Genomic DNA, 214,045 nt, shown 5'->3' with positions numbered 1-214,045 from the left:
TTGTTTTTAATGACCCTTATCTCAGAGCAAGTATACTTATCAATGTGGGTGTGTCAAGTGCCAGAGTCTCTTCCCAGCTAGGGCAGCCCTAGGAATTAATGACCTCCCAAACTTCCTACAGTCAGCAGCCTTGCTCAGGTTTTGCAAACCGAGGGCCCTGGTTTCCTTGGCTGAGTTCATCCATCTCTTGTTGGGTCTTCCTTTTTCTCAGCTGCCTTCAACTTTTCCTAGCATGATTGTCTTTTCCAGGGGTCGTTTTTGTAGAAAAATAGGTGGTGGAGCTCATTAGCATAACATTAGCATATGCTGTCCCCCCACCAGCCAAAAGCAACTCGATGCAAGAAAGGAGAGCCCCGGGTGAGTGAGGCCTGCTTGGGCTAGCAGCTAGAGATCCAGCCAGCCCAAGCAGGCCTAGCTCACCTGGGGCTTTCCTTCACCACCACCCCTCATAGTCAGAAGGCCAGCAAGCCACCCACCACTTTAAATCACATAAGAAGTGGAGAAAGAGTGGCACAGGCTTCTCCAGGGGTTAATGAGGGCTGCTGGGTGTGGCAAAGCTCCTGGTGGCTGGCTGGCTGCCAGCTCTCCTAATCCAGGGATTGTTATGCAGTTGCATCTACTGTTCAGTGGACAAGGTAGGTGGGGAGGAGGAGGGGGAACCCTCAGAAAGGTTCAGGAGCTGCACTCCTGTGAGCTCCTGCTGAATTCAAGGCCTGGTCGTTTCCAGTGACTCTTGTCTTCTCACAATGTGACCAAAGCACCATAGCCTCAGTTTAGTCATTTTAGCTTCTAGGGCAATAGAGAGCTGGAAGGAGGGAGGGAAGGAAGGAATATGGGGAGGGAGAGGTGAAAATAAAGCAACTTTAACTTTAAATGCAAGAATGCGAGAATCGAACCACCAGCTGGCTTTGCTTGGAGAAGTGATTTAAAGAGACAAATGCCTTCTCCAAGCCAGCCAATGGGGCGGTGGGGGCTTTGAGAGCAACACACTACGTGTGAAAGAGCCACACGTGGTTTCCGAGCCACAGCTTGGCCACCCCTGTTCTAGGGAAAATCCAGACTTGATTTAGTGTCTTTTGGGCAGTCTGTGCTGCCTGCATTCTTATCAGTAGGAGACCTCAAACTGGGCACAGCTGAGGTTTGTTTGCTCGTGTTGTGGTGCAAATCTACCACAGTTTGTTTATTAATTTCCTTTATGCATCGTCTGCCTTTCTCACTGGCACCCAAGGTGGATTACACATAGTGAGTCAGTTCAAGCAACAAAATGGGATGTTGGCTGCACAATCCTAAGAACGCTTTCCTGGGAGCAAGTCCCACTGAACCGAGTATTGTAGAGCAGGGGTTCCCAATCCCCAGGTCGTGGGCTGGTCCCGGTCCATGGCCTGTTAGCAACCGGGCTGTGAGTTGTATAATTATTTCATTATATATTACAATGCAATAATAATAATAATAATACATTGGATTTATATCCTGCCCTCCACTCCAAATCTCAGAGTGGTTCACAATCTCCTTTATCTTCCTCCCCCACAACAGGCACCCTGTAAGGTGAGTGAGGTTGTGAGAGCTCTCACAGAAGCTGCCCTTTCAAGGACAGCTCTGCCAGAGCTGTGGCTGACCCAAGGCCATTCCAGCAGCTGGAAGTGGGGAATCCAACCCGGTTCTCCCAGATAAGAGTCTGCACACTTAACCACCACACCAAAATAAAGTGCACAATTGTATCATCCCAAAACCATCGCACCACCCACCACCACTGGTCCGTGGAAAAATCGTCTTCCACAAAACTGGTCCCTAGTGCCAAAAAGGTTGGGGACCACTGTTGTAGAGCTCTGAGCTGACCTGTTTTGGATTGCTCTCTCAGTAACCAATGTGTTAGGATTTTAGAAGTTTGGAACCACCAGAAAGAACTCACGCACAGCAGAAGTATTAACGTGGCAAATGTTATGACAGCAATGCTGATTCTGGGAACTTAGGCAGATCATGAGAGGGAGGGCAGGAAGGGTTGTGTCCCTGCTTAGTTCTCATGGCTGTTTCTTACACACCCAGGGGATGCTGCTCACCACTTTGGAGCCAGGCAATGCTTTTTCTCCAAGCCAGTTTGGCCAGGGATCTTGGAGGTGTGTGTGTGTGTTTTGTTTGCCATCTTCTGGGAATGGAAAAGGGGTCACTGGGGGTATGCTGGGGGAGTTTGTGAGTTTCCTGCATTGTGCAGGGGGTTGGACTAGATGACCCTGGAGGTCCCTTCCAACTCTATGATTCTAGATTGCAGTTGCAGTACAGAAATTACAGAATAGGATTCTGCTTACAGTAGGCGATACACAGCAGTGCAGAGCAGACTACAGTCCTGCACCAAGTAAGTAAAGTAAAGTAAAATTTTATTTGTATCCCGCCCTCCCCCGCCTAGGCAGGCTCAGGGCGGCTAACAACAACAGAAAATAACAATAGTGAGTCTGTTAACCGTTCTGTAAAGTGCGATCCTGTTCCGTGTGCAGAAAGCCTTCTTGAATAGATCAGGTGGGTAGCAGTGTTGGTTTGAGGAAAGAGAACAAAGTTTGAGTTCAATAGCACCTTTAAAACCAACAAAGTTTGATTCTGGGTGTAAGTTTTCGCGTGCATGCAGCTGAAGAAGTGTGCACGCAAACAAAAGCCCAGAGTTAAACTTTGTTGGTCTTAAAGCTACCACTGAACTCAAACTTTGTTCTGTTGAATAGATCAGTTCTACATAGTTTGTGGAAGGCCAGGAGAGCGGGAGCTTTTCTGACCTTCTCGGGCAAACCATTCCACATGGCCGGAGCCACAACAGAAAACGCTTCTGTATGGGCAGTTGTTGATTTGCTCGGTTGCAATCGCTGCTCTTCCCGGCTCAGTTTGCAAAGATAATACCTCCTTGTGAAGAGATACAGCAAACATATGGGGGTGGGGAGGAAAAGTATTGCAGGATTTTGGAAGCTAATAGATTCAGGGTAGCACAAGCTTAAAGTAAAAGGTAATGGTAGTCCCCTGTGCAAGCACCATTCGTTTCTGACTCTGGGGTGACGTTGCATCACATTTTCACAGCAGACTTTTTTACAGAGTGGTTTTGCCATTGCCTTCCCCAGTCATCTACACTTCCCAACCCCACCCCCCAGCAAGCTTTTTACCAACCTTGGAAGGATGGAAGGCTGAGTCAACCTTGAGCTGGCTACCTGAGCCCAGCTTCCGCCAGGATCGAACTCAGGTCATGAGCAGAGAGCTTGGACTGCAGTACTGCAGCTTTACCATAAATTGGCACACCAAACTGGTGTGATGGTCTGGAAAATAAAATTTTTTGAGAAAGTTTACAGCTTTGTATTTATTACATTTTTATCCCACCCGTTCTCCAAAAGGAACTCAGGGTGGCACCACATCCTTCTCCCCTCTTCCCTTGACAACAGCCCTATGAGGTAGGCTAGGCTGAGAAAGATCACCCAGTGAGCTTCATGGCAGAAAGGGAAGGTGAACCAGTCTCCCACACCACTCTGACTGTCACTATATGTGTTTGTATTATACACACACACACAGACAGATATAGCCCATGATGCAGTGATTCATAGGATCACAGAGTGGGGAGGGGCCATACAGGTCATCTGGTCCAACCCCCTGCTCAATGCAGGATCACCCTAGAGCAGGTGTGTCAAACATGCCAGGCTTGTGAGCAAATCAAAAGTGGGTTTGCAATTTACAGATACACACCTGAACAGCATACTCAAGATTGCTACAGCACAGACATTGTCTCCGGTTTATGATGCAGTAATTCTGAACTAGAGGTGTTCGTTATCAGAGACTGTTAAATAAACAAAATATTTCAAGAGTGCTAACGTTTTGAGCATGTTTTATTTTAAGCTTTAAAAAAAATATTGATTTGTCTTTGTCTGTGTTTGCTACCTGGCATTACATTTCATGACGCATGGCCCGGCCTGACAAGGTCTCATTGATGTCAAATCTGGCCCTCATAACAAATGAGTTTGACACCCCTGGCCTAGAGCATCCTTGACAAGTTTATGTCCAGCCGCTGCTTCAAAACTGCCAGTGAAGAGGAGCTCACCACCTTCCTAGGGAGCTGATTCCACAATTCTTACTGATTAGTGTTGGACTAGGCTGGAGAGACCCAGATTCAAATTCCAATTTGCTGTGAAACAAGAGGGCCCCTGGGCGAGTGATTCTGTCAGCGAATCCTCCCCCACTGGGTGGTTGGGAGGGTGAAATAAAAGAGGGCCGAAGTGGGTGACCTTGGGCCAGTGGTTCTCTGGTCACAAAATCTACCCTGCAGGGTTGGTGTGAAGACAAAATAAAGGAGGAGAGGACTGGGAGACTTTGGGCCAGCGATTCAGCTAGCCTACCCTCCAGGGCTGTTGAGAAAATAAACTGGAAGACGGAAGAACTGTGTACTCCATCCTGAATGTCTTGGAGCAGGGGTGTCAAACATGCAGCCCGGGGGTCAAATCAAGCCCCCAGAAGGCTCCTATCAGGCCCGCCGAGCAACTGGCTGTCATCTGCTTCCTTCTCCCTCTCTCTTACTTCCTTCTGCATCACAGATTGCTTTGCCAGGCTTGCTCAATCGCAAAGGAGCTACAGGGCAAAACCTCTTTTTTTTCTCTCCATTGGCTGAGGCTCCTCCCTTGGGGAGGAAAGGGGGGGCAGATTTTGCCTTGCCAGGCAAGATTGCACAGCAGAACCACTTAGCCAAGCCTCTCTTCCTTCTATTGACTGAGGCTCCCCTTCTTCCTGGTCCCCTGGGGAAGGAAGGAAAGCCAGAGCTTCCTTTGTCCAGTTCCCTGAATCCCACGAGAGAGATACAAAGAAAGCACCTTTAAGACCAACAAGTGCTAATGTTTTAAGCATGTTTTATTTAAAGTATTTTTTAAAAATATTTTTTCGTCTGTGTCCTTTATAGAATTTATATCTCTGCTACCTAATCTTCAATAGGTACATACATGGCCTGGCCCAGCAAGGTCTCTTCTATGTCAGATCCGGCCCTCATAACAAATGAGTTCAACACCCCTGCCTTGGAGGGTGGGCTGGATTTAAAAATGTACTAGGAAGCTCTGAGTTGGGTGGGCCAGGCTAGCCTAATCTCATCAGATCTCGGAAGCTAAGCAGGGTCTACCCTGGTTAGTACTTGGATGGGAGACCACCAAAGAGGTCCAGAAGTTCACAATGCAGAGGCAGGCAAATGGGAAACCGCCTCGGGATTCCTTGAAAACCCAATGGGGATTGCCATAGGTCGGCTGCAAACTGACGGCACTTTTCACCATGACTAAATAAGAACTATAAGCCATGCGCAAAAATAATGTAATCGGCACAGCTGAAAGGCTTTGAAACTGCAAGAGGTGCCGTCTGTGCTGTGTTGGAAAGATGAGCTCTTTAGATCTTGGCACCAACGCCAGAGAACTGGTGCCATACCAGCCAAACAGGTCTCGTTGAGAGATAAGATCCGCTAGTATTAAGTAGAGCCGTGATCAGGCACTCCATCTGGGTTTGCACACATGCCTGCTTGGAACAAATAAATAAGACAGGGTATCCCTTCTTTGCAAGTTGGCTTTTAGCCTCTTCCTATGTGTGTCCATCCGTGCTATTAGTCCCAAGGTACAGATGGAACTCTCTGCCTGGGGCAGTGATGCTCTGTATTCTTGGTGCTTGGGGGGGGGCAACAGTGGGAGGGCTTCTGGAATTCTGATTCCACTAGTGGACCTCCTGATGGCACCTGGGTTTTGGCCACTGTGTGACACAGAGTGTTGAACTGAATGGGCCACTGGCAGGGCTTCTCTTATGGTGAACCGCATGACGGCCCCTGGGTTTTGGCCATTGTGTGACATGGAATGTTGGACTGGATGGACCACTGGCCTGACCTGTCATGGCTTCTCCCTTTGTGATCCCATCCTTCCTTGTTTGCTAGGACCCCATTTTCCAGCACATTTTCCAGCTTGGATATTTTGGCCAGTGCTGCTTCTCCGTCCTTTTGCACAATAACAACAACAACATTTTATTTATATCCTGCCCTCCTCGCCGAAGCAGGCTCAGGGCAGCTTACAACATAATCAGTCTGTACAATGAATTATACAACAATTTGAAATCAACATTCAACTTAAAACATTCCAATTTAACATTAACATTTCTGGCGCTATTCTATTAGATGCAAGTATGTATGATGGCGGAATCACTTAAGACGAGTCCATCAGTCATTCAGTCAGGTAAAGGCCATCCTAAAGAGGAAGGTCTTGCAGGCCCTGCGGAACTGTTCAAGGCTCCGCAGGGCCCGCACTTCTTCTGGAGCTGGTTCCATAGGTGTGGAGCTGCAATGGAGAAGGCCCATGTACGAGTATTCTTTAATTTTGCCTCCTTCAGCCCGGGGATAGTCAGTTAGTTCTTCCCCCCTGACCTCAGTGCTCTCTGGGGTTCTTATGGGGAGAGACGGTCCTTCAGGTAGGCAGGTCCTCGACCATATAGGGCTTTAAAGGTAATAACCAGCACTTTGTAGCGAACCCGGTATACAACTGGCAGCCAGTGCAGTCCGCGTAGCCCTGGCTGTATGTACTCCCATTTCGGGAGCCCTAATAACAGCCTAGCCGCCGTGTTCTGCACCAGCTGCAGCTTCCGGGTTCAGCACAGAGGCAGCCCCATGTAGAGGGCATTACAGTAATCCAACCTTGAGGTGACCGTTGCATGGATCACTGTTGCTAGGTCCCGACGCTCTAGGAAGGGGGCCAACTGCCTTGCCCGCTTCAGATGAAAAAACGCCAACTTGGCAGTGGCTGCTATCTGGGCCTCCATTGATAATGAAGGCTCCAGTAGAACTCCCAAGCTCCTGACTCGGCGCACCGTCAAAGACCGGGAGAGGAATTTCTCCTCCCAGAGCGCCGTGACCCATGCAAAGGACCTCTGTCTTTGTCGGGTTCAGCTTCAACCCACTCAGCCTAAGCCAACCTGCCACAGCCTGCAATGCCAGGTCGAGATTCTCTGGGTGTCATCTGCATATTGATGGCACCCAAGCCCATACCTCCGGGCAATCTGGGCAAGGGAGCGCATGTAGATGTTAAATAACATTGGGGAGAGAACTGCTCCCTGCGGCACCCCACAATCTAGTGTGCGCCGCTGGGACAGCTCACCCCCGATTGCCACCCTTTGTCCCCGTCCCTTGAGGAAGGAGGAAAGCCACTGTAGGGCCGACCCCCTAACCCCTCTGTCGGCTAGGCGGCGGGTCAGTAACTGATGGTCAACCGTATCAAACGCAGCCGACAGATCTAACAACATCAGCACTGCCACGCCGCCTCGATCCAGATGCCGCAAAGAAGCAACAATCAAATAAGAGTCCTGTGGCACTTCAGAGACTTGCCTAATTTATTCCGAGTCACAGCTCCCTTCCTCAGATGCAGAGGAGTGTGTCGGGCAATGGCTGGAAAACAGGAGGCGGGAAATTAAACAGGTGAACGGGGCAGCAGACAAAGTCAGAGGCATGAATTGAGGATTCTAGGTTTGCTACAGCTGTTCCGAGGGATGATGTGAGATCTGCCCTTGTAAGGTTTTGAAGGCAAGAGACGTTCAGAGGTGGTTTGCCATCGCCTGCCTCTGCATAGTAACCCTGGACTTCCTTGGTGGTCTCCCATCCAAGTATGAACCAGGGTCGACCCGGCAGAGCTTCTGAGATCTGATGAGATTGGCTGGCTTGGGCTATTCAGGTCAGGACCCTGAAAGTTTACCTGGGATAAAATGTTGTTCATCTCTCAAGTGCCACTGGAATCATCTTCCTGAGAAGCAGCCATAGAACAAAGTTTGAGTCCAGTGGCACCTTTAAGTCCAACAAATTTTACTTAAGGTTTCGGACAATTAAAGGTAAAGGGGAAAGCACCAGTTGTTTCCTGTGCAAGCACCAGTCATTTCCGACTCTGGGGTGACATTGCATCATGATGTTTTACTCTAATTACTCTAAGCACTCCACATTTAAGAAGGATGGATTTATACTTCTATCACCAATTTTGACATATTTATTTGCTCCACTGTTTCCCCCCCGGAATTAAATCTAAACAATGTTGACCTTATAGACTTAACTTGTTATTCCTGTTTGCATCTGTTAAAACATCTTCATTATGTTGTATGCCAATCTGCTGTTCAGCTTCTCCATAGTCAGCAGACTAAATGATTCATAGAGTTACCTGGAAAAAAATCAGGGCTTTTTTTTGGTAGGGGAAGCCAAACAGGAATCCCTATTTGCATATTAGGCCGCATCCCTGACATCACCATGGTTTCACACAGGGCTTTTTTTGTAGAAAAAGCCCAGCGGGAACTTATTTGCATATTAGGCTACATCCCAGATGCCAAGCCAGCCCAAACTGTGTCCCTATGTGTTTCTGCTCAAAAAAAGCCCTGGAAAAAATTATTAGGGATTGTCATCTATCCTACTTTGTATAACCTGTTAAAGCTGTGATTCTGATATGGAATTTTGCATCACATTAATGTGTCATGTCAAGACTTAGACTTTGCTTCAGTTCTGTTTTTAGACTTCTACCAACAGAATCCTACTGCATGGTTTACTGAAAGCCCCATTCGTCAATTGTATTGACTCACTCTGTGTCATCCACCTTGAGTCCCAGAGAGAAAAGAAGGCTATAAACGATGTACATCAAAGGGTCAAGTCAGTCTCAAGTGATCTCCAAGGTTTGCCAACCTCCTGGTGGCACCTGGAGATCTCCCTTTATTACAACTGATTTCCAGGCCACCAAGATCAGTTCCCCTGGAGAAAATGACTGCTTTAGAGGGTGGATTCCATAGTGTTATATCCGCTGAAGCCCCTCCCCTCTCCAAACCCCGCCCTCCCCAGGCTCCACCCCCAAACCTTCCAACTCTGCTCTGGCAATTCTATTAATCCCTTTCTCCAGTTCTATAACACTCAATGACCTAGTTTCCCATGTGCCCTGGCTCGCGAAAGCCGACGCAGGAATAAAACCCTGCACCTCCTCTTTTATTGCCCTGCTACACTTTGGCCCTCCCTGCATCCGCTGCGCCACCCGCCCTTTCCCCTCTCTTCCCCACAAATCCTCTCAAAATCCGCGCTCCGGGTTTTCCCTTCTGTTCCCCTCTCCCGGGTTTCCCCCTCCCGCTCGATCCTCGCTCCGCGTTTTCTTCCTCGCCTCCGATCCGGGGCTTTGCGCCTGCTCTGCGTCCCCTTCTCCGGGGTGGCCGCGCGCAGGGAGGGAGCGGGAGGCTCGGGCGGGCAGGGCCGAACAGAGTCGAGCTTTGCCGAAGGCAGGCGGCGCGAGGAGGGACCTCCCTTCCCCCACACGCCCCCCCCCCTCCTCTCACCTCACCTCAGGCGACGGCAGCTGAGGAGAATGGCGGCGGCGGCGGCTGCGGCGGGGTTGTTGGCGGCCGTCGGGCCAGGCCCTTAGCCAGCGGCGGCGGCGGCTCCATGGAGGGAAACGGCGTCGATGGCTGAGAGGCGCGCCCGGCACCGGCCGGAACCGGAGGGTAAGTCCGGCCGAGGCGGGCTCCGCGTGTGTGTGGGGGAGGGGGTAGTCGTGGTGGTGCTGCCCGGGCTGGGCTCCTCATGGCGGGCGGCTGGAGCCTGTCAGGCCGAGGGGACCGCGGAGAGTCCCTGTGAGGGAGGGAGCCGCTTCCCCCCCCCAGGACCTGCGGGAGGGGGAGGAGGAGGGGCTGCTTCCCCCGCCCCTTCCCAAAAGATCGTGGTCTTTGGCTTCCCCTCCCCCAACCCCCCCCCCCCCCGCGCCCCTTCTGCGGTTGAGGCAGGTAAGTGGGTTCCCACGCGCGCACAAAAGCCCCGGGCCGTTGCCAGGATTTCATGTTTGGTGGGGCCCGCAGCAGCAGCAGCATTTTTTGTTTTTTTTTTTGGGATGGGCCACCCAGTTTGGCCCTGAACACTTTCTCTGCTTTTCAAGTAAAGCAACAGCTCCACATTTGTCTAACTCAGTAAACCTTCCAGGGGGATCCAGCTGCAAGTAGGTTTCCTCTCCACACCCCCCCCCCCGCCAATCTAAAGCCCCTACACTTGTTCAGAGTGGCGGCAAGTGGCAGTGAGCAAAGGGGGCAGATTGGGGGTTTCTTCCCCCCCACTCCATGTGCCCCTACAGCAGCAATGCTGCACTTGTTCAGAGTGGTGGCAAGTGGCAGTGAGCAAAGGGGGCAGATTGGGGGTTTCTTCCCCCCCACTCCATGTGCCCCTACAGCAGCAATGCTGCACTTGTTCAGAGTGGTGGCAAGTGGCAGTGAGCAAAGGGGGCAGATTGGGGGTTTCTTCCCCCTTCTCCATGTGCCAATCTAAAGCTCCTACAGCAGCAATGCTGCACTTGTTGAGAGTGGCGGCAAGTGGCAGTGAGCAAAGGGGGCAGATTGGGGGTTCCTTCCCCCCCCCCTCCATGTGCCAATCTAAAGCCCCTACAGCAGCAGTGCTGCACTTGTTCAGAGTGGCAGTGAGCAAAGGGGGGCAGATTGGGGGTTTCTTCCCCCCCCTCCATGTGCCAATCTAAAGCCCCTACAGCAGCAATGCTGCACTTGTTCAGAGTGGCGGCAAGTGGCAGTGAGCAAAGGGGGCAGATTGGAGGCCCTCCAATGGAGGGGCCGTACAGATGGAAGAGGAGGTTGAATGGAGTGGCCTGGGCCCCACTGTAGCTATGGGCCTGCGTGCCATGCTTGCCCGGATTCTCCTTACAGCCGCTGCTGCCAGGCATGCGAGGGCCCCTCTGGAGGGGGAGAGAGAAGGGCTGCATGCCAGCGATTGTTTCTCTCTGCATGGCTGCCTCTCTCCTAACAGGACATGGGAACGTGCGTACACTGTACACACAATGCAGGATGACACTGGGTTGCCTGGGGTTGCCCTTGGGCCCGTGGAATGCAGGGTCGTCTGGAGGCGGGGGTGGCTGGTTGGGGGAAAGGTAGCCCATACACCTGCGAGCCTGGCTGCCTGGTAGAGCACCTGTTTTGGCACCCAGAAGGGTTAGTCTCCAGCCCAAAGGGTCGGGGAGTCATAGAATTATGGAGATGTTGAAAGGGGCCATGCAGGCCATCTAATCCACCCCCTGCTCAATGCAGAATCAGACTATAGCATCCCTGACAAGTGTTTGTCCAGCCATTGCTTGAAGACTGCCAGTGACGGGGGAGCTTGATGGGAGGTTAGCCAGAGCAGATGAGACTGACCTAGAAGGACCAAAGGGCTGATTTAGTAGAAGACAGCTTCAGGGGGGTTGTTGCCACAGTGTAGCTCTGCAGTAGAGCCCCTTTGGATTCAATCCCCGGCATCTCCAGTTGAAAGAGTAAATGATGGGCAAAGACTGCTGCCTGAAATCCTTGTTCATTGGTAGAGCATCTAGTTGGGCTGCAGGCTGCAGGTGGTAGGGCACAGCTTTACCTGAGAGACCCTGGAGAGATGTTACCCATTGGAGTAGGCAGTGCTGACCTTGATTGACCCAGGGTCTGGCTAGGTAGAAGGCAGCTTCCTGTTTGTGCAAGACTTTCGCAAAGGGGCAGCTTAAGTTCATGTTGTGGATTTACACAGAGGTGCTAATGCTGTGGTTCACACTTTTTAATGTCCATTTTATTTGAGTGCTTTTAAAAATCCCCCTTTTCATTCAAAAAGCTAAGGGAGGATATGTGGTTCTTTGTTAATCTTCGCTTCAACCTTGAGAAGCAAGTAAGATTGGGAGAGAATGACTGGCCCAAGGTCACTCAGTAAAGTCTTAAGGCAAGCAGGGATTTGCACCCCAAATCCTAGTCCAGCCACTGGAATTCTGAGAGGTCCCAGGCAGAGGAGTCTTTCTGGGTTCCCCCCTCTTGCATCACATCACTCAGATCCAAACCCAAACGTCACCTGAAAATTAATAATATGAGTTATATATTCATATAATAATATATGTTAATAGGAAATGATACTTTAGACTTTGTGGAAGTTATGTAAAACCTATGACTATAATGCAAATAATACACTGGGTGTTAGCCACTTCTTGCTATGTTTGATTGACCTGCTGAAATTCTTACTAGATTGTACCACCCTGTATTGTGAGTTTAAAAAGAGTTTAAAAAACACATGAGTTGTCTAGCTCAAGAGGGCTGTAAGGGTGATTTGGCCCCCCAGAATTTTGTCCCTCCCACAGCATCTATGGCTTGGTTTTTTTAATGCTTGAGGAATAATTTCTTGTGTGTATCATTGCCTGGTTGGATTCTGGTTTGTGTGTATCATTGCTTGTTTTGGGCTCTGGTTCCTTTCCTTGGGCACTGTACATAGTGACTGTTGTGACTTTGACACATGTTGGAACTGTTGCCTTGGGGTTAATGTGATGTGTAAATTTGAGCATAGGAATCAACTTCATTGCAAAGTATTGTATTTCCAATGATGTGCTTGAGATAAAAGTCTGTGATGATGCTTTCACATGTGCATACCACCATTTGATTATACTGTCATCTGCTGATGTGCGTGTGTACCTGAACCTGTCTAAAGTCTGTTCATCTAGCCAGATGTTGTAGGTAGGGAGGATATCTGTCAAGTTGTGGTAGGTACTGTTTCCATGTGGATACTAGTTGTTCAGGTTGCTTCTGTTCAGTGACTGATATCATAAGCATGCCTTACTCAGCATGGGAGATGAAAGTAGGTATGTGTATACATAACCTGTATGCTACTGGAAGTCTGATTAGTAATCTTGGACATTGGACAAGTTGGCCATACTCCTGTGGAATGAAATGCTTCTGATTTCGATATCTATATGAACTGTATAAAATCACAAGCACTGTCCTCAATGAGTTAACCTTATTACATAAATCATGCATAAATGAAACCGAAAACACGGCCTTCAAACCCATGTGTGTTTTCGGGTTTTCTGCTGCTTCATATCATATCAGCCTTGCTTCTTCTTCATCTGAAGACTGCCTACTTCCAGAATAGAAGAGGACAGATCTGTGCATGTTCTAGTGCAAATATGAATCTGCATTCTACAGCAGTGCCCTGTATGGTGAGATGAGAAAGCTGCTTATCAGTATCTATAAGAAGAAATGTACAGGCAGGTTGAAATGTTCTGGGGTATTTTCCCTGGATGCTCTTGAGTTTTGTCCTTATGGTGCATTAACATTTGCCAATGTCTGTATTTGAGATTTATACTTTTTGGAATGATTACTATGCACAAATGCATTCATTCCAAATTCTCTTCCTTAGAGTAGTAGCTATATTATGTTAGAAACATTTCTTAAACCTGATTTATATTTTGTGTGCTGTGCTAAGGATTTTCCGAACCTGTGCACATTGTGCTCACAGCCTTTAGCTGCCACAATATATAGTGAAAGAGTAACCATGATGATCTTCAACAAGGCCTGTGCTCTCAAGTTGTACATATGAAATTGCTGGCCAGATCTTTATATTGCTCATTTGAGTTGTATGTGGTTTTGACTGTGTATATAAGAACCTGTTCCCTCCCTACTGGTAATCTAGGCAGCCATATCACATCATGTAAAATCAGCTGCTTAATACCTTTTATTAGAACCTATCGCATTGCTTTGTGACAAACTTTCAGGTTCCCTTGAAAGAGTGTACTTCTTTGACCATGCCCTTGAAAAAGCTTTCTCAGATGCTTGTTTCTTTTCTTTTCTTTGTGTATCAGCTCCTTCATCATTATTAGTGTATACCAAAAATATTTGTTAAAGTTTTTGAGGTTGTAGTATTGAATGGTGTCTGTTCCTCAACATCTTACACCTGGTTTTAACCAGCATGCCCAGAGCTCATATCAGACACACTAGCCTTTTAATTTCCAGGATTGCTTTTGGAATTTTATTGAAAAAAGAAAATAAAAATTTCATTAGCTGTTGTCTAAGCCTCTAATTTAGAGAAAGATGTTACGGGTTACATGTTGGTGTCAAAACTTCATAAATTTTATGTTTGAGCTCTGAGATTTTGAGTAAATATAACCCATGTTAATTTGGGACATGGTTTGGTTGGTGTCACAGGCTGATATTTTGAAGGTGTAAAGCTTGAAAATGCATCCATGTTTCTCTGTGGTCATTTATCTGGTGTTTGGAATCTATTGCCATGTGCTTCTGTGTCAGCAGTCACCAGGCGGCCATGTTGAGAATGTTTCTTGTCACTTTTCATGTTGTGCTTATGTAGCCTTAAACCTGTGTATAATTGGGATAAAGCTGGGTCTCTTAATACTGTGTCATGGGCATGTTTGATAGATTCTTTCTTGACCTTGGGAGTAACAGCAGCAAAAGCAAGCTGCCTGGCTGGATACTGAAAGGTCTCTTGTAAACATTGACCAGTTTCGCACTAGACCTTTAATCCTTGTTTAACTCTGTCCCCAAACTGACATTCTACACTAGAATCAGAGAAACCAGCTCTATGATTTTAGTGTAGAATATCACCTTGCGGACAGGGCTAAACCAGGATTAAAAGCCTAGTGCAAAATTGGTCATTGTCTTTTTTAGGGTTTTAGATGAGTTGCTGTTGGAAGTGATGAACAGTGTATTTCTTTTAAGGTCCCCATCTGATGTCATAAGCAGTTTGGGGCTTATCACATGAATACCCAGTAAAGACGAAGGCTGGCTTTCCCGGGACCCATGCAGAAGCAGGTGATAGTTTGAGTTGGATCTGTTTCCTGTACTCATTGAAGAACAATAGTAGTATGCTCAAATGCAGGCTTCTAATTTGAGTTCTCATTTGGCAGGGGTGGTGGTACAGGGGTCTGGGGTTGAAGTCAGGTGACTGCTTGGATGTAGTGGAGGATGCTTTGTTGGAAACCTTTTGGAACACAGGGAGCCATGTAACTTTTCTTCTTCTCCTTTCTCCATTATTGTCCGCACATTGTGGAAAGGTACTTTTCGTGTCTTGGCAGTTCACTGAAGGACCGGGCCAGATGTTTTCTGAGCTCTTCTTGAATTCCTCTTAGGATCAGAAGTGACCACAGAAGTGCCCCAAGGCTTGACACATGCACTTTAATCTCTTGTAGTTTACCAAAGAATGGTTTTTAAAATTATAATAATGAACAGAACTGACTGCTGTTGGACAAGATTTGCTAATGTGTTTTCACATGCTTAGGACAGTCTGTTCTCAAGTATTACCTTGATAGAAGTTGCACAGAGAAAGTTGTTTAATTTGCAAATAATATTTTTCAAGTGGAACTTTTGTTGGGTGTCTGTTAGGGTCTATTATGGAGCTTCTGAAATAAGCACGATATATGTATATATATGCGTGTGTGTATAATATTATACACTATATATATATATATATATATATGTGTGTGTGTGTGTGTATATATATATGTATAAAATAATGTATGTATGTGTATATATATATGGCACATGTTGGTGGGGCCAATATAAGTTGGTGGCCTTGTGTCAGCAGATTAAAAAAAAACAAACAAAATTTTCAGGCCACGAAGGAGGTTCTAGGTGTTGGTGTTAAGACTAAAAGAAAAGGCACCTGGGTGTGGGAATTGTGGGGCTGAAAGATCACTTGAAAATCACCTGCCTTTCCCCTGGCCGCCTTCTTTAGGAGCAACACTTTGGCTTTTCTCTGTGTGTTTTGTAGTTGGGTTGTCAGCATTTCTCTCATGAAGAGAAGAGGAAGGTTCATCGGGAAACAATCCATCCTTGCAGTCAGTGTTGATTCGTACTAGGAAGTGTGACTGGATTTTAGGGCAATGTTTGTTCTGGAGGGCATTGCCTGCCAACTGCTTTTTCCTCTGACGGTTGTGAAGGGATGGGCTGAGAGTTGTTGAAGGAAGGAAGGGAGATCCCAGAAGGTTTAGCAGACAGGTTTTTTTTGTGTATCTAAAAAAACTGTGCAGTTAAAAGACCCAGTCAGCTTTGTGGGTTATGTTTTGGCTGGTCTTGTACTTGAGGTTTAGGATTGGTGAGCTGAACAGCTATTGCCTTTTCCAGTAACTTCAGTTAAAATTCTTGAATGCATGAAGATTTTCCTTTGACATGGAGAAAGTGCATAGTGATATAAATAAATAAAGTGAAATCTACGAAAATAAATAAAAAGGCGGCGTTCCTCAAGAAAAATCAGAAACTGAAAAGTGCAAATGGAAGTATAAATATACATTTTAATTTTAACCTAAATACCTCTAAACATTTTTAACTTAGTCAGCTTCAATAGTAGCCATTTAAAAGTGTGAAGCTTGTTTGACCCCTTTTAGAAATCTACCTTTGGAACTGGTGGGAGTATCACTTGGACATAACCTAATGTGGCGCACTGCCGCAAGGTGGGCAGATATGAGTCACAGTTTATTTTTTCTTGGATTAAAATTTCTGCTATTCTGAAGGTCTGTTTCAGTGTCTCTTTCTTTACATTTGGCAACCAGTACCAGTTTTAGGACAGTGTTTTAGGGTGACAAGTTTTGGACAGTGTTGCGTGAATAAAATTTGTATTCCTCCTTTCGGGATTAGCTTGTACAATGATGCGTATGTATTTAATTTAGGTGATATTATTTGAGTGCAGTATTTGGACTTCAGCAGCATTTGGAGATTTTGACTGGGATGGGAAAAATAAGGGTTTGGGGGTGGGGGAGATGTTAGCTAGACACAGGTCTTCTGGAGACCTTCTAGTCAGCTTAAGGTTCCCACTTTCTTTCTGATACATGGTGGACTTGTGGACTACAAATAGGGAAGGATGAAAGAATGCATTCACAAAAATAATGAAGGATGCAATCTAAGATATGGATTAGGTATCTAGTGCAACATTTGCTAACGCAGAGATCCCTTCTTTTCCGTGTTTCTTATTAACCTTCATGAACTTTATCTGTCTTCAAAATGTATGCGGGTTTGGAAGCCTGTTAACATTTCACTTGCAGACCTTACGTGAATGTGCTGTGAATAATACGTTTCATCCTAAATCCCCTGGAAGAGGCTGGTCATGAATATGCTTTGACTTGCAGTGATGACTTCAGCTGTCTTTGCTTGCTGTTTAAACCTGGAGTAATTCTAGTGCAGCCTATGATTGTTCTTGAAAACCTGTGTGTTCACAGGAATAGTAGCAACAACAAAAAATCTCTGTCTAATTCCCAACATGGCCTTTCTGTGTGGATATCTAAATCTGCTGATCATGGAGAAAAGATTTTTCTGCACACTTGGAGCACTCCCAAGCTGTGCAGAAAAATCTGAAAACTGAAAGGAATACATTGGAGGCTTTAAATCGCCCCCCAAGTAAAAAGTGTTGTCTGCACATGCGCAGACAGTGCAACTTACTTGACTGTCTTCAGACTTCCCCAAGCTGGCGAGGCTGGGAACAACAAGGCCATGTCTACCTATGCCAGCGAGAATGCAAGGGCGGCTACTGGAGCTGTGTTTTAAGTTGCCGCAGCAGGAGCCTTCCCAGGAACCAGCCTTCCTTCCCTTGGTGCGACCCAGTGGGGGGCTGGGCCTTCACCTGGCAAGGGAAGAAGGTGCCTCAGTCAAGCTGGGCCATCCTCCAAGCTGCAATGGCACTCCCCCATCCCCTCACCTGGCAGCCTGAGGCAAAGTGGCGCTCCTCTGGCTCTCCCTGCCACCTCCTTCCTTGCTATGGGCTGAGATGCAAGCCTTGCCACCACTGCTGCTGGGCCTGCTTTTCCAGGTGCTCAGTGAGCCGCTGCTGGGGGGGAGGTGGGCCTGGTTGAATTGGCAGGAGGGGAGAGAAGGGGAATGCCTCTAGGAGTGGAAGTTTCCTGCAGGTCTCCCCTTGTAACTCTCTGGTCATCTTCAAATTCAAGCTAATGTTTAATTTTAATACAAAGTTTGCTTGTAGATGACCTTCTAATAGGATTTGGTTTTATTTTATTCTGCAGTGTCTCTCATGCAAGGAAGCATTTTGAGCTGGCCCTTTATGGTAGGGAAAGGAGATGCATGTTTGGTTTTGAGTGTCACCGTGAATCTCTAATGGCCCCGAATCAGAATTCTATACTGTCTTATTTTGCTCTGTTGTGACGAGGCAGCTCTGCCACTTTTGAATTTTTCATTTTAGATAAACAGAATCCCTATTAATATTCCCAGGCCCCTATTAGCTATGCTGGTTTTCTGACAACAGTGCAGATAAAAACCTAACCGACAGCAACAGATTTAACCTGTACAACAGCAAAAGCCCCTTTTGAATAATTCATCCTTCCTTTCTCTTTTCCCCCCTCAGATCACCAGGGACACACTTCCCATGGATCATTTAGATGAGTGAGAATCCTTCTGTTGTTGCAAGTGGTCAAATAGTACAGGTGGAATTCCCTGCTGATAGAGGTGTTTTGGCAGTATAAACTTCCTCCTGGTGATAACTGCGAAAGCAAGAGGCAGGTTAGTCACACTGGGGCGGGGGCAGGGTATTACTGGTATACATAACTGCACATTTGATGATGTAGAATTATTCTGTGAGAGAGCGCGTGCAGCAGGGTGCTATGGGCACCTGTTGAAGATGGCATGCATACCCAAAAGGGGATGCTGAAGATGCTTTCCTGCTGCCTGTTTTCCAGAAAAACTGAGCATACTCGGTCAACAAGAACAAGAGCCTTTCCCATTTCTCCCAGCACAGCTAGCAGTTTTTAGCCCTTTGTGCAACACAAGAGGATGTCCCTGATCTCTACATGGGTATATTTATGCGAGTAAGCACCTGGTTCTGTTTGCAGTATTTATAACGATGATGCTGTTCCACAGATGTTACGGTTGCTGTCAGCAACAGCATATGAGTACAGCTGTTGAGCTCCTTTCTTTTCCATTTTTACAAAAGCAAACATACGTGGATATTAAAAGCTTCTTTTGTCCTTTAATTGCAGAACCACCAATTTAGGTTTTTTTGTCCCCTACTCTTTAAATGTTAATAGTTCTGTGTTGCCTTCTTTTAAAATGTACATGTTGCATTTTACAATTTGAGGTTTTTTTTTGGGGGGGGGAAGTATTTCAAAGTTCGTTATGGTCCTGTGACCCTACTTAGACATCTTGATTTAGAAGCACTTCTAGGGGAGAGAGCAACTCTTGATGGGTTGGAAGAAGGGCAGAGGAGCACATGAATCTGGAGCCTGTATCTTAAGTAAGGGGAGGTAATTGTGCCACTCTGCTCATCAAGGATATGTTTTCCCCCCTCAGCCATACAAATAAGCTACCATGTTTGATAAACGAGGAAGGTGTGAAGCAGCCATGTAGTCTTTTAAGCCAGTTGAGAGAGAACTGCATGATCCCTGCCTCTAGACATTGTTGAGTCCAGATTAGAGAGTTGTTCAGTGCTGCATGGTAGGGCAGATCTGCTGCTCCGGGGCGAAAGTGGTAACGTAAGCCATTCCATCCCAGCATCCAGGCATGCACATGGCAGCAGAAGAAAAATGGCAAAGGGCAGGTAAGCGTTTTGCTGTGGCATACAAAACCCCATCTAGTTTCAGCATGCCTCACTTAATTAGTTATTGAACGAGCAGAGCTCAGGCCATTATCCAATAAAGCAACAAACCCTTCGGATTCAGAGTTTGGTCATTTTGTGGGTGTGTGTCTGCTGAAGGCGGTGAGCCTTCCAGAGCTGTCCCATTTGTGATCTCCCCCAGGAGACCTTCGGTCAGGCCTCTCCACTGTCCAACGGCAGTGACACCCAGGAAGAAGTGAACAAGCCAAGCCTGTAAAGCAGACAGCCTGCAGTGACCTGTTTGAAAAGCCAGGCTGTGAGGTCAGTACAGAGGTCACTCCCCAGGCAGTCTGGGGCTCTCCTTCTACAGCTGCCTGCACTGAACTTACTCTCTGCTGTCTGCTGGCTTTGGTTATTGGCGTTGCCCACATGGCTGATTTGGATTGATTCATTCATTTAGCTTGCCTTTGCCAAGGGTGCTTTGAAGTTGGACTTGTTAAAAAAAAAAAAAGCTGTTCCCCGTAATAATTGCTTTTCCCTGGGTGCTCATTGGTGTGGAACAGGCATATAGCTTCAAATCCTACAACTGCACAAGTTGCCACCCAGAATACTAAAATTACAGTTAGCTGAGATAATTTCCAGCAGCTTCTTTCTCTCCCCCCACTCCCGCTCCCCTTTTTACTTCAGCCATGGGAGATGACATAAATCATGAAGCAAGTCCTACGTCTTAAAGCCCGGATGGTCACAATACATTTTGTAGAGCAGCTTTCCCAAGAAGCTAGATAGCAGAGGCTTGCTAAATCGCATCCAGTCTAGGATTTACAGGAGCAGGATTTATTGAAGATTATGAGTACTTTTGGGGATGGGCTTCATAATTCTGTGCTCATGGAATGCTTTGAGCCACAATAATAATTAGAATGCAGATAGGTCCAGGATGAACTTTTCATATGTTTCCAGATAGTAACCTGTGAGTACTGCTATCTTGTACAGCACAGCTAATGTTACCCTGGGGTTTGCATTTTGTGATGGATATAGCATGACTGCCAACAACTTGGCTACAGCTTTGAGTCCTCATCTTGGAGGCTGCTTCTCTGGCCTTCCACAGATAAGGGCTGTGCTACCCCTGTTCACTTATGCTTTGCACACTGGGTAGTCTGAGTGTGTTTTAGTGTATGGCCTGAATGGCCAAGCTCTAAGCCCTTCCTTGCTTGCACGCAGAGCAGTTGTGGTTATGGATCATATTGCTTAATGTTCTAAGAAAAGGTGCAGTGAAAGCTATTTATGCTATCAAGATTCCTGACAGAGATGTCTGCTGTGCAGCCCTTCATTGTAATGCTGAGTTGGCATTGCGCTCTTGGCACTGGTATTTGCCACTTAGAAAAAGGGGCAGACATGCAAGTCACATCAGACCCAGTCACGGATTGGTTCCTTTTTGCCTGGCGTATGAACTAAAAACTGGATTATTTTTGGAAGAGCAGGATAACTTCCTAGATTTCACATTCTGTGCAATTTAGCGAGGGGGGGGGGGCGGATTGGATCAATTCCGTTCCATCTGCGCACGGCCCAGCTGTCGTCAAGCACTTATTGAAGTGGCAGGGGATTGGGAAGATGAAGCTCTTAACCGTGCAATGCAAAGTGCTGACTGGCATCTTTTGTTCGAAAGAGCTCAGGCAGTGGGATTACAGAGTTAAACCAATTTGAAAGAGGCATATTCCTCAGCAGACTTGACTTGGCAAATGAAGCCACCCAGAAGATCAATAGACATCTCATGGACAATATATATGGGGTATCAACAACGTCAGCTATTTTCAGTTTCTTCCCATCTGCCTCAGCTGTTCGTCTTTGTACAGGGTTAGTAGAATTTTATTTTTAAAAAGGTTTCCTACCAAGACTCTTGAGGTACCGTAAGTCATGGAAGAGTGAGGGTCATCCTGAGCAAGTTTCAGAACTTATTGAAAAATATGGCAGTACTGTTGGTGAACGTCACTGCGTTGCTGTATCACACAGCTCTGTATTTTTTGGTATTCATGACAATCCTTGATACATCATGGCATTCACTTTGGAGGTTACTACAATATTTAATGCAAATATTCTATCTATCGTTCTTGTTTCCCCTTCATAGGATTTTTTTTTTGCCATGGTGTTTATTTTGTATTAGCTACAGTGATGTGTAATCATAATTGTATTGTCCCGTAGGAGCTTGCTGAATGACATTGGGCCAGTCACACTCTCTCAGCCTAACCTGTCTCACAGGGTTGTTGTGAGGATAAAATGGAGCAGAGAAGAATGCTGTAAGCTGCTTTGGGCCCCCATATTAGGGTTGCCAGCCTCCAGGTGGGGCCTGGAGATTTCCTGCTTTTACAACTGATACACAGCTTGCAGAGATCAACTCCCCTGGAGAAAATGGCTGCCTTGAAGGCATTGTATCTTGCCGAGGCCTCTTCCCTCCCTCCCCTCCCCTCCCAGATCCACCCCCAAAATCTCCAGGTATTTTCCAACACAGACCTGGCAACCCCATTGAGGGATACAAATTAATTAAAATTTGCTTTAAATTCTGGTGAATGTAGACTTGAGTAATCTCAGATTGTTAAGCATCATTTAACTTAGTTTTGTCACAAACTAAGTTGTGCAAGCACCAAATGCAATATAAGAAAGATTAAATATATATGTCACATATATATTTAGAGACCTAGTTGTAGAGAAATCCAGAGTGGAACTGTTCTATAATCTCTGATGGGCAACATTTTTTTAAAAAAAGGAAATAAATTGCATATAAAGCTTGAAGTTGATGGCAGAGTTAAGAGAGAATGAGCTGTGGAATAAAGGAGTGGGAAGAGGAACGTGTTTCTGCCTTTCAGCTTGTAATGCCAAGATTGGACTCCCTCAAGGACAGCTGATTGGATGGAGCGTTACCATGCTCATGGAGTTCATTTAGATAATGAGAAGAAGAGGGAGAATGATTACAGCTAGAAGTGTCATACAGTTTAATAGAGATCCGTTTGTATGGAGTATTCCGTTTTGATTGTGTATGTTCATAAGGGCTAAATTCAGATTTCAGCAACTACAGAACAGAGCCTGGTTACTGATGTTTAAAAACATACGTGCCATTTCTCCAGAGACTTGCCGAAGGCAGCATGCAAAGTAAAACAATGCAACAAACCATAAGAACTACAGCAAGCAAATGATCAATAACAAAACATAACAAACCAAGCATGTCCATAAAACCAGCACCAAATGCCAGCCTAAAAACCTATAAGTCATAAAACAGCCCTCAGGCTACAAGCAGACCATAAAAACACCCGTGAAACCCCTTGAGTTAAAAGCTTGGGACCAAAAGGAGTGGAAGGTAGGCACCAGGGAAGCTTCAAGGGCTAGAGCAGTCCAAGGACAATATGCTGTCACGGGGTGGGGGGGTGGAAATCTCTGGTTGCCATCTACCTTTCTTCTGCAGGTCAGAGCAAAGAGAGGAAGGCTTGCAGGGAGGGTTTTAACTGATGAGCAGGAAAGTATGGAAGGAAGGGAGTTAGGCACCTCACTCCCAAGCAATTCTAGGGTGTTAAAAGGTAAGCACCAGCATTAGCATGGAGGAACACAGAAACCTCCCGTAGGAGTCTTGATGGGAGACCTGTTCAGCTGAACAGAAAGGTTAGAAGAAAGTGAGGTAGTTCTCTACAGTGATGAAACAAGGATGTTTAAAAGAGTAGAGAAGGGAAGAGTCACTTAAGTTTAAGAAAAATATAGGCACAAGCAAGGCTGGAAACATTCCATGTTTCCGTTTGCAAACAGTGTGATTCCAATGAGTAGAAATTTTATGTTATTTTATTTTGTTAGGACTGTTGCATAACAGTGTTGCTGACACTGAAAAATGTAATGCTGCTTGTTGGCTGGCTAGGTTTTGAAATATTTTTTCCAGGCACAAGCGCCAGAACACTTAGGCATATATTGGCGATTAATAAATTTGAATGAGGGGGCGGGGGGAGATGGTGGTGGTATAAAGTGGTGTTAGGTCACAGTTGATTTATGAAAATTCTGTAGAGTTTTCAAAGCAAGAGATGTTTGGGAGGGTTTGCTGTTGCCTACCTCTGCATTGTGACGCTGGTATTCAGTGGAGGTCTGCCATCCATATACTGGGTAGGCCAACCGTGCTTAGCTTCCAAGTTCTGATGAGATCTGGCTAGCCTGGGTTATCCAGATCAGAGCACTTCTAGTTTTTCAGATGATTTTAAAATACCTTTTCTGAATTTAACTGGTGCTTTCAACTATTTGCAGTGGTATGTGGATACAAACAAATGTTTTTCATTAGCAGTAGTTATGAAGTTACAACTTTTACCTATTATTAAAAATGTTTGCTAGGTGGGTTTTTTTTAATAGATCGCTAAAATATGAAAAGAAGCATAGAAATTAGCTAAGAAACAAACTCCTCTAAGTTTTTTTAAAAAGCAATGGGTACTGTAAAATATTTTCTGCTCATTTTATGTTTGCCTTTTTGAGATGTTAATTGTCCTGTGGGTGAAAAGCAGTGTCCTCATGTAATGACCTTCATCTGTAGATTATCAGTGGTCTGGATGCAGCCCGTGAGACTTCTCAGTTCTAGGGTACAGCCTTCTGAACCTGAAGATTTCCACTAAGAATTTTCTCTCCTGTGATTACACAGCATGCTGGGACCTGTAGTCTTTGTTTGGTGTGCTTCCATATTGAAGGCGATAGCTGGCTCTGTTTTGTTCCAGCTGTGTAGCCATTGTTTCCTGCATAAGTTCCGGTCCTCTCTTAGCTGGGCAGACTTTACCCAAGGTCTGTTTCATTTATTAGACCAGAAGAAAAATAACAGATAAGTCCTGGTAACCTCTTGCCCAGTTCTGCTTTTAGATATTCAGCCATTTGTTTGTAAGCCTGGCTGCATATTGCAGCATTTCAGGCTCTATGCCTTGAGAAGATCTTCCCTATTTGGATGGTGAGAAAAACGGGAGGATCTGCTAGGGTAAGGAGAAGCAGAGATTTCCCACCCCCATGGACAATCCCTTGAAATGAAAGCAGGGAGTTAGGAAGCTCCTTTGTGCTGACTTCTCCTCCCGTCTCCTCTTCTGGCTGCCAGCTGGCTTTCATTCAACATTGTTTTCATCACTGGAGAGAGGGAGAGAGCTACAAAAAGACATGGGAGTAGCTTTTTTTTTTTTTTTAATCCAAGCTAAACAAAGCAGCTGGAGAGAGCCCTGCTCTGTAGTGCGAAGAGCTAAGAGCGCTGCAGTTTTCTCTGCAAAGCAAGATGCATCCCCCTGAGTTTCTTTAGTCGTAAAAGGAAACAAAAAAGGATCCTGTATAGAGGAAAGCTGTGGGCTGGCTGCCAGGAAAAGAAGGCGGGAGGAGCAGCTGCTCGTGTTTCCATGCCGGCCTCTGGAAAAAAAAAGGGCTCTAAAGGGACTGAATGGGGTTAAACAGAGCTCACAAACAGCAGTCCTGCGCTTCTTCTAGGCAGGGGTCTGCTCTGTGCCGTGGACATTGCTGCTCCGAGCTTGTTCTGTTCTGCTCCAGTTGTTGTGATTGTTCCTGACTTATCTTCCCAAGGGCTGCTCGGAGCCAGAGGGCACGCTTGCGGTCTCGGACTGATCCCAGTAAAGCCAAGCGGTTATCAGAAATCCTTTCAGCTTTGCCATGCTGCAGAGCAGCCGTTGCCTAGCTAGAGCAGACCGCCTAGTTCGGGAGATTTTTCCACTGCTCCTCAGCACAGGCATTCCTGAAAGTTAATCAGGGTGAAAATTGCAGTCAGTCATGTCTGGAAGCAACCAGAGACTAATCCCAGAGCTCTGCCGATCTGAACGCACGGGTAGGAGACATTCTGTTTATATGCTGCCTAAACTGCCAGTGGAATCGATTCACCTTTGAGTGTCAAATCATTCTTGATTAGGTTTTCTCTGCGTTGCGTTTCACTGCAAAAGGTCAAAAGTAATGCAGGCTGTTGTGGTTAGGCTTGGAGCAGCAGGCGTGTGTCAAGGCACAAAGAGCCCTGGCTTCTTGGCTGCAAGCTGATCTGCTTGCCAGGGCTTTTTAAAGCACTGCCTGATGAGATTTGTTAGTGGTATTTTGATAGGGGCTGCTAGTTCAAAGTGAACTTTCAGATGCGGTCTCTAATGAGGGGCTCCTTCTCAGAACATAGACATGGTTTATAGAGGTTGTAGCCCTTAATGGAGCTGGATGATTTATGTCTGGCACTGCATGTGTGTAGCGTTCCCAAGTGAGAAGCTGTCTTCTTCCTTCAGTATTTCTGTTCCAGGATTTCTCTTAGAAATTCCTCATTGGCTGCTCTCCAGCTAGACAAGTGAATGCATGTGCTTTTGGTTGTATAATGGGTGGATTCTGTGTGGCAGGGTAGAAGTGGAGAAAGATCTTTGCCCTTGGATTGGGTTTTCCTGACATGTGATTTTAATACTGTCCTGGTTTCCAGGTGCCTTTACTTCTCCACTCTAGTGTATGGTTCAGAAGGGCAGCATGCCAAGAACTTGAGGACTGAATAGGTTGTTTCAACTGTTTATCGAAGTTTCCCATGTGGGGACCTGGTTTGAATTTACTGCGTGTCCCAGCATGCTGTGCTCAGTTTGTTATAATTTTTAACAGAACTGCGCGCTGGGACTTGTAGTATACAAAAGTTGAACTCTTGAATTTACTAGGAAGGTGACTGCATGTACGGTTTGTGTCACTCTTAGGTCACCATACTGACTCATACAGCTGGGCCCTGGTGTAAAGCAAATATTGTAAAGAAATGTAAATCACAATTGGGTAGGATTTATTTGTGAATTATTTGTTTTGTACATTGAATGTTGTTTTCTTGCCTGTGGAGTCTGATGTCCCTCTTTAGTTGTAGAACATAACAAGAGATTTTTGGAATCAGATCAGTGGTCCATCTAGTCTGGTATCCTGTTTCACAGCAGCCAGCCAGTTGCTTGGAGTGCCAAAGAAACAGAGCAGAGGCTGAGGCCCTCCCCTGTGCTGTATCCCAGCGCTATTATGCAGAAGTTTTCTGCCTTTGTATATGGAGGCACCATTTAGTCACCATGGCTTGTAGCCATGGGAACTTTATTTGAGTAGAAAGATAGTCTAGAAATGTTTTGCATTTTACAGTAGTCAAACAGTCCTCCATCTTGCTTGCAACATACCTTTAGGTTAAGAGAAGAGAAGAGAGAAGAGATTGGATTTATACCCCACCCTTCACTCGGAGTCTCAGAGCAGTTTACAGTCTCCTTCCCTTCCTCTTCCCACAACAAATACCCTGTGAGGTAGGTGAGGCTGAGAGAGCTCTTTCAAGATCTGCTTTTGAGAGAAAAGTTCTGAGAGAACTGTGACTGCCCCAAGGTCACCAGCTGGCTACATGTGGAGGAGGAGTGTGGAATCAAACCTGGCTCTCTAGATTAGAGTCCACCACTCTTAACTATAACATCAAACTGGCTACACCAAAGAGAGATTGATATCGTGGATTTATGTCTTGATGTTTATGTGAATTGCTTTGTTGCCATATTTAACAGTGTGGGAGAACAGAGAGATAAATGGTAGCAAAGGACGAAAGTGAGTAAATTTCATTATATGTTACAGGCATGGAGAATTGGGGAGTTAAATAGGGATGAAACTTGAGTTGAGAAATGCATGCATTTCAAAACGAGCAGCATTGCAAGCAGCTTATGACTAGCTCTTGGTGATATTTATGGCTGAGAGCATCTTATTTATATACACCCATACAAGCAGTTGCTGGAGAATTATAGCAGAAATTTAAAAGCAACACTGGTGGGGCAGTTCTGCTGGCTCTATAGGTTAGAGTTGGCCACTTGACCAACTCTTGTCAAAGATGGTTCAAGTATATTTAGAAAGCATTTGCAGTCCTAAACAGAGTTACACCCTAAGCCAATTGACTGTGTCCTTAGAAGGGGGTGTGGCTCTGGTGAGGGTTGCACTGTAACTTCATTAGAATAACAGAAGCAAATGACACTTTAGGCATGAGCAGGTTTTTATATAAACATGAATAACAAATACAAGCTTATTTACTGTGTTACTGGGAAATTACAAAGGGTAATTATTGTAACAGTGCTTGGAGGCCCAGGTTTGAATCACCATTCTGCTATGAAGCTTGCTGGGTGACCTTGGGCTAGTTGTGATTCTCAGCTGAACCTATCACAGGATTGTTATGATAAAATGGAGAAGGGGTAAAACATTGTGAGCCCATTTGGGTCCCCACTGGAAAGAGAAATAAGATATAAATCTTCTTTCCCCTTGGATTTTACGCTGATATACTGTAATAAGGCTATAACTTCAACAACATGTAATGCAGCAATAGCAACTATTGTGGGAGGAGTGTCATGTTTTTATTTAAGACAGTCATGCTAAGATGGGAGTCTGCCTGTTTTTCCTGTTTGAAAATGTCTGCAATTAAGGTAGATGGCCAGTTGCTATGGTGCTAGGTTTGCTCCAGATGATTGCACTGCTAAGGACTAGCAGCTCTCTCTCTTGCTCTTGCTAACAGGTGGCACCGTAATGAAATAACAAAAACAGGTACGGCTGCCACCTACACAGCAGCCTTCTTGGCATCATGGGACAATAAAATAGATGAACAATTGGCAATACTTGATCGCTGTGGCAGACCAGCATGCAGAGTTGCCTGTAGAAGATAGTGTAGTTGTGTCTTCTCCTGCTAGATTGTATCTGCATAGTTTTCCACCGGGTTGCTGAACACATGGCATCACAAGTGGTTCATGCACTCAAAAGGCAGCCTTGTGTGTCTCCTTCAGAAGCATCCAGTAACTCATGGGACCTGTGAAGCTGCCTTATCCTAAGTAAATATCATTGTTTGATCAGTTAATATTACCTACTCTGATTGGTGGTGGCTCTCTAGGGTTTCAGGCTGAGGTTTTCACATCAACTACTATTGCCTGACTGGGGGTTGAACATGGAACCCTTCTGCATGTGAGGCCAATGTTCTGCCACAGACAACACATGGAAAAATGCTCTGTTTGAAGGTGTGCATGGAGACCTAGCGTAGAAGAAACCTTCAAAGCCATGGCCCAGAGTGGAGCCAGCTGAGCAGGAGAGGGAAGGACTATACTGGTTTCTGTGGGGCAGCTTTATGTGCTTCTCTATGCATCTGGAACCCTTGGGATTCTGCCTTTTACTTTATTACAGTTTAACCTTTGGTACTTGGTACTGTTAGTAGGTTGGGCTGGTTTGTACCTGTTGAAGTGAGCGTGGGAGGGCACCACTTAAATGCAGCCTGCCTCCTTAATTTGTATGAAGAAAAGCTGAGAGACTTTCAGTTTAAGTATTCAGATTAAGATGTTACCATATTAGATAATTTAAGTACACGTTTCTGTTATCAAACTGGTTGGTGACCTAGACTATAATTTTCAGGTGGTTTAGGTTAAGGAATTCAAACCCTGGTTTAAAGAGTATAATTGTATATTGCACCTTTGTTTATAAATAAGACACAGTCGTGAAAGTAGTTATTAAACCTCTGATAAATACCAACTTGGACTTTGATTGCAAAATGTTGGTTCCCCCCCCCCCCGTTGAATTTGTATGCATTTGTTTGGCAGGAAAGTTTTTCTGCCCCCCCTCCCCCAAAATTAGTTTTGTAAATTCATGAATGCTGGTATCTGTGTGCTCAAGCATGGCTGAAAGCCTGTATTTCAGCATCTGTGAAACACCACACCTCCAGACAACTACAGAACCAACTCTTTAATCCTGCTTTATAGCAAAGACCAAAGTCCAGGCTTTGGAAAGCCAAAGGGAATTAACAGCCGTTATTCAGAATGACTTGCAGTTATGCTACAATAGTTCCTCACAGGGCTCATTTCCTTTTGTCAATATGGAACATTGCCTTCTGGAACTAGAATATTTCATAGGTTTCTCAAACGTATCAAAGGAGGGAGCTAGTGACTACCCTAAACCCTTGTTAAAGTGTTCACAGAATATTTAACAGTAGTTATTAGTATGCTGATGAGGACGAGCTTGGCCTATATCTGAGCATTGACCAGCAAAAACTAGAGTCTCTTTGTATATGGCAAAATTGTACTGTTGTCCTCTACAGTCCCTGTCTTGTTCCCTTCAGGAAAAATGAATTTTGTGAGGTTGCTGAAGCTCTCATAACCTGTGTGCTCAGGTTTACTTTGTTTGCCTCTGATATCCTTCCTGGTTGTAATCGTGACAAAGAGAAATAAGTTATCAGTCATTATATGGCTCTGATCTTCCTCCATACTAGTCCGTGTAAGGAGGGGAGGTTGCTCATGACAGTATCTCTTAACAAGTCAGGCAGCCAAATCTTTCCAGGGCAAGTAGGTAGCACTAAGCTGCTATGGTTAATGCTGGGAGGGGAAGAGACTGCAGCTTTTGAAATCTGTTACCAACTCTGCAGCTGCATGTCACCTCCTGATTTTTGCACTTTCTCTGCCAGTAAGATGAGAAGTCGTGTATTTTATTTCCTGCTCACCTGCCAAGCCCTTGGCTCACAGATTCAGAATCTTCATAATGACCTGTGAGGATGGGTGGAGGGAGGGATTGTTAGCAACACATAGCGGGCGGAGGTGTCTGTAGGGAATGGATGGGAAAAAAGAGTCTGGCCACTGCAGTCCACCGCGTGAATGAATCCCCAGCATTTTACAGCGTTCCTATCTCTGGATACACACACTGCTGTTTGTCTTTTGGGTTTGCAAAAGGAAAGATTTCCTTAAGGGAAAAGACGGGCAAAAGGAAAGATTTCTGTAAGGGAAAAGACAGAGGGCTGCTAGCTTTTAGCGCTTCCCATCAATAAGACGATGACACAGATCATCTGCCTCCAGTGCTCCACAGGGAGAAGCAGAGGACAGTAACACTTATAGAGGAGCCACAGCTGGAGGGGCGGCAGTGGGTTTGTCAGTAGAAGCTGGCTGCAGCCACCCTTGGCTGGGGCTTGGCTGGCTAAGGGGAATGCTGTTTCATGTGCTAATTACCTCTTGTAAATGTAATTGCCACATACTTATCTTGTGAGGTGACTTTGACTTGCTACTTCATAGCCTCCAGGGAAATCTCCAGCATATAAGAGGGTTCATGAAGATCATGTTTTTGGTCTCTTAATAATCGGCGGAGGATAGTGCAGTGGGAGCAGCTCTCCTCCATTACTGCTGATGTGTTTTGGTCTTTAGATGCAGCCCATGTGTGCATCTCTGCTTCGTTCTTTTTACTTTGCTTGCCGACAGACTGTACATGCCAGTTTGGGTTTCTCTTGACTAGTCAGCCTGGAGGTGGAAATAATTGTACTTCTGTGTGTGTAGTTTGAATTTGAACTTTGGCATTGTGGTTTAATCATGGAAAGAATTTTGGTGTTCAGAATGGTGCTGAGCTCAGATACATCTGCAGAGTTACCACTGCTCCCTGCTTGTGGCCACGTTTAACCACAAGGCATTGGAACGTAGGCCCTGCGATGTTGGTAAATGCCGTATGGGTGCAAGCCTGTGAAGCAAACAAGTATGTGTTCAGCTGATCTGTATGCATCCTTCTGAGTCCTGAAGGCACAAGATAAAACAATCATGTTGAAGTTAGGTAGGTCCAGGTGTAGTCAGTGCCTGGGTTGGAGACTGCTTGGAACTCCTCAAGGGTGTGTACCACCTCGAGTTCTACAGGAGAATGGTGGGGTATAAATAAATAATGTTTGTGCATTCCATTCTTGTCATGGATTTCCGCATAACCATGGTGTAATCTATGTTCTTGCTTTTCCTTTCAGCAACGATGCTGTCGCCTGGCCGCACCATGATCATTGGAGGTTTGAGAACATAGCTGAAGCTGCTACTTCATACCCCAAAAGGCTGAGGGAGCAGAAAAGAGCCTTGAACCTTGAGGTGGGTCGTTAACTCTAAGATGTCCTTGAGCAGTGGAGCTTCCGGAGGGAAAGGAGTAGATGCGAACCCAGTCGAGACATATGACAGTGGGGATGAATGGGACATTGGAGTAGGTAATCTGATCATTGACCTGGACGCGGATTTGGAGAAGGACCAGCAGAAATTGGAAATGTCGGGCTCCAAGGAAGTGGGGCTTCCAGCGCCAAATGCTGTGGCCACTCTGCCAGAGAACATCAAGTTTGTGACCCCGGTGCCGGGTCCACAGAGCAAGGAAGGCAAATCCAAATCCAAGCGGAGCAAAAGTGGCAAGGACAGTGGCAAAGCCGCCCCGGGATCCTCTCTGTTCACTGCAAGTGAAGGGACCAGCGGCAAGAAAGAGGTTCAGGGGCGCCCTGGGGATGGTGTGAACTCTGGTGGCCTGGCGGCCGCTGTTGGCCCAAAGGGCTCAGAGAAATCGGCCAAGGCTTCTCGCAGCGTGGCCAGTTCAAAGAAAGACAAGGAGGGTGGTTCGTCCAAGAGTAAGAAGGAAAGGACTGAGGGTGCAGGTGCTCCAGCAGAAAAGGAGCCTGGTGTACTTCAGCCTCTTGCCTTGGCTGTCAGGGTTGGACAGTATGACGGGGGCCAAGGATCAGAGCCCGCTGCCGAGCAGCTTGGGAGTATAGCTATTGACACGGGATCTGCACTCAACCCTTTGGGAGTTAAATCAGAGCTGGAAGATGGCGACAGCGAGTGCCGGCAGCTCAAGAAGGTGAAATCGGAGAAGGTAAGACTGGGCTGGCACTTGGGCCTGGTTCGGGTGGTGCTGGGAGATTACCCCCCCCCCCCCCCCTTGCCCATTGTGCCTTGTTGCACCTTGGCAGATGCATTGCTGCATAACCTATGATTGGTTTGGTTGCTGACTGGGAGTAGAAGTTGCAGTTTCACTGGGACTAGGTTGGTGGGTGCACCAGTGTTAGAAGGACTGGCGGAAAAGAACATTTTCAGACAGAGTCTGATGCTTGAATCTCCTATGGAAGATGGCTGGAAGGTGGTGTTGATTTTTATCTTTTTGAGAACCATGCCCTGTTTGGGACTTTGGCCTCTCAGCAGCAGGTTGACCTGGAATACATCATATATAAGACACAACATCTGGCATTACAGTTTTCTGTTGTGTGTAGGGCTGACAACCTTCAGGTGGTGCCTGAAGATCTCTTGAGGTTACAACTGATCCCCAGGCAACAGATCAGTTCACAAGGAGAAATTTGGAAGGTGGACTGAATCGCATTCTAGCCTCCTGAAGTCTCTCCCATCCCCAAACTGCTCTCCTCTGGCTCCACCCCCAAAATCTCCAGGTATTTCCCAATCTGGAGCTGGCAGTCCTAATTCTATACCATAATGCCTGGGTCCTTGTTCATCAGTCTGATGAGCAACATTTTTTTTTACTGTTTTGTTTTGGTGTCGATACCATATCCCTTACATTTTTCTGTCTCTCTCTCAGTGTGTCTCCTTTGAAGGCATGCTTAGTAGCTGCCAAATAGTACCTCATAGTTTGGACTTCAGGTAAGGATAATTTTTTAACGTTAAAACCTGTATTTAACCCACACAGGATGACTCTCATAACACATGCACGTAGAGAACCTGTGGTTGGCCAGGTTCCCACAGTATGCATATATCCAAAAACAGACATGAGTGTTTGAAACATGTCTCTGTGTGCATATGTACTTTGTTACATGGAGGTTTATATATGTATAGGAAACTTGGCTTGTGTGAAGCAGCCCTTAGAAGCATTTCCTCTTCATTAAAAAAACAACAACACGGCATTCTTTTTGATGCTGTGCAAATAAGATTTGGTACACTAAAGCCCTTTTGATTAACCGGTCTAGACGTCTTACATGATATTCCTTTTATTTTTATGGCTAATGTCTAATTTGACTCTTGGGGCTTTTGTTTTAGTTGGGTTTACCAGGTGTTTTTTGGTTTTTTTAAAGCAGAAGGGGAAGACATTTTCCTTATTCCATATCCAGTAAGTTTGGTCATGCTGCTACTGCCCTGGGAAAATGCAGTGGAACAGTGGTCCAGCTTGCACTTGTTCTGGTTTAGCTGTACTGTGCCAACAGAGTGCTGGGCAACAGCTGGAGGAACTGGCCTGCAGCTGAGCATAACAGGAAACAAATAAGAGATCTCATTGCTGGAATCTCTCCAAGATCTGGGGGAGCACCTAGGGACAGCTGGAGTTGATCTGATGAAGTCCAAAACTCCCTGGAACTTTTGTCTGCTTAAAGAAGAGCCTGGTAACTGATGGGAACGCAGCCCCAAATCTCCTTCTGCTTTTATGCTACTTCTGAGAACTAAAAAATTCTGCTCTTGCTTCTGTCATTTGCAACCTGCTACTTGCTCTCCATATTGATGTGTGACTTCCCTGTCACATTTGTTGTAGGGTTTCTATGCATTGTAGGACCGTAGGGATATTTGTCTGCTTTGTGACAGCAGCTTGTCATCCTATTTGGTGGTTTGGAGGATATTGAATCCCTTTGGCTGAGAAAAAAAACCCAGAAGGCGTGAGCAGATAAAGCAGCTTGGTTGACATCACAGTGTCAAACCAGGCTCCACTGCATCTTTCCAGCACACCTGTGATACAGCACCTGTTCATACTCAAGTGCTTGTAATGAGGTATATAATGAAAGAGATTGACGTATTATGCGTCTCAGAACTTTAGCAGTGTTTTGTTAAAATATTTTTGTCCTTGTAACATATTACAGTTGCTTGTTGTTGCTCATCTTTCTTGTCCATGAATCTTCTATTAATACTGTTGAAGGAACTGTTCTCTGAAATAAGGAACAGGTGCCATGCTAGACATATCCTTCTCGACAGGTGAGCACTGATGGGACTAGGAGAATGTCAACACCCTCCCCCCCTGTTATGGTCTCACAGTGGTTTCTCTATTTTGGAGTTTTTCAGGTTGTAACTGCAGGTGTGACCACTGATGATGGATGTTCGAACTAAACACTGTCATTGGGTCAGATCTCTAGTGCTGATGATGCTCTTACCAGGTTTATTGCTGTTACTTCCAGGATCAAAGTATAAATGGATGTGCCCTGGAGACAGATGAGTAAATGCCTCTTCTGACCTTTGCAAAGGATTCATTGGCTCATATGAAACAAGGAAGCCTCATTCTGGAGATACAAACTAAAACTAAAAAGTACTGTAACCCTTGGTTGCCAGTGTGGCAAGAAAGTGACATGCATCTGCATACTTCACACAGAATGGAAAATACACAACTTGATCGTTATGGTATGTGGAGTGGAATCTGGCAGGGTTTTTGAATGTTTGCTTTCGCTTTACGAAGGGGACTTGAAGCCTTGCTTATGCTTTTAGAATGCAGTTCAGTTTTTCTCTGAAGCACTGTCAAGGTTCATCAGATGGATTCTGAAGGCAAGAGAAGCTTGCAAAATAGAGATGCATTCCTGTTCAAGTGTGCAGAGTTTAATAATGGTAATCTCTGCATTTCCAGGGTACTTGTCTGTTAGAATGCATAAGGGAATCTATTTGTCCTCTTTGGTTTTCATTCTGTGGACAGTGACATTTTGGGCTGTGTTAAATTTAAGTGGGTAATCTACCTAGCATTGTATATAGAAGGGGGCTGTGACAGTGTTAAGGGTGTCTGAAAGAAGAGGTTCTTCCTCGAACCAGTCTTAAAATTGTTTCCTGTCAGATGTCTTTGCATTTCTTTGCATTTGCTTTCAAGTAGATCATCCATTACTTGCAGAAACAGGAGCTGGGGTGTTCTCTCTCTCCTTTCTCTGACCAGCCAGCCAGCATGTACAGATAAAAATAGCCCTCACAAATGAGCAATATGTGGCATCTAGATTCTGGACCCTGATCCAGTTTCTGGAGCTTAATAGTGATTAGCTGGGCCTAATTAAACATGGCACCCAGTTATCTTTTATAGTGAGGCAACTGTACAGTAATGGAACTTTGAAGAACGGAAGCAGCAATATGTGGAAAATATGATATCTGCAAGAACTGGAAAATGGCTGCTTCCTTAGCAAAAGATCCTAGACCTTTTCAAGTGTTCTTGGCAAAATCCTGGCTCAGATGAAAACCTGCTGTCATCTAACCTATAACATCTAGTGATCAGCACCAGCTATCACGGTGCCATGAAAAGAATGAGGAAAAGGGCAGCAAAAGCAAACCTGTCATACGAAAACACTGGCTGGAGAAATATTGTATTAAAAAGCTGCTCAGGTCACAAGGTGACCTCATTTGTCCTGGACGCCATTTGCCCTCATTTGTCCTGGACGCCATTCACCTGAAGGGTTGGGGAACATGGTTCCTGAAAGAATGGTGCAAACAGAAGACACTGCTGAGAGGGAAGCGTAGTTCACATATGGGTTTGCATCAAGAGAGTCAGACTTGGTATCAGCCTTGCTCTGTATTTCCTTTGATTGTTGTCTCAGGCATGATTTTTCTGAGGGGATCTGGCAGATTTAGAGAACAGAAAGAGGTTTGAAATGAGAAATCTAATGGATTATGGTCCTTTCAGAAAAGCAAATGGAACAAAGTACCTGAGCTGGGTGGGGACAGACAGATGGTTGACTTCTTTCATGTTGCTGTATAAAGCACATTGATTCCAGTGGACTTGGAAGGGTGTAACTTTGCTTAGGAAAAAGTAGTGGGGGGTTGAGGTGTCAGCCCATTCACTTTTTTTGCTTTGATTTTGGGTTCGTGTGCTTCGGTGTAAGAAGGTCCTTAGGAAATGGGCTGCAATATTGACATGGAGAAAGCAGGGAAGAGTCTACCCATTGTTACTCTCTGGAGACTAAGAATAGCAAGAGCATGATGGCATTTCAAAATCTATATGTATAGCACTGGCTACAGACATTTAAACTGTGGAGCAAACTAATTGGCTAGATGAAAAAGGAAACCATGTAGGTACTATTAATGATCTACTTTGTACAGGATTCTCTAGCCAGAATAGGACCTTGTATTGGCCCCTGTTGGTACATATATTTCCCCAGCAAGGTACAACTGGATTGTCATCTTCAACAACAGATGGATTTATGTCCAACTGTAGTGTTGGGTATTTTAGAAGAAGAAAAGATATTAAGATTTATACCCCGCCCTTCACTGAGTCTCAGAGCAGCTTATAATCACCTTCCCTTCCTCTCCCCACATCAGACACCCGGTGAGGTAGGTGGGGCTGAGAGAGCTCTGAGAGAACTGCTGTTGAAAGACAGCTCTGTGAGAAATGTCGCTGACCCAGGGTCACCCAGCAGCTGCATATGGAGGAGTGGGGAATCAAACCCTGGTTCTCCCAGATTAGAGTTCCTGCTCTTAACCACTACACCAGACGGACTTTTAGTATTTGTGTGTGTGTACTTCTGTGCTTGGAAGGCATGGTGACTTCTGGCAACCCCTAGTGGGGCCTAGAATGTTTCAGAGAGATAGCTTAATATTTCCCTGCCTCTGCGTCCCGGCCCTGGTATTCCTTGGAGGTCTCACTGCTTCGCTTCTGAGATCTGACAAGAATGGGCTTGCCTGAGCTATCGAGGTTAGGACTTCCCCACAATAAATTTTTGAGGCAAGAATAGAACCATTTGTGGAAGAGGAGTCCTGGGGTGTGATTTACAGGGGAGAATCAGAAAATTCAGCAAGTGTTACGTGCCGCACCCCTTCTGTCCACAGATTTGTCCTCTACAGACTCCCTGCCTGGAGCCCAGGATGTTTTGTGCACTTCGCCTGGGAACTGCCCTTTTGGGGGTCATCGGGAGCTTGGAGAGGAAAAACTGCCTTGTAGGAAGGGACCTGGCTGGCTTCTGTTGCATAGTCCTGCATCTTTTTTTCTTCTATCTACTTGGAGACTAGTTGAGCAGCTGGTGCTCAGACTGTGGAGCTGCTTTCTCTGATAATGGCGCATAAATGGCAGGTTCTTGCTGTGTGGCAGTAGCTACTGTAGTGCCTGCAGGAGTGGGAGGTGCAGACAACCAGCTCCATCCGTCCATCGTCAGCATTCTGTGCTTGTTTGCCTGTCTTGGTGCCAGATAAGTGCACAACAATAAAACTGCTTCCCTCTGTTCAATTCTTGGTCCAGTTTTATGTTGGTTGGGGTGGGGGGCACACCCATCGGGATGAGAAACTGAGACAGTGCTACTCCAGGAGGGACTTGAGAAACCTTTTCATGGACTGCTATTGATTCTGCAACCTGTTATAGGCCTGGTCAGATAATAATTGCGACAGAGAGAGATCCTAAGTCAAAGGCACATTGTTGTCCAGCTCAAATACTCGGCTGTTTGCACTGCCAGAATTTTCAGTGATTGTGTGGTTAACATGTTCCTGCTTCCAGGATATATATAATAGAGCAGAATAGGTATGCCTCAGCTTGCAGAACAACTGGAAGCATTTATGTTGAGGAAATAGCATATCTTCTGGCTCCTGAAGGGAATGATGTCATGACCATTGGATCACAAGCATCTTCCTTGTGTAGGAGTGACCACGTGTTAGTGAAAAAGTGGTCCAGACAGTCTTGAGCCTGCCGAAGAATCACTTGCATGCCTTGTGAAACAGAGGCTCTCTCCTGTTGCCCCAGAAGGTCGGACCAGAACCAGCAAGTTGAAATTAATCAAAAGTTTTTGACTAAACATTAGGAAGAACTTCTTGACAGAGTGGTTCCTTGGTAAAACAGGCTTCCTTGGGAGGTGCTGTACTCTCCTTTGGAGGTTTTTAAATAGAGACTAGATGGCCATCTGATAGCAATGCTGATTCTGTGAACTTAGGCAGATCATGAGAAGGAGGGCAGAAAGGGTTGCATCCATGCATAGTTCTTATGACCCCTTACATGCCCAGGAAAATGCTGGTCGCTCCCACATCCGACAGCAATTTTTCTCCAGGCCAGTTTGCCAGGGATCCTGGAGGGTTTTTTTTTTTTGGCGGGGGGGGTGTGTGTGCCAACTTCTGGGTGTGAAGCTGGTGTCACTGAGGGTGTTGGGGGAGATATTTGTGAGTTTCCTGCATTGTCCAGGAGGTTGGACTAGATGACCCTGGATGTCCCTTTCAACTTTATGATTCTATTACTCTGCCTCCTGAAGCCTTAGAAAGGCCAGTGGAAGCAGGTGGGTGCTCTACAGGCTGCCGCCTTCTGCATTTGTTCTGTAGTGTTTATGAGTCTGAGAAATTTGTACTATCTCCTGTTTTGCTTCTTGTCCTTGTCCACTAGTCCTTGGAGCACTGGAATCCTTAAGAGTTCTTTAGACCATTGAAAGTACTTTCAAATGTCAAATTGGCTGTGAGAAGGCCAGTTAATTCAGCCTTGTGGGTGGTTTGAGGGAAAGCAGTTCGCCCTTTTTCTTCACTCACTCCCCAATGCTTTTCTCTCCTCCCCCTGTTCTGCAGAACAGGTTATGAAGGTGGTCATAGGAAGGATGGGAGCCTTAAGGCAAGAGTTCTTCTTTGTGGGAGAGCTGAGATGGGGGGCAACAAGAATGGCACTTCATCCCTAGAGCAATTTCTGCAGTCATCGATCCCTCCCTCCTTGATCAGCCAGCCACCTGCTTCTGTGGCTAGGGCAGAAAGCCAGACTGAGCAGGAGCATTGCCAACGCCAGTCCTGTGTGATCACTGTGCCTGCTTTCCACTGATGAATGCCAGGGAGCTGCCATAGTAGTGAAGATGGCTGTGGCAGTAGTGCAGACTTTTACTGGAAACTGATTTCGTAGCCAAGCAAATGATAAATGAGGACCAGACCAAAATTCTTGGCAACTCCTTGTGACAGCATCTATGCCATTCTTGTTCTCCTCCCCCTCCGCCTCCTGCCTTGGCCTTAATGGTGAGGCCAAGCACTCACAGCTCCATTGTATTGCTGTCACAGTGAGTAGTAACAATTTGTTGTTGTTTTTTTTTAAAATAAGGTTTAAAAAATATTGCACATTTCTCTTTAGGAGTAGCTGGGTTAAAATTAAATATGAATACATGCCTGTTTAAAGCTACCACAAACTGAAGACTAACGGTGGCCCTCTATCAAATATACTTGAGTTAAATACTGCTTTTATGTGTAAATATAGAATCATGATAGGGAAAATATCCTTTTTCAAGTCAGATATTTATATATATATATAAGAGCCTAACAGCTGAGAGTAGATGACTTTTTGTGCTACTCCAGTACCAAACCCGTAACAATGCAAAGGGCCGGGAATTAACAAGTCATTACAGATACTAGTATCCAACTCTGGGAGGTGCTGTACTCTGGATCACTAACAGGGTCATGTCCTCTGCCCGCCTAGGTGATCAGGTATGCTCCTGGTTTTTACACTCTAACACCCTAACTGCTGTTTATGTTGTTTGGAATATTTGCAAGCTGTATTTTCTAGTTATTTTATGAAAATAAATTGCTCAGTATTTTCTGGCCCTTGATTGAGAAGAGTTCTGGAATCGTAGCTGTCTGTAGCATGGAGATGGCGTAAAGACACAGAGAGCCTCAGGGTACAGTTGGAAGGCAGGTGATACAGCGGCTATGCTGAAGATCAGCAATACCGTCCTGGTCAGCAGCTTGATGGAAAGTCTCCTGGGGACAGCCTGTACGGAAGAAAGATGGGATAGAAGCACAGTAGGTAATAAATAAAAGCTACAATAAGCACATTTTTGTATGGTTAGCTATTATTGTTTTGCTAATTTTTAAAAGTTTTAAGGGCTCCCTAGAGGGTTTGGGGCATTGTTATAGATGTGAAACATTAACATTTAAGGTTATTTAATTTAATAAAACATGTGGCATTCCATATGAAATATTATACACCAGCAGCAAAGTTGTTCATTTAGATCAGTACGTAATTAAAAAAAAATTAGTAAGTATCTGTAAAATTGTGGAATGTATATATTCCAGGATAATGTAAGTGATCTAATTAGTTGCAAAGTAGTGTGTTTTAGGGTTAAATTAAACAATTAGTATGGATAATTGTTTGGTATATGAAGTACCAATAGGTAGTTTAATTTAAAGCAGCACTTTAGGTTGGCCCCCCTCCCCCCTTGGTTATTTAAATTGGTCTTCTGGCTTGCTGTATTTATTCCCTAATCCAAGGAAACAAAGGACACAGAGATATGGCAACTACACTCAAGCCTGTCTCCTTTATCCTTAAGAAAGACTAAAGGCTGAGAGCCACAGGTGCAGTTGCTGTAGTGCTGCCTGGTGCAGAGAATGGCTGGAGGGCAGGCAGGTGCATTTTGTTGCCTGGCAGCTCACCAGGGAGTAATTGCTGCTCCTCTGAGGTGAAGAAGCGTCTATAGCAGTCCATGGGTGTTACATCAAAGAGGGGTCCAAATATTGAAGGGAGGGGTTTGTCAGGTCGACAGAGTGTTTCAGTGCACAGGAGCGTGAGCATCTTCCTCACTTGTTCTTGTATGCAAGCACGTGACCATTTGCACTCCCCCAAAACTCAGGCTTCAGAGCATCCCCTCACTTCCAGGATGAGAGGTGCATGCTGAAGTGTATTGTAGAAGGGATGGTGTTTATGTGCAAGACTACAGTTCTAGTTGTGCCCTTACGTGCGTGTATGTTGCACATTAAAAACTGCCAAAGAAAACAATTTTTGTTGCTTTTATAATTGTTTATGGAAGGACAAACCATGCTTGTACTAAATACATGTGCCTCATGAAATCAGTTTAGGAAGTGGGACTGAATTCATGGAGCCCAGACACTGGTTACTTTATCAAGGTTATTGCTTGTTCTGATTTCTTGCTTTGCCTTGAAAGGAGGTACAATTCCTTAAGACAATGCTGGAAGCGCTGGGGAAATATGCCTCCTTATGAGAGCTTTCCAGCTGCTGCTATGTCTCAGCTTCTTCCGCTGTGGTCTGCCTCTCTGAACCAAGTTCAAAGAAGCTGCCCCTGGAGCTACCAGTGGGGCTGCCTTTAGGGGGACTTGCAAACCAGAGCGATCATTTCCTTACCGTCCTCTGACCCTCTGCACTGAGCTATCAGTTGCAAGAGCAAGGCAAAAGCATGGCACACTGCCAGAGTGTCAAGAGTTACAAAGGAGGAAGTTGGGCTTCCTTGCTGTAAACCATTGACATTTGGCTCCCAGAGAGAGAAGTGTGTGCGTATGCATGCACACGTATGCTGCTTATTAATTGCAAGATTTGACTGCAGTTGCCTCTGGAGGTTGGTTAAAATTGAGGACCATGAAGAAATTCCTTCCTTCCCGCCCGCCCCCTCTCCCAGCATCAGACTCATTGAGTAGGGGGGGGTGCGCAGCAGTGTGCGTCAGTGTGTGAAACCTATTTAATATTTCTGTTTTGCATGCAGTTCAACTGTTGCCAGCCACTTCCTCCAGTGGGTAGTGCTACTTCTTTTCATCTTCAAATGGAACCGTACAGCCCTGTTCAGTGATGCCTGTTTCTTCTCCTACGACTCAAGATGCAATTTCCTTTGGAGGTGATTTGAGATCCCTCTCAGCAAGATAGCATCACTTGTCTTTTTTTATGCTTTCCAGGCTGGTTAATCTGATTCTGTGCCCATCTGCATCTTGCCTTCTGAAGTCGTTGCACTGATGATATAAGGCATCTAAATACTCCTAGCCAGATGGCTTTTGTTCTTTTCCTTGCTTCCCCCTCCCAAAGTCTGTTTGCCAATAGGAGGTAGAAGGAGGTTGAAGAAGAGCTTGATATGTCAGTAGATGGAGGGGAAAATTTGTGCCCTTTTCCTTATCTGGGAATTGGGCCAGTACTGGGATCACAGTTGGATTGGCAGCAAAAGCAGAGAATTTGTAAAAGCTAGCTGGTGCAGATGAAAGGCTCTGGCAAGCTGTTGGGTTTCTGAGCAGGGAGGCAATGTGAAGAACATGACATAAGCAGCTCTGCCCTAAGAGAGAGTGCTACTCTGCTGTTCTGATAGGGAGCCTTTGTTTTCTGATCTGTGTTCTTTTCCATGATAGCAGGAGAAGGCTCCATCAAGTGCAGTGCCAGTGAGGATATGTTATCTACATTTTGACATGGAAAGGAAGGTATTTTGCTCCACTGGAGCAACATCTGAACCTAGAGCCTAGCTTGAAAGGGAGTCCGAAATGTGTCTGGCTATTCTGGTTGTGTGAGAACGAAGGGTGGGATTTTTGAGGATGGTCACCCACCAATGTTCCCTCTAAGCTGCAGAGTCTTGTGAGCAAGAATTCTACTTTGTGAGCTACTGGCACGAAAGTTGTGAGCTGCTGCATAAATTATGATGTTCTGGGATCATCCTTCCTGAGCTAAGACAAAAATCTTTGAGCTGGAGGCTTAAAAATCTGTAAGCTAGCTCACGCTAACTTAGCTTAGAGGGAACACTGTCACCCACCTCTCCTGCATTTGCCTCACACGTTGCTCCTCCACCCTTGTAGCACTGGCTAAATCTTCTCTTGCATGCCTAGAAGTCCAGGACTGCAAAGGAAGAAAGGCTGCCATGCATTCAGAGCAGAAGTCCTCTGCCTCTCCCTTTTCAATTCCAGGTCTTGGCAGCAAGAAGGGAGGCAACCCACACTGGGCTCATTCGTTGTGCATAGAAAGAGTGTGTCTTTTAGCCTGGAAGCAGGCTTTTAATGTGGTAGAGAGAAAGAGAGAGCTCCATGCACATCCCTGTTTTAAATCTTTCAAGGCGAGCCCTTAGCTCTCTGAATGGCTTTTAATCTTTAAGAGGCAGTTGCTTTTGAAAAGGAAAAGGGGAAATGAGAGCATCTAGGCAGCTTTATCCTCAAAGCTTAGGTCCTTACCTGAGGACAATCATTACTCATCACAAGTGGCCAGGTAAAGAATGACTGGCAGGCCCACACACCCCTGCTCTTGGAGGAGATGTTCTGCCATCTCACAGGGATTTGACATTTACAATTCATCATTTGTATGAAAGGATAAGGTGAGATTTAAAATGTTTAGTTGCATATTTGGAGGACATACTTATGACTGTGAAGTGATAGGCTCTGCTCCCGCTTCAAAGAAGGAGAACCTTATTCTTTAGGCAAGGTTGGTAAGGAGCTGTGCTGCTCTGCCTTCCATTTTATTTCTTTGGAGTCATTGTGGGTGGCGGCTTGGGATCTCATCTGTGGCTATGCCTCTGTTGGCTGACTCGAAAGAGAAAATGGCTATACCTGTCAGTTAATGTGGGAGCAGAGTCATGAAGGCAAGGCAACAGAGAGGATTAAAGAGGGGAAGTGAGGCCAGGTTTCCTTTGCCAATGTGTGGTAACCTGTTTATATGCATAGCTTTGTATTCCTGGGGAACAGGAATGATCAACTGGGGTGTATATGCTGAGTGAGGTCAAGAGTGGCATAACTCTGCCACCTCAGGTGGTGAGACCTGTGAATTAGCTTACTCTCTGTGGCACAAGGATCCATATCAGGAACATTTAGGGGAGGGACGGTGGCTCAGTGGTAGAGCATCTGCTTGGTAAGCAGAAGGTCCCAGGTTCAATCCCTGGCATCTCCAACTAAAGGGTCCAGGCAAATAGGTATGAAAAACCTCAGCTTGGGACCCCGGAGAGCCGCTGCCAGTCTGAGTAGACAATACTGACTTTGATGCACCGAGGGTCTGATTCAGTACAACGCAACTTCGTATGTTCATAACATTATGACTTTCTATTGTTGTTCCTCTTGAGGTGTACCAGGCACAGTGATGGGGAAATGCTTGAGATAAAGCTTGATTTTTTTTTCCAGCTGAAAGATTGAAGGGGCAGCATCTGGAACGGATAAGTAAAAACAGGCATGAATTGGAGTCAAACTCAAACCAAGTCTCAAAAAAGGCAATAGAAATATTTCTGATGTGACGATTAAGCAGATTTTGGTAGGGTTCCAGGAGAAAAAAGTAGCAAGTAAGCAAGCTGTTTGAGGGTAGTACTTTGTAGGTTTGGAATTCAGGCTTAGCTAAGACATGCAGCTTTTGACATGTGTAGTCAAGCCTTTACATAGGGATGGGTCTGGACATTATATCAAGACAGAAAAATATGGAAATGGGTGCACTTTTAAGATAAGATCTGTGCACCTTGATCCAAATTTGGGCCTTTCAAACCTGACCCTGAGCGTATCTGCAGGAAAGTAAATCTGATTGAAAGAATTGCAGCCGTATGAATAGACACGTTTACAAACCTTCCAAAGCATTTAATGTAGATTTTATTGAAATCTGTTGTAAGTTGCTGTAAGGGGCCTGATTGCCATATATCTGGCTGTAAATTTGAGAACTAAAGTATTCAGTCACGTGTTTAACTTTGTATAATTTACGCCAGATCATAAGAGTTAAAGATGCCATGGATTCGGGCCTGCAGCTACAGTGGGGCCCGGGGGAAGTCCCATCCTTTCAACCCCTCTTCCAACTGTATTGTCTCTCCATTGGAGGGCCCCCAGTCTGTCCCGTTTGCTCACTGCTACTCTGAACAAGTAGTATAATTGCTGCTGGTCTTTTCGGTTTCTCCTCTCCCTTTCCTTAGCACTGCATGCAGAGCAAAGGGGGTGGGGTTAGCTTGTGGAACTAAAGGCAGCTTACAGTGCCGAGAGCTCAGGGCCACCAAACTGGGTGCCCCCCCCCCTCCAAACAACAAATTCTGCTGTGAGCCCCACCAAACATGAAATCCTGGCTACGGCTCTGCATGGATTCAACCTAGGCCTTTTGCACATGCAAAGTCACTGTCAATCTTTTGTCATTTACCCTAAGAACCGCTTTCCAGCATCCCTATCCTCCTGCTTTGTTCTGTCCTCCAGGCTGAAGCAAAATGCCAGTTCCAGGAACTACCCATCCTTTAAAACTTCCAAAAACCCCTTTAGTCTCTCTTCCATGTACTGTTAAAAGTATCCCATTCTTAGCTGTCTATTTCATGTATCCACATCCTTCTCTATGGCTATTTCCCAGTCTTTCCAGGGCATTCTCCCACCTAAGAACCATCCAGACCCAGAACTGCTTAGCTTTGTCAGGATTGCTATGTGGTATACACCTGGGACCACTGGAGAGAAGACTTGCATTTTACTTTTTGCCGACTGCCCCTTTAATGACAAAATCAGAATGAGAGCAGCAGCTTGCCTGAACCACATAGCACGTGGTTGGGTTCTGCTGTTCTTTGTTCCAGGGGATCATCTCCTCACATCTGTTCAGCAGATGGAAGTTGTTTGCTTCAGAATGAGCTGGCTGTCTTGTTTATAAGAGGCCTCCTTTCACAGGTAAGACAGCTCAGGTGGGAAAGTTGCTGGCAAGGTGTGTAAATTGCTCCAGCGTGTCTCCAGTGTTGGGTGGGACAGAAAGGGTCTCTCTTTGAAATTTACAGCAAGGGGAATTATTTTTTATTGGGAACGTATGTTCTGCCCTTGGGTAAGAGCTCATGGAAAAAGCTCCGCTAAAATGCTTTCCAAATTTGTGCTGTGTTAGATTCCTCTGTTTTCCCGTGCTGGAAATGCTGTAGGCTTTACTTGCTTTTGTGGCCAGAGTGCAGGGTACTTTCTATGCAGTTAAGTTGTGCATTTGCAGCCCTGCCCTCCCCCCCCCCCCCCCCCCACAGCCTGCCAAGTAAATCTGCATGAGGGAGAAAGGGCAAGGCAGCTTAGTGAGTGTCAGAGTTACACAGCAAGGGCCAGGCAATTACCTTGAGAAAAATGAGAGGCTGGGCTAGAAGCATTCTTGTTGGAAGGCCTGGAAAGCTCCATTTTGAAGTCTGAAAAGATCTTGAGAGGGAGAGGATGGGCAGGGAGCCAATTGACTCTTTGAGGTGGTAGCAAACTCGTAAATAAGAGCTGGCATGTGGGTCGGCAAAGTCTCTCCTCCTCTCTGGGGAGACAGGCTGATCTGGAGAACAAGTTTGGAGGGCTTAGAGTACTGTTTGCTGTTCTCATGTTTTCTAGCAGGAAGACCTTTCTTAGTATTAGCACATGAAGGCACAGGAAGCATTTATGTATTCAGTATTTATGGCCCCTTCAGAAGTGGCTATTAATCTTCTACGCTGTGCAGGTTTCTTGGGGAGGGGGGTGGGAGAGCTTCAGAAATCTGTACCTTTCCATCTTGATGAGACCAGGAGGAATTCTAATACTTAATTAAAAACCTGGCCTCTTTTTCAGTAATCCTCCTGCAGATGCAGATGACACTGTCTCTCCAGAATGCACAGATTGGATGCTGAGGCATGGGAAAACGACTATGTAGATGCTTATCACAGATTTTTATGGGCTGTGACGGGAGGGCTGTTTTTACCAGAGCTTTGACCAGTATGCTTAGGCAAGCGTTCAAGGCCCAGCTTGAATGCTGATTGTGTTTGGGGCCAGTTTGCTTGCCTCAGGACGTGAGGTTTTGTCCTTTCACCTAGAATGATAACCATCAGTGTTCACTATCTGGTAATTGCAAGAGGATTTGGTAATGAAGGCAGTGCTGCCCTGATGACAATCGTGTTCACCAGCGCTCCTAGATAACGCCCATTTTGCTTCATGTTTTGGCTATGAAGAATGAAAGCAGCAGTTGATAGTCTTGTGGTTGCAGCAGTTGGTGTGGCATCTGGGGCTGCTCAGCCCTTCAGCTGCCTCTTGGCCTGCAGAAAATGGCCCTTGTGGTAGAGTTATAGGAGGATTTCAGTAAGCACCTCCTTAGTGGTCAATTTTGCACATGTCTCATCATGGGCTAGGCTTCCTAGCAGTAGGAATGAGTATGAAAATATTTTCTCTCAGTTTGGCCCATTACGGAAGATGGCCTTCAGGTTCCCTTCCATCCTAAAAACTCTTTGCCTTTTGTTACCTTTTTCAGTTGGACGACAGACTGCTGGCAAACTTCAGTCGGCTAGATCCAGGTGGGCAGCCATGTTGGTCTGAAGTAGTAGAACAGATTTTGAGTCCAGTGGCAGCTTTAAGATACGTCTGAGGAAGTGTGCCTGCACGCGAAAGCTCACAGCTTGAATAAAACTTTCTTGATCTTGAAGGTGGCACTGGACTCAGATTTTGTTCTTCAGCTGGCTAGATTACTGTTCTTGCTTTTGAGTGCTAGAAGGTGAAGAGAGCTCCAGAATATGAGGGAGATGGGTTTGTTGTTTGGTTTTTAAAATTGAGATCTTCAGACACTGGCAGTTGGTCATCACTGTATGGTTGGCCGTTGAAGCATTATCGCTCTGCAGGAGATGTTTTTGGACCCGCAAAATGGTTTATGAAAACTTTGCTGTATATCCCACTATTAACAAATATGTATGGGGACCTCTCTTGTATTTATCATTTTGAAGACAGGCAGTCTTCTCTGTTCTTGTTTCAGCAGTCCTTTGTTGACACATCAAATGTACTGCTTTGGAAGTTTTGGTTAAAACTCTGGCAAGCACAATTTTAGAGAATAGCATGGACAGGCTTTTCTCATGTTTAGGTAACTCTTGGACTTTCTTGTCCTTGAAAGGAACCTATGCGCAAGATGTTATGACAAACCTGTGCTTGTTCATGGTGGGCATGAATGTGGTTTCCTGACCATTTTCATGTACTCCTTTTCTCCCCCCCCCCCCCCCCCAAATGTGAGGAGCATAGTTGAAAACTTCATGGCTTGGGAAGCCTCCAGTCAAATGGCAGTTTTCCAGGCATGGAGACAAATTGGAGTTCATTTCTGCCTCACAAACTGGAATTCTTGGTGGTGGGAGGGTGGGGGTGGAAGAAACTGCAGTGCCTGCACTGAAACATCATGATGGACTGGAATTTGGTTGATGGCTTCACAAATCAAGAAGCGTTCAATCGCTTTCCTCAGGAGAGGAGGGAGGGAGCATGCCAGCGCAGCAAACAAGCCATGCTTGTGTCCATCACAAACAGAGGTTTGTTGCAGCATCTGAACGCAGCCTAATTCTGTGGCAGGATGTATTCCGATGCCAACAACGTCTCCTGTGTTTCTAGCTTTGTCCATGAGCAGTGATGGCTTTGGCAGGGGCACGTTTTTCTAGAGGTTCATGTATGAGTCAGAAAACGCAATCAAGTTGAACTGCATTAACCGGAGAAATATTCAAATGGCTACCTGTATACAGTCAGCTGCTGCAAGATTCTTAAAATCCATCACTGTTTGCAACTGGTGAGTAGCTTTTGAGAGCATGCTAGTAGGAATTTGAGGCTGAGACTCTCCCTGTCCTCCTCCTGCAGTGGCTAAAGGAAGTGGGACAGTTGAGCAGCTTTTTTTTCTTTTGGAAGGATGGAATGAAAAGGTGCAAGATGGATTAAGCTGACCAGCTGTGAAATGATGTATCCTACCTTGGCAGTGCCATGTTCCTTTGTTTCCATTACCTGTAGTACATTGGATGGCACAGGTGGTGGGAGAGAGAATCACAATGCTGCCATTGCAGGTGCATCCATTGCTTGTCAATTGACCTCTGCAATGCTGGCATGTGTGATTACATACAAAAATGTGCACATAAGCTAATCCCCATGAATGTATAGCCTTGACACCACTGGTATTTCTGTAGAACTGATGCTTGAAATGAGGTGATGCCAGAATATAAAACCTGAACAATTAGAGTGCATTTTCTCAGAGCACAACATCTGAAAAATTAGTGTGGGAGAAATTCTTCAGTGTCTCTGTGGATTACTGTAAGAGCAGAGGCTGTTGTGGGGGGAGGGAGCTCCTGTCAGATCTGTTCAAGGGAACTGTGAACATGTGTGGACTGAAATAAGTGTGCTCTTTGTGTGAGATTTGTTGGAAAATCCGGCTGGAATAGAGCAGGAAAGGTTAGTGTAGCTGCTGTTGGATGTTCTTGTTCTGAGGCCAAGAATTTCTAGAAGCAAATTGATCTGTACTGGAATTGGACTATAATGGTGTTTTAATGATAGATTTATGATTATTGGCAGAAGGCTTCTTAAGTGCCCAGTGAAGCTTTCAACAGCTGGTTCGTTGCTAATGGGGGAAATTATTTGTTTTTCCTAGAATGAAACACAGATCTCAGGTTAGAGTGATTCCTGAAAATTCCGCCCTCCCCTTTTCTCAGTGGGAATCTTGCCACCTTCCTGTTTTTAGAGATACTGTGAGAGTGATTTAGGGGGAGGGGGGTTGAGAGAGGCTGCATCATCCTTCTGTTTTAGCCTGTGAGATTTCAGCATTCACCGTCAGCCTCCTGACATGTATTTTCTGTTTCTGTGTAGAACATACATAATATTTTTCTGGATTTCAGAATTCCCCAACGTTTGGATGGTGTTTTTAAAGAAGAAAAAGCTTTATCAGGTAAAACAAAATTGACAGATAGACACATAAGGTAATCAGCATTATCATATAGGTTGATCTTCCTTAATGTGAAAGACTGAAGGGTGTGTTTTTTAGTCCATTTCATCGTAGAAATCAAAGCAGGCTTCTTCCTAGCAGCATGGGTCTCTGGTTTTCCTGGAGGTGTCGCACAATAAGAGAACCCAGGTACCTGTTTTCAGGGAGTTGTCAAGCATACTAAGACAGTTTATTATTCTGCATCAAGATGCATGTGAATAAAAAAAATATGAAAGCTGCTGAAAGCTTGAACCCCAAATACATGTAAGTGGGCAGCACAGGAAATTTATAGCCGAGATGGAGGCCTTTGGTTCCTGAAATACAAATGGGGGGGCAAAGCAAACAGCTTTATTTATCATCTGCAGAATTCCTTTAAGTTGCAACATTTTCTGAATTCCCCCCCCCCCCACTTCACAGTGATGAGAACAGTATTTGCTTGTATCCATTTACTATTCCAAGATAAGGCTTGTTTTCTGTTAGTAATGAGTCCCTTGCAAGGAGGATCTGCATCTGGATGACACCACTTCCAGGGAGGGGTTTCCTGTAGGGGTTTCATTTTACCTTCGTAACACCCCCCCCCCCCCCCCGGGAATTCAGAAGGTCTGACCAAAGCCCTATTCCTTAGTTCTTCCATAATGCAGCTAATATTGATTAGGAGTTAAAACAGAAGAAGATGCATTGACTTTGGTCAATCATAGGTACTGTTTGTATTAATCCTCGCAGGACCAAAACAGGCCATGGTGTGGATTTCTCCCATGAGTTCAGCGCTGGTGTGAAAGCTGATGAAGTTCATGACAGGCGCTGAGCCATTTAAAAAAAAAACACCCTCCCCCATACCAAATAGGCCAAGTGGCTGTTGGCAAGCCCATTCTTCTGTGGTTTCCTCAGCCGTACTCATGCTCGGCTCTCACCCACTAATCTGCAGGATGTAGCAACCAATCTCCATGTCACTGTGTTATCAGTTGGCAGGGCCTGAACCACCCATTATCATCTCCCTGCAGCAAGAATGTGTGTGGCGGTGCTGAGAAAGGCAGCCTTTTGTTCCTTCTGGTACCCTGTCTCCGGCACTACTTGCATTTCTTTGCACTAGGCCGGGCAGTATTAACCAGTCCGATTACTTGATAAATCATTCATCCCCCATTGTAAAAGTCTTAATACTAAAGGGCAAAGTAGCCTGCGTATAGTGATTCATGGATTGCATCATGCATGCTCTCCTGTGGATGAGAAATACTTTTAGTATAATACATCCAGGGGTCTTAAGCAATCAAGGATTCTTATGGGACTGTTAGGAGAAGGTCATTCTTATATGCATAGACGCCCTGTCATTTGAGTTCTCTTTCTCCCACCCCAGTCAAGAGGGGGCATGTAGGTTTCAGTCAACCCAATATCCAGCAGCTTTCAGTATAAAGCAATTAAGAAGCTGTTGCCATGGTACTAAAATCAGAAGGTGTGTATATATCAGTGGTTTATAGATCAGCTGCTTGGTCAGGAATTTCTGCTTCCTAGGGAAGGATGAACACCACTAGATTAGACTGTTGGTCAGTTTGGTTTTCTTCTTTCTTTTGGTCCCCTGAATTTGTTGGGCTGCATAGTCCACTGTGGTCAGTGATGCTAATTAATGCTTCCGCTGCTTGAATGTGACCTCGCTACGTAGAAGCTTTTGCATTAGTTCCCCCAGGAAAGTTGTTATAGGAACATAATAGATCCTAGATTTTTACATCAAACAGAAGTCTGTACACGCCATGCCACCATGGACTCTGGGAACCCTGGTGTTCAGCCATCTTGGAAAGGAGATTTGGGATGCATAAAAAGGGTCAAGGGAACACTGCCCCCTTCCAGTCCAGGTTTATCCTGTAATTTAAAACATTTTAATGCTTCCTTTCCATCCAGTCCAGGGTCTTCAAGGCAGCCAACAGCCAAAACGTTAAATTTTAAAATGTGCGCACACACACAATTAAGCAAAACTTAAATCTTTATATACATAAACCCAAAGGAGGTTCACAGGCAATGTTCCCTCTAAGCCTCAGAGTCTTGTGAGCAAAAATTCTACTTTGTGAGCTACTGGTATTAAAGTTGTGAGCTATTGGCATTAAAGATGTGAGCTACTGCATAAATTATTGTACTCTGGGGTCATCCTTCCTGAGCTAAGAAAAAAATGTGTGAGCTGGAGGCTAAAAATCTGTGAGCTAGCTCATGCTAACTCAGCTTAGAGGGAACACTGTTCACAGGTGAAACGCTGAACAACACAAAGACTTCAGCTGCTGGCAGAAGACAGTGATAGAAGGGAGTAACAAGTCTCCCTAATTTCAGTGCCACAGCTGAGAAAGTCCATTCTCAGGTTGCCACCCCAAACAAAACCTCTGATGATGACAGCAGAGATCGGACAGGTTCATGTGAATGACGGTCCTTAAGGGATGCTGGTCCTGAATCATTATGAAGTTTAAAGGAGATAAGCAAATACCCACAATCAAGCAATGGCCAGCTTGACTCTGCGACTACTTTATCATGAGCAAAATCTCAGCTAGAGTTAATTATACTAAAGTAAATAATTCCACCATGAAATTAGTTGAACTATGGTAGTTCAATACATAACTGGAAAAGATATACTTCCAAAAATGCACTGTATCTATATACATTGCTTTTTAAACAGACCTCTGGTTTATTTGCAGATGACCATCAGATATAAAAATGTCATTTTGGTGACTGTCCAGATGTTGTATGTTATTTTGTATATATATATTTTAATAAAGAAAAAAATGAAGCTTAAAGATAAGTATTGGCACCTTGTACTCATTTGCTCTTCTGCCATTGTGTCCTTGCTTGTTTTGTTTAATGGTGTTTTTTTGTTCTGTACCCTGCCTCTTAGCAGTCTCCCCAGGCAGCTTTGGGTTCCTTGTGTTGAATAACTATTGCACACATCCCTAAGTGCCATTTTCCTTGTACGTTTACTGTGTGATCTCTAGGTGCCAGTATCTTGGGACTGGGAACATGCCTTTTACTCTTTGTATAATGCGTTGCTGCTACTAATGCTCTATGATAACCTGGGAACGGTTCCTGCCGTTGGCCTAATAGGCTTCCTTGACCATCACGGTTGGTATTTTTCAAAATTCCTGCATAACTTATATAAGCCATGATGCCTTCCTTTTGCCAGATTCTGCACTTGTGCTTGGTTCTCTCCTGGTGACATCTCCCCACCTCCCTTTTTCTGCTGTTTATAGTTACCCGTTACGTATGGACACTTCATGCATCTGATGAAGTGAGCTCTGGCTCAAGCTGATGCCAGAATAAATTTTGTGTGGCTTTTAAGGTGCCACTGGGCTCCTGTTTAATTTTGCACTTTCGTCTTTGCTGCCTCCTTCCTAATGTATGGGCCCTTATCAGGCTTTGCTCACACTACTTCCAGCATCAAAGCTAAGTCTAATCATTCTCTTAAATCCCTTTAAGCCATCAGCTAACAGACCCCTCTTTAAACTTTTTATCACACGCAAGTCGCAGCTAGAAGGGAACCTGGCTCAAAGGCCCAGGGATTTATTGGCTACTCAGTTGTTGGGCCTTTTCCTTGGCAACATTAAGCTCTTTTTCTCTTCTGTGTCAACATCCCTGACTCAGTGAATGATTCAGTACAGCTGTCTTGCATTCAACAATAATGTGCCCCCTTTCACCTCTGAACGAACAGGCCTTGGACCTGCCTTGGGTCCCATCTTGTGACAAAAAATGGAAGCAGGAAATACTACGAGATAAATAAGATCTGCAGGTATACAGTGGCCCCCTCGTATCTCATGAGGAAGTATTATGTAGTTCTGTCCAGGCACTGCGGTCTTTGCCTCAGTCTTCTTTGTGTCCCTCTTCCCGACCTTTTGAAATGAGGCAGGTAGCTGTGAAAAGCAGGGCCTTTTCAGTACCCTCCAGAACTTTGGAAGGCTTTCCTGCTCTCTCTGCATCTAGCACCTTCATCATTATCTGTATTTCAGCATCAGACTAAGAGATTTTTAAAAAAAAAACCCAACTCTCTTTTAATGAATTGGGATGTGGTTTTTGCTTCTGCCAGTTCTGTTTTCTATTTTGCTTGTGTATGTATGTGTTTATAGTATGTCTATTCTGATTTATCTTCTTAGACTCAAGGCAGCTAACAAAGTAAACTATAATGAGATTAGATCGATTCATGGAGGGTAGGTCTATCCATGGCTACTAGCCATGGTGACTAAAAGGAACCTCTACATTCAGAAGCACTAATTCTCTAAATCCCAGAGCCAGGAGACAAAATCAAGGGAAGGTCTCGGCTTCTATGCCTTGTTGTTGGCCTTCTAGAGGAACTGGTTGGCTGTGTGAGACAGGAAGCTGGACTAGGTGGACCACTAGTTTGATTCAGCAGGGTTTATAGTCTTCAGATACTAGCATACAAATCAAAATGTAACGATCAACCCAAAAAGAGCACTCAGGATTAGCATTTTTAGTTGCTCTGTGACCCATTGTTGTTGTTTTGTTGCATCGACTCATTTTTGAAAATGTACACAAATTTGTTGCATCTTAGTAGTTCTGGTGGTCAGTATTTTTTTTTAAGAACATTGACTTATAGGGTTGTGTTGCTGAATATTCTTCTTGTGAGCCTCTTTGGGCTCCCCGGGAAGAATGGCAAAATGTGAAACATTTCAAATAAATTTTAAGGTTGCTAAACCGTCATTCATTGGGGTTTAATTTTAAAAGAAAGCTTTGTGATATGCCGTGTTTCTGCACGGTTAGACATTAGCTAACAAATTAAGGTGGCGTGGCCCTTTATCATTAATGCTTTCTGGCAACATCACTGACTTCTCTCTGGTGTCAGGGTCGGACTTTTGAAAGGTCGAGCTGAGTGTGGTTTTCCTGAAAGTGCACTGCACTTTTGGTAAATGAGATGGCTTTAGGGCCTGCTCTGGACGTAAGTAAGCCCATTAACTGTGCAAGCTCGTGATCTGCTAATCTTTATGGCTTTGTTCCCAGTAGCTAATAGCCAGGATAGGTGGTGAGTCAGTTGTGCCTGTCTGGTATAACCAATTAAACCAATATTTTAAAAGGAATGCTTGACAGAAGTCCTGAATTCTTGGTCTCCCTGCTCATTGCTTTGTTGGTGTGGAGGAAGTGGCTGTCACCCATTAAAATCCAGTGACCAGGATTTTGTTTGCTAGGCATATTGCCAGTGCATGTAGCATCTGCTTTGATGAGGCCACCATTGAAGCATGTTCTACTGCATAAAGTAAATGTTCTACTGCATAAAGTAAATGACGGCATATGAGCTGTTCTCTCGTGAATGTTCTGGTGGTGTTTGCAGTGCTGTATGCAGGGCCGGATTAACAATTGAACCAAGTAGGCATTGGCCTATGGACCCCCCACACCTTTAGGGGTCCCGGGCTGGCTCCCTCCTGTTTTTCACCCTGTTTGCAGCCCTCCCAGCCTGCGTGTACAGCCAGCAATTGAGCCAGTCTTTGCCTGACTTGCCTGGTGTGGCTGTTGCTGGCGGCATTGTCAAGTTTACCTCTCTCTGCCTCTCCCCTGCAACTTTGTTAAAGGGGCTTTTGAGAAGGTGCCTGCAGGCTGCAGCAGGGGCCGCAGGCAGAGGAGGCGGGTGTTCCGACTCTGAGATAATCTGAGGCGCCCCCCGCCCTGAGATTTTGACTGCCTAGGGGCCTCTGCAGTACACCTGGCACTAGCTGCGTGTAAGAGATCACTCCAGCCTAGTCCAGAAAGTACTGTTTTTCGCTTCTTGGAAACTGTCGCAGTTGGTCTTCACTTGCATTTGATGTGTTTGGTTTCTAGCACCTGCTAGAAAAAGCAAAGGCAGTGTCATAGAGGAGAATTCTGTAATGATTTCCTTTATTTTGCCCTGCTGTGTTTTGGATATGTTTCAGAGTCCCAGTATAGATAGCTTTATCAGTGCAAAAGCAACAGTAACTGAGTTTATTCCAGAAAGAACTTGAAAGAGAACAGAAAAAAGTTGATGATGATTTCCTACTGGAAATCAGTGATCTGCCATTTTGTTTATGTTGGCCAGGGCTTCCCTCACCCATTTCCTGCCACTGTCTTGGGGTACAGGAGGCATGAGTTACCTGGCCAGATAGCAAACTCTTCTCATCTCCCTTTCGAAATATACAAAAAAGCTCAGCTTCTGAAAGTGATGTTGGTGCCAAGGAATCTGAATACATGCAGAGGTTGCATGCAGGGACTGGCATCTACATATTTAATGGTGGTTTGCAGGTATTTGGTATTGACACCAAAGAATCTGAAGTATTTTTCCAGCTCTGTTCTCCCACCCATCTGCGAGAAATTGCCTGGCACCTTGCTGGCATGCACACACCCCCTCACACCCCACCGTATGCCAGGTTCCTTTCTGAATGGCTGCTGCGGGTAGCTGGAGAATTTGTTTAAGAGAAACTAGAGCTGTCCTCCCCCCACCCCTTCCTTACAAATGAATAAATCCAATTTACAGTTAATGAGCAGAATTCTCCATATGCTTCTGCGTATTTTAACAGAGATACTTCTTGCTTTTCTGGATCTGATGTGGTTCTTAGAGTGCTTCTTTGTAGAACAAGGACCAAGTGGCATTTAGTGAGTAATCCTGTTTCGGTTACTGAGGCTTTTCAGTTGGTTCTGGGAGGAACATATTGTTTTCAGCACCTTGGAATCAGTGTTAGTACCATGACCAGAAAGTTCTGGCTTAGCTCTAAACAACACAGATCAGCTCAAATAAATCTCAGTATTTTCCCCCCTGGTGTGTACCAACCAGGTGAAGTAGGTCTGGTGTCATCCACAGTATATGCAGCAGGGGCAGCGGACTTTCAGCCCTAATTTTGGACAGTCATGAGAATGAGTCAAAACAACACAATTTCTCTTGGTGGTGTTGGGCTTGTGTGTGAAGTGGGGCTTTGACAGGCTTTAATTCCAGTCCATTTAGAGCAGTGTGGTATGCAGTCTAAGCATGCATAACCAGAGCATGGCAAAACGGCAACAGGTGCTGCAGTAGAGAGGGAAGCAGCAGAGAAGTGAGAAGCTATTAAATCATGAAGGAAGGAGTTAGCTGCAAACACAAGGAGTCAGCTGGTGGAGGATTATTACAAATGCTTCCCTGTCTGATATCCTCTGCTCCTTCTGACCCAGCTTGTCTCAGTGGGATCTGACGCACGCACACACACACACACACAGTGTCATGCGCACACACAGTCTTTGATTTCCCTTTTCAAAGAGTGGCAGTGGGCTCTCTAAAAGCTTTTCCTATTGCTGGGAGGCAGAAAGCCATGTGACAGCACATCCCTTTGTCAGACACCACAGCCAGCCAGGAGAGGCATGTCAGCTGTCTGCTCAGAGAGCCATGGCTGTACAGGCACCAGAGGAAGTTGAGACCATTTGAGTTCCTTGCTGGGGGATTTTGCACAGCAGTAGTTTCCGAAGCTTTTGCCCAGGATTTTGCTTCATGAGACAGGTTGGAACAAGCCTATCTGGCCAGGAACAGCCAGGCCTTTCCCCAGTTTTCCTCCTTTGGGTGCACAGCGATTAGTGGTGAATGCCATTCTGGCCTACTGAGAGTTGGAAGATGGTTTGGAAATGTGGCAGCTCTGGACTAGAGAAGAACATACCACCAGGAGGATTGGCTTCATCTGCACTTCCTTCCCCTTCTCTGATTGTCCTCAGCGTCTCTCCATCTCTTTCCCATTCCTGGCCTAATGTGGCTCTTTAGGAACAGCAAGCAGTTAGACTATAATTTCTCTTCACGTTCTTTCTGAATATGCATATGCTAAAATCTGCAGTTCTTGTCTTGTATTTTTTCATTTGCATCATTGTGTAGCAAACCTTGGAAGGAAAAAAATGAAGCAAATAAAATGGTGTCTCAGAGATAAGAGACTATTTTATATATTAAATTTTGGTATTGGTGTTGATTTAGTACACTCATCTTGCCTTCACACTCAGCAGGTAAGCTTCTAGGATGGGGTGTGTGTGTCTTAACCTTTTCAAGCCTGTGGGCACATTTTGAATTCTGACACATGATGGGCACAACCACAAAATGGCCACCTGGGGATAAGAGGGGTAAATTTTAAAAACCCTCTGGGAAAGGAAAGGTGGAGACAGAATAAAACCACATTGTAATGGCAGCTGTTGACAGCCAATCTGAAGCCCCAGGCCCCACCCACTTTTTGAAAACACTTGGTGGGTTCCAGTGAGTGCCATCGTACCCCTGGAGGCCATGTCGGAGGATCTCTGTCCTAGGGTCAGCTTGTTTCAGTTCCAGGTGCACCTGTAGTTGCTTATTGTTTCACTTCCTTTGAATGAGCTTTCTGTTTCCTCTTCATATAGTGTCCTAGTTAAGGCTTGATTAATATGGCTAACTATATCTTGCTTATTAATTAATTTTCCTGAGCTATTTGCTTCTCACTGCTGCATTTGGTAGTGGCAAGAATGAAAACATGTACCAAAGTTTTTCATTTGAGGAGAGGAGGACATCGTGACATTTGGGTACTCCTTCTCCCACAATCCCCAGAAGCAGAATAATAAGTTATTTTCTTCCCATTGTTGAGGAGAGGAATACCTCCTTTTAGGTCATTTTTTTCTTTCTGTGAGTGCTTTAGTTCGTGTTTCTTTCTCTCTCAATAGACTTTGTTGGAGGAGAGATAAGCTGGTGGTAGATGCCCCAGAGACCAGGCATGGCCTTGTCTAAAGAAGGGGAGAGCTCCTTAAAAGTTTCTACAGATTAAAAAAGTGAGGTAGCCTTATGCAGAGTTTATGGAACAATGATCTATGCCAGTTTCCCAAACTTTTCTTTCCCGTGGCCCAGTTATTTTTACACTTCTCCTTTGTGACCCACTAAAATTTGGAGGTGGAGCCAGCAGACTTTGGGGGTGGAGCGAAGACAGGAATTATGTCATTTCTTGTGGTGTCAAGGGCCAAGTGATGTCACTTCTGGGGTACACTGAACCAAAAACTCCACCTTTTCCTGTGATGTCACTTCCAGGCACTAGAAGCCCTCCCACTGTTGCTTCCCTCCCCTCCCAGCACCAAGAATACAGACAGAGCATCACTTGCAGGGAAAGAAAGAAAGAAGGGGGGGGGGCAAAGAAAAAAAAGCCTTCCTCACCATCAGATGATCTCAGCCAGCAACAATTCTGCCCAGGGGTCATTTGGTAAAAATGAGAAGGAGAGGCAGCCCAGCTCCTTTCTGCACAACACAGAGACAGGGGAAGGAAGGAAGCCAAACAGAGCTCAGACTTTGCAGCCTGTGTCAGTCTTCAAGGCTAGCTTTTCTCTGCACAACAGAGACGGGAGAAGGAAGCCAAACGGAGTGCAGGCTTTGCAACCTGTGTCAGTCTTCACGGCTAGCTTTTATCTGCACAACAGAGATGGGGGAAGGAAGGAAGCCAAATGGAGAGCAGGCTTTGCAGCCTTTGTCAATCTTTAAGGCTAGCTTTTTTCTGCACGATAGAGAGACGGGGGAAGGAAGAAAGCAGAACAGAGGTCATGCTTTGCTGGGGGCGGGGCTAGCTTTGCTGGGGGCGGGACTAGCTTTGGCTTTTCTAGTGACCTGGTAGTGAGGCTTCCGTGGCCAGGTACTGGGTCATGACCCTGCAAATGGGAAAGACTGACCTATGCCATTAGAGCTTGTCATCCCCTCTCTCATGGCTAGAGTCTCTATCACGTGGCTTTGCAGACTCCTGAGGGGAATTCCAGATTTCTCAAGGAAGCTTACTGACTTCCTCTCTGGACTAGAGAGAGCTGCAGCTCTCATGGCTGATGCCAGTTATGAAATTTTCCTAGGAGGCTATGGCCTCCACTGTGGTGGCAGAGAGGAATTAAGGCTGAAGAATTGGACTGTGGTCACTACCTTTTTAGGGGGTAAACTGTTTGGCAGGTCCCTGGATGATATCCTTAGAGAGCATAAGGATTTTTTTTTTAAAGGAAAATGGTTAACAACTAGTGGGCTGGAAAGTGCTGCTCCTCTGAGGAAATGCTTGATGGCCTCAATTTGAGCCCCCGTGAGACGTATCACTCAGGTTTGTTATGCTTAAGGTACTGCTTCTTAAAGCCATCAGAATTGGGAGCTTTGTTTATAACTAAAGGCTTCTGAATTTTCCAGAAGGATGTGTTGGTTCTCCCTCTGAGGCAGAGGACATCTCATTGGGGTTATTCCAGCTGTCCATCAGGGAGGCAGGATCAAATCTTTCCACTTCCTGTTGGTGCCTTCAGAATAACCTGCCCCTTCAGGTCTCAGGAGGTGTGCGTCCCATCTTTCTGTCCCAGTCCATCACACACCATAGGAGAAGAACTGGCATAACTTGGATGTGTGACAAGCCTTGCAAATTTACATCCAGCATATGGTTTATATCAGGGAAATAAGATGCTCCGTTTGTAGATTATCATCAAGAAGCCAAGAGCAGAAAGTTGTCTAAAGTGTCTCTCAGTAGGTGGCTGAAAGAATACATTATTTTGAACTACTCTTTTCAAGGGCTTAAAACTCCAGAAGGAATCACTCAGCCAGAAGCACAGCCACCTCAGCCGCCTTTCAATCCAATGCATCAGTTTTAGAGATAACCTAAGGTCATGGCATCTGGCCCCATCACTCCTTGGCAAATAGAAGGGGAAGACATGGAAGTAGTGACAGACTTCACATTTCTGGGATCCAGGATCACTGCAGATGGTGACTGTAGCCATGAAATTAAAAGACGTTTGCTCCTTGGGAGGACAGCTATGGCGAACCTGGGCAGTATAATAAAAAGTAGAGACATCACCCTGCCAACAAAAGTCTGTATAGTCAAAGCAACGGTATTCTCAGTAGTAATGTATGGCTGTGAGAGTTGGACCAGAAGGAAGGCCGAGCACAGAAGAATAGATGCCTTTGAGTTGTGGTGCTGGAGAAGACTTGAGAGTCCCTTGGACTGCAGGAAGATCAAACCAGTCAGTCCTAAGGGAAATCAACCCTGACTGTTCCCTGGAAGTTCAGATGCTGAAGCTGAAGCTCAAATACTTTGGTCACCAAATGAGAAGGGAGCACTCACTGGAGAAGATCCTGATGCTGGGAAAGACAGAAGGCAAAAGAAGAAGGGGATGGCAAAAGATGAGATGGCTGGACAGCATTACTGATGTAATTAACATGAATTTGAGCACGCTTCAGAGAATGGTGGAAGACAGGAGGTCCTGGTGTGACTTGTGGGTGATTCCCAATCCACTTGTGGCGAGGCAGGACTAACTTCAAACTTCCTCTTCCTGTTGGGAGTCACCCCAAGTCAGTTCTTTTCCTGCCTCAGTAGGGAGAGCACCTAGTTACAGACTGTGCCTATAGCCTCAGTAGTTTTCTAAATCCTTTCTCTCAATTTATTTCTTCCTTCTTACTGCTACTGTTCCTCTTTATTCTTTGACTGGTTTTTCTGTTACCTGACTTCCTCTTCTCAATCTTTCTTTCCTTCTTTCAGTCGGGTTTGGGCTTTGACTCCCTGACCGTCATTTTTGGTGCCCTTTTTTTTCATGGAGGAAGTTCAAGGCGGCAAGCAGTCCTGCCGCGGAGAGAAGAGGGCAACGGATTTTTATCAGAGGGGAAGGGCTAGAACCTCACCTCTGGACCAGTGCTCTCAAAGGGAGCCGGCAAGACTCAGCAGAGGCTTGCGCGGGACTCCCCATCAGGGCTGCAATTTCGCAGCGTTCAAGCAGAGTGTGTCAAAAATGGCCGCTCGTTGAGCGAGACCAGACTGACAGCTTTGGGCCCAGCAGAGTCTTCCTTCCCAGCCAGCGGCGGTGGTGAGCATAGCGACCCGGGAATGAGCGCCGCAGGAGCTCATTTTAGCAGCAACAATGCAAGAGCGGGGGAAGGAATGAGCCATTTTACTTGCAACTCACAAGTAGACCAGTTTGAGAGCACTCAGCTGGGAGATCTCATCCCCATGCTCCTTCCTCAAGAGTTCCTCATCCCCATCTTCCTTCCTCATTATGCTGTGTGACATGTGGGAGGAGATGGGTTCCTTACATAGCGGGCCAGACCCAGCAGGTCCCCCTCCACATTCTCCTCGAGATCCCCTTCCCCCCAAAGAGGGGCCAGGCCACGGCAGCCCAGAAGCACATGCCAGACCAGGGAAGAGATAGGGCTGGGGAAGGACCCCCTGTTAGAGATGACCACCAGACACCCAGTGACAGGGAAGCTGGTGAATTTTCCTCAGATGAAGACCTGGATATAGATATCCCAGAGCCAGTGCAGAGATTTTTCAAGGTGGAGGACTTACAATATCTGCTAGTCAGAACCCTCAGTGCTCTGGATCTCCATGACAATCCCAATATTGAGGAGGAGGAGGCCAAGTCCAAGGTCAAGCACAAGGAGGGGGGACACAGAGTTCTTTCCAAAGAAGACTTCATATGCCAAGGCTTTCCCATTCCCAGCCTACTTTGAAAGGCAAATGAGAGCAGAGTGGAAAAGACCACTTGCTAATAAACAATACCCAGGTTTTCAAAGGAAGATGTATCAGCTTTATTCCTTTACTAACGAGTTTTTGCAGGTTCCCTTGGTGGATGCACCAATTCCAGCACTGGAGAGCTATGGCCTAGTGTCCAGGGATGGCCATGGGGCCCTGAAGGATAATACTGATAAAGCCGATTTTGCCCTTCGCAGAACTCATGAAGCCGCGGCAATGGTATTCAAGGCCTCAGGATCCTTGGTGGCCAGAGCAGCTATAGTCTGGATCCGCAAGCTAATTGGGAGACTACCGCAGGAGGATCATCGTTCTGCAGGAGGCGCAAACTGCATCTTAAGGGCCATATCCTTTCTAGCTGACTCTACGCTAGACACCATGGGGTTCGCTTCCAGAGCTATTTCTTCGTCAGCAGTGGCCAGGCGTATGGCTAAGAGCCTGGTCTACAGACACCTCCTCTAAGAACATGTGATGGCATATCCTTTCCATGGGGGGGAGATTGTTCGGTCCAGCCCTGGATAAGATCCTAGTAGAGACCAGGGATAAGAAGAAAGCTATGCCCAAGTTCATATGGCACCAATATCCTTATTCACCCGTATTTGGACAACATACGGTACTTATCAGGGCTTCCTCGAGAGAGAGGTCTGTTCAGGTCACGGATCAAACTATTCAACATTTGCAAAAATTCGGGTTTGGGGTCAATACCCAGAAGAGTTCCTTGATTCCTACTTACAAGCTTCAACATCTGGGGGTGGTTATAGACACCAGGTCGCAATGCCTGTTCCTCCCAGCAAACAAAGTGCAAAGAATCAAGAAATCTGCGTCCTTGGTAATCAGGAGTCGACAGTCGTCCTTGATGTCCCTCGCTTCCCTTCAGGGGTCAATGATAGCCACGTTAGAGGTATTATACTGGGGCAGGTTTCATGCACGACCACTTCAGAATTTTCTGCTTCCCTACCAGCTTCAGATTTCCAGGAAGTCGGATCTTCAACTTCGGGTGCCTCTGAAAATAAAGACCAGTCTACATTGGTGGACAAGGCTGAGCAACCTTTCCAAACGGAAGCACTTCTGGATCAAGGATTGGATCCAAGTCTTCAAAGATGCCAGTCTTACGGGCTAGGGAGCCATATGTCAGGACCAGTTCACCCAGGGCCTCTGGACCATGGAGGAGACCAAGCTACCCATCAACTTACTGGAGTCAAGAGCTGTAATTCGGGCCTTGCATCACTTCCACCCTCAGGTCAGGAATTGTTACGTCTAGTCAGAATAGACAACATTACAGCCAAGGCCTACATCAATCGCCAAGGGGTATCCAGGTCAGACATCCTACACAGAGAAGCCTGTCAGCTTCTGTCATGGGCTCAAGTTCACCTTCAATCCACCAAGGCGTAACACATCAGGGGAGTCCTCAACGTCGAAGCGAACTAGCTCAGTCGTCAACAGATTCGGCAGGGCGAATGGTTGATCAACGACAGGGTTTTTGAGCTGATAGTGGATTGATTTGGTCTACCCTTAGTTGACCCATTTGCTTCTCCATACAATCACAAACTTTCCCGCTTCTTCACTTGATTTTACCATCCTCGAGTGGAGGATACGGATGCCCTGACAGCCCCATGGCCACAGGGATGTCTCTTCGCCTTCGCTCCTACTCCGCTCCTACCTCGCCTACTCAGGAGAATTCAAGATCTGGAAGCAGAGGTGATTGTGGTCGCGCTGCACTGGCCTCACTGCCCATGGTTTGCAGAACTGCAGGAGATGTCAACGCAGCAGCCCATGACATGGCCCATCTCAGAGGATCTGTTACAACAGGGTCCGGTCTTCCATCCACGTCCATAGTGGCTCAGCTTGACCGCGTGGCAGTTAAAAAGGCAAAATTGCTTCGGTTGGGATACTCTTCTCAGGTAGTCAATACCATTCTTGACTCAAGGAGACCTTCCACAGTGAGAATTTACAATGCAACCTGGAAAGCTTTCATCAGTTGGTGTAGGAGAAAGCAAGTGGATCCCCTTTGTCCAGAGATTAAGTCCATCTTACAGTTTCTCCAGGAGGTCTGGATTCAAGGCCTTAAGGCAGCAACCTTATGGCGTCAGGTGGCCTTTCCTAAGTCTTCTCCCAAGACCATCACTCCAGTTTGTTATCCCATCCTCACATCTCCCATTTCATCAGAGGAGCGGCCCTGTTGCTTCCTCCTCAGGTTCATCATTTTCCAACTTGGAGGCTGAACACTGCTCACGGCCCTGACCAAACATCCGTTTGAACCTATTAAGTCTATCTCCATGGTTTTCCTTCGTATGAAGACAGTTTTTCTAGTCGCAGTAACATCAGCGAGACGAGTCTCAAACTTGGGGGCATTGTCAGTACAGAAAACAATTCTGTATCTTTCATAAGGAGAAAGTCATCCTGAGGACTGATCCGACCTTTTGCCCCAAGGTCAACACGACTTTCCTTAGATCCCAGGAGATCAACCTGCCCTCGTTTTGTCCAAATCCTGTTCATCCTAAGGAGAGGATCTGGCACACCCTAGATGTACGACGGACCTTGAAATGCTATATTCAAAAGACTCTGAGCATTCGTAGAACAGATTCCCTGTTCATCAACCTTTTGCCCCCTCTTATGGGAAAAAAGATGTCAAATGCAGCTATCAGCAAGGTTCTCAAACAATGTATCGCTGAAGCCTACAAAGCTCAAAAAATCCCAGTTCCATCAGGTCTGCTTGGTGTGCATTGGAGCCACCAATGCAACTTTCGTGCACAGAGCTTTAGTCGAAGCAGTCTGTAAGGTGGCCACGTGGTCGTCAATTTCAACGTTCATTCGCCATTATAAAATCAACATGTATGATTCGGCGGATGCTGCCTTTGGTCACAAGGTGCTCCAGCACATTTTGGAGGAAGATGATGATAGACAACCTCCCACATTTTAGGGAAACTGCTTTTATATGTCCCACAAGATGGCCTCTGCCTCAGAGGGAGAACGACCATTGGATACTTACTGTGAGGGATCCTTCTCCTCTGAGGTCAAGAGGCCATCTTGATCCAACCCAGTCATCATCGTTTTCCAAAATGCGCTATATAAACAAAACAAAACAAAAAACCCCAGAAAGATTCTTATTTCTTAATGTGTATCTTATCTTTTGTTTGAGCTGGAGCTATTGTTATCTTTCTCTTCCTGTTTTTCATTAAAAGTTTTTCATGTTCTTGATTAGTAACTTGTTCTAGTTATAGTTCTACTGCTGTTAGGAATACCGAACTAACTTGGGGTGACTCCCAACAGGAAGAGGAAGTTTGAAGTTAGTCCTGCCTCCCTACAAGTGGGTTGGGAATCACCCACAAGAGGAGGACATCCCGCACCCACCACGATATAGGGGAATCTGATTGCTTTGTGGATAGTGGCCTTCATCTTAATTATCTTAAATTTTCCTCCACTGTTCTTGTTAACTGTTGAATGTTGTTTCTTCTCTGAAATGTGGTTGGCCCTCTGGCCTTGTCTCGTAGTTTAATCAGGTTAAGTCCTGCCAGTACTTGGCAGCAATGAATGATGGCACATTTTGTGGTTTTCTATTGAAAGCTTATAAAGCCTCTGAACTGGAGGAGGTACGCCTTTCCTCAGGGTAGGAAGAAAATGACCTAATATCCTGCCTCCAGGGATTGTGGGAGAATATGTCAGGATATTCTCCTCTACCTCAAATAGAAGGAAGTTCTGTTCCAAACAGAAGTTCCTTTTCTGCAAATGACAGATCTGGCTGACATTTGTTTCAGCCTGGCATGGCCAAGAGACTGGATGTGAACTTATTTATTGTGCGGGGGGGGGGGGGGGGAAGCAATATATCCCTAAAGGAAAGAGAAACTTTGGTAATCTTTTGTATATCCCAAGCAGTCTACCTTGATCTGGCAGTTTCATCTTGATTGAAAAGCTGTAACAGGGTGTAGATTTGTGGGTTATGGCTTTATTATCTTTGTCTTAGCTAAAAGCTGTTACTTTTGCTAGGATATGAGTGTGCATGTGGTGCAAGGTTGCAAGGTCCCCCTGGCCATGGGTTGGGGGTGGTAGGGTTGCCAGATCCGGGTTAGGAAACTTTTGGAGATTTGGAAGGTGGAGCCTGGGGAGGGTAGGAAGCTCAGTGCAGTATAGTGCCATAGAGTCCACTCTTCAAAGCATCCATTTTATCCAGGGAAAACTGATATCTGTAGTCTAGAGGTGAGCTGTAATTCCAGGGAATCCCCAGGTCCCACCTGTAGGCTGGCATCCCTAAGGTATGTACTGGGGTGGGGGTGGGGCTCTAGTTCTTTCATCTTTGCCCTTGGGGTGTTTGCACAGAGAAGGAAACCCTGCCATGCATCAGGAGTCCCTTATGGAAATGGTGTTGCGTGTGTGTCGTAGGTCAGCGGTTCTCAAACTGTGAGTCCTGAACTCAAAAGAAGGTCACATTTCTCTGGTAGATGGATTACACGGCCAGGAGTGAGGAAGTGGAAGAAGATGAGCAGGAGAAGTGGCTCTTGGGAAGCTCAGTGGCAAATTTGCCTTTGCATAATGTGCAAAATGACTGTGAAAACACCGCCTGTTGCTCACTAAAGCTTTGCATTTATAAATACCAAACATGAAAAATAAAATGTAAATGTTTCCATTGTTTATTGATGTACGCTCCTTGCATTTGATGCTGGGATTGGGAAGGAGGAAACATTTCTCCAGTGCAAAGTGATGTTGCAAGTGGGTCCTAAAAGGCAGAGCAAGTTTTCAAAAGTGGGCCGTGCATCAAAAGAGCTCTTGAGAACAATTTTTGTAGGCAATATGAATGCATGGTTTACTGTCAACCTCTTAACACCAGCTGTATTATCATAAAACAAGAAGTGAGTGACTCGCCCAGAAGTGGTGGTTCTTTCGTTGATGAAGGCACTGTAGCAAAAATACATGTGCACTTTATATTCAGACACCTAATCACAAATAGCACAAAAGAGACTAAGAGGACTTTTTTTTTAAGTGAAAATTGTTGCTTGAATTTCCCTTGTTTTTTACCCTGAACAAATCCTTAACCGCTCTTGGAAATGAGAATCACTCAATGCAAAAGAGTTAAGTTTTTGCCTCACAAGAGAACCATATCCATTCTGTGAATTTTAGTGCCAAGTAACATAGTGCCATTAGTCTGTTTGCTGTTGGATCATTACCTTTTGCAAACAGCATACTGTTAGACTCTGATTTTTTATTTTTGATTTGCTGTGATGAGATTGAAAATACTAGCAGCAAAAAGCTCAGTGTCAGAAAACCCCATCTAACTCTGCTGCTCATTAGGAATGCCAGAATTTGAGAGTAGGGCATGAGGATGGCCTGTGTGCATGCTAGTCTGCCTTAGGGGAGTATTGACTAGTTTTTCTTTTCTTGCATTCCTTTCTTTCCACCACCTCTTTGGCTCCTTAAGTGTCTTACTGCTGAAGCTATTTAAAAGAGGAAGCCTCCAAGCTCTGCTGTCTATACTTTCAGGTCTTCCTTGAGCATTCCTGGCAATGCACTGACCTGATTGGCAACTACTAATGTTTAGTGGGTGGTAGGCCCTCTATGTGCCTGTTTTTAAATAGCCCAGGTTCTTAAGTATCAGGCAGGCTAGAGTAGTCTGCTGTGACTACAGATGATTGAAATACCAGCTTATCACAGTATGTCTTCTTCTGTTCTCACATGCTCTGCTGGTAGCCTTTGATTCTTTTCTGCTGAGTTGGTGACCTCTCCAGTAGGGAAGTTACCTAAGCTGAGTAGTAATGAGGAAGATGCCCCTCTGTGATATGACTGAAATTCTTTGTTCAGAAAGGGGTTGGTTGTCTTTTGCTCTGTATGTCACCCCTAGTCCTTTTCCTCTGACAGTCTCATGCCTATTTTTATTGTCCTTTCTTACAATCATGGATGACCTTGTTTTCCTTCCCCTCTCTGTTGGCTCCGTGGTGGTGGTAGCAGCCCCCACTCAGTCTTTCTTGTCATCCAGCGTTACTTACCAGAGCATGAGGAGGGGCTGTAGCTCACTGGTCAAGTCCATGCTTTGCATGCAGTTCAGTCCCTGTTTAAAGCAAAAGGCTTTCAGACAGCAGGTGTTGAGAGAGACCTTTTCACTACCGCAGACCCTGGAGAGCTGCTGCCGCTCAAAAGGGATAACGCTGATCTAGATAGACCAGTGGTCTCCTTCAGTACAAGGCAGCTTCATGCATTCAGATTACTGGGTGATTTCCCCCCCCCCCCCACCACCACCAATGGAGCTGTCACAACAGTGTGTGAGGAAGCAATGATTCATATAGGTAACAACGCATTTGGGCACTTGAGAGGCCCTCCATTCAAAAGCTGGTTAATGCGGTGGCAGACTGATATTCTTAGGAAAGGCCCCGTTGAGCATTGTAACTCCTCATTTGCATGGCAAGCAAAGAAGGCCATGAAAGCAAACATCTCACGCCCAGAGAATCTGTAGGCGGGGGAAACTGTGGGCTGCCAGGTCTCCTGTTGCAACAGCAAAGTTCTGTAAAACCAACCACAAACAAATGATGGGAAAAGATTTGTGATAAGCTGCAGCCAGCTCATCTTTGCTTTTCGAGCAGTCCTGCAGAGCAGCAGGTGGTGATGATATGGGGAGGCAGCTCCACTCTGGCATACTGCATCTGGAGCAACCGGCTTGTAAGAAACTACTGCTTTTGTGTGTGATTGTTTGTGTGTGCTTGTTTCTAGTCACGGAGATAAGTATTCAGGCATATTTGGTGCCCGAACATACCTGCTGTTATCCCTGAACTTCTGCTCTCCCAAAAGTTGGGAATGCAGATAGCTTTTGGCAGTCTTGTCAGAATAATTACCCAAGTTCTCCATATCTTGTGAAGTAATATTTTGAGAGGCAGTACAACTAAGAGTTTGTTGAAAGCTTTTGGTGTGTTTTCTGGAGTGGTGAATGAATGTGTTCCCTGGGTAACAGTGTTGGAGGGCAAAATGGCATCTGGCTGTATATATTTCAAGTTTTGTTGTGTAGGAGCCAAAGGTGGATTAAGCTTTGGCTCTCCTATTCAGCAAGCTGGATTTCTGACTCCGGTGACCAGTGTCATGAAATATTGAGAGGGAGAGAGCCTCCAGACTACTAAAGGTAAAAGCTGGTTTATGGGTACTGGGAAATGGCAGTCCTTGGCTATCCTTGACCAGTCTCACTGAAACAGGAGCAAAAAATACTGCAGATGATGTCTCACACCACCGGTCACAAGAAGTTGTGCCTTCTTTGTGCCTCCTGTCCCAGTGGGCAGTATCACCTGTCCATCTAGGATGTCCTCCATATCTCAAGTGTAGAAGGAACAATGATGGTTAGCACAACGTTTTGTTTCCCACTCTTGCACCACAGTGGGTTAATACTGGGAGGAGAAAAGTCATATCCTTTAATTAAGAGGGTGTGTCCTTAGTAGTTTAGAGTGCAATCCTAAACAGTGTTACACCCTTCTAATTCCACCCTTCCAATGTTTAGGATGGCACTGCCAGTCTTCAGTCAGCCCCTTATTGTTCCATGTTTTGGTGGTGCTAGATTACAGTAAGGCTGTTATTATACCGCTAGAATAAGTGTATTTCCTTACTGTGTCAACAGTTTCTTTAACAGTCCAAGTTACCTTATTTTTTTACAGTGATTGCAAGTTTTAAATACTAAGGTTTAAACACTAAGTGGGAGGGCTTCTAGTGTCCTGGCCCCATTGATGGACCTCCTGATGGTGCCTAGTTTTTCTGGCCACTGTGTGACACAGAGTGTTGGACTGAATGGGCTGTTGCCTGATCCAACATGGCTTCTCTTATGTTCTTAAGTGTGATTCATTCTTTTGTCTTCTTAAGTGTGATTCATTCATTTTAAGTGTCATTTATACTACAATAAATCATTAGACTTGACAACAGGTCTTGAAGGCCCCTAGCTGTGGTGATCTACCTAAGTCAAATGTGATGAAAACAAAACTTAAGATGCTTCTTTGCAGCTTGTATGTACACAAGCTTAGCTTGTATCCATCAAAGTTTGTCTCGCTGAATGAGATGAGACTAGTATGGCTCTCCTGCAGTCATGAGAGCTTCTGAAGATAACAGTTCAAGTTTGTGTTAATATGGCTTTAAAACCTGGATCTTCTGCAATATTGATGGGGTTTGAACTTCTTTATGTTTACCTGTGAAGTTACTTTGCTTCTGATGTGTTACAGTAATAGTTAATATTCCATATTCCTAAATCTGTTGAAAAATGCTAAACATACTTCTTAATAAATGCTTTCTTCGGCAAATTATTAATATTGTATTATTGTATATTACTATATTTTAAGTGATGTCATAGTGAAGAGCATCTGCCCTCTTGTTTTAGAACCCTCTGAAGGAACTCTCTATGACACTCTGCAGAATATAAATTTATTTCCAATATAATGAGAGTTGGAAGAAATCAATTACAAAGCTGTAACAGGTTGACAGCCCCTATTTTTAGCTGTTTTTCAGTTGGCCAAACAGGTTAGTTCTACCTCTGAGGTGGTGGACATCTTAGTGGGTGGTTCCCACTGTCCTATCAGGGACATAGGAACAAGATTTTTCCTCTTCCTGTCTGTGGTGGGAGTCTCTGGCCTCTTAAGTTCTGTTCCTGCCTCAACATGGAGAGCAGTTCTTTAGTAGGCTTAGCCTCCTAATTTTTGCCTATAGAGTTCTTCTGTTCCTCTTCCTTTCCTAATACTTATTGTCTCTATTTCCCAATCCTAACTTATCCTCTTAGTCTCCCCGCCCCCACCTTTCCAAGGAAGACTTAAGTCAGTGGGAGCAAACTGTGATGGTCATTTTGGGCTGACTTCACAGGCGGAAGCCACAGTCTTCCTAATGGCTTCTAAGGAGTCCAGAGACAGATTCCTCTCCAAAGGGGAGGCAGCTGCTTCCCGTACAACCCTCGTAGAGCAGGAGACATCAGGAGCCAGCATGCCTAGTTCTTGACTTGCTCAAGCTAACTCCGACGAACTGGCCATCTCAGCAGTTCAGAAGCATGCAAAAGTGTGCCGCTTGCTGAAACCTGCCTTGGAATTGACAGCCCATTTCAACCCAGCAGTTTTCAGTGGCAGCCATTTTGAAGCACCTATTTATGATTCCCTTTGCTGAGTCCAGGGAAGCCAAAGTCAACTCCTCCCCAGGATAAATGGGCACAGATTTATCTCCTTCAGGGCAAATCTCAGTGGCACAACCCAGCACGTCTCTACAGATGGGTAATGTACCTAGCCCTGGGACCTCAGACTTCATGAATATGATAAGATGAACCATGAGGGAGGAGATTTTTAACTTTCACCACCAAAAAGGTTTAGGTTCCAGCAGAGCTCCTTCTGACTCCTTCCACCCCCCCACTCCAAGGCCCGAAGTTACCAATTACACAAGGGCGCCCAATGGCCATCCAAGGCAGCCCCAAACCAATCCTTTGACAGAAAAAGAAATAGGAAGACCTCCTTGGAGGGCGAGCTCTCTTTAGGTAATGGTAGGGAAGATGGAGAAAAGGGGGAATTTTTATCAGATGAGGAGGAGATTAATGTTCATGAACAATCTGTTCATCGTTTTAAGCCTGAGGACTACCAATACTTGCTGGCTAAGACCCTGTCAGCTCTAGATCGCAAAGAGTCCCCCTTGGGGGGGTCACCCTGCATCTCCCGGGCCAGATACCAAAACCAGACCCAGAGGGAATAAGGAATTATTTCCTAGATACTACATCAGAGAGAGTATTTCCCTTTCCTGAATTTTTTGAAAGACAACTTAAGGTTGAATGGGCTATGCCCATGGCTAATTAGCAGTTTCTGAGCTTTTTCAAAAAAATCGTATGCATTACCAGCCTTTGCAAATGAGATTTTGCAAGTTTTTGGTGGATGCTTTCTGTCTTAGCTCTGCAGTAGTTTGGCCTCCTATCCAAAGATGGCCACGGATCAGTCTGAGACAACGTGGACAAGAGAGTAGAAGCTGCCTTGAAAAAAATGCATGCGGTTACAACCATGGCAAGTAAGGCATCAGCCACAGCATCCAGGGCAGCCATAGTTTGGACTTGGAAGCTGATCCAACTTCTCCCAGAGAACAATCAAAGACTACTAGAAGGGGCCAGCAGAATCCTGAAGCTCAACGCATTTACAGCAGATGCCACTCTGGATGCCTTAACCTTCTCTTTAAGAGCTATGGCTTCTGCAGCGGGAGCAAGGAGAGTATTGTAGTTACAGGCATAGCAAGCAGATCAAAAATATTGTTTTAGCCTACCCATTTCAAGGTGATAGGCTATTTGGTGATGCTCTCAATACAATCCTGATTGAAACCAGGGATAAGAAGAAAGCAATGCCCAAGATGCTAAGACACTCCAGTAGGAGAACCTTCAGCAGCCACTCCTTTCATTTGCAGCACACCTTACCCAGATTTGAGCAAGAGACCAGATGACTAGTCTGGGGATCCTCCAGACAGACATTTCAAAGAAGACCATTCGGCCCTCAATTTAACAAGCAACCAGGAAATAAAACCATCAGAGCGAACTGTGCCGACAAGCCCCTGAATGTGTGACTGGCAAAGCATTCCAGTGGGAGAGGATAGCTGCTTCTTTTTTGAAACACTTGGATCAACTCTCACAAAGACTCCTGGGCAATAGAGAGAGCTTCACAAGGCTACTCCATTGAATTCACCAGAATCCCATCTAAATTGATTTATAATCTCCATGCACGAGAACTGAACAAAACAATGCATAACATTCAGGGCGATCCAGCACCTGCTCAGCATTTGAGCTATAGAATTTGTACCTCCAGCAGAGAAGGGTTGAAGAATTTATCCCGTCTTCTTCATGGTCCTAAAAAGAAGAGAGGTTGGATTGCAATACTAGATTTCAAGTTCTTAAATAAATTCATCAGGCTGAGGCACATCTGCATGGAAACTCTCAGGGTAATAAGAGAAGTCCATCAACTGGAAGAATTCCTCACATTGATAGAACTGATGGAGGCCTATCTCCACATCCCAGTATTTCCCCCTCACAAAATGTTCCTGAGGTTCTGCATTGGAAGACTACACCTGCAATTCAGAGCGCTCCTGTTTCGACTCTCCACTGCCTCGAGAATCTTTTCCAAGATTCTGATAAACCCAGTTGCTTGGACAATCTGCTGATCAGATCAAGCTCCAAAGCCAAGTCCCATTTGAACATACAGAAGACCATTTGTTACCTTCAAGCTTATGGCTTTCTTGTAAACTTTTAGAAAAGCTCCTTATAATTGACCTAGAAAACAACATCTGTAGTAATCATATCCACCACAGCCAACTGTCTCTTCCTCACAAGGAAAAAAGCTCAAAAGACCAGAGCAGTGTTGGAAGCAGCCATCAAACATCAGAGAGGAAGGACCCTTCACATTAAGCATCCAGTGGTCCATCTTCTCTGGTCTTTAAGAATCTTTACAGATGTCTTAATTTCCCCTGTGGCACTAGCTACAACCATGAGATAAAGCTGACAGCCTCAGATCTTTTACTTCACACTAACTATGCACCTTTTGGCGCTTTTTAAAATTTGACATTCAAGATAAGCCTTTAGTTGTTGTGGGTAAATTGTTAGAGAGCTTTCACCCTGCCTTGCTTGCGATAGAAAAGTGTTACTTTCAGAATATGCTTGTTACTGGCATAAGGAAGACCTTTTGTGTAATGACGATGACTTTACTGTTATGTCCTTGTAACAAGTTTATGTTGTGCCTGATGTACATCTCAGTTCAGCCATATGAACTTGAGAATCCGGAGCAATAAGATAGTATGGTCTGCTGCTCACTTGTTTCTGCAAAATGGGTAGATGATCACTAGGAGGCAAGTCCCGAATATTCTGAAATGTATCTTGCTGGACTTCATCCTCAGAAATCATTCCAGTAAGGAGACTCATCTTTCCCATCTTCTATGAGAGTTACTCTTGCAAGGAACTAAAAATAAGCATGACTGTTACGGCATCTTCCATAGGTATTGGTTATTGGGGCTCTGGCTTGCAATGAACTCCCCCCCCCCTTCCCGAGGATCAGCTCAACTGCTAAGGTGTTACAGAATGTTTATAAACATTCCAGTGGTTCGCTAGTTTTGTTTTTTATTTTTTTTAAAAAAAATCAGTGTGCCACACATAGGAATAGAGCCAGATGTCATTGGTGGGAAGGAGCTCAGCAGAGATGGATTTACACAGCCCTATCAGAGTGCTGGTCAGTTGTTAGATTGTGTGCTGTGATTGTTGTTTGTGTATGATAATGATCAAATACAGGTGTGTGTGTGCTCACATAGTATATATTAGTTCAGGTATGTGATGTGACTGGGATAATGTGTAAGAGCGTGTCCTAGAAGTTATTATACCAAAGCAGGTGCATTTCTGTGGATCTCTGCTTGTTTTGACTAGTCTAGATTTGTATCTGTTTTTGGAACAGGCAGCAAATCTGTGACAAAATATGGACACAGTGTTTTTAGGAAGTAGTTAAGCTCATACAAATAGCCTTTTGAAGTGGAAACAAGGAGCACCCTGATTTATTTGAATATGCTTAATAGGTTGGAAGACTTGAACATTTAGATTTCTTTCTCTCCCTATTCCTTGCCATGTGATTCTAAAATGTATTTTTCCTGGATGTTATGTGTGCTCCCCGCTCTTCGCATCAGTGTATATTAACCTGGGTAAATTTGAGGAACAACTAAGCGTGTTGTTTTTTCCCTTACATGCAGCAGCTTTCCACAGGTTGTCTGGCTACATTTGAAATTAATATTTGCAAATTATTAATTAATTAATTAATTAATTATGTTCGACTTATATCCCACCCTCTCCGCAAGTGGACTCAGGGCGGCTGATAGCAGGTGTTTGTGATAGCAGGTGACTGGGGAATATATAAAAGATTACTCATCATGTGGTCTTTCAAACTGAGGGCCGTGGCTTCCTTTATTGAGTCACTCCATCTTATGTTGGCTCTTCCTCTTTTCCTGCTGCCTTCAGCTTTTCCTAGCATGATCGTCTTTTCCAGTGATTGTATAGTCTCAAGTTAACACTGAAATGATATATTGGAAACATATTTAGGAAGCAACAGCAGATACATTATGTGGATTCATCATAGAAGAAAAAGCAGGTTATTTTAAGGCCAATGGCCAATGGCCATCTAGCTCAACACTCTGTGTCACACAGTATCCAAAAAAGGAAAAAACAAGGCACCATTAGGAGGTCCATCAGTGGGGCCAGGACACTAGAAGCTCTCCCACTGTGCCTCCCCAAGCACCAAGAATACAGCATCACTGCCCCAGACAGAGAGTTCCAACAATATGCTGTGGCTAATAGTCACTGATGGACCACTGCTCCATATGTTTATCCAGTCCCCTCTTGAAGCTGTCTATACTTGCAGCTGCTGTGGCAGTGAATTTCATGTGTTAATCACCCTTTGGGTGAATAAGTACTTCCTTTTATCTGTTCTAACCCGAATGCTCAGCAATTTCATGAAGTGTCCATGAGTTCTTGTATTGTGAGAAATACCTCTACCTTCTCTATCCCGTGCATAATCTTGTAAACCTCTATCATGTCACCCTGCAGTCGATGTTTCTCCAAGCTAAAGAGCCCCAAGCATTTTAACCTTTCTTCATGGGGAAAGTGTCCCAACCCTTTAATCATTCTAGTTGCCCTTTTCTGCACTTTTTCCAATACTATAATATATTTTTTGAGGTACGGTGACCAGAATTGTACACAGCATTCAAGATGAGGCCACACCATCAATTTATACAGTGGCATTATGATACTGGCTGATTTGTTTTCAATTCCCTTCCTAATAATTTCCCAGCATGGTGTTGGCGTTTTTTATTGCAGTCACACACTGTCTCGACATTTTCAGTGAGATCTACCATGACCCCAAGATCTCTCTCTTGGTCAGTTTCTGCCAGTTCACACCCCATCAACTTGTATTTATAGTTAGGATTTTTGGCCCCAATGTGCATTACTTTGCACTTGATAACGTTGAACCTCATTTGCCATGTTGATGCCTACTCACCCAGCTTCGACAGATCCCTCACAGTCCTCTCTGGTTCTCACCATCCTGAACAATTTATTGTCATCTGCAAACTTAGCCACTTCACTGCTTACCCTTAACTCCACACTAGCTCTTAAGTGAGCAGCGGTCACATTTTGACAATTTCACTTTGCATTGTAGTTGATGTTCTCTGTTCAACAGTTTATTTAATGTAGCAGCTTGAAGCAAAACTGTAATTGATTTGGATCTATCCAATAGCCTTGTATCTTCAGAACATTAATTTGTAAAACAATGTCCTTGGTGTCTTGGTGAGAAAATGCCATTCTGTCTTGGAGGGAGAGGGTGACTTGATTGATGGGTGATTCCTTCTGGCAGGGCTAACTTTCAGCTTCGAGTAAGAAAAGCCAGCAAGGTCAGGAAAAAGCCTAGAAAGCAACAAGCTCTTTTCAAACCCTGTTGTCCTGCCAGGGGCAGACAATTAACTGAGCAGAGCATCTTTCCTACCTTTGGGCACAAGAAGCTTAAAAGCTAGCCTTGTCTCCAAATCTGATGGGGGGAATCACCTGCCAGTGAGAACATCCTCCTGAACTCCAGGAAGAAGGAGCATTTGTGGAAAGTTCAGTGTTTCCTGCATAATTATTAATAAACACTGCTTTACTTGATCAGACCCCAAAGTCTAGTGCCACCTGTGTCTTCACCAGTGGCATCCAGAACCCCATGTGAAGTTCACAAGCATGTTCTGATAGAGATAACAGTATATGGCTATTCTCCCAGCTTTTAGCCATCAGAAGCATATTGCTTCTCGTACAAAGGTTTTAATCATCATGGCTGGTAGCCCTTAATAGGCCCATCTTTTATTAATTTTGTGTAATTGTTTTTAAAAGCCCTTGAAGTCATTGACTTGCACCATATTTTGTTGTCACTCTCTGTAAAGTCCTTGAGTTTATTTCTGTCCTGTCCTTCAGATGGGGGCTGCTCAGTGAGAAGAAGAAGATGACGACATTAGATTTATATTCCACCCTTCACTCAGAGTCTCAGAGTGGCTCACAATCTTCTTTACCTTCCTCCCCCACAACAAACATCCTATGAGGTGGGTGGAGCTGAGAGAGCTCTCACAGAAGCTGCCCTTTCAAGGACAAGCTCTGTGATAGCTGTGGCTGACCCAAAGCCATTCCAGCAGCTGCAAGTTGAAGGAGTGGGGAATCAAACCTGGTTCTCCCAGATAAGAGTCCGCACACTTAACCACTGCACCAAACTGGCGCTCTAAAAATGGTTATAGGGTTCCAAACCTGCTGGAGCTCTTCCAAAGAGGAATGGGGATGATAGATCAGCATGATGGTGGGTGAAGGCTTGAATCCCTTGTTTTGGTGGTGGTGGTGGGGGTATCTTTATGCTGAGTTTCTTCAAAATCCACCTCACTGTGCTCTTTACGTGTTGATGAAGTACCGTATTTTTCGCACCATAAGACACACTTCCCCCCCCCAAAAAAAGTGGGGGGGAAAGTGTGTGCGTCTTATGGAGCGAAGGTACATACCTTCCTCCGGGGGGGGGGGGGAGCGATTCGCTGCCTCCGTCTCTGATCCCGGCGCTTTCCCGCGCCTGCCTGCCTGGCTCCAGCTTCTTCCAGCAAGCGCTGGGATCGCTCCCTCCGCCCTCCGATCCCAGCGCTTGCTTTAAGCATAAGAGCTGAAGCCAGGCAGACAGGCACGGAGGAAGCACCCGCCTCCTCTGCAAACCCAGCACTTCGTGAGCGCCGGCTGTGGAGGGGGCGGGTGCTTCCTCCGTGCCTGTCTGCCTGGCTTCAGCTCTGATGCTTAAAGCAAACGCTGGGATCGGAGGGCGGAGGGAGCGATCCTGGCGCTTGCTGTAAGCGTCAGAGCTGAAGCCAGGCAGACAGGCATGGAGGAAGCACTGCCCCCTCCACAGCCGGCGCTCGCGAAGTGCTGGGTTTGCGGAGGGGGCGGGTGCTTCCTTCGTGCCTGTCTGCCTGGCTTCAGCTCTGACGCTTAAAGCAAGCGCTGGGATCGGAGGGCGGAGGGAGCGGATCGCCCCCAGGAGGAAGGTGTGTCCTATGGACCGGAGCGCCTTATGGTCCGAAAAATACGGTAAATCTGTATGGCTTCTCATTGCATGGAATTATTCCAGGACATGGGTGTAGTTAGTAGAATGTGTGAAGTGCAGTTTATGGAAGTTGTCACAGCTGGTACCTTCTGGTCTAAGATAAGGGCCTTGATTTAATACACATATCACCGCAAGCAGCCTCTGATTTCTCATGCACCAGCATCTCATTCCTTGAGCATATGAGATGATAGCCGGTATGCCTGCCTCAGAGGAGTACATCTGGGATCGCAATCCCTCTTTGAAAACAGGGATTTTGCTCCAATTTCAGTGCTTAACTAGAGGGCTGTTCTGTGTGGCAGGAGGCGAGGGACCCTTCAGAGCAAGAGCACAGGGATAATTTTAAATAAAGCGTCATTTTTAATTACAATTCCCTATTCTGATTGCTTTGGATCCTTTCACTGGAGAGAAGCCAAAACAGAGACCACCTTTCTTGAATGATTATGTGAATGTGGGTAGTTAATGTGGCTAGACTCTTCCTCGCTCATTAATATTGCCAGTACTGTATGATTTGTGCTAAAACAGTACAAAGAGCTTGCTGCTGTAATGTGCCTGTAAGGGTTTGGTACCTTTGCTCTTAAAGAATGCACTTTGTAGCCAGGATTTAAAGTTTGGAGGGGCATAGGGACACATTTTATGTTTGGAGGGACCAATACCCCCTCCCCATAGCTCTGCAACATCCTGTGCTCAACAGTTGGAGTCCTCTGGTCAGTTCCTAGGGGGTGGCAGAGGTGCAGGAAGAGGGGCGTGCAAGCCAGTCTTCTCTGGAGGAGAGGAAATTCCAGGTGCCACTTGTCTGACCACACACCTCTGCAAGGTAGGTCACTCTGCATGGCCACATCAGAATCATCTTAGTGCCACTCTTGCGCTCCTCCTCCCTTGCTGTGGTTACCGGGGTGGGTTGCTCCAATCCTCAACTTCACCCAGCAAGCCTTCCCTCCTGAAGGCAGCCCCTGCCAGCTTCTCTGCCCTGCAGTTTGCAAGGAGGGCAAACCCAACCCGGGATGGAGGCTCTGCCACTCAGCCATGGCCCCTCTTCCCCCTTGCCCTGGCATTCCTTTTGGAGCAAAGACTGCCATCTGGCAGCATACTTGGTCAGACCGATAGCAGCCAGCAGTGGTGAGTGATGGGGAACTCAAAGGAGGAGCCACAAAGGGTGGAACAGGGTTTATTTGGAGGGACCTGGACCCCCCACCCCAGGTGCCCTCCCTGTAGCTATGGGCCTAATGCATTTTCTTTGTGGGCCCAGTTTAATGTAACCTGGGAGAGAAACAAGCCCCTGTGTTCAAATTTATTTCAGTGGTGCATGTGAAGAGGGGTGTACCGATACTACTATTTTACTTCTTCCCTAGCACAGATTTTGCTGGTAGGTGGTATACAGCAGTGTTTCCCAACTTGTGGGTCGGGACTCAGAAGTGGGTTACCAAGTCTCTGAAAGTGGGTTGCAAGCCAGTGGCTGTCCCTGCCTTTTCCATTGTTCTCTTTTGTATTCTGGAAACCAAGATCTGACCCTGGAAACAGTTATCTTCCACATTGCACATTAGTTGGTATTTTTTCTTTACTGCATCTACATGTTGATCAACAAGACACCTTGTGAAGTAGGTGGGGCTGAGAGAATTCAAAGAGAACTGTGACTGGCCCAAGGTTACCCAGCAGGCTTGATGGGTAGGAGGAGTGGGGATTCAAACTCTGGCTCTCCAGATTAGAGTCTGCTTCTCTTAATGACTACACCACGCTAGGAGATGAGAGAGGTGATAGCATCAAAGCTGAAAATTTGAGAGCCTTTATAGGTTGAAAGCTAATGCAGTTGCAAGACTAGAATATTTACTCTGGGTGTGGGAGATTTAGTTTTCAACTGAGGGTCACTGAGTGATCCTTGGCAAGACACTGCTTTCCTGCATGGAGCATGATGAAGGAATCCTGGTTTGAAACGAACTCCCACCTATCTACAAATGTGTACAGGTTAACCAGAAGGCCCGCCCCCAGCAGGGACACTAAACTGGAATTAATTCTGCTTTACAGTCTCAGTTGGGCAGGGGTTCTTATTCAGGTGTGCACCTATATTCACTCACATATCATTGGTAAGAAGATGGGGTTAATTTTGAACCAAGATTCCTTCTTCCCACTCTGTGGGGGTGGGGGGATCACACAAGTGTGTGTGACAACAAGCAGGGTTCATGTCCAGTCTGTTTCATTGTAGTTAAAGCTGAATGATGCCCAGCAGATTCTCTCTGGAGACAACCTTACATTAAAAAAAAAAAGATTCTGCGAGGAAAAAAGGAAAAGCAAGCGAGCATTTTCTTCTGAGGCACGCAAGCCTGCAAAGTCCAGGACGTGCACGTCATAGCAAGCTCCAGGATTTTAATATTTAATAGACTGAAGGAAGATGTCTCTTCCTGCCTGAGGGATAAATAGCTCCGAAACGTCTTGTCTTCCCCACTTATCATACCGAAATACACACATCTTCCTCTGAAATCAAGTATCTTCTGATCTGTAGCTTTCTCTGTGTACAATATGCATATAAATAGTTGTTACAATACAGTGTGCAAGTGTGTTCTGCTTGGTCTTTAGCCTCTGTTAGTTCTGTGCATAGTCTGTGAGTGACGATTTTGCTCAAAATCCTTGTGCAGATATCAAAGGAGACAAACAAATCTACTATCCTGCAATGTTATGTTCCTGTAATTAGCTTCCAGCTATCATCCTAACTCTCAAATCATAAGCTGAGAGTAAATATTAAATAGCATTGCGTGCACTGTTAATTCTGCAATAGTAAAACTATTCCATGTTTAAGAAATCATATAAAATTGTACCCTTCTAGATAATATAAAATCTATTTACTTCAAAATTGCTATATTATAATTACATCAAGTAATTTATATGCAGTCTTCTTTAAGAAATCTGAAGTACATTTGAGAGTTTAGGTTTTAATCAATGGTTTTCTTTTCTTGTGGTGATTTAATTCCTGTTGATTTTTCAAATCAGTTCACCCTGGAGCTTTAATAAATAGCTTTGATTTCCAAGGAGCCCACATGCTGGAATCAGCTTCCATTGTAAAGTGGTGTTAATTTTTAAAAAACCTTCTAGCTCTTTGCTATACGAACACAGTTTGAAGATAAGAATCTACCTTATACTGAGTTGGACCATTGATCCAACTTGGCTCAGTGTTATGTACTCTGATGGACAGCTGAATCCCTGCCTGAAATGTGGGGCAGGTGCCACATTAGGTAACAGTGCTTTGAAGAGCCAGACAGCCAGGCAACCAGAGGGTGTTGGGGGGGAAGAGACTTAGGGGGTGCTGTCAGAGAAGAGGTGACATCACTTCCATGAAAAATCTAAAGTGATATTGATGTCTCCAATGACGATTATTTTTTCTCTCTCTTCTACTGGCCACTGGAGTGCCAGTGAGCATGTGATGCTAGCCACACTGCACTAAATTAAGAGTTTAGAGAGGTGTGTGTGCGGTTCCTTAAAGACAGAATGCACAAACCTAAGAGGTAGTATAGTCTTAGCATTAACACCACATCTTCTCTTCTGTTCTCTCTGATGGATCAGAACAGGGGTGGCCAAACTGTGGCTTGGGAGCCACGTGTGGCTCTTCCATATATGTTGTGTGGCTCTTAAAGCCTCCACTGCCTCAGGTAGGAGAAGGCATTTGTCTCTTTAAAACACTTCTCCAAGCCAAGCCATCTGGTAGCTTGGAGAATGCATTTAAAGTTGCTCTTTCTATCTCCCCATCTGTTTGCTTCCCTCCCTCCCTCTCTTCCTTCCTGTCTTGCACCTTTCAAATGTCTGATGTTCATGTCTTGTGGCTCTCAGACATCTGATGTTCATGTCTTGTGGCTCTCAGCCATCTGGCATTTATTCTTATGTGGCTCTTACGTTAAGAAAGTTTGGCCACCCCCGGATCAGAAGAAGAGTTGTTTTAAAAATCAGAAAGCTTACAAAACAAAATCCCATGCTTAAGTGACCCAATGTTTTCTTTTATAGAAGACATGTCTGTCTCTTTCATACAGCCAGTATGGCCATCACATATGATGTTGGTTTCTCTCCAGTGTCATGCAAAGCTCAACTTGAAATGGTTATTCTCCTCTTGAAATGTAAATTAGATTTTCTTTTTTAAAAATCCATTTGTGTGTCCTCTGACCAGTCTAGACATAGGCAAAGTGTTCATCCAGCCCTTTCATTCTGCTGCCGCAGGAAGAAGAAAAAAATCTAATACCAGGCAGGGCTGTATAAATTTGAGGTCCCTCCAGCCCCAATCACCCTTGTCAGTATTGATACAGGAAACACCTGAAGTAAAGCTCATTGTATAGCACCGACTTTCCAGATATGACCCTTGGTTTAGAAATTTTACTCTGAATTTCTATATGTATCTGCAGGTGCTGCATGAGAACTACAAATAGTTTTTTTAATATAAGCAGGCATGACCACAGATCAGTATTACAAAGACACAGTAAATCTGACTGACTTCCAAGAGGAGAGTTGCAAGAAACATTTTAAATATGTACAGTTCACAGATGTATTGTGTGGGTAAAAGTGAAATATGACTCTCTAGTTACTTGTAATAGTATGTGGCTTAGTTACCTCCAGTAAATAAGAAATCAGTCCTGGATGTTTGCCCGGTTTAAAAGGAATCCAGACACCACACCCTGGACGTGCACAGATGGGCTAAAATAGCCCCTGCCTTGCTGACAGCTTGCAAAGGCTAGTCATGTCAGCTAAACTGGAAAACATCCCAGACACTTGGGCCTGAAATGACCCCTGTCATCCACGAACTTGATAGAGCAGGGCCAACTGCATACTCCTCTGTAGCTTAACAGCTCACATGGATGGATCAACCAGTCAGCAGTGAAGGAATGTTGGTAATTCCTTGATGGCAAAAGGAAATAATCTCTGATTTGAGAGGTATATAATGTGTTTGAGTCGAAAGAGCAGTAGTCTTAAAATTCTTTAAAATCCACTGCTCCATTTTCATACTCTTGGTGGTGAGCATGGCGTTTGTATCAAGGCTAGCACATTCACTGCTTCTTCTCATTCGAGCTGCTTTGTTCATCTTGCAGCGATTCTCGATTCTTGGCTGTGCTTTCCTTTAGGCAAGAGGGATAATGCAAAACCTGGCATTGCAGATGTACTTCTTGACAGTGGTGTCACTGTTACAACTTTTTGCATTCATGATGTCAGCCATTCTCTGTATTAAGGTGGGCTGTAGTCCATTAAAACTTGTGATGCAATAAAAATGTTAGTCTGAGATTCCACAGGGTTTTATTGTTTGCAGTTATAAAGTCTCCTTGAAGATTGGAAACGTTTCAGAGCTACAAGCAACTAAAAGACCCTAAGGCACAAGTAGAGGGGACAGACAGTCACACTTCCTTCCAGTCCATATTATCACAGATGATGATGATATAATGATATTGGATTTATATCCCGCCCTCCACTCTGAATCTCAGAGTCCCAGAGCGACTCACAATCTCCTTTCCCTTCCTCCCCCACAACAGACACCCTGTGAGGTGGGTGGGGCTGAGAGGACTTTCACAGCAACAGCCCTTTCAAGGACAACCTCTGCCAAAGCTGTGGCTGATCTAAGATGAGCCCCTGTAAGAAATGGATGCCATTTGGTGTAGTGGTTAAGTGTGTGGACTCTTATCTTGGAGAATCGGGTTTGATTCCCCACACCTCCACTTACAGCTGCTGGAATGGCCTTGGGTTAGCCATCGCTCTCGCAGGAGTTGTCCTTGAAAGGGCAGCTTCTGTCAGAGCTCTCCCAGCCCCACTCACCTCACAGGGTGTCTGTTGTGGGGGGAGAAAATATAGGCGATTGTAAGCTGCTCTGAGTCTCTGATTCAGAGAGAAGGGCAGGGTATAAATCTGCAGCCTTCTTCTTCATTTAGGCCGATATGTTGCTTAGTTTCATCAATTTGGGTTTAGGCTGTAAGTTCTGGCAGGCTTTTGTTCAGCCTGCTATAGAAAACAATGTGCTCGCTTTTAATCATGTCCACCTGTGGGCTTTTGGCTTCCAAGCGAAGCATCCTTGGGACCGTCCCTGATTTTCGCATGCTAGCAGCACCAATTAACTAAGTGTTCCCTGAGTGGCTAATGAGGCTTACAGGCTGATGTAGGGATGCCTGAAAATATGGTGCTCTCTCTCTGTCTGATTAGGATTCTTCTTCCATCAGTAAGAGAGAAGAGGTTGCTGTTTCCCTGCTTTGACTGGTTGGCACGAGATGGACTTTCCTTCTTGAGTCTGTGAATAAGAACGTCATGCTCTGGAGCTATACCAGAGAAGCAAGTTTTGGTGTTGTTAGTTGCACAGTTGAGTCTGAAGCAAGTTAGCCTGCCTTTAAAGTTTTAGTAAGTTAGCCTCTAGCCAGAAATGGTTTAGTCTTATTGTTTCTTTTCTCATTGCCATTGCTGTGCTTAAAGAGTGGTTCAAGCTTGCCACACACTCTTTATAATTTGAACAATTTAATAAGCCTAAAAATATTATTCTACCTTTTGTGTGTCAGGATTTACTTATCAGAAATAAACCCAGAGATTGAAAAGCCTCAAGCAAAGGGGTCCAGAACCCTGAAGGCTAATAGGTGTGTCACAATTGGCTGTAGTTTCAGCACCTGAGAGCAGGGGCTCTCTGGGTCCTTATAAGCCCTCTTCACCTCTACTACTCCTTTATTCCTATTCCCAAGAGAAGCAGATTCCTAGATATCAGAGGAGTTAACCATCTGGGGTCCAAAACCGTGTCTGCTATGGTATGAAACAAGTTTCAGCTCTGGCAACTGGCACCAACACAGAGTATCATTTGTATCTCTTATCTCCCCTGAAAGAAGCTGGAAAACCCTGAGTCCCTCCCAGCTGTGATGGATTCATTTCAGCCCAAACAGTAGCTCTGGCCTCTTGCAGAGGGATCCTGTCAGTGCAGTGGTAAATTTTGAGATGCAAACAGCTCAGAGGCCACTTTTTGCCTCTTATTTCATGTTGTTTATTGTCCCTTTTGGGGGAACTGTTGTGCATTCAATACATGGCTTGCCAATGCAGAACCATTTGTCTGAATGTATATCCTGCTGGGACATGACTTGGTACAACAGATGAACTGGCCGGGTTGACTCCTGCAATCCTTAATTGCAAGAATCTTTTATTATTATTATTATTATTATTATTATTATTATTATTATTATTATTATTATTATTATTATTATTATTATTATTATTATTATTATTATTATTATTATTATTATTATTATTATTATTATTATTATTATTATTATTATTATTATTATTATTATTCTGGTCTGAGTCAACAGGACACCACCTAAAGGAAGGAGCAAAGGCCTTTCAAAACTGGGTATTCAAACCACACTTGGTGAGGTAGGCTGATCTGCCCTTCTGGTTCCTTGCTGTTATGGAGTGAAAGATCAGCAGGCAGACCTGACGGCTGTTGTGCTGTTAGTGGATTGCTTGGAACTGCACATTATGATCTGGATGCTAGCCCTAACTCTTCACTCCTAACATGAGGCTCTAATCGGCAAGTATTTGCGGCTAGCTCTTGCTGTGGGGCTCAAACCTTGCCAGGCCAACCTCGGACCAGCTTAAGTTCTCTCTCATGGTTGATAACATTTTAACTGCAGGCAGTTGCATGGATCAGTGAAAAAGCACAAACCAGGAGCAAGGCTTCTTTTTGGTATGCTCATTCTCTTGTCTTCTTTTCATGTTCTTTCTTTGAGATGTCTGCTCTTTGCAGTCACTCCTTTCTGACCTTCCTTTTACCAACCTTCCATTTTTCTTTCGTAGCACGTACCTCTTGCTGAGAAAGAGGCATCCCAAACTTCAAAGTTGCTGGAAGTGATAATCAGTGTGTGCTGTAGAGTGGGTATAATAAACTGGTTGTTCTTGGCTTTTGGTCTGAACTAGTCCAGTTGCTCCCAGATTCTTCTTCCTTTGTAAGTAGGAGCAGAGTGTTTACAAAATAAGTTCTAACAGTAGTTAAGATACCTTGTGCTGTTGTTTCTAATCTTGAATAGTCCTAATTGAAATCACACAATGAAATGTCCTCGTTTAGCAGCTTGAATAATTTCTTGGTGCTTGGGAGAGGTACAACCAGGAGTAAGGTTCCACACTGTGCTGTGGAGTGCCTGATACTATAAACCTTGGGGAGGGGAGTCTTTCCCTATTTGGGAAGCACATGGTGTACCTCAGATGTGTAGGCAGTAAGCAAGAAAAGTGCAAAATGTTCCAGATGGAGTTGCCTTCCATTGCTTAGGAAGTTACTGTAATCATGTACCACATGTATCCATTGTAATTTCAATACTGGAGCCAGAGGAGCACTTGTTAATGTCAGAGGCCTTGGTAAGGGTATGTGGCACACTGCACCATAGCATGGTTTCCTCACTGAGTGGATGCAAGTCCACTGCTGGATAATCAGGAATCAAAAATGTATATAAGAGGATGGACCCAGAAGGCTCTTACGGTGGCTTGTGATTTGTAGTGCTGACAGGCATTGATAATTGCTAGGGAGCTGGTCCTTGGCCAACTTCTGGAAAGCTGAAGCTAGAAAGCACTGATGAGGATTTATGAAATGCTGCTTTAGCTCAATTCAAGATGACAGGGCTATTCTTTGGTCGCTTTTACATTCTGCTCTCTGCAGGCCGCTTTACATGATTTCCTTTCCCTCTCATAGCATCCCATAATTTTCTGCTCCTCATGTGTATGTGCTGAGTAGCTTTCAGATTTACATTAATGGAAGTTAATGGGGAATAGTTGGAATTTTGTTAAGGACTATTGTTTTCTAGTGTAAGGTTGCGCCTGCACAGAGAAGGGAGTTTTGGGGTATTGTTTTTTGTTTTTGTTTTTGCCATGTGCATCATTCATGCGCTTATACCTTCAACTGTAAACTTCACAGAAGGAATGAACCTTGGGGTGGGGGGATGGATCCTGAATGGTAAACACCTTTTCTTAACTGCTGCATTAGCAATAAGCTATCTGTTACAATGTTAAATTTTTGATAAAGTCTTGATCATGTAGTCTTCCTGTATCTTGTATTGCCGTGCTTTATTTTTCCTTTACCTTCATACAAATGCAAAAATACAAAGTGGCAGGGGAGACAGAACATATAGAACATATGAAGCTGCGTTATACTGAATCAGGCCCTGGGTCCATCAAAGTCAGTATTGTCTACTCAGACTGGCAGCAACTCTCCAGAGTCTCAAGCTGAGGTTTTTCATGCCTACTTGCCTGGACCTTTTTTAGTTGGAGATGCTGGGGATTGAATCTGGGACCTTCTGCTTACCAAGCAGATGCTCTACCACTGAGCCACCCTTCCTCCCCTTTAACATGACCTTTAAAAGAATGTGTGGGATATTGTAGATATGGGATATGGAATAAACATGTAAAGGTGGCTTCTCAATTAGTCCGACTGCCAGACCACATAGATCTCTGTGAGCCAGCTGGCACCAGATCTTCAGGCAGAGAAAAGCCTGAGGGATTGTGGCTTAGTGGAAGATCCTCTGCTTTTGTATGCAGAAGGTCCCAGGTTCGATGTCCAGTATCACCATTAAAAGAACCAGGCAGGAGGTAATGTGAAAGACCAGAGGTATTAAACTCATTATTTACGTGGGCCAGATCTGATATAAATGTCAGTTTGTTGGGCCAGGCCACTTGTGCAATAAAATGTAATGTCAGGTACTGGAGATATAAACTTTATAAAGGACACAGGCAAACCTGAGATGATCAGGGATGGAATCTGGGACCTTAGGCACAAAAGCAGGTGCTGTATCACTGATCCATGACCGCTCCCAGCTAAACACATGCTGTATACATCCAGTGTGTCCCCTCCAGCACATAACATTTATGAGATTAGAGTGTTGGTCTTTTTAGCCAGCGTTATCTACTCTGACTGGCAGCAGCTCTTCAAAATATTGAGCCTTTTCCAGCTCTGCTGCTTGAGACTTTTCATTATGAAGAGATCGGAAATTAAACCTGGAGCCTTCTGCTCGCGAAGCATGTGCTCTGATTGTTACTGAGCAAAATGGCTTACAGTTTACAGATTTTAAAAGGGCACACGGTGTTGGCTTTTATGTCCACCTTTGAAATCACATGTGGAGAAGGCTGTCTCCTGAAGGGTACCGCTAATTATGTCATTAAATGCAGATAGCTGGTTTACTGGTCGAGAACCCTGCCACTTAAGGACTGTATATGTTGAAGTGGTAGCGATGGCAACAGTTCTGTATGTGATTGCAAGGGTCCTTATTTCACATTTCTTAGCTCAAGAAGGAAACATCTGGAGGATGGCTTCACTTGAATTGATTTACTTGGTGTCTTCACTACATATCAGTGACTCCACTCAAGGAGACAAGTGTATTTTCTCAGGCAGCTCTGAGAATTTTAGCTGTTGCTAGTATGGCCCTTTAGAGTTGTATGCTTGTGATATAGTCTGTAACCTGCTCTGGTGTCTTGAGTTCTTGTGTTTTGAGCCTTCTAGGATGTGTCATAGTTAATTTTTTGTGTAGCATGAGTGGGTGCAATTACTATAGCTGCCTTAAGAGATTCCTGAGTTCCTTATGCATGAGAATTTGGCCTTTGTATTTCATCTAGTTCTGTGGCATTATTAATGCGTAGAATTTTTATGATCATAGCTAGAATGTTAACTACTTCTAGACACCTTATCCATATTTATGCAGGTTCCTTGTGTGGACAAAGTTGGAAGGTTATTTCCATTTTTTTGTGAGACTGCAGTGCGTTGCTTCCATGGAAACAGGTCACATGCTGAACTTCATCTTTCACCTTAGATAGCTTGCAGAATAAATGCCTAAGTGGCAGTGAATTTGACAAGTGGGCAGCTTTGAATACTGGGTTGGGGGTGAAGCATGACGACCTAGTATTAAAGTTACCTGCTGGCAAATCCAGTCATTACTTCCTCTGTTCTCTTCCTGAGACCTAAAATGCAGCCATGGGGAGGAACAGTGACAGGGAAACAGCTCACAAGCAAGAAATGGTTCCCCTCTCTCACTAGCATGGACTGATTTGTGTGATCTTTCCCTTGTTATCTTGCTCAGGAAGACCCATCAGGGAAAGCAGATGAGACTGGAATGCACCTTAAGTCCCTTCCTGCTCTCCGGTTTTCCTTCTTAGGATGCCAAGATACACCACTGAGGAAAATGGTTCCTCCTCCTCCATGCATATTGTGTTTCTCACGCTTTCCCTCTGCTATTTGAAGAAGTGGGGACTAAGCAGTGGTCTATGTGGGACAGGGAATAAAGACTCTTTTGGGGCAGTATTCTCTTTTATGTGCAACCCATTTTTCAAACCCTTAGACTTGATTGATGTTGTATCTAACAGCCTTGGGATGCTGGAAATTCCTTACATTGTGAAAAGAACTGAGGTGAAAAGGTCCCTGGATCTTTTTTCTTGTTGATCCTTGGTGATATTTTGAGACTGGAGTTAGGTCAAGTTGCTTCTTTCTAGTTGAGCTTTTACTGATCTTTACTATTTGATCCTGACCATACAGGAACATTGTTGGACTTCAATACATGCTTGGGCAGGTATCATAACCTCCAGAGAGAGAGAAGTTAAAATAATCTTTCGCTTTCTCTTGGTGTATGTCAACAGGGTTTCAGTAGGTATGGCCCTGGATGCCTTATCTCATGTATCAGTTACAAGTATGAAGGTGTCAGCTCTTAAAAAGTCATCAGATTCCCTGCTAGTAATTGCTCAGATCCAGTTTTGTGTGGCACATCTTCCTGTTTTTAAGAACTATCCTTCCTAGTGAATTGCTTAAAGTTGCTGAGTTTCTTTTTTTCTGCCTGCTGCTGTGTTTAGTAATTATAAATTCATAGAATTCAACCAGATCCTACAAGAGGTTAGGGGCTATTTTAAAACTGAGCATCACTTGGCATAATATATTCTGAAACATGCTTAAAGAAATCTGTCCCTAGTTATTCATGTGTTGCTTTGGCAGCATACTAAATTTATGTAAATGCATAAGTAGGTAGCATCCCTTTAAGCACACCTGTTCAGGCCAGATGTGGATCAAGCTTGCAAGCTATCACTGTGTAATTATCTCTTCTTGCTGGCTGCTGCTTGAATGAAGAGATGACAGCCTCTTCTAGGCACCATCTACATAGCCTGCAAAAACCAGCTTATTTTTTTCAATGCATCCCAGTAACGTAATGTATAAATGTCCAGCAGTCTCAGTGTTTAGTGCTTGCTTTTATCTTGGATTGCTTCCCTCCGTGTTCTTTCTTTTGGCAAATGGTCCCAAAATTCCCACAAGGGTCGTGTTTCAAATATTGGTATCTTTTCTGTCCTTCAAGGCATCTCACAGCAATTTGAAATAAATAATTCAAACAAATTAAAACTATTGGAACAAATCAGCAATAAAAGGCAGACAACAAAATACAGCAGAGAACATTAGCAGGTAATAAAGTCAATGGAATGTTCAGTCACTAAGCCCCAAACACTCTCTGAAGAAGCATCTAAAACAAGTGATGGGGAAGATGATCGGGGCACCTGCAGAAGAGAATTCAAGAGCCTAGTTACCATGTAGCTGCCTATTAAACCCAAAAGTGCAGATAAACCCAAAGTATGTTTAGTTGGTTTCATGTCTTTAATAAATCTAACCACACCTGGTTCATTTGCAACACCTTAATTTTTTTTTCTCAGTAATCATTGATCTCCAAAATTATTTTTTAAAATAAAAAAGTGTAGGAAGCACTGGCAGTTGTGTACGGGGTGATTGTTTTCAATTTTGCATTTTAAAGAGAAGCCATTCCATGAGGTTGTATCTCTCCCCCCTCCCCCCCCCCAAAAAAAATGGGGTGGCTCGTGGAAGGGCCTCTGCTTTGCATGCAATAGATCCCAGATTCGATCCCTGGCATCTCCAGTTTAAAAAGACCAGGAACTAGATGATGTGAAAGATCTCAGCCTGAGACTTTGGAGAGCCGCTGCCAGTCTGAGTAGGCAGTACTGACCTTGATGGACCCAGGGTCTGATTCAGTATAAGGTAACTTTGTAGTTACACTGTCTATTCATGTGACCCTTGCAAAACATGTTCAGGTGGTGCAGAAATCTTCAAGATCAGAGTGTTAAATGATGGGGAACCTTGCTTACTATTTTCTGGACTAGCTATTTCTAAATATGTACATTATGTAGGTAGCTTTCTCATCATTGCAACATATCTTGTGAAGGCAGAGAGGTAGTGTTCTGATGTAATAATAATTGTGTTAGCCTCCCAGGGCTTGGTGGGCAGGCAGGAGATAAATATTTTAAATAATAAACCCCAAGGTGTTGGTTGGCTGGTTGGTTAGCCGCATGAAGTCACTGCGGCTTGTTCAGGTTCCATGTGCTTCAGATGGGTTTAACCTGTCTCTGTTACATCTACAAAACTTTTATCCTTTGAGAAGGCTTTTTTGTTATAGTGGAAAACAGTAAAAGGAGAGTCTTGGGCTGCTTGACATGTTATGTAAAAGTTGTGTTCCTATTTGTCCTTGTATCGGAACACATGTTAACACATGAAGGCACGTGTGTTCTCCCACTGAAGGACATCTTGGGTGATTCCCAATCAGGAAGGCAGAAACAAATTTTCAGCTTCCTTTCCCCAGCCCAGTCTTCAGTCCTTTTCCTGCCTCATAAGGAGAGTAGCTTAGATTAGGCTTTGCCTTCATCTAACTTCGGAATTCTAAAACTTCACCTATATTTCTACATTTTAAACTCATAACTGCTTCTGTTATTCTCTATAAATCTTATCTACATTTTCCCTACTTCGAAATCTTCTGGGGAGTATAGGAAAAGCCCTCTATGAGCCATTCCTGTCAGCGGTGGCCATTTTACTGCGCTTGTCAGTCTCTAGAGTTGAACTCTTTCAGCTGCTCACAAGATGACCACATAACAGGCAAGCAGCAATGGATTTTGTTCTGCCAGGGAGCTGGACAACACAAGTTCCCGGAAAATCACTGCAGGACCTGGCAAGACCTATAGCAGACTTGCCCTGGCATCCCCAACAAGTTTGCCTCAGAGTTATGGAGGCAAAAAAAAAGCATGCAGAAAAAAAACCCACCATTTCACTAAGGCTGCACACCCAATCAGAGGCAGCAGCAAGATTCTTTTCACGTAGGCGGGCTTTCTAGAGGACACGGCACCCAACAGTGACACCCAACAGTGGGCTAAGGAGCTGGAAACAGCATCCATAGATAATCTGTGTCTTGTTATTCTTCTAATTTTCTCGTGTCTCCAATAAGAAATATCAGTAATTGAATCTGCTGCTGGGAGAATAGCCGTCAGCCATGGCAGCCATTTTTTTATCAATATCAAAGAGCGCATCTTGTCAATATTGCAGAATGCATCTTTCAACCACTTAAAAATAGATCATAGTGAGGGTAGCAATGGCTTTCTCTCAAAGGAGAATGAAAAGCGTGCCAAAAAGAGGTTCCATTCCTCCCTGCCATCAGTAGCCATTTCTGAGCCTGGCACTAGGGATGACCTTGCCAACCTACTGGGAGGAGGCTGCGTTGTGGTTTCCCACATCCATAAGCCAAAGGGTACAGGACCCAGAGAAAGCCAGTTAGCGATCCTTCAGAACAAGTAGCAGTGGCAACTGGGTCCAACTTTTGCAATGACACAATGGATCTGCTTGCGAACAGCGCACAGGGATCAGGACTTCTTTCAACAAATAATGTGGGAGGAGATTGGTCTGCAGCCTAGCAGAGGCTTGCAAAGACACAGACCCACTCCAGTCCTTCACCTCCCAGTCAAAAGGGATATGGAAATAATACTTCCTTCTAGAGGGAGATCTAACTGGCCCACTAAGGCAACTAGGAAGGAAAATTATACCAGAAAAAGAGAGAGAGAAATGACTCTCAGTGGGACCCAGACATATATTCAGGAAATGAAGTGGAAGAAAGGGAAGAATTCCTCTCAGACGAGGAAGAGGATGATATAGAAATCCCAGAATAGTCCATAAGATCCTTTAAGTCAGAGGATTACTATTATCTTTTAGCCAAGACTATGGTAGCTTAGGAGAGAAACCAGTCCCCCTCTACATTGGAACATTGTAACCTATTAGTGTCCCAACAATGTAAGTGAACCCTGGACAATCTCCCTTCCCCCTTCTGTCTCATTAGACAGAAAATGAAAGAGGAAATTTACAACTATTGCCAAGAAGGTTTTAAACAATAAAAGTAGAGCTCGATCTAGCTCCTCCTCTGCGTCCCCTCACAGACAGGGAGATGCAAAAAAAAAAAAAAAAAAAATCCAACTAGGAAAAGCTCCCAGTGGTCCACAAAAGTGGCTCAGAAAGAGCCTGTTAATGAGAAAAGAGGGAGAGAATACACTGGTAGGAGATGAAGAAACCTGATAGTGAGCTAGATGAAAGGGAAGAGGGAGAATTCCTTTCCAATGAACATGAAAGGGAAATTGAGACTCCAGAACAATCTTATAGGTTTTTAAAGAGTGAGGATTACCATTGTCTGTTGACAGAAACCATGGCATCCTTAGAGCTCCAGGAGTCTCCCACTGTGGAGGACCAATCTTCTGCAGCTTCTGGTTATAAAAACAGACCAAAAGGAAACAAAGAGTCTCCCCCCCCCCCCCAAGATCTAATACATCTGAAAGGATTTTTCCATTCGCAGGGTTTTTTCAAGAAACAGTGAAGAGCTGAATGAGTCCAAAAGTCCAAAAGCTAATCCAAAGGGAAGAACAGAATTCTTCCCTAGGTCTAGCATAGCAGGGAAGGTATTTTCCTTTTCGAAATTCTTTGAGAAGCAGCTAAAGACAGAATGGGTGAAACCTATGGCCAACAGGCAATTTCCTGGTTTCATTAAGAAACTGTATGTGTTGCCATCCTTCACTAATCAGTTTTTTCAGGTCCCACTAGTGAATGCTCCAGTAGCAGCACCACAGATCTGGCCTTCTATCAGATTTAATACGACAATGTCACGATAAGGGATAGCATGAATAATACAACCGATGTTACCTTAACAAAAACCCATGAAGCACCACAATGGCCATCAAGGCCTCTGTGACTTCCTCAGTAGTCTCAAGAGCAGTTGTCACCTGGTAAAGGCATCCAATAGAATTCTCAGAGCCACCTCATAAGAGACCTACTGAGATTCAACAAGGACTACAGAATACCAAATTGTTTCTCCTCTAGACAGTTGTTCAAAAGAGGATCATTCAACAATTGTTTCAACAAACAATTCATAAACAGATCTGACAAAACAGCCAATGACAATAAGCCAACCCAAGCATGACTGTGAATCACTTCCGGTGGGGGGACGCCCTACTAGACTTGTGGACCAACCCTCAGACAGATAATTGGTCCTTGGAAATAGTCACTCCATCAGAACTCTTGTTGCAATTAGAATGCAATAGCAAGGTATAGTTACGCTTAGATGGGGTTTTTATTGTGTTTGTAGATTAAGGGTAGGGTTGCGTTAGGTTTTAGGTATTAGGTTAGTTAATCTGTAGCTGCTGTATAAATCGTAATAATTTGTAACGAGCCTAATATCCATTATAACATTAGGTTATTGCCTTGTGGGTGTGGGGAGGGAGAGAAGTACAAAATGGTTCCAGTTAATCTAGAGAGTGCCAGGTTTGGGATGGGGATCTCAGTGATGGGGGTAGAGGGAGGTATGGCAGTGGAAGAAGGTATTGGAATGGAAGAAGACAGAGATATGGTCATGCTTGGTCTCCTTCCAACCTTTGTCCCATCCCAAGAGACATTGGTGAATCCCATTCACCCTAAGAAAAAACTGTGAAATACATTGTACGTAAGATGGTCATTTCAAGCCGTCATTCATAGAACAGAACATATTAGGAAAACTGATTATTTATTTCCATCTCTATACCGATTAAAGCAGGAGTGTCAGACATGTAGCCCGGGGGCTGAATCAGGCCCCTGGAGGGTTCCTGTCAGGCCCCAAACAATTGGCTGTCATCTGCTTCCTTCTCCCTCTCTCTTGCTTCCTTCTGCATGACAGCTTGCTTTGCAAGGCTTGCTCAATTGCAAAGGAGCCTCAGAGCAAAACCTGTATTTTCTCCATTGGCTGAGGCTTCTCCCTTGGGGAGGCAGTGGGGGAAGGCAGAGCTTGTTTTTCCAGGCTCTCTTAATCACACAGCAGAGCTACTGAGTCAAGCCTGTCTCCCGTCTATTGGCTGAGGCTCCTTCCCTCCCCTGTCCCCTGGGGAAGGAAGGAAAGAGCCACAGCTTCCTTTGCCCAGTTCCATGGATCCCATGGGAGAAATACAAAGAAAGCACCTTTAAGACCAACGAGTGCTAACGTTTTCAGCATGTTTAAAGTGTGTATATATTTCTCAACATATTTCTCAACAAGGTCTCATTTATATCAGCTCCGTCCCTCATAACAAATGGGTTCGACATCCCTGGATTAAAGGATTGAGGATGTCAAAATTGGCCATCAGCAATACACTTAAGGGCTGAATTATTGAGGTTTACAAAGTTCAAAATTAAACATACCAACTGGGATTACTGCTCATTCAGTATGCAGTGATGCAACCAACACAGCCTTTGCCAAACATGTTGCAGTTCAAGAGCTCTGCAAGGCAGACCTGATTAACAGTATCCACATTTGTAAAGCACTACAAGATGAACACCTACAACTCAGTCAATGCAGCATTTGACAGAAGACTGTTATAGCACATGATGGAAACAGGAAATGATGACTCATCCAGAAAATAGGGACATTGCTTTGGGAGGCCCCACCAAGATTTCCTCAACCTCAGAGGGAGAATAGGCCATTGGATACTTACCATGAGGGGCCCTTCTCCTCTGAGAGGAAAGGAGGACATCTTGTCCCTCCCAAAGTCATCATCAGATAGTTAGTAAGCAGGTTGGTTCACTTCTTGTCTCAACCGTATCATTTACCTGTGTTTTGGCTATGTTGTTGTTCTGTTCTTTTTATCTCTCCTAGAGTTGTCAGTATGGTTTAACTCAGGGGTGTCAAACATGCAGCCTGGGGGCTGTATCAGGCCCTCAGAGAGAAGGCTCCTATCAGGCTCCAGAGTGACCGGCTATCATCTGCTTCCTTCTGCCTCTGTCTTGTTTCCTTTTGCATCACAACTTGCCTTGCCAGGCTTGTTGTCAGGAGCACAGGAGCTACAGAGCAAAGCCATTGGCTAAGGCTCCTCACTTGGGGAGGAGGGGGGGAGGAATAGCTTGCTTTGTCAGGCTGTCTCAGTTGCACAGCAGAGCTTTTAAACGAAGCCTCTCTTCCTTCTATTGGCTGAGGCTCCCCCCCCCCGGGTCCCCTGGGGAAAGAAGGAAAACTTTGTCCAGTTCCCTGGTCTATATGGGAGAGATACAAAGAAAGCACCTTTAAGATCAATGAGTGCTAATGTTTTAAGCTCAACTCCCCTGGTTTAACTGTTTTTGGAGTTGCCAAAACTGAAGACGGTGACTCCCATGGGCTGGAGACAGCAAGCTGAAAATTTGTTCCTGCCTCTGATTGGACGGTGGGAATCACCCACCAAGATGTCCTCCTTTCCTCAGAGGAGGATCACTTTTCATGGTAAGTATCCAGTGGTCCATTTTTCAAACTTAGCTGCCATCCACATCTTGGGACATTTGCTGGGGGGAGGGACATGAGGAAACAGATGAAAATATTTTCCTAATGAAGTGGTCACAAAGCTGCAATTCTAAGACATAGAAACGAGCACTGTTGAAATAATCTGTGTGATAGATCAAGTCAGTATTTAGGATTCAGAAGGTAAATAATCTGTCCGAATACCACAGAAGTCAGAGGAGAGATGGGAATGCAAATATTTACACTTGCTGGGTCTGGAAAGTCTCCCTTTACTAAGGAATCCCTTGTCAAATGGGGAGAGGCTAGCGACCGAGGCTTTAACAGTGCAACCCTAAACAGATCTATACCCTCCTTAAATCCACTGAAGTCAGTGGGCTCACAAGGCTATAATTCCAGTTAGAGTTGAACTATGAGAAGACTTTAAAATAGGTAGATGATGGGAATGCACGACTTGTGGTGTTCTGCCAGTCCCTGTCTAGAAATGTGGGCTTTGAAACAGTCACTTCTTCTATGGCTGACAAACATTTGGGGAGAGTCATTCTCAGCTGTCAAACCTCTGTATTTGCCAGCAGTTTCCATTGCATGTCTGGCTCTGGCAAGCCATCTGTTTGGATCCAGAGTGTGGAAGGTTTTTTTTTGTTTTTGTTTTTTGCAAAGGAGGAGAACAGAGTGTATAATTACTACCCATAGGGAAATTAATGATTCCCAGTTTTCTTCTTTCCCCAAGTCTGCCTGCCTTGGTTTATGTTGAGTAAGTGCCCTACTCTTGTCTGCAGCTCAGTAATGTGTAGAGATTCAGAGTTTTGCCAGTGGGAAATGAGCAGCTCTCAAGGAGAAGCCAGGCATTGATTTCCACCCCCCCCCTCCTTTTTCCCCCTCTTTCCCCCTCTGCCTCCTTTTGAAATGTAATCCGGGCAGTAGGGTGTATTCTCTCATGGCCTCTTCAGGAACTGCCTCTCAGATTTCTCTCCCCCCCCCCCCCCCAATCTCTTCAAAAGCCGCAGGAAAGATTGAGCCAGACACTCTCCTCCTTCTCCCTTGCTTTCTTGTGCCCCAGCTGATAAACGACACAGTGTTTCTTCCATTGCAGAGTGAAATATGAAATCCCATAAAGCCACCTCACTTATTAGATGGTTCTCAGCAAGCTGCTTATTATGCGCCGTGGCATAATGCAGATTACAAATGTGACCAAATGATAATTAGCAGAGCTGGAGCGGCAATTAGCGTGCTTCTGCTGAGTGCTGATTACCTTTCAAAGGAGAAAGCAGCTGAACAGTGTGCAAACCTGAAAATACCCCTGACTTTTCTCTCTCAGCACACCAAGAAGTGCCCTTCTGACTCTGCCTCTGGGGATATGTTGCAGTGAACCAGTTTGCATCTTCCAAGATGAATCAACTGTCCATGCTGCCCTGCCAAATATTTTGCTTTAATATGTAAGAGGATGAAACATCTGTTCGGGATTAGGGGACAGGGTTTTCTAGAGCAGCTGGCTAGCTCCATCTCCTTCCCTCAGTTTAATCTGATCTTCAGAGAGTGGCTGCTTGTTGTCGTTGGTAAGCTGAGCTGTCCAGGGCCTGCTGGGATTTGAGAACCTTGATCTCCAGCATGCTGAGCTGGGTCCGAGTCTGGAAGCCCTTCAGATAAATTAGTCCAACAGGCAGAATCCTTGGACTCTCATAACTGGTGGGAGTGAGTAGATCCAGGTGGGCAGCCATGTTGGTCTGAAGCAGTAGAACAAAGTAGGAGTCAAGTATCACCTTCGAGACCAACAAAGTTTTATTCAGAATGTAAGCTTTCGTATGCATGCATACTTCTTCAGACGAGGGAATGGGGTACAGTGAGCAGAATGTAGGAGTCAAGACAGTGCTTTAGTAGAGCTGGTATCAAAGCTCTCTCTTGGACTAAGAACATAAGAAGAGCGCATCATCCTGTCTCTGTCGCACCATGGCCCTCCAGTTACAATGAATGCCAACAACAGGGCATAGAGGCTGAGGTCTTCCCCTGATGTTGCCTCCAAGCTCTGGTATTCAAAGGCTGTGTACCTCTGAACATGGAGGCTCCCTAATCACCTTGGCTAGCAGCCACTGATGGATCTCTCCTCCATGAATTTGTCCAGTGCCCTTTCAAATGCACAAAGTATAGCTGTAGCTTGAATTATTGTGAGGCATCTCTAGCGTCTGTTCTGAATAAATGTAGTCTCAATTTGTTGGCTCAAAATGAGAGGTTATATTGTCACCACCAGAATACATCTCTGCACCCAGACAATGTTGGAAACACAGTAAATGCATGATGAATTAGCAGTGTCCAGACAGCCCAGGTTCCCCCCCTCCTCACTAAGAGCCATTCAGCTGTCATCTTAAAGTCCTCCTTAAGCATGAAGCTCAGCAAGTCAGAGGCTTTCATAAATCCACTCACTAGGGAAATGCCCCATACATCTGATGAAAGCTTCTCTTCAGTACAAGATTCTCCCTCCCCCATGGATTGGGGAAAGTTATCTGTCACACTGGGCTGTGGAGCAGGTAGCAACGTGGGTGTCTCATGCTGCTTCTGATTGCTTTCAAAGCTACACCATTACAAGACGCTCCCTTTCCTTCAGGTTCTTTGCAATACATGAAAGAGGGGAAGGGACCACAAATCACAAATAATGATCACCAAAAGTGGTTATCTTGTAAGCCAAACCGAAACTTCTGGACCCTTTTAAATTGGATGAGCTTACTTAAGGGGTAAGATCCTTGAATTCCCAAGCCATAATATATTTAGATTCAAACAAAGTGCACTGGTTGTTGTGTTGTTTTTTTTAAAAGTAATGTAATGGTATGTAAAACTAACACTAGCTGCAGTGTCCGTGGCAGGATTCTGGGAACTGACAGGGCCCCCAGAAGCCATTGCGTTGGCTGCGCAGGTAATCTTCTTGTGTGCAGATAACATTGTCTTGGAGGAGTTAAACCTCTCAGTGTTTTTAAATTTTTAAAAAAGATTTTACTACAAACCTGAGAGCTCCCACCCCCCAGGTTTGGAGAAAAATATCATTTCAGACTGGAGATGGGGCTTACCATCTGTTGGTAAGCTGTTGAATGAAGAAGAAATCCTTCTGCATAGAAAGCTTAATTGCTGTTGAATGAAGAAGAAATCCTTCTGCATAGAAAGCTATGAGGCAGAAGGATTTTTGCATAGACTTCCCCCTATTAAATGGATGTTCTATGGTGGGTTTTGTATGGAGGAGTGTTATGTCATGTGAATGCCATCTGAAATGGTGAATTCTGGACACAAGTATGCCATTCTCATGAGAACTGTGCTTAAGATAAAGGTGGTGTGTATGTTCCCCCATAAGATCCTTTTCAGTACTTTATTATATATAAAAACAAATACTAAAGATAAAATGCAAGGTTCCTTGTGACAGGAAACTTAGACTAAATATTAAAAAAGGAATCCACTGCTTACCAAGGACAAAACATTTTTGGAGGAGACCATGCAACTTTTGTAAAGAAAGAGTGTATGTATTGTGGACTGAATTCTCAAGCAGGGGGGATTCACATAAGGCATTTTAAAATACAATATATTTATTAGATTCATCGCAGTCATGTAGGCTCAGACACAGCATTCTGATCCTCCAAACAGTGTTTGGAAATAGAGGGACATGTTTCAGACTTGCACGTTGGTTTTTTTTTTTTTTTTCCCATTTCCTGGCTTCTTTTGACCAACCAAACTGGTTTACTTACAAACCGGTTTAATGTGACATGAGGTTTTGTGGGCAAGAGCCTATCAGGTTGGCTGCATGAATTTGTACTGAGCTAGTGGTTAGACATAAATCACAGGTGTGCACACGACGATATTTCTAAAGCCTAGCCTCCTTCTCTGCAGGCTAGGGTTTGGTGCCTTTTCATGAGAGAGCATTCCATCATGTGAACCCCCAGTTGCAGAAGAAAGTCATACAACTGAGACACAGGTTTCCTGCTTCAGGGAGAGCTCTGGCTCAGGGTCTACCACCTCCTGCGCAGATCTGTCCAGCTCAGTCACTGCCGATTAAACTAGCAGCCAGTTTTAAATGATGATCAGATTAGATTTGCTTTGTTCAGCTGTCCAGAGCAAGGACATACACAGGAGCCAAATGCGGGTGAGCAGGCAAAAGACACTCCTCGTGTTTTTGTTCTGCTGTGTTAACAGGACGGGAAGTGAAAATCCATCCCCAGAGCTCAGCATAGCCCACGTTCCCAGGCACCGAATCTTGCCAAAGGGGAGGCAGCTGTTTCCCTCAGTTATTGCTTTTGTGATTGCGGAAGTTTAATGAGAATTGTGTGCGCTGGAGGGTAAACGCGAGAGCACCACTTGCCTCTCTAACAGGGCACTAAGCTTGCATTGCCATTGCTCCTGCAATTTTCTTTTTTCGCTGTCAGGATAGGAGAGTCTCTGAGACTCGATGAAGACTTCTGTAATGAGTTGCAAACCTTTGCTCTGGCATTGTAGCGAGAATAATGTAGAACTGTGCTTCTCTGTTAACGAGTTCTCCCTCTGATCACGATTTTGGAGGCAGGATGGTCTCAATAGTTCTCCCTCTGATCACGATTTTGGAGGCAGGATGGTCTCATCCCATCTGGTCTCAATGGGATGTCACCCGTGCCTTAGTTTTCTTCCTGCCTTGGGACTTGGAAGGAACTCTGCTTCTCTTAAAACTTTGGTTTTCCAGCAGTGTCTCTTCAGCTCTTCTCACCATTTTCTGTCCCCCTTGCATGGGTTTAGAAAGAATGGGAGTTAAATAATCAATTATGTTATACATATATTATATATTTTCGTTTATACATTTTCATGAAACACTCTTGTTATTATAATGTATCATGTCACATGCATTTGCTAAACAATTTTTCTTACATATTTATACATTGAATAAGAAATATCAATATCCATATTTGTAGAACTGGCTATATAGTGTGTATTTGGATAATTATAACAAAGCTTGTTTAATGTATGCTTCTCCATTTTTTCCCTATTCCTCTATTCCCCCCTTCTGTATTTCTATTGAAAATTTAAAATAAGAATTTAGTAGCAACTAGAAAGAAAGGGAGCTGCTTTTTCATTCTCAAGGAAGGGGCTACATCTCAGTGGCAGAGCTTCTGCTTGGCATGCAGAAGGTCCCAGGTTCATTCCTTGGTATCTCCAAGTAAAAAAGATCAGGTAGTTGGTGATGTGAAGAACCTCAGCTTGAAGATCTAGAGAGCCACTGCCAGTCTGAGTAGACAGACTGACCTTGGTGGATCTGTGGTGTGATTCAGTATAAGATGTGTATTTGTGTGTTCAATGTGGTGGGAGGTGAGGCAGCTGGAACATCTTCAAAGGGAGCAATCTCCTGACCTAATCAAAGCACTGGGGAAGCACCACTCATCAGCAAGCAGAGGGGGACGTGACAGAACCCCAGAAGGCTCTAGGCTGACACCTGCCCAGATCAGGCTCTAGGCTGACACCTGCCCAGATCAGCCTCCAAGGAAAAAGGATGGTGGGCATGGTGGCATCTGGTATTAAGCTAGCAAACAGCAGGCAAGAGGTGGCAGGAAAAAGGATGATGGGTATGGTGGCATTTGGTATTAAGCTAATAAACAGCAGGCAAGAGGTGGCAGGAAAAAGGATGGTGGGCATGGTGGCATCTGGTATTAAGCTAGCAAACAGCAGGCAAGAGGTGGCAGGAAGGAGCAGGGGCAAGCTCCAGGGTGCCACCCCTTCCAGTATTTCTCTCTCCCACCATAATGCCTCAAGTGGTTAAATGGCCTCAAGTGGTTAGATGGAAGTTCAGGCAATGCCTCACAACCAGGCCCCTCTAAGGCCATGGAGAGGAGCTGCAGCAAATGGGAGGAGCTTCCCTCAGTTTCACCATCCCTTCCTTGGCCAGCAGAAGTAAAAGCCAAGGTAAACTGGCTACACAGTCTCTCTTCAGCTCAAAGTCATGGCCCAGCAAAACAGAGCAGAAGGCTGCCTTCCAGCCTGAAGAACCCCGTTTTTCCAGGGAACAGAACTCAGGAGCAGAGTGTGGATAAATCTATCTTGTGGATAAATCTATCTTTGTGGTCTCAGATGCCTAAAGAGATGGGGCTGCAGGATTATTTCTCAGCCCAGGGGGTTGTGATATCTATTTGGGGGCTCATCTGGAAGCAAGAATGTAAGAAGAGCCCTGCTGGATCAGACCAGTGGTCCATCTAATCCAGCATGCTGTTTCACTCAGTGGTCAACCAGTTCCTTTGGACAGCCAGTAACAGGGTATAGAGGCCAAGGACTCCATAACAACATAAGAAGAGCACTGCTGGATCTAACCAGTGGTCCATGTATTCCAGCATCCTGTCTTGCCCAGTGGCTAATCAGTTCTTCCGGACAGCCAACAACAGAGCATAGATGCTGAGTCCTTTCCCTGATGTTGCCTCCTAGCTCTGGCTTAGAGCCTCTGGATTTGGATGCTCCCCTCAGTCACCATGGCTAGTAGCCATTGATAGACTTATCCTCCATGAAAGTATCTAGTCCCCTTTTTAACCTGTTTATACCTGTAGCCATTGCTACACTATCTGGCAGCAAATTCCAAAGTTTAATCACTCTCTGTGTAAAGAAGATTTTGCAAAGTGATTGCTTGAAGGTTTTCGGCTCTTTGCCATCATGTGTCTGTACCAAGCAACAGACCCTCCACAGGATAATGGTTTAGATGATCTGGTATGTGGAACTGTTTCTGAACCATTTAGTGCTGTAGAGGGGCAGAAAAAGTCAAACCAGAGATTTTGTTCCCAGGAAAAAATGTTGCATACAGAAAAGGAGCCAGCACCATCATGTGGCAGATGCTATTTCAGGGTATGGCTGCAGGATTTACTTTCTGTGGTGATTACATGGGTGGGCCAGCATGGTAATTCTGTTTTGAAAAGATACAGGCAAGTGGACAGAGCTCTGAAATTATCTTCCCTTCTGATGGGGCACATTGTCCTGGATGTATTGATGATTCTGCTGTTCTTTGTGCTCCTGCAGTGTGGTTACATAGGCTCCAACTACCTTTATTTACTAAAGACAGTTTTTGTTTCTGGTACCTGTCCTTGTAGTAGTTACAATCCATGTATTCTCCTTATTTTTGTTTATTGGGCATGCCAAGTTGCAAAATATCATTACTATGAACTGGTTGTATAGTTTGCTCTTCAGAGTCCATTCCCTAGGGTCCCCCCAAAACCACTGAAGGGATAGATGCATCTTTATTATTTACTTCATCTATTTACAAAATCTGTATACCACATTCTGCCCAGTCAGGGCCACCATCTTACGCATATACACAAATTAACACTGGGGAGCCATGTAGTACACAGGTCACCATTGCTTGCACCAAAACTACTGATGTATGTTAGGAACTGTTGCGAACATAGTGGAGGACAGTCATTTTTTCCTAAAATGTCTTTAAGCACAGACACATCCTTGATATTTAAAGCAGGGGAGGACGAGCCACATTGCAGTAAATGAACATAGCATGGAGTAGTTGGAGTACCGCCTTCCCCATTGTGTTGAAACTGTCACACCAGAGAGAGGGGGGTTTGGAGAACAGATTAAATGTGGTTGGAACTTCCGTGCCAGAATTCTGGCTGTGTATGAACATTTGAACAGATGGCTGCAATGACATCTCCAGCTATCAAGGCTGTGTAACATGCTGGATTTGCAATGCCAGTCAGGGATGTCAGCAACCCTGCTGGATAGTGTTCCCTATCAGCAGATTTATTAGATGCAGATTAGTTGTACTTACTTCTGCAGAACAGGCTCAGTGGCCACAGAGGCCTGACCATCCTGTTTGGGGGATGTTTCGGAAGGAAGGGACCCAGCCGCTCTTCATTCATCTTTGGCTCACTTGTTGTTCAGCTACCACATTTCTTTCTTTCTTTCTTTTTCCAGATGGAGTCTCCAGTGTCCACCCCTGCAGTGCTACCACTGCATCTTCTTGTCCCCGTTGTCAACAGTGATATCTCGTCACCGTGCGAGCAGATAATGGTACGCACTCGCTCTGTGGGGGTGAACACCTGTGATGTGGCCCTGGCTACTGAGCCAGAGTGTTTGGGCCCCTGTGAACCCGGTACCAGCGTCAATCTGGAGGGCATCGTGTGGCAGGAAACGGAGGACGGTAGGTTCCTTCAGTGACATCTTGTTTTAGACCGCCATTGGTTAAATAGTGCCCAGATATATCATCTCACCCTGCCCAAAATTTAGTGCGGTACATTGCACAAAATGAAAGCACACCTTGGGGCACTCTGCCCTCTAGTGCTGCTGCCCAGAAGAACTGGTGCAATCCAGATCTTATCAGGCGTGCCTCCCTGTACAAAATGAGAGTATGCCTCAGAGGCATCTGCAGTGTGTACCCTGTGATTGCTTCCTGCCTCCTGTACCCCCAACACTGGCCCCGCCCCTTTTCTGTTGACCCAGCATCTTGAGGTAGAGAGCCATCCAAAGTCTGTGCAGCCAGCTGTTCCTGCTTTAGGCAGTTGCTTTGATTTGCTGACTTGGGCACCTAAGCTTAGGCACAAGAAGGCCTTCCCCCCAAGTGGTGGGTGCCTTGTTCTGCATTTAAGAGCTAGAGTGCATCTCCCCACAGCACCTTTGTTCCAGGTATTCATTCAGGCAAAAGTCTCTTTAAAGTCAGCCAGCACCATGAAGTAGATGTTTGCCAGATGCTCATCTCCCTCTTAGGATGACTTTGTTTTCAGCTGCCAAAAATAAATAAATAAATAAATAACAGGTGCATTTCCCTCCCCTTAAAACTGCTGTGCTTTCACTGTTGCCAGCACCACCACATTCTCTTTGCTCTTGAAGAAATGTAATTCTCCTAGGCAGCCAGCCAGGAGGACATGGGAGGTAGTCAATTATCTTGAGTGAGAGTGATGCAAGGACAAGATCTTGCTGAGATGCAAAATGCATCTCCTCAGCCTGTTACAGATCCCTCTTGATGGGATGCCAAACAAGCTGGAGTTGACAGATTCTACAAAGTTATAATTTGATAAGACACAGAGAGGATGACAAGTACTCTCGCCCTCCCACTCACCCACCAACCGGGCCTTGTACACTGGTATTTTTACTGCCTTGTGCAAAATCCTATGAATAAAAGTCCAGGTCAGGTTAACTGACCTGTAAGCTCTGGATCATACCTATCCCAAACTGCTGCTATTAATATTATTTTTGGGCTTACCTTGGTTGATGGTCCTGCCCTAGTAGCTTTCCTTTTTAACCTTTTATTTTTAGTCTTCTAACAAACATCACGTTAAGAACATTGTGAAACAAAAGGTGAACATAAGGAACCCTGCTGGTGTTTTCCTTCCACTTGTGATAGCTTAGCTAGGCTTTGAATAAGAGTTTAGATTTGAGGCATCCCTGTTTTAGGTTTCCAAAGACTGGTTCTTGCCCTGCTAACCAAGAAGCACAAAGCAGAAGCCACTAACCAGCTGATCTGAATCTGGGTGTCGGCCTCTTCCCTGTAAGTCCCAGGCGTTCCTTGTCCTATCCTCAGCCTCTGATATAATCAAGAACTGGGTTTGATTCCACACTCCTCCACTTGCACCTGCTTGAATGGCTTTGGGTCAGCCATAACTCTTGCAGAGTTGTCCTTGAAAGGGCAACTGCTGTAAAAAGCTCTCTCAGCCCCACCTACTTCACAGGGTGTCTGCTGTGGGGGTGAGGGGATGTAGAGAAGCTTGTGACCACTCTGAGATCAGAGTATAGGGTACTCTATCTGATATAAATCCAATATCTGTTATAAATACAATCCAATCTGATATAAATCCAATATCTTCTTCTGATGCCTTTGGACCCAGCCTTCTGGGGGTGAAAATACCATGGCAGAATCCTGTCATTCCAGAGGGCAGGTGGTGAAGCTACATCTTTCAATCTCTGCTGATGCCTAGTCATGCTTTAATGTTTTTGGGTTTCGTTTTTTTATTTGCAGCCTTCTCCCCCTTCCCCCGGTTGATCCCCTGGCCTGCGCCTGTCTTTCCACATTAGCGCTTTCAGAATGGCTATAATTTCAGGTCTTGATCAGGAGGCATTCTGCGATTCCTACCGCTTTAGCTATTTTTAGCCTGTGCTCATTCCCCGGATGTGTACAGAGAGGTCTTGCCCGGCAGGCCACACTGCTGGTTCCTGCTGCCAGAAGCCGCATCTCCCCCGCAGGAGGCCATGCATCTTTTAGATCTGAGCTCTTGCATCGTCCAGTTGGTGTGCTGGGCAAGAAGCGTGCCGCCCACCCCCGTTTAGTCGTGCTGTGGTGGATTTTTGAGCTAGTGCTCACTGGTCAAGGAATTTCATGTGTGCAGTATGACCACCGCAGGTGGCAGGGATTTATTTTCCTCCTCCTAACAATAGGAAGAAGCAGGGCTTTTTTTGAGCAGGAACGCAGTCCCGGCTGGCTTGGTGTCAGGGGGCGTGGCCTAATACGCAAATACGTTCCTGCCGGGCTTTTTCTGCAAAAAAAGCTCTATGTGAAACAATGGTGATGTCAGGGGTGTGGCCTAATATGCAAATAGGTTCCTGCTGGGCTTTTTCTACAAAAAAAGTCTGGGAAGAAGAGATGTGTTCTCTGAAGAAACAGCAGCCCAGACCTGCTTCTTCCTTGGGAGTTTGGCAGGCGGGCTCTTCCAAGCCCTCCTCCCATGTTGTCCAGACCTCCAGCTGAGACCCTCTTCCCAGGCCTTGCTCCCTGCACTGCCCCCTGAAGAGAGGTAATGCCAACAGACAAATACTTTTCAGGGCTGACATCTTGTCTTTAATCCATCTCGCCTCAAAGCTCACTTGGCACCTACTTTCGTTTCATGTAGGCACTGGCCTAAAGTATTTTTTACCCATGCATTTAAGTGTGAGGGGTTTCATAGTTGTAGCTGTGTTATGCTCTGCTCATAACAGCCTTACTGTTTTACTAATATCATTTTTAGACCACTCTGTTTTATGTGCTTCTGTGCCTTTGGGTGGTGTTTATATTGGCATGTTTTTATTAAAAAGGTAAAGGTAGTCCCCTGTGCAAGCACCAGTCGTTTCCAACTCTGGAGTGACGTTGCGTTAGGGTTAGGGGTTAGGGGATAGAGGGTGGGATATAAATCCAATATCTTCTTCCTCCACTTATAGCTGCTGGAATGGCCTTCAGTTAGCCATAGCTATCGCAGGAGTTGTCTTTGAAAGGGCAGCTGTTGTGAGAGCCCTCTCAGCCCCACCTACCTCACAGGGTGTCTGTTGTGGGGGGAGAAGATATAGGAGATTGTAAACTGCTCTGAGTCTCTGATTCAGAGAGAAGGGCGGGGTATAAACCTGCAGTCTTTTTCTTCTTCAGCTATTTCTGACTGGGGGGCGGGGTGCACCAAATATGATTTGCTGCTCAGCTAGTTACCCTGTGGCCATAAGCCTCTCTCTCTCTCTCTCTTTGTATCTGCTTGATAGCAAATGTGTTTGTCCCCTTGGCCCGAATTGCATGTCTGCGAATTCTGCCTTAGGAGAAAAGTCATCAAGATTTGATGGAAAGAAAAAGCAGGAAGGAGACGTGTTCCGTTGGAACATAAGAGAAGGCGAAGGGTGTTGTCCCCCATAATGCCCAGAATCCCTGATTGTGGCTCACAACCTATGTGAGAGAGATGGAACATTCCTCCTCTCTGCTGTATGCTCTGAGGGGCAGCTAGCTTGGCGGCCATCTGCTCTTTCGATTCCATACAGCAGCAGACTACTCCCTGCAGCTTGTTCTGCCTGCCTGCCTGCTCTCCGAAGGACAACCTTGTGTTAAATACTTCGAGCGACATTTTAAGGCAGCTGTCCTGTCGTAGTGGGCTCCCTGATTCTGTTAGGTGCAAGCCTGATCTGCCCGGGATCATTAAACGGATCTAATTATCCTGGAATGCGGCACTCCACCGGCTGCCTCATTGCGATGCCAGGATCCCTTTCCCTCTTGCTGTGATTAATGCCACCTGGAGTGAAGCCTGGCAGCTGAAGAGAGAGGAAGCTTCCAGTCTCCCCGGGACCTGCTCGGGGGCAACCGGTTGCAGCCAACTCTTTCAACTGATGATTCGAGCACCAGCCCTGTTCACCTGGGAAATATCGGCAGCCAATCGTAACAATGCTGAGAGCTTAAAAAGCCATTGTCTGACATGGAGATCTTCATAGCAACAAGGATCACTGCATGGCAACGGCAGCTGCCGCACAAAGAAAACGTCAGAAGCATATTCCTCCAAATCTCTCTCCCTTCCTTTTATCTTGAAGGATGAGAGGCAGCCCGGCTTGCAGTCTTTCTTTCATTCCTTTTTTTTGTTTCAAGAGGTGTACATTTTCTCTGAGAGAGAAGAGGCCATTCTCTGGAGTCTCTGGATGGAAATAAAAGGGAAAAGGTGATGCCATCGTGGAGGCTGTGGTTGCATACAAAGCCCTTTGAATTGTGCATAAATTCAATTCAGGGTTCTACAAGGGAACTCAAGAGTTGGTAACTGGTTTGTCGTCTGCAAATCAGAGAATCAATGCCATTGTCTTTTTTTAAAAACCTAAATATTCCTAGCAGCAGTAACATTAATAGCTTTTGCTGAAATGCGATCTTCCTCCCTGCCTCCAAACTTCTAGTGGTTTATGAGCACTGAAATGAGAATAGGGAAGGTCTTGTAAAAGAGGCTTATTTGGGGAAGGAGGAAAAAGGGTTCTCAAGTTGGCACTTCTTTTCCTTGTTTCTGTGGAAGCTTGGGCCCAAATTTTACACACATACGCACCCAAAATATTGGAGATGTGCACTTCCCTTATTGGAACTTTTATGGTGTTTTATGTATTTTATTTTAAGTAATTTTGTACCCTCTCTTTCTCTTGAATGGGGATCCCAAAGCAGCTTGCATCGTTCTCCATTTTATCCCAACAACACCCCTGTGAGGTAGGTTAGGCTGAGAGAGTGTGTGAGTGGCCCAAGTCACCACTGAGCTTCCATGGCAGAAATATTACAAGCCCTGCTTGTAATCAATTTTGAGATGTAAGAAGGAGAAGCAAGGATGTGGCAGGTGGATAGACAGGAAGGAAACCTAAAGAAAAAATTAAAAGCTTGAGTGGTACAGAGCATTCAGCCTGGCAATAAGTAAAAATCAAAGAAGAAGAAAAAATGCAATAAAAATTTAAAAGCATCGACCAAACAGGGCAGGGAGGCAAAGGGAGAGCTGAAAACCTGCAAAGCTGTACTCTGTGATGTCACAGACACTATTCAGCAGGATTAATGATGCTTACATGGTCCCATTCCACAACACATTCATGATGGGGGGAGAGAGAAATGCATTTTCCCAGCAAGTTAAAATTGTTGCTGAATGGCAGGGAGGCACATCAGGGGTGCTTCTGTGGGTAAATATGTCAGGATCTCCCTCCTCGCCACCCCCCCCCCCCAAACATACCCTTTTACAGCTGAGTCACAAAGTGCATATTTATTATGTAGAAAGACAGCAGACTCAAAGAGCCTAACAGTCATCGTGGGTCATACCTGCAATCTGTTCTGCACCGGGAGCAGGAAATGGCTGCAGTTTGGCATCTCAAATGACCAGCCTGCACCAACCCAAAGAAATCCTGGCTCAGTAGTTGGCCCATGGAGTGACTTTAGACAATCTGCTGCATCTCTCTGGCCCTGCAAAAGGAGGGATTGTTGTTGTCCTGACTCTCTGCTTTGCAAAGTGCTAGACTAGAGCTAAGGCAGGGCACAAAATAAAAAAGCGAGTTGCTTGAGAGGGTTGGCAGCTTTGCGATGAGGTCTTTTCCTTCGCCAGCGTGCTGTTCTGCATGCCTTAATCATAATTGGCTCTGGATTAGTAGAGCTTGCCAAGCGTGGCCCTCCCCGCCCCCCCCCCCCTTCTCAGCTTCTCTTCCTCTCCCCTCCCACCACTCAAGAAAAAAGTTTCTTCTTCAGAGGCAGGCGGGTTAAAAGTCTGCTTGTGCAAAACGATCTGGCGTTCTGTGAACATACTTCTGCATTTGTTTGTCAGGAGAGGAAATTTTTGTGTGCGTGATTGATGGAGGTAGGTTAAATCTAGGACACAGCGTGTCAAGCAGGAGTTACAATTAGCCTCCTGCTTTGTTTGGTTGCCAGAGCAGCAGGCAAAGAAAGGGGAGGGGAGGAGGGGGGACAGTTCAGTCACCGCTGAGGTCTCTGCTTTTTACAGAGCTCTTCATCTTTCTCCTGTGATCATGGCAGCGGGGCAAGCTGCCAGAACGTCCTTCCTAATCTGACCTGCCAGCTCGGAGATGGAAGCAGCTGCTGGCGTCGTGCCATGCAATTAACTTGTAAGGCTCTGCAGGAAGCCAGCGTGTGAAGCCCCAAGCATAAAGGCCTTACAAAAAAAATAATAATAAAGCCAGCCTTCCCCGTTGAAAGAGTTGTGGAGCTGGGTGCCTGCTGGATGAGGGTGACACCTGCAGGAAGACGGATCCTGGGAGCATCAGGATGATGCAGTGGGGGATGAAAAGGGCTGGTCCAGTGAGTGGGCAAGGGACCCACATGGCAGTAGCAGGCTAAGCAGGCAGAATGCCATCATTGGAGGAGGGGGGGGGGCAGCATGCATTCGCCTCTCCCCAGGCAGGTTCTGGCTGGCATCTCTGATGAGCTGGATATAGAAGCAGCTTGCTGATCTGGGTTATGAATGTGTAATAGGTCCTCTTCTGCCCCCTCTGAGTGGCCAGGGCTCCGAGTTCCTGTTGCCCCTGCCAATAGCAAGGGGCGAATATTCTCTCTCCCATGCTTGCCAAGGCCATTCTGGTGTGCTAGGGGTTCGACGAGAACAACTGAAAAGCCCTGCCGGATCAGTCCAGCCTCCTGTTTCACACAGTGGCCAGCCAGTTCCTCTGGAGGGCCAACAACAGGGCAGAGAGGCTAAGGCTTTCTCCAAATCTTGTCTCCTGGAACTAGGATTCAGAGGTTCCCCTTAGTCACCATGGCGAGCAGCCACTGATAGACTTTTTCCCTGTGAATCTATCTAATCCCCTTTTAAAGCTGTCTATTTCTATTCCCATGGACATCCTCTGGCAGCGAATTCCATATTTTAATCTCTCTCTCCTGTAATTGTTTGGTACCTAAATGTTGCCCTTAAAACTTTCTGTGGTTGGAAATAGGTTCTGTGATAAAGCCATGCCTTAAATTGGGGGGATTTACAGGAGACTATGTTAATTTCCTCACTGTGGGGGAATGTCAGCATTCTTTCATTCTAAAATGGGTCCCCAACCTCCGGGCCGGGGACTGGTACTGGGCCGTGGCCTTTTTGCATTGAGCAGCGCAGCTCTGCTCCCCCCATTTTTACCATTTTAAGCCTGGGGAAGGGGCGGTGAGGCACCTCCCAGGCCGACCTCTCCCCCACCGATCAGCTGATCTGCCGGGAAAACCGCCGCAGTAGAGGTGAGGGACGCTGCTCTTCCCTGCTTCTGGGATGGGGGGTGTTGGCCTGGGAGGAGCTTTATGGTCCCTTCTCCGGCCTTAAAATCATGAAAATTGGGGGGGGGGGAGGCTGCGAGGCTGTGGGGGGGGGGCAAAGGAAGGAGGAGGAAACAGGAGGAGGGTAGATCCAATGGGCAGCCGTGTTGGTATGAAGTAGTAGAACAAAGTAGGAGTCAAGTTGCACCTTTAAGAGGCGGCGAGGCTGCATTGGGGGGGGGAGCCGCGGGGGGGGGCTGAATTGGATGCCTCCACCCTGCCGGCTCTGGGACCATGGTCAGTGGTCCAGGGCTGGGCCCTGGGGCCAAAAAGGTTGAGGACCACTGCTCTAAAGGCCAGTTTAAGGTTCCCCAGAGTTCTTGGAGATGCATATGCTCAGTTCTGCAGACACTGCTCTATGCACTGCAAGCACACTTTCCACATAATTTGAACTTAGACCGACTGTCCTCTTAACCATCACATGCATCTCTGATGCACTCAATGCCCTTCCAGTCCAGCCCTACAAAAAAAAAATCTAGCAATTTGTAATACATTTCAAGAAAATGGGAAGTTCATAATGAGTTAGCTGCACTGATTGTTTACATGCTTTTAAGCAATGTAGGGAAGTGTGCAAGCAACTAGAGTCCCCCCCCCCCCCCCCGCCGCTAGCAGGAAGGAGGAGAAACCTTCCCCCAGTACACATACTTAGGCATAGGGGACCAGACACCGTGGGTGGTGTAAGAAATGTAACATTTCTAGAAGTCTGAAGTGATGTAGAACACTATTTTCTACCTTTTTCTAGAAAAAAATGGAACACTGTAAATATTTGCAACATTTTCTTGAATTACCTTTTTTGTTTAGCTTGGTCACTTGCTGTTGTGTTAAAGTCTGAGAGGCTAAGATTTTCTGGAATCCTTGATATTTCTTACCTTATTATACTTTGGCTAGGATTCTCTGCAACACTCGTGGAACATGTGGTTACTGTGATGTTCCATTTGCATGCTGCAGTTGTGGAAGTACTTTCATTAGCACTATCTGGTGCTCAGGTAGTCAACACTCATAAGCAAGAAGCCAGTGCCAATTCTGCTCCCACAATGTGTTGCGCACATATAAACGTGCTACATGATCCACTAGGCTTGTGCAAGACATTAATTATAAGTTTCCACTTGCAATAGTGGTTGGACGCACAATTGGAATGATGCCATAAGACCTAATACCAAACACTAACGGATTGACAATCCTGCTTCCAGGTTCAAGAAGCAGGAAAACATTGAGGGCTCACATTTGGGGGTGGTTCAAGGCAAATGGCCAGTTTTAAGCTCATGTGATTTGGGGGTGGGTGGGGGAGTCTCTAGCATCTGGGAAATCTGGGCCTTGATCAGTGCATCCATCTGCTGCAGGCGGTGCTCTTCCCGGCTTCTAGAATATTCATCTCCATAGTCGAAGCAGCACTGGTATCTGTCCTCACCTGCCTTTTCTTCCTTAGATTACTGGCTGAATGGGTTTTATCTCGCTCAGATAAGGGCACCTTGCTTAATGGGTCTGATATATATGTGAATTAGCAGTGCAGTCCTTGGAGCAGGTCATCCGGTGGAGGGAAGACCCACTTGAGCTGGCTCTGCTAATGACATGAGATTATTTAGCATAATTGTTTTCTGATAGAGATGGGTGAAAACCAGACGTGTGCGCTCTCTCTCTCTCTCTCTCTCTCTCTCTCTCTCTCTCTCTCTCTCTCTCTCTTATTCATATTGTGCACCCAGGAGATTCAAATTCTAGGCTCAAATGTAAATTATGTAGATGTGCTTATTTTGCATCAAACAGTTCAATTTGCACGCTTTCTTTGGAACCTAATTATTGGAGGCTTTGCAGCAGTTGGAGTCTTCTGGCAAGGAGCAGAGGTAGTGAGGAGGTGTTGGTATGTGGGAATGAAGCTCTTAATGAGAAGCCAGTAAGCCATACATTGCAGGGAAGCATCACTTTCTGCTCGCTGGTGTCCGTTACATACACTGCCTCCATTTGCTTCTCTTTCCCTGTAACTGCGAAGGCCAGAAACAAACACATACTAAATTTATCTTTTCTTTTTCTCTTTCCTGTGATTGCCAAAGAGCTTGGAAATCCAGATTCTGCAAACAATTATGCAAACAAAATGTAGCAAACGAATTGCTGGGTTTAAATCTCATAGCCACGGGGGAGTGTTTTCATAGGTGCTGTAGCATAGATAAGCTTTCACTATGGGAACCAAAGCGGCTCTGATTTTTAAGTGGTACCTTAGGGTGATACTTTGCAAAACAGAGCCCTGGCCGGTGCCAGACCTGCAGATAAGCCTCAGAAATTGTTGTGAAAGGAGATTTGTCTAGTTCTCTCTCCTCCGTTTCCCAAAACCAGGGCCATCTGCGCTGTCCAACACAATCAGATTCACAATGTTGCCATCAAGACATCTCTCACTGGCGTATCCAGCAGTCAGCTGGAGGGATGGCAGCCCAGGTATTCCTCTGGTGATGAAGCCCTGGAATCCTAAGATGTTAGTGAGTTTCCTTTTGGGAAATGGGAGAAACGTTTCCCAATTCTGAACTTGTAAAAAGAACCCTGAACTTTTTCTGGTGTTGTCAAGAATTTGCTTCTTTTCTTGGGTTCAGCAAAGCGACAGCAGTTATTTTGAAGGCATTTTAAAGGCAACTGTGCTGTCAGCGGTAGGCTAGCTCTTGCTGTTTTAAAGATGCCTGCGGTTCTGTTTATTTAGTACATGTTTATCCCGCGCCCTTCCTCCAGGGAGCTTAGACCGCTGCACATCATTCTCGCTTCCTTCATTTCATCTTGACAACGGTCTTGTACAGTAGAGGACGCTGAAAAGGAGTGACAGGATGACCGGACCAAGGGCACCCAGCAAGTTTGTATGCCAGTGTGGGGATTTGAACCTGGGTCTCCTGGATTCTAGTCCAGCATGCTAATCATTACAACACACTGGCACTTGTGCAGGGCTGGGCTATAAGCAAGCCCCTCTCCTCCTGCCTTTGCAAATAAGTAACACAATAAAATACAAAGGTAGACCATCATCTACAACTTACAGGAGTTCTTGACTTCTTGAAATATCTGACATAGTATAATAGTGGTCACCTTATAGTGGCCAGTTGGCTCTCTTTGTCCAGTCGGCAGGGATGCCAACCCAAGAGGAGGGCACAGATTCCCAGGCCCCAGGCTTGAGCTTCAGTGGGGCTTGGACCTTAATTTAAACACTTGAGCCTTCCTCAATTTGGGGGATGTCTAGTGTGTGTTGAGATGTCCATCTCATCTCTGCTGGTGGCTTTGGTCTCAGAAGAAACCTTGGGACTGAAGGAGAACGAAGCATTGTGCCTACCTGAAGGTTTTTTCTCTTCAGTGGAGAAAAAGTCATCCACATCCTCCCCAAATAAAAATAAATTTAAAATAAACCCTCAGCAAGTGGATGGTGAAACAAGGAGCCAAGAACCACGAGAGAGCCACCAGTGTTTCCTCTAAGCTGAGTTTGTGTGAGCTAGCTCACAAATTTTTAGCCTCCAGCTCACACATTTTTGTCTTAGCTCAGGAAGGCTGACCCCAGAGCACAATAATTTATGCAGCAGCTCACAATTTTAATACCAGTAGCTCACAAAGCAGAATTCTTACTCACAAGACTCTGCAGCTTAGAGGGAACGTTGGAGAGCACCATCTCATTGCTAGTAAGATGGAGCACACACACATGCACACGAAAAAAGTAGAAGAGAATCAAGAATAGCAACAAAGACTGTACAGAACAGGGCTTGGACATGACTGGAGGGGGTCAGCCTAGGTCCCTCCAGTAGGAGCCATTCAGTAAAAGAAATTGCATAGCCCTATCCAAGCAATCAGAGGCGTGACCTAATCACTTCCTGGATGGCTTTGCTCCACTGAAGAGAAAGAACCTTCTGGAAGGTTCTGTTGTTGGACTTGTGAGTAATGGGGCACCAACCCTAATCTAGATTGACTGTTTCTCCCCCCTCTCTCTCTCTCCCTCCCTCTGTCTCTCTCTCTTACACACACACACACACACACAGAGGGAGAGAGAGAGAGATGTGCATGTTGGAAAGGCAATTGTATCATTTCTAATAAAGCTACATGTCCAGAGACAGATGATTATTACAATTGTGAATCTCACCCACCCTCTTCGCCCCAAATCTGTAAGTGTTGATCAGCTAAGGCACAAGACTGCTGTTTGTTTGGGATCCAGAATTATGCTAGCCTTTTCTCCAAGTTTGTATTTGAAACAAAGTTCCAGCGGAAGCCAGCTTTTTCTTTATTCTCCTCTCCAGCTTGTGGGTGTAGAACAGAAGAGGATGAGTGGAAGAGACTTCCCTCCCACACCGGTCTTTCAAAATAAGCTTACTCACAAGCAGCAATGTGCTGACATTTTGAATTTTAAAAGGCTCCCAGCTGGGATGGCCCAGCTCCTTCTGTGAGTGCCTCAAGGAGGAGAAGGAGATCCAGAGTGGTACCACTTTGTGGTCACTGTGTCCTCATGGATTTGAGGATTTGATCTGCCAAGTGAAGTATGGAAGACAGCTAATACAATACAAACAGGCTTTGGCAGTTGTGCAGACCTTTTTAAAGAGGCAAAATACCAGGACCCAAATGCTGTTGTGATGCAGCTCATCAAACTGTTTTTGATTTGCATAGGAATGTGAGTGATGGGACACAGCTCTGAACTCTCCCCAGCTGCGATAGAGTGGATTGAGTAGATATTAGTATTTAGGGAGATTGCTGCCCTGTGGGGCAGAGTGGTAAAGCGGCAGTACTGCAGTCCTAAACTCTGCTCACGACCTGAGTTTGATCCCGGCAGAAGCTGCGTTCAGGTAGCTGGCTCGAGGTTGACTCTCAGCCTTCCATCCTTCCGAGGTCGGTAAAATGAGTACTCAGCTTGCTGGGGAGAGGGAAAGTGTAGCTGACTGGGGAAGACAATGGCAAACTACCCTTTAAAAAGTCTGCCATGAAAATGTTGTGATGCGACATCACCCCAGAATCGGAAACGACTGGTGCTTGCACAGAGGTCTACCTTTACCGTTATTTAGGGAGATTATCCCATTAGTCTGCAAACTCATTGTATCAGCTTGGTTACTTATTTTATATTATTATATGCTTCCTGTGTGTAACTCTGTCATACAGTAAATAAATGGACACTCTGGACTTGCTCGGATAATCTCTCAGGGACTCTGTAGAGTCCCATGAATGGGAAATCCCTTTCATTTCTTCCTCTAATCCCATGGAGCATTGTTATTTTCAAAGCCTGGTCTGAAGTGGAATGACGAGGAAGGCAGTCTTTTGTGACATCGCAACCGGTTGTTCCGACTTCTGTGTCCTGGTCCTGGGCCACAATCTGATCAAAGGACGGGTATTACCAAGCACGGGAATTCATGGCAGAGGGAAAAAACAACTGCTGTCCCTACTATCAGGTCCTCTCACAAGTCATCTTGTTTCCCGTACCCTTTTTGATGGGGGAATTATGGCGAGTCCACACATCCAGTGTTAAGTGACATGTTCTCATGAGATTAGTGGTTTGCTTGGCCCTTCTCGACGAGACAAGTGACAGCCTGAGCTCAGAAACAGACGCAGGCCGTGACAACTCGTCCCATCATCTGAATGTGCAGAATTGCTGGGATGAGCTACAGAACGACTGCAGTGGTGTGAAATAAAGCATAAGCTCATCCTTCTGACAAAGCCACCAGGGCTAGCAGTCTGCTAAGAGGAGGGGGCTTATTCTCTGTCCAGCTTCAAGCCCTTGTTAGTTTCGGTGAGAAGAGGGTCACTTTGTGCAGACAGAGGAGATGGTCAGATGCCGAGGGGGGAAGCAGTCTCACCAACTTCTGATATGTCCAGTGTGCGACTGACTCCTTCAGGTGGCTCATTCTTAAACAGTCTGGGCTCAAATCTGGCACTTGCTGTGCTGCAGCCGTTCAAGAAAGGAGGCCTTTTCACGTAACTGATACAACCACACTGTGGTTCATGCTTCTTATTAAAGGTAGTTTCAGAGGGCAGCCATGTTGGACTGCAGTAGAACAGCTAGTTTCAAGACTGGCAGCACCTTAGAGAGGAACAAGATTTTGGGAACAAAGTTTTGAGTCCAGTGGCACCTTTAAGACCAACAAAGTTTTATTCAAGCCATAAGCTTTTGTGCGCACATGCACTTCTTCAGATACATTGAAATGGAAATTATCAATCCATACATAGAAGAAGATGATGATGATATTGGATTTATACCCTGTCCTTCACTCTGAATCTCAAAATCTCAGAGCAGCTTACAATCTCCTTTACCTTCCTCCCCCACAACTGACACCCTGTGAGGTGGGTGGGACTGAGAGAGCTTCTCCCAGAAGCTGCCCTTTCAAGGACAACTCTGCGAGAGCTATGGCTGACCTGAGGCCATTCCAGCAGCTGCAAGTGGAGGAGTGGAGAATCAAACCTGGTTCTCCCAGATAAGAGCCCACACACTTAACCACTACACCAAACTGGCTCTCAGGAAAAGTGGCAGATTAGCATAAGCATAATAAACAGTGTTTAGCAGATGCAGGGATTGAACTGGAATAACAAGTTTAGTTTATATGGTCACCATTTGTTTGGGTTAAATTCTGGGGGATTTTTAGAGTGCGACCATTCAAAAATGAAAGGTATCTGATAAAGGGAGCTTTGACTCTCAAGAGCTTGTACCCTGAAAATGTTGTGGATGTCTAAGATGCTACTGGATTCAAATCTAGCTGTTGTTGAAGATAGCAACGGTATGGACTTAGTAGCACCTATATAGGGAGCAGGAGAAGGAACCGGTTGTTGTGCAGCCTCTTTCATATGCCTCTTTCCCCTTCGGCAACTTAACTTAGGCTTTAACTGCCTCCTTGCCATTGTCTGGGCACATTCCTAGATGCTGACTTGAATTTGAAAAGGCTTAAACTCTGTATACTTTCATCTGCCTTTTCATGTGGTGGGTATAAGGTGAGGAAATGGGGTGGCTGGCAAAAAGGGGGGGTGGGGGGTAGTGGCCCTCCGGTACAACAGAACTGAAGAACCATTGCTCTGATGCGTTTATCACAAGGCCCCAGGTATATACAATTTATTTTTATTTATTTTTAAAGTATTTGTGTCTGAGAGCTCGCTTGTATGCGATGACCTCTGGCGACCCCTAGTGGGTCTAGGACAGTTTGCAGAGGTGGCTTCTATCACCTGCTTCCACATCTCCGCCCTGGTATTCCTTGGAGGTCATCCAAGTACTTGCAGGGGTCGGCTCTGATTAGTTTCCAAGATCTGACAAGATCAGGCCTGCCTGGGCTATGCAGGTCAGGGCCCCAGGTGTGCACAATTGAGGCAGATCAAGCTTTCTGCCAGTTTTAATCCATTCTGGTTGTTTGGACTGGTTTTCTAGTATCCTTCAGCCTGACTTGCAAGGGAAAAAAGCATGAGTGTAACGATGAACGCAAGTTTGTTGTGCATCTGTTTTACTGCCTGGGAGTCCCAGCCTTGATGACTGCACTGAATCGGCTGCATATAGTGTAGTCGTGCAGGGGAATGTCTTCACCTGTGTCCACAACCAACAGAGTAGACACAAAGTCCCAAGCAGGTAGTACTTAGAATAATAGAGTTGGAAGGGAACTCAAGGGTCATCTAGTCCAACCCCTGCACAGTGCAGGAAATTCGCAAGTACCTTCCCCAGTGACTAGCTCTCCAGGATCCCTGGCAAAACTGACCTGGACAAAAATTGCTGCCTGACTCCAAGGTGACAAACAGCATTTCCCTGAGCATGTAAGAAGGGGCCATGAGAACTAAGCGCTGATGCAATCCTTCCTGCCCCCCTTTCTCATGATCTGCAGACCAGAGTAGCTACATTCTAGTGCTTTATTCCTGCACTGGCTCAGACCTGTAGTAAGCAGTAGTTTGGGGCAAGTGGCGACCTGAGCATTCACAATCTCGTCTTTGCTCCCACAGGTATGCTGGTGGTGAATGTTACCTGGAGGAATAAGACCTACGTGGGGACGCTGCTGGACTGCACACAGCACGATTGGGCGCCACCCAGGTAAAGCACAGATTGGAGAGGCTGTCCTGCTTATATGCACTTGATACCTTTATTCCATGCAGCTGTCTTGTTGACTGCCTGTCTTGTGGGATTTTCCTAGTGAAAAAAAATGTACTGGTTCTGGACTGCCTTGAGACAGTGTCGCCGTATGCTTTCTCTTCCTTTTCAGCAGATGTCCCACTCCAGGTGGTTCTCCTGAGAAATCTTGAGGTGAAACATGTTCTTTGTAAGCAGCCTCTGCCATGCAGACAGCTGCCCTTTCTCCTTAGGCCCCAGGTACAGTCAGGCTCTTTGGTTTTCTTTCAGAGTTCTTTTTATTCTTCAACCTGTTTTCTAGGGGCTGGGAACAAGGAATGGACACTAACTGGCTCAAGTGAGTGAGTGTGTGTTTTGGTCTTCACATAACCAAACGTTCTTGCAACCTTTTGAGTTTTAAAAATTCATTTTAAAAGTTAGGACGACTCTAATTAGATTTAGGCCTCTAAAAATAACCACCTGGACCTTGCATTTTCTTATTTCCTGCTTTTAAAACCATGCACTTTTTCCTGTTACTTGCCACCTCCGGCCTAATTTGGTCAGGGTGCATATTTGCAGTCTCCTTGGTAAGGATACTAGACTGGAGCCAGTCGCCTCCAGTGTTCACTCAACCATTCTTAGCTTCAGAGACATCTTCTTAAGTCCTGTTCTGTTACCTTCTAGGTTTTGCGATTCTCCTACCAGCGATCTGGAGATGCGGAATGGCCGTGGGCGGGGCAAGCGCATGCGTCCCAACAGCAATCCCCCCATGAACGAGAGCACAGCAGCCTCTGAGAGCAAAGGGACCAGTAACAATAGCAAAACTCGGGCAGGGACCAACAGCAAGGGGCGGCGGGGTAGCCAGAACTCTTCCGAGCATCGCCTCCCGCCCACTGGGACATCTGAGGATGTCAAGGCCAGCCCCTCCTCAGTGACCAAGCGGAAGAGCAAGCCCCTCTCTGACCTGGAGGTGAACTCCAGCTCTGAGGACTCCAAGGGGAGCAAACGTGTCCGCACAAACTCCATGGGCTCGGCCGCCACGCCGCTGGTGGTCGCCGCGGCTGCAGCCACCACCGTCAAATTGGAGCCTGCCATTTTGGACAGGAATTGTCCCTCCCCGATACTCATTGATTGTCCCCACCCCAACTGTAGCAAAAAATACAAGCACATCAATGGGCTCAAATATCACCAAGCCCACGCACACACAGACGACGACAGCAAGCCAGAGGCCGATGGCGACAGCGAGTATGGGGAGGAGTCGTCTCTCCCAGCAGACCTCGGTAGCTGCAATGGCGCTTCTGGTAGTCAGAAAGGCTCTCTGTCTCCAGCTCGGTCGACCACCCCCAAAGTGCGCCTGATGGAGCCTCACAGCCCCTCGCCATCAAGCAAGTTTAGCGCTAAGGCTCCCAGCAAGAAGAAGCTGGGGGGCGAAGGAGAGCCCGACTCAGGCGCTCTGTCCAATGACGGGTCCGAAGACGGTCCTTTGGCAGCCGATGAGACGAGCAACGACGGCTTCGACTCTGTGGAGAAGAGGAGCAGCGACAAGGAGAAGGCGAAAAAGCCCGTCAGCGTCAAGTCGGAGAAAGCCTCTTCCAAGAGCATAAAGTCTGCACGGCCCATTGCACCAGCCATCCCACCGCAGATCTACACCTTCCAGACAGCCACCTTTGCCGCCGCCAGCCCCAGCTCCTCTGCCGGCCTCACCACCACGGTAGTTCAAGCCATGCCCAGCAGTCCCCAGTTGAAGCCCATCCAGCCCAAGCCGACTGTGATGGGAGAGCCTTTCACCGTCAGCCCTGCACTCACTCCTGCCAAGGACAAGAAGAAGAAGGACAAGAAGAAGAAAGAGGTCAAGGAAACAGAGAGCCCGTTGACTCCCGGGAAAGTGTGTCGGGCCGAGGAGGGAAAGAGCCCCTTCCGGGGAGAGCCCGGGGACCTCGGGGCCAAAGGGGAGAGCCTTCTGAATGGCTCCTCCGACCCTCACCAGAGTCGCCTTGCGAGCATAAAGGCTGAAGCTGATAAGATCTACAGCTTCACCGACAATGCCCCGAGCCCGTCCATCGGAGGCGCCAGCCGACTGGACAGTGCGGCGCCCACGCAACCCCTGACGCCTCTTCACGTGGTCACTCAAAATGGTGCTGAAGCCAATTCTGTGAAAACCAACAGCCCCGCCTACTCCGACATCTCTGACGCGGGGGAGGACGGCGAAGGCAAGCTGGAGAGTGTGAAGGCCAAGGACCCTGAGCAGATGGCCAAGGACGGGGCCAAAAAAGCCCTCTTCCCTTCTCAGCCTCAGCCCAAGGACTCTCCCTATTACCAAGGCTTCGAGGCTTATTACTCCCCAGGTTACGCGCAGTCGAGTCCCGGCCCCATCAACCCCAGCAGCCAAGCCAGCGTGGACAGCCAGGCCCTGAAAATGAAGAAGGACGAGGAGCCGCCGAGCCCCGAGGTGAAGGTGAAAAGCGAGGCTTGCGAGGAGAAGAAGGCAGAGCTGGGCCCCTCCAGCCAGCAGCCCTCGGTCATTCAGCAGAGGTCCAACATGTACATGCAGTCCCTCTACTACAACCAGTATGCCTACGTGCCTCCTTACGGCTACAGCGAGCAAGGCTACCACGCCCACCTGCTGAGCACCAACCCCTCTTACCGGCAGCAGTACGAAGACCAGCAGAAGCAACGCCAGAGCCTGGAGCAGCAGCAGCAGCGGGGGATGGACAAGAAAGTCGAGCTGGGGCTGAAGGAGAGGGAGGCGGCCCTCAAGGAGGAGTGGAAGCAGAAGCCCTGCCTGCCCCCCACTCTGACCAAAGCCCCCAGTCTGACGGACCTGGTCAAATCGGGACTGAGCAAGGCCAAGGACCAGGGGCCCGAGGCGGCCAAGTCGGTCATCATTCCCAAGCTGGAGGATTCCTCTAAGCTCCAGAGCCAGGCGGCAGAGGGCCTCAAGGGGAAGCTGAGCGAAAGCAGCCATCTGGGCAAGGAGACAGTGGAGCCCAAGGCCAGTTCGGACTGTGGCCGGCAGGCCGAGGTGGACCCGGTGCTTTGGTACAGACAGGTGATTATGGGAAGAGCAGCAGGTGGGGCAGTGGGCGCTTCTGCAGTCCCCGGAAGTGGCTGCCTGACTGGGAAAAGAGCCCCTAACATGGTGGGGAGGGAGTAGGGAAAAGGGAAGAAGGGCCTTGGTGCTCACTCACCCTCTTAGGGTTCCGGTTTGCATGCCGCAATTGTGTGTGGCTGGCAGGAACAAGTCCACATATGAGCTACTCAGCAGCTTGACTCCCCACTTCCATGTTTCTGCTCCCAGTTTCTTTATTATCTCACCTTGAGCTTTAGAAGAGCCCTGTGGCTCAGAGGGGTAAGCTGCAGTACTGCAGTCCAAGCTTTGCTCATGACCTGAGCTCGATCCCAGCAGAAGCTGGGTTCAAGTAGTCGGCTCAAGGTTGACTCAGCCTTCCATCCTTCTGAGATCGGTGAAATGAGTACTCAGCTTGCTGGGGGTAAAGTGTTGATGACTGGGGAAGGCAGTGGCAAACCACCCTGTAAAAAATCTGCCAAGAAAACGTCATGATGTGACGTCACCCCATGGGCCGGTAGTGACTTGGTGCTTGCACAGGGGACTACCTTTACCTTTACACCCTGAGCTTTAGATATTTAGCTTGACCTCTCATCATCCCCTGAGTTAAGGTATCGCAGTCCAGCTGTTTTAAAAGTTGCTGTAGTTGTTTCTTTTTTATTCATGGGCTGGTATAGCCCTTATTATCTTCCTAATGGGTAGTACTACTTGAGATCATCTGGAGAGCAGAGGAGAAACTGTTGGACTTGCTCAGATCTTAGGGTTGTTCCTTTGTTCTGTGCAACTCGGCTGCTGGGCCAGAGTGGTGATCCTGAGGGATGCAGGGCATCAGAGTCATGCCAGGATTGCAGCATACAGCTTGCCCTGTGAGTGAGCAAGGCACCTGTTAGACCACTGGGTTTGGGTAACCCAGCTCTTCATCTTGGACCCAGACTTCAGTCAGTGCATGAGCTGGGGTTGGGTTCAAGGGCAGTGACAGATTTCTGGACAGGAGAAGCCTACAGTCCGTGTATACTGAGTTGCACAGTCCATAAAGCTGAGATCTGCACAGCCTGCTTAGATTCGTGAGGCCCTGAGACTATTTCCCTAAGGTTACACATCGCTCTCTGGCTAAGTCACCTGCATCTGAGCCTCCTGCTGTCTCTCGGTGGTGATAGAGAATGGCTGGGAGCTTTGGGAAGCAGCGAAAAAGTTTCAGTGCTCTGTTTGGCTGGGCGAGCTGTGAGATTTAGTTTAGTTTATTTATGATTTATATCCCGCCCTTCCCACCAAGGTGACTCAGGGCGGCTCACAGCACATAAAATCTAACATTAAAATATTAAATTAAGCATTTTACACAGTTAAAATTAAGCATTTTACACAGTTAAAAACATTAAAACATAGCAGAAATCTAATAGAACTACACTCAATTTCCTATACCGGTTAGTTATAGGCCAGCCAGAAGAGGGTTGTCTTACAGGCCCTGCGGAACTGAGCAAGGTTCCGCAGGGCCCTCACCTCTTCCGGCAGCTGGTTCCACCAGGAAGGGGCCATTACAGAGAAAGCCCTGTCCCTGGTAGATTTCAGGCGGGCTTCCTTTGGCCCGGGGACAACGAGAAGATTTTGGGTTCCCGATCTCAGTACTCTCTGGGGAACATGTGGGGAGAGATAGAGCTGCCTCTGCTTCCATCAGCTTTGCTCACAGCAGGGGGCTAAAAGGATCACATTTGGAAGGGAGAAGGCTGGGCTGACCCAAATGCTTTTGCCCCTCTCTCATGCCTCAGCCACAGCCTTAGCAGGTGTGAAACGGGAGGCAAATCAAGGCACCCCGCTACCTGCATTGCATCAGTTGCCATCTTTTAATTTTGAGCCAAAGTAACTGGAACGAGGGCTGTATGTCAGGCTGGGGGGATGATACGGGCTGTGAGTTGCAGGGCCTCTTCCTTTGTGTCTGTGGTCTCTGCCTACGGTTGCCAGCCCCCAGATGAGAAATTCCTGGAAATTTGAAGGTAGAGCTTGGAGAGGGGAGGGACCTCAGGGAGGTATAACAGGAATGGCCAAACTTGCTTAACAATAAGAGCCACATGGAATAAACGGCAGATGTTTGAGAGCCACAAAACATGAATGTCAGGTGTTTGAGAGCTGGAAGGCAGGCAAATAGATGGGGAAGAGAGGTGAAAAGAAAGCAACTTTAACTTTAAATGCATTCTCCAAGATGCCGGCTGGCTCACCTTGGAGAAGGGATTTAAAGAGAGAAATGCCTCCCCTAAGCTGGCTGACAAGGTGGTGGGGGCTTCGAGAGCCACACAGTATGAGTGAAAGAGCCACATGTGGCTCCTGAGCTGCAGTTTGGCCACCACACTATAGAGACCAGCCTTCAGTGTAGCCATTCTCTCCAGAGGAGTTGCTCTGGAAATGAGTTGTAATTCCTGGAGGCTGGCAGCTCTGTGGCATCTTAATGCAGCAAAATCTTACAGCTCCAGCAGTATAGACAGAGTTCTTTCATTTTGTGCAGCAGTAACCAATTTGATAAGAGATGGTTGGTTCCTCTGTTACCAACAAGAAACATTTGCTGACGTTTGCCTGCATTGTTTCCAGAGCAGTCCTGAGCAAGTTCCACGGAGTTTGGTGGGATTTACCGAGGATTGCAGCCTTAGAAGTCAACATTTCAATTCATTGTTGGCTTCTACAGCAGGGATTTGATTGGTGGGATGGGTGCACAAGGGCGTCACTGAAGGGCAGTGGCAAGGGGGGAAACTGTGAAGTATGGAAGCTGTGCTGCTTGTTTGGCAGACTCTGCCTGTGTCTGTTGGAGAGTGCTTAGTGTAGGTGCGTTTTAAAGAAATTGTATCTGTCCTCCTTTCGAACAACCAAAAGAGAAACTTCCAGGGCTCTAGTAGCACACTGTGTATTCTGTCTGACATCACCGTGTTTGTTACCATAGGAAGCAGAGCCCCGCATGTGGACATACGTTTACCCCGCCAAATATTCAGACATCAAGACCGAAGATGAGCGGTGGAAGGAAGAGAGAGACCGGAAGTTAAAGGAAGAGAGGAGCCGCAGCAAAGAGCCGGCTGCAAAGGAGGATGGGAAGGAGAGCGTGAGCGCCGACTGCAAAGTGCCCTCCAGCGAGGAGTCACGCATGGCGGGGAAGGAAGCCAGGCCCAGTACCCACGTGCCAGTGTCCTCTCCCCTCACCCAGCACCAATCCTACATCCCTTACATGCACGGCTACTCCTACAGCCAGTCATATGACCCCAACCATCCCAGTTACCGTGGCATGCCCACCGTCATGATGCAGAACTACCCAGGTAAGGGGGTCTTGGGGTGGGTCCTACAAGTCAAGGGGCTTTGATCAAAGAGGGCAGGATGAAGGCTTCGTGGCCTCTCTTGCAGAGGGTGGGGCGTTTTTCCTTTTGGAACTAGATAGGAATTGAGGCTGTCTGAAGGCTGAGGCAGATGCATCTTGGGGCTGGCAGGTGATGATTGTGTGATACCATCAGGAACTGGTTGACCATCATGTGAGACAGGATGCTGGATTCAATGAATCACTGTCGGCTCCATCAGGGTTTTTATGTTCTTGAGCAGAAATGGGACTCTCCCTGTGGATCGAATGATTTTGACCTGCAAGGACATAATTCTCATCACATTCTTCATGTTTTGAGACATGGGGCAGGAGGTGGAGAAGGAAATAGCCTGTACCCTACCTCTCTGCTCAGCCAAGTCTACAGCCTAAAGACAGCTTTTGAGACCAAAGGAAGGCTTCCAACTTGACCGACCAGAGAGGGGTGCAGATACATGTCTGAATTAGTGGAGTCCGAACACTACGAAAATGCCAGGCACAACTTAGGAAGCTGAATATTTCTACTACAACGGGACCATTAAAGCATTATTTTTAAATATTTAGCGGTTATATTTAAATATCAGCCTATCCAGATCAATTTGCTTTATAAAGGACATTAGGCAGATTCAGATCTATCAGCAGCCATTAGCCATGTCAGCTGAATCCCATCTCTGGACACAGAAGTCCTGGCTCTGAAATACAGAATGGTGGGAACGTGTAATAGGGGAAGGCCCTTTGCCTTCATCCCCTACTTAAGGGATTCTCAGATGTGTATCCAGTGGACCACTGTGGGAGACTTATCTTGGGCCATTCCAGGTTAGGGCATCATACCATCTTAGATGAGCAAAACAGGCATGATAGGTCCAGAGGAAGACCGTTTACTTACATTGACCTTGCAGAGTTAAGAAGGGCATTTAGAAGGACTGAGCATGCCCTGAGCTGGATAGCCCAGGCAAGCCCAGTCTCATCAGATCTCGGAAGCTAAGCAAGATCCTGGCAAGTACTTGGATGGGAGACCGCCAAGGAATACCAGGGCTGGGATGCAGGGGCAGGCAATAACAAGCCACCTCTCTAAATATCCAGGTCCTGCTAGTCAGCCATGACTTACAGGCACACACATATACACACAAATACACAAAGGTGACTGAGATTAAGGTTGCCCACTCCAGGATAGAGAATTCCTGGAAATCTGGAGGGAGGAGCCTGGGGAGGGAAGGGTTTGGGGAGGGACTTGATCTCCCTCAGGGTGTAATCCCATAGTGTCCACTTTCCAGAGCATCCATTTTCTCTAGGGCAGAGGTGCGGAACCTCCATCCTGAGAGCCGTTTATGGCCCTCGAGATCACTTGGTCTGGCCCTCAGAGATTGCTGGGCCGAGCCACGCCATGTGGTGGCCTCCCTGGGACCTGACTGGCCAGCGAGGATCGCAGGGCTCAACCACACTGTGCAGCAACTTCCTCGGAGCTGCCACCAGTTCAATTTGCACTTGATTATCCCAGATGGTATCGCCTAATATGCTAATGAGTGTGAGGCCTAATATGTTAATATCAGGGGATGTGGTCTAATATGCTAGTGAGTTCCTGCCAGGATTTTTTTGCAAAAAAAGCCCTGGACCTAGGCATTTGCCTAGGGTGGCAGGTTGGGATGTGTGTGTGCCAAATTAGGCTCTCCCCACATGACTTCAAATAGAAAAACAATTATTTACATTAATTTTGCCATCCTGAATCATTCTCCCTCTGTTTTTTAAGTTGATCATTTTGTATGGCCCGCGAATGATGTTATAAATATCCAAATGACCCTTGGCAGAAAAAAAGGTTCCCTACCCCTGCCCTAGGGCAACTGATCTCTGTAATCTGGAGACCAGTTGTAATTCTGAGAGATTGGCAACCCTTTCCGGGAAGCAGACATAAACCTACATATATTTGATGGAGGGCTTCAGTGGACATGAAGGTCTTTTTTTGGGCAGGGATGGAATTGGAAGCGAATAAGAAGTGAGGGAATAGGGCTGAGGAGTGAGAGGCCCCAGGACGGGTGGATGTTAGGGGTAGGTGAGGTGAGTCCATAGGGAAAGGATACAGAGACCCACCGGGCATGAACCCTTTGAATCCTTAGAAGCTTTATCCAGCAATGCTCTGGTTTCTGAGTGATGTGACTAAGGCTGCCTCATGCAAACAGTGAGGTCATAGAATCATAGAGTTGGAAGGGACCTCCAGGGTCATCTAGTCCAACCTCCCACACAGTGCAGGGAAATCACAAATAACCTCCCCTTCACACCACCAGTGAGCTCCATGCCCAGAAGATGGTTAAAAGAAACCCTTCAGGATCCTTGGCCAAACTGGCATGGAGAAAATGGTAATCAGCATTTCCTTGGGTATATAAGAAAAGGCCACAAGAACTTCCTGCCCTCCTTCCCATGATTTGCCCAAGTACATAGAAAGCTTTTACCCTGAAAAGCCTTGTTTGTCTCTAAGGTGCTGCTAGATTTTGACTCTTCTTGTATATAAACTTAGTTTTTCCGGATGCCCAACTCTGCAGTTAAGAGATCCCTGATATGTTGCGCAGGCCTTCCTTCAGCCTATCCTTCTGCCAAATCTGTGCCTCAGTCCTTTCAGCCCGCCCCATTACATGCTTTGTGACGAGGACCGGTCCCTTCGAGAGCCCCGCCCCCAGCCTACCGATATGAGCAGGAAGTCCTGACCCTGGCATCTCTTCTCCCTTCCACAGGTTCCTACCTGCCCTCCAGCTACTCATTCTCCCCCTACGGCAGCAAGGCCTCTGGGAGCGAGGAGAGCGAGAAGTCCCGTGCCAGCCCCAGCATCGGCTGCAAATCCAGCTCCGAGTCCAAGGCCCTGGACATCTTGCAGCAGCATGCCAGCCACTACAAGAGCAAGTCCCCCACGGTCAGTGGGCAGGGGGAGAGACAGGAATGGGGGGGGGGGGTGACACAGTGTCAGATTGGCACGCAGAGCCTTACAGTTAGGAACATTGCTCTTGCCAGGTTGGCTCTGGGAAGAAGCGCTAAAGCTTGGTAGGTGTGTGTATGTTTTCTGCTAATGGGTCCCTTGACGGGGCATTGACGCAAGCGTATAGGAGAGAGAGGGGCCAGCAGGGGAATTTCTGGGGAAAGCCTCCCACTAGGAAAACCCCACAAGAGCCAGTTTGCCACTGCAGCCTCTTTGAGGCAGGCAGGAGGCAGGCAGCCCTGCCCCCATCCCACAGGTTCACACGTTTGGCTTTGACGTGCCATCTCTCTGTGATTGATTTCCAGATAGGCGAGAAGACTCCCCAGGAGCGAAGCGGCTGTGGGGTGGGTGGAAGCAGCGCAGGCTGCAGCAGCGTAGGGGGCACCAGCGGTGCCGAGAGAAGCGTTGACCGGCCCCGTTCGTCTCCTTCGCAGCGCCTGATGTCCACGCATCACCACCACCACCACCTGGGCTATTCGCTGCTACCGGCCCAGTACAACCTGCCCTATGCAACAGGTGAGAAGAGAAACGGGGGATGATGGACCAGGGCATGCGGCATGCGGAGGGGGGCTGCGGTACCCGGCTCTACACTTTCCTCAGGGTGATTTTAGCCTCTGTCTGTCTTCCGCTCTATTCCACACTGCGGCTTTGCTTCTCCACAGGCCTCTCATCAACAGCCATTGTGGCCAGCCAGCAAGGCTCCGCTCCTTCCCTGTACCCCCCGCCCCGGAGGTGAAAACCGGTAAGGCTGAGCTCCCAACCCACCCTTGCACCATTGAACTGTGGGGAGGGGGGTGTCATGTAGTTCTAGTCTGCCTCTAGAGTGGCAACACGAGACCGGCTCGACGTGATTCGCAACTCAGCAACCGCTGGAGAGGATTATGACTTGGTTTGCCGGGCGGCAGCATCTTATAGGAAAGGAACTAAGCCAGGCAAAGTGTACCAAAGGTCACACACAGCTCTGAGAAATCTTTTTCATTCCCACAGTTCCCAGCTGCAGCATAAAGGCGTCAGGCATTCTATAGCCTGTGTGGCCTTGGTCTTTCATCTGTTCCCCACCCCACAGGCTTAGCAGTGTCTCCTTAGAGCTTCCGGCGCCTGCCTGCCTCTCCCAGCTGGCGATGAAGAGGCAAAGCAAGCGGGGAATGGTTTTTCCTTTGCTGTCAGTCTGGGATCACCCCCCACCCTGGTGGTTGACATGCAGAAATGCCCTGGGGGCTGAAGTTGGTTTCTCCTCTCTTTCCTTCCCCGCAGGACGTGACGTGACGGGATAACCTAGGCTGCACCAAGTCATGTGACTGGCTCACGTGAGGACATGCTGGAAATTGCATTAGACATCAGTTGAATGGTGTTGATTTGTTCTGCTTGACGGCCCTGCTGTAATGTGAGGCAGGCTGCCCCCCCCCTCCCCTGTTGGAACACAAGCTGAGCCCCCCCTCCCCCCCGTATGTGTTGAATTGTGGAGCTGGGACTTGCGGAAATATTTATTCACCTGACTTGGGGGAGGGCGGGGGTTGACCGGCCGATGTTTCCAGAATTCCTCTGGAGAGCGGGGGCTGTGCGGTGGTGGGCCCAGCAAGGTGGCCTCACAGGACATTTGGAACACTAGGGAGGGAGTACGGGCATGGCCCAGGTTAGCGGCCACAGCTCACCTGCTCCTGGCCTACAGCCAAGATGGCTGCTCCACAGAACGGAGAGAACGGTCCAGATCGACACATTTGTACTAGTGATAAGCGATCACCTGGCACAAGCAGCTAGGCCGGCTTCTTCTGCACAGAGCATAGGGAAGAAATGCCTCTCTTGCCTGAAAGGGATAGGGTGGGGAGAGGATTGGGTGGTTGGGGGAAGCGGCAAGGGGGCTGCAGTGAGTGCGAGCTACCAATGCACTCCTCGGCCAGGAACAATACTGAAAACTCCCTTTGGGACTGCTGCTCCCTCGTGCCTCCTGAACGGTTCTTTTCCAGGTGTTTTTATTTTTTTTTTAAGAGCTCTCCCTGCGGGCAGGACTTCCACGTTGCAGATGGCAGATGCCCCTTTTGCTCTACAGCACAAAAAAATGTGACATCCAGCTCTGACAAACAGAGGGCCGTCCGGCAGGGATGGGTGACTGCTGCCGCCCTAGCGGCCCCCTCTCTCCACTCTGCCGAAAGGCTGCTGGTTATCTCTCTTTGCTGCCTTTTTCAGGGCTATCCTAGTAGTTTCCCTAACCCGGAAATGTGCTAATGGGGGCTGGTTAAGTTTCAGACATGCAGTTCTTCGGGCCTGCCCTGGTAGTTTTTTTTCCCTGCCAAAAGGGCTGGATGAGATTTGGCCATGGGAGCTGCTCTTCGCTTTGCTGAGATAGGGAGGAAGAACTGGCCATTGGCTGTCCAGCCAGCTGGCAACCTCTTGTCAAAGCTGCAGGCTCTGCTTGCCTGGAGCTCACCAGAGACAGTCAGGGATGAGCCTGCTCTCACTAAGCACCCCGTGGGCTTTTCCGGCCATTTTATTGCTTCTGCCACAGGGAAGACTCTGCCTGTGCATCACAGGCGAACGGCCACCCCCCCCCCGCCCCATGTCCCTTGCTGAAACTTCCGGCTGGCACTCTGCCCATGGTCATGGGAATTGATTTCCTGTCCCCTTTGCCCCACCCCCCGCCCTCCCAGGGCAGTCCGCTTGAATCAGCAGTGAGGGCCTCTCAGGAGCCGGAGTGTTGTGCTTGTCCCAGCAATGCAAGCTCCTGGCTCAGTCCTTTTTGTTCCTGTCTGTACGTTGTGTGAGGCCACCCCTCTGCCTCTTGGACTTTGTATATACTGTAAAAAGGAATTGTTTGAAATCTCTCGTCTGTTTTTCTTGCCCGGTTTGGGATGGGGTGGAAGCTGTGTGTGTGCGCGCACATGAGGATTTTGGGGGGGGGGCTCGTTCTTGTTACCTGCCCCCATCTTTACTTCATTGTGGCTCCCCTTTCTGCATATGAAAAGCACCTGGTGCCCTTGACCTCAGGATAAGTGTGCTGCAGACCCTTCTGTTCCCAGAGAATGCGAACGCCTCCCCCCTTGTACATTCTCACTTTTGTACAGAAGACAGTTCTGTCCCCCTGCCCCACTTTAATTGACCAAACATTTCTTTTCATATTACAATATGCTGTGCTTTGGGTTTTTTTGAGGATTCTGAAGCACTCCTTACACAAAAAGAGTATAACAAAAGCCAGAAGAACCAAGGCTGCTTGAAACCTTCCAGCTCTTCATGAAATGCTGGGGAAAGGCTGTGGCTCGGTGGTAGTAGAGCGTCTGCTTGGCATGCAGAGGCCCCAGGTTCAATCCCTGACATCTCCTGCTAAAAGGAACCAGTCAATAGGTGATGGGAAAGACCTTGCCTGAGAGCTTGGGGAGTCACTGTCAGTCTGAGTAGACAATACAGACCTTGATGGTCTGATTTAGTATTAGGCAGCTTCATGCACAAAAAGAGATTCTCTTCTAGTTCATGTATTCTAGAGTTGAACTCCACAGTATTTCCCAGGCAGCACTAGTAATTAATCTGTGCAGGAATATAAGTACATGCCAAGTGAAGAACATCGAATTGGTGTTCTACAGAAAGAACTGCCTTCTCCAGTTAAAAGGATTAGGGAGCAAGTGATGGGAAAGACCTCGGGTCAAGACCCTGGGGGGCGGCTACCAGTCTGAATGGACAATACAAACCTTGATGGAGCAACGGTTTGCCTTTGTGTGAGGTAGCTGCATTTAGGGAGGAGTTACAGAGCCTCTGCTTGGCATGCAGAAGATCCCAGGTTCACTCCCCACCATCTCCAGTGGTGCCGAGTGAAGAGTAGCTAATTGGTGTTTTATGGAAAGAAAATAAACGACTTGTTCACTGGTCTTCATGGCAGGCAATTGTTACTTTTGGTTCTGTTCGTGTGGAAGAGAGTAACAGACAAGGGAAAAGCATCAAAGATCTGCCTTCCCCTGACAACAGTTTTCTGGATAAAGGAAATATAAGACATGGAGTCTGCTTTGAATTTGAGTCACCTATTAGCATGGAAGAAAGTGGCACAGACTGGGAAACCAGTCATAAAATATACCATACGGTTCCCACAATGTAGGCTAAGGCAAACAGATCTTGGTTAAAAAGCAGGTGTGGGGCCACCTGGTCACACACCAGTAAGGACAAGATGGTTACCTCTAACTGCAGTCCTTTGAGGGGTCATCAAATCCAGTAGCATCTTAGAGACCAGTGCCTTTCACGGTACTTTTGAGAATCAAAGCTCCCTTCATCAGGCACAAGTAGAAACAGAGGCGTCCCAACAAAAGGAGCCTTGATCTCTGAAGCTCATACCCTGAAACTCTCCAGTCTCAAAAGGTGCTTCTGGACACGAATGTAACTGTTCTGCTGCAAGTCTATATAGCTACCCTTGGAAACAAAGAATAGTCCTTCATGTGTGATGCATGAACACAAGTTCAAGTTTTTCCAGGGAATATTCTGAACACACACACACACCCAGTATTTTCACACTAAGAGGGAAGTAGGAACAGGCTATAGTTGGTGAATGACCCTGATAAAATAACAGCATGGTTACAAAAAAAATAGGTGAAATTGCTTGTGCTGTTTCATGATGCAATCTGGAGAATCACCAATGACAGAGAAGGCAGTTGCGCTTTTACATTCAAAGACATGTCACTAGTCTGTTTGCAGTGGTCATCGCAGGGCTGGTCTTCATGTGACCTGGCACTGGATTGGCTAGTTGACTGTTCCCCCAGCCCCCCAGGGACTGCTGCTTTATGCAGTTGATGGGCCCTCTGTCCTTTACCAGGAAGAAGCTGATTTTTTTGTGAGAGGTCAGAAAATGGTAGAGCTACATTCTGAGTACAAAGATCAGATTTCATAAAGAATCACAGTAAGTTTACTGCTTATACAATAGTCAAAGGATGGGGAAATTTCTCCAGCTTGAAAAAGGTGGTGGTGGTGGGTGATCTACAGCATGAAATGGCAGGAAGTCCTCCATACACACTTTTGAATGGCTGACAACCAGAGATGAAGACCAAGACATTTTGCAGCAGCAAGATTAACATGAGTCTTTGGAGGGAGGCCCCTGTGATAGATAAATGCATTTCCACGGTACAGTCAGCTAAGAATCGCCACTGACAGAAGTGTTACTTTGTGAAATACCTAAAGCCAAATACAAAAGAGCCACTAAAGCTCAAGGAAGTAATAAAATGACAAGTCTGTTTTTTGAAGGGGGGGGAGGGAAAGGCACAATGACACAGAAAGAGGAAGCATAGGAACAACATGAATTGTCAGGAAGTGAAACTGAACTGCTTTGGAACAGTTTACCAGATTGGAAACCATCTTGGTAAACTAGCTGTCTTCTGCCCTGCTGTGTCTTGAAGAAAACCTTTATCGCATTTCTGTTAGGTCAAACAACAAGCTTCTCACTACCCCTTAGGAGGCCTAGGAACGACTACAAGACTATTCCCATAGTTTAGATGCTCTCTACTTCTAACTGCTGCCAGGCTAGAGGAGTCCCCCTGACACAAAGCTGCACACCAGCTGCTTCTTGGGCAATGCAGTGGCCCTGCCAGCCCGATCTGGTGTGCACTACACAAGCATCAGATGACTGGCTCAAGAAAGAGCATTTCACAGTGTAGTTCCTTCTCAGAACTGGCCTGGATTATCTCTTTGCTTTTTGTACTCGCCCTGTCTAGATCTAGAGAGGGAAATAACCAGATAAGTGCAGGAAAAGTCTCTTGAAAGTCGCAAGTGGCATCAGGTCACCATCATTCAATTGTCTGTAATTAGGTAATTAGAAGTTTTGTCACTGTATGTTACACACACTGTGCAAACAGGCTGTTTAAGGGGAAACAAGCACATTGCCTGACCCTTTTCTATGCTCTCTATCGTGTTTATACCTAAAGCAGAGCGTTCTAGAGAACGCTGAAGGAAGAAGGGCATGTCAGAAGAATTTACTCATGCGAACCAGACTTTACTTTCAGGTAATCTCTCCCAGGGCTTCACAACTTCACCCCCATGCATGTTTAGACACTTAAGGCAGAGGGAGTAAGAGTATGTAGAACTGGAATCTAAGAATGGCCGTGGGTCAGATCAGGCAGTCTATGCACATTCTGGAATTCATTTCTGGAAGTTCTTAGGGGCTGTAAGGACATCGGGTAAGATTTCTTGTCGCTGGAGGTCCTGTCTCCTTTGCCTCTATTCTAAGTTGGAATCATGACCTCCCTCCCCCGCCCAGTCACACGACAGAGGGCGACTCTGCTGCGGTCTCATCCAGGGGCAATCGCTACATTCCGTTTACTCTTACAGAGCAGGCCCGGCTTTGTTTGAATGCCCCTTTTTTATTGAAAGCTGCACTAACGCAGTGTTAATAGTTACCTACTTATAAGGCTAGAAGAGCACAAAGCTTTTGAGGACCCACACCCTCCCCCCTCCCCATGTCGGTTACCCTGGTGGCGCCGTCTCTTGCTTTGCTGAAACCAGGGCTCACATTCTCGCACCTATAACACTCAAAGCATCCTGTCCCCTGCTTTTGAAGAGTGAGGGGAACACCGGGGGGAAAATACATATAAAACAAGAGCCAAGTGAACAGAAAAGCCCAGCACTAATTTAACAATTTGCGAAGCCTGTCCCCTCCCCCCTTCTTCACCCGTGGGCTCCTTGCTCAGTGCCCGGCTGGACAGGGTGTCTCCACGAGGCTAGCCGGCGGGCCACAGAGCTGTCACGAAAGGGCTCCATTTACCTTCCACTTAAGATGGTGCGATTACATGTGCAGACTTTTTATATTATTCGCTAGGTAACACATTTCAATGGAAAAGTCAACTCAGAAGATATACAGGTCACTATAACAATAAGAAATGCAGCTTCAGTCCAGGAGAATTTTGTTTTTCCTTTCCTCAGAAAAGGAGTCTCCACCCCCTCTTGTCTCCGATGCATGTTCAGGTCCCTCTGAAGCGCTGCATGGGGTCTAATCGTCATCGGAAGAGACCTGATCCAGGGGGTAAACCATGAACAACACGTCTGGCCGCGGTGGGACACAGGGGTGGCCAGGCCTCACAATCTCAAAGCCCAAAAAACTGAAAGTTTTCAGTAATGGAGCTGTGAAGACAAAACGCCAGCATCAGGAAGGAAGAGTATTCAGAACACCCTCCAGTGCAAAAGCTATGAGAGTTCAGCTATAAGCTAAGGGCTATCTGAACAATGCTGTTGTGACGTGCAAGTCGTTTAGGCCCTAGAGATGAGCTTCCCAGTTTATCTTACCCAGAGGGAAGGTGGCCTGATTGCATCGGATCTCAGGAGCCAAGCGGGGTCAGTACTCGGATGAGAGACAAAGACTGCAGAGGAAGGCAGTGGCAAACCACCTTCACGTTTTACTTGCCTTGCTGGTGTTGCTGTAAGTTAGTTGCAACTTGATGTTACTGTTTCCCTGGCTTTCCCATCCCTCCTTGCTCCCTGGAGTTTTCTCCCCTACCCGATGCCACGATCTGGTCGAAAGGCCAACAGCTCCTGTATTCCGCCCCCCTACTGAACAAAGCCATGGTGCCACCCAGGCGTGCTAGGAAGAACCTGGCTCACTCAGGGGATGATAATGGCACCAAGCTGTCATCCCCCTCAGTAAATCCCCAAATCTCACTTCAAATTAGATTGGAAAATGGGGGCTGTGTGTTGGATGCTGTCATTTTGAGGGGCTTGCGGTCCCCTCCATCCCAAGGAGATCAAAACCCTGATGGCCTGCTGGGAGCTCTCCCCACCACAGTTGTTGCCGGATTAAAGATGTGCGATCAAATTGCTTCCAGACGGAACCAGACTGCTGAAGGCTGATCTTTGAATCCCAAGAAACCAGGAGGTGATTTGCTTGTTTCCAAGACAAAGGATTTCCTGTTTCTCTTAATGAACAGGCTTAATGTCACTGAAATCCACTGCATTATAAGCTTTAAGCCAACTCTCTAAAATAAGGGAGTGGGTGAAAGCGCCAGGAGCCTAGTCAGATACCTCCTTTCTTCAAGTGTAGGAATGCCTGGCCATCCAGTGCCACACCATGATCAGTGCAAAGCTGTCAAAGGGGATCCTTGCCCATTTCGACCAAAGGGACTCTGTTGTACTACTATCGCAGTCATGCTGGTCTTCCTGTATCTCAGTCAGAAATTCTATTCACCACAGCTGTTGAACCAAGTTTCTTACTGCACAAAGCCCCCTTTCCCAAGAAAAACTCAAGAACCTACAATCCTCACACCACGGTTTGTCATAGACAGCATGCCTTTGGGGGGAGGGGGGAGCTGATGGCAGGCTGCGACCACAAACTCTTTCTCCTTCGCCACGTTCCAAATAAAGGGCTGAAGCACTCACCTCTGTCTTCTCTGCTTTTGCGGAAGCAAATGAAGACATAACTTGCTTTCATTTTCTCTTCGGCAAATTCCAACAGTGCTAATAATCTGCCAGGAGGGAGAGAAAAGAGGGCATCAGATGTGGCGACCTGCTGCTGCTTCAATCCTTGCAATGAGAGCACGAGAAGCTGCCTTATACTGAACCAGATCATCAAAGTCAGTATTGTCTGTTCAGTCTGGCAGCAGCTCTCCAGAGTCTCAGGCAGAGGAGCCTTTTACATCACCTACTATCTGATTCTTATGGGTGGAGAGTGGAGACTGAACCTGGGACCTGCATGCAAAAACCACAGCCCTTCCCCTCAAAGAATGGGTTGGGACCATCTCAATTTCTGTGCATGGCAAGCCAAGAAGGGAGTGTGTGTGTGTGGGGGGGGGGTAGGGGCAAGTCAAAAAAGGCCTCTTTTTATTTTTGTGGTGGCAGCAAGCATAAAATCCTAGGCAGGCTGCAAGGAAAAAGGCAGCAGGATATCAGGGAGGGGGTAAAAATTCCAGTCCCATGATGAAGTTTTGGACCCCTAGTCTGGAGAAGATATTGAAGATGATGATATCGGATTTATATCCCACCCTCCATTCTGAATTTCAAAGTCTCACAATCTCTATCTTCCTTCCCCACAACAGACACCCTGTAAGGTGGGTGGGGCTGAGAGGGCTCTCACAGCAGCTGCCCTTTCAAGAACAACCTCTGCCAGAGCTATGGCTGACCCAAGGCCATTCCAGCAGCTGCCAGTGGAGGAGTGGGGAATCAAACCAGGTTCTCCCAGATAAGAGTCCGAAACTTCACCACTACACCAAGCTGCCTGCTGACTTGCTATAACCAAGCACCTAAAGGGGATGCAGCCATCAAATCTTTCCATTTGCCAATTAACCGAGCCAGAGCTGCAGCCAAAAGCGCTCTGGGGTGGAGAGGCTCCTACTCTGACAACTTGGCTTCAGCCCAAAGTCAAATGAAGTTCCACAGGGCATGACCCTTGTAGATGGCTCAGCTCAGTGCCTTTCAAGCCACAGCTCTGACAAGCTTCTGACAGCTTCCTGGTTCACTACCTGGTGCTGGAATTTGAGGGGAAGGGAGCAAGAGTACGTTATGAAGTGACAATCTTACAGCGGCCCTGCCCAACTCGAGGCCAGATCAGCAAGTTTCCTAGCTCTGAGCAAGCACATTTTGTGCAGAGGGAAGTCAAGGAACATACCACCTTGCTAGGGGATTAACACGGCTTGGGAACAAAGCTTCTAAGTCCCACTTTCTCTAAAGAAGACAGGCAATATATCTGGTTTGTATTATTAAGGGAGGATAGCTAAGAGAAAGGAAGGGAGAACAACAGATAAGCACCTCCTGTCACAAAGATAAGGGCAAGAGACTCATAGATCTCCCCCTGCCTGCCCAATCAGTCTTCTCTGTGTCATCTTTCTGGACTGTGTCCTTAATCGTGCCAAATGGCAGGACTTGGGCGACTTCCGCCCCACCGCTCTGCTTGGAGAAGGGTTTCTTGCTGCAGAGTTGGCAAACTAAAGTTAAAATTGCACTTTTAATTAAGTCCTAATTGAATGATGGCCTGTAAGAATGGAGAACAGCGGCAGGTGGAGATTAACTTGGGATTTGGCTAATATGATAGTCATCCATTTTAATTATAACCTCCACCAAGCTTTTTTAGAGACCTATAAATAACCAGTTACGCAATTGTACTTAACCACGCTCAGGGCGGAAGTACCATGCCAAAAAAAAAAAGTGTCTCAAGGAAGAACTATCTTGACCTTTAAACCAAACTGGGGAATGGGGGTTAAGTTTCCCCTAACGGTTGAAATGGAGGCAGACCACCATCCAGGATGGAACAAAGGGGAGGGACGGTGGCTCAGTGGTAGAGCATCTGCTTGGTAAACAGAAGGTCCCAGGTTCAATCTCTGGCATCTCCAACTAAAAAGGGTCCAGGCAAATAGGCGTGAAGAAGAAGATATTGGATTTATATCCCGCCCTCCACTCCGAAGAGTCTCAGAGCGGCTCACAATCTCCTTTACCTTCCTCCCCCACAACAGACACCCTGTGAGGTGGGTGGGGCTGGAGAGGGCTCTCACAGCAGTTGCCCTTTCAAGGACAACCTCTGCCAGAGCTATGGCTGACCCAAGGCCATTCCAGCAGGTGCAGGTGGAGGAGTGGGGAATCAAACCCGGTTCTCCCAGATAAGAGTCCGCACACTTAACCACTACACCAAACCAGTGAGACCCCGGAGAGCCGCTGCCAGTCTGAGTAGACAATACTGACTTTGATGGACCGAGGGTCTGATTCAGTATAAGGCAGCTTCATATGTATATATGTTCAAACAAGCCAGAGATGGAATCAAAGATGTGAGTTGAAGACTACCGACGGAGACTTGGCCTTGAAAACACTGGGGACATTTTAAAGTGGTCATATGCTGGCCTAAGCACCAGTAAGATTTTGATCTTCTCTCCATTAGTTTCTTCCCCACATTGTACCTGTTGTGTGGCCTGCTTTGACTCCTCTCCAATCATGCACAAAACTCCCTCTGTTCATCCTAACCAAGTCATTTCCATGATAGCTAGTAGCACACACATGCTCTTCTTCACAATTTGGTTTCTTTTTTTAACCAGCTTGTTAAGATTCTTACCCTTCTTTACTCCCATCAGCTAATAAACCATCAGGGATTTCCACAAAAAGACTCTGATTCGATAGCACTGCATCCCAGGAAGAGATTTTAACTTCCGTCACTTTGTACTGGAAGTGAACAATGTGTGGTTTCCCATCATGCACTGGAAGATCTTGGTTAACAGTGAGCTTCTCATCCTTTGTGTTTTACAGAGCAAAAGAGAGAGGGGGAGAGAGATAAATGTTAAATCACAGGAAGATTTACTATGATTAACATTTTTCAGTCACTAACAATCACTAATAATGATTTATTAAAATAATATCCTTCCCTTTACTTTTTAGAACAACTGATACTAACAATGTTCCAGTTTAACTAGAAAGTTCCCTTGCTTTAGATCCAAGACAGTTTTAGATGCATCTTCTCTCAAATAATTCCTTGTGGGCATTTCAAAGTGCTGCCATCCTCTCAGGTTCTCTCTCAACCATTTCAGGTGGGCTGTCCAAAATCAGGCCTTTCTTGGCCACATGTAGCAAGCGTTCTCACACACTCAGATCTGTTCTGTCGTAACCAGAAAAAAATGCTCATAGGTGGAATTACGCAGGTCGCACTAAACTCTGGTGCATCACAGGGGGATATAATGGCATTCTGGTTGACAGAAAGCACAGACCGCAATGCTGTATAGTCGACTGTCGCAAAAACTCCAACTATCTTAATAGGATCCAGAAGGTAGTCCCGCTCTAATGCTTTAAAAAAAAAAAATTACTATTTCCAGAGGGAATCTTGGTAGAAAATTCCACTGTAAAAGACTATTTTACCAAATGCAAAATGATGCACTCCCAAAAGCGAACGGAGCATGAAGCGTTACCAATGCAAAAATTTCAGGCTTATGCAACCTAGGGTGCTTCTTCAAAGCAGAAAGGCATGATTTTAAAGCACGCGGTTAACCCACCAACATCGATCATGCTGCCAAAGCTACCAAGGATTACCAGAGTGTTTAGTCTGTGCTTCACCAGAATTCCAGGCAATTCACCATTCCCATTTTTTGTAAATAATTTTTTTTAAAAAAGGTAAAGGTCGTCCCCTGTGCAAGCACCAGTCGTTTCTGACTCTGGGGTGATGTCGCATCAATACGTTTTCATGGCAGACTTTTTTACAGGGTGGTTTGCCACTGCCTTCCCCAGTCAGCTACACTTCTCCCCCAGCAAGCTGGGTCCTCATTTTACCAACCTAGGAAGGATGGAAGGCTGAGTCAACCTGGAGCCGGCTACCTGAACCAGCTTCTCCCGGGATCGAACTCAGGTCATGAGCAGAGGGCTCCGACTGCAGTACTGCAGCTTTACCACTCTGCGCCACAGGGCTGCTTTTTGTAAATACCACATGCTAAACAAAACAGGTGGAACTTGGACTCAGCTGGGGAGTCGAGGGTGTAGTTCTGCACCTTCTCGCCTGGAGCAGCGCAGGCCCTGGAGGTTTGTGCCTTTGGGGAGGAAAACCTTTGCTTCCATTCCCAGCCCACCCGAGTCTGCTCCTGTAGAAATGCTCGTTTTCCATCCCCGAGGCATGCTTAGGCACAGCTGCAGGCAGGCAATTTATTATTTATTTTATTAATTCAGTTTATACCCTGCCCTCCCCACCGAGGCAGGCTCAGGGCAACCACCAAAACCATGTATTACCACAAAGCTTAAGCTTCACCGACAGCCAGACATCCCAAGCAGGGTTACACCCTTCTAAGCCTGCTGCCTTTTATGGATTTCGAAGGGTGCAGCTCTGTTTAGGGTGGCACTGTCATTCTCTTCAGACCAGCTGGGGCTACTTGGCTTTTACAGATTCAATTGAGCTACTTCCAGGACCTGATCTGCAGCACTGGAAAGAAACCACTGGCCTCTTTATCCCTTCTTTCTGGCTGCAAGACAACCCTTGTTCTAGGAGACAGTAGCTGTATAAGTGTTATGGAAACACACCGCCCTGGGGAGTACAGCAGTCAGGTGATTCCTGAGAGCAATCCAGGGGGAGAAAACTGGAACGTTCTTATGTGTGCTCCAAGCCAGCATCAACTAACTTGCTGCAGAGAACCATTTCAGTGTTATTTTCTACGGTGCTGCTGCCTAATAAAAACAAGAACGGTATACACTCAGGGGGCTGGAAAGCAGAGCTGGATTAACAGGCCAAATAGGCACTGGCTTATGGGCTCCCCACGCCTTTAGGGGCCCTGGGCTGGCTTTCCCCTCTGCTTGCAGCCCTCCCAGCCTGCACATGCAGCTAGCAACTGAGCTGCTCTTTGCCCAATCTGCCTGGTGCAGCTGCTGCTGGCATTGTCGCTAAGTTTGTCTCTCTGCTTCTCCCCCCCCCCCCCAGCTTTGTCAAAGGGGCTTTTAAGAAGGTACCTGCAGGCTGCAGCGGGGCTGCAGACTCTGAGATAATTTGTGACAGGGCCCCCAATATTTTGACTGCCTAAGGGCCTCCACAGGTTTAATCTGGCACTGTCAGAAAGGGTCCCAGAAGTCCCTTATTTCCAAAAGCACCCAAGATTGCCCTGATGTAGATGCCCCTGGCTAGCCTGATCTCCGGAAGCTAGGCAAGGACAGCTCGGGTTAGTAATTGGATGGGAGAAAACCAAGGAAGTCCGAGGCTGCAAACCACCTCTGTTCATCTCTTGCCTTGAAAATCCTATGGTAGGGGTGGCCAATGGTAGCTCTCCAGATGTTTTTTGCCTACAACTCCCATCAGCCCCAGCCATTGCCCATGCTGGCTGGGGCTGATGGGAGTTGTAGGCAAAAAAACATCTGGGAAGCTACTGTTGCCACCCCTGCCCTATGGGGGTCACCCTAGTTGGCTGTGACTTGACTGCACTTTCCACCACCATCCCAAAACTGCCATACTGAAAATTTGTCAACATTAGGGTCCATCTACATACTACAAAGACCTAATGTTTGTTGGGGAACAACCTGAAGATTCTATATCAGGTGTGTGATGCCACCTTTTAAGTGCAGGCTAGCTCATTTCTGCTTGCAGTCACTGCAGTCAGGGAGAAGCGGCTGTCGCTCCCACACACACACAGTTTTTTCATCCTTAAACTGCTCCTACAATGGTTGGTCACTCTGCTATGAAGCTTACGTAACCTGATCTTTATAAGGAAGCCAACAGCAGCTTTGAGGACACGAAAACAGAGTGGAAAGGGAAGGCTAAAACCATTTTCTCCTTGTGTGCTACAGTTACGAACAGGAAAGAGCCATGGGCATCCATCGCATGTGTGATGCACAGTCCGCCTGTCGTTCCCCTGTGAATACGAGGACTCTGTAATGTGTAGATGGAGCTGCAGAAGTAAGAGATGCTTGACCTACATAGTCTTAAGGAGCTGTTCCGAAGCAAGGGAATATCCGTTCTGTTCCTTCTGACTCTTATTCAGAGATGACAGGATTGCTTGCATTCCCTCAAAATAAGGTTCCGTTGTCAAGCGAATCAGTACCCAGCCTCACCACCACCTGCTAGTTAAGACTCCAAATGCGAAATGTGGCTCACCTTATATATCAAAGCTGAGGGAGAAGGATCCCTGCCACCCCCTCGCCCACCGGGGATCTTCGACAGTGGGTGAGGGGCATCAGGAGCACCACAGAGGCCCTGGGACAATGTGCCTGCAGCACTGGAGTTGAGGGCAGTTACTCAAAGGCAAAATACTACTGCAAGAAGAAGAGGAAAAGGCAAACGGTTAGATGTTAGATTCGGGAGCCTTGCTAGGCGTCTCGGCTAAGACACTGCGCCAGGCCACTTGCGCACGATCCATCTCGAGCAGGCGATCATCAGACACAAGGAAAACAAGAGGGAGGGAGAGAAGAGAGTCCCACTGCAACGGAGAGGGCGCACAGCAAACGCCTCCTCTGGCAGGAGGCCTGGGCGGCTGGAGACAGGAGCCGACGAGTGCACGTTTTTCAATAAACATCTAGAAATAGAGCGACAGATTCTCAAAAGGGGAGGGTTAGATTTCATGTGTTCAGAAAGGGAATGACAAGGGCGGTGGCTGCAGTTCTTCCAGGCGTCTGGAGTAGATTGTTTCAATATTTGTGTGAGGCCACCACCCTTAAGGGAGCGTGTGCGCTTCTTCATGTAGACCTTTTTGCAAAGATCCCACAGAGAGAGAGAGTGAGAGAGACTTGAGAGCACACGTTGGGGCTTGCTCGCTTGCAGGGCCTCTGGAAGAGACAGCTTGTGCCTCTCCCACACAACGGAGACGCACAAATTCGCTTCTATGTACATTAACAAGAGGCAGCAATTTCACCACGGCTCGTGATGCGGCCCAACAAAATGGAAGCTCCTGAAATAGATAATGCAGCACAAGATAGAGAGGAAAGAGAGGGACCACAGCAGTGAGCACAGGCAGATTTACTCAACAAATAATCCAATGCTTTCCTGGCCAAAGATGCCCTTCATCAGGGGAATTTTGTATATTTAGAAGCACACAATCCTGAAACAGAAAAATCCAGAGAACATAAAAGCATGCAGCATTCAGTCCTCCAATAACAAGCTACTCTGGGCCTGAAACAAATTGGGCCCTTCGCTGAATGTGTTTGTCTCTGCTCTCTTCTAGAGATCTTGTGTTTTCCCTTGTGTCCAAAGAGCCTGTGGTTGTCTAATATAGTCAGCGGCCTACTTACCATTTGGACACGGTAAAGCCACTTGGCATTATAAGCAGCATTTCCTCCACATCCAAGGCTAATCTGCCAGTTTGAAGACATGTATATGTTTCCCTCCCAGTGACTTAGATCGTGTCCCCTCTCCCTCATCTTAACAACAACCTGGCACTGTTAACCATTACACCACACTGTGAGAAGACTACTGGGAAACGTCAAGATAAATTTCATTAAGATGAAATTCGCTACATCGAAGTCAAAGGGACAGGGCGGCAACTAACGCAGCATCAGCTAACTGGAGAAGAGTAAGTTTTTATTGCTCACTTTTCTGTATCCTAAGCCTCAAAAAGCAGCTTACAATTGCATTCCTGTCCTCTTCTCACAACAGGCATCTTGTGAGGTAGGCAGGGCTGAGATCTCTGAATGCATCAGATGAAGAAGACGACTGCAGATTTATACCCCGCCCTCTCTGAATCAGAAACTCAGAGCAGCTTACAATCTCCTTTATCTTCTTCCCCTACAACAGACACTCTGTGAGGTGGGTGGGGCTGAGAGGACTCTCACAGCAGCTGCCCTTTCAAGGACAACCTCTGCCAGAGCTATAGCTGACCCAAGGCCATTCCATCAGCTGCAAGTGGAGGAGTGGGGAATCAAACCCAGTTCTCCCAGACAAGAGTCTGCACTTAACCACTACACCAAACTGGCTCTCTTGAAACGGGCATCCAGCTCACAAAAATATACACCACAGTAAAATCAGGCTGTTTTTAAGATGTCCTGAGACTCTCTATTGTATCTGTCACATTCACAAACTGGAGGTCAAACCTCCAAATTCCTCAGGCTTCCACACAAAGAGTAGGGTTTTGTGCTACCGGAATGCTCATTTCTATCAGAGAACCACCTAAACCAGTTCCCAGCAACTCTGTATTAAAGGCAGACGCGCACCAAGAGGATGGCTCTGAGTCAACACGTTCTGGCTGGGCAAAAGGAGCCTTCGCACACTGGCAGTGCTTGCTTCCAGCTCCATGGCCTAAGGCTAGCGCGTCCCTGAACGGCAGCCATTATCTGTACTGTGCAAAAAGTAAAACGACTGCATGCGGCCAAATCAACACTAGCTGAGAAGCCAAATGGCTAGTTTGGAACCGGCAGGGGCTTCTTGCTCAAGTTAATGTGCCTGTGTGGGCCGATCCAAAGCAGCTGTGCTTGAGGTGCCTGCTTCTAAAGCACATGTACGTGACATTGGCTGGCCTACATCGACGGTATTTGCTGGAACAGCCTGGGTGGAGGAGACTGGTGTGACAAAACACTTGGCATGGTGCTCCCCACTCTCACTCTCCAGCCTCTCCAATGCGGCTGGCAGATGTGTTTGCTTTCTCCAGTCAACAATGCAGCATTATCATTGCTGGAGGATTTTTGAATAATCAAGCGTAGGAGTGAAAATCAAGATCCCCCCCCCCCCCCCCCCGTGGAAAGCAGTTCATTCTTGCAGCGGCTAGTCCCATAAAGACTTTCTGAGGGCTGGATCAGTCATGTCTGTGACTAAATCAGTAAGTACATCAACATAAGTATGCCCAGACAGATACTGCTACAGAGGCCCCATTAGCTCAAGGAAACCAGGGCTTTTTTTTGTAGCAGGCACTCCTTTGCATATTAGGCCACACACACACCTGATGCAGCCAATCCTCCAAGAGCTTACAGGGTTCTTAGTACATGGTCCAGAGATAGAATTCTAGCAGGGGCTCCTTTGCATATTAGGCAACGCACCCCTGATGGAGCCAACCCTCCAAGAGCTTACAGGGCTCTTAGTACAGGGTCCAGAGATAGAATTCTAGCAGGGGCTCCTTTGCATATTAGGCAACGCACCCCTGATGGAGCCAACCCTCCAAGAGCTTACAGGGCTCTTAGTACAGGGTCCAGAGATAGAATTCTAGCAGGGGCTCCTTTGCATATTAGGCCACACACCCCTGATGGAGCCAATCCTCCAAGAGCTTACAGGGCTCTTCGTACAGGGTCCAGAGATAGAATTCTAGCAGGGGCTCCTTTGCATATTAGGCCACACACACCCCTGATGCAGCCAATCCTCCAAGAGCTTACAGGGCTCTTCGTACAGGGCCTACTGTAAGCCTACTGTAGTACAGAAGAAGTGGCTACATCAGGGGGTATGGCCTAATATGCAAAGGAATTCCTGCTACAAAAAAAGCCCTGAAGGAAAGACAATTCTGCATCAAGAAAAGCCAGATTATTCTGCATCAAGAAAAGCCAAACCAGTACACATTATGTGAACCAAACACCTTTGTTTATTTTGTAGAATCTGGTCTGTTTCTAATAATCGGGGGGGGGGGGGAGTGCTATGGGTATAAAGAAATCTCAACCCACCCCCTTCCAGAACGCTGCCAAGCCCAACCCACCACACACTTTTAAAAGCACAGAAACTGAAACATGGGGAGACTTGTGTGCCGCACAGTACATTTCCAGCTGTGCCTGCAGAATTCACACAGTCCTGGGCATGCTCAGTAAGGAAGAGACACACGCCACCATCATATGAATGTTGTGAACTTGTACAGAAGCAGGGTTTATTCAGCAATATGTACAGTGGTCTATTTCTGTTATGTGGCAAGACTTTCTACCACTTACACGGCACATTCATCTTTGCAAAAACAGAGGGAAAATATCCCTTTATCTACACTAATGCACAGAGTATGGGAAACAAACAGGAGGAACTGGAAGTCCTAATAAAGGAAGGTGACTATGACATAATAGGCCTTACTGAAATTTGGTGGGATGACACTCACAACTGGAATATTAGGATTCAGGGGTACAACTTATTTAAAAGGGACAGGCAAATGAGAAAGGACGGAGGCATAGCAGTATATGTGAAGGAGGTATATACTTGTGAGGAAAAATGTGAATCTGAGCATGGCAGCTCAGTTGAGAGTCTCTGGGTAAAAATAAAAGTAGTAATTAATAACAGTGATATTATTGCGGGGGTCTGCTATAGACCACCAAGTCAGGCAGATGACTTAGATGAGATACTTCTACAGCAGATTGCAAAGTTCTCCAAGAGAAAGGATATCTATCTATCTATCTATCTATCTATCTATCTATCTATCTATCTATCTATCTATCTATCTATCTATCTATCTATCTATCTATCTATCTACCTACCTACCTACCTACCTACCTACCTACCTACCTACCTACAGTGATCATGGGAGATTTCAATTACCCGGACATCTGTTGGAAGTCCAACTCTGCTAAAAATAAAGTCAAATAGGTTCCTGACTTGTCTTGCTGACAACTTCCTTTTCCAAAAAGTGAAGAAGGAAACAAGGGGATCTGCTATCTTGGATTTGATTCTCACCAATAAGGAAGAATTGACTGAAGAAGTGGTGATAGGGGGCACCCTGGGCAGTAGTGACCATGTGATTTTGGAATTTACAGTCTTAGGGAAGGGAAAAGCTATATGTAGTCAGACTTACAGGTTGGACTTCAGAAAGGCAAACTTTGATAAACTTTGAACTATGCTGGATAAAATCCCATGGTCAGAAATACTTAGGAGGAAGGGGGTCCAGGAGGGGTGGGAGTTTCTTAAAAGCGAAATACTGAAAGCACAATCACAGATGATTCCTATGAGAAGAAAAAATGGAAGAAGCCTAAAAAAGCCGAAGTGGCTCCACAAACAGCTCTCTAAAGACTTGAGAAATAAAAAAACCTCCTTTAGGAATTGGAAGGAGGGCCTTATAACCAAGGATGAATATAAACAAATCACCAGTGCTTGTGGAGCAAAAGTTAGGAAGCTAACGCTCAGTATAAGCTTAGGCTGGCCAAAGATGCTAAAAACAACAAAAAGGGATTCTTTTCTTATGTTCAGAGTAAGAAAAAGAGCAAGAACATGGTAGGTCCATTGCAAGGGCAAGAAAGTGAAATTGTAGCGGGTAATGAAGAGAGGGTGGAACTGCTCAATTCCTACTTTTCCTCAGTCTTCTCTTCTGAGGGGAACGGTGCTCAACATGGCAAAAACAGAACATATAAGGAGGGTATGAAGTTCCAACCTAGGATCAGCATAGGGGTAGTTCATAGACACCTAGTTTCTCTAAATGAAACTAAGTCTTCAGGGCCAGATGAATTGCATCCAAGGGTTCTAAAAGAGCTTGCGGGTGTGATTTCTGAGCCTCTGGCTATTATTTTTGAGAATTCTTGGAGAACAGGAGAGGTGCCGGAAGATTGGAGGCAGGCGAATGTTGTCCCCATCTTCAAGAAGGGGAAAAAAGACGATCCAGGTAACTACCGACCCGTCAGCTTGACGTCTATACCTGGAAAAGTTTTAGAACAAATCATCTAACAGTTGGTCCTGGAACATTTAGAAAGAATGGATGTGATTTCTAAGAGTCAGCATGGTTTTCTCAAGAACAAGTCATGTCAGACTAACCTGATCTCTTTTTTTGAGAAAGTGACTACCTTCCTGGATCAGGGGAATGCTGTGACATCGTTTATCTTGATTTCAGTAAGGCTTTTGATAAGGTTCCACATACTATCCTTGTTGACAAGTTGATAAAATGTGGTTTGGATCCTATTACCGTTAGGTGGATCTGTAACTGGTTGACAGATCGCACCCAAAGAGTGCTTGTGAGTGGTTCCTCATCCTCTTGGAGAGGAATTTTAAGTGGAGTGCCTCAAGGATCCGTCCTGGGACCTGTTTTGTTCAACATTTTTATCAATGATTTGGATGAAGCAATAGAGGGAATGCTTATTAAATTTGCAGATGATACTAAATTGGGAGGGGTTGCAAACACAGAAGAAGACAGAAACAGGATGACCTTGACAGGCTGAAAACTGGGCTAAAATCAATAAAATGAATTTCAACGGGGATAAATGTAAAGTTCTGCATTTAGGTAGGAAAGATCCAATGCATGGTTACAGAATGGGGGAAACTTGTCTTAGCAGTAGTATGTGGGGAAAGGATCTAGGGGTCTTAGTGGATCATACGCTGAACATGAGTTAACAGTGTGATGCGGTGGCTAAAAAGGCAAATGCAACTTTGGGCTGTATCAACAGAAGTATAGTGTCCAGATCATGTGATGTGATGGTATCGCTTTGCTCTGGTAAGACCTTACCTGGAGTATTGTGTTCAGTTTTGGGCACCACATTTTAAGAAGGATATAGACAAGCTGGAATGGGTCCAGAGGAGGGTGACGAAGATGGTGAGGGGTCTGGAGACCAAGTCCTATGAGGAAAGGTTGAAGGAGCTGGGGATGTTTAGCCTAGAGAGGAGGTGGCTGAGAGGTGATATGATCACCATCTTCAAGTACTTGAAGGGCTGTCATATAGAGGATGGTGTTGAATTGTTTTCTGTGGCCCCGGAAGGTAGGACCAGAACCAATGGGTTGAAATTAAATCAAAAGAGTTTCTGGCTCAACATTAGGAATGAACTTCCTGACCGTTAGAGTGATTCGTCAGTGGAACAGGCTTCCTCGGGAGGTGGTGGGCTCTCCTTCCTTGGAGGTTTTTAAACAGAGGCTAGATGGCCATCTGACAGCAATGAAGATCCTGTGAATTTAGGGGGAGGTGTTTGTGAGTTTCCTGCATTGTGCAGGGGGTCGGACTAGATGACCCTAGAGGTCCCTTCCAACTCTATGATTCTATAGGGGGAAAGAGAATTTCATGAATTCAAGGGAGTATTTATTTAGTTTTGGATAGCAGTTGTGTTGGTCTGCAGCACAACAGCTAGACCAGTCCAGGAGCACTTGAGAGACCAGCAAGATCTCTTAAGTTGCTGCTGGATGCAAATCTAGCTGGTATATTTATTTAATCTATGCTCTGCCTCTCTCCCTGATGAGGTCCCAGAGGGTATACAGCATTATCCTATCCTCCATTTTATCCTCACAACAACCCTGTGGGTATTTGAACCTAGCTCTCTCTCTGATCTTAGTCTGCCACTCTAACCATTATATCAGGGATGGCCAAACTGTGGCCCGGGCGTCACATGTGGCTCTTTCACACATACTGTGTGGCTCTCAAAGCCCCTACTGTCCCATTGACCAGCTTGGAGAAGGCATTTATCTCTTTAGATCACCTCTCCAAGCCAACCAGCAGCTTAGATCATGCATTTAAAGTTAAAGTTGCTTTCTTTCCACCTCTCCCTCCTCCTGTCTATTCTCCTTCCTTCCTGTCTGTCTTGCGGTTCTCGAACATCTGATGTTCATGTCTTGCAGCTCTCAAAAATCTGATGCTTATTCTATATGGCTCTTATATTAAGGAAGTTTGGCCAGCCCTGCACGATACCGTATTATTTTATCTCATTCAAAGAACAGAGATGGAGGATAATTTTTTCAGAGCTGAGACATGCTCATGGTAGACATGTTCTCTCCTCCCCACCCATCCTGCAACCTCTGATCAAACTGGCTGCTATAGAGCATCAGCAGTGTGACATACACTTGGATTTCCTCTGTCTTGCTATTCGTTCCAGTTAAAACAAGTCTTGAATTTCCCCCAAAATAACCACTTTGACCAGAGATAATATAAATAAAGTGGAAATATGTATACATTGTGAGAAGCAACTGACTTACCCAATCCATCTTCAACTCCCTGCGAAAAAATGTCTCTCAGATCCAATACTCCCTCTAAGCTGTGGAGTCTTGTGAGCAAAAATTCTACTTTGTGAGCTACAGGCATTAAAGTTGTGAGCTACTGCATAAATTAGTTTGCTCTGGGACCATTTTCGCTGAACTATGACAAAAATGTGTGAGCCGGAGGACAAAAAAACCTGTGAGCTAGCTCACACTAATTCAGGTTAGAAGGAACATTGCTCGGATCTTATAATGCCCTGTGTTCCACTGGTATTCCGGAAGCCATTTTTATGCCCCGTAGAAATAAGAGCAGACCACGTTAATCCACCTCCATGCTCTCTTGCATGGTTATCGGAATGAGCAAAATCTCAGAGAGCGATCGCTGAACATTTGTTCAAATCATTAAAATAAGAACGTGCACTCTAAAATAATAACCCGGATGAGAGCAAAAATTGGGTCGCACAATGCTTGGCTATACGGCTGGATGGATTTAACCCAAATGGTAATTAACTTGTCATCTGATATATTGGCCCGATTAGGAAAAAAATAAAACTTAAATGCTGCTTCGCTAAAGAAAGCCTTCTCTACCATAAAACAAGAGGGACCCATTCCAAACCTCCTAATAGCGAGCCAGGCTTGGATAATTGGGTCAGTAAGAACTGATAAAATTAAAAGCCTGACCCAAAGATTGCATGCATTGTATTAAGTGGAAACCAGAAAGCTGGAGCATCCAGGGGAAACTGTACTTGGCATGGACAAAGGAGCCCTAAAGAAAAGAAAAATCAAGTATAGATTTCAAGGGAGCTTCACTGCTGGTTTCAAGGGGTACAAGCAGGTGCTTGGGGGGTCTTTCAGGGAAACAAAATCTTGCCCAAGAGCAAATTACAGTGGCAGTAAATCTCCTCTTCAACAGAAATGAGCCATCCAACCACTTATAAAATCTAGTCACCTGATCACCCCCTTTCAAAAGAGAGAAAGTGTTAAGACAAACGTGAGCCTGACTTACAACAGCTCTGCTTCTCTTCCAGATACCATCCAATTACCACTTCCATATTTTTTTTTAGCCAGCAACCGTCTTAACCCTCATCCTGTCACCGGCCGGAAGTGTATTTTAATATGCAACTGTAAATAGCCACTCGCTCAGTGCTCTGGTGTAAGAATTGCCTCCAGACAAAGGATTCCCCACCCCGCAGCATGCTAGAAAGTCCGAACACTGGCACATCTGAGCAAGCAAGAAAGCTTGAACACGAGGAGAGACTCTTCTCCTGCCAGGACCTGCATGGGCCCAGCATCAACCTGGGAGCAAAACTCTGAAAGGAAACAAAGAAACTAAGGAACCCCTCGTGGGCTCCACTACACCTGAGGTTTCCTGGCTCCCAGCGGGAGACCCATAGCTTTTTTTCAACCGTAGATTCAGGTTCCAGACTTAGGGGAACAAGGAATCCTCTGAATGGGCTCATCCATTTCCACCCCAGAGTCTCCTCTAGAACCCCAGAACCAAAGAAAGTAGAGCTAGAGCAGGGGTGTTGAACTCATTTGTTATGTGGGCCGGATCTGACACAAATGAGACCTTGTCGGGCCAGGCCATGTGTGTCATAAAATGTAGCAGAGATAAACTTAGCACTCCTTGGTCTTAAAGGTGCTTTGTTTGTATCACTCCTGCGCAATCCAGGGAGCTGGGCAAAGGAAGCTCTGGCTCTTTCCTTCCAGGAGGGGGAGGAACCTCAGCCAATATAAGGAAGAGAAGTTTGGCTCAGTAGCTCTGCTGTGGGATTGAGAGAAACATTCCCTCCCTTCCTCCCCCCAAGGGAAGAGCCTCAGCCAAAGGAGAAAATAGAGGCTTTGCTCTGTAGCTCCGCTGTAAATGAGCAAAGCAGAAAGAAGCAAGATATAGGGAGAAGGAAGCAGATAAGAGTCAGTTGCTTGGGAGCCTGATAGGAGCCGTCCGGGGGCCTCGTTCGGCCCCCGGGCCGCATGTTTGACATCCCTGAGCTAGAGCCGAGCCCAGATAAAGAATCACATGCCTGGCAGTTCAAGGCATCTTGCAATCTAGCTCAGGCAAAAAGAAAGTGTCACAATCTCCAGATAGATTGTTGCAGGATCCATCTCCAGCTACAGAAATAGGCAGGGCTTATTTGTTCTCTACATAAGCCTTCTGTTGTGGCCTGGCACTTCAATAGCTTCCCAGCTCAGCTTCTGCATAGGGCTCCCTATAGCAAAGGTTTAGTTTCTCTGAAAAATAGTCAGTTTGGCCTGATCTCAGCCCAACACACACACATACATACACGCACACAACACCCCTTCAGCTCCAGCTGACTCAGTTGGAACTTGTTTCTACCATAATGCTAGTGATCACAAGGAGAACAAAGTCAGTAAGGAGCTTTCTGAATGCTTTGCTGAAATAAAAAAAGAGCTGAGGTGGGTCAAAAATAGCCAAAGTGACTGTCACTACTTAAAAATGGTGAAATTCAAAGAGTTATGTTTGGGTACTAGAGTATCGTTCCACCAGGGGGCTTCATTTGTGCAACAACCAGTAATAAATTTGTAGTGCAACTGAAATGCAATGGAGACATTCCTAGACATCCAAATTTTGTTTCTTCTTTGTATTATTTGTATATTTGTATGGGTGGGTGTGCACCTGGAAGTCATGCTGACCTCTGGTGACTGACCCCTACTGGGGGCTTGGAGGATATTCAGAGAGGTGGTTGAATCCTCCCAACTCAATATTTCAAGGATGTCTCCCATCTAAGTACTAACCAATTCTGCCTCTAAGCTGTGGAGTCTTGTGAGCAAAAATCGTACTTTGTGAGCTACTGGCATTAAAGTTGTGAGCTACTGCATACATTGGTTTGCTCTGAGGCCATCCTTCCTAAGCTAAGATAAAAATGTGTGAGCTGGAGGCTAAAAACTGTGAGCTAGCTCACACTAACTCAGCTTAAAGGGAACACTGGTACTAACCACAGTCAACCCTGCTTAACTTCTGACAAGATCAGGCTTGCCTGGCCTATCCAGGTAAGGGCCAATTTTTGCTTCTTCTTAATTTGTGACTGCAAGGAACCAAAGCTGCATGATGGATCCTGACATGCTGTTTAGTGCAAAGGTTTACTTTTAAAAACAGGCTCAAGTCTGCCTTTCTTATGGTCTGTTCAACGACAGCTGGAGTGATGAGTTGAAGAAGGAGCCTGGAATTATGTGATGGGGACCCTGTGGGATTTTTCAAGGCAAGAGACATTCAGAAGTGGCTTGCCCTGGCCTGCCTCCACATCATGACCCTGGTATTCCTTGGTGGTCTCCAATCCAAGTACTAACCGGGTTCTGGTGCTGTTTAGGTTCTGGTTCTGTTTCGGTTCTGAGATCTGATGAGATTGGGCTACCCTGAGCAGAACAAAACTGATCCCCAGTCTCAAAAGTGCCCCAGGCTACCAGCTGTAAGGTCAGATGTTCTGAGTGGTGGCTGTAACCCTGTGCTAGAAGGTACATGTGCATGCATACACACACCCCAATCCAAGTCCTTCAGCTCTGTTTTTTTCGAGCAGAGGTACAAAAGGTCACAGAGAAATACATCCGATTCTATGCAAAAGCCACATTTGGAAACTAACCAAGATCTCGAAAGGTAAGTTATGCTACTAGGTAAAATGTATTTTAGACTGCAACAAAGCTTTGCCCGTAGTATGCTTGATGATTTTACACCAGCCACAATGCTAGAAAAAGATCTAAAATTAGTAAGGGCTCATGCTATCTGTACAGGACAGATTGTTCATATACTGTAGTGAATGTTAAGAGGATCGCCAGGCCCCGCCCCCCCTCGCTGACCTGATTTCTAGACCTCTAGATGGATGGAATTACCTCACTGTTTACATAACACCAAAGGCCTTGAGTGGATTTTAAAAAACAGCCAGATGAGTGCCCTGTGTACACCCATATTTTTAAGTTTAGCCGTCAATCACAGTAGCTCTGTCTTCCAGCCTGTAGTGCACAGATGATAATGTTAAGCTGTTTTATTATTTTAAAGTTTGCATGCATTATTGTTTGGAGCAATCTAAGAAAACCTTCCCTGAAATAGCGGTGAACAAAACAGCCTTCCTGTTTTACAAAACAACTGAGATTTTCCAACCATCCCTCTAAACATTTGCCAGCTCAAGTGACAGTCTGACTTGCAAGCATAGGATGCTTACAATCTTCCACTCCCAATTAAAAAAAAATATTTTGAAACAATAGGAACTGCATTTCTTTAAAAAAAATGCTGTTCCCAAAGTCTTGAGACTACAATCTGAAAGATGGATTTGTGCTTTACTGCCTTGTGCATGTTTTAGTAGCAGGTTTCTCAGGTAAGATATATTTAGCCAAACTGAATTGCTGCTGCAAGCTTTCTGCATAGCCCAGGCCAATCTCAGAAGTGGTTCAGAATGCCTGTCTCGCATAACTGGGAGTTTACACAATCAACGGTTTTCCTCTAAAAAAGCATCTGAGAATTCAACTGTAGTGCACGAAATCTTATGCTGGAACCAAATGTTATCTAAGATTCCATTAAGAGTCCCGTAAGATTCCTGTTTGCCCTGACTAGCCCAATCTTATCAGATCTCGCAAGCTAAGCAGGGTTAGCCTGGTTTAGTACTTGGATGGGAGGCCAGAGTTGCCACATAGAGGCAGGCAATGGCAAACCACCTCTGAACATCTCTTGCCTTGGAAACCTTACAAGGCTGGCAAGAGTTAGCTGTGATCTGACAGCACTTTCTATCACCAAGAGAGGCCTGACCCACGCTAGCAGGATCTCATCAACTCTTGGAAGCTAAGCAGGGTCAGGCCTGCTTAGTGCTTGGGAGGGAGGCCACGAAGAAAGGCTGGGGCGGCTATGCAGAGGCAGACAATGGAAAACCACCTCTGGTAGTCTTGCCTTGAAAATCCCATGAGGGGTCGCCATAAACTGGCTGCAACTCAACAGCACTTTCTACCACCACCGACTCTCAAAAGGCTACAAAAGGCTTTCTCTGCCATTAAATTGGGAAATCACTTTCATCTACAGATACCAAAATAGTTTGAGACAGGTGTCTGGACAGGGCCTGCGGCAGTAAACATGAGTTTAAAAAGGTAAAGGTAATCACCTGTGCAAGCACCAGTCGTTTCTGGCTCTGGGGTGACGTCGCATCATGATGTTTTCACAGCAGACTTTTTATGGGGTGGTATGCCATTGCCTTCCCCAGTCATCTACACTTTAGTTTAGCAGTATCTTAAAAGTAACAAGCATAAATGTTTGTGGATTCTTCAGATGCAACGACTGGCTCTTCTGAAGTAAGATATTTATGTAGGAGGTATGAAACAAATAAACAAGGAAGCAGTTTTCTCTGGGCCATGAAAAAGAGGAAGCAGAGGGGAATGCATAACAGTGCAAATTAAAGTCTAATCAAGAATACCAGACACCATTCACTTAGCCTTACTAAAATCATTCACACCAGCACAGTGAAAAAGATCATGTTTTTTCAAGTATTGCACTTGGAATATCTGGAACAACAAGTAGTTAGTGCAGACGATATCCTTGATTAATATTCTTTAGCAAACAAATACAGGTTTCTGCCCAGTTTAATCGATTAGCAATTATAAACAAGAAGCAGGACTAGCTATCCTGTAGCCTGGAAGCCAGTTCAATCTCTCAGTGTAGACTAGTAAAATATGGAGAGGCTGGAATTCATATTCCTGCTCTAGCCACGAAGCTCACCCCATAGTTTTGGGCTGGGCTTTTTTGGTAGAAAAAGCCTAGCAGGAACTCATCTGCACATTAGGCCACACACCCCAATGTCACCACTGTTTCACTCAGGGGTTTTTTGGTAGAAAAAGCCCAGCAAGAAGTATTTGCATATTAAGTCACACCCCCTGATGCCAAGCCAGCTGGAACCGTTTTCCTGCTCAAAAAAAGCCCTGGTTTTGGGCATGACTGTCTCTGCCCATGTTTCCCCACAGGCTACTGCAAAGTTAAGCGAATTCTTTATCAAAAGCTCTGTAAACAGAGGAAGACTTAAAACAATACTGAACATCTAGTTCTGTTTGAGTTGTGAGGAATATCTCATTTTTACATGGAGCCTTCCTCTTAACTTTGGCTTCTTGGCCAACCATGTTCTGCAACACTCCCCCCCCCCCCTTCATTCAAGAGGAAACTATCATTACAGCCCGTCTGGAATCTTAGTCATAGAAAGCTGGAGTGGAGGGGACAGAGTAGAAGCTATATTTACCTGTTTACAGAATCTGTATCCCACCTTTCTGCCAAAACAGACTCAGGCTTATAAACTTTCAGAAATTTCTCTGTCTAGCTCCAAATCCAAAGAGTGAAAAATAGCAAAGCCTCAAATCCAAGCGAGGTCATTATACACAATTCTCCCTAGTGACAAAGGACTCCACAGAAGAAGTACAAAGGCCTATGGTCTAGTCTGAAAATCACTTCATATTCCCGTCTCCCAGCAGTGTGAAGCCAGTGGACGTTGTGCAAGAGTTACTACAGTCCTCTCTGAAGAGGAAGCTCTCTGGGGACAGGAGTCATCTGTCCTTTCTCAGAATTGTCTCTCAAGACAAAAGGAGGCTGATTTTTCACACTGGCGGAATGCTGTTTTGCTCCAACCCAGATGCCAGCGTAGCCTTATTTCTTTTAAACTAGCACTGGACACCTGTTGATTTTTGGTGGATAGCCCAGGCTAGCCCTATCTTGTCAGCTCTCAGAAGCTCAGCAGGGTCGGCCCTGGCTGGTATTTCGATAGGAGACTCCCAAGGAATACTCGAGGCGTGATATGGAGGCAAGCAACGGAAACATCTCTTGCCTTGAAAACTCCACAGGGTCAGCTGTGACTTGACAGCCAAAAAAAAAAAAAAGAACCCTTTTTTTCTGCAGTAGCCAAACAGAATTTGAGTCTAGCAGCACTTTAAAGACTAACAAAATTTGCTCAGCTTTATTTCTGGAGGCACAAGAGTGTATTCTGGACCACGATCTGAACCTTCTTGGTGTATGGTGCACCAGAAGTGCACAAAAAGCAGACACACAAGTCAGAAAAGCTGCAAAGGGTTCACCTTTCTGACACTGAACGTAAGTAAGCTTCTTGCACACAACTGCTATCACTTGTCCTACTCCAGCTTTATAAAATGCTCATGGCTAGTCTGTGTTCCTGTGGAGCACCAACAATAACTGACACACACCCCAAGATGCCCCAGAAAAGCTGGTGCTCCATCAAACCCAGATACTAAGCTACCCTGCTGGAGAACCACAGCTACTGGAGTGAGTGCTCTTCTCCCTCTAACCGATTTGTGCACAAAAGCCTGGAGATACCAAAAATAAACAGAATTGGAGCAGATCAGTTTCTATTTGCATTTGACAAAGTGACCTTTCGCTCAGGACAGGTTGTTTACCCAGGAAAATTGGTGTTGGTCTTTTAGAGAGCTACTGGAATTGAATTTTGTTCTGCTATTCCAAAAATAAACAGGTGTCCAGCAGCACTTAAAAAGACTGATAACATTTTATTACAGGATAAGCTTTTGCGGACGAGTTCCCATCTCAGCAGGTGCCATGAGATGTTTCTGACAAAGCGGGTTTTGGCCTGAAAAGACCCAAGCGGGGATTTCCAAAAAGGCAGTGTTTCAGGTGCCACAGGACTCTTGTTTATTTTGGCAGCTACCCCTTTGGGGTCTTGTTTTCCAAAATATCCAATTCCAAGACCCAAGGGCATCACCTATGTGAGCATCACGAGGCTGCCCATTGGCAAGCTTTGTGGGCCAATCCTGGGCGTGTTTACCAACAAACCAGCTCCCCCCCCCAAACTTCGAGGAGGGGGGTCCACATGGTTGCAACTTGAACATATCAATCTGCCTTATCAGACCCTCAGTCCATCCAAGTCAATATTGTCTACTCAGACTGGCAGTGGCTCTCCAGGGTCTCAAGCTGAGGTTTTTTAATGCCTACTTGCCTGAATCCTTTTTAGTTGGAGATGCCGGGGATTGAACCTGGGACCTTCTGCTTACCAAGCAGATGCTCTACCACTGAGCCACTGTCCCTCCCTATACATATGAAGCTGCCTTATACTGAATCAGACCCTCAGTCCATCAAAGTCAGTATTGTCTACTCAGATTGGCAGCAGCTCTCCAGGGTCTCAAGCTGAGATTTTTCACGCCTACTCGCCTGGACTCTTTTTAGTTGGAGATGCCGGGGATTGAACCTGGGACCTTCTGCTTACCAAGCAGATGCTAACCGCTGTCCCAATCCCAAACTTGCTCTTCTCCTCTCCAAATCTGCTTGCCAGCCAGGTCAGAAGTCTCACATCTGAGAGATACCTGGAATAATAGGCCTCTTGGCTCCACCTTGGTGCAAGAAAAATAAAGAATGTTCTCCTAACAAGCCAGAGGTGGAGAAGACAATAAAAAAGGAAGCGCAAGAAGGGACGCCTGGGCGGGGAAACAACCCCCCCCCCAGGAAAGGAGGGGAGACAGAAAAGACCCCCCCCTGAATTTCCAAACCTCCATGGGGGGGGGGGAGAGGAGACATGAAAAAGAGGCGTCGACGTGCGCAGCCACGGCGTGCGCGCGCGTCCCACTCGCACAAGAGCGTGCAAAACGTCCCGTTCCCCCCCCCTGCAAACCTTGGCGCCTGCGCCTTACAAACCCTCCATTCCCACCCACCCCCCTTTAATTTTGTTTTCCTTCCCCTTCCTTTCTCTCTTCATCTTTTCTCCCTCCCCTCGCCTTTGTGCATCATCCGGGTCTCTTGGAGAGGGGGTCGGCCCCGATCCTGCGAAGAGGGACGGGAAGGCCCCGATCCTGAGAGGGGGAAGGCCCGTATGTCGCCCCCCTCCCCCTCGAGGGCGCGCGCCCCCGTGAGGTCAAGGAAGGCCGCCGCCCCGTCAGTACCTGTCCTGGGTGTTTATCATCCTCGGGGCTCGGCAGGACGGACGGGGGGTCGGGAGGAGGCGCTCGGTTTCGGGCCTCACAGCAGCTCCTCCCTTCGCGAGCGCCCAGCTCCGACTGACGGACCGAAGCGGCAGCCCCGCCCCGTGGCTCATTTGCATAGCCGCGCCCCCCTCCGCCGCCAGGCTGCCTGGAAAACTGACGCTCGAAACAAAGGCGGGCCAGAGAGAGGGAGGTGCCGGCAACCACCTCGCGCTCTTTCGCGGCCACTGCGCAGGCGCGAGAAAGGGATTCGGCGCGCGCGCAGTGGAGGACTCTTGTTTTTTTTCCGCCGGTTTGGGAAGAACGCTGGCACGTGGCCCGCCGTGGGATCGCGCGCGCAGGTGAAACGTCGCTATCTGTTGGGGTTTCCAACTTTCCAGGTGGGGCCTGGAGATTTCCCATAATTATGTTTTCTTCATAAATACGGAGGTCAGTCGCCTTGGGGGAAATGGAAGCTTTGATGGCGTCGACTCTGTGACATCGCAGCACTGCTGAGGTTTCTCCCATACCCAAACTCTACCACTTAGGGTTGCCAGTCTCCAGGTGGGAACAATAAAGCACAACCATAAGGTTATAGTGACAAAATAACATGTAATATAATACATGAACAAAAAGCCTTAGTAACAATTATATGTGTTATGAGGGGAAAAGTCCATTTCCAAAATCAGGTAAATCCGGAATGTACTGAAACTTCTTCAGTTATGATGATTCCTCCATATTGTTCAAAGCCTTGAGCCAGCAGTGAGCGAGAACCTTTAATGAAATAGTTTTGGACGGGTTAAGTCCCTATGTGAATTGGTTTTGAATACTTGATATTTGTATCTTTTGTCATTGTGGAATATCCCTTGTTGATAAAGGACTGAAACAGGTGTGGCAGAAGTCGACCTGTTGGAGGATTTTTCCTTTCCACTATTATTGGAGATGGCTCTTACCTACTATTGAACAATATGGAGGAATCATCATAATTGAAGAAGTTTCAGTACATTCCGGATTTACCTGATTTTGGAAATGGACTTTTCCCCTCATCACAAATGTACAAAGCAGGAGTCAAGTTGCACCTTTAAAACCAAGTTTTATTCAGAACATAAGCTTTCGGGTGGTCTCTTAAGCACACTTCATCAGACGAGGGGATCAGGTATAGTGGGCTGAAATACATGCACTATACCTGATCCCCTCGTCTGATGAAGTGTGCTTAGAAGCACACAAAAGCTTACGTTCTGAATAAAACTTGGTCTTAAAGGTGCCACTTGACTCCTGCTTTGTTCAACTGCTTCAGACCAACATGGCTGCCCACTTGGATCTATCAAAACAAATATAGTTGTTGCTAAGGCTTTTTGTTAGTGTGGGACTATATATTATATTACATGTTATTTTGTCACTATAACCTCATGGTTGTGCTTTATTGTTTACTCTAGAGTGACTTCTCTCCTTTGTTTATAGCCTCCAGGTGGGGCCTGGAGATCTCCCGCTTTTATAATTAATTTCCAGCTGGCAGAGATCAGCTTCCCTGGAGAAAATGGCTGCTTTGAAGTGTGGACTCTATGGCACTGTACCATGCTGAGGTCTCTCCTCTCCCCAAACCCCGCTTTCTCCCAGATCCACCCCCAGAGTCTCCAGGTATTTTCTGACACAGACCTGCAACTCTACTACCCTACCTCTGGGCTCTATCCTCACATCTCCAGGAATTTTCCACGCTACAGTTGGCAACCTATCTATCCATCAGAAGGATGTCAACGTCCAGATGGGGCCTGGTGATCTGTTTCTCCAACTGGTTTTCAGACCACAGGCATCGGTTCTCTTGGAGAAAATGGCTGCTCTAGAGGGTGGACTCTCCCCAAGGTCTGCCCCCTCCAGGCTCCACCCCTCCTCAAATATTTTTCAGCCCAGAGCTGGTAACTTTATTCTATCCATCTCATGAGTCCAGTGGCACCTTACAGCCTAACCAAATTAAGATATGTTGCATTCAGTCAGAGCTGGCTTCTTCAGATGGCTGGAGTTTTTATTTTGTTGCAACAGACTAAGGTTAGGCTGCTCTGGAATTCCTACATATAAATACGGTACATGTACAGATGAAATGGAACACATGAAGCTGCCTGGTACTGAGCCAGAGCCTGGGTCTGTCAAGGTCACCACTGTCATGTCAGACTGGCAGCTGCTCTCCAGAGTCTCAGGCAAGGGTGTTTCACATTGACCACCTGGTCTGCCCCCAAATCTCCAGGAATTTCTCCTAGGAGTTGGCAACCATACCTTCCCTTCAAAGTGCTGTCAGGACCTATTGCTCTCACTGCAATTTAGTTTTGCAGGGTTTTTGTGTCACTGGAGCTGATTGGCTGTGTGGCACCATCATGTCATCACAGGATCCCTAATTGGCTAGATTATGCAAGTCAGCAAGAATAAATCTCCTTTTTTTAAAATGCCCCACAGCAGCAGCTGGGAGAGACAAGGCAAAAAAAAAATCAGGTTTAATGGGGGAGGGCGGTATTTGGGAGAAAATGTCAGGCACCTCAAAAGTCCCTTTTTCTCGGTGACTGTCCACCCGTGGGGCATTCCTAGCCAAGTCCTTTTTGCCACATGATTTTCTGCAGGAAATAAAAATCAAACAGTTGTTCCAGTTCAAAAGAAGCCCATTATTGTCCTCTCACCTCCCCTTCTCGTTTAATGTTACTATTAGAGGAAGTAGTCTATTTATATTATTCAGGAAAAAACAAAACCAGTTTTTCCCACAGTTGGCCGCTCCTCCAGCTGATTGTTAGAGGGGAAGTTGGAATGCACCAGGCATTATCTTTAGGATTCACGTGGGAAAGAAAGAAAACATTGGCTGTTCTAGCACAGTTCCAGCAAGAGGGCCCTTTGCTGTGCAGAAACGCTTACTGGCCAGAAGGATGGCTTCATTTATTTATGCCAATGTTCTCCTTTCGTGGGAAGCAAGTCCACGTGCAGAGCATGTGTGAGACATCCTTAGAAAATGTCTGGTTTTAATTAGAATATCTCTTGGTGGGCCTCACCATAAAATGCTCAAGGCGGCTCACAATATTCTTGGGAAATGTATTTTTTTAACAAAAGCTAGTATAAGCATCAATTACAAATGGCAAATGAAAAGCCAGCAAATCAGAGCCAGTTTGGTGTAGTGGTTAAACGTGTGGGCTCTTATCTGGGAGAACCAGGTTTGATTCCCCACTCCTCCACTTGCAGCTGCTGGAATGGCCTTGGGTCAGCCTTAGCTCTCGTAGGAGTTGTCCTTGAAAGGGCGGCTGCTGTGAGAGCTCTCTCAGTCCCACCCACCTCACAGGGTGTCTGTTGTGGGGGGAGAAGATATAGGAGATTGTAAGCCATTCTGAGTCTCTGATTCAGAGAAAAAGATGGGGTATAAATCTGCAGTCGTCGTCTTCTTTTTTTTTATATCTAAACAAATGAAGGTGACCGTTTTGAACAATGCAAACCTTCAAAGTGCTTCCTGAGTAAAGTCAACATGAAGTTTCCTATAAAAGTTTGTCAGCCCCGACCTGCTGCTCAGTCCTGATGTCAACTACTCAGTCAAAACAAAACAAAAGCAGATTCTCCTTTCCTTTGCACGACCTTCTCTGCTTGGCAGGTTTCCTCAGAAGTAAGTTCCACTGTGCTAAACTCCCCCCCCCCAAAAAAAAATTCCTGGCTATGGTGAAGGTCTCAGGGTTTGGAAAACTCTCCCTGTAGCTGCACTGGAAGTGACCCCCCCCCTCTTCCTTTGGAAGGTGAAACCAAACAGCCTCTCCCCTCCAAAGCAGAGAAATGGCCTTTTTGGCTACATCAGGGGGGGTGTGGCCTAATATGCAAAGGAGTTCCTGTTACAGAAAAAAGTCCAGCAGATCTCCAATTTCCTCCATCTCCTTCATGCAGAAAAAAGCCCAGCAGGAACTTATTTGCATATTAGGCCACACTCCCTGATGCCAAGCCAGCCAGCACAGCATTCCATGTGTTCCTGCTCAAAAAAAATGCCCTGCTTATATCTACTATTTAAATCTAAATTACAATATATTCAGTGCTTACAAACCTTATAATCATCCTACTTTTGAATTCAAGTTATTGTGACCAATTAAGTGACGTCAAGTGTTTCTGGTATGCAGGGGTGAAATTCTAGCAGGAGCTCCTTTGCATATTAGGCCGCACACCCCTGATGTAGCCAATCCTCTAAGAGGAAGAAGAAGAAGATATTGGATTTATATCCCGCCCCTACTCCGAATCTCAGAGTGGCTCACAATCTCCTTTATCTTCCTCCCCTACAACAGACACCCTGTGAGGTGGGTGAGGCTGAGAGGGCTCTCACAGCAGCTGCCCTTTCAAGGACAACCTCTGTGAGAGCTTTGGCTAACCTAAAGCCATTCCAGCAGGTACAAGTGGAGCAGTGGGGAATCAAACCCGGTTCTCCCAGATAAGAGTCCTCACACTTAACCACTACACCAAACTGGCTCCCTTTTTTGTAAGCTCTTGGAGGATTGTCTACATGAGGGGTGTGTGGCCTAATATGCAAAGCTCCTTTGCATATTAGGCCACACACCCCTCTTTGCATATTAGGCCACACACCCCTCATCACTTACTTGGTCACAATAATGGAATGGCCTTAGGTCAGCTGTGGCTCTCGCAGAGCTATCCTTGAAAAGAATTCCACTCCTGCATGGTACGCATGGCAGAGAGCTCGATAGTCTTCATTGTGAAGAAACCTAACAGGATTACTATAGTCTGTTAGTAGACAAAACATATAAACTATTAGTAGACTAAAATGATAGACGGTACACCAGGCAAACACAAGCAGCCGAACCAATTGCCCATGGCAGTGGGCTTGGAGAGAGCTTAGCTCACTGAAAAAGCCTGTAGATTTATACCCCACCCTTCTCTCTGAATCAGAGTCTCTCCTTTACCTTCCCCCCGCCCCCGCACAAGAGGTAGGCGGAGCTGAGAGAGCTCTGACAGAAGCTGCCTTTTTAAGGATAGCTCTGCGAGAGCCATGGCTGGCCCAAGGCCATTCCAGCAGCTGCAAGTGGAGGAGTGGGGAATTAAACCCAGTTCTGCCAGATAAGAGTTCACACATTTAACCGTTACACCAAACTGCCTCTGTCTTGCATGCAACAGGTCCCAGGTTCAATCTCCGTCATCTCCAATTAAAGGACTAGGCAGTAGGTGATGGGAAAGGCCTCAGCCTGAGACCCTGGAGAACTGCTGCCAGTCTGAGCAGACAGGTCTGACTTCAATAGACCGGGAGTCTCATTCAATAGTTTCATGAGCTTTCTTCCCCTTCTGAAATAGTGTGGAAATCAGCAGTGAGGGAGAAGTGAAGAACTTGGACTCTCTTCGGATGCCGCAGGGAGGCTGCCCGGAGAAGTGAGCAGTCCTTACAAGGGAGTTGTATCAAGGGTGCCATCCCGGCTCATTCCAGCAATGGCGCAGCTCTTTCCCCCCCTTCCTTCGTCACGATTTCCGGGAGTCTCACCCAATGCCCTGGCATCCCCCCAGGAGCGATTGCGACAGGAAGGGCAGCAGGCCGTGGGAACAGAGCTTGGGAGACGGCTCCCTGCAGCAGCCCAAAGCAGCTGCTTCCCTCACCACCCCCTTTCCCCCGAGCCCCACGCCGCACGGAAACTGGAGACAATGTGCCAAGGGTGAGCCAAGCACTTGCGGGGTGGTGGGGGGGAAGGGAGCAGCAGATACAAACAAATACACGCCATACGCCGTTGCTTTTCATCCGTGTGCGCATGCTCACCAGGAACTGAGCCACAACACGTCTTTCTGTTCCATGTGTGCTCAAGCCAAATGTAAGACTATGAGAGAAGCCATGTTGGATCAGGCCAGTGGCCCATCCAGTCCAAAACTCTGTGTCACACAGTGGCCAAAAAACCCAAATGCCATCAGGAGGTCCGCCAGTGGGGCCAGGACACTTGAAGTCCTCTCACGGTGCCCCCTTCCCAAGCACCAAGAATACAGCATCACTGCCCCAGACAGAGAGTTCCAACGATAAGCTGTGGCTAATAGCCACTGATGGACCTCTGCTTCATATGCTTATCCAAGTCCCTCTTGAAGCTGGCTATGTTTGTAGCCACCACCACTTATTATGGCAGTGAATTCCATGTGTTAATCACCCTTTGGGTGAAGGACTTCCTTTTATCCGTTCTAACCCAACTGCTCAGCAATTTCATTGAAGACTGGATCTTTTTGCAACATCGCAGGGCAGCTAGCAGCGTCTGGGAATTCCAGTTGAGCCCACCACTGCCCCTCCGCCAGCCCACTCACTCGGGAGCGCTCCAGCTCCCATGTTCCCAGCTGCTGTTGTTGTCGGTACTGTTGGGGAGGTCACTACAGGCAGTGCAAGCGGCTGTGAGCATTGGCAGGGGGAGGGTGCACAGGCAAGCGTGAGGCATGTTGGTGGGTGAGAAAGGAAGGGGGGTGAGAGAAGGACCTGGACGGAGGGGAAGAGGATTCTGGGAACTCTCCCTGCAAAACCTGGAAACTGTTTTACATCATCCCATACCAGCGAGCCACGCAGTCTGTTTGCAGAGGCACAGGTATGGTCTCAAACATGGTTCCTTGCTTCTCCACTTGCAGCTGCTGGAATGGCTTTGGGTCAGGCATAGCTCTGGCAGAGGTTGTCCTTGAAAGGGCAGCTGCTGTGAGAGCCCTCTCAGCCCCACCCACCTCACAGGGTGTCTGTTGTAAAGGAGATTGTGCCGTTCTTGAGGTTCGGACTGCAGGGTGGGATATAAATCCAATATCTTGTTCTTTATTTATTTACTTACTTTATTTATAACCAACCTTCCTCCCCAGTGGGATCCAAGGTTTATGTCCTTCTCTGTTGTATCCTCACAACAACCCTGTAAGGTAGGGCAGGCTGAGGGAGTGTGACTATAGGGGTTTGTTTTCCAGTACAAACAAATTCCACACATTATTATATGTTTCTATCCTTACAGCTGTGGGTGTGTCTTGCTTTTAGGAAAGATGTTAGTTCAGAACAGGTCCCAGTTCACCCATCTCTTTCTTGCGTGCACATGCCAATTTGTGGGACTTAAAGAACAGATGTTCTGTAGAAAAATCTGGACACACAATGAAGTGCCAAAATGCAATCCATGGTAGGAGTCGTGAGTGTGCTTTCTGCCAGTAGAGGGCAGCACAAGCCTGTGCAAAAATGATGCTTGGCCCACACAGGGAAATTTGGAGACCTAAAGAGAAGAGGAGTAGGTTTTAAATAGTCCGCTTTTCTCTATCCTGAGGAGTCTCAAAGCAGCTTAGAATCACATTCCCTTCCTCTCCCCATGGCAGGCACCCTGTGAAACAGTTGGGCCGAGAGAGCTCTGAGCAAACTGTGACTGGCCCAAGGTCACCCAACAGGCTTCATGTGGAGGAGGAGAGGGGAATCGAACTCAGTCCTCCAGATTAGTGTCTGCTGCTCTTCACCACCACACTACGAAGGCTCTCTGAAAAACATGAGGTGAGGGGGAGAACCAAAATCTTTGGCAAAAGCGGGCAGTTCCCTCATCCGCCCTTACTGAACAAATCACACCAAAACTAGATTTTAAAAAAGCCGTTGTGGTTAGAGTATCGGACTGAGGTCTGGGAGACCCAGGCTCAAATCCCTGATCTGACCTGGAAGCTTGCTGGGTGACCTTTGGCTGCTCACACCCTCTCTGCCAAACCCACTTCACAGGGTTGTCGTGAGAATAAAATGGAGGAGAGAACAACAGAAGAAGAAGATGATGATGATGATATTGGATTTATATCCCACCCTATACTCAGAGTCTTGGAGCGGTCACAATCTCCTTTACCTTCCCCCCCGCGCCCCCACAACAGACAACCGTTGAGGTGGGTGCGGCTGAGAGAGCTCTTACAGCAGCTGCCCTTTCAAGGACAACCTCTGCCAGAGCTATGGCTGACCCAAGGCCATTCCAGCAAGTGCAAGTGGAGGAGTGGGGAATCAAACCCGGTTCTCCCAGATAAGTGTCTGCGCACTTAACCACTACACCAAACTAGAAGCTGTGTTGGAAAGAAAGGTGGTGTATAAATGAAAGAATCATGCAAAAGACAATCATTAAGTTTCTGTTTAATCCTTGACCTGACCTGGGCGGCTCAGGCTGGCCTGATCTTGTCAGATTTTGGAAGCTAAGCAGGGTCGGCCCTGGTTTGTATTTGGATGGGAGACCTCCAAGGAAGACCACGGTTGTGATCCAGAGGCAGGCAATGGCAAACCACACCTCTGAATGTCTTCTCCCAGGGCTTTCTTCGTAGCAGGAACTCCTTTGCATATTAGGCCACAAACCCCTGATGTCGCCAATCCTCCTGGAGCTTACAGTAGGCCCTGTAAGAAGAGCCCTGTAAGCTCTTGGAGGACTGGCTACATCAGGGACGTGTGCCTAATAGACAAAGGAGTCCCTTTGCCCAAAAAAAGCCCTGTCTTTTCCATTGAAAACTCCAAGATGGTGGTCACATAATTCATTTGTGACTTGACGGTGGGGGAAAAAAAGAATTCTTCTCGACCAGAAAATGCCTGCAGCTCACACCCCATCGAAAGTCCTAGCAACGCATCTCAAAAATGGCTAAAGGCAGCTGAAGCCATCAGTTGAGGGCTCTCAATCCACCCTTCTCTCTGAATCATAGAGCAGCTTACAATCTCCTATATCTTCTCCCCCCACAACAGACACCCTGTGAGGTGGGTGGGGCTGGAGAGGGCTCTTACAGCAGCTGCCCTTTCAAGGACAACCTCTACCAGAGCTACGGCTGACCCAAGGCCATGCTAGCAGCTGCAAGTGGAGGAGTGGGGAATCAAACCCGGTTCTCCCAGATAAGAGTCCGCACACTTAACCACTACACCAAACTGGCTCTGGATGCTCTCTGGATCTTGAGCGAGGGATATACAGCTGCAATGCAGCCCATCAGCAGTGTTCCCTCTTAATTTCTTTTCCCTCCTGAGCAGATCAATTTACTCCCTGAGCAGAACAGAACAGCTGTAATCTTCAAATGGGCAGTGGGTAGTGCAAGACCCGGGGCGGCTCCAGACTGCTGCTGAGCAGGGCTTCCTGGGTTAATGGGCAGCTGCTCACATTCACAGCTTCAAGCAGGGGTGTCAAACCCATTTGTTACGAGGGCCGGATCTGACATAAATGAGACCTCATCAGGCCGGGCCATGTGCGTGTCATAAAATGTAATAACAGGTAGCAGAGTTAGAAACTTTATAAAGGACCCAGACAAACACAAAGATTTAAAAAAAACATTAAATAAAACATGCTTAAAAGATTAGCACTCTTACAGTATGTCACTCTTGCAGTGAGAGCCAGTTTGGTGTAGCGGTTAAGCATGCGGACTCTTATCTGGGAGAACCAGGTTTGATTCCCCACTCCTCCACTTGCAGCTGCTGGAATGGCCTTGGGTTAGCCATAGCTTTTACAGGAGTTGTCCTTGAAAGGGCAGTTGCTGTGAGAGCCCTCTCAGCCCCACCCACCTCACAGGGTGTCTGTTGTTGGGGGAGAAGATATAGGACATTGTAAGCCGCTCTGAGTCTCTGATTCAGAGAGAATGGTGAGGTATAATTCTGCAGTCTTCTTCTATTTAACAGTCTCTGATAACTGAAGGAAACGAGAGAGGAAGAAGAAAGCGGACTTGCTTGCAGGCCTGATAGGAGCCCTCCAGGGGCCTGATGTTTGACACCCCTACCTTAGAGGGAACGCTGCCCAGCAGTGGCAGATCTTGTCCAGGCTGGCTTTGCCACCAGCCCTAGACTGACTGGCACCCTAGGCAAGGCAAACTTCTGCCCCGTCCTCGATAATATCACCGAGTCACATACGGGGATCCCATTTTGGTGCCCCCAGAAGGCAAGCGCCCTAGACAGTCACCTAGTTTGCCTAGTGGCACCACCAGCCCTGAGCCCTTGGCTAATGTGAAACCATCCTGAGTCTCATGCCACTGCAGCTACAGCCTTGATTCTCGGTGGCTGGGTCGATGCTCTTCAGAGCAGTGCCAGACTTGCCAAAGAGCAGGGGGCTGCTCTTAGCAAAGTCCGCCAGAAGGGCAGCAGCAGAGAGTGGCGTGCTCCCCCACCACGCTCTGGCCTTCCTCGGCAGCAGCTTCACGCCCCATCATCTCTACTTGAGCGGAGCCCAGCAGAGGTCCTGCTCAATATTTCATGGCCCATCTCCTGGGAACGCTGGCCTGTCACTTCCCTTCTCTGCACCGCTCTGAATGCCTCGTTTCAGCAGTCAGAGAATGAGAGTTGTGATGGGCTGCGTGGAACAAAAAGCCCAGATATGTTTGTGTGCAAGAGAGAGACGGGCAAGCTGGGCGCTGAACCCAAAAAAGATCCAAAAAGGGGTGAGAAGGAACTCCTCTGTTTTTTCTCTGCCAGAAAGGGAGTTTGGACTCTCAAAAGCGTATAGCCTGGAAATTTTTTGTTAGTCTTTAAAGTGCTACGGGAATCAAATCTTGCTCTTCCCTTGCTCCACAGTATTTGCTGCTGAGAGCACCATCTAATAATGATTCTCCATTTCTGTTAATATAAGCCCTGTCGCATTGTCCTGCTGCCCTCTGCCTTATAAGAGGCCTCTGTTTTTTGGACTGGGAAGGATAAACTGTCTTCTTCCCTGGAAGTGCAAACTTTGGAGTACGACAGAACTCTTTTTTTTTTTTGAATAAACAATTTTATTAGTAACATATGGTAGTAGAACTATAACTACAACTTATAAAAAGCTTAATATATATTAAGAAAAAAACCATCATTCTACCCCACATCTTACTTTCTCCCACCCCTCCCCCAATTACTTGACCCCCGCCAGTGTTATTTTCTTTAAAAAAACAGATATTAAAGGTACCCTTAACTATCAAGAAAAAAAACGAAACAAAAAAGAAACATAGGGAAGAAGAACCCCCTTCAAGAGTTATATTGTTATCTTAAAAATCTTAATCCTCAAAAATTGTCCAATGTCCTTTTATTTTCCACTCTTTCTCTATATATCTTCTGAATTTCTTCCACTCTTGGTTAAAAAGTTCTAAATCACAGTCTCTTAATTTTCTTGTTAATTTGTCCATTTCACTCCATGACATAACTTTCATAATCCAGTCCCATTTTTCTGGTATTTTTTCTTGCTTCCACAACTGCGCATACAATGTCCTAGCAGCTGAGAGCAAGTACCATATTAATGTTCTATCTTCTTTTGGAAATTTTTCCATTTGTAATCCCAGCAGAAAAGTCTCTGCCTCTTTATTGAATTCATATCCCAGGATCTTAGATATCTCTTGTTGAATCATTTGCCAAAACATTTTAGCTCTTTCACAAGTCCACCACATATGGTAGAAAGAACCTTCATGCTTTTTACATTTCCAGCACCTATCTGGCATCTTATTGTTCATCTTTGCTAATTTTTTTGGAGTCATATACCATCTATACATCATCTTAAAACAGTTCTCTTTAATACTATGACATGTTGCGAGTTTCATGGAATTTTTCCACAGATATTCCCAAGATTCCATCTTTATTTCTTTATTTACATTAATTGCCCATTTTATCATTTGAGATTTCACTACTTCATCTTCTGTAGCCCATTGTAAAAGTAATTTGTACACTTTTGAAATTAATTTCTCATTATCTCCAAGCAGAACTCTTTCCATTTCTGTTTGTTCTTTCCTTATTCCTTCAGCTTTGATATCATTCTCCATCAAACTTTTTATTTGTTGCATTTGAAACCAATCATATTTATAGTTTAGTTCTTCTGCAGTTTTCAATTCTATTTTCCCGCTTTGTATTTTTAGTAACTGGTTGTATGATAGTTGTTTTTCCTTGACTGTTTTGGCCGTTAACTTTATCACTTCAGCCGGCACTATCCATAAAGGTCTCCTCTCATCACCATATTTCTTGTACTTTATCCACACATTTAATAAGCTACTCCTTATATAATGGTGAGAGAAAAGACCGTCCATCTTCTTTTTTTCATAGTACAAATATGCATGCCAGCCGAATTTTTTTCCATGGCCTTCTAACATTAGAAGTTTTTTATTTAATAACGTTATCCATTCTTTTAACCATACTAAACAAATTGCTTCATGATACAGTTTCAAATCTGGTAATTGGAATCCACCTCTCTCTTTCGCATCTATCAGGACTTTCATTTTAATTCTAGGTTTCCTCCCGGCCCACACGAATTCCGAAATTTTTCTTCGCCATTTATCAAATTGCTTAGCATCTTTCACAATGGGGATGGTTTGAAACAGATACATAATCCTTGGTAAAATATTCATTTTTACTGCAGCTATTCTACCCAACAGTGACAAATTGAGCTTGTTCCACTTTAGCATATCTTCTTCTATTTTACGCCATAGCTTTTCATAATTGTTCTTAAACAAATCAATATTTTTCATTGTTATCTCTACCCCTAGGTATTTTACCTTAGAGGTAACTTCACAACCCGTTAGTCTTTGTAGTTCTTGTTGTCTATTTTTCTGCATATTCTTACATAAGATTTTTGATTTTTCTTTGTTTATATAAAGTCCCGCCAACTCCCCAAACTCTTGTATTCTCATTAACAACAAAGGTGTAACTTGTAAAGGATTTTCATTTATAAACATTATATCATCTGCAAATGCTCTGTATTTATAGGTAAATCCTTTTATTTGTAGTCCTTCTAAATCTTTTTCTTCTTGAATCTGCATTAGTAAAATTTCAAGAGTCATTATAAACAGCAATGGCGAAAGCGGGCAGCCTTGTCTGGTACCTTTACTAATTTTCATTTCATCTGTAAGATCTGCGTTGATGCACAGCCTTGCACTTTGTTCAGAATATATTGCCTTTATCATTCTTATAAAACTTTCTCCAAGCTCCATTTTTTCCATCACTGCAAACATAAAGTCCCAATTTAAATTGTCAAATGCTTTTTCTGCATCCGCAAAGAATAGCGCTACTTCCTTTTCTGGATGTCTTTCATAATATTCTACAATATTTACAACAGTTCTAATATTGTCTCTTATTTGTCTTTTGGGAAGAAAACCGGCTTGGTCCTCTTTTATAAAATTTATCAAATATTGCTTAAGACGTTCTGCCAGAATTCTTGTAAATATTTTATAATCATTGTTCAAAAGTGAAATTGGTCTGTAATTTTTCACATTTGTAACATCTCTTTCTTCTTTAGGTATCAAAGAAATAACAGCTTCTTTCCATGTATTTGGTACCTTCCCTTTGACTCTTATTGCATTCATCAGCTTCTGTAATTTTGGTATTAATTCATCTTTAAACATTTTAAAATACTTGGCTGTATAACCGTCTGGCCCGGGAGCTTTATCATTTTTCATCACGTTGATTGCTGCCTCAATTTCTATTTTTTCAATTGGGTCATTCAAAATTTTTCTCATATTCTCAGTTAATGGCTCAATTTTTATTTTCTGTAGATATTCATCTATCTTTTTTCTCTTTACTTCAGCACCTTTAAACAGCTTGGCATAATACTTAAAAAATTCTCTTTTTATTCCCTCTTGAGTAACTACGTCTCTTTCATCTATCACAATTCTATTAATTATTTTATTTTCCCTCTTTTTTTTCAGCTGCCACGCCAAGTATTTCCCCGTCTTATTTGCTCCTTCAAACGATTTTTGCTGGAGCCTTTTCAAATTCCATTCTACTTCTTTGTTTAATAAATGTCTTAGTTGAGTTTGCAATATTGAAATTTCCCTTAGAATTTTCTTTTTCCCTGGTCTTTTCCTCAGCTCTCTTTCTTTTTTCTTTATTTCATTTTGAATATCCAGTAGTTGTTTTTCTTTTTCCCTTTTATCTTTATTGTTCAAAGTAATCAGCAACCCTCTCATTACTGCTTTATAAGCATCCCAGACCGTCTGAAAATCGATATCTTCTTTATCATTCACTTGGAAAAATTCTTTAGTTTCTTTTCCTAGGAAAGTCACTGTTTCTTTGTTCTGTAGCAAGTCTTCATTCAATCTCCATCTTCTCAATCTTTTGGACAGTTTTGTAATCCACATTATTGGGTTATGGTCAGTGCCAATTTTAGGCAAAATCTCTATCTTTCTTGTTATGAGGCCTAAATCTCTGGTTCCCCATAGCATGTCAATTCTAGAAAATGTCTTATGTCTTGCAGAAAAAAAAGTATAGTCCCGCACTTCAGGGTTAAACTTTCTCCATATGTCCTCCAAATTTTCCTGTTTTACTAATTCAAAAAAAGACTTTGGCAATTTTCCTTCTTTTCCACTATTTTTTTTCCCTCCGGATCTATCCAATGAGTTCTCAACTGTTCCATTAAAATCTCCCATTAAGAGTATTTGATCGTAGGTCAACTCATCTAGTTGTTGTGTAATGTCTTTAAAAAAAACATCTTTTGCACCATTAGGTGCATATAGTCCCAATAACAGCGTTTTTTTCCCATTTGATGTTATTTCCACTGCTACAAATCTTCCATCCTTATCTTTAAATACCAATTTTGGCTCCAGGTCTTGTTTAATATAAAAAACTACTCCCCTTTTTTTCTGGTCAGCTAACGAAAAAAATTCCCTTCCCAATTGTTTGTTCCATAAAAATTTATAATCCTTTTGTTTAATGTGGACTTCTTGCAAACAAATTATATTACAATTTTGCTTTTTAATCCAATGAAAAGTTGCCCTTCTTTTTTGTGGTGAATTTAGTCCATTAACATTCCAAGACAATAGTTTGTAATCCATCATGGTGCAAATTCTTTATTTTCTTCAAAAAATCTCCTCAGTTCTCGGGCATTTGTGATCGTGACTCTCTTCCCCTGAAGTTCAAAGCTCACACCCTCGGGGATTATCCATCTATACCTTGTGCCATTGTCTTTCAATTTTTCTGTCAACTTTTTATATGTTCTCCTGTCATTTATCACTTCTTTCGGTAGCTCCTTCATAATTCTCACTCTGCTACCTCTTACTATCAATGATTGTTCAAAGTTTCTCTTCATAATCCTTCCCACCATTTCCTTTGTCATGAATCTTACAACCACATCTCTTGGTAAGTTATTTTTTTTGGCATATAACGAGTTGACTCTATACATGTGATCATACATGCTTTTAGTCTTATCAGGGTCTTCTTCTAAGAATTCTGCGATTATGTTTGTTATATATCCTTTCAAATCATCATTCTCTTCCTCAGGTACTCCTCTCAAACGTAGCTGATTTTCCATTAATTTGCAGTCGTGAATCGTCACTTTTTCTTGTACTTTCAGCAAGGTGGTATCATGTGTTTTAACTTTCTCCTCCACCTCCTGTACTTTCTTGTCTATTTTCCCAATTTGGTTTTTGAGGTCATCCACTTCTTTTTTAATCACTGTAGTAAGTTCTTCCTTCAACTCTTCCATCATTTTCTTAACTCCTTTCATAATCCTGGCTTCCATAGCCTCCATTTGGTCTTGCATTTTTTCTAATGAAAGGGCTCTTGTTCGGAGCTGCCTGGGCTCTGACATTTAAGCAAAGAGCAAGGGGGATGCAATTAAAATACCAAAAATTTCCGTCGCACAATTTGCAAGTTTGACTACCAAGTTCAGAAGGTCTAAATTTTCTCTCTCAATTAAACTTTGTTCTGTTTTCTTCTGAGCTTCCCAGGCCCAGATATAAATTTTTGAAGAATTTTTCCCCTTTAAAAAAATGACGAAATTTTTGACCTCACCAATTTAAAATCAAGTACGACAGAACTCTTAATCAGGCTGATGATTGAATCAGGTCATCAATCATCAGCCTGATTAAGAGTTCTGCTGTACACCAAAGTTTGCTCTCGCTACTTTGTTAGAGTTTGGTTGGTTTTATAAAAAGACTGAGGATTCTTATTTATCTGATCCAGTGGGCCAACACAGATGTCCTCAATATCTATGGACTTGCAAAGATTCCAGCAGATGGAGTAAGATTTACTGGCAGGTTAAGTGGTCTCAAACAAAAAGACAGCAGTTCTTTAGAATGCATAGTTGAAATATCAGATTTACCTCCGAGACTTCCGCCTGTTTCAATTAACTATATTATAGAGGTGGCCAAACTTGCTTTTTGTAAGAGCCACATAGAATAATCAGATGTTTGAGAGCCTCAAGACATGAACATCAGATGTTGGAGGGAGGGAGGGAGGGAGGGAAGGAAGGAAGGAAGGAAGGAAGGAAGGAAGGAAGGAAAATAGATTTGGGGGAGAGGTGGAAAGAAAGCAACTTTAATTATAAATGCATTCTTCAAGTGCTGGCTGGCTTGGCTCGGAGAACTTATTTAAAGAGAGAAATGCCTTCTCCAAGTCAGCAGATGGGGTTGGGAGCAGGGGTAAGAAAGAAAGAGCACAATGAAATTTAGAGGTTCCAGAGTTCTGCTCCTGTGAGCTGCTGCCCAAAATGAGGCCTGTATGCACCTAACAGGCCTGGTGAGAGCCAGAGCATTCTCAACGAAACCCAGGTTGATAATGAAGATATTGTCTTAGTTGATAAACAGAATTCCTCTGTAGTACATCAGGTGAACCAGGCACTACCTTAGCAGAGCTGAGGCACCCATCCTAACAGAAGAGACTAGGAATGGGCATGAACCCTTGTTCATGACATATCTTCGCTGCTGCATGGTTCGCAAACTGGAGTTTGTGATCTTCAACCCAGCCACGAACCTACTGCCTGGTCCCTTTTAATTGGGTACATCAGGGATTGAACCTGGGACCTTCTGCATGCCAAGCAGATGCTCTACTGCTCCCACAGCCCCTCCCCTGAAGGCGGGGCCATTAGGGATGAGCCCTCTTCTCAATGACCGGGTTTCTAAACTCTAGCAGGAAAGCCAACCTAACCCTGAATCCAGGACAACGTTTCCCTTCAGTCACTAAATGATGCCATCAACCTCTTGAACTTTGCACTGCCAGTGGCTGAATGAATGAATGAATTAAAGGTTTATGTTCACAGGCTGTGATGCCAGTCTGGGGTTGCCTGTATCCATCCAGACACTTTCTCAAAAAATGAGCATTTGGTGCCTCTGTTCCGTGACCCACAATCTCAAGCCCTGCTGGCCACAGGTGTCTGTGCAGTTCTCTGTTTCCCACTCCAGCCAAAGATTGGGCTGCATCAGCTTCCTCCAGCAGAGGGCAGCAGTATGTCTATCCAGATTCTGGGCTGTCGAGGTTATGTCTTCTTGCCTCTGTTCGTGGCACAATACATTTTCTGGCCCATCCAGTGCCACAAGATTCTAAGAATGTGATAACATAAGAGAAGCCATGTTGGATCAGGCCAGTGGCCCATCCAGTCCAAGACTCTGTCACACAGTGGCCAAAAAACCCCAGGTGCCATCAGGAGGTCCACCAGTGGGGCCAGGACACTAGAAGCGCTCCCACTGTTTGCCCCCCCCCCCCAGCATCAAGAATACAGAGCATCACTGCCCTAGACAGAGAGTTCCATTTATGTCCTGTGGCTAATCACCACTGGTGGACCTCTGCTCTTATCCAATCCCCTCTTGAAGCCGTCCATGCTTGTTGCTGCCGCCGCCACCTCCTGTGGCAGCGAATCCCATGTGTTAAATCTTTAGGTGAAGAAGTACTTCCATTTATCCACTCTAACCTGACTGCTCAGCAATTTCATTCTCTGTTGTCTTGATTGCAACAGATGAGTGGCTCAGTGGAAGAGCGGCTGTTTCACATGCAGAAGGTCCCAGGTTCGATCCCTGGCATCTCCAGGTAAAAAGGACCAGGGAGTTGGTGATGTGAAAGACCTCAGCCTTTGACCCTGATGATCTGGTTCCAGTCTGAGTAAACAATGGATCTGGCTCAGTATAAGGCAGGTTTATGAACTCATTCTGTTATATTGGAGAGGAGCTGTGGCTTGGTGGAAGAGCCTCTGCCTGACATGCAGAAGGTCCCAGGTTCAATCCCTGTCTTCTCCACCTAAAAGAACTGGGTAGGAAGGGATGGGAAAGACCTCCATCTTGCAGTACAAATTGATGTGTGGACATCGAATGGGCTTAAACAGGACTAACTCTGCATAGAACTGTTGTATGCTTTTGGGTGGGGGAAGATACAGCCTAGAGCAGAATAGATTCGATCTACATTTTTCCTAGTGAGAGGTTTCACATTTGCATTGTGCACCAAACAGAAAGCACAGTGAATGGAAACACCCTGTGGGGTAATATTTTGGAGCTGTGGGGGAAACAGGAAGAAGCATTATGTTGTTTTGGGAAAGTGCTAGGAACTGAAGCACATTCTTTCATTTTGGTGGAGGGAACCTTGTTTCACCTTAGGAGATGAAGCTTCAGACCTTTATCAGCTGCTTGGCAGGTAGAAATTCTGCAGGTTCCTATGCAAAACCAGGGGGAACTACACCAGTTGCATGTCTGCCTGTCACACATCTGTTAAAGTCTCAGAGCTTCTCTCCATGACCATCCTAGCAGTTAATCTCTCCCTAGAATGTAAGGAATTCTTAGGGAGGAAGGAGTGTTTTGCTGGCTGAGTATGCTAGCAACCAAGGTTAAACTTTACTCTTTTTTACTGGGAATAACAATTGGGTTCTGCTCTCCATGTTATTCATTAATGTGCTCTGTCATACACCCAGAACACGGTGGGCTGCGCACAAGGGGGCTGTGCAAAGTTCCCATGAGCTTCAAAGTCCAGGAGTCATGATTCTGGGTACGCAAAAACAGCATGTGGCTTCGGAGCAATCCTGTTGCCAGCTGGGGATATTAATTCCTGGGACTGGACTTGCAGCCGGGAGTCAACCAAAATCCCCTCTGCACAAAGTGCACTGAAGTCGGAGCAATTATTAGGTTGCTTGCAGGGCTTTGCCTAAGTCAGACGTACTCAACATGGTGCCTGTGGGCACCATGGCACCCACCAACACCTTTCCTGGTGCAGTAGAAAGTGGAGTGAGGGTAGGATTGCTGTACCCCCAGTCCAACCAACCAAAATCTCAGGAGGAAGCCATGACACTAAATCTACAACTGAAGCTACAAAGCTCATGGCCACAATTACTAAGGAAAGGAAAGGTCCCCTGTGCAAGCACCAGTCGTTTCCAACTCTGGGGTGACGTTGCTCTCATGTTTTCACGGCAGACTTTCTTACGGGGTGGTTTGCCATTGCCTTCCCCAGTCCTCTATGCTTTCCCCCCAGCAAGCTGGGTACTCATTTTACCGACCTCGGAAGGATGGAAGGCTAACTCAACCTTGAGCCAGCTACCTGAAAACCCAGCTTCTGCCAGGGATCAAACTCAGGTCGCGAGCAAAGTTTAGGACTGCAGTACTGCAGCTTTAACACTCTGCACCACAGGGCTCTTTTACAATTACTAAACCAATGCAATAAATATTTATAAACTAGGAATAAGTTCCATTGTGGAGGAAAATACAGCGGGCTCTAGAAAGAGGCTCTGGTCAGAGGGATGTGAGAACCCAAGCTCCAACTGGCAGTGGCTGGATCTTACCCCTTCGTAGAGAGCATGCAATAACACTGAGATAGCATTTCAGTTGTTTTAAACTGGATTAATATTTTGGAAGTCCTTCTTGAGTCCTGCACCAACAGCAGAAAAATAATTCATAGTGTACTAAAATGAAAACAACCTGTGGGGTTCATTACCACTGGATTTACTTGGCCTAACGAATTAACAGCTTTAAAGAAAATCCCTGCTTGGATACATGATGCATGGGTTGATGGCCTGTGCATTTATTAAGTTAAATACATGTACTTCCCTTCTCAGCCATTCTAGTCCTCAAGGCAGGCTTGTGATAAAAATGTACAATAAAGTCCAGATCCTACACACACACACACAAATTTACAATGACAAGAACAATGCAGAATAAAGCAAACATCCACCAGTGTATCAAAGTTACAACCTAAGCAGCTATGTGGTATAGTTTGTCTTTGGTGATGTCACAGGCACTATCCAGTAGGTGTCTGTAACAACTGTGCAGCAATGTTCTGCACAGTAATACATGTACAACACTTCGTTAAAGTTGAGGATGCTAAGAAAAGACAATATTCCCAAAGCAGACAATACTTCTTTGAGAAAAGCGTGAATTTTTCTGCAACATCTACCCAGAGGTTGCCTTGATCAGCCATGTGACTGGAAAGACTAGGTCTTTCTTGCTGCATAAAGCCTAGTGCAGGGGTCCCCAATCTTTTCGAGCCGCTGGGAACCTTTGGAATTCTGATACAGTGTGGTGGACACAGCCACAAAAATGGCTGTCACAAAACGGCTGCCAAATGAGGCGGAGCCCACCACGAAATGGCTGCCGCAGCTTATCTTCATTCACACCGTGCAGATCCTTGTTCTGCGGAGGCAGCTGCTGCCAAAGCAGTTTTTAAAAAGACATTTGCGCAGTCCAGCAAGTCTCCAATGGCCAATCAGAAGCAAAAGCCCCACCTACAGGGCTGACCCTACACCATCTGGCACCCTAGGCAAGGCTAACTTCTGGCACCCCTCTCCCTGCACTGATAATGTCATCGAATCACACGGGGGCTCCCAATTCAGTGCCCCCAGAAGGCCAGCGCCCTAGGCAGTCACCTAGTTTGCCTAGTGGCAGAGCCAGTCCTGTCCACCCACTTTCTGAAAACACTTGCTGGGCACCAGGAAAGGCATTGGGAAGCACTGCGACGCCCACAGGCACTGTGTTGGAGTCCCCTACAGGAGAGAGGTTTGAAAGCGCTGCAGAGGACAGTGCTATGGAAGAAGCTGTTCAGACTGCATAGGGGTTGTTTTTGATGCCCGGAGCAGGTTCTGGGGCCAGCAGGCAAGAGCAGGGAGCCGGCCTGGGGAAGAGGGAGTCCTGTACCTTTAACAGTCACCAGCTGGAGCAAATTCCCGGCTCCGGGAATGCAGCTCTGGCTCCTGAGGTGAGAGCGGCTGGGGGCAGCAGGGGCTAAGTGCTTTGCGGGCCCTGGATGCTGATGGGCTGTGATGGCTGCAGCCAGGCGTGGAGGTGGCTTGCACTCAGCCGCGGCCGCTGGGGGTGGGGGGCGGGGAGAGGTGAGCTTGCAAAAGGGCTGGGGAGGGAGGTGGAAGACGCCACTTCAGCAGCAGGCGGGATAAGGGGGGGCTTGGTCCTGCAGGCACCCACAACCCCCCCCCCTTCCCTGCCCTCTAGCAATGGCCGACTGGTGACTGACTCTGCCTTTGGCTCAGTCAGAGTTATCCAGGGAGACCTGGCATAGGGAGCCAACCTCCAGGTAGGGCCTGGAGGCCTCCTGGAATTAAAAATTTGCCGACTGCAGGTTTGGAAACACCCCGAGAGGGTGGCACCTGAGAGAACAGGGTTTAAGAAGGGGAAGGACCGTGGTAGGACTATCTTCAAAAGCAGCTATTTCCTCCAGAAGAAGGGGGTGGGGTTAAACGTTTTAAGGAAATAGCTATTTTATGTTGTCTGGAGATCATCTGTAGTTCTTGGAATTTCCCAATCCCCACATGGAGATTGGCAACCCAACGGAATTCCAGCTCATCTCCAGGTGACGCAGATCAGTTCCACTGCAGGAAATGGCTGCTTGGGAGGGCAGAGTCCAGAAGTTCCTTGCCATCCAAACCCCACCCCAAATCTCTGGAAATTTCTCAGCTTGGATTTGGGAATTCTATTTCTGGGTGCCGAGGCATACCTCGAAATTGGAGGGTCAGTGTTTGTCTAGCGAGTCAAGATTTAATCCAGTGGGACAAATAAGCAAGAGCTCTGTAGTAGTTCTTCTAGCCTAAGAGAGCCAGTTTGAGGTAGCGAGAGCCATTGTGGTGTAGTGTTTAAGCGTGTGGGCTCTGGGAGAACCAAGTTTGATTCCCCACTCCTCCACCTGTACCTGCTGAGTGACCTTGGGCCAGTCACAGTTCTCTCACAGCTATTCACTCCAGAGCAGTTCTTTCAGAGCTCTCTCAGCCCCATCTAACTCACAGGGTGTTTGCTGTGGGGAGCAGAACGGAAGGAGATTGTAAGCCGCTCTGAGATTCCAAGTGAAGGGCAGGGCAGAAATCCAGTCTCTCTTCTTCTGAACTTTCAAGAGCTAGCATCCACTTCATCTGATGTGTGTAGTGGGTCTTCCATAAGCAGACGTGTGCATATGTATAGACATGAGCAGCAGGAACTCCTTTGCATATTAGGCCACACACACCCCTGATGTAGCCAATCCTCCAAGAGCTTACAGGCAGGCCTCGGATTCAGCAGGAGCTCACAGGAGCACAGCTCCTGAACCTTTCTGAGGGTTCCCCCTCCTCCTCGCCACCTTGTCCATTGAATAGTAGGTGCAGCTACATAACAATTCCTGGATGAGCTCCACCACCTGTTTTTCTACAAAATGACCCCTGCTTACAGGGCTCTTAGTACAGGGCCTACTGTAAGTTCTTGGAGGATTGGCTCCATGAGGGCCTAATATGCAAAGGAGTTCCTGCTACAAAAATAGCCCTGGACATGAAGTTATGGGCGGGGTTAGAAACAGGAAGGCTGCGAAATGCAGAGAGCGCAAGTTGAGAAATAATTTCATGTTGCTACCACATGTCAGCAAAATCCCACCGTTCTCTTGTGTGAAACAAACGAGTCACTTGCTTCCTATGCAAAATGGACAGAAGCTGAACATCCAAAATGTCAGTTCCTGGAAAGCCATTGGGAGAATGCTGCAGTCTCTCAGGACACTCTACCACTGACAAGCAAAAATAGTTTGGAAAAGAAAACCCTAGCGACAAACTACTGGATTCCTGAAGACGTTTCCTTCCATCTTCCAAGGGCTTAACAGGGACCTAGGATTCTTCAGTCACTGCAAGAGTTAACTAGCTTAGAATAACCGGTGAGGTTGTATTATCGCCTGTTGCTGCCAGCGTGAACAGCCTCTCTGCTTTTTTTGAACATCCTTGAATTTTACATCATCACACCCTCTGCTTCCTACAGTTCACAGCATTTGGGTTCTGTTGCGTTCAGCTCTTTTCCTGTATAGCCTCATGCATATGTCTGCCCAGATACACTACATGCATCAGATGAAGTCTGATGGGATCTACTCTGCAAACACTTGTGCTACAATGAACACCTTTTGGTCTTTAAGGTGCTGTAAAGTTCTGTTTTATTCTTAATGCAAGAGCACACAGTGCGCTTCCAAACCGGGTTACCCACTTATAAGCCCATTGATGTCAATGGACTTAGAAGGGCGTAACTCCATTTAGGATAGTACTGTAACATGCAGATAAACTAAAGAGCAAACAACTTCTCTTGACTTTGCACACAGGTGCAGGACAGATTACTTTGGAGTCAGCTAAAAGCAGTGTCCGGCAGAAGGAACACAGTCTTCACAAATGAGGCCATAGCTTAGTGGTAGAGCATCTGCTTGGCACGTGAAAGGTTCCAGGTTCAGTCCCTGGCATCTCCCATTAAAAGGGTCAGGCAGAAGGGGATGGGACAGACCTTGATCAGAGACCCTGGCTCAGTGGCCGAGCATCTGCTTGGCATGCAGAAGGTCCCAGGTGCGATCCCAGGCATCTCCAGTTGAAAGGACCAAGTGGTATGTAACATGAAAGGATCCTACCGGTTAGAGTAGACAGTATTGACCTCGATTATTCCCCCTTCCTTCACATGCGGCCAGCTGGGCGACCTTGGGTCAGTCACAGGTTCTCTTAGAGCTGTTCTCAAAAGAGCTCAAATGAGTTGGTTGGGAAAATAGCGGAGACAGCTGAGATGGACTATTTCTCTTCATTATTGTGTGGCAAATCTAAAGAAGCAAGAAAAAATTGGGAGCCATTATACATTTGGTTTGACACTCTTAGTTAATTTTCTGATTAAGATTGTCTGATGTGAGACATAATTTTTTTTACTTACTACTATTATGCGGTATTGCATGTATATTGAGACTTGTGATCCAAATGAAGAAAGTTGGAGCAAGACTTAACGATATATATATAACATTGAGCATTGAGATATTATGCTGAAACTATGGAAAGACGTTATGATCTTTTGTATGGTGAATGGCATATGGTCATGCAGAATGGACTACCTTTCTTTCTATCTCTGTACTGTTTCTTTTCTATGTCCTTTTATCCTTTTTTTCTGCTTATATGAAAATATATATGCTCCTTTTTTCTGCTTATATGAAAACTTAATAAAACTTTATATATATATATATATATATATATATATATATATATATATATAAAGATCCTACCGTTAGAGTAGACAGTATTGACCTTGATTACTCCCCCTTCCTTCACATGCGGCCAGCTGGGCGACCTTGGGTCACTCACAAGATCTCTTAGAGCTGTTCTCAAAAGAGCAGTTCTCAAAAGAGCTCTCTCAGCCCCACCTACCTCACAGGGTGTCTGTTGTGGGGAGAGGAAGGGAAGGAGATTGTAAACAGCGCTGAGACCACAAGTGAAGGGTGGGGTATAAATTCAATCCCCTCTTCTCCTTCTCCTCCTCCTCCTCTCAGTGCAAGGCAGCTTCCTGGGTTCATGAGAGCCTTCAGCCACATCCTCAGGTAGTGATTTGTAGCCTAAGACTTGGAGGTGTTTGGAGCGGAACGTCAGTGGGGTTGGTGGCCAACCTCCAGGCGGGGCCTGGAGATCTCCTGGAATTGCAGCTGATCTCCAGACAACAGAGACCAGATTCTTGGAGAAAATGCCTGATTTGGAGGGTGGACTCTGTGGCATTGTAACTCACTACAGTCCCTGTCCTCCTCAGGTTCAAAAAAAATCTGGAATTTTCCAACCTGGAGTTGGCAACCCTGCACATTAGGCCCCTTGCAAGGCTTCAGTAGAGCTGAGGGTGCCAGCTCTGGGTTGGGAAATCCCTGGAGATTTGCGGGGGTGGGAGTTGGAGGCTGGGGAGGGAAGAATTCAGGGAGGGCAAGGACCTCAACACTCCACAATGCCGGAGCCCACCCTTCCAAACAACCATTTTCTCCCGGGGAGCCGATCTCTGTCGCCTGAAGACCAATCGCAATTCCAGAAGATCTCCGGTCACCGCCTGGAAGTTGGCAGCCAGAGGGGAGGCCTGTTAATGAAAGCAGTTCCTGGTGCCCTCCCCCTCTTTCGCAAAGCCACCAAATGAGACACATCCGACAACCTTCCCAGCAAAGCTGCCGAGCAGGAACACCCTCTCCACTCCCCCCCCTCTCCAGCCCTCAGACACAAGAGTCTCCCTTTCCCCCAGATAAGCCCCTGGAGAGGAAGCATATGGGGGAGGAGGGGGAGGAGACCCATAAGCTTCAGCACTGCTGAGTGACGGCCAAGATGACACAGTGCAGGCACCGCTGCCAGGGTCTTGAGCCAAGCCTTTTATGGAAGCCAGGGCCCGGGCAAGAGCCTTTATCTGTCCCCGCCGGTATGTGGCCCTCTCTGCCTTCTGCCACTGCTAGATAGCAGTGCCCTTGGCCTGCCCCTTCCTCATCACCCACAGCAAGCACCAGGGTTGCGAGAAACAGACCCTGGGCTGAGCTCAGATGCTGCTGGAGGGGGAACTCCTTCATGTGTCTAAAGGAGGGTAACCAGGCAGCTCTCCCCCGGCCACTGGTGGGGGGCAGGGTTGCCTGATCAAGGTTGGGAGACTCCCGGAGATTTGGGGATGGAGCCTGGGGAGGACAGGGACCTCAGTTGGGGTACGATGCCATAGAGTTTGCCCTCCCAGGCAGCCATTTCCTCCAGGGGAGCTGATCTCTGTAGCCTGGAGCTGAGCGGTAATTCTGGGAGATCCCCAGGTCCCACCTGAGGCTGGCACCCCTAGGAAACATCTGGGAGATTGGTGTATGGGGCCAGGAGGCTAACATCAAAGTAACCTGGCAGTAGGGGGGCCAGTTGTCCACTGAACCACAGTCCTCTTAGAAACAGGGAAACCTCACTGGTGATGACAACGCCGGTCAAGGACGATGGTCCTTCCCCATAAGCCACCTGTTCTCCCAAGCCCCCAGAGAATTGCCTGACATGTCTGTGGAACAGCGGCCATCAAATGTACCTCCCATCCTGAAGGGAAGCTGACTTGACAGAGAAATGGTGACGGAGGGCCAGTCGCTGAGTTCTGATGTCTGAAGAAACAGAACAGAGCCAGTTTGGTGTAGTGGTTAAGTGCACAGACTCTTATCTTGGAGAACCGGGTTTGATTCCCCACTCCTCCACTTGCACCTGCTGGAATGGTCTTGAGTCAGCCATAGTTCTCATAGGAGTTGTCCTTGAAAGGGCAGCTGCTGTAAGAGCTCTCTCAACCCCACCTACCTCACAGGGTGTCTGTTGGGGGGGGGGGAGTAAAGGAGTTTGTGACCGCTCTGAGATTCAAAGTATAGGGTGGGATATAAATCCAATATCATCTTCTCTTTCTCTCACAGGATTCTCATAGAAATGCTGTCTTCAGCTAACAAAGGTCTTTAGTTCTCACCAAAGATCAGTCTTGTCTACTCAAACGGGTTACCGCTTGTTGTGATTTCAGGCCTTTCCCCCTATCCTTTTAATGGAAGGTGCTGGGGATTGAACCAGGGACCTTCTGTGTGCCAAGCAGATGCCAGGGCTTCAGATCAAGGTCTTTCCTATCACCTAGGACCAATCTTTTTGACAGAAGATGCCAGGTTGAACCTGAGACTGACAAGCAGGGGCTCTCCCACTGAGCCAAGGTCTCAGCCGGAAATCTTTCACGTCACCTGCTGCCAGATCCTTTAACTGGCGATGCTGAGGATTGAACCTGGGATGTTCTGCATGCCAAGCAGATGCTCTACCATTGAGCCAAGGTGTCCTCCCATTGTTCTATAACAAATGACCCCTTACCCTCACGAGGGAATAGCCAGAGGACAGCTGCCCAGATTGCAGTGGAAAGGCAGACTTGCTAGGCTGAGGCAAAGATGGTTGGTACGCTTGGTGATATTATCCATTCAATCATATTTATCCCTCCCATCCTTCACGGGGAGCTTAGGCTGGTGTGCGTGCTTCTCCATTCCTCTGCTGTATGCTCACCACAGCCCTGTGAGATGCGAGACTGGCCAAAATCCATGGCAAAGGGAGTTTTTTTGACTATATTTATTCATTCATTTCCTTCAGTTATACCCTGTCTTTCTCCACAGTGGGAATACAAAGCAATTTACATCTTCCACCTCTTCTCTGTTTCGTCCTCACAACAATCCTGTGAGGTGGATCAGGCTGGCCTTGCCGCTAGGCAAGCTAGGCAATAACCTAGGGGGCCAGCCTTCCGGGGGCACCAAATTGGGTGCCCTCATGTGACTTGGTGCCATCAGTGCAGGGAGGGCCCCAGAAGTTAGCCTTGCTTAGGGTGCAAGACAGTCTAGGGCCAGCCCTGGGCCCAAAGTGGCCCCGGCTGCTTCCAGGGTTGAGTCAGGATTCAAACCTGGGTTTCCCAGCTCTTCATCTGATGCTCCGCTATACCATATCATTGCCCTATGACCAATTTATCCGTTAGAAAAGAGCAAGGGCCCAACCGCACCTTAAAGACGAACAGCATTTGTGGGAGGGGAAGAGCTTTCATGAGTCGATGCTCACTTCTTCAGATACAAAGACTTCTGCCTTGCCACAAATGCTGTTCGTCTTTAAGGTGCTGGACTCTTGCTCTTTTCTTCAGCTACAGTCAAAGTAACATGGCCGCTCACCTTGATCTATCTAAATGGAATCCACCACGGCTAGCAGTACGGGATGGAAATCCATCAACTTTGCACTATTGTTAAATAGTGGGTTCGATGCATGAGGAGACTGAGTAGCGGTGAATCAGAGCTCAGCGTCACTTCAGTATTTTATTGCAGGCATTGACCAGAACATTTTAGTCATCTAGAACAACCTTTAAAAGTAGTTTATAAAAAATCCCACAAAGAATCTGCATGTTGAGATTTGATGACTTGAGGGTTATAACAGTAAAAAAAAAAAAAGAATTTAAAAGATTCTTTAACTCTCTAAATCATTTTAAAAAGTCATTTTAAAATTTGTTAAAAGATTTACAGTTTGGCCTATTTGTCTCGCTTTTTGCGTTCTTTATAAACCTGGCAACAGAACCTAGCCACCTGTCTTGTTGTTTGGTGGTTCCTATCTGACAGAAGATAATCTCTTTCCGTCTCTTTCCATATATGCCCAGGAGGTCATTACATTCAGTCTCCCAACATCTGTTGGCCGTCCCCGGCCAAGAGACGCCCGCCTTGCCTCAACTAGGGCCAGGGCTTTTTCAGTCGTGGCCCCAACCTGGTGGAATCAGCTCCCTATTGAGATCCGGGCCCTACCTGGCTTATTAGCCTGCCGTAGGGCCTGTAAAACGGAGCTGTTCCACCAAGGCTTTTAGCTGAGGCTGCAGGCATCAATTCTTGATCTGGTTGGCCTCTCTGGCCAGCACTGTCATCTGCGCTAGGAATTGGAATAAAAACTGCCATCCCTATGAGATATCATGATATGAGATGGCTAGGCTGGGCAATATGTGATGTCATGGTAATCTGAGTGCTGTTGAGTTGTCTGTTTTAAAAAGCTTTTATTGTATTTTATTGTTTTATTATATGTTGTACTCCGCCCTGAGCCCTACAGGGAATGGGCGAAATAGAAATTTACTAAAATAAATAATAAATAAATCTAATTTGAGTTTATGTGATCTGCCAGGGAACCTTTCCCTTCGTTTTCCCATATGAAAAGAACAATTAAATTTTTTTTGGTGATTACAGCATAGCAGCAGTTAAACTAAGACTGCTGTACTGGGCCAGCACGGCCAACTATATATACACACCCAAGTCCCCATGCTAGATCGTCATTGGGTCTTTTGAACCAGCAGGGAGCTGGTGATAGGTCCGGGGAAGCAGGGATTTGAATCCTATTTCCCATTGTTCCTAGTCCCCAAGCTCAGTCTGAAAGGCTCCAATTAGCCAGGCAGGAACTAACTACACAATGAAACACTGAGTCCACATGCACAACAGATATAGGGTGAGGTCAGATGTTCATAAAATCCCGCTACGAGCATGAGTGGAGTCTGGAAGCATGTCGGATTTTAAGCGGTTGTCCAAACGTCAGCATCTGCGAATGGTGGTTAGCTCGTTCGAATTCCGCGTTGAGACGACTGGGGCGCGGACTAATTTGATACTACTTTAAATCAGGAACAAAATCCTTCTGATGGTTCCTGAGCGGAGTTTCTCTGTTTGAACGCTCCATCATTGGTGACTCGTCGGAAGCGCACCACCACTTCCCTCCCAAAGCCCCTGCAAGTGACATCACTGCGCCAGTGAATGAGCGAGCGAATGTTGGCTCGATAAATCGTTTACCCGCTCTTATGTCCGGAAACAAAAATCACTTTTGAAAGTAGATGTGAACTGATTTGAATTCCTGGGTTCTTTTCTGCACGTGTAGTACTTGTGCTGGAAAAGTAGTGCAACGGACTAGCAAAACTTTAGTGATCTGACCCATTTAAAAGTGACATGCTGCAGATAGCGGGCATCACTGCGCCTGCGCTAATGCAGATTGACGCCTCATGAAACGAGGTCCGGTAGAGCAATCTGATCAACCAGCGACGGGACCCACATGGGATAGAACGGGAGCCTGGCTGTTGTCTGATCGGAAAATTGGTTGTGCGGATTATAATACAGGCGCGTTGCAGATGGATTTAATGGTGAGTGTGACTGCACCCATAAAGGCAGGTGGACTCACATTCTAGCTGTATCTGAAGAAGTGAGCAGAAGAAGAAGGCTCATCTCCTTCCACAAATTCTGTTATTTTTCAAAGATTTCAGGTTTTCATGGCTGGCATCATCATTAGGGTTTGTAGAATCTTTCGGGCTCAAGTGCCGTGTTCTACTGGAGAAAGTTTTTCTTCCAGACATTTCGTTCTCAGCTGTGGAGAACATCCTCAGTGGCGTTGCAGCCGGAGCAGGCGTTCTGACCTTCTTGGCTGCTGTGCATTGAGTGAGGCCAGGGCTGCTGGAGAGCTGCTATTTCTAGGCTGGAGGGGGTGTGGTGAGAGGGCAATTGGTTTGTGAATGTACCCATTGTTTGGTGGGGCTTCCTGGAAGGGTGGTGATAAGGAAACTGGCTGGTAATAAACTTTGAAAAAACAAAAGTGATGGCATTTGGCAAAAAAGCCAAGAAGAGGTATTGGACTATGAAAGGGAAGAAAATAGAACAAGTAACAAAATTTACTTATTTGGGAATGGTAATTCAGAATACAGGTGCCTATACTGAACATTGTAATATGAGGGTGGAGAAAGCTGAGAAAACAATGTACGCTATCCTGAGATTTTTTCGCTCTAAGGGGGCCTTCTATGTTCCGGCAGCACTGAAACTGTTCCAATACAAAGTGTTAACACAATTGCTCTATGGTATTAACCTGGGCATTTCGGCTAAAAAACTGAAGGCTCTCGAGAAAGTGCAATCTAAATTTCTTCGTAACGTTTTGCAGCTTCCGCCAGGTGTGTCAAATGCCCTTTTGCGTTTAGAAACTGGGCAAATGAGAATTGAGGCCAGAATTATGTTATCTTCGGCTTGTCAATGGCTAAGGATCCATAAAAACAAAAAAGGCCTCTTCCCTTTAATAACTCAAGACCCCTATAGGCCAAGGTGGCTGCAATTGGTCAGAAGCAACTTAGAAAGTATAGGATTCTCACTTGAAAACCTCTTGGCGCAGAGCTATGCCAAAGCAAAAAGTATTATCAAACAAAGAATCTGCGATATAGAGAGACAAAGGGATCTAGAACAGGCCCCCTCTTTTTTAGCTACTGAGACCAAATATGTTATGAGGACGGCCAAGTACTTTTTTTATTTGGAGGTACCAGCCCACAGAAGAGCCTTTACGTTGGCTCGATGCGCAGCCATGCCCTCAAAGGTGCTAGAAGGGAAATATAGAAAAGTCCCGTATGAAGACCGACGCTGTCCTTGTGCTATGGGAGAGGTGGAGTCGATGACTCATATGTTACAGAGGGATAGGTTTGTTTCCCCGTTTGTAGTTAAACCAATGGCAGACGCGGACGAGGCATGTTTGGAGAAACTTTTGGTGGATGCAAGTCCAACTATCTCTAGACAGATAGCCAAATTTTGCCATTATCTTGTGAAGTTCCATACTAAGAAACAAGAAACTGCATGTCTTGTATGATCTCTTGGAATTTTAGTTTATAAATGTTTTTATATACTCTGATTTAAAGGATTTATATAAATTGGAACTGACTTGAATTTTAAAATTGGTTCAATTATATTTTAGTTATCTTGGATTGTATAGGTGGGGAAATGCTTGTGTATTTTATTGTATTTTATGTTTTTTTAGGAGGGTATTTTATACTATCTTAGGAGGGTTTTATATGATATGTTATAGTTTTTATATTGGTCTATGACTGTAATAAAGTTCATTCATTCATTCAAACTGGCTGTGGAATGTGACCCCTGGAGTCTACAAAATACCCTGCTCCTGTGGTGCTGTCTATGTTGGCACTACCCAACGAACACAAGAGACACTGTCGCTTGTTTCAGCCAGAAAAATCAGCTGTAGCTGAACATGCACTTCAAGAAGGAGACCACGTCATCCACTTTGAAAGAACTGAAGTCCTTTCTACGGTCTCACATTATCACACTCGCCTGAACAGAGAAGCTATTGAGATTTACAAACACCAGCACAACTTTAACAGAAAGGAAGAAGGCATTTCCATCCACCATTCTTGGTATCCAGCTCTGCAAAACACCCTACAGACTATAAATTGCATAAGGTCACAGAACAACCAGCACATTCCAGAGAACAATCAGCACAATTAACAACCATCTTCCTTATCTTCACACCCCGTCCAACCCTCCCAGCAATCAACAAAGAACAATGGTCACATTCCACAGCCAGTTTCCTTATCACCACCCTTCCAGGAAGCCCCACCAAACAATGGGTACATTCACAAACCAATTGCCCTCTCACCACACCCCCTCCAGCCTAGAAATAGCAGCTCTCCAGCAGCCCTGGCCTCACTCAATGCACAGCAGCCAAGAAGGTCAGAACGCCTGCTCTGGCTACAACGCCACTGAGGATGTTCTCCGCAGCTGAGAACGAAACGTCTGGAAGAAAAACTTTCTCCAGTAGAACACGGCACTTGAGCCCGAAAGATTCTACAAACTCTGTTATTTTTATTTATTACCAGGGCCTTTTTTGAGCAGAAACACACAGGAATGCAGTTCTGGCTGGCTTGGCATCAGGGGGTGTGGCCTAATATGCAAATGAGTCCCTGCTGGGCTTTTTCTAAAAAAAGAAAGAAGAAGCAGCCCTGTTTATTATGTTCAATTTACTAGGCTGCCCTTCCCTGCAGGCGGAGCTCAGGGTGGCTTCCATCAGGAACGAAGGCAGCACATAGTGAAAATTAAAACGACCATTTGAAAAGCATTAAAACAATTAAAACAAAATTCATTAACAATACAATAAAGGTCAAGGTAGTCCCCCGGTGCAACACCAGTCATTTCCGACTCTGGGGCGACGTCGCATCACAATGTTTTCACAGCAGACTTTTTACAGGGTGGTTTGCTAGTAAAAAAGAGCCCTGTGGCGTAGAGTGTTAAAACTGCAGTACTGCAGTCCTAAGCTCTGCTCATGACCTGAGTTCGATCCCCAGTGGAAGCTGGGTTTTCAGGTAGCCTGCTCAAGGTTGACTCAGTCTTCCATCCTTCCGAGGTCGGTAAAATGTGTACCCAGCTTGCTGAGGGGAAAGCGTAGATGACTGGGGAAGGCAATAGCGAACCACCCTATTAAAAGACTGCCATTAAAACATTGTGAAAGCAATGTCACCTCAGAGTCAGAAACGACTGGTGCTTGCATAGGAGACCTTTCCTTTCCTTGCTAGTAAAACGGTAGTCCCCTGTGCAAGCACCAGTCGTTTCCGACTCTGATGTGACGTTGCTTTCACAGCAGACTTTTTACGGGGTGGTTTGCCATTGCCTTCCCCAGTCATCTACTCTTTCCCCCCAGCAAGCTGGGTACTCATTTTACTGACCTTGGAAGGATGGAAGGCTGAGTCAACCTTGGGCCAACTACCTGAACCCAGCTTCCGCTGGGATCGAACTCAGATTGTGAGCAGAGGGCTCCGACTGCAGTACTGCAGCTTTACCACTCTGTACAGTACTGTATTTGCATCTAAGATGGTGGATACGTTCAGCGTCTCAGCCCCCTGGGTAGGGGGGGACATAACAAAAAAAAGATGCTCCTGGACTCTTGCTGTTTTCTACTGCTACAGACAGACTAACACGGAGACCCATCTCAGTTTATCCATTCATATCCTACCGTAACTATGCAGGCCTCTCACAGTGCCCTATATAAACTAGAATGTGGGGCATTTGTATGCTTGCGTGCCATTCAGATTTTCCTCGCATAAAAGGGATACATAGCTGAACAAACTTACCTATTGCTCAGGCGTGTGCACTGAAATATAACCTTTAAGGTGCATGTGTGAACACTGAAAGGGCACGCGTACACGGAGAGAAAAAGATTCTGGTGCAGTCGTGGTCCTCTCTGCCTCAGCAGAGCAGGTTTTGCGCCTGAATGACCAACGCTTTTGGTGCAACCCTTTTGGGTTCCACGCATAGAAGAGACAAGGTTGCCGTGATCGTAGTTCACTTTATTCAGTACAGCATAGTAACGGCTGAACTAAAGACTGGGTAAACAGGGCCAACTATATACAATACTGGGTTCCTGCGCTGGGACGCCATTGGGTCGTTTGAACCAGTAGGGGGCTTCTGATTGGACTGGGGGGGCAGGGATTTGGATCTTACTGCCCATTGTTCTAGAGTCCCCAAGCTCAGTCCTTTGAGCTCCAATGAGCCAGGCAGGAACACTGGTAAAGAACATTCACACGAGTCCACATACACAACACCCACACTGCCTCGTACATACTTAAACTCTGGCTGAGCACATCTCCTCCAAAATTTGTTTGGCTGTTCTGAGCCGTCTAGCAGAGCCTGCACATTTAATGTAGTGGAGAATGCTTTCAAGGAGACACGGAGCCCGGAATGTTTCTTTCACAATGCGTTACCACGAGTTGTTCAGATTGAGGGGGGGAGACAGGAGGAGGAGGAGAATATAATAGAACATGAAGCCAGGCAGGGAGGGGAAAACAGCAGAGGGAAAAGGGAATTGAGCTTTTAAGACACCTGACAAGTATTTCCACCCAGGCTAGGAAATATTTCTTTACACAGCGAATGATTAAAAAATGGAATTCGTTGTCGGGGGATGTGGGGATGGCCAGAGAGCATAGATGGCTTTAAAAGAGGGAACAGACAAGGTGCGTGGCGAGGTCTGTCACCAGCTGCTAGACTAAAGGGAAGCCTCCATGTTCAGAGGAAGTTAGCCTCTGAATCTCAGTGCCAGGAGGCAACCTCAGGGGAAGGCCTCAGCCTCTACACCCTGTTGGCCCTCCAGAGAAAGTAGTTGGCTACTGTGTGAGATGGGATGCTGGACTAGGTGGAGCACTGGTCTAATCCAGCAGGACTCTATGAACTAGTCAGCTTCACCCTGCCCAGTTTTGTGGAAGAGGCTCGGTCCCTTCTGTGCGTCCAAAATAGCATATGCCTTCAGGACGTGCATGCGTGCGCACACAAATACCAGCACATACCCTGCACTTCTTTTGTGTGTCAGCCCTCAAGTGCCGAGATTGTTCCACAGCCCCAACAATGAAATATTTAGAGCAATGTAGAGCGATTTCATGTCCCAAGCAGAGGGAGATGATGAATATTTTACAAAGCCGCACATCACCACAGATCTTGCCTGGCGATGCGAAGGCTTCTCGGAGCACATCCCGTACAGTCGCACAAACATTTCCTCCCACTCCTTGCTTCGTCCTTTCCGTTTGATTATGGGGTATATTTCATTTTGGGGGGCGAGAGGAAGCCCTGCCCAGTGTACACAAAACCACCTATCCCACTCCTGAAGCTAACATAGATTTAAAAAAAAATGATCAGGAGGGTTTCTCAGCCAATTCCATGTCCTGTGGTCGCTTGTAAGGAAAAAATTATTTTGGTGTGCCTCATCTCACTGCTGAGAAATCATGAGAACCGGTGTGGTATAGCAATTAAAGTGTTGGACTAGGATCTGGAAAACCCTGGTTCAAATTTCCATCCTGCTGTGGAAGTTCACTGGGTGACCTTGGGCCAGTCCCACACTTTCAACGGAACTTACTGAAATGGACAGGAAATGGTCTGAGTTGAGAGTGACAGTTAGGTGCAGTTTAAAATGACTGTTAACAAAGAGGGTGAGTTAAGCAGAGGGAGAGGATCAAGGAGAATCCTGAGTTAGGGAAGTGGAACTAGTCACCCTTCTGTGAGGGAAATAGCTCCTACCAAAGGGAGGGGGGTCCCTATCAAGTCTGAGGGAAATAGCTCCTAAGTAAAGCAGGGTGATTCCTATCAAGTGCTTAAGAAGGGATACTGGAACTTGTGTGGATGTTCCTGCCCTCACCAACTTAAGTGTCTTTGAGACAAGAAAGAAATCTCTCCTCCATTTTAAAGATCTCTCTGTAGAACAAAACAACTACTTGTTTGTGAATTTATCATTTATATTTACACAAAGTTACCTCATTCCAAAGGAGCCCCGTGGCGCAGAGTGGTAAAGCTGCAGTACTGCAGTTGGAGCCCTCTGCTCATGACCTGAGTTTGATCCCAGCAGAAGCTGATTCAGGTAGCCGGCTCAGGTTGACTCAGCCTTCCATCCTTCCGATGTTGGTAAAATGAGTACCCAGCTTGCTGGGGGGAAAGTGTAGATGACTGGGGAAGGCAATGGCAAACCACCCCGTCAAAAGTCTGCCATGAAAATGTTGTGAAAGCAGTGTCACCCCAGAGTCGAAAACGATTGGTGCTTGCACAGGGAACTACCTTTAAAACCTTTACCTTACCTCATTCCTGTTGCCTGTTTGCTTCCTGAGTCCTAAACCTGATACTTACCTGCCCATTTCCCCTCAAAAGTGAAATAAAGTAGTTTGTTTTGAATTCCCATCAGCCTCTTGTCAGCCAAAGTCAAAAGAAGGATTTTAGTCAGTTTCTCATTTCCCTAGCCTCGATTAGCATGTAGCTGTGTACATTTAAACACTTAGGTGGTACAGACAGATAAACAAAGAAGAAAAAAAAGGGGCTGCTCAGCAAGAAAAAGATAAAGGGAACCAAAGGTGCTGTGAGGATGAAAAGGAACAGAGGAGAACAATGTAAGCCTCTTGAGGTCCTTACTGGGGAGAAAGTTGGGATATAAATTATGTAAATAAATCCATGTCTGGTAGAATCCTGCCCTCTTTGCAACTCTAAAAGCTATGGGGTCCCTTTTAGGATTTGAACCTGTTCCTTCCCAGGGGTTAGCAGTTCTTACTACGTCAAAGAGGCTTGTGACAGCTTAAAGCAGCAATCCCCAATACGATACCCATGGGTGCCATGATGGTTGCTGATGTGTTTCCTGGCACCCGTTGGGTCTTCTAAATAAAGTTCATGGCTCATTTGCTCTGATGGACCATTGCAAAGATAAATCCACCTTCAAATGAAGAACTTTGCCTGTGGGAGAAGGTTGAAACCTGCAGAAGGGCAAATCTGACAATGATAACATTTTAATAATGCATCTTCCAAAAGGGAGGACCAGAGAGAGGCAAACATTAGCTTATTTCCAATGGAGAAAGTGCCATGACTCAGTGGTAGAGCATCTGCTTGGCAGACAGAAGGTCCCTGGGTTCTATCTGTGGTACCTTCAATTTAACAGGCCAGGTAGCTGATGATGTGAAAGTCCTCCGTAAGAGACTCTGGGGAGAGTCTCTGCCAATCTGAGTAGACAACACTGGTAGACCAAGGATCTTGCAGGGCTTTTTTAGTGGCAGGAACTCCTTTGCATATTAGGCCACACACCCCTGATGTAGCCAATCCTCCAAGAGCTTAGAGCGTCTACTCTGCTGTAAGCTCCAGGAGGATTGGCTACATCAGGGAGGTGTGGCTAATATGCAAAGGAGTTCCTGCTACAAAAAAAGCCCTGGACCTGGTTAGGTCTACAGCAGCTTTATGGGTTCCATTTCTGTTTTGAGCTTTTGCTTCTCTTAAGAACAGGGTGGAGAGGCAGTCACCTGTGTTGACAACTCACTATCAAGGCAAAGGAGTCTTAGGGGTTAAGACAGAGGGGAAAAGTCCATTCGTGGCCTAGGAAGGAGCCGGCTGGTTCTATGAATCCCTCCCTTGATAAACTCCCTCCCCAGAGGCCTGGGCCACTGTGCGCTCCCCTCTGTCTCTCGGGGTTGACTATTTAAGGCAAACCTCTCTAGACTCTCAACCCCTCCATCCTCCTTTTCTAAAATAACTCTTTGGGAATAAACAGCCAAAGGCGCAGCCCTATAAATCACATATTCCCAGGCCTTGGCTAGCCAAGAGCATGGGGAGAAGAAGATGGGGGCTCAGAAATTTACAAGACGGAACAGGATTGCGTAACCGTCCCCTTAGTCTGTGACTTGTTTTCCCACATCTTTTAGCAGTAGGCAGGCGGAGAACAGGTGAAACCAGGCCCACCACGGTACCGTTTAGGCAGGAGAGGCTTCACCTGTTGAATTATTGCTGGTCGATCGATCCAGGTGGGCAGCCATGTTGGTCTGAAACAATAGAACAAAGTGGGAGTCCAGTGGTACCTTGACCAAGAAACTTTTGTTCAAAGTGTGAGCTTTTGTGTGCATGCACACTTCCTCAGGGGAAAAACATTTGTTAGTCCTAAAAGGTGCCACTGGACTCCCGCTTCATTCTGTTGCTGGTTGGGGGGCCATTTTGAGGCACATGAGATGCTGACCCGTCCCTGGGGAGCTGAGGCTTCTTTTAAGAACTGAACAAAAGCATTTTTTTAAAATGTCTTTGAAGACCTGTGCAGTTGGTTTTAACTCCCCTCTCGCCCCGTGTTAAGGCTGGTGCCTGAGGGAACATCTAGATTTGCCATTCCCCAGTTGGGGGCAGGGGATCCCCTGGTTTGGAGGCCATCCCCCCACTTCAGGGTTAACAGAAAGTGGGGATGGGGGTTGATTGTCCACTGGGCACTCCATTATACCCTGCGGAGACCGGTTCCCATAGGGTATATTGGAGAATCGATCCATGGGTATTTGGGGCTCGGGGAGACTGTGTTTTGAGGCAGAGGCACCAAATTTTAAGCATAGCATCTGGTGCCTCTCCTAAACCCTGCCCCCCTCCCAAATTTCAAAAAGATTGGACCAGGGGGTCCAATTCTATAAGCCGCAAAAGAAGATACCCCCATCCTCCTTTATTTCCAATGAATGGAAGACATTTAAAAGGAGTCCCTTTAAATATGATGTTTCTTTTTAAAAAGTCCCTTTAGATGCGATGGCAAGAACTCCCTTTGGAGTCCAATGGTGCTTGTCACAACCTTGCTCCTGGCTCCACCCCCAAAGTCCCCAGATATTTGCTGAGTCAGACCTGGCAACCCTAGGATCGTCTCTGTTTCACACACCCTGAGGAACTGTATAAGGTCCCGCAGGGCACGGATGTCTCCAGGCAGGGAGTTCCATCAGGCAGGAGCCAGGGCCAAAAAGGCCCTGTCTCTGGTCGAGGACAGCTAGACATCTTTTGGGATCTGGGAGAGCCGAGTTTTAATCCCCGCTCTGCCGTGGAAGCTTGCTGCCGGCCTTGGGCAAAATACACATACTCAGCCCAAGCCGCTTTACAAGGTTGTTGTGAGGATAAAAATGGAGGAGAGAGCGACATGAGCTGCTTTGGGTCCCCGTCAGGGAGAAAGAGAGGACAGAAATAATGTGAATGAATAAAATAACCTATGCCTCAAGCAGCCTTGGATATGATTTTATCTTAACAAGGGAGGAAGTGCTTTGTATGAAAACAACACTCTTAGCATTAGGAAAGGAAGTCTTTCTACCCTGGCATCAGCCTCACCTCCTGGACTGGCTGTTCTCATGTCTGTTGTGTTTCGTCCCAGTGTTCTCTCTCCCTCGAGCACTGCTGGTCTCATGTCCTGCTCTGCTTTGCAGCTTCCAAGGATCCAGCCTCTCGAACGCACGCGGTCACAACGTTATTTTTGTTCCATTATCTAAGCCCCGTGGTCATCCATCCAGGGACCGCGTCCTGCTGCAGCCCCTGTGCAGTTCTTTTAGTAGCGGCACGTTTGCGCGGCAGGCCCATCTTTAAGCTCGTGGTTTATTCCTGTTCTCTCACTTCCCCGAGTCCAGTTGCTAAGGCCGCCTCTTCCCGAATGGTGCTTCGTTTCTCTTTTTTTCTCCCCCAATCTGTTAATCCCTTGTTAGCCACATGACGGAGGGGAGGCCTGCGGGGTTCAAAAGGATACAGGCAGGTGTCCGTTACAGATCAGATTGCGTCTCTTCAAGGGAATCGTGAACTTCTCAGAGGCTGAAGCTGCTTAGTAACCAGCTATGTACACCCCTGGTCTAGGCAGACCGGAGAAATTCGGCTTGGTGGGATCTGACTGGGATGCTGAGCCCTGCGACCAGTTGAGCCGTGTGGGCAGGGCTTTTTTTGTAGCAAGAACTCCTTTGCATATTAGGCCACACACCCCTGATGTAGCCAATCCTCCTGGACCTTACAGAGCTCTTCTTACAGGGCCTACTGTAAGCTCTAGGAAGATTGGCTACATCAGGGAGGTGTGGCCTAATATGCAAAGGAGTTCCTGCTACAAAAAAGCCTTGTGTGGGGGGCTCACAGTGATGAGGACAATGGGTGTAAACTCACTGATCAGACTGTAAAGTAACCAGTCTAGCACTGGCAACCAGCAAAGGCCTTTTGGGGGTGGATGAGCCGTGTCCAATGTGGCTCAGTGGTAGAGCATCTGTCCGTGTGGCTCAGTGGTAGAGCATCTGCATGCCATGCAGAAAGTCTCAGGTTCAACCCCAAGCACCTCCAGTTAAAAGGACCTGGCAGTAGGTGATGAGAAAGACTGCTGTCTCTGAAACACTGGAGCGGGGGTGTGTGTGTGTCAAATTTATGTAAGTGCCACATAAAATAGTCAGATGTTTGAGAGTCACAAGACATGAGCGTCATGTTTGAGAGCTGCAAGACAAGAAGGAAGGAAGATGGGGAGGGAGAGATGGAAAGAAAGCAACTTTGACTTTAAATGCATTCTCTAAGCCCTCAGCTGGCTAGCCTTGGAGAAGTGATATAAAGAGAGAAATGGCTTCTCCAAGTTGGCCAATGGGGTAGTGGGGGCTTTGAGAGCCGCACAATGTGTGTCAAAGAGTCACATGTGGCTCCTGAGCCACAGTTTGGCCACCCTTTTTGGTAAAAACCAGAAGTGATGAGTGTGATTGCAGGACACTCCCTGCCCCTATTCCTTGCTCCTGGTGGACTGAAGAGCCCTAGATAGGCCAGGAGCGTGCAACAGGCGCTTGCTCGCAGGGCCTTAGCCAGGATTCCATGTTTGGTGGGGCCCACATCAGGATTTGTTGTTTGGGGGGCTGAGGGGAGGTTACCCAGTTTGGCAACCCTGGGCTTTTGGCGCTGTCAGCTGCCTTGAGTTCCACAAGTTAACCCCCCTTCGCCTGGGCAGTCACACCCACTTTGCTCCCTCATCCCTTTCTTACGTGCCCCTCTCTCAGAGAGACAGAAACCTCTTGAACTGAACTCGGGTGGCAGCAAGAAGATTCTTTCCCCCCTCCCCCTTTGCTCTGCACACCATGTTAGGGAAGGGGAGAGAAAAAAGTGAAAAGATCAGCAGCAATGCCACGACTTGTTCAGAGGGGCGGTGAGCAAAGGAGACAGATTGGGGACCCTCCAGAGGCCATACAGGTGGAAGAAGGGTTGAAAGGATGGGCCTGGCCCCCCCGGGCCTGCCTGCTTGCCCACCCCCCTGTGAGAATGGCAGCTCTGCCCCTGCAGTTTGCTTGCACCCAGGGGTGGAATTCTAGCAGGAGCTCCTTTGCATATTAGGCCACACACCACCTTGATGTAGCCAATCCTCCAAGAGCTTACAAGGCTGTTTTTAATAAGCCCTCGGAAGAGTGGCTGCATCAGGGGTGTGTGGCCTAATATGCAAAGGAGCTCCTATAGAATTCCACCCCTGGGCACAAATGTAAACACAGGGTAAGGGCCAAGTGTCCTACAGGGCTCGGTGATAGGGAGGGAAACTTTCTGCAGTTTCCTGACTTTAGAAACCAGTTCTCCTCAGTCAAATTGGCTGGAGTGCCTACATTTTGGAGGCATCTGATGGTTTTCTGTAGGAGGTAGGGATTTGCCTCCCTCGGTAGCATATTGCTTGTATTGCCTACTTGTACCATCTGGAAATGTTTATTGCGGTAAACAATGCATTATGAATTATATTTGGTTAATTCTGCTGCTGGCAATGGGTTTGTGTATGTAGCCTTGGCTTTCACTGGGTGGCTGGGCCTTGCGGAATTTTGCTGACTGCAACAGCTAGCTGTGATTTAATTGAGCAACATTTTAAAAAAGAAGAACTCACATAATTCCTTGGAAGATTTCTAAGCATGCTGAGTATCAGGATTGAAACATTTCGCTAAAACTCCATAATGTTTTGCTGATACCCTGAATGTTTGACTTGAAACCCCATTGAGTGCTGGTGTTAGGGCCACCAAATGGCATGTGCATTTGTGGCGATATCATTCACCCTGTACTGTAGTGACAGTACAGGCACTAGCCAATAGGTGCTTGTAACAATGGCACAACCATGTTCCAGGCAGCACACCAAATCACAGTGACCCCAGTAGTTGGAAAAAGAATTGCATTCTCCCAACACTGCTCTTAAAGATGACTTATGAGTAACAGGAGGTAATAAATACGACATTTTCCTCATGTACAACAAGCTTTCAGCAAGTGTGTAGACCAAGACTGCCAGCCCATTGCCTACAAATCCTGTTGGCTTTGGGTAGGCTGAGCCTGGGGACTGAAGAATGTCATGGACAGTGTGACATCACTGCTGATTGCCCAGAAGTGACATCCCAGCCTCTGTGATACTCTAGGAATTTCCCCAATCTTTATAGTAAATACCATAGAGATTGGAGGAAAATTGCAGATGCTCTGACATCATCCACCTCCCCATTCTTTCTCCTGTTGCTCAGGTGAGCAAGTGCCGCAATTGAGGGCAGGAGCAGGTACTTGCCACCTTTGGGCAGGCAAATGGTTAAATGGTAAACCTAGGTTAGACCCCTTTACCTTTCCAAAAAAAGCAGCATCTTTCTTCAGTGGCACTGTCCATTCTCTGAGAAGGCTTCAGCTGCCATCACCAGTGCTTTTAAATGACTGGAAGCACCATGGGATCCTTCCCCAATACTCATCAAGACAGATTCCATAGGGCCTTTGGCCAATCAGCAGCATCAGTAATCAAGAATCCAAAGAAGGAAGTGAGGAATCAGCTTTCTTGGAAGGACAGCTCAGAAGAAAAGAGGGCCATAACCTCACAGTTTTTTGTTGTTGTTCAGTCACACAGTCGAGTCCAACTCTCTGCAACCCCATGGACCAAGTCATGCTAGGCCCTTCTGTCTTCCGCCATCCTCCAAAGTCTGCTCAAATCCGTGTTAGTTTCATTTGTAACGCTGTCCAGCCTCTCATCTTTTGCTGTCCCCTTCTTCTTTTGCCTTCTGTCTTTCCCAGCATCAAAGTCTTCTCCAGTGAGTGCTCCCTTCTCATTTGGTGGCCACAGTATTTGAGCTTCAGCTTCAGCATCTGAACTTCCAGGGAACAGTCAGGGTTGACTTCCCTTAGGACTGACTGATCTGATCTTCTTGCAATCCAAGGGACTCTCAAGAATCTTCTCCAGCACCACAACTCGAAACATTACCACACACTTATAGGCAACGTGGATACTAACATGTTTGGTTAGGCCCAAAAGATGTGGATTCCATACAGTGTGAGAACATACTTGGGAAGACCCAAAAGAAACTTCCAGCTATACAGGCAGAGAGATCCGGAAGGCCTCAGCTCTGCCCTGTCAACAAAGAGCGCTGTGTGACAAAGGGAAGCTGGTGTTATCTGATGGGGTCTGCTCATAGAACGACAGCCTGGGCAGAAAGGAATCCAGCCCAATGGTACGAGGACTCCCCAGCTTTGTTTCCTGATTAGAGAGACCAGTCAGCATTAAACACAAGCCTAATTTCTGGGGGTGTTCTGTCCCTTGAGAAATGGTCCACGGGTACCTACAGGATGTATCTCGGTGACTGGAACCTACCATTAGTCTCCCTCCCACATGCCCACGACATGTTAAAAAGAACCTCAGTGCATGATTCCAGAACACCACAGTTACCATCTCTCTGTTTAACAAAGCAAGAGTCAAGTGGCAGCTTTAAGACCAACAAAGTTTTATTCAGAATGTAAGCTTTCATGTGCTAAAAGCCCACTTCTTCAGACGAGAGAATAAAGTACAGTGGGCTGAAATAGATGTAGTTGGTGGATCAAGAGGGCAAACAACTACATTTCAGCCCACTGTACCTTATTCCCTCATCTGAAGAAGTGTGCTTTTAGCATACGAAACCTGAATAAAACTTTGTTGGTCTTAAAGGTGCCACTTGACTCCTTTCTCATCTGCATGGAAAAGCCCCCCCTGGCCCCGGCCACCTTCTAAAATCCCTTGGTGGGCCCCCCCAAAAGTGTTGGCTGGTGCTGTGGTGTCCACAGTGCCATGGTGTTTTTGCCATGGTATTTTTGTCTTTGACACCATTCTTCTGCTACAAGGTATAACCATGTTGCTCTCAAGGCTTGGTTAAGACTGAAATTGTTTTCCCATGTGGTGGTGGGCATTATTTCTTGGGGACTGTTCTCACAGACCTCCTCTGTTCATGGTGGCAACTTCTGTGAAGTTATGTTTTTAATATCACAGACAGAACTTCACCACCTCCAACCCGGTCCTTCCCTGTGGAGTCAAATAACGCCTTCCAGTGTGAGTTATCATTGCAGACATTTGTAGCTGGTTGTGAAGAATGAGACTAAGAAGACTCTCAGTGTAATACACTAAGAAGATTCTCAGAGAGCCAGCATGGTATAGTGGTGAAAAATAGCGGAATCTGGAGAATGGGGTTTGATTCCCCCTCCTCCACATGAAGCCTTGGGTCAGTCACAGTTCTCTCAGAGCTCTCTCAGCCCCACCTGCCTCACAGGGTGTCTGTTGTGGGGAGAGGAAGGCAATCGTAAGCTGCTCCAAGACTCCTTTGGGTAATGAAAAGCAGGGTATAAAAACCAACTCTTCTTCTTCTCCTCATTGTTTTTAGTTAAATTCTTTTTTTAACCTGCTAAGTGGCTCTGGGTGTGTGGCTTAAGATTCCAGCATTAATGGGTGGAAATAAATTGTTAAGGTAAACAGCAGCTGCGAAACAGAACAAAAGCTACAGCCACCATTTAAAAGAGCAATAAAAATATTTGTGCCCATATTAATAGAAAAGCACGTAAAAGGCCATCATGTCCAGAGATGCTGTTTTTAAAAGGTGACTTAAAACCTGAACGACAGAAAGTTGGGTAAATAAAAGAACGTTCTTCAATTATTGCCCAGGAGATCCGGGGGGGGTGGGGAGGGGAGGGGAGGAGGTGTTTCTAAATAAAGGATGTCCACTGCTATACAAATTGACACAACATACAACCCAGGTGTTTGTTCATACAAAGCTCTGTGTGTCTTCCTACCTTTGGGGAGAGAGAAAGAATATCCAGGCTACCACCAGCAGATGGGGGTAGGGCTCCCAAATCCAGGTTGGGAAACTTGGAGATTTAGGGATGGAGCCCAGGGAGAACAGGGACCTCAAAGGGGTACAAGGCCACCCTGCACAGCATCCATTTTCTCCAAGGGAACTGGTCTCTGTCGTCTGGAGAAGAACAGTAATTCTGGGGGGTTCCCAGGTACCACCCAGTGGGCTTCCACAGTAGATGTAGGCGGGGCTTTTTTGTAGCAGGAACTCGTTTGCATATTAGGCCACACCTCCCTGATGTAGCCAATCCTCCCAGAGCTTATAGTAGGCCCTGTACAAAGAGCTCTGTAAGCTCTTGGAGGTTTGGCTACATCAGGGGTGTATGGTCTAATATGCAAAGGAGTTCCTGTTGCAACCAAAACCCTGAAAGTAGGGATTCAAACCTGGGTCGCCCAGAGTCCTACATCTGGCACTCCATCTACCACACTGGCTCTCAATGTGGTGAACGCATGGCTCACATGAATATATGAAACTACCTTGAATAAATTCAGATTGCTACATCTAGCTTGGTATTATTGACGAAGAAGAAGATATAGGATTTATATCCCGCCCTATACTCTGAATCTCAGAGCGGTGACAGTCCCCTTTACCTTCCTTCCCCACAACAGACACCCTGTGAGGTGGGTGGGGCTGAGAGCTCTCTCCCAGAAGCTGCCCTTTCAAGGACAACTCCTACGAAAGCTAAGGCTAACCCAAGGCCATTCCGGCAGCTGTAAGTAGAGGAGTGGGGAATCAAACTCAGTTCTCCCAGATAAGAGTCCACTCACTTAGCCACTACACCAAACTGGCTCTCTTTTCTAGCTGTGAGAAAAGGAGCATGGAAGGAGATGGGCACCAACATATGACCAGATGAAGGACATTTTCTGTGAGAAAAACAGCTTTTCCTGTGGAGAAAATTCTGAGAGGGATTCTTTTCTTCTCCCGCCTGCATGAGAAGAGTCTCCCCGCCACCAGCTGCGGCTCCAAAAAGTGACTCTCCTTCTCTCTTCCTCCTTCTCTCTTCTGCTTCAGAGAGGTGACGGGAGTTTCTTCACAGCTGAGATGACCAAGCTGCAAAATGTCACGGCTAATCTCCAAGGAGGGCTGAGAGAAGACAACCGCATCTGCAAAAGCTCAAAAGATGACGTGGGGGAGGGAGAGTGGGAGGGATTGGTGGCGGCTATTTCTGACTGCTCAACAAAACACTGCGAAAGAGTCTCCTCTGAAGCACCGTCTTCCAATGGATGTCCATTCCCAGTATGCCCTGAGAGGATAATTGGATTTCAAATGGAAGACCAGAGTTAGAAATGGCCTCTTTTGAGGCCACGGGGCAGGTTATAAACCCAAGTGAAACGCCTTTGTGATCGGGAAGGGCCAAAAAATGCCCATAAAAGCAGATCTGTGATCCCTTCACGGTGTTGAAATAACCTCTTTTTCCCTGGTTTATTGGCTGCCCAGGAAGGGAGGCCTGGGTAGGGTGGGAGGAGAGAAAGTTGGTCAAAGAGGATGCCAACAAAATACTTCTGGTCAATGAAGCCTGTGGGTAAGGGAGCACCGTCCCCCAGATTACGCCAGTGTTTACTTCAAATCAGGACACCCAAGCTACTAGGCCCAGATTGACCAGCTTGTCTTTGTGTTCATAGGTTAATAGGGTTGCCAACCTCCAGGCATGGCCTGACGTTGTCCCAAAATGAACTGATCTCTAGACTTCAGGGATCAGTTCCACTGGTGAAAATGTCAGCTTCAGAGGGTAGACTCACCCTCTGGTACAGGGGAGGCCAGTGCAGCTCAGGAGCCACATTTGGCTCTTTCATACCTATTATGTGGCTCTTGAAGCCCCCCACCATTGGCCAGCTTGGAGAAGGTATTTGTCTCTAAATCACTTCACCAAGCCAGCCAGTGGCTTGGAGAATGCATTTAAAGTTGCTTTCTTTCCACATCTCCCATATATTTGCCTGCCTGCCTTCCTCCCTAGCTCACAGCTCTCAAACATCTGACATTTATTCTATGCGGCTCTTACCTTTAAAAAAGTTTGACCACACCTCTGATCCCACATCCAGGGAGACAGTTTGGTGCAGTGGACTCCAATCTGGAGAACCAGGTTTGAATTTCTGCTCTTCCTCCACATGCAGCTATATATGTTACCTTGGACCAGTCACGGGTCTCTCAGATCACAGGGTGTCTGTTGTGGGGAGAGGAAGGGTAGGTGATTGTAAGCCATTCTGAGTGATATAAATCCAATATCTTCATTATCCCTATGGAGGTCCTTCCCTTTCCCAAACACCATCTTCCCCAGATTCTGCCCCCCTCCCAAATCCCCAGGAATTTCTCAGTCCAGAGCTGCCATTCACACAGGTGGCAGAACGTGGCTGTGAGCATGGGCCGAACTCATTGCCATGCCATGTAATCCATTCAGTAGTAAAATAAAGCCACAGCTTTATTATGTTTGACTTGTAAAACTGGGATTTGGCTTACAGTTCAGCTCCTGGCTTGCCTCAACAGATGCTGGTTTCGTCGTCTAGGGTCTGGACAGGTGTCTCTGTAGACAAGATAGTTTTTTGGGCCTCACCAGGGGACAAACGATGATTCTGCATTCCTGCATCACACAAAAAGATAGCTAAAACCAACTGTGGTGAATAAGCCACCTTCAAGCTTTGTGTTCAGATCTTGGTAAATGTACCCTGTCTAACCATAGTTAGGGACATGGCCCATCGTTGGGCGATCTTAAAAGAAAAACAAGTTGCTAGTCCTTAAGGTTTTGATCTGTTTCATCAGCGGACTATCAACCAACCCATAAGAGAAGATGCTGTTTTGGGTTTGGTTTCCAGCAACTGATTTTTGGAAAAAATAAAAGAGAAAATGGTGACGATTGGGAATAATCTTGGCTCAAGTGATCAAGAGTTGATCCGGTTTGATTGAACTGGACTGACAGCTGGAATTAGAACTGCAGCTGAAGTATTTGATTTGTTTTTTTTTAAAGCAGATCTTGTGAAATGAGAGAGGTCACTTGATGAGATGTAGGGTTGCCAGGTCCAATTCAAGAAATATCTGGGGAGTGGAGCCAGGAGAATTGGGGGTGGAGCCAGGAGCAAGGTTGTGACAAGCATAACGGAACTCCAAAGGGAGTTCTGGTCATTACATTTAAAGGGACCGCACACCTTTTAAATGGCTTCCCTTCATTGGAAATAATGAATAGGAGCACCTTCTTTTGGGGCTTATAGAATTGGACCCCCTGGTCCAATCCTTTTGAAACCTGAAGGGTATTTTGAGGAGAGGCACTGGATGCTATGCTAAACATTTGGTGCCTCTACCTCAAAACACAGCCCCCCCCCCACAAGAGCCCCAGATACCCATGGATCAATTCCCCATTATACCCTATGGGAATCAGTCTCCATAGGAATAATGGAGTGCCCAGCAGACGTCTCCCGCCCCTGCTTTCTGATGAGCCTGAAGCGGGGAGGGGAGGGCCTCCAAACCAGGGGCCCCCCTGCGCCAACCTGGGGATTAAGCAACAAGAAAAAGTCACATGGACAGGAGACTGGAGGAAAAGCAATCGCTCCGTGTATAAAGTACCACCTGGGCAACCCTCATGAGATGAGATAAAGTAGAGAACCCATCAGTGTTAAGTGAGAATTTGAATTCCTGTTTGGGCTGCTGACTCCAGGCTGGGAACTTCCTGGGGATTGGGGGGTGGAGCCTGGGAGGGCGGAGTTTGGGAAGGGGAGGAAGCTCACTGGCAATGTGATGCTGCAGAGTCCACTCTCTAAAGCTGCCATTTCCTCCAGGGAAACTGGTCTCTGTAGTCTGAAGATTAGTTGTAGTTCCGGGAGAACCCTAACCTCCAGTGGAGGTTGGCAACCCTAATTCCTGTGTTTATTTTTAAAATATTTTTGTATTTTTCATTGTGTGTGTGTGTGCATGCCTTGAAGTCATGCCAAATTCTGGCAACCCCTAAAGGGGCATGGAGGACATTTCAAATAAGTGGCTTAATTCAGCCTGCCTCCACTTCTTGGTCTTGGTATTCCAAGGAGGTCTCCCATCCAAATACTTCTCAGGGTTGGCCCCGCTTAGCTTCCAAGATCTGACAAGATCAGGCTTGCCTAGGCTGTCCAGGTTGGAGCCCTAATTCCTGCGTTGAATGGAAACGTTTCTATGTTACGGAGTTATTTTTGTATGAGACACCAAGAGCCATAGAGGCTGTGATGCACTTTTCGTTCATGTTAATGTTGCTTGAACCATTTTGATCCTGCTGTCCTCCCAAAGGGACACAAACAGTTGCGATGCTACAACACTTTTCTGGGAGGAAGCCCCATTGCCCAAACCTGAGTAGAATTGAGACCTCTCAAGAGACCTCTGAATGTCTCTTGCCTTGAAAACCCAGCTGGTCCTCCTCTCCCCAGGGCTTTTTTTTGGAGCAGGAATGCAGTTCTGGCTGACTTGGTGTCAGGAGGTGTGGCCTAATATGCAAATGAATTCCTGTGGGGCTTTTTCTACAAAAAGCTTGCGTGAAACATTGGTAACATCAGGGGGTGTGGCCTAATATTCAAATTAGTTTCTGCTGGGCTTTTTTCTACAAAAAAGCCCTGCATGAAATAATGGTGCTGTCAGGAAGTGTGGCCTAATAGTCAAATGAGTTCGTGCTGGGCTTTTCCTACAAACCCCCCCCCCCGCCTCTCCCCATAAATCAACTGTGACTTTACAAGGCTTTCCATCACAGCCACCGCCCAATGGACAGTTTCGTCCAGGATTTCATATTATTGTTATTAATGTTATTGGGGGGGGGAACCAATCAGAAAGTCTTACAAGGGCAACATGTCTGAACAGAGACTTGCCAAAATTATGGCTGATGCAGTCAGACTTCAGCAGATGTAGCTTTTAATTTGCACTGTGCAGGTGAAATGGAACACAGCACAGATCATTTCTGTATGTAAATGCTTTTAAAAGCAGCTTATAGAAGCAGGCAAGGTAAATGGCACAAATGGGCGCTTCCACACATACGAAATAATGTGGTTTCAATCCATGTCAGCGACCATTTGTGTGTGGGTTTTGCCATTTTACACAGTAAAATCCAGCTGCAAAGTGTACTGAAAGCGTGTAATTTAGCACACGTGAAAGCCAAGTTTCCTTGCCACAAGCTGTAACAAATCAATTTGACTCCAATACACACTCCGTTTCAGCAAGGCTAACGTTAACCCACAATGAATTTTTGAAACGAGGATAGCATAATTGTTCGTTGGACGCTAACATCATTTGGACTTGAAAGGGGAAACATCTGCCTTGTGTCCTAATAACTTTGGATGAGCCATTTCAGGTTACAGACCAGCAACGGGGATGAGACAACAGTTTTCCTCCCTAAATTCCAGCCTGCTTTCACTCACAGGCACCTCTTGACCTGCCCAAGCTATAAATACTTCCATGTCAGCCGTGGTTCCTTTGCTGGAGTTCACAACTAGCTGCTCCGGCTCCCTTATCAGTGCTGCCGCATTTAGCTGTCTGCCAAGAGAGCTTATACTGGAATACATGTTGTTAGTCTTTAAGGTGCTGCTGGACTTCTGTTTTCTTTCACCCATATATAGACATCAACTCTGAACCTGGCTCTGAATGTCCTAATTAGGGATGCCAGCCTCCAGGTGGGACCTGGGGATCCCCTGCAATTACGGCTTATCTCCAGACTACAGAGTTCAGTTTCCATGGAGAAAATGGAATGCTCCCTCTAAGCTGTGGCGTCTTGTGAGCTAAAATTCTACTTCGTGAGCTACTGGCATTAAAGTTGTGAGCTACTACTTTGCTCTGGGGCCACTTTCCCTGAGCTAAGACAAAAATGTGTGAGCCAGAGGCTAAAAAACTGTGAGCTAGCTCACACTAACTCAGCTTAGAGGGAACGTTGCTGTAGAGCAGGGGTGTGAAACATGTTGCTGTTTCACACAGATTGTGGGGTTCTCAGAGCCCCCGCCACACCATCAGCTAGCTTGCAGAAAGCATTTCTCTCTCTAAATCACTTCTCTAATAAGTCAAGCCAAATGGTAGCTTGGAGAATGCTTTCAAAGCTATAGTTGCCTTCTTTCCACCTCTCCCTCTTTTCCTTCCTTCCTTCCTTCCTTCCTTCCTTCCTTTCTTGGTGTGGTGGTTAAGTGCACAAACTCTTATCTGAGAGAACTGGGTTTGATTCCCCACTCCTCCACTTGCAGCTGCTGGAATGGCCTTGGGTCAGCCATAGATCTCGAAGAGTTGTCCTTGAAAGGGCAGCTTCTGGGAGAGCTCTCACACCTCCATCTACCTCACATCACAGGGTGTTTGTTGTGGGTAGAGGAAGTTAAGGAGATTGTGAGCTGCTCTGAGACTCTGAGTGAAGGGCAGGATATAAATCCAATTTCTTCTTCTTCTTCTTTCCTCCCTCCCTCCCTCCTTCCTCCTTGTCTTGTGGCTCTCAAACATCTGATGTTTATTCTGTGTAGCTCTTGCATTAAGCAAGTTTGGCCACCGCGCTCTAGAGGGTGGACTCTGTGGGACTGTAACCCATGGAGGTCCCTGTCTTCCCCAGACTCCATCCCCAAATCTCCAGGAGTTCCGCAACCTTGATCTGGCCATCCTACCCTCCCATCCCCTGCTGAGGGGGGCCTGGCCAACCCTATCTTGAATTATATTGGTTGCTGTTGCCAGTGGCGAAAAAGAGCAGGCCCATACGACCTTTGACCTTCAGGGCTGTGTCTTGCAAAGTTCAATAGAAAGCTGGAGGGAGTGTGTGTGTCTGTGGCTCAGTGGTGGAGTATCTGCTTTTCATGCAGAAGGTCCTTGGTTCAGTCCCAGGCTTCTCCAGTTATTAGAATCAGAGAGAAGAAGAATTGCAGATTTATACCCCGCCCTTCTCTCTGAATCAGAGACTCAGGGGGGCTTACAATCTCCTTTGCCTTCTTCCCTCACAACAGTCACCCTGTGAGGTGGGTGGGGCTGAAAGAGCTCTTGCAGAGCTGCCCTTTCAAGAACGACTCCTGCGAGAGCTACGGCTGACCCAAGGCCATTCCAGCAGCTGCAAGTGGAGGAGTGGGGAATCAGACCCGGTGCTCCCAGATAAGAGTCCATGCACTTAACCACTACACCAAACTGGCTCTCACATCTCTCTGATGCTGGGAGCAACTTTCCTTGAGATCCTGGATGCAGGATAGAGTTGACAGCTCTGGGTTAGGACATTCTTTGAGATCTGGGGGGCAGAGACTGGGGAGGGTGGGGTTCGGGGAGAGGACGATGCCCAAGCGGCCATTTTCTCCAGGGGGAGCAGACAACACTGACGTGTATAGGCCAGTGGTTTGATATAGCAGCCTTATTCACATGCCACCATGAATGCGTGTGCATCCTGCATCTGCCATGCAGACATCTGTAAGGAAGAGCTAACACATGTTCCCTTTGCCATTGAAACCAAGGGGCAATAACAGGATAAATGTGACATATGTATCTAGGGTTACCAAACCCCAGTTGGGGGCAGGGGATCCCCCGGTTTGGAAGCCCTCCCCCCACTTCAGGGTTATCAGAAAGCAGGGGGGGGGGAGTATTAGCTGGCCATTATTCCCTAAGGAGACTGGTTCCCATATCGTATAATGGAGAATTGATCTGCAGGTATCTGGGGCTCGGAGCAGTGTTCCCTCTAAGCTGAGTCAGTGTAAGCTAGCTCACAGTTTTTAGCCTCCAGCTCACATATTTTTGTCTCAGCGCAGGAAAAATGGCCCCAGAGCAAACTAATAGCTCACAACTTTAAAGCCAGTAGCTCACAATGTAAAATTTTAGCTCGCAAGACTCCATGGCTTAGAGGGAATATGGGCTTGGAGGAGGCTGTTTTTTGAGGGAAAGTCACCACATTTCTAGCAAAGCATCTGGTGCCTCTCCTCAAAAAAACCCCCCAAATTTCAAAAATTGGACCAGAGGGTCCAATTTTGTGAGCTCCAAAAGAAGGTGCCCCATCCTTCATTATTTCCAGTGAAGGAAAGGCATTTAAAAGGAGCACGGTCCCTTCCAATATTCAGCTGTACCCACATTGAATGTAACGTGAGAGTTACTCAAATCCAGGCCTTGAATTGAGCAGGAGCTCATAGGAGTGCAGCTCCTGAACCTTTCTGAGGGTTCCCCCTCTTTCTCCCCACCTACCTTGTCCATTGAATAGTAATGCAACTGCATAACAATCCCTGGATGAGCTCCACCACCTATTTTTCTACAAAGCGACCCCTGCTCAAATCAAATGTATACCGTACATGGTGTTTGTTTACTTACTTAATTTGTACCTTGCCTTTCCCCCAAAAGGAGTTCCAAAGGACCTTATATCTCTTTTTCCACTCTTCCATTTTGTCTTCACAACAACCTTGTGAGGTGGGTTAGGCCCAACACTTCCAAGGCACAGTGAGAGATCAATGGGGATCTTCCAGGGTCTCCCAGAACCATTACTCTGACCACCACGCCGTTCACTGTAACTTGTGAAAGAGGCTGCTACAAAGCAGCTTCAAACGTTCATGTGCCTTTTTGCTTATTTAGTGAATCAGCATTTATGGATAACAATTACCTTATTATAATTTAAACACTACATATTAAACTATACATTTCCATGTACCCCTGGATGTGGCATATCCCTTGACAGATTTGTGCCCTGCAGGTAACCGTAAGGCTGATAGGTAAGCCCAGAGTATGGGGCAAAACATACTTTTGGTTCCCTCCTGTTACACCCTCCCATGTTGTCAGTAAATATTATGGAGGTCTGTTACACACCCTTGACGTCACTGTTTCTGTCCAATAGCATCTGGAACTCTTGCCCGTATCTCATTGCACTCTGTCCACTGGGGAACAAAGGAATCAGATAAGGCTGCCCACAGCCCTGTGCTCATGCTGGGATGCAGTTCTTCCACTGGTACACCCATCCCCTTCCTTAGCAGAAGCACTTCGAGAGTAGATGGAAATGACCTGTTGCGCAGAATCCCCTGACGTGTGGCCTGGGAAGGCTCAGCAGCTTCCTGCAGCAGAGAGCATTTCTGGACAGGGAAACTGCATTCAGCTCCTTAGTAGCAAACTTACCACTGCAAACGTGCTTCAGCCTACCAAGAAAGGAGCGAATCCTCTCCATCGCTGCTGCAGTATTAACTATCCGGCTGTGTTTCTGCTTCAGTGCACCTCTGGCCTAGTTCTCACTAAGGTGAGAAACCTCCATCTTGCAATATCACTTCAAACAGTGGATGGGGGCTCATGCAAATAAATGCTCCTTCATAAGATCTGTCTGTCTGTCTATCATCTATCTGGCTTTCTGTCTATCATCCATCCATCATCATCTATCTATCTATCTGTCTGTCTGTCTAATTTCACTGCACATGGGTGTCAGCAGCACTGGTTCTAGGGTGCGTGGCACCCCAGGCAGGCTCCCTGTCCACCCCCTGCCTCCTCCTCCCTCTGCAGCACTGCAACGTAGCGCTGCACTCCATTGC

At 46.2% G+C, this 214,045-nt stretch overlaps 2 protein-coding genes across 4 annotated transcripts; one reads left to right on the top strand and one right to left on the bottom strand.

Moving 5' to 3' along the window:
- The first annotated feature begins 9,345 nt into the window (after window positions 1-9,345).
- On the top strand, window positions 9,346-129,849 carry ZNF609 (zinc finger protein 609). 3 transcript variants are annotated; one of them, XM_060260382.1, is made up of 9 exons: window positions 9,346-9,477; window positions 31,023-31,900; window positions 104,192-104,417; window positions 119,634-119,721; window positions 120,421-122,785; window positions 125,727-126,093; window positions 128,849-129,024; window positions 129,522-129,603; window positions 129,750-129,849. In XM_060260382.1, the coding sequence occupies exons 2-9, from the start codon at window positions 31,157-31,159 to the stop codon at window positions 129,821-129,823; spliced, it is 4,122 nt and encodes a 1,373-aa protein (XP_060116365.1). In that variant the 5' UTR covers window positions 9,346-9,477; window positions 31,023-31,156; the 3' UTR covers window positions 129,824-129,849. The 3 variants fall into 3 exon arrangements, with proteins under 3 accessions (XP_060116365.1, XP_060116363.1, XP_060116364.1); XM_060260380.1 differs by having other exon boundaries at window positions 129,393-129,603; XM_060260381.1 differs by lacking the exon at window positions 9,346-9,477 and adding an exon at window positions 18,467-18,566 and having other exon boundaries at window positions 129,393-129,603.
- Window positions 129,850-134,302: 4,453 nt separating this feature from the next.
- OAZ2 (ornithine decarboxylase antizyme 2) lies at window positions 134,303-160,387 on the bottom strand. The gene is given in 6 exon segments (XM_060259801.1): window positions 134,303-136,167; window positions 137,416-137,501; window positions 140,072-140,247; window positions 143,570-143,650; window positions 143,652-143,727; window positions 160,116-160,387. Coding segments are annotated over 6 exon segments (708 nt in total). The 5' UTR covers window positions 160,274-160,387; the 3' UTR covers window positions 134,303-136,036.
- Window positions 160,388-214,045: the final 53,658 nt, after the last annotated feature.

The sequence above is a fragment of the Heteronotia binoei genome, chromosome 19 (genome assembly GCF_032191835.1).
Source record: "Heteronotia binoei isolate CCM8104 ecotype False Entrance Well chromosome 19, APGP_CSIRO_Hbin_v1, whole genome shotgun sequence".
In the NCBI taxonomy this organism is placed as follows: domain Eukaryota; kingdom Metazoa; phylum Chordata; class Lepidosauria; order Squamata; family Gekkonidae; genus Heteronotia; species Heteronotia binoei.
The sequence above is the reverse complement of the archived record's forward strand: the minus strand, read 5'-3'. Positions and strand labels throughout refer to the sequence as shown.

What these genes read in the sequence shown, in the direction of transcription:
- ZNF609 (XM_060260380.1), top strand. Translation starts at nt 31,157, where the DNA reads ATGTCCTTGAGCAGTGGAGCTTCCGGAGGGAAAGGAGTAGATGCGAAC. An exon ending in GTGGCAGGAAACGGAGGACG is followed by an intron (nt 104,418 to 119,633) that starts GTAGGTTCCTTC and finishes TTGCTCCCACAG; the next exon opens with GTATGCTGGTGGTGAATGTT. An exon ending in CGGTGCTTTGGTACAGACAG is followed by an intron (nt 122,786 to 125,726) that starts GTGATTATGGGA and finishes TTGTTACCATAG; the next exon opens with GAAGCAGAGCCCCGCATGTG.